General features: G+C 39.5%; 2 protein-coding genes and 1 long non-coding RNA gene across 7 annotated transcripts; 2 read left to right on the top strand and 1 right to left on the bottom strand.

Moving 5' to 3' along the window:
• Nucleotides 1–4,653: 4,653 nt before the first annotated feature.
• LOC126751008 (uncharacterized) lies at nt 4,654–5,635 on the bottom strand. Of its 3 annotated transcripts, none has more exons than XR_007665839.1 (3): nt 5,405–5,635; nt 4,912–5,353; nt 4,654–4,850 (listed from the first exon to the last, which is right to left on the bottom strand). It is a non-coding gene; the product is annotated as an uncharacterized LOC126751008 (long non-coding RNA). The 3 variants fall into 3 exon arrangements; XR_007665837.1 differs by having other exon boundaries at nt 4,912–5,344; XR_007665838.1 differs by having other exon boundaries at nt 4,912–5,290.
• A 346-nt stretch (nt 5,636–5,981) lies between these two features.
• On the top strand, nt 5,982–214,699 carry LOC126750928 (uncharacterized). Of its 2 annotated transcripts, XM_050460741.1 has the most exons (29): nt 5,982–6,196; nt 6,257–6,514; nt 6,583–6,799; nt 7,437–7,566; nt 23,988–24,686; nt 29,444–30,382; nt 40,264–40,659; nt 40,758–41,860; nt 44,654–45,592; nt 58,954–59,514; nt 62,850–63,033; nt 84,498–84,772; nt 91,291–92,352; nt 96,222–96,379; nt 99,940–100,666; nt 116,661–117,575; nt 123,253–123,462; nt 123,603–123,895; nt 124,124–124,256; nt 130,052–131,410; nt 131,522–131,778; nt 135,459–135,707; nt 152,626–153,064; nt 158,157–158,294; nt 161,213–161,472; nt 169,771–169,945; nt 181,284–181,506; nt 201,183–201,451; nt 206,694–214,699. In XM_050460741.1, exons 1-29 carry the CDS (start codon nt 6,132–6,134, stop codon nt 207,225–207,227), a joined length of 13,167 nt encoding a protein of 4,388 aa, XP_050316698.1. In that variant the 5' UTR covers nt 5,982–6,131; the 3' UTR covers nt 207,228–214,699. The 2 variants fall into 2 exon arrangements, with proteins under 2 accessions (XP_050316698.1, XP_050316699.1); XM_050460742.1 differs by lacking the exon at nt 29,444–30,382.
• Nucleotides 214,700–218,511: 3,812 nt separating this feature from the next.
• On the top strand, nt 218,512–221,034 carry LOC126750952 (piggyBac transposable element-derived protein 3-like). 2 transcript variants are annotated; one of them, XR_007665834.1, is made up of 3 exons: nt 218,512–218,673; nt 218,943–220,906; nt 220,974–221,034. XR_007665834.1 is itself a non-coding variant. In XM_050460812.1 (2 exons), the coding sequence occupies exons 1-2, from the start codon at nt 218,657–218,659 to the stop codon at nt 220,726–220,728; spliced, it is 1,803 nt and encodes a 600-aa protein (XP_050316769.1). In that variant the 5' UTR covers nt 218,512–218,656; the 3' UTR covers nt 220,729–221,030. The 2 variants fall into 2 exon arrangements, 1 of the variants encoding a protein (XP_050316769.1); XM_050460812.1 differs by having other exon boundaries at nt 218,943–221,030.
• The last annotated feature ends 801 nt before the right edge of the window (nt 221,035–221,835 follow it).

Raw genomic sequence — 221,835 nt, 5'->3', positions numbered from 1 at the left:
CGCAACGTTGCTCCCACTTCGTTGTTGATAGTCATAACTTCGAAGTTGTAGATAATTTCGTCTATCTTGGAATCAGCATTAACAGCAACAACAATGTCAGCCTCGATCTAAAGCTGAATAACTCTTGCCAAAAAATCCAACTTCGGACTGAGTAGGCAATTGAGAAATAAAGTCCTCTCTCAATGAACAAAGACCAAATCTATAAGTCACTCATTATTCCCGTCCTCTATAAGCTGCAGAGGCATAGACGATGACAACATCTGATGAGTCGACGTTACGAGTTTTCGAAAGAAAGGTTCTGCGGACGATTTATAGTGCTTTGCGCATTGGCAACGGCATTTGACGGAACGATGAGCTGTACGAGTTATATCACGACATTGACATAGTTCAGTGAATTAAGGGACAGGGGTTACGCTCCAGCTCTGAAAGTATTCAACGGAGTACACGCCGGGAGAATCAGAGAAAGAGGAAGATCTCCACCCCATTGGAAAGACCAGGTGGGGAAGGACCTGGCTACATTTGTAATCTTCAATTGGCGCCAAACAGAGAAAAGGAAGAATTACGGGCGCGCTGTTATAAACTCGACTATATCCGGTGCCTACGCTAATAAAGAAGAAAAAGAACGTACAATAACTACATACATTGTTCCTTAGGGCTCATGGGTTTAGTATTAGGTGCGCAACTAAGTTCCCTGTTTGTTCTTTTTTTTTAGTGAAAACGCAAGTTTATTGTAAGGGAATGGTTACAAATGAATTATTCGAAGTATTGCTCATGGCTAGTCATAACTTGTTCCCATCTTCCTGAAAAACTCGAATACCATTCCGGCACAATTGTTCATCTTGTGATGCTATCCAAGAATCCAGCCATTTTTCGATAGCGTCTTGTGAGTGGAACTGTTTCTGAGCCAGACTATGTGCCATCGAAAGAAAAATATATAACATAAAATATGCAATATCTGAGGAATACGGCAGCTGGGGTAGGGCCTCCCATTTAAGCGTTTCTAGGTAGATAAACGGGTTTGCCAATGTGAGACCGAGCATACTTATGCAGCAGAATCACTTTTTGCTGCCTCTCCTGGTATTTAGACCGCTTATCGGGCAGTGCTTGCTCAACGTCCTTTGATTTCGAATCATAAGGTGCCCACGTTCCTTGTTTCTGAATCATTCCCAGCGCATGTAGTCACTTTGAAATGGCTTATCCTGTGATTCCCAAAGCTAAAACTCTTCTTGCGTTTGATACATATCCTCATCCAGCCAAGGATCCTATACACCGTCTTCGAAGATTTTTAATCTTCATTTACGCGGACTGTCGTTAATATTGAAATCGTTGTCTTTGAAGCCACGAAACTAATCACGGTACGTTGTTAGACCTCTGTAAAATTTTTGTAGTTTCCAGTGCACTTCAGCCGCCGATTTCTTTAACTGAAAGAAGAAAATCTACACTTTCCGTAAATAAGGATTATTTGGCAAAACATCGGACATTTTCGCACAACTTTGTTATGTGTCTATTGACAAATAGCGAAAACTTAGTTGCACACGAAAAGGTGATCGGGAGGCCTATGAGCAACTGTCTGGTTGTGGTCGTCTGTCTGATGTTTTTTTGATACAAACTTTACCTTCACTGTAAAAATTTCATTTATCACATAGTCCTTGAGGTGTTCTACGTTTGTACCTGTCATTCGGATGAATAGCCTAGCTCCAGTCCTTTAATATTGAGTTACTTTCTGGACTTGTACTTCGGCGTATACTTTCGTTTTTCTATAACATGCTTCCTTTTCCATTTCAGCTATGACTCTAATTATTGGATCCGCTGAAGACTAAAATGCAGTAAAAATTTTTTGTTCTTGTTAAATTTGTAAAGTTTGAAGTGATGAATGCTCAGAGGAAAGCAATCGATGATGATGGAGCAGACGTTCGAAGATATCAGGGGCCGACTGACTAACGGCGGCGAAGAACTGATAAGGTGCATACATGTTTTTGATATGGAGTGTTTGATCTTAAAATTCAAGCGTATTGTGTGAAAGTGACCTTTTTGGCTTTAGACCTGGCAAATCAACAACCGACCAGATATTCACCACGCGCCAAATCTTGGAAAAGTCCCGTGTAAGGAGGCTAATGGTGCTTAATTACTTCAAGTCTGAAGGACCACTGTGACTGACTTTGACATACTCTCTCCGAGCCGTTCGATAAAAGATTTCAAAATGATCTGCGACTTTTTCAACCTCTCCTCAGACTAAATAGAGAAGGTACCATCTTTATAAGAGTGTATGTAAATTTTGAAATCCAAAATCTCTTTTCTGCGTACTAATGCAGAGTCTTATGTCAACAACGGATGAGACGTATTAAGTTCTGCGAAAGATTTATTCTGCGCGTTAGCCTAGAAGCGATGGAACGATGAGTTTCAGGTAATTTTTAAAGTGTCATGTTGTCCGGATGGATGAAAACACTCCAGCAAGGGGAAAAGGCAATTAATATTTTTACTATCCATTTTTTATTAGTTATTTGTTAATTTTAGAAGAGTACAGAACAAAATTAAAAACTAAAAAAAGTAAAAAATTTCAAAAACTATGAGCTGACGAAGTGAGGGGTCTCTAAAAATTTCCATGTGACCATACCCATGATTTCAACCCTCCTAGTTATCTGAAACCAAAAAAAAAAAGATTATTAATCTAGAATAATGTCGCAATGGCCGGAACTACGGAAAAGTGGGAACAATTTTTTCACAAAATGGCGACTGCCTGAAAAAAAAAGTTTTTTTTGATCACTTTTTCTGACTATTTCGAATTTTTTAAAAATAATAAAAATAAGAATTTGGGGATGGGGCTAGTTCCAACCATAGACAAGCCTATAAAGAAGACTCTATAAAAATTTCAAGTAAATCGGTCCAGTAGAACCTGAGAAATTGTGGGTATCGTTCCGAAAAAGTCAGTTTTGAGAAAAACGCGTTTAAAGTTTAGGAGACAATTCTAGTGAACACGGACGCCACGTCACAAAATCGGCTGTATCTCCGAAAATAAGTCGAATTTTGAAAAATTTATCAATATAAATTTTATCAATTGAGAATATTGTTAGCTTTGTGTAATATATATATTATATATTCATATATAATATAAAAGTTTGTGTGAAGCTCTTGTTTTTTATTATAAAATAAATATTTATATTCCACAAACGTGCATAGAGAGACAAATCGTGAGGAGAATACGCAATAGCTGTGAGAATGTGATTTTGAGGAATGATGGTATCGGAAAATTGTGATTATATTTACACTTTGCTTAACAGTACATAATGATATCGTAACAATACTGAGTGAATAACGGTATGGATAGCATCTCAAGTGTAGACCAAGGTCATTTTACCCAGATACTTCATATCTATTTGATGATTCATTTTATACCCATTCGCCGATTAGATTAGGATTCTTCTAGGATTTTCAAAATACATGATTAAATTTGTAAAAAAAAGCAAATCTTCCTAATATGCTATTATAGCGTTAAATTTAGCCACGCTCAGGACGTAAAACAACTTTCAGTTATGAACACGATAGTACTCGCTGACTATCGCAAGTATCCGTTTGAAATTTTAACTTTAATTCAGTGTTATATCTTATTTTTTAATTTTTTTATTATTGCAATTTGCTATTTTTATAACTTTTACTGAAACATTTTTTATAGTGAAAACAATTGAAGAAAAATTGATATTCTGTCAATTACGCCAGCATATACTTTGCTAAAAAATTCATTGTGAATTAAGGTCTCGTTTACTTTTGTGCCAGATAACGCGAGTCCCTAGAAACATCTTCGCTCCACCAGGCACTTTTGAAAAAAAAAAAAAAAAATATTATAGGAATGGCCTCATAGCCGCTACGAAATCTCAGCAAATTTTTTTATGGAATACATGTTTAATCAAGCCTATAGGACCAAAAATCGAATTTTTCTTTTTTCCAAGAATAAACCATTAGAGTTAAGTCTTTTTGAAGGTTCTAGGCTGTCTAAACCTTAAAAATAAATTATCATTCTATAAGGTATTTATTACAGCAATTAAAGAAATATAATTATAAATAATTATCATAAATAAGTATATTTGAAAGTAATTACACCAATTGCACACTCATTAATTGGCGTGTGATTACTTCACGAATAGAAACAAGTGATTGATTTTGAATGGTATCTACAAACGTACATATATACTTACATATGAAGATATTATAAATACTTTTGTATTCCTGAATATAGTACTTCAACAGATTATTGTTTGCTAAATAAGGCTGATTATGCAATTATCGCCTACTTAGAATGATAATTATTGTAATAATTGAAGACAATACAGAACGTACACTCAAGAAATGTCGAACAAAAAGCGTAAAAAATATAAAAATCATAAAAAAGAAATTTCAATAACAAAATACAATTTATAAATAGATATAGTTTTAAGAAAATACATGATTACACATATTATATGCGTTAAGAAGCTTCAATTCATTTCATTTCCAGACCAACACATTTCTTTATATGCCTATTTACTGGGCAGTATTCTCCATTGGTTAAGTTAATCCGTTAGTCTAGTAATCCATTCATAGACCAGTTTTGTCCTTTGGAATACCAGATAGAGTCATTGCGTGCTCCATGAGGAGGTTGTTGCTGTTGTAACGGGTACCCAATCCGCGTTAGGATGGGTTTATGAGAAGGCTCTTTAGTTTGCACGCACTCGACTTGAATTTCAACAAGCTCGGTGGCCTCACTAACGACACCTCCTCCAGTGTTTCAGCAGGTTAAATTGTTATTGCCAATTGGGACACACATTTAAGTGAATTATATTAAATTGATGATGCACAGCTTTGACACGAATTGATATCTGTTCCAAATAAATATTGGTAATATAGTAACATGTATAAAATGTGTTCAATTCTATCTACTTTCAGATGTAACTCTAAGAACGCTATTCAGTGGGAGGAAGTCGATGAAGGTATAAATGGCTTCACTGTGGAGCCATGCCGGTCAATGCGTGGACTGAAGTTAGTTGCCTTCTAGTAGTCTGGTTGAGAACATCAAGAGATGACCTCTTAATGCTCCTGGGAGGCGGCTTCAAGCTGATAACTGCAACACTATGTTTACGAACTACAGTGCTAAATAGTTGATGACCGGCCACCCGATTACCTTGCATATTGCCAACAATGCTTTTCCACCTGAGCTGCCGGCTAACGACTTGAGGATTTTGCTGCTGTTCTGTACTTTTTAGTCCGTCCCAATCATTTACGGGGTGAAGGAGCGCAGGCTATCAAGTTGACACTTTCCCTAGGAAGATTACATAGGTAAATAAATTTCAAAAGCTTTGTTGGCGTTTTTAATCTGAAATGACTTTCAGTAATTTCAATCTTGAAAATCTATCCAACTATGCTTGATACTTACTTGCTGAGGTGTAAGGATTTTAGCAACATTTGAATAATAATTAACGTCTGAGAACATATTTTATTCATTAAAATTTAGACTCTTCTTTGTATGTTAATAATATTTATCCACCGCTATAAACTAATATAACTATAATTTGAAACACAACAATTACATCTTTAAAACAAGAACTATTTTGTTTTTATTTTACAGTGAATCCGCTGTTTCTTATTTGTGTTTTTTCTCATAGCAGCTGTTGTTGTTTATGTATTTCATTGCTGTTTCATTCCAATCAGCTGTCTGAAAATCCTGCAACTGCAAAATTCCTCAAAATATTACCACAGTTGCTTATTGCAAGCACCAATTACGTTTACTTTGCGAAAGTTATGTTAATACGAGGTAATTATAATTTTTATTATACTAGAATTTATGAATTAAATGTATTTTTGCTTTATGTGTACGCAGAATTAAAATTCTCATCCCTTTTTCCAACATTTTTTTATAGCTTCTAATGTTTATCAGCAAATTCTCGTCACATGGCATCACCACGAACCACCGGATCAAAGCGAAAGTTGTTTAAAAATACGAAAAGGTGTGCAACAATTATCAGATTACTCACTTAATATTTCTGTGTAATTTTGTGTAAATTTGCAAAATAATTTATCTAAAGCGTAGAGAAATGCCAACCAACTAGTTACTAAACGTTTAAACTTGCAGCTTTTGTTCGTATTAATAGCAAAATATTAATATGGACAAATCTATTTTGAATCAGTTCACATCCTATGTTGAGCAGCTACGCAATACGGAATGCAGGTGAGTTTCATGCAATAAAATGCACTTGCCAACAATTTAACCAGTTTAACATCATTTTAGTCAAAAAGAGAAGATTACGTACTTCCAACATATTTCCGAGTGCATTATGTCGCCGGGGTTGGCGGGCCACATAAACTATGCCACCCACATTAATACGGCGACTACCGTGTTGCTGCTGTTTTGTGAGGATCTGGATCCTGTGGTGCGCATGAATGCGGAGGAAAATCTGAATCGCATATTTCGTGCACTGGAAAAAACACGTGTCAGTCGCATACTAATGGATTTATACGGCGAAATAAAGCGCAATGGCAACCAACGGTTTGTGCATTTCTTATCACCATAAAATTAAATAAGCTTATTGGCGGTTTTGCTTCTTTACATTTCAGCTCGTTGCGCATCTGTTTGAACTTATTTGCTTACTATGCCCCGCAAATAAGAGAACGTAATATTAAATGGTATGCTGTACGTTTATTGCCCTGCTTACAAACCATCGCTCAACGTAAGGAGACGCAGCTTTGCGAGACGTTATGTGAATTTGTGAAAAATTTTGGAAAATATTTGCAAATGGGTTTGACGGACAGTGAATCCTGTAAACTGTTTGAGGTATGCTTAACTAAAACTTAAGTGGTGTATAGTAAAATTTCTCTAGATTTGGATTTGTACTAACCGCTTCGCTGTCACATGCTAACGTTGACCAAATTTGCAATTGTGGGATATCTAAAAATGCTTGATAGTTCAAAGTACTTTTGGAAAATTGGGAAATGCTGTCGAGTTGTTATTCTATTACCCGATAAAAATACGGTTTCACTCGGGTTACGTTGAATTTTTAAAAATAGGGTTACGTTAACTCAAATATCTTGAGCAGTCAGGCGTCAAGAGTCAAATACCATCTCCACGATAATAAAGAAAAAAAACTGCTCTGTTGTGATCTGGCTGATGACTTGCAACTTATTTTCACAAAATGTATACTCATACTCCGCTACCTTTCACGATAGTACTTCTGACAGCAAATAAAACGCCAAAAATTAGAATAAAACTGAAAAATAAATCTCGCTATGTACATTTCCCTTAGTTACTATAGATGAGCGCGGCTGCTTTGGCGACACATTTTTTACCCTTTACACACGCGGTGCATCTTTTATAATTGCATTTGACTCCTCGCATTTTTTCCCACAGCTCTTTTCGAGTATTTCACTGTTTTATTTTTTTTAATGTTGTTTGTTTTTTGGTTGTTTTGTAGGCTTTCATGGCAAATATTGGCGTCGAGTGCGCGGTGAAACGTCGCTGCTCTGCGCAAAACTGCATCAGTCTAATTGAAAATTCGCGCAATAAGAGTTTGATGGCCAAACATGGACTAAGCAAGGCATTTGGTAAGTGTTAGTAGTACTCACACATACCCACACACACATATCCACACACAACCTGAGGTTTAAATAAAATGGGGAGGTGTTTTTTTTCAATGAAAACGGTTTAAGTGAAATAAATTATATTTGGGTGTTGGTGTTTCACTAATTGAGGTGAAACTAAAAAAAACATATTTATACTTTCGAGTGTTCGAGTTGCCCAATTAAATAAAAGTCCGGCTCCGTTCCGGTTACACCGATCTAGCAAAGGGATGGTGCAACACGGTAGGGTTAAATATTAACCCGGCAAAAACTACCGTGATCGCTTTTACTAAGCGTATATCTCTTCCGGGTTTGAGGCCCCTAACAGTTGGAGGCAGGGAGGTGGATATGTCGAAAGAGGTCAAATTGACTGGCAAATCCTGGGGATGCAACCCAAGTATCATTAGATGGCTGTATACCATGATTGTAAAGCCAATTGTCACCTATGGAACGGTTGCCTAGGCCGCCAAGGCAGGGCACTCTTCGGTGGGCCGGAGCCTATCAAAACTGCAAAGGCTTGCCTGTGTGTGTGCTTCAGGGGCAATGCGCACATGCCCCACGGTGGCACTGGAAGTTATATTGAAGCTCACACTGCTGAATCTGGTGATCAAACAGGTAGCAAAACATACCATGCTGCTAATGACAGCAGAGGGTTACGGAAGAGGGAAGCTAATGTCGTCTCAACAAATGAAAGCAATAGCGGAAAGCACACCGCTAGCCCTTCTCCCAAGGGACGGCGCTACGAAGAGGATCAATTTCATAAAGAACTTTAGAGTTGCTTTAGGCAACAAGACGGAGTGGAATGATTCCATGCTTGAAATGCTGCTGGAAGACAGTACCATCCAGTAGTACACTGATGGTTCAAAAACACCGGTACCGCGTACCAAGCTGTCCACACCGATGGGACGCTTCCCAAGTATCTTTCAGGCTGGTGTTTTTGCCATAAGTCAGTGCGTAGAAATTAACCTCCACCGCAACTATCGCAACCAGCGCATCGCCATTCTCAGCGATAGTCAAGCGGCACATGAGATCAAATCGCTTTTAGTAGAGGAATGCATAGAAAGGCTGAACCGCCTATCTTTGTGCAACCGGGTGCAACTAATCTGGGCGCCAGGGCATAAAGGGGTAGAAGGAAATGAGAGGGTCGACGAACTAGCACGCTTTCGCGGTGGGATCCCGCACTCTTAAGGAGCTGCTCCGCACAAAAGAGAAAACGGAGAGAACAGCACTCTCAGCAGGCATGCGCCATGCCAAGCTGCTTCTAGGGGGGTACAACCTCTCCTGGTTCAAAGAACTAATTAACCTCCCCCGTGACAAATTCCGCCTCCTCGTCGCGCTCTACACAGGGCACTGCAAGCTCAGAAAGCACTTGTTCAACATGGGCATATTCTCCTGCGCTAACTGCCGGTTCTGCGACCTGGAACAGGAAACACCAGCACACCTAATTCTGGATTGTACAGCAATTTGCATAAAAAGACTTAAGGCCCTGGGTTCCATATACCATATACAGCAAGCTCCTGGAACTATTTAGGCTGCTGGAACTTGGTGAATACATGTGATATAGGAGAGGGTACAATAGACGCTAGGTCGCGGTGCAATGCCTCACTAATAATATCTATCTACCCCGACTCGACTGTAGTGGGAACGAAGTATTGATTCCGTTGTTGTTGTTTTAGCGGCAAAAAGCATGCCTGAAGTAAGTTGTAGAAATGCTGTGGAGCCGACTGTCATGAGAACGAATTATTAATTCTGAATTGACTGTCTGTCTTTTCGTCGTATTTCTCATTCTTCTTCTTTCAAGCACGGGTCCAAGGCTTCTTTTTATCTATGACAGATATGCAGATGTAAAAAGACAGGCTTGTTAAAATGCCACCTAGTGGACAATGACGAACATATGGATGCTCAAGCACCTAGGCTCGACGGGAGTAAAGTACTTCACCAAGGACTCAACTTGTTTGACACTGTCAATCAATGCTATTAGTAGATTTTGAAGAATCCACTTAAAGATAATTCTTCAATCCTCCAGGGCCGTTGAATTTGTCAAAAGCATTTGACACTGTCAATTAAAGCTAATATAAATTTTGAAGAACCATGAATTAACTGAGCGTTCGTCAATCATCCCTTTTTCGAGGTCAAAATTCTAAGCTAATAATAATTAAACAGACGGGTAGCAGGGTGGGGTCCTCTTCGCACTACTGTTTACTTCTTAAATCTTGAAAGTCTCTGACCAAAAGGACCTGTTATACAGATAATTAATTGCATGCTATTGACGTCGGGTATTTCAATCGATTGTATTCTTCCACTTCACGTACGACAGCTATCATTACCAAAGTACAGAGCCGCAATAAGATCCCTTAGTAGTTAGCCGACAGCACCTGGGGCAAGGACAAAGAAACGTTGCTGGCCACGTTCAAGGCAATCAAGAGACACCACAGCTAGCTCAATTATGGTCGTCAGCTTGAAGTAGGACGCAGCTGAAGAAGATGCAGACATGTCAGAACACCGCATTCCGAATTGTTACGGGAAGTCTTTTGTTGTCCCCTTTACAGCGTCTATATAGCAAAGTCCGCATGCTTCCGGTAAGGGAACTTAACGAGCTCCCAAACAGTTTCTGTTGGGATATTTCCTAGGAATCGTCCTTGTAGCCATCTACTTGAAGCGGAATCGCCTTCTACGAACTACAAGAGAACTTTCCTACAGTACGTCGACGAACTGCAGAACTGTCGTAATTACGGACGTAATTAACTACAGACGTGTACTGTATGCCATTCACAGAGTAAAACGGAGTCACTTTCATTGACTCTCACCTAGAGAATGTCGACCTTGAAGTCGTAACACCACCCATCGCAGATCGTAGAACTTTCCTACAGTACGTCGACGAACTGCAGAACTGTCGTAATTACGGACGTAATTAACTGCAGACTGTATGCATTTCACAGAGTAAAAAAGAGTCACTTTCATTGACCCTCACCTAGAGAATGTCGACCTTGAAGTCGTAACACCACCCATCGCAGATCGTAAACTCAAGTTGCCGTATGCAACCAAGATGACTCTTTCGTAACTTCGTTCTGGACAGTGTAGTAGATTAAACACTAACTTATCCAGAATGGACCCTTATATTTCAAACATATGTCGTGCTTAAGAGTCCCCTCATGGCACTAACTACCTCTTTGGTCCATCCTTAACATTTCTTTGGTCCGACCGTTCCCATCAAAACAGCCGCTTTCCTGGACCTACCGCTAAGTGGCTGCTTGGGCACTTTTCTTCCGACAACTACAACAATATCAGACGAATAGCTCAAGTTTCTTGGTGAGAATTTATACTTTTCTAGACTAGATGTAATAAACGAGCCTTTTTTGAACAATTCTGCTGCTATAACTGTTGCCTCCATTCCGTTTCTTTCTGCCATCGTTAGATGACGTCGATTTCAACATCTAAGCTCGATCATAAATAGTGTTTCAAAAATAGCTAAAAAGTTTCTAACAAATAAAAAATCATCTAAAAAGCTTTTATATTTGTTATTTGAATGAAAATCATAAATTGTGCGGAAATACATTACCTCCTCTTTCCGTTTACACCCTCAAATCGCGGCGCCACAAGTATCGTAATATTGCCTTTAGAAGCAATGGTTTAATGGATAAATATTTATGCGCACACAATTTACTAATTACACAACAACACACCGTTAATAATACTAATTTTTCAATAAAAAAAAAAAAATTTTTTTAGTATTTTTTCAAAATGATTTTGATACAGTTTTTGCGACTTTAGGAAAAAAGGTCTTTATGAAAATATTTTGCGCATATTTGCATTTATTTATTTTTATTTCGAATGACAAACGAATTTTTGAGCTACAAATATAATCCATTACTTAATGAAAATATGCGTTAAGCGCTGGCGCGCTCAAACACAAATGGAATTTTCGTTAATAAAAATAACGTTTAACACTTTGGGAAATCCGAAAAATACCGTTAAATAATTTTGCTTAATTTTTTATCCACACAAGTATGTGTGATTGTCTGTGGACACTTCATGTGATTTTTTCTAACTTCCGCCGCATTAGTGTGAAAAGCACATGCATAATACAGTAGCGTGAAAAAATAAAACAGCGATTGCATTAAAATGCATAATTTAAGTGATTCTTATACGGTCAAACATATGTATGAAGTTATGTACATCAATTATGATATTAAAAACCTATTAAGCGTTTCTTTATGCTTTCGCTTTTACATTTTTCTAACAAGCGCCAACAAAAACAGGGTGTCGATTTCGAAAAAGTAGTTTAAAAACAAATAAAACAAAAAACAAGAAAAAAACGTTAACTTCGGCTGCACCGAAACTATAATGCCCTTCACAGGCGCTCTTCGTACAGCATAAAAAGGTTGTTTTGATTTTCATCGGTCGATTTGTATGACAGTTATGTACTTGTATATGCTATAATTGTCCGATCTGAATAATTTATTCGGAGATGGTTTGGATTTTGAACGTACAGTTTGTATGACATGGCATGTTGAAGAAGGAAGCGAGACGCATTTGCTAACAAAAAAAGAGAGACCGAAATGCGTTAGTATGAAGAGCTTGACAAGCTGGCCGACAGGAGTTTTACGAAAAGATGCACGGACTAACAGTGGCAGATCACCCCAGAGGTTATATAGTGATTGATGCCCAGAGCATACTGAAGTAATGGAGGGAATACTTTAACAGCCTGCTGAACGACACTGAAAGCATGACAAGAGGAGTTGGTGAACCCAATTCCTCAATCGATGACGATGAAGCATACGTTCCCTTGTTTGAAGAACAACAAAGCGGTGGTGTCCGATTGATTGCCGGCCGAGCTATTCAAATACGGCGGCGAAGAACTGATAAGGAACATGCAAGATCTTCTTTGTAGAATATGGTTGGACGAAAGTATGCCCAACGATTGAAATTTTAGTGCGCTCTGCCCAATCCACAAAGAGGGAAACTCCACAATCTGCGCCAACTACCGTGGGATAAGTCTCTTAAACATCGCTTATAAGGTTCTATCGAGCGTAATTTGTGAAAGATTTAAGTCCACTGTCAACAAATTGATTGGACCTTATCTGTGTGGGCTTTAGGCCTAGAAAATCAACAACAGAAAAGACATTTACAAATCGCCAAATCTTGGAAAAAAAAACCGAGAAAAGAAAATCGACACACACCACCTTTTCGTCGATTTCAAAGCTGCACGACAGCACCAAAGGAAGCAGCGATGTCTGAATGCGATGTCTGAATTTGGTATCCCCGAAAAACTAATACGGCTGTGCAAATTGACGTTGCACAATACCAAAAGCTTCGTCAGGATCGGGAAAGACTTCTTCGAGCCGTTCGATACCAAATGAGGGTTCAGACAAGGCGACTCCCTATCGTGCGACTGCTGCTGGCATACGCTTTCTCCAGACTGGATAAGGAAACGAAGCAAATGGGTCTGGTAGTGAACGAGGGCAAGACAAAATATCTCCTGTCATCAAACGAACAGTCGTCCCGCGCCGCTGCTGACAGTCATAACTTCGAAGTCGTAGATAATTTCGTCCATCCTGGAACCAGCATTAACACTAACAGCAATGTTAGCCTTGAAATCCAACGGCAGAATAACTTTTGCCAATAGATGCTACTTCGGACTGAGTAGGAAATTGAGAAGTAAGGCCCTCTTTCGACGAACAAAAACCAAACTCTACAAGTCCTGCATCAACGACCCATAGACATCTTTATTCACAAAATAGCAGCATGTTCTGCAATAAGAATAAAAGAATTGGATGGTCGGAATCAGCAGAACTATGGACATAGTGATATCCTAAACCAACTCAATGTTAATAAATCAGACTACATTATCCCAATGCTGGATTTCCATAGACACTTCCAGGTGAGGATACACTCTAGACCAGAATGAAGAAGAGGCTATACCGACGGGTCCAAAATGGACTGGGGAGTAGGCACCAAAATATTTTCCGATGATCTGGACCTTTCTTTTTCTATCCGTCTACCGAACTCGGCTAGCATCTTCCAAACGGAAATACTGGCCATAGAAAAGGCCTGCGAAGCTCTAAAGCAGCAATATTTATAGATAGCCAGGTGGCGCTCCTGACTTTGTCTTCGCCCATGACAAATTCCAGTATAGTCCACAATTGCAAGAAAGCACTGACCTCAATAAAAGACAAGCTCCACCTAGACTTGATCTGGGTTATCGGCTACAGGAACATTTTTGGCAACGAAAAAACAGACGAGTTGGTAACGGCAGGAGCTTTCCTTAACGAAGCCGAGGCAGAGCTAATACCAAGTCCGCTAGGATCTATCAAAAGAGAGATCAATAGACAATTTCAACAAGTTGCAAATAATAGATGGAAAAACATAACTAAATGTAATATAACTAAACAATTATGGCAAACATATGACAAGAAAAGAACTAACGACTTACTAAATTGGCCTTGAAAAAGTATTGTATTATAATATCTACAGAGTAACAGCTACCATAGCAGGACACAGGCCATTTGGAGAACATGAGTTTAAAATTGGTACGCCCTACAAGAACATCTGTCGAGACTGCGAAATAGCAGGGAACAAGGAAACAATTTTCCACTTTCTTTGTGAATGCCCAGCCCTATCACAGATCCGACACAGAACACTTGGAATCCATCAAGCACCAAACCTTGTATGGATGTCTACAAAAAGCATATCAGACATAAGTAGCTTCATCGAAACCTCAAAATGGTTTAAAGGAGAAGGTGAAACGTAATAGCAAATATAAAAGGTCTACGAATAGTGCATCAAAATGCCACAGCCAGCGCGAATTGAGCCCGAAAGACAACAGGGCTGCACTCCTACCTACAAGTCACTCATTATTCCCGTCCCGCTATGTGGTACATAGGCATGAACGATGACAAAATCTGATAAGACGACGTTACGAGTTACCGAGAGAAAGGTTCTGCGAAAGATTTATGGTCCTTTGATATAGAACGATAAGCTGTTCGAGGTATACGACGACTTTGACATAGTTCAGCGAATTAAGAGACAGCGGTAACGCTGGCTGGGTCATGTATTCCGTATGGATGAAACCACTCCAACTCTGAGAGTATTCGAAGCAGTACCCGCCAGGGGAAGCAGAGAAAAAGGAAGAGCTTAACTCTGTTGGAAAGGATCTGACTACACTTGGAATCTCCAATTGGCGCCGATTCCAGCACATGAGCAGCTTCTTGGAGAGAAAAGGATCTTCGTAAAATTTCATATCTCAAAATTAATTTTCATTTCATAGGGTCTACGGCATTTCCTTCGCTACACCGTGCAGGGCATAAAAATACAAATAAAAGCGAATATCTATTACTTGCTTCACAAAAAAAAATCGTCGAAAAAAAGTTCCACGAAAAAAATTGCCAAAATTGTGCGCATTAAAAAAATCTGTGGGAAAAATCGCTGAAAATCTCTTTGGCGTCGCAACCACAAACTGAACATGGAAATCGCGCTTAATTTGCATTAATAATGCATAACGGGATTTGAGTAAATATGCGTGTGCACGCATGTGTGTTTAGTGCATAGCTTTGCAATTAACACAGTGATATTTGATATGTTACAACAACAAAACGAACAGCAGCAGCGTGAAGCTTGCAGCTATGCCTTGTTTGAATGTATGCATGCGTGCGTGTGTGTGTCGGCATAAAAAATTGAGTTAGGGTATTAAGGTTGCTAAAATACTGCACGGATATGCGATTTTTTCAACAAACACTGCGGCTTATTGCCCCTCAGTGCTTCCCACGCAACGCAGCACAACCCTTACCTGCGACGGCTCGCCTGGGGCATGCGCTGGCGCTGAGTTGGTGTGGCCAGCCTACGGAAAATCGCTATTAAAAATCAATCGCATTGCATTTCGGATGCACAACGGCCATTTGCGCTGGCAAACAATTGCAATTTAGCATGAAAAATGCATGCATTACACGGATTGTTGTTGGGTCGGTGTTGCCGCCGTTGTTGCATAGTTAACGGTGGTTACACATTTGTTGCAACATTAACAGGCGCAAAAATTTCAATAGACAACCGTTAGACAGACATTCGGCAAACCGATAACCACAAAACACACACACACGCACACATACATTTAGACATGCAAATTCATTTGCCCCGGAAGCGCAGTGTAATTCTGCAACCTTTGGTCCAGGTGTGCTGGCATGCGGCCGCTTGCAAACAAATTTCCGTCTCTTCAATAATTAATTATTTTCACTCTTAGTTGCATTGTGTTGAGTTATTGATGGCCAGTATGTATGCATTCATTCTGAGTACAGTGTTACTTCGATAATTAATTCGGCCGACAAAAGTTGGGCTTGTGGTGCAAAAATCAAGTGTTCTGGCGGCCATAATTCGGGCCTCTTTGTACGAATAACTGCAACCAAATGACGCATAACACTCAAATAGTATCCTTGTTGACAGTTTGGCCGGTCGGTTCGGAGTGCACCACACGATAATCGAAGAAAAGTAACAATATAACCTTGATTTTTGACCTCCTTTGATGTGGTGCTTTCGGCTTCGGCTCACCTTTGCCACGATATTCGGTCGAGCTTTTCACTTTTCTCACGTCCAAATGATCTTTCAAAATGGACAGATGTCACTGACAGTCATACCAACCGAAAAAAAGTTGTTTGACGAATGGGTTATCGGCGAAATTTAAATTAAAAAGTCTTACTATTTTTTGCCCACAGTAGTATTCTATAGTGTTCCAATATCGGCGGTTCCGACAAATGCTCATATACTTGCGGAGGAAATCACGTTTGCAAAATTTCAGATCAATATCATTAAAACGGAAGACAAGAGAGACGGACATTGCCCAATCAACTCAGCTTCTCAATATATTGTAAATACAAAACAAATCGTGAGCTATTTCGGGGTTCCCTACTTTCAAAAAAAAAATGACAGAAACTTCAAAGTCTATGGTGAATATTTATTATCAATCGAAAGAACATTCTTTGGCACTTATTTTTTGAGAATTATCTCTTTCAAATGTTGGCCGTGGCTACGAGTAAGATGGCCTATCCGTTGAGTCCAATTTTCGTAAGTCTTTCCAAGTTGAAATGCCAAGCAATACTGAACAAAAGTAACATGAAAGCTGGACATGACATGACAAGGCTATTGAAAAAGTACCTCTACTTCGATGACCTTTTACAAATAGTTTTTTTTGCAATATTTGTGTCTTTGATATCCAAGTACCATCTCATATGAATGTTTATGCACTTCAAAGAGCATCAGTTTAAGCAACTAATCATTTTGCCACTTTTTAAGTTCCTTTAAAAGGTGGTTTACTGTGTCTATGTATCTCAGTACTAATCGGATAGAGGCTGCTTACATTTTGCAAAAAATTCTATAGAATTCAGTTCTCTGAACATTGATTTTTACAGAAAACTCCAGTGAAATGTATCATCATTTCAATTTAAGTCATTTTCATTTTTGAAGATTCGGGTTTCTCTAAACATATACTTTTCTGAAAAAACAACGGCAACTCTGTCCATGAAATACCTGAACCCAGTTGTTATTCTTTTTGTAACGTGTAATACGACATTTTTTTGCGCAGTCTGGTTAATGACTGCGAACTTGTTGGCGTCCGAGTGTTCTGTGCTTCTCAAATCTGGAAATAACGAAGAGCAGTACCAACGCGGTTATATTAATGAAGGCGCATCATTAGGCAATCAGTATCCCTTGGTTTTGGTTACAAGTTGAGCATAGTGTTTCTAAAACTATCTACCATAAAACCACCTATTATCCAAACGCAGACGTTAGCTTCAAACTAAATGACTACAATTCAGTCTTGCAGTCCAAAGTTATTGCCGTAACAGAAGACGCCAAGTGGGTTTCAGTTCTAACCAGTAAGTCCATAAACCTTCTAGTGGACAGCAAAGCGTCAATTAAGGCTATCAGTAGCGCCAATACTAAGTCTCAATGCAAACGGGCAATAACTATACTCTCAGCTGGTAACTCGGTTAAAATCATCTGGGTACCAAGTCATATAAGGATAAAAGGAAACTAAAAGCCAGACTAGGGAGTTGGCCTCATTGTGGCCATAACTGGGCGGTAGGGCGGCGGCGGATGCGTTGGGATGCCGGCCTTGGTTAGGTTAGCTGTTCACAAGAAAGGTGGTGCGAGCTGGGGCGTTGTCGTGGTGCAACTTTCAATCGTTTGAGACTTTTGAAGACTTCTACGTAAAACTTGGCGTTGACGGTTTGTCCAGGAGGAACAAATTCATGGTGGACGATGCCTTTGAGGTCAAAGAAGATAATGAGTAACCGTTTTCTCTTTGGATTTAGTCATTCATCAGCGACCTCTTCCCGGCCCTCCAAAAAGGCCTGGTGCCAACGAAACACACCACGCGTTTCGCTAAAGCAATATCTGGGTAAGCCTGTTTGATCATATCAAACGTCATTGTCGCAGATTTACCGATACACAGAATTTAATCGCATACCTCTGCTCTAAACACGTCGCGAGAAAATGTTTGTCCTGACTCCCAAGGTACTCGGAGACAACTGACCAGCCGCTCGTTCGTTAGCAAGGAACGCCCTCTACCGAATCCAGTCGGTGCGCGCACGCTCCGAAGTACAGTCGCGGTGGAAGAAAATTAGTCCTATTACGTTCCGGAAAACCCTGTACGCGTTATAAGCCTCGGCCTTCAGTGCCTTCAGCAAATTATGGTATTTGCGGTTTCAGTTAATTTTTGGAGTACCAGTCGCTAGATTGTCGGACAGTTTTGACGTCATATTCCTAAATCCACGTCTTGTCAGCAGTGGTGATGCCTTGCTGAATGTTGGGTCTCAGCTACGCAACTCTTTTGCGTCATCTTGTCGACGTTATTTTTGAAAAAGATTCAATTTTGGTTTGAGTCTAGAATTAACAAGCTTCATATCTAAAACATTAACTAAAATGTGTTGAATCGATTCGTAAGAGACGTTGAGATTCTCTGTTATCTCTCTGATGCCAACACGCTGATTTTCGAGCACTGTTTCTTTTATCTTTTTCAATTTTTATTTAACAGACGACTCACAAAAGACATCTATGCCTTTACGACCTGCAGTGAAGATATATATATGAAGTCGATAGACTGTCCAAAATTTTAACTAATCTCCTTCACTAGAAATACTACTGTGCCCAAAAAATAAGGTGACATTGTATTTATTTTGAAAATTCTTTATTTATTCTTCCAAATCAATTTCATCCCCTTCAAAGTAATCCCCTCCCGATGCAATGCACTTATGCCAACAGATTTTCCAATCTTCGAAACACTGGTTGTAGTCACTTTCCGGGATGGCCTTCAGTTCCGTCTTCGCTGCGGCTTGAATCTCCTCTATCGTATAAAAACGGTGTCCCCGGAGCGGTCTTTTGCGCTTGGTGAACAGCCAGAAAACGCACGGTGCCAGATCAGGTGAATACGGTGATTGCGTAACGATATGGGTTGAGTTTTTGGCGAAATGATCACGAATTACGAGGGCAGTATGGGGTGGTGCATTATCGTGGTGTAAAAACCAAGAATTGTGTTTCCACAATTCCGGCCTTTTTAGGCGGATAGCGTTACGCAAACGACGCACAACACCACGATAGTCGAAGAAAACAGTCAACATGACCTTGATTTTTGAGCGACTTTGGCGCGTTTTTTTGGTCTGGGCTCGTGGTTAGACGTCTCGATATTCGCTCGATTGATCGGTTGTTTCGGGGTCGTAAGCATAGATCCAAGTCTCATCGCCAGTTATAATGCGTTTCATGACACCCTGGTAGTCGGAAAGCATCGTTTCACACACTTCAACGCGACGCCTTTTTTCCAAAAAATTCAATGTTTTCGGTACCAGTCGAGATTTGACGCGCTTGAGGGCCAAAACATCCTTCAAAATGGTATTGGCTGAGCCTTTCGATATGCCAACTTCATCAGTAAGGTCTCTAATTGTTAATCGACGGTTTTTCAACACCAAATCTTTGATTTGTTGAACGTGAGCTTCGTCGGTTGAGGTTGAGGGTCGCCCTGGACGCTCTTCGTCTTCGACTCGTTCACGGCCGGCTTGGAACTCACTATAACACTTGTAAACATTTTTTTTTAGACATAACCTCATCACCTAAGGCTTTCTGCACCATCCTCAATGTATCCGCAGCAGAAAATTGATTCCGTAAACAAAATTTAATGCAAATTCTTTGCTCAACAAATTTCGACATCGCAAAAAACGAAAAACTCACTTTTAGCAGCTCACAAAACGACACGTACGAGTATCTCAAACACTAATGAATATTTTGACATGAAATTTGACATAAATGTGACTGACAGTACTACCAACCTAAAAAAAAAAAAATAATTCTCCAAATCCTTCGACGCGCGCAGTTTAAATTGCAGTATATACTTATACGTTTTGCGTATGAATATCGGAAGTCTTTAACATTTTTTTCTCGCCTTGAAGAATGAAACATCATAGATCGCATTGGTGAGATTTTATAGCCAAAATTATATTTCCAGCAGTATTATGCTTTAAATTTCGCTGTCTGAGGATCTGACTGTCTCTGAGAATTTTTCTCTTTCCCTCGATGATTTAATGCCGGTTTTCTCATTCGAAAATGTAAGAGCATTGCTTGAAAGAATAGCCACCGAGTTAGCAACAGGCGTCTTCAAAGTATTAACGTTCAAATCCGTTTTCGAGTAAATTTTTAAGTGAATAAAAGCTTTCACTGTCAGAATTACTTGTTAGTAAATAAGTCATTGTATCAAACAGCCATATCGAAAGGTTCCTTGAACTTCAACAAAGAAAAAAGCTTTGATTGACCTTCATATAAAGCCAACACTAACTTTAAGAAGACACCACATTTTATTGTTGCTTGTGAACTCAGCCAACAACACACTCTCTAGCAACGAAAGCAACTGTAAAAGGGGAACTAATTGAGTAATGAAGTTACATGCGTACCGAGATATGTCTTTCACATCCATATAGTATGTATATACTTGAAATCTTATGCCTATGCACTCTATGCAAAGACGGTGTCGATGTCAACCTCGTTGAAATTTCAAGGGAGAGTTTCCCAAGAAGGGAATGTGTGTTGCCAAACCCGCTACCCTCTAAGTTCCACGCGTTTGTTAGTGATACAAAGCATGAAAATAATACCATCGCCTTGGCACTCGAAGGCCTTCACAGCCAGTCTTTCATCGCCACTCACCACTCTCTGCAGCCTACACTGTGCTCGGCTGCATTGCCTCACCCGCATCGAGCTCATGTGCTGCGTATAAATATTACATTAAAACTTTTCTCAACAAGATAAATTTAATTGGCGGCAATTTGTTGCAAACATTTTCCGCTTACAACAAAAACAAGCACAGAAAAGCATGAACCTACTTTGCAAGCCTTACTCTCACTTATGCACATAACCCTCCGTGTCTCACTTTCACCACTTCGCAATCTTGTCTATGAAATGCTATCTAGTTGCTTGTTTGCATTTGTTGTTGTCAAAGCTTCAAATATGAAATACATATTTCTGCTCGCTTGCATAAAATACCGAAATATTCTTAACTCTGTAAGTTGTTCAGGGCCTTGTAAGCGAGAGTGAACTCGACAAGGCAAATGACAGAAACAACAACAAGAGCGTTGACATGCAGCGTTGCAAAATCAAAGCTTGACATGGCAACAATGGCAGTCTCGGCATTGCAACAGATTTTCTATCCAAATAAAAGGAAAGTTTGAAAGTCATCAACTCTCTTAGAATTAGTTTATTTATAATGATGTACAAGAGAGAAATAAGGAAGGGCACATTTACATACATACGAGTTCATAACATAAAAGGTGATCCATTTCGAGGTTTCCTACTCTTTTAAAGAAAAAAACAGAAACTTTAAATTCAATGGGGAATGTTTATTATCATTCGAAAGAACATTCTTTGGCATTTATTTTTTTTTAATTATCTCTTTGAAATGTTGGCATATGATCCTTCCGTTGAGTCCGAGTTTCGATGATTTGTTTGAGCATTTCGACTGGTAACTGACGAATGACAAGCGTGATGTTTTGCTACAAGGCCTGAATCGAAGCGGGATTGTTCGTATAGACTTTAGACTTTACATATTCCCACAGAAAAAAGTCTAACGGTGTGATATCACAAGACCTTGGTGGCCAATCGACCGGCCCAACACGTGAAATTATCTGCTCACCGAAGTGTTCTCTCAATAAATCGATTGATTGATGCGATGTGTTGGAAGACGCATCGTTTTGTTGAAACCAAATGTTGCAAAGATCACGAGCTTCAACTTCAGTTGGTTATCATGGCATGATAACGCCATTGACGGATACGTTCTCACCGGTGGACCGATGATCACACCGACCCAAAAATCACACCAAACCGTGTTTTTTTCTGGATGAAATGATAGGTTTCTCTTCGTCCCAAATGAGCCAATTTTGCTTGTTTACAAAACTATTGAGCCAGAAATAGGCCTCATCGCAGAACAAAACGTAATTCGAAATCGTCGAATTTTCTTAGAACGTTTCAAGAGTCCATAAAGCGAAGCGATGTCGCTTGGGAAGGTCGAACGTCTTCAGTTCTTACACTTTTGTACGTTTTCAATTTAAGATCTCGACGTAAAATCGCCAAGTTGTTCCATACGTCAGTCCAGAGTGCTGCGAACGGCGCCAAATCGACTCTCCACAGTCTTCCTGTACAGTCTCAGCTACGGCCGCTCCGGCTTCTTTACTGCATGCTCAACATGCTCTATTCGGTCGAATATTATTATACCATTTCACATGCGTGCGAAATAAATTCTTTACAGAATGTGAATTTTCGTAAGAAAGTTGAACGATTTGTAAACGTTGTTCAGGCGTAAGCTTTCCATGATGAAATACATAACAAGATAGCTTGACACTCACGCGTAATCTTTCAAAAAAAGACTATTGAATAAAGTACCTCTACTTGGATCATCCATTAGCATATAGTATAAGGATGATGGGAAAAAGATGTAAATATTTGACATAACTCTCTTTTTTCCACAATATCCGTTTTATATTCCAATACATCTGTGTTAGATGCTATGCTGAGATTTTCCTCTGACCTTCCTCTGTACTACTTAAAGTTACCCAACAAATTTAGGGATCTGCTTGTATAAGCTTTAAAGTCGTCTTGAAATGAATAATTGAAGCTTTATAAGCAGATTCTTCCAGTAAGAAATAAGCTTGTAGTTTTGCCCCTAACCGCCCAGTTGTGACACTATTAGAAAAGGCTTTTTTTGGTATTGTTCTGAACAAAGATCGAACCCAGGTCCTACGTAATTATAATATTTTTAAGATTATGTTCCTAAATTCGTTTGCTTCAGTGATGTTAATTTTTGTAGGCATGATCTCAAAATCCGAAGCTTTGCTACTCATTTGGCTTGTGGCTTCAAATTTTATGATTTTATGTACACATAATCTTCAGGAACTCAGCAGTTTCTAATCCTTCTTATTGTAATTCATATTTTGTGCTATAGTCTGGACTTGCTGACTAATTAAAACAGCATCTGGCTCTTCGCGGAAATACACTTATACTCGTTTGGGAAGTAAAACTCTTACTGACAATATTCTTTGGCGATCGTAACGCCGGAAATACTTCAATGATCAAAAATCTTTGCGGGATAAATTTAACTGCTTCTTCGAATGTTAGCAACAACAGATTTAAAAAAAGATCGAGTCTTCAGATATTCGTCTGAAAACTAGATTGAAATTGAACTAATCGTAGAGGTATTTGCAAAATTACGAAATATGTCTCCGTACCTTTGCTTCGAGACAAAATTTAAACCTAATTAATACATTAAAGCAAGCGAAAACGATGCTTATTGTCTTTTTTAACATCAAAGGCATCGTCCGTCATGAATTTTTTTCTCCTGCACATACCGTCAACCCCATGTTTTACGTGGAAGTCCTCAAGAAACTCAAACGAAGTGTCAATCGGGTCCGGCAAGACATCGCAGCCGATTGGAAGTTGCACCACGACAACGCCCCGGCTCACACCGCCTTTTTTGTGAACAGCTACCTAAGTAAGGCCGGCATCCCAACGCTTCCGCAGCCGCCCTACAGCCCAGATGTGGCCCCCTGACTTTTTTGTTTCAGATCGGACATATATAGCATATTGTGGCCATACAAACTAACCGATTAAAATCACGGTTAAGATCCTTTTATACCCTTTTGTGCTACAAAAAATATTGTACATTTCTAATGGCTATAATAGCTTCGATGCAGGCGAAGTTAACGCTTCGTGTTGACTTGATGTTTTTAATAAAATCATTTTCGTTTACACCTTATATGTACCGCTATCACATAAACCCCCTTTCCGATTTCAAGCATTCTTCATGCGAATTTTTAACCTTAAATGATAAATATTTGCACATGAAAATATCTTAATTTCCAACTCGTTTCCACTTTTCTCTTCTCCAACAGAATTTCTACTTGCCGACCAGCAACAACACAACGTGGTCGGTGTGCTCGGCTTCCTGCGCTTGCTGTTGCCATTAATCATACATGGATTCAGCTCTGATTGTCCGGACGATTGCGATGATGGCCACAGCACACAAGCACACGCCGGAGTCAATAAAGGCAGGGCAAACACAAGACCGACACCGACGAAGACAGGCGCAGGTGCAGGTGCAGGCGGTGCGCACACAACACAAGCCACTGTAACAACAACAACAACAACAACAACTGCAATGCCAATCAACACTGAGTGCAGGCAAATTATTGAAATTTTCGATTATTGTTTGCATTTGTTGAACATCAGCAGTGCTTCTCAGCATTCCATCATAAATGCCGCACTTGAGGTCATCAATGCTGTGCTGCAGGCACTCGAAGCTGCTGCTGCTGCTGGCAACAACAACGGCCACCAAGGCAACGGCAACGGCAACAACAATGATATTTTAAAATGTTTGCAAGCAGCATTGTGTAATCAACAATTGCAACATGCCGAGTATCTGCGGCGAAGGAAATCATTAAAGAATCAAATATTCCAATTGAGAAATTACGAGGCGGCAGCCGCAGCAACGGTGGTGGTGTCGACACCTGCATGGCAGCAGCGGCGTGGCGTTGCAAGCGATTTTCATGAATTGACTGGAAAAGACGTTGAGTGCGAAGATGAAGGTGAAGGTAAGTCAAGTCAAGTCAAGTCAAGTGCTGATGATGTTGATGCATTTGCTTTGCGCTGCTTTGATTGGTGGGTGGGTGGTTGCCTGGTTGGTGAGAGTGGTTGGTCTATTGGTGCTGGTTATATTGGTGTTGGGTGCTGGTGTGTTGTCACATGCAGCATATAAATTAGGAATGCAAAATATCGCAAATATACAATTGAGCGCAGCCACAATAATAACGGTAAAAACGCATATAAAAGCAATCATATGCAATGGTTTCTGTCGCGCGCCAGTTGATCAGCAGCAATTACTTCGACTTCGCCTCTGGCAGCAGCGTCCGTGGTGACACGTACTCGCAAATATCATTGCTGTTGTTGGCTTGATAGCCTTGCACCGCAATGAATTTGTGCCCTCGTGTCGCTGCTGTTGATTTGATGATGTTGACTCGCTGGTACTGCTGCTGCTGCTGCTAATAATGCAAATAACGGCAAATCTACTGTATTCTAATTCGTCTTTATTTACCTCTTCGCTTCAATCATGCATTTCAATCATCGCTTGCTTGCTCGTGTGCGCTCGCTTGCCAAGGACGAGTGGCTTGGTTCATGTTTGCTTTCTATGTGTGTTGCTATTGTTAACTGTAATTTTCATGCGTTTTCAAGCGTTTCTGGTTTTTTTTTGTGGGAAATCTTCCTCTTCTTTGTTTTTGTTGTTTATTTTCTATTTTTTTTGTTGTTTGTTTATCATTTACTTGCTATTAATGAAATTATAAATAACGTGACATTAAAATGCAACCGTGCATACGACACGTGACATCTTCGGGTAGCTATCAGAACGAGAAAGAAGGAGCAAAGTAAGTAGCTATCAAGTGCTCTTATATACTAAGAGTAAAAATGAAGAGCTGCGACGAACAGCGTTCTGTCTTTGAGAACATTTAAGTGATCCCGAATTTTTGAAGAAGGAACGTGAGCTACGAGATCATAAATCCCTCAAAAAGGAAGGCAAAATAACAATAACAAAGGACTTGAGAGCACCACGTGCTCAGGTGATCGTGTGAGAAACCAGCCATTATATGAAAAGATAAAGATAGAGACCGTTGAGTCGAATGGTGCCATGTTAGGTATAAACTGCCAACCTTTAAATACATCGCCAGGCCTTATGCAAAATCAAGTACCTCTGCTTTGAGGAAAAACTTTAACGTATAATAAATCTAATAAAATCATACCTCGGTAATTAATTAATGAGCTACCAATTAATGAGAGTCTTAAGGTTCAAAGCAAGGAGAGTCTACGCGACGTCGAGCCAATTTCGTTATAAAAGTAATACTATAAATAATTCTTCCATGAAAAAAAAATAAAAAAAGATTCGACCAACACAGTATTTCCCATGTAGGTATGGCAAGGAGAAGGGATCTGTGCAACAGGCCGAAAATATGAACTTGCAGCCATGCTATTGTCGGTTACTAAATATAATTATTTTTGAAGTCGGGTTTCATAGCAAATCATCTCAAATACAAGGTTAGGTATTCTTATATCGAAAAGTCCATCTCAATTTGCCCATGGCAGTCTGATTTACTACTGTCGGCATAGTAGTGTGCAATAGTAAGACTCCTCACTTTAAATTTCGCGCGAAAACCCATTCGAAGGTTGCTATGACTGTCAGTGACATCTGTGTCAAATATCATATCAAAATAATCATTAGTGTTTAGTAAACGCTTGTCTTTCTGAAGTGCCAAAAGTGCATTCGGCGATCTTTACTATGAGTGAAAATACTCAAGAAAGAAGTTCCATTAAATTTTGTGTGGGGAATCAACTATTTTGAGAGATCATTTGGGCCTAAACAAAAGGCCGATTGGTTCCAAAATCACATAATGTTTGTGAAACAATGCTTTCTGACTACCAGAATGTCATGAAACGTATTATTACTGACGATGAGTGTTGGATCTATGCTTACGACATGGAAACAGACGATCAACCGGTCGAATATCGCTACAAACGTGAGTCGAAACCGAAAAAACCACTTCAAATCAGATCAAAAATCAAGGTTATGACAGTTTGCTTCGATTATCGAGGTGTGGTGCACCCCGAACCGACTAAACTGTCAAAAAGGAATACTGTTTGAGTATTATGCGTCGTTTGCGTTATTCGTAAGGCTGGAATTATGGGCCGACAAGTCCTGGTTTTTCCGGAAATTGACTTTAGCAACTGTTTCGAGGATCGGAAAAAAAATAACGTTGGCGCAATTGTATTTATGCCAAGGGTGATTACTTTGAGTGGGACTACACAGACTTTGAAGAATAAATTAAGAGTTTTAAAATTTTGAACCGAGTCTTAGTCTATTTTTGGCACACAATAGTACGTAGCCGGAACAAACTACAGATAGCCTTTTAGCAAATTTATTGCTGAAATCAAAGTATCTATTGTTTCTCAGGAGATTATAGAGAATATTAAAGATTACAAAAGTCATACAATGTGCGTTCCAAAGTGTTTGAATCTAGCACCCCCTGGTGACGCCATCTATGTATATGTCGACTGGTGCGTTAGAATCTGCTATCTTTATCGATTGTCCAGTGAGAATTTCATGATATTTCATTGATTGGAAGTGAAGTTATTGCGTTTTAAGTGTCAGTATGTTTGCGTTATCGGTGCGAAAATGAGCTTCGAACAAAGAGGCAACATTAAATTGTGTTCTAAAATTGGTAAAACTTTTACCGAAACGTTTCAATTGATGAAACAAGTTTATGACGATGATTGCCTATCCCGTAGCAGAGTGCACGAGTGGTTTCAACGTTTTCAAAGTGGTCGTGAGGACATAAATGACGATCAACATGGCCAATCAAAATCCGTGATCACCGGAAATTCCATCGAAACTGTGCGTGAGTTCATCAAAAATTAGCCGAAATCATCATTGAAATTCATGGAAATGGAATTGAACATCTCCAAAACATCGATTTATCGCATTTTGAGCGAACATTTGGGCTTACGAAAGGTGTGTGCACGGTTTATTCCGCACAAATTGACTGACGACCAAAAATTGCTCAGAATCCAACATTCGAAGGACGATTATTTGACCAAAAATCACATTTTAACCATTAACCACTCCCCGCATTCACCTGATATGACACCGTGCGACTTCTTCCTTTTCGGAAAAATGCATTTGCCCATGAAAGGAAAGCGTTATGCAGACGTAGAGGCCATTCAAAAGGCTTGCACCGGCATACTGGCGGCCATACCGGCCAACGAGCTAAAACACTCTTTCGACATGCTTTTGGACCATGCAAAAAGCTGTATTGAAGCAGAAGGAGTCTATTTTGAATAAAATAAATTGATTTTGCCGAAAAAACCATTTGTTCTGCTTTGTTTTTAAGTTTATTTTGGAACGCACCTTGTACATTGATTATAATTTTGGAATTACTCCAAAATAATAGTAATTCGAAGGGTTTAAAAACAAAACCGAAAAACAACATCGGAATCCTGAAAGTGGATTGTTATCTCAGGATTTCTTTTCTTAGCAGCCATACAAGCTTATGTCGAGTGTGTCCATGAAAGAATTTAAAACTAGAAACTAAGAAAGAACTGAGCAATATCACCTTGTGATTAGTACAAAGCTTCACGAAGTTTTCTTTTTTATCCGAGGCCGTATGAATATGTTACGACTCTTTCAACGATTGATAACATAAGCTTTATTGTAGCGATCTTGAAAATTAGCGACGAAGTGTTCAAATGGCTTTTTTGCTCCTACGTGTAAAGGTTACAAAACCTGTTGTATAGATTGTTTTAGAAATATATTTACTATTAACTATTCGGACCTTGTGAATTTCCACGAGATTTTTTATGAATGAATTATTTCCTGAAATGTCTTTTTAAGTTTTATTTTTGTTTTTCACTTGGTACTATTTTAAAATCGATAATCGTACTATAATACAGAGTCTTATATAAGATCTAGTAAAACGAAATCCATTATTTTTTGATTAGATGGCTTTAGCAATCTGTTTCTCGCGTTGCCTAAGTGCGATGGGGTTTTTATGATCCTGGTACAGTCAATCATGCGCGTCGTTTCGTCGATTCCGATCCGTTAATATTGACGTCAATATATTTGACTGCGCTCTGGAATACCAAGTGTCAAAAATATCCACAAAATAATGAAAATCGTCGAGTCCAATCGTTACGCAAGCACTATTCCCATTGCCTAGGAGCTAAACGAAAACCCGTTTGAATACAAAACTATGCTCGATTTGTGGGTGCGTCATGAGTTAACTCAGAAACCTCTCATAAATCGAATCATCATCTTTGATTTACAACGAAATCGATCTAGTTTCCAGGTTACCGGTTTTGAAAAGTGGGTGACTTATATACGGCAACGGTGAGCGGAGACGGCCATCATCGAATTGCGGCGAGTCGGCGTAAATGGTGCGCAAGCAAGAATCGGCAATTTATCGAACAAATCGGTTTCGCTAAATACAAATCTTCTTTGTTCTGTAACTTATATACATTGCACTTATGACAGTTCTTTTTGACCCCGATTTATATCCGACATTCCAGTTGAAAGAGGTATAGTATTGCCTGTCGTTTTGATGCTATTTTCCTCAACCCGCTGTTTATGGAATTTCTGTATTGAAGTAAAGAGACCAATCTCATCTCCAAATTGCCAGTGCCATTAAAAATATTTACAGAACCCCCCCCTCACTAATCGGAGCGTGATTTAGGTAGCAAGTTTTTTCCCACTCAACTCGCATATTTACATATTCCCTCATGTGTGTGTCTGTTCTTTTCATCCTTTCAGTTGTATTGCGTCGAGCACCGAATATGCGCTTTACCGGGCGCAGCGTCAGTGAATGTGTTATTGACGAAGATGATGATGAGACGCATAGAACCGCATTGTCAACAGATTTAGTTGCCGTTGTGCATACTGATGTCGATGCTGATGCCGATGCCGATGCCATTGGAAGAGCTATCTATGCCGATGGCGTTGTCGGTGTGCTTGTCGATGTGGATGACGATGACTTTACAACACTTTCGGAAATAAATGAACCACAACAGCTTAGGGCGTCGACGGCAGTTGCGATGGCGCCGCCATCCTATGCACTCACAACAACAATTGACGTTGATAATCTGATTGATGCAATTGACGCGACAACAACAACGGCAACGGCAACGACGACGGAGGCCGCCACAAGCAGCAGCAGCACCAACACCAGATGCGGCACCAGCAATCGCAATCGCACTGATATTGGCGCTGTGCAAACAAAAATGCAAGGCATGCAACCGCAAAACGAACATCAACAGCAGCAACAACAAGGGCACAATGAGCAGCAATCTCTTGAAAGACAGGTAGAGCCGCAAAATTTGCTTACTGCTCCCTCGCAAATTGGTGCTGTCGGCTTCGCAGGTGTTGGCGTCGATGCGGGTGGTAGCGGCAGCGGCAGCGGTGATGACAAATCACAACATTTGAGTGACATCGACAATGAATCCTTCAATAGCATTGATTTTGAGGCGGAAATCACCATAGCGGGCATGACGACGGGCGGCGCGGCGGGCACCAGTGCGTTTGGTTCGCCCACAAAAAGCAATGCTGAGCTAACGACAACAACAACAAGCGGTATAAGCGGTGATACGGCGCCTGCTGGTGCGGCTGCAGCCGGCGACAACGCTGCCGGCAACAAATTGAGCAGCAGCGGTGACACAATTGGCTCGTTCTTCAACAATTTGATTTCGAATGCAGGTGAGCTATTTTTCTGTTGTTGTGATTGCGATTGCGATTTTTGTCTCCGTGGCGCAGCCAAAAGTAATGATGCTGCGGGCATAAGTTGAAATGGCATAGTTGAAATTGTTGTTGTAGTTGTGCAGAATTTTCCATTTTGTATAATTTTTTTTTGGTTTCATGTTTATTTTTTCAAAGCCTTTTCAGTTCAATTCCGTTTGCAGCGCATGCCTTAATGTTTTTGTTGGCGTTGAAGGTTGTGTTGAAAATTTCTATTTATTTTTCTGTTAAAATTCAACTTTTGTATCTATTTGCTTTCATTCGTTGGGAGCTGTTTCTTAATTTTTTCTCCGCTTAGAAATGAAATGACGGGTTCCACGTGTGATATGTACGTACTCGTTGTTTACCGCTCTTCTTTATTGGCGTAGACACCGCTTACACGGTTATAGCCGAGGATGGAGCCATGTGTAGAAGTTCACTCAAGTAAGGAAAGTTCTCTGAGCGCCATTCACTTGAGAGGGGCCAGAAACGACTTTTTTACATATGATTCAAAGAGTCCACGACTTTCGGTCTTAGACCAAGTATCCTTTGGGTAGCCAAAAAACATCAGTTTGAAGGCGAGCTAAAGAGAGAAGGCGATGATTCCCTCTGCTTGGTCGTGCGCTGGGTTTGGGACCCGAAACGTAAAAAACACCTCAAATGAAAAGTTGTTTACCGCTAATTCTAGAAAGTTATTGAATACCCTTGCGAGATTCCCATTATGCTGGACCAGTTTCACTTTGATGATAAGAGGTTGAACTTCTTCAGAGTTTACAGCTAATCTTTTGTGAGTGAAGATTCCCGATATGATCCCAAGCTCATAAAATTCATCTGGTAGCCCTCTTTTATGCAATTTATAACTCATAACTCAATCCGAATACAAATATTAAATAACACCCGATAAGGAAGCCTAGATCAATAATTATAACTAAAATAGTTTGTAAAATGTTAAACTACGGCACTGTTTGCCGAGAATTGAACCAAATAGGCGAATCGCAGAAAATTCTCGAAATAAAAAAACGGAAATTTGTTGAGTTTCATCCATTGGATGTAATCTACAATCTTCTCACAATACCTCTCACTAGAAATGCCTTGGTGCTTAGCTAGTACACGATCATGCCCTTTAATATTTTTCATCTCTAGCGTAAATATACAATAAATATAAATGAAAAAGTCTTGCGGTAAGTTGGCGCTGAAAGCGCGTAGTTCTGTCCGTATCGGGTCATGAGATATAAACGCGCTTATTTTTGAGCGGATCGCATGGAGCAAAATAAAGAGAAAATACAGCATATTTTACAGTAACAATTTTGTGCAGTTTATGGACCCGATACAGTTTCCATTTCCACCGCACAACGATGGTTTGGTCTAGAGGTAGTCGAAGATGCGCCACGCTCCGGAAGGCCTGTCGTCGAAAATTGCGATAAAATCGCTGAATTGGTCGAAAAGGCATAGTAGCAGCCGCAGCATCGGTGAAGAGCTGGGCATGGGTCATCAAAAATTCATTTCAATTTCAATAAAAAAAAAACAAAAATTCAATAAAAATACCGCAAGACTTTTTTGACAAACCATTATTTGTATCAAGGATTTTGGGTTTACAGTGGGTAAGCTTAACACAGAACCCAGACCGACTACAGTCTTTGCTCATTCGAACTGATAAGTTCTTCTTGGGTCAAAAGGTCAAACTTCATAAAGGTCCAATAAAGGGTAAAAAATTGATAAAGTCTCTCTAATATTAGGAATCATGCTAAAGTACCGACTGTTTTCAGTTTGTTCCAGTAGACTCGAAAACTTATTTTGACTTTATATTCTCAAAGGATTGGCTATGTTTTGTTGCTGGTCACGTCATACCTACAGCTCCTTTGAAATGCCAGTTTTAGGTTGAGGTTAATACGTGCTGAATTTTACATCGTATAGGACGTAGATCCGAGTTTCAAGAGCGACTTCATAACTAATTCTTATACTTCAGCTACTTTCTCGAACTGCGAAACTCCTAGATATCTAAACCGAGTTCTAGATTAGGTCGGACAACGGCAAAGGAGGTGCTCCAGCATCTTTCTCATGTCTACTTTCCAGCACTTTCTATATGTATCATCGTTAATAATTCTCATAAGGCTTGCAGGTGCTGCCAGTAAGATGTGACCTATGTGACCGTCGTGCAGACTTTTCAAGACTGTGTGAGTAAAAAGCTGGTTGTTTTTCTTCTTCCTATTTTCTGTACGGGCTCGTTGGCCAAGTGGGTGGCACTCATCGGCTATTTCGTGTTCAGGTATGCCCTTGTGGCCTGGTACGCACTATAGATGTGCAGCCGTTTTCCGACAACCGCCAAATCCACTGCCTCTTTGATTGCAAGATCATTCTCTGATCAAAGATTTTCATCTGGTAGTTACTGTAGTATTCCGGCAGCTTGAAGGGTGGCCTGAGATCTTGATTCGCGCTGTAGATCTCGGCGCCCACTTCATCAGCCATTTTTGATTCTACCGTGTATATGTTGAATGTTCCGCTAGTAGGAGCGTCTGCAACATCCACTACCATTGGAAGTAGGACTTGGAAGCTTTCTCCCAGATAAAGTGTGAGGGTACGATGAGGGTGTAGTCTCCAAATGAAAATAGAAAATAATTAGAATACTCTCAATAATAATGTGAAAGAAGTTCACCTCAATCATGTTTTTAAACGTCGAGGCCGATTTTATGGTTTTTGAAGACTTTCCGGTATCTTAGTCTTACTCATCTGAGGTCTGACCACCCTTAGTTTTTAAAACTAGATCAGTAGAGACATGCCAATTACTTCTTTCCTGCAGATTAATACTAGCAATAATTGAATTTGAGACCTTGAAATTTACACTAGTTTCATTTACTTCGAATGTTAATGATTTTAAAGCGCAACGAACACCGTGCCACAAAACGCACAGCTGCCCCAAAAGTTTAACGCGCTTGCGGTGTATTTATGTACGCTTCCTGACAGATTAAGAGTCTGCACTTTGAGGCGTGTTGTGGCTTAACCAGCAAACACATAATAGACAAACAGTATTCCCAAAAAACCAAGCAAGCATTAAGCATCTTACAGACACCGCGAAGGATTAGAGAGCGCACGGGCGTGGCGCAAAAGCTCTAATTAAGCGCATGACGACGACGCGACGTGACAGCGCAGAGTGCAGCATGACTAAAGTGGCGCGATTCGTGTGTTGAGGTCTGACGGTATTTTGTTTTCTTTACTTTTTTTGTTGTGGAAAGGAATTTTGCAGACCCACGCACCGCACATACATGTATTCGCACGCGCTTGCAAGGGATTTGTTTGGTGGCTTGAGCTAAGCTGCGTTTTGTAGGCGTGCGCTTACATTTGCCACAACCGCAATGTAACTTTAATACCGCCGATTGTTGGCTCTGCAGACAGATACGAGTGTACAGAGTCTCGCAGCAAAGGCGTGTATGCCTTCTAACGGTATAAAGCCTGGCAAAAAATACACTTGCCACTAACAAGCGGCATCACTTAGAGAACGCGTCGTTGCTTCGTCGCTGTTGCTCCGCAGCTGCATTACTTTAAAATACATTTTTTTCTTATTGCACCTTGTTTGTAAGTTGTTGCTGCTTGTTGTTAGTTTGTTTTTGTGTTGCAGCAGCACAAAGTAGTTGTAAGTAAGCAGCAAAATGGATAAGACAAATGGGTTACGTGATAAAATGTGGTTACTCAAATCGTATCAGTGCCTGGAAATAGTGTGTGTCTTGTTGTTTGTTGTTGTACAACAATTGTTTGCATGCTGCGTGGTTACGCCGACGCTTATTTGTTGTTGCATTTGTGTTTTTGTTGTATGTTGTATTTTTACATGTATGTATGTGCGCTTTTTTTGACTCGTCCTTAATTTTCATTCTGTTTGTGCGGCAAAGTGATGCATGTGCTTTATATGGCCATACATGCAAGAATATTTATATGTGCATATGTATATGTTTGTTTATATTTATGTGTAACTATGTTTTTACTTTATTTACTTCACTCTTTTTATTACCGCTTTTATTTAGTCTGTGTGCTGCTTTATTGTTGTTGCCACTACTAGTGTTGCTTCCTTTGTGTGCATGTTTTTGTTATTGTTTACATAAGTTGCAACTTCATGCTTCTCATATTAGTTTATTGGTATCTTTATCATTGTTTACCTTGCAACTGCCTTGACTCATACATCACTCGTGAAAAGTTTTGTTTCCGTTTCCCATACGTGTTGCCTCTTTCATACATATTGGGTAGTCGAAAAAGTCTTTTTGTATTTTGTCAATAGATGTCGTTGCAGTCGTATATCTTCAGTGCTACCAATCACATTGTGTCATACCATATGATGTTGGAAAGGTGAGATTTTAAGCTTCATTTAGGCAAAAGATTAAATTCGGGAAAGTTGAAAAAAGTTACAGCTGTACAAAAATGAGTGAAAATTATGAAGAAATTCGCTATATTTTGAAAATTTTGTATAAAAAACAGAAGTCACCTATGGAATTTGTGAAATTTACGGAGACGATGCTGTATCAGTTCGTGTAGCACAACAATGGTTCGCTCGTTTCCGTTCTGAAAATTTCGATGTGAAAGATGCACCTCGCACTGGTCGACCTATCGTTGAAAACGTCGATGAAATTATGGAAAAGATTGACGAGAAACCGTCATATAAGCAGCCAAGAGATCGCTAATGAGTTTAACATTCATCACCAAACATTTTTGAACCATTTGAAAAAGGCTGGCTACAAAAAAAAGCTCGATGTTTGGGTACCACATGAATTGTCTGTGAAAATTTAATGGGCCGAATTAACATCTGCGTTTCTTTGCGGAAAAGAAATGAAATCGAACCATTTCTGAAGCGAATGGTAACAGGAGATGAAAAATAGATCAAATACGACAATAATGTGCGAAAAGAACATGGTCCAAGCGTGGTGAAGCTCAACAAATGGTACCAAAGCCAGGATTGACGCTTCGAAAGTTTATGCTGAATGTTTGGTGCGATTGGAAAGGATACATCCACTATAAGCTTTTCCAGCCTAGCCGAACGATTGATTCTACATTTTACTGTCAACAACTGATGAGATTGAAGCAAGCAATCGAAAAAAAAACGGCCAGAACTGATCAATAGAAACGGCTTCGTCTTCTATCAGGACAAGGCTAGACCACACACATATTTGATGACTCCGCAAAAACTGGGAGAGCTTGGCTGGGCAGTTTTGATGTATCCACCATATAGCACTGACCTTGCACCATCAGACTACTATTTGTTTCGGTCAATGCAGAACTCCCTTAATGGAGTAAAGTTGTCTTCAAGAGAAGCCTGTGGAAATTACTTGTCGCAGTTTTTTGCCGAGAAACCAGAAAAGTTTTACACTGATGAATAATGTCTCTAGCGGCAAAAAGTGGTCGACCAAAATGGTACATATTTGGTTCATTAAAGTTCACTATAAACTTAAAAAAAAAATAAGTTAAAGTTTGATTAGAAATACGAAAAGACTTTTTGAATACCCAACAATAGGTTAGGTTTATGATTTGGTAAGGAGTCTAAATTTAGGTATTTGTTAGCACAAAATATATATGTATCAACGAAAATGAAAAATTGTTCTATCGTCAGTAAATATTTTTCCAAAAATATTGAGGCACTTAGTCGAGTTGAGCGTACTTGGCGCGGAGCCTGTTTCGTGGCCGGAGACCCCACAGTCGTGGGGACTCATAGTGATGGCTAAGACACTGTTAATAAATGTCTTTTATGTTTAGGCCAATTCGGCCTCACCTTACGAAAATTAATCTTTTTTCAAAATCATAAGTCGTCTTTAATAATGCAATATATGGCAATGCGCACAAGAAAGCTTTGTCGATTCGTCTAACTTGAAAATTTTTAAAGCAAGCCTTAAGTTGAATTATTTATTTAGAATAATCCTTTTTTGGACAAATGGTCATTGTCGTCTTGTTCGATAACTTGTTGCCATTTTGAATGTAGTTTCACTCATATAAAATCTCGTCCCCATAGCGACTGGTACAGTGTGGGTCAATTAGGAGTTTCATAAGCTGATTTTGAAGCAAATTTTTCACTTGAAAAATCATTCGACATGGACAGAAACGGACAGTAAACGTCTGGTGTCAAATCCGGTTTATTAGCTCGGTGCATAAGAACCTCTTCATCAACGCTGGTCGCTTCTGGTTTAGTGTTTCCTTCGAACGTCGCAATTGTTGAAAATACAGGTTCGAATTAGGAGTTTGGTGTACACATTTTAGACCGCCAATCATGGCTTGGACACCATTTACACCACTCTTTATCAGCAGTAAGCATCCGCTTTAGAAAAGGATCCATTACGTTCTGATCCAGCAGGAACTTCAAGATGGAAATACGGTTCATGAGGTTCTTTTGAGTTAACTCGTACATCCAGCTTTTTTTTTTGTATCTAGCCTTACTAATTGGTTCCAAGTAGTTTTTCATACAATGCTAAGCTCCTGGGAAATCGGAATATTGCTTATGTTTGGTCGAACTGGACGATTTATTTATTATATTTCATCGAGATTTTCGTCAATGGTCCTTCAGAGACTGCTGCATCTTTGAAAACAAAATTACCGAGAATCGACGGTATCAAAGTTGCACGTGATTGGCTATTACAGTATTCGGACCAGAAGCATTAGTCACATCTTCAGCCAACTGGCTGCGTTTTGGTTTTATCGCAGAAAATAGAAACTGTAACATTTTGTGTATTTCTTCTTTGCTAGTGTCCATCTTCGACGCATGATCGAACAATATTAAGTCAAGCAATCACAAAGATGTCTTAGAAGAGTTTTTGGTATGAAATATTATCTTTCTAACGCCATTTGACGTAATCCGATGGCATTTGTACGAGGCGAGTTACAGAATACCAGAGCCACCTAATAGAAAAATAATGAATTCTTTTTCACTAGACCTTAAACATATCTTCGAAGATAATGATTTTGAACCATCACATAAGTACGAGACATGACGCTAAAATAGCGACAGCGAATTTAAAAAATTAACACTCAATTGAATTAATTCAGAAAACAGACTTTTACAACTTATAATCACCATATGGCTCTCTCTGTCGGTGTATTGGGGCAAATAAGTCATACAAGATCTATGAAATGTTATTCCACGCTTAAAAAGCGTTAATCGCGGGGTAAGTTCGCTTCAGAGAAAGTGAAACAGTCGATGTAATTCGATATTGATGCTTTCTGGTTCACTTTTGTCTGTCGAAAAATGTGAAAATTTTATTCTAAAAATATCTCCAGAGATGATGTCTCGTTATATTTTGGCCATTGAATGCAGTGTAGAGTTTGGAAAAAATTTGAAAATATGTAGCGAATGATCTTTACTTTTAAAAATATCTCCAGACATTTTTCCTCGACGTTTCTTTCGGCTTTTCTAAGCAGAGGAACGGTTGCGCTTTATCACGTAATCCTCTACGCTTACGTCTTTTCTGATTTTAAAGAAGTATTCGCTCCATAAATGGCATTCCATTATAATGACATAGCAACTTTGATTAAGAATCTTTCATTGCAACTATTAACTGTCTTAACTTCAAAAAATCATTACACAATAATTTTAAAATATTGTAGAAAACTTTTATTTACCATTTCCTGTGTTCCTTCAAACTCTCAACTCAATGCATTGACACAGCTGTCATCTGGCCTTGTCATGTCCTTCCGTTAGCATCTCGCTAATTGCCAAATAACGACGTTCGTCGTTCGTAACTCTGCACTTGATGGGAAATAGATCTCAGCGCCGTTGGTTTGCTTTTAAAAGTTAGTTAAAAGTCAGCGAATTTGTCAATGCATAAGTGTGTCCAAAGTTATTCTAGTTAGATGTGTTAGCTGTGCATTTCCGCTCTTAACTACGCGCTTAACTTGCAACTTTTGCTGCCCATCAAAGTAACTGTTCTATTGTGCTGTTGTGCTTATTCTTTATTTTTGCTTCTAACAAGTTTTCGAAAATCTTTTCGCCAGAAAAATAGTTTGAACTAACGAAATATCAAGTAAAAAAGTTGTGTGGAAGCATGTCTTCCGCCACTCTCCCTGTGTACTCTCTGCGGCGTGGTGAGAGAAGGGGTATAACCAATGTGGTACAGCGAGATTTTTAACACAACAACCAATGTGGCAAATACTTTTGAGTGTGTCGGTGGAGATACCCAATAGACAATATTTTTAGGCTTCTTTCAGTTTTATTTCTAGCGTCATCATACTTGTAGTACGTACTGTATCATGCTGTTTGGCTCTTCCATAGACCTGAAAACAACATTAATTGCCATTATTTCATTTTGTATTCCTTCCATACTGGAACTTTGGTTTGTTTCACTTTTCATTATGTTCCACTACTGCCATTCCAGTCTTATTTTGCATTAATTGCTATCTTTAATCTCACATAATGTTATGTTCAGCTAAATCAGCTTGAAGCGTTATGTTCTATTCCATTTCGTTCCTTTGTGTTCTATTCCAATTCGTTCCTTTATATAAAAAAAACTAATATTTCTTTCCATATCTTTTCGATCAGTAATTATATCTACTTTTTGGTTCAAGTCCATTAACTCATTCCAATTGGTTCAATTCCATTTTGTTTCTTTAAAAAATTAACTATTATATGATCCTTTCAATCATTAACTACATACATACTTATGTTTTTTAATCAAATCTACTATTCTAATTTGTTCCTTTATGTTCTGTTCCATTTCGTTCCTTTCAAAATAAACGAACTAATATATCTTTTATTTTTTATTCTATTTTCATTCTATCATTCTATTTTGTTTCTATGTGTTCTATTCCGTTGCGTTCCTATATGTAAAAACGAAGCAATAAATCTTTTCTTATCTTTGCGATCACTATTTGATCTATTTTTCATTCAAATCCATTCTCTAATTTCAACTTATCCCATTATGTTCTATTCCATTTCGTTCCTTTATATAAAAACGCACCGATAAATGTTTTGTTGTTTTTGGGATCACTATTTATATCTATTTTTAATTCAAATCTATTCTCTAATTTCAAATTGTTACCATTATGTTCTATTCCATTTCGTTCCTTTATATAAAAACTAACTAATAGATCTTTTCTTGTTTTTGCGATCACTATTTCATAAATTTTTCATTCAAATTAATTCTCACTCCAAATTGTTCGGACATGTTCTATTCCATTTCGTTCCTATATATAAAAACTAACACATAAATCGTTTGTTTTCTTTTCGATTACTATTTGTCTATTTTTTTTCAAATCCATTTTAATCCATTCATTTCAATTTGTTCTATTCCATTCGTTCCTTCATATCAAAACGATCTAACTTGTTTCCCCCTCTTTTTTCGAATACTACACTCTATTTGATTCCCATTTCCCCATTGCCATTTTTTCAAGTATCCTTTATTATCGCTTACTGGGTACAATCACTAACATTCGCATCCGATATTTATCACATCTCGCTAGACCTTTAAGTGCATCCATCAGCATCCGTAATGTTGCAATATGTTTAGTGGTTGCATGCAACTTGGCCATTGGTCAAACCGCATAAACTTCGAAGCATGCAGCAACTCATTTATCGTGCCACAAATAACATGGATCTGGGCAATACACTACGGCCATGAATGTGCCACACACATAACCTCACTTTTGGGTTGCAAGTATTTCACAGGATGCGCGAAATTACAAGTTTTAGTTAAGTGTGTACTCACTCGTTAATTTTCAACGCAAAACCACATTAAAACTTTTTCAAATTGGTTTTCCGAAAAATTCACGACTTTTGCCACATTCTCATCCTCTTTTTACTTTTATATCTACTATGTGTGCTTTTGGTCTGCTGCATCTTCCATTATTTGCTGCAAACACAAATCAAATAATTTGCTTCCCTCTCTATGATCTCATCCTTTTAGCTTCTGAATCGATGAGCAAACTGTTTCGGCCGTCTTCAGTCGTACGTGCCACACCCACAAAAAGCGTGCCGCCCACCGCAAGCGATAAAAGTGATGTCGTCTCCACCGCGTCGGCGGCGACCAGTACGGCACCAGCGGATAGCATTTCATTGATATCAACGGCAAGCAGTGGCAATAAAGCGCTGGATTCGGGTAACTCTGTGGCAGCTGATCCGCAATCCGACTCCGTGCACACATACACACACTCGATTGCCAGCTCCTCTTTGGGCATGCATGACGACACGGTGTCCACGGCATTGTTGGTCGATACAAGTTTGCAAAGCGTGAGCGAATATGACACGGAGCGGGCGCCTGCACAGGCTGAACCGATGGGCAGGGAGCGACGCGTGCCAAATGGTAAGTTTACTCTTTGTTTGGTTTCCCATAAAACAAAATCGCATATTTTTTTTGTTTACTTACGCTGCTGTTTCCGCTTATTACTACATCTCTTCCAGCAAACCCTTTCTTGAGTGACAAAACTTCGATGGAACAGTCGGCTTTGGGTCAACAATCGCAGCTCACTTTAAAAATAGGGACACCCTTCGAGCAATCCATCGTACGCTACACGGCGCGCTTGATAGCCGCACGTTTCCTGCTTGCAGGACAAGCAGGCGTTCTGTTGCATGACACGCAAATACGTATCTCCATCAAGAGTCTTTCGCTGTCGGTGCTGGCGCATTGCGTACGCTTCGATCCAGAGGTGTTGCAACTACCCTTGGAGATAACCGCGCGTGAGTTGCTGGATGTTAGCAAGCAGTCGCCCGCGCTTGGCGCATCGGCGGTTATACCATCCTCTTCCAAAAGCTCGAGCGCCAGCGGCAGTCCGCAAAGCGACGACAATGTCAGCGGCAGCAGCTCAAATTTGGGCAAAGACTATGAGCACTTGGATGCAGTGGACTTCATTAAAAGCAGCAGCACGCAACCCACAGTGGCAACAGCCGCTGCGACACTTAATGATTTGCCCGCTGAATTGCAGCTGCTCGAAATTAAGGACGATCATTTTGGCAAAAGCACTTGTGATTACTTACTGCATTCCACAACTGAGCTCAGTAAGAGTGCCGATCCGGTGCTGATGTCACAACAAATGCGCGGCACACCCGGCAAACCGGCCACGAAGCACATTCAACAGCCTTTATCGAAGTCGGAAATTATTGCAACGAAAACGTCGCAGAAGCAGCCACCGCAACGCGCGCCAAATCAGTCGCAGTCATCGCCTTACCGCGTCACCGAATCCATGGAGGATGCGCCACCACAAATGCTGCCGCCGCGTCCGCCTAAGCGCACGAAATCGCAGCGCAAATCGATTGCAGCCGCTACAGCCACGGTCACAGCTCTGATGCAAATTGATGAGCATTTCAGTAGACGACCTGCACCGGACGCACCTTCACAACAACCGCAACAAGTGACCGATGCGCTGCTCTACTATAATCACAGCGATCCCATGTTGCGCGGTGGCGTACAGCAAATTATTGGTGGATTTTTGCAAGCGATGGGCGTGAAAGATTTAGGCGCTAGCTTACAGTTGAATGTGCAACATCTATTGGCGATGCTTGTGAAGGTGAGTGGACAATGAGAGAGTTTAAGCTTATCCTGTTAAAACAAGAAAGTCTCGTTTTTATTTACTAAATGATCCGATATAATGTGAACGCTCTGTAGACAGCTAACAGGTAGACCTTTCTCTTGTGCTCTGAAAACAGTATACGATGCCATGATATACCACCTTATCAAATTGGACCCAAACTAACAAAAAAAAAAAACAATATTTTCACGTAATTTATTATAAATATTTATTATCGCCTTTAAAAGAGATTCTTTTTTGAGTCAATTTCAACGCTTTTCCAATTTTTCATACCCTTTTTATAAGCCTTGGCTGGGATAACCTTACAGTGGACTTTGGAGCTCCATTCGCCAGATTGTTGGAGAGTTTTTACGTCATATTCACAAAGCCACGTCACCAGTAACTGTGCGCTTGATGAATGTAGAATGTCCTCAGCTACGTTGGCAAGTAGCATATCCGTCCGATATTGACCGTTCCGACAAATGAGCAGAGTCTTGTTGAAAAAAGGATGGTGATCTTTTGAATTAGAATGATTTGAGGAATACTGGTTTCAAGAAGAAGGCACGACATTTCCAAAGTGAAGAAAACTATAAACTAGCTAAACTTAAAAAAGCAGCCCTGCCGAACATCAAACGGCCACAAAGATCTCCGGCTTTGATCCGCTGTCTGACTTGTTTTTATCGGGCTTTTTAAAATTAAAGTTTCACGATAGCAGTTCTCATTCGTCTAATCTCGACGAAGTAATACTTCGTAGCCGACCTACAGTTAGATGCTGTCGAAGCTAAAACTTGTTACATAAACCAAAGCAAGGTTTACATAATGGCAATTTTACTTTTTCAATTTTACTCATCAGATGTTGTCATCGTACATGCCTATACACCATATAGCAGGACGGGAATAATGAGTGACTTAGAGAGTTTGGTTTTTCTTCGACGAGAGAGGACTTTACTTCTCAATTGCCTACTTAGTTGTTGTTGGTGTTGATGCTGGTTCCAAGATAGACGAAGTTATCTACGACTTCAAAGTTATGACTGTCAACAGTGACGTGGGAGCCTAATCGCGAATATGACTGTTTGTTTGATGACAGGAGATATTTCGTCTTGCCCTTGTTCACCACTAGAACCATTTGCTTCGCTGCTTTATACATTCTGGAGAAGGCAGAACTAACGGTGCGGGTGTTGAGGCCAAAGATATCAATATCATCGACGTACGTCAGCAGCTGTACACTCTTATAGAAGATGATACCTTCTCTGCAGCAGATTGAAGAAGTCGCACGATAGGGAGTCTCCTTGTCTGAAACCTCGTTTGGTATCGAACGGCTCGGGCCTTCGACTTTAGTGTTTCATGTCAGTTTACTCAGCCGTATTATTAGTTTTCCAAATTCAGACATGAGGCAGCTCCTTTTGCAGCTTTGAAATCGACGAAGAGGTGGTGCGTGTCGATTCTCTTTTCACGGGTCTTTTCCAAGATTTGGCGCATGATGAATATCTGGTCAGTTGTTGATTTGCCAGGCCTAAAGCCACACTGATAAGGTCCAATCAGTTTGTTGACGGTGGGCTTCAATCTTTCACACAATACACTCGATAGAACCTTATATATGCGATGTTGCGGAGACTTATCCCACGGTAGTTGGCGCAGATTGTGGGGTCTCCTTTTTTGTGGATTGGGCAGAGCACACTTAAATTCCAATCGTTGGGCATGCTTTCGTCCCACCATATTTTACAAAGAAGCTGATGCATGTTCCTTATCAGTTCTACACCGTGTTTCGCGTTTGAATAGTTTGGCCGGTAGTCCATCGGCCCCCGCTTGTTGTTCTGCAGACGGGTAATTGCTATTCGAACTTCTTCATGGTCGGGCAATGGAACGTCTGCTCCATCGTCATCGATTGGGGAATCGGATTCGCCTTCTGGTGTTATATTTTCACTGCCATTCAGTAGGCGGGTGAAGTGTTCCCTCCACAATTTTAGAATACTCTGGGCATCAGTCGTTACATCACCCTTGGGGGTTCTAGAAGAGTATGTTCCGTTCTTGAAACCTATCACGAAATTTAAGATAGATTATTATTCCAGGCGATGCTATAAAATCTGAAACATGTTCAGATCGGACCACTACAATATATAGCTGCCATACAAACCGACCGAACAAAATTGATTTCTTGGTGCAGTCGTAGGTAACTTTTTTTTGAAATATTCTGTAATAATGCTATTCAATGTTTTTAAGAATATAATTCCTGCTAATGTCCTTCAGAAGATGAATTCTACGAAAAAAAATTCAATTTCCTTTGCTATCTCTGTGAGCTCTTCAATTATCTACAACTTATTGCGTACTCAGTATAGTAAAATGCAGGAAAAAAAACTAAACTGCCAGCTAAGTTGCTGAAAGTATTTCGTATTTGTTTGGATTTGCAAACATTTGAAAATGCTTATCCGCTTGAAGTTTTCGCTCGCCTGCCGGCAGCTGGCCTTTTCAATTTCCTTCGGGCTTGGCCCATTAGGAGCGCAGAGCGGCCGCATGCATGCATTGTGTGCTCTGCGCTAACAAGCCGAACAATAAAATATAGAAGAAAAAAAAAACGCAAATTCTTTTAATATCAGCCAAACAGCTTGTAGGCGCAAGCGGGCGGGCGGAAGCATGGAACAATTTTTCGCAGACATTTTTTTTTATTAATTTTTGTGCGCATTGGTTCTACACACACACACACACACATCTTTTAAAATATATAATTGCTGTTTATAACTCTATAACTGTATATATGTATGTTTGTATGCATGTGTTTTGGTTTGTTCGTTGCAGGGCCTGCAGGACGACATACACACGGTGGTCATACAGGCGTTGAATGCATTCGAGAAGATATTTCCGTATGTGGTGTCCAAATATTTGATATTGCCGGCAGCGCATCATCAGCACAAGCAACAAAAACTGCAACAACAACAACAACAACAAACACATGCCGGCAGCGCTCAAAGTACGGCAGCTGAAGCGGTTGATAAGAGTGGCCGGAAATGCCATGCTAATGCCGCTGGCCAAGTGCCACAACAGCAAGAACAACAACGCACTAACGATGCAACAAAATCTGGCTTCTACACACACGTTGACAGCAGCAGCAAATCGCCAGCAAATGCCACTGCTGCTAAGACATGTCCTCGAACGCTTTTCAACGATAATGATGCGCTTATAGCTGCACTTTTGAATGATTTTCAATTGCAATCGAAATCGAATCGTAACGGCAACAACGACAACACCAACGACCAGCATACAAATGATACTGCCACTCAGCCGCAGACGGCAGCCGTAGCAAGCAGCAGCAGCAATACAACTGATCCACTTGCACAGCCACTTCCGCTTCCGTTGGCCGCTTTGCGCATTTCACCGAAATTGCTGTTGAGCAAACTTCGTCTATGTCATTACAACAAATATTGGTTAGTTCAAAATAAATACGCCGAAGTTATTTCGAATTTAAATTATGCTGCCTTACATGCGGCATGCAACGATTGCCATGGCCACTGTTGTGGCACGGCGATTGGCTGTGCATGTGACATTGGCGGCGGCGGCGGCGCTGAAGTGCTGGAAGATGTCGGCGCCTTTGCTGTCAGTGGCTGCTGTGACGTCTTCGTTGCTGATAACAATACCGTTAATGCCACATTGCCTGGCGGCGGTGGCGCTGCCACTGCGTATGCGTGTGGCGAGGATATGTCATACAAGGATTTGGACGATAGTGTCTGCATTTACGAGGTAAGCCAAATACGTCCCCTTTAGTCACTTAGCGTTGCAGTGTTGCGCATTTATTTCGAATTTAGTTTTATTGCGTTCTTAGTTGGCCACACACATACATATGTAAGCTATTATTTTTGTTGTAGTTTTGCGTCCTTTGAATTTTTTGCTATGCTTTCCTTCTTATGTAAGCAGTTTCCTCGCCGCGAGCGACTCATACGGAGCCTTATAAAGCGTGGCAGGAAATAATGTTTGTATAAAATAGTTTTCGCATTCGAAAATGGATTCCTTAATCCACAATTTACATATGTAGTTACTACCAATTTCTCCAAAATCGAGTATAAGTCATCTAAGTAGGACAGAGTGTCATTTACCTGCGACCAATTAAGTTACAATTTTTATATTTCGTACAAGTGTCTATAATGAGGTGATAGCACCTCACGTTACGATCTGAAGCCGACCAAAATCCGGTAATAACGAGTTGGCTTTCAGTATAACGGTATTGGTTCGATGATAATTGGCTGAAACACAGTGTGGCCCAATAAAAACTACATTAATATTTGGTCGGGAAATATCTCCCTTCCGCCATTTTGTCTTTTGAATTTCGAGGCGGTGTATAAAGCGCTACAGTGGCTGGTAATGGCAATACTCTACATCTTTGAAAGGTCTTGACATAACCTACAAAACTACGGTATGCATGAATAGTTTGGATATTGCGTTTAACAGTTATTGACGTGTAAACATGTAGTTCACTAACACCGAAATTCGCGCTATTTTAGAGTTTTCCCTCGTTGAAGACAAATCCGCTAACGAAACGTTCCGTGAGATTAATGGTGTTTTAATGGATGATACAAACCATTTCAAACCATCTGCAGAAGGCTGGATACACAAAAAGGTTGATGTTTGGGTGTCGCATGATTTGACGCAAAAAACCTTCTGGACTGAATCAGCGCCTGCGATATGCTGCTGAAACGGAACGAACTCGACCCATTTTTGAAGCGGATGGTGACTGGCGGCGAAAAATGTATCAAATACGACAATATCAAGCGACAACGGTCGTGGTCGAAGGCCGGTGAATCGTCCCAAACAGTGGCAAAGCCGATATTGACGGCCAGGAAGCTTTTGGTATCTGTTTGGTGGGATTGAAAGGGGATCATCCACTAAGAGCTGTTCCCGTATGGCCAGACGCTTAATTCTACCATCTACTGCGAACATCTGGACCGCTTGCAGCAGGCGATCGACCAGAAGCGTCCAGAATTGGCCAACAGGAAGAGTGTAGTGTTCCAACGCCAGACCCCCTACTTCATTGATGACTCGTCAGAAGCTATGGGAGCTCGGATGGGAGGTTTTATCGCATCCACCATATAGCCCGGACATAGCGCCAAGTGATTACCACCTGTTCCTATACATGGCGAACGCTCTTGTTGGTGTAGAGTTGAACTCAAAAGAGGCTTGTGAAAAGTGGCTGTCCGAGTTCTTCGCAAATAAGGAGGGGGGCGCTTCTACTAGGGGGGTATCATGAAGTTGCCGTCTAGATGGAAACAAATTATCGAACGAAACGGCTGCCGATCATTGTAACACTTTTTATAAAGCATTGAATAAAGACCAAAAAAGCGGAAGGGAGATATTTTCCAACCTATTTGAAGTGATGCTATGCGCTTTCCTAGACATCGAAAGTGTTTTTGACTATACGTCCCATGAAAGTGTGTCAAAAATACTAGAGAAAAGGAATGTGACAGCATCAGTACGTAGATGGATAGAGGTTGTCCTTTCTACTAGGATGGCACGACAAGGAGATGCACACACGGTAGAGTTCTATTCCCCTTATTATGGAGTATAATCGTAGATAATAAAAAGAGGGGTCTCTCATCAGAGGCTGTTTTCTTCTCTTCATTGGTAGTGGTTTTTTACGTGACGGGTCCCAAACCCAGCGCACAACACTGGGGAGGGGATGTTTTGCCTTCTTTCTTTAGCTCGGCTTCAAATGGATGTTTTATGGCTACACAGTGGATACTTGGTCTAAAATCGAAAGTCGTGAGCTGCTTGAGACGTATGTAAACTTCTGATCACTTTCAAGTGAATGGCGCTCCTCAATTGCAACACATGACTCGTTCCTCCACACTTGGAATCTCTAATTGGCGCCAAACAGCGAAAAGGGCTACGTTGCTGTAAACTCGGCTATAACCGCGTAAGTGGTGTCTACGCCAATAAAGAAGAATAAGAAGTCAAAGATGATCTTCTTGAGCTGCTTACTAACAATGGAACCCGTTGCTAAGGATATGCGGACGGCCTTTTTGTGTTAGTATTTTTGAATTGTATTAGCAAATTTAAGAACACTCTATGTAATATCGTGCAAAGGGGATTCGACCTGGGAAAGAGATGGTGTCAGGGTTGGGCTGAACATCAACCCGACGAAAACGACCATCGATCACGAAAAGAGGTCCCTGCCGGCTTTTAGGAACTTATTCCTTAGCGGCAGAGAGTTAGAGTTGACACATAATATCTGGGTCTTACTCTGGATTCCAATCTTCGGTGGATCTATACATGGCCAAAGCTACAAAAACACTCATGGTGTGTAACCAACTTGCCGAGTAATTTTGGGGCTGCAAGCCAAGGATTATGAGATGAATGTACACCATGATGGTGATTGTTACATTTGGAGCGGTGGCTCGGGCTTCAAAAGAACTTCAACTATAGAAACTGCACGAACTTGTCTGTATGTGCGCATCGGGTACAATATGTATGTGCCCTACTACAGCACTGAACTTCATTCTCAAACTCACACCACTTCACCTAGTAATCGATCTAACCGCTAAACATACAATGTTTCAAATGACGGTAGAAGAGTTTGGCAGAGAAAATGTAATCTCGTCCCAATAAATGAAGGCGCTAAGTAACTACTGGCTTTTCTTCCGAGGTAATGCTATTAACCAACAAGGTAAATTTCGCAAAGAAGTTTAAAGTTACCCTTGGCAGTGAGGGCAAAAAGACCGATTTCACGCTTTACCGACAGCTAAGAGGTATCACTATTAAGTGGTACACCTACGGCTCACCAACGTCAGAGGGAATTGGTATAGGAGTCGCAGCACCGCGCACCAAACTCTATACCTTTGAAACGTTTTCCGAGTATTTTTCAAGCACAGGCCATTGCAATAAGGAAGTCGGTATATAAAGCAACTATCGCAGCGGGAGTATCGCCATACTCAGCAATTGCCAAACGACACTTAAAGCGATCTCCTCTGTCACAACGACTAACATATGTCCAGCACACTGCTAAATTCCAGTATACTACTGGGTGCTATTGAGGCGATGTGATCCCTATTCAGATACATGGATCCAAGGGCATTGATCCTGCATCCGCAGACTGATTTGATGAACTTTGAAATCTAGTGAGGCTGTAACCAGCCATTGGTAACATTACCTGGCGCTTGCTTTGGATTTGCTGGCAATACTTCTCCGTGCCCCCACTTTCCTCCTTGCGGAGCAGCTCCTTTATGGTATTTATATACCTAATGTTCGCTTTGGCCTGTACTCGAGCCTACATAATTGCTGAAGTTTATTCTTTAATATCTGGAAATATTACGTTTGATTACAGTTTTCTCTAGTTTGATTGGCCTTCTATATTTATTTTATCAAATCAATCTGGTTTGCTAACATTCATTATTTTTTAGGCTCGTGCTGGATTTCGATACAACAATCGATATTATTATATAAAGCGGCGTAGAGAAAGCACTATTGATTATAATTGAAATTTTTAATGTTAAATAGAGGAAATTTGAAATTTGATCAAATATCGAAAAAGAAATATCGAAAACCGATGACCTGATTATTAAAAATAATTGACGAAAACTTTAGATATTTCATAAAGAAGCAATACTAATCCAATTAGCGATATGTTTAAATAAAATAAGTATTTTTTCCAAAATCGATTAAAAGTTATCGATTAAATATATCGATAAAACATATCGGTGAAATAAAAAAATTATAGTGTCCTTTTTATCATCTCCCTAATGTCGATCATTTGCGAAATAAATAGCATATCGATACATATTACCGATATAAAAATCGACTAACTGGCAGCTATTATATAATTCTTTGAAAGAAGCATCATAAACATCAATCATAAATTCTAAACATAATTCTTAGCGTTATTTGTACCGTTAAGCTTGTAAAACCTTGAATGAAACGTTGTAGAACCTATAAGTATAAACACATGTAATCGATTAGCGTGACGAGCTAAGTCGATTTAGACTTGTCCGAGCATATGAGTCACTCAGTTTTCGAGATATTGATCTGAAATTTTGTACACGTCTATTATTTTATAAGAAACTGCTCATTTGTCGAAACCGCCAATATCGGATCACTATAACTTAGAGTTATCATACAAACTGGTGGATCGGAATTAAGTTCCTGTATGGAAAACTTTTAAATTTGTGAAGCAGCAACCGAAGTTAGCGCTTTTTTCTTGCTTAATTTCTTTTTATAAACCCATTGGGCACTCTTTTTTTTATCTTCATGAAATGTGTTCCGAAGTGTGTTGTTATTCAAAAAATGAGTTATGGTTTTCGAAAGAATTATGTAAATTAAAAAATAGAAAATCTCGTGCTTTTAAACTTAAAAAAAAACTGGTTTAGTTGCTGACTATTCAAAATATTCTAAATTGCGTCGACAATTTGCTGAACTTAACAAAATATGTTATAATAATTATATAAACAAAGTAAAAAATATTATTATACGTGTAATCCAAAATTGTTCTATAGTTTCATCAACTCCAAACGCAGGATTTCTAATTTTCCGTCCGCTAGTATGTCTAGTGACAATCACACCATTTCTAATATGTTCACTGAATTCTTTAGGATCAATTATTCTCCAAAATCTCCAAAAAATGTTCCGTATCAGCACAAGTTATGTCCGATTTCTGTCATTAATGCACCTACCATTTCCGAAGCAGACGTCTTATATCAGTTAATTATGTTAGAACAATCATACAATTATGGCCTATATATGATTCCCTCATGCTTTCTTAAAAAATGTGCCAATTATATATACCAACCACTAACAAAACTATTTAATTCATCTCTTATGCAAGGCTTCTTTCCATCTATATGGAAAAAGTCTTTTATAATTCCTTTACATAAGAGTGGATTTAGGTCATCTATTGAAAACTATAGGGGAATAGCAAAGTTGCCTGCAATGCCTAAACTTTTTGAAGCAATTATAACAGACGACATAACCTTCTGGATCTCTCCACTAATTTCTTGTTCTCAGCACGGTTTTCGTAAAGGGAAATCTACAATAACTAATTTGCTTGAATTTGTATCACATGTATCAACGGGCTTTAGGGAGAATAAGAATACTGATGTTATACTCGTATAAGCAGATTTTAGTAAAGCTTTTGATAAAGTAAACCATTCAATTCTTTTGAATAAACTTGATCTTCTTGATTTTCAACCACTATTTCTAAAATGGTTTGCTTCTTAACTTAGTAATAGAATTCAACAAGTCATATTTAACGATACTTTTTCTGACATAATCAATGTTCCTTCAGGCGTTAATCAAGATAGCCACCTTGGTCCACTTCTGTTCTTGTTATTTATTAATGACATATCATCTGTTGTTAAGTATTCAAGAGTTTTATTATATGCTGACGATGTAAAACTTTTTAAAACATATACTTCAAACAGTGAAAGATGCCAGTTGCAAACAGACTTAAACAACCTAGTTTCTTGGTGTTATAGAAATGCCATGCCATTGAACCTTAAAAAATGTAAAACGATGTACTTTTTACGTAGATCTGTAGACCCTACTTCATACTCAATTTTAACCTTCACGCATCTTCAACGGTTTTTAAAGCTAAAGCCGCTCTTAGTTTTGTTAAACGTTGGTCTAAAGAATTTAGACATCCGCTAACCATAAAAATTCTTTTTACATCTCTGGTCAGGCCTATATTAGAGTATGCTTCTGTGGTTTAGAACCCTAGTTACCAAGTCCATTCGGATAAGTTAGAGTCCGTTCAAAAACAATTTTTACTTTTTGCTTTAAATCATTTGCATTGGGATTCCAGTTTAAATCTTCCCTCTTACACTAACCGTTTAAAACTTATAAATCTCCCGACACTCGCTAGTCGTGTGGAGATGCTTGGTATAATATTTCTTGTCAAACTCATGAATGGGTCAGTCTGTAGCCCATCTCTCTTATCTGATATTAATTTTAACGTTCCCGCTCGCTCTACCAGGCACTTTAGATCCTTACTTTTAAAATTTTCTAGAACAAAATTTGAGTTAAACGAACCATTCCGCCGTATATGTCATGATTTCAATTCTCATTCCAGCACATTTGATCTAACAGACTCACTCTTTACCATTAAAAAATTATTTTATCTACTCTTAACTAGTAACATTTAAAAATAATAAACTTTAATCTAATTCTTAATTTTGGCTGTTGAAATTTTTGTTTCTGTAGCTGAGCAGCTTATGTAAGATCGCAACGCTTAAAACTCTCTTGCCTTTTTATGACTCGGCTAATTCCGCTCGTTCGCGGATTGCGCCCCTCGCGTCGGTTGGACGGGAGGGTAATCGTTGGGTATAACTATTATTTCCGATTTTTTTTATTTCTCTCTAAATAAATTTTCGCTTTCTTAATTACAAATTAAACAACTTAGTGCTAATAAGCAATTATTTTCAGCAAAATTAGCTTCTATAAAGTGTTAGCCTTTTGTATTCATATTTTATACTCGTGAGAAAATTGCTGCTTGCCGACTTTTACACATTTGAAGAGAGGCAGCGCGTAGGCTTTCACTTCCGGCGCTTTCAACCGATTCACCTAGCAAGTCAGTTGCTGAATGCCAATTTCGCACCGTTACAATTGCACTACAATTTCGCGTTTGTTATTTTTTTCTCTCTTACTTCTTCTTATCCCCAATCAAGCCGCTTTCGCCAAAGCCATGCATATGTAATTTCCGCTGTCACTTAGCCGTTGCAATTTGTTGAAGGATAATACAATAATTTTTGCTTGATGACTACTCTCGAATTCTTAAAATAGACTTTTAAGCCTATATGCGCGACATGTATGAAAGCCGAGTGCGAACGGAATCCGAAAAAAGGGCGCCAAAGTGCAGGAGAAAATCGTTTATGCACTTTAAACTTTTTACGTGCGCACAAACGCCCAGCACGTTGACATGCATGTGCTTATCCTATCTATGTATGTGTGTTTGGGTGTGTGTATGTTCTCTGTGCTTGTGTGCGTTGCTCGCTTTGCGCTGGTTTCGTTTCCGTTTTCATTTTTGCGAAATTCTCTAAACGGAAATGTGTCAAAAATTGCATGGAGCATAGTAATGATGTTACTCATACGCACCCGCGCACCTACTGAGCCCCCCACAGTGAGTGTGTGTGTGGCGCTCATAACTATCGCCATGTGTGCCAGCGGCGGCAACGGCATTGTAGCTGTTCGACATTTGCATTTGCGTGCTTGTGTGTGTGTGTGTCAAAGTGCATATAACTGCGTCTGTTATTAACGGGTTCTATGCTCCGCTACACGCGCGCTCTACCACGCCTTCACATACATAACGCGTGTATGTTTCATACTTTTATTTTTTTTTGCAGAATTTTCCATCACTCTGCCGCTTAGTCAATTTCTACAGCTTGAATCCTTAGGCTTAGGCGGCGTTTCACTCCCAGCGCCGCGTTTAAATTCGCTGCCTTCGTGCTCATATTAAACTTTGCACTCTGCTGCGCACTGTAACTACTGCTCAACATGTGCTTGTGTGTGTGCCAACATGACCGCCTGCATATTTGCCTTAGTTACTTCGCCTTTGTTATTGCACATAATGGTCGAACAAATTTGGCTCATTTTGGGCCACTTTGTCTGCGCTTTGCCTCGTGAAGGCATCCTACCATATGTGTTCGGGTATATGTTTGTACATATGTATGCGCCGATATTGATTAGAATTGTAAACTTCTTCTTTATGCATTTTTGGAAAACTTTTTCTTGTAGAATTCTACTCGAACTTTTTCTTTTACTTGCCGCGCAAGAGCTTTACAACGGTTCTCTGCAAATATTAACAAATATGTGTCTAATAGTAAAAAAGATTTTCTTGTTCATAAATGGTCATTTAGATGTTTTATTGTAGCAACAATGTTCTATTATATTTCTGTAAATATTGAAAATAAAATCTTCCATTATCGAAAACTTTTTCATTTTTACTTTTTTGCCGCGCAAGGTTGTTTAATAAGTTTGGTCGTTTGATAGGAAAAACACAATTTTTCAATATTCAAGATACACTTTATTATTCAGTATAATCTCCCTGCACATTAATGCACTTGCTCCAACGATCCTGCAATCTGTGGTTCTCATCTCTGAAGTGAGAATCCGCAAGGTTTGCAAAATACGCTTCAACAGCCGTTATGACCTCTTCATTTGATGAAAAGCGCTTGCCACGCATACATTTTTTGAGTTCTGGAAAGAAATGAAAGTTGCTGTGGGTCAAGTCTGGTGAATACGTTGGATGCTCCAACAATCCGAACTTTAATTCATGGTTTTTAGCCATTGTCAAAATGCTCTTGTGACACGGCGCATTGTCCTGATGAAAAAAGATTTTTTTCTACTACAAAGCGGGTCTTTTTCCACGAACTTTTTCCTTCAACTGGTCCAAAAGGTTGCAATAATATTCAGAATTAATTGTTTTACCAGCTTGCAAGTAATCCACAAACAACATTCCTCTCGCATCCCAAAAAACTGATGATATAGCCTTCTTGGCAGATTTCCGGACTCGAACTCGTTTCGAAGCCGAACAACCAGGTTCACACCACTCTTTAGCCTCTTGTTTTGATTCAGGATCATGGTGTTAGATCCAAGTCTCATCCATAGTGATGAATCGACGAACAAAATCCACTTTATCCTTTTTAAAACGCTCCAAATGTTGCGGAGAAAGTCGCATTCGAATGTGTTTTTGTTCCATTGTTAGCGAATGCGGCACCCATTGTACACACAGCTTTCTAAAACCCGAAATTTTACTTAAAATATGGCTCACACTGCCTAATGAGCTGTGTAGAGCCTCTATTAAATCTCTCTCAGTCAATCGACGATCTTCCAAAACCATATCCCGTATTTTGGATTGATTTCTGGGTTTGATGCTATTTCTGGACGTCTTTCATGTGGATCGTCTTCAAGGCTTGTACGACCACGTTTAAATTCAGCTACCCATCTTTCTACTGTTCTATTTGTAGCTGAACAATCATTATGCACTTTTAACATTCGTTCGTGAATTTTTTTGGTGCTACACCTTCCAAAAATAAGAATTTTTTCACTGCACGATATTAAATTTTTCCATTGTAAAAAAAATACTGTGACACGGCGACATTAAATGGCTTGTAAACAAAGAATAAATTGACATATTGAAATGAAACTTCACTGACGTTCATATGAAGAGTTTACCAACAAAAAAAAAATTTTTTTTGGCTAGTAGCAACGCCCTCCCTTATCGAACGAAAAAACTTATTGAACAACTTGGTATTCGCGGCTATAACCGTATAACCGGTGTCTATGCTTATAAAGAATATATTCGTTCAGTTTTTTTTCCAATTTGAAAGTTTATTTAAGAAGAAATATGTTCTTCAATAATATTCAGCATGTTCATTAGTATTATTCAAAATATTGCACATGCGAAATTACAACATGTTCCCGTCTCTCTTACAATTTGTGAATTCTATCCCAAAAAACTGTCCTGGCGTGGCGACCAAGAATGAATCAGTCAGTGGTGTAAATTTTTGATACCGTCTTCTGATGTGAACTGTTTTCCAGTGAGGGCTGTTCTGCATCGACCGGAGCAAATGATAGTTAGAAGGCACAAGGTCCGGGTTATAGCGCGATTAAGGCAAAACTGCCAAGCCAAAATACTCCAAATACTTTTAACCAGCTTTACAATATGAAGCTGTCTGTTTTTCTAACGAAAAATTATTGCCTTTGTCTAGCCGTGAATTCCGGGCAATTACTCGTTTCAATTTGGTGAATTATTGTAGCAAACGTTCGCCATTAATGGTTTCATCCGGTTTTAGAAGCTCATAATACAGCATGTTCTTCTGCCAAATACACCGCATTAGCTTGCCGTCATACATATTCGGCTTTACCGTTGCTTCGTTTGATTGGTCATGTTTTACATATGACTGGATGCGTTTCGGATTGTCGTTTGGGACAACAAAGGTTGACTTCTTTTTGTACCGTTCAGGTAACATTTCTGTCATGCTTGCTCTTCCTGTGTACAATCCGCATCGAATTTCTCTTCTTCCTCATCAAACTTTTTTGTACCTCAGAACCATTTTCGTCTTTCCAGCCAAAATCACCACTTGCTCAGTTAGATCATGTTCACCAGAAACTCTCAACAAAATATGATGACTTTCGGCGGAGGGTTTCTTCATGAAGAAAACACTTTTTCAAATACACAGTTCGACATATTTGTGTGAAAAAACTAATACGAGGGCTGCTATATATATTTCTGGCCTAATAATGAAAATAGGAATATTTATCAACGAAAATGGTTTTATTGCTTTTCAAAATATTCTCCATCAAGATTTATACACTTTTGGATGCGCTCAAACCAATTTTCGAAGCACTTTTTCCACTCCGATTGAGATTGAGACAGCATCTTCTGGCGACGAAAATCGTTGACCACGCATTATTTTCTTGATGTGTGGGAATAAAAAGAAGTCATTGTGTGCCAAGTCAGGGCTGTACGGCGGATGACCCATCAATTCGACGTTTTGGCCGGTCAAAAAGGCGCTGGTTTGAGCCGATGTGTGAGAGCATTGTCATGGTGCACAATGACTCGTCTTCTCTTGTTCGTTTTTGGAATTTCTCCGAAGACTTCAGGCAAAAAAATGGTGGTGTACCACTCAGAATTGACCGTCCTACGTTGCTCAAGCGGAACAGTCGCCACATGACCAGTTTTGCCGAAAAAACAGGCGACCATTTGCGTCGAAGTGCTTCTTCCACGAACAACTTTCGTTGGATTTGGCTCGTCTTGGAAGACCCACACGGTCGATTGCTGTTTTGTTTCGGGCTCATACGCATAGATCTATGATTCGTCACCTGTGACGATCTTATAAACGTTTTTTGAAGCACCGCGATCGTATTTTTTCAGCATTTCTTTACACCAATCCACACGAGCCTTTTTTGGAGCGATTGTCAAATTGTGCGGCATCCAACGAGAACAAACCTTTTTTACGGCCAGGTGTTCATGCAATATCGAATGTATGCTGGTGGAAGAAATGCATAGGCATGCCTCTATCTGAAGGTATGTTACATGACGGTCTTGCATTATCAGTTCACGTACGGCATCGATGTTTTCTGGCACAACGGCTGTTTTTGGACGACCTTCACGGAATTCGTCTTTGAGCGAGCGTCGGCCACGATTGAATTCGTTGTACCAGTTTTTCACAGTGCTATAGGATGGTGCTTCTTAGCCATACAAAGATTTTAGTTCATCGATGCACTCTTGTCGTGATAATCCACGCCGAAAGTTGTGAAAAATGATCGCACAAAAATGTTCACGAGTTAATTCCATTTTTTGGCCGAGATGAATTTTTTAATTCCCTGTAAGTAAAACAATTCACGATTAAATGACAAAACATTCTGAGTGATGTTATGCTAAAAAATGTCAAACTTTCCAATGGAAATGTCAGATTGCACCTGGCAACATTTAGTGTTGCCTAGGCCAGAAATATATATAGCAGCCTCCGTATTGCTTACGTTTCCAATAGATTGCATATTCTGAAAAGTCGTACAAATCGATCGAGGTCCCCTACTTTATTAAAGAAAAAACAGAGAAACTTCAAACTTAATGTGGAACTTTTTTAATGAAAAAACGCTGAAACTTCAAACTGGTCTATCCGTTGAGTCCAATTTCCGATGACTGGTACGATCATTTCGATTGTTAACTGGCGATTGACAGGCGTGATGTTTTGTTCCACGGCATGAATCGAAGCGGGATTGTCCTCATAGACTTTAAACTTTACATATCCCCACAGGAAAAAGTCTAACTGTGTGATATCACACAATCTTGGTGGCCAATTCAACGGCCCAAAACGTGAAATTATCTGCTCACCGAAGTGTTCTCTTAATAAATCCATCGATTGAGGCGATGTGTGGGAAGTGGCGCCGTCTTGTTGTTGATCCAAATGTCGCCAAAATCACGAGCTTCAATTTCTGGCATCAAATAGTTGGTTATCATGGCGCTATAACGGTCACCATAGACGGTTACGTTCTCACCGTCATCATTTTTGAAGAAATATGGACCGATGATTCCAACGGCGCAAAAACCACGCCCCTCCGTTGTTTTTTCTGGATGAAATGGCAGCTCTTGAAGGTTGCTCTTCAGCTCAAATGGTGCTAATTTTGCTTGTTTACATACCCATTGAGCCAGAAATAGGTCTCATCGCTGAACAAAAAGTATTTAAGGAATTCTTTCATAGGGTTCTGCTGCCTTTAAATTTCCGTTAACATATCAAGTGCAACAATACGAAATAGACTATTTAAAAGCGACTTATACGCATCTGTTTAGAGCTTCCCTTACAAACACATATACATATGCAAATATTTGGGTGTGTGTGCTTTTGCACTTAAATATGCTTCCGCAAGCTCGCAAGGCCTTTGCCATTTCTGTCGCTTGAACGGCAAGTTGCCTCTGCTCATAAGTTATCAGTTCACCTAAATAACGTCTTACATCCTCGCGCACACATACACAAAACGGTTGTGTGTGTGCATGTGATTCGTCAACAAGGACATCGCACGCACGCAACGTATTCATGTCATTCGCAACCTGATTTTCGTGTGCATTCGCCTCGTTTTTGCCGCGTTTGTGCTTCATTTGAGCGCATTTTTGTGTTGCGGGCGGAGGAGTAGGGGGCGGGGGAGGCAGTTTAGGTCGTTTTACTAAAAATTTTCATTTTGCGCATTTACTTGTTTTTCAATTTGCACACAACACACGCACGTACATACATACATACACATATACAATTACATACTTGTATATCCATATACATATGTATGTATGTATGTATGTATATTTGTTTGTGTGTGTGTGCGTACTGAACGTGTTCTCATTAAATGAAGTGACTTTCGCCTTCTACTTGGCCTTTTTCCTGATGCCTACAGTGGCGTGAAAAAACAACATTACAACAATGATGAATTTTCCACTCACAGACCTCCACGAGCTTCCGCGACCCCCACTCCTCATTTCTAAAAAGTTAATCTGCTGCCATTGTGTATTTCGTTTTCATATTGATTTCTTGCCGCGCTTCTGCTCTACTTATCTACTACATTATTTATCTACATACCGTTATTTGTTATTCTCATCACTTCTCTTTCTCTCTTTCTTTCTCGTTTTACAGTCCCAATTTTTGGATGAACTTTTGCAATTGATCGGCAACGATGATTTCCGTGTCAGAGAAAACGCCGCGCTTTGCCTCTGCCGCTTCATCATGCGAAATGCAAAACACAAGCAACAACAACAACAACTATATTCCAACAACCCAACATGCAACTCGTCGAATAAAATTGAAAATTCGGGCGTTGCGCCTTTCGGTTTTGGTTTTGATGTTGCTGCTGGCAATGCCGCGGGCGCTGTGGCGTCTGGTGACGACAAATCGCTCTCGCCGGCCACCTATGAGACTAATTTCAATTTGCTGTGGGATTTTTTCGACTATCGCCTGTTTAGCGGTCTGCCATTGCCGTTACGTAATTTATTCAGAGCCACGTCAACGCCAACATTGCCGGCGACGACAACTGCCACAGAAGTCACAACAGCAGCGGCTGCGTTGTCGCTCCATAGTAACGGTGATTTTTACGGCGCGCTGCCACAACGCCATCGCGCGGAAGAGGAGAAATTGTTGGCCAAAGTTTTGTATCGTATGACAAATAAACTGATGGAGCTCGAGGATAAAAATGCACAGGTGAGTGAGTGTCTGCGTCAGGTGGCTGACAGTTGCCCAGTGGGAAATGCTTTTACGGGAAAGATTCTTCTGATTTTTAGAAAGAAAATTTTTTGCATTAGTTTTTTGCTGCTCGGAGAATTCTTAACAGTGTTCTTATTCATAATTCTCGAGGGTGGGTTAGGTTGGAAACTCTGGTTTCAACACCTGACAGTTTTAACCTTTGATCCTTTAACCTTAGATTTAATATTTCTATAAAAAATTTTAAGAAATATTTTTATAAATTATATATTGAAGCCATCATCAAAATCTTACCTAAGCTTTTCTAACTTTACTTCGAATACCGGTGGCCTCCTCCGAAATTTAACCTAATTTTTTCTTACTTTAATTCCGAAATCCGAAGGCCACCGGAATTGCTCAATTTCTCCCATTCGTTTGTCATACTGTGTTAAGTTCTTGTTGCTCAAAGTTGCCATTTCATAACGGGACGACGTTTGCCGTTTATTGCCAACGCAATGGTTCGGTTTGCGCGACATATCGCGCTCTGCGTCCAATATTCAGTTGATATACTCGCCCACCAAAGTCGGTAATTCGAGCATACCTTCATACCTCGTTTACTTTAGTGCATATTGTGCATCCTTAGAGATGCCGTACCGTGCGCACCGAAGACGTTATTCCTGCTGTGAAACAAAGTATCGAAAAAGATCCGAGTGAGGCCATCCGCCATTGCGCACAACAATTGGACCAGAGCCAAAAAGCTCCTTCTTCCATTTTATGGAAGATTTTGCGGAAAGATCTTGGTTTATGGGCCCAACCCAACCCAACTCGTGCAGGAGTTGAAACCGAAGCCGACGAGCCAGCCACGGAGGCTACGTGGCCGAGCCGAGATGACCGAAATCCCTTTTTGAAATTACAAACCCTTATTTTTGTATTAAAGCTAAATTCATGGTCATAAGATATATAAAAAACAGCCTTGATAATATTATAATACCGTTTTAAAAGGAGTAATGGATCCTCTTTCCTTTTCACTAACCTCAAAATATCCGCAAATAAAATTAACTTCCGTCCATAGTTAGCACATTTCGATCTGTATGAAATTCTGTGCCCACATTTTTACTATAGATTTGCTAAATTTAACAGTATCTGTGTAACCGAATCAATTATGGTTCATGGAAGTCCGCTGGTTTAAAAAGCGGAGATAACCTAACGTCAGGTTTTTAAAGTTTACCGAGAATATACATGTTGGCCACCAAAAAAATAATTTTATATGGTTCAAGAGCATTGTTTTCGTTTGAGATCATTAGGTCAATATTACTGAGGTCACCGGTAATAGCACAGCTTTCCAATAGCTAGGAAACTTAATTGAAAAAATATGGATGGTTGACTTTGATCCCATCTTTGATTTGAGAATTTGTGGATTTCAACTGGAAACCTGCGCCAGTTTAGCGACTAAGAATGAATGAATGCAGTGAGGGCGTTCTACACCGACCGGCCCAAATGGTGGACAGAACAAGAAAGTCTGGTCTATAAAACAGATGACATAAAATTTTCAAATCGCTTTTCAAATAGTTATTAAGCAGTCTTCCAAACATGAGGCCGAACTTTATTGTCTTGCAATGAATTTGCTTCCTTGCTGTATCCAGCTGGGTTTAAGCCTTTTGAAATGGCTGCTTGAGTAACCCGCAAAGATTATGTGTCTTCTTTATTTTAAAATGTTTTTGGCCGCTCAGGACATGCTTTGTCTTAAGATGTAATACAGTCCTCTAAACATTTTTCTTAAGCACTTTTTGGGATGGCCTGCAGCGCCGTCAGCGAATTTTGTTTTATCTCTTCGATCGACTGAGCGGTAATTTCAGTTTGGGTAACAAGAAAAATCGCACGTAGCTAAATCTGGTGAATACGGCGGCAAGTCGATGGCATTCATTGAGGTTTTGGCTTAAAATTCGGTCACAATCGTGGCTCGATACGATGGTGCAATATTATCGTGTAAAATCCACGAATTGTTCTACCACAATTCCGACCGTTTTCGACGGATGTTTTCAGGCAAACGCCTCAATGCGGCCAAATATAACTACTTATTGACCATTTGTCCCTCCGAAACAAATTCTTGATGCACCAAACTGCGAAAATCGAAAAAACAGCCACTAAAATCATTCGAGCGGACTCGTGTGAAATGTTGAGCTCGCTTGCCATCTCTCTAACACTTGCCTGACGGTTTTCAAGCACCATATCCTTCGCTTTTTTTTTATTATTTTCATCAGTTGTAGAGGTCGAGGCATGTGTTCTACGATCTCTCGACCATCTTTGAAGGCTTTGTACCACTCGTAGGCTTATGTTTTTGATAAAACTGAATCACCGTAAGCCTTTTTCAACATTTGCAACGATTCCGTAAATGAAATTTGTTTAGAAATGCAAAATTTGAGACAAATTATTTGTTCGATATTTATATCCATTGAAAAAATCTCAACGCACTACTCAGGTGCACCGACTAAAGCAGCTGCTTTAAACAAACTGGTTGACAGATCGCGCTCATATTTGGCATTAATGATACTCCAACCAACCTAGCAAACTATATTTTTTTGGAATATCATTTACCCGGGGAATTCAAATTACAATTTATAGACTCAATACATAATTTCCACCTGGGTTCCCTTTTGAAGGGCAATGTTTACATTTCCATCTACCTATAACATAGCTTCGAAGCCATCACTGAAAAAACTCCTAAAATGTAAATATTTAAAAATAGATGAGCGGAGAGCGCCAACATATTATTTTAAAGCACTACACATGGTTTGCATAACTGCTCACTTGATTTATTTTATGTAAAAAATGTTGGCATACGAGTAAAACGGCGCGAACACAACTAAATAATAAATAAATCTAACTTTTTGCGCCACTGAAATGTTTTGCATATTTTGAGGCTACAATTACTGCCGAATTGCTTGCAATTCACACAGTGATTTATCACTTGTTCATACACACTTGACCGCTTGTAAATAAAATAATGCAACTAAATAAATTCAACATAAAGTTTATAACTGTAAAAACACCTTGGTGTATAATAGAATGTAAAATTGCTTAAATTCCAAAAGCGCCAAAAGTTATGCAACGATTTTCGAAATAATTTGTTAAATTTCATTTAGTTCCGCGCGCACTCTCTGTCTATGTTATGCTATGCTGCTTGCGTCGTCTAAATATTTAATAGAATTTGCGAGTACCCTAAGCATTCCCATACGCATACTCATACTCATTCTCCTATTTGTAGTCATACTCCAATGCCCGCCGCTCAATTTCTCCAATTCTATATTTACTTACATGCAAACCAACGAATCGATCTGCACTTTGGCGCTCAACAGTTCGGCATAATTTACACATTGAAAATGTTGCTGCAAGATTTTAATTTCATTGATTACCAGCGTGCATGGACGGAATTTAATTTCATTGAAATCTGCCAGAGATTCTCCTACCACAATTATGCCACGGCCGTGGACTTGGCTTGCCAGAATGATTTGATTGATGTTACCGGCAAACTAATGGCAGGTAAGTGCTGCAATTTCACCAAAAACAAATATAAATACATATACATACATATTTATTTATATATACATATACATGTATGTATATAGATAGATGCCTATGTATGCTAAGCAAACCCAAATGCGTGTTAGTGAAGATTAGTAACTGTCAGACGCAACTGCCAAGATTACGTTCTTGGCTGATGTGTGCGTGTGTGCGTGTGTGCGTGTATGTGTTTAGTCCAAATTTACATACACATACATAGTGTATGTAAGATGTTAGCTCTCGTATACATCTATTATGCATGCGAGATATGCTTAGGTTAATGCTTATAGCAGCAATATTTGGCAGCTGGCTTTCTTGCTGCCAACATCCTTCATTGATTTGCGTCAAAATGTACATACGTTAGCAATGGTTGCAAGCAGTCAATTTGTCAGGCTGTCAATGAGTAGGTCACCACGTGCAATCTTCAAACCCTGTCAAAAAAGGCGTTAAGTTCGATATAAGTTTCCGATTAGTCGCTGAGACGGATGCGACTAATGGCATGTTTGATCCCTTTATATGCATCTCTTTGTTTTACCGTACTCTAAGGAGAGACTACCACCACTTGTGCTTGCTATTCGTAGAATAGTTGAACATTTCTAGGGTACATTTTCTTTACATGTTCAAGAACCGCCCGAAGCAATGAAAATATTAGCAAGTGTGGCTGAAGACCGCAATTTGACGATGCCCAAGTTGTTCTCAAGACTTGGGACTGTCTCAAGGCAGAACCTGGCGCATTTTGGGAAATAATTTCCGCTTGCATTTGTATAAAATTGTTCTCACTTCAGAACTGGAGCCAATGTACCACTCTAAACGACGTGAATTTGCTGATTTTGCCTTGGAACAACGTGAAAACGATAACGTTTTTTTTAAGAAAATCATCTTCAATGAGGCAGACTTTCATTTGAGTGGTGCTCTAAATAAACAAAACTGTCGATTCTGGTGCGAAGAAAATCCACAAATTATTTGCGAACAACCATTACATTCACCTAAATTGACAGTTTGGTGTGGTTTTTGGTCTGGTGGAATCATCAGTCCGTATTTCTTTCGTAATGAAGCTGGTGACACCTTTACTGTGATTAGAGAGCGGTATAGAACCATAATAACCAACCTTTTATGGCCGCAATTGAAAGAAGTTGATCTTGACAACATGTGGTTTCAACAAGACGAGACTACGTGCCACACAGCACGTGCAAACCGAATTAGAGAGGAAAGTTTGGAGATTCGTTTATTTCAAGAAATTGTGACATTGAGTGACCACCAAGAAGTTGTGATTTAACACCATCAGACTACTATTTGTGGTGTTATTTGAAATCATTGGTCTTCAAATCAATAAATCAGACTCTCTTCAAAGTTTAGAAGTCCATATTACGTGCTATTCATGACATGCAACTTAATTTAGTGGAAAAAGTACTCGACAATTGGGTTCATCGAATTCTTTCCTGCAAAAAAGGTTACAGCAAATTTCAAATTTAAGGGGGAATGTTTATTATCATACTAAAGAACATTCTTTGGCATTTATTCTTTAACGATTATCTCTATCAAATGTTGGACGCGGCTACGTGTCAGATGGTCCGTCCGTTGAGTCCAATTTTCGATGACTCATTCGAGCATTTCGTCTGTTAACTGCCGATTGACAGGCGTGGTGTTTTGCTCCAAGGCCTGAATCGAAGTGGGGTTATCCGTATAGACTTCAGACTTTACATAACTCCTCAGGTAAAAGTCAAACGATGATTCCACTGGCCTACAAAACATACCAAACAGTTGTTTTTTCAGTATAAAATGTCAGCTCTTGAATCTTCAGGTTGCTTTTCGTTCGATATGCGGCAATTTTGCTTGTTTACATACCCATTGAGCCAGAAAAGAGCCTCATCTCTGAACAAAATTTGGCTCGAAAACGTCGGATCTTTTTGGAACTATTCTAGAGTGCATAGAGCGAAGCGTTGTCATTCCCTACGTCAGTCCGAGTTTCTGCGAACGACGCCGAATCGACTCTCCACAGTCTTTGTGTACACTCTCAGCAACGGCTGCTGTATTTTCTTCACTGCGTGTTGGATGTGGTCTATTCGGTCGAATATTATCCAATAATGAATGCTGGGTCTCAGGATCGGTGATGGTGTTTCGAATAATAAGTTTAGTAGGTCCATTATGTTGATCATAAATTGAACTCGAATTTTCGTAATAAAGTTGAACGTTTTGTAAACGTTGTCCAGACGTAAGTCTTTCCATGATGCAATATATAACAATATTGAACAAAAGTAACATGACAGCTTGACGCGACTCACCTGTGTTCTGTCAAAAAAAGGCTAATGCAAAAAGTACTTTCACTTAGATCACCCTCTATGTTTTGAGAAGAAAGCAGGGCTTAAATATAGTGAGCAAAGTTGTGGCGAACTGGACGTCATGAAAGATGCCATGGAAAATCTACAACTTTGCTTCCGCCGTTTTCCAATAGATGTCTCTAGGGTCAAGCACTGGTCGATTAAATCGTTTTATATCGATCTTGGACATTTGTGTCAACACTAACTCAACAAAATATTTGTAGAGATCTGTTTGCATCCCAAACTTATTCTCAACTGAAAATGTCACTTTTTGAGCCGAATTCTCGACATTTGCGGGAAGTTTTGCTTTTCTTTTTTAATTCCAAGAAAAGTGCGGCTGAGGCTCATCGAATGCTTTCAGATACGTACGGTGAGGCTGTCCTAAGTGAAAGTACATGTCGCGAATGGTTTCAACGTTTTAAGAATGGTGATTATGAAGACCGGCATGGTGGGGGAAAGGAGAAGATTTTCGAAGATGCTGAATTGAAAGCATTACTCGACCAAGATGCGTTTTAAACCCAAGAGGAATTGGCCGAATCGTTGCAAGTGACACAGCAAGCCGTATCAAAACGCCTCAAAGTCATGGGGATGATTCAGAAACAAGGAAACTGGGTTCCTTACGACTTGAAACCAAGGGATGTCGAACGGCGCTTCCTTGCATGTGAACAGCTGCTTCAAAGGCACAACCGAAAGAGATTTTTATATCGCATTGTAACTGGCGATGAAAAATGGGTCCACTACGATAATCCTAAGCGAAGAAAGTCATGGAGAAAGCCTGGACATGCCTCCACGTCGACGGCAAAACCGAACATTCACGGCGCCAAGGTCATGCTCTGCATTTGGTTGGACCAGCTGGGGGTGATATATTATAAGCTGCTAAAGCTAAGTGAAACCATCACAGGAGATCGATACCGAACGCAATTGATGCGCTTGAGCCCAGCACTAAAAGAAAAACGGCCACAGTACGAGGAAAGACACGATAAAGTCATTCTCCAGCATGACAATGCTCGGCCTCACATCGCAAAGGTGGTCAAAAAATATTTGGAGACACTGAAATGGGAGATCTTACCCCACCCGCCGTATTCTCCAGACGTTGCGCCATCTGACTACCACTTGTTCCGATCGATGGCACACGGTTAGCTAACGAGCACTTCAGTTCTTATGAAGAAGTCAAAAATTAGATTGATACTTGGATCAACTCGAAAGATGAGGAGATCTTTTGTCACGGAATACGCGTGCTGCCAGAAAGATGGTCAAAAGTAGTAGCTAGCGACGGCCAATATTTTGAATAACATTTTTATACTCTCGCAACAATGTTGCTAACGAGAGTATTATAGTTTTGTTCACATAACGGTTGTTTGTAAGTCCTAAAACTAAAAGAGTCAGATATAGGTTATATATACCAAAGTGATCAGGGTGACGAGTAGAGTCGAAATCCGGATGTCTGTCTGTCCGTCCGTGCAAGCTGTAACTTGAGTAAAAATTGAGATATGATGAAACTTGGTACACGTATGTATTTCTTGGCTCCATAAGAAGGTAAGTTCGAAGATGGGCAAAATCGGCCCACCGCCACGCCCACAAAATGGCGGAAACCGAAAACCTATAAAGTGTCATAACTAAGCCATAAATAAAGATATTAAAGTGAAATTTGGCACAAAGGATCGCATTAGGGAGGGGCATATTTGGACGCAATTGTTTTGGAAAAGTGGGCGTGGCCCCGCCCCCTACTAAGTTTTTTGTACATATCTCGAAACTACTTAGCTATGTCAAACTCTACAGAGTCGTTTTCTTCAGGCATTTCCATATACAGTTCAAAAATGGAAGAAATCGGATAATGACCACGCCCACCTCCCATACAAAGGCTATGTTGAAAATCACTAAAAGTGCGTTAACCGACTAACAAAAAACGTCAGAAACACTAAATTTTACGGAAGAAGTGGCAAAAATATTTGGAGACAGCCTTTTTTTTAATTGAAATGGGCGTGGCGCCGATCTTATGGACCAAGAACCATATCTCAGGAACTACTAGACCGATTTCAATGAAATTCGGTATATATTATTTTCTTAACACCCTGATGACATGTACGAAATATGGGTAAAATCGGTTCACAACCACGCCTTCTTCCAATATAAAGCTATTTTGAATTCCATCTGATGCCTTCTCTGTATAATACGAGTATAAACATTAGGAACCAATGATGATAGCGGAATAAAACTTTACAAAAATACGGTATTTGAAAAATATGTAAATGACGTATAATGAAATCTCGATTATCACTTTACCATGCGAGAGTATAAAATGTTCGGTGACACCCGAACTTAGCCCTTCCTTACTTGTTGTAACCGGTTTTATACAATAAAGCCTTAAATTTACAAAAAAAAAACGGCGGAAGCAAAGTTGTAGACCAATATTATTAATCGAATTAGATTTGAGCACACCATTCAGTTGGTCATAATTATTTAATAATTAATTTCTAGGAATATAGATATTTGTAATTTTAAAATTCGTTCATTTTATTTCACTAGTTTAGTGAATATTACATATTAATTTAATTAAGAAATTTTTAAAAATTAAAAAATTTAAAAAATCAGTAGGCCAAAATTCTATGAAGTAATTTAGAGAAAAAACGTTCAAAGCAAAGAGTCTCAGTTTTAATTAGCGTTACTAAAATAAATTGAAAACAATGAAAATGTAAAATATGAAAACCTTTATTGAAATTGATTGTATTATAAGCATATTAAATTTACATGTGTAAGTGTGCGCATAAAGTTCAAACAAATCATTTAACGTGAATTGCAAAGAAAAATCAATTTAAAGCCACCGTTAATGCATGTTTTATAAACAGATGTGCTGTTGCAATATTTTCACTTGCAGTGACCTGTAGTCAAATGGGATCAAGTCGCCCATTAATGGTTCCACGAAGTGAATTGATACGCTACACGAATCGATTTTTTTTGTTTTTGTATAAGTTGGTGTATATGTATGTAGAACAATTTAATTGGTGATATATTACGCAAATGAAACGAAAATTAAATAAGTCCATATATAATTTTAAGTAAAGTGAGAGGCAAACGTATGCATATAATATAAAATAAAACAAGTAAGGAAGGGCTAAGTTCGGGTGTCACCGAACATTTTATACTCTCGCATGATAAAGTGATAATCGAGATTTCATTATCCGTCATTTACATATTTTTCAAATACCGTATTTTTGTAAAGTTTTATTCCGCTATCATCATTGGTTCCTAATAAGAGGCATCAGATGGAATTCAAAATAGCGTTATATTGGAAGAAGGCGTGGTTGTGAACCGATTTCACCCATATTTCGTACATGTCATCAGGGTGTTAAGAAAATATAACACACCGAATTTCATTGAAATCGGTAGAGTAGCTCCTGAGATATGGTTCTTGGTCCATAAGTGGGCGGCGCCACGCCCATTTTCAATTAAAAAAAAAGGCTGGGTGCAGCTTCTTTCTGCCACTTCTTCCGTAAAATTTAGTGTTTCTGACGTTTTTTGTTAGTCGGTTAACGCACTTTTAGTGATTTTCAACATAGCCTTTGTATGGGAGGTGGGCGTGGTTATTATCCGATTTCTTGCATTTTTTAACTGTATATGGAAATGCCTGAAGAAAACGACTCTAGTTTGGTTGACATAGCTAGAGTAGTTTCCGAGATATGTACAAAAAACTTAGTAGGGGCGGGGCAACGCCCACTTTTCCAAAAAAGTTACGTCCAAATATGCCTCTCCCTAATGCGATCTTTTGTGCCAAATTTCACTTTAATATCTTTATTTTGGCTAAGTTATGACACTTTATATGTTTTCGGTTTTCGCCATTTTGTGGGCGTGGCAGTGGGCCGATTTTGCCCATCTTCGAACTTAACCTTCTTATGGAGCCAAGGAATACGTGTACCAAGTTTCATCATGATATCTCAATTTTTACTCAAGTTACAACTTGCACGGACGGACGGATAGACAGACAGACATCCGGATTTCAACTCTACTCGTCACCCTGATCACTTTGGTATATATAATCCTATATCTGACTCTTTTAGTTCTAGGACTTACAAACAACCGTTATGTGAACAAAACTATAATACTCTCCTTAGCAACTTTGTTGCGAGAGTATAAAAAACAACGTTAACTTCGGCTGCAGCATACCCTTCACAGGTGCTTTTCTGATAGCAATTTTATGTACATATATCTAAATCTGAAAACGTAATAATACTCAAATAATATTCCTTGTTGACAGTTTGGGCGATCGAAAACAATTCGGAGTGCACCACAACTCAATAAACGAGAAACTGTCAACTGTCAACATAACCTTGATTTTTGAACGCTTTGTCGTCGTTTTTCGTGTAACCTTCGGCTTTGTTTCCGTGTCGTAAGCATAGATCCAAGACGTATCGTCAGCTCTATAATACGTTTCATGACATTCTTCTAGGCGGTAAGCATTTGTTCACAGACGTTAACGCGACGCTGGTTTTCGAAAAAATTTATTGCTTTTGGTACCAATCGTGCTTTCACTTTTCTTACGTCCAATTTACCTTTCAAAATCGATTTCACTGGTCCTTCCAAAATTCCAACGATGCCATTTCGTTTTCTGACTGTTAATCGTCGATTCTCAAGCACCGATTTCTTTATTTTATTGACGTGTTGATCATCAGTTGATGTTAAGGTTCGTCCTGGACGTGGTTAGACGTCAACGCGTTCTCGAACCTCTTTGAATAATTTGTACCAACCAAAAAATCAAAAACACTTGCTCGCGACAAAAAATTATCACCAAGGTTCTGAACGTTTCGGCACCAGAAATTTGATTCCGCACACAAAATTTAATGGAACTTCTTTGTTGAGTAATTTTAGTCATCGTGAAAGTCGCCGAATGCACTTTATGTACTTCAGAAAGACACGCGCATACTAAATACTAATGATTACTTTAATGTGATATTTGACACAGATGTCACTGACAGTCATACCAACCTCGAAACAAATATTTTGACTAGTGGACATCGTCTAGTTTCTCACATGTTCTTCTAAATATTAAAACTCAGATCCAAGCTTTGTGCGATTTATGCTTGGTCCCTCAAATATTACGAAAAAACTCAAGTGTCAAGGGAGGAATGCCACACAAGCCAGGAATGAAATTCGTGAAGTTTACGAAGACGATGCTGTATCAGCTCGTGTAGCACAAGAATGGTTCGCTCGCTTCCGTTCTGGAAATTTTGAAATTTCGATTAACACTGATGGAATAATGTCTCGCGCGGAAAAATGACAAAAAGTGGTCGACCAAAATGATACATATTTGTTTATTTATGTCTTATTATAATTATAAAAAAGTAAGTTGAAGTTTGATTAGAAATACGAAACTACTTTTTTGACTGCCTAATATTTACAAATTGGAATGTACTTTAATAAGCGGCGATTCATTTCGAAAAAATGTGGATTCGCTTGATCTCGTAGTCGATCTCCGAAAGGACTCCGCAAAAAGTTGTCAAGCTGTGGGGAAGATTTTTCTGCCAAAAAAATAATGACATTGTATTTATTTTGAAAATTCTTTATTTATTCTTCCAAATCAATTTCATCCCCTTCAAAGTAATCCCCTCCCGATGCATGGCACTTATGCCAACGGATTTTCCAATCTTCGAAACACTGGTTGTAGTCACTTTCCGGGATGGCCTTCAGTTCCGTCTTCGCTGCGGCTTGAATCTCCTCTATCGTATAAAAACGGTGTCCCCGGAGCGGTCTTTTGAGCTTGGTGAACAACCAGAAGTCGCACGGCGCCAGATCAGGTGAATACGGTGGTTGCGGAACGATATGGGTTGAGTTTTTGGCGAAATGATTACGAATTACGAGGGCAGTATGGGATGTTGCATTATCGTGGTGTAAAAACCCAGAATTGTCTTTCCACAATTCCGGCCTTTTTAGGCGGATAGCGTTACGCAAACGACGCATAACGTTCAAATAATATTCCTTGTTGACTGTTTGACCGGTTGGAAGGAATTCATAATGCACAACACCACGATAATCGAAGAAAACAGTCAACATGACCTTGATTTTTGAGCGACTTTGGCGCAATTTTTTTGGTCTCGGCTCTCTTTTGGCACGATATTCGCTCGATTGATCGGTTTTTTCGGGGTCGTAAGCATAGATCCAAGTCTCATCGCCAGTTATAATGCGTTTCATGACACCCTGGTAGTCGGAAAGCATCGTTTCACACACTTCAACGCGACGCCTTTTTTCCAAAAAATTCAATGTTTTCGTTACCAGTCGAGATTTGACGCGCTTGAGGCCCAAAACATCCTTCAAAATGGTATTGGCTGAGCCTTTCGATATGCCAACTTCATCAGCAAGGTCTCTAATTGTTAATCGATGGTTTTTCAACACCAAATCTTTGATTTGTTGAACGTGAGCTTCGTCGGTTGAGGTTGATGGTCGCCCTGGACGCTATTCGTCTTCGACACATTCACGGCCGGCTTGGAACTCACTATACCACCTGTAAACATTTTTTTTTAGACATAGCCTCATCACCAAAGGCTTTCTGCACCATCCTCAATGTATCCGCAGCAGAAAATTGATTCCGTAAACAAAATTTAATGCAAATTCTTTGCTTAACAAATTTCGACATCGCAAAAAACGAAAAACTCACTTTTAGCAGCTCACAAAACGACACGTACGAGTATCTCAAACACTAATGAATATTTTGACATGAAATTTGACATAAATGTGACTGACAGTACTACCAACCTAAAAAAAAAACAATTCTCCAAATCCTTCGACGCGCGCAGTTTGAATTCCAATGTCACATTATTTTTTGGACACAGTAGTATATAAAAAAAAAAATTCAACAAAATTGTTACATCAATATATGAACACAGCCAAAGATCGAAGTGTTAGACAATATTTTAGGTTTTGACAAAATGGCGGTTTCCCAAAAACAGTTTTTTTTATGACAAAAAAGTTACACTTTAAGGGGCTATACCAGTGTGACGCATGAAAAATTAGGCGATTTTCGTGAATTTGTACTGGATTGAATGTTTCGACGTTCCATGGACGTAATAAAGTATATTTTTAGCTATATTAAAAGTTTTTGTTTTTACAAAAATATTGAAAAATAACGGAGTTATGTGCTGTCTGCGGAAGTGCCGAAAAAAAAGTGCCTCAACAGCTGGCATGATTACGGTCGAATGAGTAGCTGAAACAAAAAAATTCAAAATGTTTATTAAACTTAAATATATTTTCTATACAATGCACTATACCCAGTTTTAATTTGAAGTCGATCGGTCATCGCGATTTCACAGGATATTTTTGAATATATAAACTATCGAAAAAGCAAAACAAAAAAAAAAATGTTTGAAAGTGTCACACTGGTATAGCCCCTTAAAGTGTTTTAAAAATCATATTGCATCGTTTATTACTTGAGAAATGTATCCTAGAAGGTTGTGTAGAAATTTCAAGTCGACTGGTCGACCAGCGACGGTGAAAAAAGCTTTTGAAGTTTTGAAAGCCGATTGCACTAAGTTCAACTGTTTGCCGGATTTTCGAAGAATATGAAGTGGATATAACCCCGCAAATGCCTTGCTATGAATGGTAATAATATTTTTGTTTAACACGAAAATGTAATTTTGATTATTTCTTATTCAAGAGGATAAAATGTTGGTTCACAAACTCCCGCAAATTGTGCGTGAATATAAACAAATTCGAAATTCTGCTAACTTTTAGCCTAATTTTCCGCATTTCAGTGCATTTAAACGAACAAAGCGCCATCAAATATTTATATTTGGCTAATTAAATAAATATTTAATGGAAAAGCCAAAACAAATAATGGGCGTGCATTCGCTTTTAATGCGACCCAAGCAAACATAGAAAGCGGATACACATACGAAAAAAAAAAAATAAATTAAAATTTTTACTAAGCCCTTTATTATGAAGTTTGGTTTTCGCATCCGAAATTCTCTATGTGCAGATTTTCAAGTGAAAATTCATAAGTAGAGCTGAATAGGCGGCTAAGCCCACGGGCAGGCTCGAGCTGTGTGCCAAATATAAAGTGGAGTTCACGACTGTAAGCATAAAGAAAACAGTGATGTCCTAAATAACCGGAAGTAGGTGCCTTGTACGGCAACACACACACACACACACATATACATTTACATATGTATCACAATAAATGTCTATATGTAGTTGTTGTTGTATGTTTTTGCACTGGCCAATATTCGCTTAATTCGCTGGCAATTGCTTTACGTGTGGTGCCCTCATACATTTGTCAGTGCTGTTTACCACGCTACCAAGCGCTCGTTGTCTGGCCCCTCCTGCTCAGCAAACCCTCCGTTGGACCGCACATATGTCAGCTGGTAATGAAATAATAATAATTTATGCCGCTTTTATGAAGTTGCGAAAATTATATTTGAATTATTGCCACCCTGTGCACGGGATGTTTACAAATACACGCACAAAAGAGCGAAATAATATGCGAGGCTGTATGTATATTTAGGGGTATATGGGTGCGTGGGCACAAAAGCGGGAAAGTGACTTAAAAATGCATAAATAAAAATTAAAATGCGACTGCCAGTGAAAATTCCTGCATTTTTTGTATGTATGCCAGTGTATATAATATATGTAAAAAAAAAAACAAGACACAAAAAGAGAAAATTCATAAATAACAAATCATTTATGTACATATATCTATTATATAATATTAATTTATAAATATTAAATTCATGTTTTTTACAAATACTTTACAGCCTTTTCATATTATAATTTAGCATATTTCCTAGTATTTTGATTATTTTTCGCCAATTATCGTTAAATGTATTAAATAACGGCATAAAAGAGAGGTTAGATTTTCAGCACGTTTCAATTTTTAGACGAAAAACTTTTATTAATTCATAAGTAAGATGTATTTAAAAACAGGGTTTCAAAATGCTTTTGAAGAGAAGAGCATGAGAGGAAGAGAATACAAGGTGCGTTCCAAAGTAAACAGGATTTTTTGAACCTAGCGCCCCCTGATGGCGCCAAAGTTGCCTTTTTGTCAACTGGTGCGTTAGATTTCATGACATTTCATCGATTGGAAGTGAAGTTATTGCGTTTTCAGTGTCAGTATGCTTGCGTTGTCGGTGCGAAAATGAGCTTCGAACAAAGAGCCAACATTAAATTTTGTTTTCAAATTGGTAAAACTTTTACTGAAATGTTCAATTGTTGAAACAAGTTTATGGCGCTGATTGCCCATCCCGTAGTAGAGTGCTTGAGTGGCTTAAACGTTTTCAAAGTGGTCGAGAGGACATAAATGACGGTGAACATGTGGGCCAATCAAAATCCGTGATCATCGAAAATTCCATCGAAACTGAGCGTGAATTCATCAAAACTCATCATTGAAATTCATAGAAATGGAATTGAACATCTCCAAAACATCGATTTATCACATTTTGACCGAACATTTTTGCTTACGAAAGGTGTGTGCACGGTTTGTTCCGCACAAATTGACAAAAATTGCTCAGAATCCAACATTCGAAGGACGATTATTTGCCAAAAATCACATTTTAACCATTAACCACTCCCCGTATTCACCTGATATGGCACCGTGCGACTTCTTCCTTTTCGGAAAAATGCATTTGCCCATGAAAGAAAAGCATTATGCAGACGTAGAGGCCATTCAAAAAGGTGGCACCGGCATACTGGCGGCCATACCGGCCAACGAGCTAAAACACCCGTCCGACATGCTTTTGGACCATGCAAAAAGCTGTATTGAAGCAGAAGGAGCCTATTTTGAATAAAATAAATTGAGTTTGCCGAAAAAACCATTTTCTTTTAAAGTCCTGTTAACTTTGGAAAGTAACTTGTAGTAATACGTTACATTGGGGCGAGTTAGCGCCATTGTTGGAGTTGTTAAAGGGTTGATTGTGACTAATGATTATAATTAAGTAAGAGAATTCGTTCTGGAAAGCTTATTGAATTTAAATATTATTTCACAATAAGTTCTAGAGCAATCATTAAATAACATTTGATGTTTCTCCAGCAACAATAACAAAACTAATTTCTTATAGAAGCTGCAGGGCAAATATTGAATCAAAGTTGTCAGGTTTGCAATCGAATTGGAACCTCCGAGTGGATATCCAGAACGAACAGTAAATCTATATATCGCTACCTTGATGCTTTAAACCTGTATAATTTTCGACAATCACCAATAGTTACAAATACTTTCAAATACTCATCAGTCCAAAAGCCAGTCTAAGCCACTAGTTGATCCATTAAATATTATTAGCTAACGGTTGCCGAATATATTTACCGAAAAACAAATAAACATTGAAACAAAGGCTTTAAATAAGCAATGTAATTGACAAAATACAACAGCAACACAGCAAATGCATCGTTTAAGTACCGCAAATGTTGAATAGTGAACAAATATGGAAATATGCTAAATTGAATAAAGCGATAAACATAAAATGTACATTAATGCTTTACCTTCCGTCAGACTGATGCAGAAACGCACGCACTCTCACACATATATACATACATATATACATATATGTATGTTCATATGTGCATCGCGTTAATTAGATTGTTTCAGTTGTCGATTGCAATTTACTCATGCAAGTTAAGCTATTTTAGTATTACTGTTTGCGTTCAGTTCGATTACGAGCTGTTTTTTGTTAGACTAGTTTGTTGTTGTTTTTGTTAACTTTCATTTTTAAAGCCCGGTAACATGTTAGTTTGGCTTTAGTTGTATTGTTCAAATAACGGTTGTTTGCAATATTAATATATCTATAGAGTTATATAATGGGTTGTCAAAAAAGTCTTGCGGTATTTTTATTGATTTTTTTTTTTTTTTTATTGAAATTGAAATGAATTTTTGATGACTCATGCCCAGCTCTTGACCGATGCTACGGCTGCTACTATGCCGGTCTCTTTCGACCAATTCAGCGATTTTATCGCAATTTTCGACGACAGGCCTTCCGGAGCGTGGCGCATCTTCGACCACCTCTACACCAGAACGAAAACGTTGAAACCATCGTTGTGCGGTGGAAATGGAAACTGTATCGGGTCCATAAACTGCACAAATTTTATTGGCGGCTTGAGATGCATTTTTGCCTTTATTGTAGTAGTACTGTAAAATATGCCGTATTTTCTCTGTATTTTGCTCCATGTTTGCGACGCTATAACTCACGAACGACTTAAAAGAAACGACAATCAATCAAACACGTTTTATCGCGTGAAATGAGCTTTTCAAAAAGGTATAGCATGACCCGATGCGACGAATAAAACTAGAACTACGAGCTTTCAGCGCCAACAACCTAATATATATTTCAAATGGATCGGGATGACGAGATGAGTTGAATTCGGATGTTCGGCGGCTGGTTGTTCGTTCGTCAGTTTATCCGAATGTCCGTTTGTCCTTTCGTCTGTTTGTCTTTCCGTCTGTCCGACTTTCCATTTATAAGTTCGATCGTAGTCCGGTTGTCCTGCTATCCGTTTGTGAGTCCGCCTGTTTGTCATTTGTCAGCCCGTCCGACCCACTATTTCTTCGTCTGTCTGATTGTCCATTTGTCCCACTGTTCGTCCGACCCTTTGCTAGTCCACCCGTCTGTCCGACCGACCGATTTGACTTCGTTCGTTTGTCAGTCCGTCGGTCCGTCTGACCCTCCATTTGTTCGTCTGTCTGATCGTCCATTTGTCCCGCCATTCGTCTTCCCGTTTACTAGTGCGCCCGTCTGTTCGACTGACCGTTTGTCCGTCCGTCCGTTTGCTCATCTGTCCGACCGTTCGACTGTCCATTTTTTCATCCGTCGTATCGTTTTTCAGTGTGGCACTTCTCGAATGGTTGAAATCGGTCCTTTTCAAGCCTCAGATTATCAAGTCTTTGAATCACGAAAATATCGATTAATTTTGGAACCCTTCACACACCTAATCTAATTTTTTTTTGAAAATGCTGGTTGACATTATACTGTATATATCGGTGAAATCGGTCCATAAATTGCCCTAACCTTCATATGCCATAGTATACTGATTTGGGACTCCAAGTTCGCCATTCACTGGGAAGGTGTCGATGGAGCTGCTAATGGCTCCACTGTGAATCGCATTCAGTGTCTGTCTGAAACTAGTTGCGTCCATAATCTGGTCCGAGTATTGTTCTATGTAGTCGGCTTAATCAAGGAATGTTCTGCTGATATTCCTAGAAGGCTGCTCCGCTCCAAGCAGATCACTGCAAGAGCGATTTCTACGAAAGCATTCCAGCAGAAAAAGCTTGGAAAGGAGAGCATTGTATTCCTTAAAGGAAGCATGAAGGCCTGACTATCTCCTGTTATTGTACGGAGTGCAGTATTTTGCTACATTTTCTCGCCAGTCGTTCTTCCTTTTCACTGCTTGGCGCCAATTGGAGAATCTAAGTTTAGCCAGGTCCTTCTTCATCTGGTCTTTCCAACGGAGTGGAGGTCTTCCTCTTCCTCTGCTTACGTCGAATACCCCGGCGGGTTTTCATCATTTGATGACATGTCCTAAATCGGCTAATACTCCCGAGCTGGAGTGTTTTCATCCATTGACGACATGTCCTAAATAGCGGCTACGAGTACTCCCCGAGCTGGAGTGTTTTCATCCAATCGGACGACATGTCCTAGTTAGCGCATCCGTTGCGGATGACATGTCCTAGACAGCGGCTACGAATACTCCCCGAGCTGGAGTGTTTTCATCCATTCGGACGACATGTCCTAGCCAGCGCAGCCGTTGTCTTTTAATTAGCTGAACTATGTCAATGTGGTTATATATCTCGTACAGTTCATCGTTCCTTCGTCTGCGGTATTCGCCGTTGTCGATGCGCAAAGTACCACAAATCTTCTGAAGAACCTTTTTCTCGAAAGCTCGTAACGGTAAGAGTTATTTTTCGTTGGATTTCGAGGCTGACGTTTTTGTTGGTGTTAATTCTAGTTGTATCTCTTACACATTGCAAAAGTAAATTCTTTGACAGCGTTCGAATTGTGCTCTTCCTTACCTGCTACGGTTGTGTATGCTTGTTTGCGCTGTTGCCAACTATTCTAATGTCTGAGGCCTGATCGCCTCAACGCTTGAATGCATTTCCAACTGCAGCGCTCTCGATGTACTTACATGTGTATTGATGTCTGTATTTATAAGTACCAATAATGTAATGCATTGGTAAATATTATTCAATATTTTAGTTAATAATAGCTCATTTTTTCACAAGCGCCTCGCCTCGGGTTAATCGAATTCAATGGAACCGCAATAAAATCATCTGCTTTAACATTTCGATTTACGATTTGTCAATTGACATTTGCAATTAGCATCTACACACGCACACCTACACCCACACACACACACACTCAAATATATATGTAATTGTTTTACATATGTAATGTATGTATGTATGGCCGTTACATATGTATGTCCACCTGCTGCAGTTGCATTTAAATAATTACACACGCTCGCGATTTTTGTAATTTAATATAACCAATAATGCAAATATTTTATTTGCGGACATTTTAAAATTGTATGCAAAGCACACAGGTGATAAATAATTACCATGTTATTGTTTTTGTTTTTGCTATTCACCAAATAATTCAATAATTCCCAATTATTGTTGTTAATTTACGGTTATAGCGGAAAGCAGTTATTTATGCGTCAAATCCTGCATAAAATGTTAACAGTTATAACGGCGAAAAATAAAAATAAATAAAATAAATTAAAATAATATATGTAGAATAAAATAAATGTGGTAAATATGCTAATACCGTTATTTTAATTTGATTTCACCGAGTTTTGTTAAGCCTTTGAGGCGTTTATTAAATTGTGGAGCTATTTGATTTTGTTCGTCTAATTAGCCTAGTAGATAAATTATAATAATAACAAATAAACAGTATTCTTCTTTACTGGCGTAAACACCGCTTAAGCGGTTATAGCCTAGTTTACAACAGCGCGCAAGTCGTTTCTTATTTGCGCTATTTGGCTCGAATTGGAGACGCCAAGCGAAGCCAGGTCCTTCTCTACTTGATCTTTCCTACGAAGTGGAGGTCTTACTCTTCCTCTGCGTCTCCCGGCGGTTACTGCGGTGAATACTCTCAGAGCTGGAGGGTTTTCATCCATTCGGACAATGTGACCTAGCCAGCGTAGCCCCTGTCTCTTAATGCGCTGAATTGTGTCAATGTCGTCATATAACTTGTACAGCTCATAGTTCCATCGAATGCTATATTCGCCGTTGCCAAACCGCAAACGACCATAAATCTTTCGCAGAACCTTTCTATCGAAAGCTCGTAACGTCGCCTCATCAGATGTTGTCATCGTCCATGCCTCTGCATCATATAGCAGGACGGGGATGAGTGATTTGAAGAGTTTACTTCTCAATTGCCTACTTTGTCCAAGGTAGCACCTGTTGGCAAGAGATATTCTGCGTTGCAATTCGAGGCTGACATTGTTGTTGCTGGTAATGCTGGTTCCAAAATAGACGAAATTATCTACTACTTCGAAGTTATGACTGTCAACAGTGACGTGGGAGCCAAGTCGCGAATGAGACGACTGTTGCTTTGATGACGGGATATATTTCGTCTTGTCCTCGTTCACTGCCAGCCCCATTTGCTTTGCTTCCTTATCCAGTCTGGAGAAACAGAACTAACAGCGCGGCCAATGTTGAGGCCAATGATATCAATATCAATCGGCGTACGCCATCAGCTGTACACTCTTATAGAATATTGTACCTTCTCGATTAGGCTCTGCCGCTCGAATTTTTTCCTCAGGATTAGATTGAAGAAATCGCGCCATAAGAAGTCGTCTTATCTGAAACCTCGTTTGGTATCGAACCGCTCGAAAATGTCTTTTCCAATCACTGAGCTGGAGCCATGTCTAGAAGATCACGTGAATGAGGAAAGTTCTCTGAGCTCCACTTGGGATTGGGCAGAAATGACTTTTTACATATGGTTGAAGCAGCTCACAACTTCCGGTCTTATACCAAGTATGTCTGATTATCTCTGGGTAGCCAAAACAAAATCCGTTTAAAGGCGAGCTAAAGTGAGAAGGCGAAACATCCCCTCGCCTAAGTTGTGCGCTGGGTTTGGGACCTGGCAAGTAAAAGAACTACAAACGAAAACTATAAACAATATTAGTATTATAATAACAGATCAATTGAAAAGTCCTCGGCCTGTCATAGTAGTAGTAGTTTCTTATTCAATTATTATTAGGTGATTACTGATTATACCGACTCCCCAACTTTCGTGCGAACTTGCCTCAGTTTCAGCGATCAGCTTTGCATTCGACGACAATTTATTCCAAGCGGAATTTTTTTGAGACTTGAAAGCAGGAAATATTCGCTAGGAGCCAGATCTGGAGAATACGGTGAATGCGGATGTAATTCGAAGCTCATTTCATGGATTTTCGGAAATTATTTTGTTGACTTTTTGGTGTTTTCGTCGATAACCGTGGCTTAAGAGCGTCCACTGCGTTCACCGTCCTCGTTGCTTATTTCGCCTTTCGGTAGACTTTTGCACAGTTTCGATTTTGCATTCATAAATCCACGTCTTGTCATCAGTAATAATGCGCTTGATGATAGCAGGCTCTTCAGCTGCGTTGTCAAGGATCTCATTTGCGACCTCTACTCGACGTCGTTTTTGCAAAAGATTCAGCTATTTTGGGACGAGTCTAGCGTAGACACGCTTCATACTCAAAACATTAACCAATATGGGTTTAGTCGATCCACAAGAGGTTATTAAATACTCAGGTGGCTCTCTGATCCAATACGACGATTTGCAAGCGTGGCTTCTTTAATTTTTCCGATTTTGTCGTCATTAAGGGGGTATTCTGGTCTAGAAGCATGAATTTCAGGTAATTTTCAAAGTGTCGTAAAAAAAAGGCAATTAATATTTTTACTATCCATTTTTATACCCTGAACAGGGTATATTAAGTTTGTCACGAAGTTTGTAACACCCAGAAGGAATCGTCGGAGACCCTATAAAGTATATATATAAATGATCAGTATGTCGAGCTGAGTCGATTTGGCCATGTCCGTCTGTCTGTCTGTCTGTATATATATGTATGTACGAACTAGTCCCTCAGTTTTTAAGATATCGTTTTGAAACTTTGCTGCTCATTTGTCGGAACGGCCGATATCGGACCACTATAACATATAGCTGCCATACAAACTGAACGATCGGAATTAAGTTCTAGTATGGAAAACTTTCACATTTGACAAGATATATTCACGACATTTGGTATATGTTATTTTCCAAAGCAACAATGTAATCTCCGAAGAAATTGATCAGATCGGTTAACTATACCATATAGCTTCCATACAAACTGAACACATAGTTACTAACAGAAATGCACCTCTGAAGGGTATTTAGCTTCGGTGCAACCGAAGGTAACGTTTTTTTCTTGTTTTATTAGTTATTTGTTAATTTTAGAAGAGTACAGAAAAAAATTAAAAACTAAAAAAAGTAAAAAATTTCAAAAATTATGAGCTGACGAAGTGGGGGGTCTCTAAAAATTTCGACGTGACCATACCCATGATTTCAACCTCCTAGTTATCTGAAAACAAAAAAAAAAAGATTATTAATCTAGAATAATGTCGCAATGGCCGGAACTACTGAAAAGTGGGAAAAAATTTTTTTCATAAAATGACGACTGCCTGAAAAAAAAAGTTTTTTTGGATCACTTTTTCTGACAATTTCGAATTTTTTAAAAATAATAAAAATAAAAATTTGGGGATGGGGCTAGTTCCAACCATAGACAAGCCTATAAAGAAGACTCTATAAAAATTTCAAGTAAATCGGTCCAGTAGAACCTGAGAAATCGTGGGTATCGTTCCGAATAAGTCAGTTTTGAGAAAAACGCGTTTAAAGTTTCGCATAATGTCTTGAGAATGGGTCAGAAAAATGCTTATATCTCCGAAAATAATTTAAATTTTTGAAAAATCCTCTTGTACACATATTCTTGAATAGTTAAACTTTGAAAATATAAACAAAAATTTAGATTTTTTTAAATTTCTAGACCAGAATACCCCCTTAAGAAAATGTACGACTAGAATAAGGAAATTTTTCATTGACTGCACGACTTTTACTGAATGCTTTGGATGGCAATTCAAATACTTCATGATTTTCAACGATTCCGATTCTATTGGAACCACAAAGTTTCAAGCAAACTTGTTATTCAATATTTTTTCATTGGCTTAAATAGAGATTGAGATGGGTTCAAGTGGTTTTTTATAGCATTCCTTTCAAATTCAGTGTGAGTTTTCTCAACAACACAAAGGACTTGCCCATGTTCCAAGTGCTCAGGAGTCATAAATACAAAGAGTATTTGGCTGGAAGTTTGTTGGATAATATATTCTTCAAATCGTCACCCGAAATGCAAAATAACGTAACATCACTTTTCGTAGGTTTACAGGAAAAGCAAAAAACCGTATAAAAAGAAAACCACTTAAGATATTGAAACAAAATTTTCAAATCTGAATTAACATGAACCTATAAGTATATTTTAGAAACAAAATAATGGAAAAATTAAGCAAATTTTATAGTAGGTGTCTTACGTTATTTTGAATTTTCATTTCTGAAACAAAATAACGTATGATCAATCTAAATTTGTATAAAAATTAAAAAATTTAATATTAATACTTTTTTTTAATTTTAAATCAAAACAGTTGCAAGTTTTTCATATTTCATGTTATTTTTATTATTAATATGTACATAGGTACTAGAAAAAATTTAAATATTGCAAGCTAAAAAATGAGGATAATGTTTAATTATTATTTATTAAATAACTAATTATTAAAAAGGTATATTATCATAAAAGTAATAACAGTCTGCTGGAATTAAAGCTTCTAGGTCCTGCAGATGTTGCCATTTCTTCTTAGTTATTGTTAAACTTTGCAAAAGAATAGGCTGCTGAATTCCTAGAAAAGCACGGGTTTGATCACTTGGATCATGGAATCGCTAAACCGAACTCTGGCGGCTCCTTCTCTACCCATATACCGAAGGAGTTGTGGGTGGGAAGAAGCCGTTGGAGAAAAGGGACAGTGTCCCAGTAGATTTACTACTCCGGAGGGCAGCCACATTGTCATTGTCACTCCGGAGGGCAGTCTCCTTCAGAGGAGTGACCATCGACTCAGATAGCAGAGCGGCGATTCCAGCCTTGAACTCATTAACAATGAGAGAATTCAGAGCTGATAGAAGACCTAACCTCGCTATCAATAGCATCGAGGGCCTTTGTGATAAGAATGATATGAGTGCCAGACCACAGCGGAATCGCAGGAAACATGAGCTAGCAAGAAGAGGCACCCTAGAACCGCTATCGGTAGAATGGGAGCGGATCTGTGCTCCCGTATCCTATTCTATTACTGCTGGGCCACAATTTTTACACACGCTGTTGAAAAGTCTTTTGTCTCAAGATCGTTCGCATGAGATCTACTGATCTCTTTGCCCTCAGTAAGGCAGCCTTTCCCTAGTTTTGGGGCTTGTAACACGCCATTGCCCTATTGGCTTCCACGTGATAAGGCTGGGAATTCTACCAGACGTCATCTGCAAAAGCTGTATGGAAGAAGATTAGGTGGAAACAACTCAACACTTCCTTCTTGGCAGCTTCACTTAATCACTTGGGGGCGCATACCTTCAGACATCCCACCGAACTGGCGGGAAGCGTTTTGTTAATTTATAAGTTCGAACACAGGAGTTCTTATTTTCTATGGCCTCACAAAGGACTACATATACATACATATGTACATAGTAGTCCACGTTCGATCAACAACGTAGCCTAAACTAACCAAAGCACATTGAACTTAATCACTAAAAATAAACATAAACAATAAATGAAGGCTAACTTCGATATAAAAAAACACTCTGTTATTTTTACATACTTGAGTGATGATACGTTATTTTGTTTAACGAAATCAAGCAATTGATGATACGTTTTTTTGAGTTTTTAATATAGCTTGGGTATTTTTGACCGCAGAAGCTTAAAATTTGCGACACATATGTAATAAGATGTGGTGAATCGTAATCAGTAAAAAACTCATTTTTGAATTTTTTGATGATACGTTATTTTGCATTTCAGGTGACGAAATGCTTCTTTCCACTTAACTATATTGCAGTTACTTTTCTCAGAATAAATATTCATCTCCATCTTTTACTTTCCTTTTACTTCCAGGCTACATGCTGGCCTCCACGTTAACCGTAGATCAACCGGAACGCTCCCTGCAATTACAATTGGATCAACTGTTGGTGCATGTCATGAAGATACTCAACATCTACTATCATTTGATTACGCAACAGAAGCCCCAACTATTTGTGAAAGTGCAGAAAAGCGATCTGTTCGCCAATGCGAAGGAATTGGCGCTGGTGCAGAGCGTCGGATATTTCGGCAGCGATTACATTTATATAAAACTTTACAACATTTTAAGAAGTGCTAATGACAGCTACAAGGTAAGCGTAATTGCGTCGCATGCCACACACACACACACACACACACATACAGATAGAGATAAAGACAATACAAAAGAGTGCGGAGAATAAGAATACAATCTGTATTCGGTGCGTCTGTTATTTTGCGGATTTTCCGACAGCCATGTGATATTGTGATGTTGTATGTGTGTATGTGAGCTTGTATATATAATACCATTGTCTTCACGTAGCACGAAAGCTTCACATCAAATCCCCACTGTTTTCTGCGAGTTTCGAGTCCAAATGCATTTGCCGAGCGTATTTTAATATTGTGTGCTTGTGTGTGAGTGTCTGCAGTTGCTCTCTTCTATATACATATGTATGTATGCGTTCGTAGTTGCACATATCCCTCAGTTTGGTCGGCCAGCTTTAGTTGCTGGTTGACGCGCATTAGTGACTTCACTCTTGAACATTACGTAAATTGTAAAAGTTCCTCGTGGCTTCTCGCTATGTTGGCGCGCTCCTTATTCTCTGGTTTGCTGCGTAAACTTGTCTGACCCCCGTCAGTTTGTTTCGGTCTTTCGCGAATTTAAATTTCGATTGTGGACTCAAAGCGACTTTATCTGTAGCTACACATTTAATGTGTGAATCTGTGATTATTTGTGTGTATGTGTGTGTATGTGTATGAATGTATGTTTGTGTGGTCATGTTTGTAGTAAATGTGCTCTCTGTTTTGGTATGTAAATACTATCCCGTGGGGCTTTTTGGGTATTGCTTACAGCCACATGCAGTTGGCCATGTTCCGCGCTTACTAACGAGGGCAGTTGAATATATCAGTGGGCTAAGTTAAAGTGAGTTTAAGTTAAAAGATCTATTCAAAAACTGATCCTAGTTGGATTGCTGAGAACTCCGGTTCATTGTAATACCTAAATACTCGTACTCCTAAGCATTTGTGAAAAATACTATCAAAAATCGACAAAGCGATCTTAGCCTGAACAACAAAGCGGCGGAGGACGATGTATTACCGGCCGAACTATTCAAACGCGAAACACGGCGAAGAACTGATAAGGAGCATGTATCAGCTTCTTTGTAAAATATGGTAGGACGAAAGCATGCCCAACGATTGGAATTTAAGTGTGCTCTGCCCAATCCACAAAAAGGGAGACCCACAATCTGCGCCAACTACCGTGGGATAAGTCTCCTCAACATCGCATATAAGGTTCTATCGAACAATCGTCAACAAACTGATTGGACCTTATCAGTGTGGTTTTAGGCATGGAAAATCAACAACCGACCAGATATTCACCATGCGCCAAATCTTGGAAAATACCCGTGAGAAGAGAATCGACACACAGCACCTCTTCGTCGATTTCAAAGCTGCTTTTGACAGCACGAAAAGAAGCTGCCTTTATGCCGCGATGTCTGAATTTTGTATCCCAGCAAAACTAATACGGCTGTGTAAACTGACGTTGAGCAACACAAAAGCGCCGTCAAGAATCGGGAAGGACCTCTCCGAGCCGTTCGATACCAAACGAGGTTTCAGACAAGGCGACTCTCTATCGTGCGACTTCTTTAATCTAATTTAATTTAATTTTTTAATTTAATTCGAGCTGCAGAACTTAAACGGGCAGGTACAATCTTCTATAAGAGTGTACAGCTGTTGGCGTACGCCGATTGATATCTGCTGCTTTCTCCAGACTGGATATGGAAGCAAAGCAAATGGGGCTGGCTGTCAGCGAGGGCAAGACGAAATACCTCCTGTCATCGAGCAAACAGTCGTTGCACTGCCGACTAAGTTCCCACATCAATGTTGACAACAATGTGATAGTGTTTAACGTGGGATCCTGCTGGCGACAGCTTAACTCCACGGTGCTCAAAAGCACAACCGATCAATACAATGCGTCGATCAGCGCCCTGAAAATTGGGTAACGATTTTCAGTACCAATCGGCAGTGTGGCATGGACACACTAACCACCTTAGTAGGGCTCGAGGCCCATCTAAAACCTCTGCCGTACTTTGGGACCGGCACCCGGTTGCAATGCAACTCCACATTCGACTGACAAAGTTAGTTCTTCCCGCGATTTGGGTTTTAACCACAGCCACTACGAATCTCCACAAAGGGCCAAACCCAATGAGCAGACTGGAGCGAACTCCGGGGGCTACTGCTCCCCGTGGTACCAGGTTAAAGTCTTTGGTATTGACCTTGTAGCCGAAGCTACAACCAGTTGAGCTTCCATACAGCCCTGGACTGGTGGCCAGGATCTTAGTCGCCTCTTATGACAGGCATGCCTTACCGCGGGTATATTCGGTCCCCCCGTACCCGCAGGGGGAATCACTGTTGACAGTCATAACTTCGAAGTAGTAGATAATTTCGTCTATTTTGGAACCAGCATTAACACCAACAACAACGTCAGCCTCGAAATCCAACGCAGAATAACTCTTGCCAACAGGTGCTACTTTGGACAAAGTAGGCAATTGAGAAGTAAAGTCCTCTCGACGAACAAAAACCAAACTCTGCAAGTCACTCATCATCCCCATCCTGCTATATGATGCAGAGGCTTGGACGATGACAACATTTGATGAGTCGACGTTACGATTTTTCGAGAGAAAGTTTCTGCGAAAGATTTGTAGTCCTTTGCGCGTTGGCCACTGCGAATATCGTATTCGATAGAACGATGAGCTATATGAGATATACGAATTAAGAGATAGTGGCTGCGCTTGCTATGTCATGTCGTACGTATGGACGAAAACACTGCAGCTCTGAGAGTATTCGACGCAGTACCCGCCGGGGGAAGCAGAGGAAGAGAAAGACCTCCACTCCGTTGGAAAGACCAGATGAAGAAGTACCTGGCTAACACTTGGAATCTCTAATTGGCGCCAAGCAGCGTACAGCAAGAACGACCGGCGCGCTGTTGTAAACTCGGTTATAACCGCGTAAGAGGTGTCTACGCCAATAGAGAAGAAGAATGATATCGCTTTCCGTTAATCTTTTTGTTGACTTATCATCACTTTCTCTGCTCCAAATACTTATGGTTCTAGTCGATAACTGAAGATTTTGGAAGGGGAATCTATTGCTACAGCTACGTCACTACGCTACTTCACGAGCCACCCGCGTAACTGCTTTTGTTGTAATTCTATTGTGCAACCGCACGAATGCCGAATGTGTAGTGTGCGAAATTTTGTGGCTTTTTGCGTGGGTTGCGAGGATTTTTAGTATCTGATACTTGTGGTTTAAAAAGTTGCAAACTAGCAGAAATCATAAAAACAAGCAAGCCAGCCGTGGGGAGTGAAGCATCATGGCTCCGAAGTACGCGCGCTAAGTGAAGCTGGGTAAAACATATGCACCTATATACATATGTATGCACGATGCACACATACATACACAGCCACATACATATGCGCTTGAGTTGATACTTGCAAAGTGGTAATTTGTGCAGCATTTAAAGTTACAATGGGTGTAACGACTGCCAAAATAGCTAACTTCAACTGACGGACGCACTGACTGAGTGGCTCAGCCGCCTGCCGTTCGTCGTTATGCTTCCTAATGCGTTGCTTTTGTTGTTCCATTTGTCTGGCTGCAGTTTCGTTTTAAAGCTTTTGTGGTAATGTAATTTGTGTGACGGTTTATTTCTGGTTTACGCTTGGACGTGTTGCCCAAGCATGATCCAGATAGCAGCACAGATACGCTTAAGGGCTTCAGCACAAAACTAAGAGAATGCACCGAGCAGCGACGTCATCACACTAGAAATGGTGTATAAAGTTGACAAAAGGCGGGTGGGAGTTCTTAGTGTGAACGATGTATGCTCTTTTATTATTAGATCAGTGTGTTTGTGAGTTGTGCGTCGATCGAGTTTTTGTGGTCCTCTAAAATTGGAAGCAAACTGTAGATTTATTACTTTCAAAGAATGTTAGTTTATCGAAATGAGATGATATTACTACAGCGAACTAAAGTTGACAGCAGATTTGCATGGGCTGAAAAGTTCTATCTCGACATTTTTTGATCTCGACGTCTAAACCTCCGATAATTTATTGTTCTAATTTGAAAATTGTTCTATGTATAGCTGAAAAAAACTCATTCTTCGACTGCATTCCTGAAAATCTAGATCTCGGCGTCGCATAGTCTACTCCTAAAAGCTTTTTCTCTGCTTATTTACCGAAGAGGGATATGTGGATGGAGTGAAATCGTTGGAAAAGAGGCGCAGTGAGTTTATTCATGACTGGTTGGAAATTTAGTAGGAACGTTCGAGGGGATTTTTTCTGTTTGGAGCTCTCCGTCAAGCATAGTTTTAGGCTACCGTTACACTGTAGCGTATTTAAAGCCGTGGTAGTCATTAAGTTGGCTCCGAAGAGAGGTCTTTTTTTTTCAGAAAGCCAGCTGAATAACTTTGGGGCAAGTTGATAGCACTTTGTCAACTTTTGATAGTATTTTTGATTAATGTTTAGGATTATTTACTTATCAATAGGTCTGCGTTCTCAGCTTTCCAAGTGGTATTTGCTTGACCTTTTAATCTAATCCAATCGATCAAAGAAATATTTGCTCAAATTGTTGCCTTCTCGGTCGCTTTGGACGACTTTAATGGGAAAGCAATCACTGTCGATTGTACTTAGGCGTTAACGATGTATGAAATTCAGATAAGTTGTCGTTGATGTCATCCAACAGTAGACCCAGGCAACGTGCAATTTTAACGGTGTCGGACAAAAGGAAGAATGATGTCAGATGAGTAGGAAGAAGGGTGTCAGATGAGTGGGGTTAGAGGTGGCCAGTGTCATGCGGAGATTCATTGCCCGCTGGACATACATATGTTTGATATATCGGGGTCGATTTTGGATAATGAGGAGTTTAACCTGCTTTAGTATCCAGAATGAAGCTGGGCAAGCGTCACTCTCGTTTCTCACGGCAACTCGAGCTCTGCGTCTGCAATGGATGGTGGTTTGACTCCATTTACGCCAGTCACTGAGAGGGCTTCGGTCGGTGAAGATGTTAATGGCTCCACTGTATATGGCGGTCGGTGATTGTCGAAAGTTAGTTGGGTCCGAAGTCTGGTCCGCGTATTGCGTTGGTGTCGTCAACGTAGTTGAGGAATGATCTCTTAGTGTTCGAAGGAGGCGGTGCTGCTCCAAGCAGATGACTGCAGGGATGATTTCTGCGAAAGCACCCCAGTAGGAAGCGAAGAAAGTCGAAGAGATAGCCGTTTACTTTTGAGCACATGCCAACGATTCCATTGCCCGAGGTCATTATCGTGCAATCATCAGCGTATGATATGATAGAAATTCCCTCTGGTGGTTCCGGGAGTTTCGAGATGTAAAAGTTAAAACATAACGGGGAGATAACACCACGCTGCGGAACCCCTTGTTTAATTCTTCTCAGTTTTGAGTTTTTACCTCGAAATAGTACGGATGATGGACGACCGCTCAGGCAGTTCATAGACCACCTCTTCAGTGGTGGATGATGTGATGATGATATATTGGGGTGTGACATGAATTGGTATGATATGACGATGTGATATTAACTGAAACGGCGTGAGCTGGTGTTTGATGTGAATGAGTTGTTACGTTTGCAAGGAGATGTTGTAATTTTGTGTGATGCTGATCTGATATAGAGATATGCTGTTATGTGATATGGTAGAGTGTAATGTGAGGGATAAGTGACACGGAGAGATAATGCTTAGTTGATGTAGTATTTTGTGATAAAAAGTGATTTGGTACGATGTGTTGTTCGGTAATATGACATACTTTTCTCTTCATTATTTTCAAAATAATAATGGGTTGTCAAAAAAGTCTTGCGGTATTTTTATTGAATTTTTTTTTATTGAAATTGAAATGAATTTTTGATGACTCATGCCCAGCTCTTGACCGATGCTACGGCTGCTACTATGCCGGTCTCTTTCGACCAATTCAGCGATTTTATCGCAATTTTCGACGACAGGCCTTCCGGAGCGTGGCGTATCTTCGACCACCTCTACACCAGAACGAAAACGTTGAAACCATCGTTGTGCGGTGGAAATGGAAACTGTATGGGGTCCATAAGCTGCACAAATTTTATTGGCGGCTTGAGATGCATTTTTGCCTTTATCGTAGTAGCACTGTAAAAATTCTCTTTATTTTTCTCCATGTTTGCGACGCTAAAACTCACGAACGACTTAAAAAAAAACGACAATCAATCAAACACGTGTTAGCGCGGGAAATGAGCTTTCCAAAAAATAGCATGACCCGATATCATTAGAACTACGCGCTTTCAGCGCCAACTAGCGAAAATACCGCAAGACTTTTTTGACAAACTATTATTATAAAATAGAGCGGTGCAATTTCTATTTTGGTCTTAAGGTTTAAATTAAGACTCAATTTTGTGCAAAATCTGAGAGTCTTCCGCTGCTTAAAATATACTAGTATTCGTAGCTAATTGCACTTAATTCCGCGCGTTAGTTTTAAGGAAATTTCTCCAGACTTGGCTTTATTACACCAACACATACATATATATTTGAAACCACTTGTACCCACACATATACTTCGAAACACTGTTCTAACGTCTATTTCTCTATTCTCTTCCGCCACCTATCCAGATAACGATAAATCAAGAATCCGGCAGGTTATTAATTTCGCTACTCCGGACGTGCCTCAACACTTTGGGCTTGTGCATTGAATTGCGCGCCCACACCGCACCAACACCAACACCCGCCGGCACGCCCACCGGCCATACGCCCAGCCATGGGCGGCAGCGCGGCCACAGCCCCGGCAGCAGTGGCGCGGATACTGCGTCCAACACTGGAGCTGGCGGCGGCGGCAGCAGCAGTGCTACGGCAGTCTTCCCAACCAACGCCACTCTAAAATTAATTGAAGAAATTCTCCAGTATTTGAGCAAACTCGTAAATTATGCGCCCGGCGAGTGCATCGCATGTCTGCGGCAACTGTTGAAATATTTATTTGGCCAAAATTATGGCAACCAGCAGCGAGACTATTATGCCACATTCATAAGGCCGTATTTTGTGGTGCGCAGCAAAGGACAACAGCTGCAACTACACCTACAGCAGCAGCGGAGTCCGCAGAAACAACAAAAGTGGCCAACACACAACAAACAACAACAGCAACACGCGCAGCAGGGAAGTAGCCGTAGAGGAAGCAACAGCAGTAAGTTCACGCAAGCCAGTGGCGATCACCAGCAGGCAATGACTATGTTGCATGCCATAAATTCCGCTGCTGCAACAACTTTGGCTTCCACCGCCGCAGCTGGAGGAGTTCCGAGATCAATGGCAACAACAAGTGATGGCTCAGCCAGCGCGCTGAAGGGCGCAGCAGGCGCTGGTTTGTCGACCCCGACAATGACTACGTCAACTGTCAGACACAATGAGCCAAATGTAATTGGTGCACAAGCAAAAGCGACTTATGCCAACCGTGGTCAGGCGCTCATTGACTCCGGTCATGCCAGTGGCGTTGTGAGTGTTGCAGCTGTTGCAGCTGGTGGCAACGACCACAATCAACCGCACTTGTCGGCTACGGAGTATTATCGTTTGATGGGCGAATTATTTGCGAGCGGCCTAAATTTGCAAGCTGCCAAGTCGGAGCGTGCCGGCGACTGTGTAAAGCATATTAAACTGTTTGAGCCGCTGGTAATCTATTGTCTCATGGTGAGTACAGTAATAGTTCGCTCTCGCTTAATGATGCATGACTACAAACATACAAACATCTATGCATAAGTGTGCGTGTATACGTTAATTTCTGGTAGCGATGTGCCTGTTGGACCTACTGACTGACTGCATGTGCACTTTTCAAACTGTTTGTGTGCCATTTATAGAATATAAGCCACATTAATTTGCTTTCTGAGGTCCGATTTTTTAAATCAAGTATTTCAGTTAGGTCTAAAATAATTGAATTTCACACTCACTGTGGTGAATTCGGTGGGGGATCTTAAGTTTTGTTTTTTGCGACTATGAAGACCACATCCGAAGCGATTATTTAGACAATTATAGACTGTTGTTTACCGATCCAAACAGGGTTAGACTTTCGAAATGACAGCCCTCGGCGGCATAAAGTCCGGGTCAATTCCGGTGTCGTAGAACCGGAAAAATCAAAACTGAACTCCTATCTCCTAGAACTTTTCTCTCTTCTTCAGTGCAAAAACTTAGAAACTTTATTTTATTTATTTACAAACTGGACGAAACAAAGACTGAACCTCTACTTTTCCGTCGATGATATTGAAATTGTGAGGATAAGTGACCTTAAAATTTTAAGTGCACCATTCGAAAGTTTGTCCGCCTTCACTCTGCACATAACCGCGATAGTTAAAATAGCACTGAGCCGCAAAAAGATCTTCAAGTCGCTAGCCGGCAGCACTTTGCGCAAGGACAAAAAGACGTTGTTAGTAACATAGAAGGCAAGCGATCGACCGACCATAACTACGCCGCTCCAACATGGTTGCTTGGATGCAGTAGGTCCCAGATGAAGAAGATACAGACTTTTCAGAAGACCGCGCTTCGTATGCCTTCTACTGAGTGTCTTCATAGTGAGGCCCGCATCTTCGCTGTAATGGAATGTCATGCTTCACAACTCTCCAAGTAATTTCTGCTCATTCCTTCAAAATGTCGACGAACCAGAACAATATACCGACCAAATTTCAGATGTGATCAATTTCCGACGCATACTGGACGCAATTTGTAGTGGAGCTATTAACAAATTCATTGACTTTCTCCCAGTGAATGCCGTACTTGGAGCCCAAACAGCACTCATAGCAAAAGAAGAGCGCGAGTTGTCGCGTGAAATAAGATTGACTCTAGCGCAGCTTCGTTCAGGGTATTGCAGCAGGTTACACTCCTATTGATCCAGAATCCACTCTGACGTATAAAACCTATGTGCTGAATGCAAAGAGGACCCGCATGACACTAATCATTTATTTGCATGCTCAATGAAACCAAAGCATCTGCCCTTTCCCTAAAGTCCGAACCCGTCGAAATAGCTCGTTTCCTGGCCCTACCTTTAAGTGACTCCGATGACAGTTAACTTATTGCTTTCCCCTAAACAAGGTGTGGTCAATCAACATAAAGTGATCTTTATTTTTTCCGTTAAAACTTTCAAGGAGCTAGCGACCCCAGATGTGAGCTGTGTCACACTACTATTTCATCATCGTTCTGACCTCATGCTATTCTATTTAACCTCGATTTGGAACAGTCCAAAGACTTTTGGTGCTAAACATACACTGGGTACCCAGTCTTAAAGGTAAAAAAGGAAATAAAGGGCTGAGACGAGTTGGCATACTGTGATTCGGTGGGAAACGCAGTTCCAATAAGTTCATGAAACTGTTCACTTACTTCGAGGGATGTTATAGGAAGATCTTTGGTCTTGCAACAACATCAACACAGAGCATACCGCTTTTTCAATTTCCAGCCTTTAACTGGTTGAAACAGGATACCTTTCGCGGTTCCCAACGTAGTTCAAGAGCTCAAGAGAAGTAAACATTCTTCAGAATGTCTGTCGTTTGGTCGTCTCGTATCGACACCTCTTCCAGTGTTTTATACTGTGGGAACCTCAAATATTTGAAGCGTTATCTTGCAAATGCGAGGCACAAAATGCACTAGAGATCTTCCTAGGTTTCCTTGATGTCTTGCTCATGACAATTTCTGCAGTTATCTCCATCTGTCAGACGCATTGTGGGTGTATTTGCCGCCATCCGACTGTGATTAGTGAGTATTCCAATCATGTTGATACCATCTCTTCTATCAGTGTGGTGCAGTATCTAGTGAACAGGAACTTTGTGAATTTTTGATCTAACGCGCTTTGCACATTACTTCTGCAGTTTTGCATCCTGATAGATCATTCCATCGAATTATAAACCTGCTTGTCATGCTCTTGTTCAGATTGTCGTAAAGACGATACCTGGGTTTACCAATGTCGGTCACGTTATGGGATGACAGTCGTACACCAGTCATCAAAAGGGGGATCTCTCATCCGAGGCAGTTGGTAATCTTTCATTGGGGGCGGGGCTTTTTACGTGGCGGGTCCCAAACCCAGCGCACAACCTTATGTAGGGGATGTTTCGCCTTCTCACTTTAGCTCGCCTTCGAACGGATGTTCTTAGGCTACCCAGAGGATACTTGGTCAAAGACCGGAAGTTGTGAGCTGTTTGAGCCATATGTAAAAGAATCGTTTCTGGCCACTGCCAAGTGAATGGCGATAAGAGAACTTTCCTAACTTGCGTGAACTTCTACACATGACTCCATCCTCCACGTACACCACTCTTGGTAATTTCAAAGTCGCTTGTTTTTGGCGACATTCTCTACTGCTGCCGCGCTTCTCAAGACACTTTTGGTCAATATGCGATGAGGTGTTACTGCCTTGATTGCTGTTTGGTCGTCTACATAGATATTGACTCTGGAGTAGCCTGCTGATGCATTAGCGGCTAGCTCTGCTGCTTTGCCAATAGCAAATATTCCTGCTTTTAAAATACTGCAGTTGTTCGGCAACTCAAAATACTGCCGTATGGCTAACTCTGGACTGTATATCCCCGCACCAACTCCGTGCTACATTTTCGAACCATCCGTATAGATGTTTAAGTGTTGCGCGCGGTCTCTTTCTAAGTTCACCCTGAACCTTCTTTCCCAGTTGAAAAGTGGGATCATATACTCGTTGCTTGCCGAACCGCCATTATCCACAGAGCTCAGCAGACCCTAAATCCGACAACAATAAAGCTCTTCCAGCTTCTTTGGCCTTGGTCTCCAGAGATTTCCTCTACTACCTCTCACAAGTAACTTGATCTCACCATTGATATGTGTCGGCTTTGTGTGTAAAGAATTTAAAAATCTCTGTATTGAAAATATCAAAGCAACTTGTAACAGATTACCAATAAGTTTATGTGCCGAAACTTAGTTTGCAACTCCAGCGCTTAAAGTGGGACCTATAGCGTACAATCACACCCGAAGTACTCTCTTATGCCTGCACTAGTTTCCACCCTCCACTTACAGTGGTTGTAGGCATCTAGCTTCAACCTCCTTATCTACGGTAATAAATTAGAGCGCTCACGGCAAGCCTTCGGTATTAGGTGAGTGTGAATAGCCTCTCCTCTTCGAGTTCATCACTTCGAGTGCATCACTACCTAAACCTCCTCCACTTGAGCTACAGTACCACTCATTTGCTGTGTGCGGCACACAAGTCGCAACATTGACTTGGCCAGACGGCCATTAATATAATCAAAAAGGCCACAAGAACTGCTAGCTGTGTTTTGGTGCCTGTGTGGCAACGGCGAGTTGGTGAGTTGGTGAGTTGATTGAAATGATCCCTCAACAGATTTGCCGCACAGCTTTCAGTGTAAACATTTATTATTTACACACTGCTAACTACTACCTAATATATTGATTTATGCACGCACACATACATACATACATATACACACACACACTAACACTCGCACACAAACAGACCTACACACTACTAAATACTAAACGCAGACAAGTACTAGGAAAATGAATGAATAAAATTGCATTTGTAAATTCTCGCATATTTTCAGCTTTTCCTCAAATCGAATGCCCGTGTCCAGGCGCCCATATTGGAGTTGTTGTCACAGTTGCTGGAACTCAATGTCACTTACAGTGTGTTGGACTCGAAAAATGTAATATTTGATCAGATTTTAAACAATTTGGATTTAATTGAAAATGGCATCGTCAGGTGAGTGTTGAATGCTGATTGCTGAATGTTGCAAGTTGCATGTTGATTTGTTGCTGTGGCATGCCTCAAATGTATCTACATATATACTCCATAGTTGTTGCCTATTTATATAATATATTTGCCTATGTGTGAGTGTATGTGTGTATATGTATATGTGAGTGATGAGCTCTGCTGGTGAGTGGCGGGCGAGGGGAGCGCAGGAAACAGGAAGCGTTGCCGGAAACAATGAAAATTCGCCTGTTTGCTGGCTGTCTGCTGCGCTGGTGTGACCCTGGCTGTGGTTGTGGTTGCTGTTCGAAAACACCAAAACACCGTGCACCTAAACGTTGTTGTGCGTGTGTGTTGGTTGGTGTGTGTGTGTGCGTTTGCTGTTGTTGTGGCTGAAGCTGCAGGATTATTTTCGTTTTCAATTCGAAAATAAAATGTTATCTTTGGCCGGTGCGGATGCATTTGAAATTCAAATATCACTCAAATATCGGTGCGAATTGATGTGTGCGTGTGTGTGTGTAGCTGCAATACTAGGCGCATACAAACATATTCAGTTGCGGCAGTTGGCTGACAAAGTGAGCCTAAAGCATTTTAAAGGATTTTCTATGGAAATTAGACTCGCCAGTTTGTCGAGTTAAGCTCACGCACACAGCCATACACACATTCATACGGACATATACACATGTATGTATGTATGTATGTATGTCGATAAAATTTAAAGCCTAGAAGAAATTTGTCATTCAAATTGGAATTAAGTGATTAAATATTAATTGCTAACAATAAATGATGAACAAGTGTTTGATGTTCGAGTGAAGTTTTACTACTTTGAACAAAAAATAGTAAAATTTTGTTCATAATTTTAAAATTATTAATTTAATCTTCTAAATCTACTCGTATGTCGTCCTCTGTGTGCTACAGTACACTGGAACCAATTTTTTTCCAATTCTCGAAACAGCCCTTAAAGTGAATTTTCGGAAAAGCCTTCGTAACGTTTCACGTTTAATGTCTTAAATTGACGCAACACGATTTCCCCGAAGCGATTGTTCGAGTTTGCTGAAGAGCCAGAAGTCACACGGAGCTAAATCAGGCGAATTCGGTGGTTGCGGCATGATAATCGTTGAAAATTTGGCGAAAAACTCACGAAGAATCAGTGCGGTATGCGACGTTGCATTATCGTGGTACAAAAACCAAGAATTTTCGACCCATAATTCCGCCCTCCTTTTACGTATAGCTTCGCACAAACGACGCATAAGACTCAAATAATATTCTTGTTGACAGTTTGGCTGGTCGGATGGGATTCGAAGTGCACCAAACCTAGATAATCGATTTCTAAACTGATTTGACGTGTTTTTTTCGGCTTCGGACACCTTTGCCACTATATTCGGCCGATTGATCGTCTGTTTCGGGGTCTACAGGGTTTGTCCGGAAAGTTAAAGGACTGAGTCGATTTAAAAAAATGATTGAACCAATCGTTACAATTCTTTAAAAACTTTCAAAATAGGCTACTTCTGCGTCGATGCAGCGCTGCCAGCGCGATTTCCAAGCATTGAAGGCGTCATGAAAGATATTCTCCGGAATAGCCTTGAGAGCCGAGATGCATGCTGCTTGTATCCATTTTGTCGTCTCAAAATGATTGTCTTTGATCGGCCTTTTCGGGCAAGTTAATAAAAAAAAGTCCGGGCCGCCACATTTGCGAATACGTTGGGATGCCGGCCTTGGTTAGGTAGCTGTTCACAAGAAAGGCGACGTGAGCCGGGCGTTGTCGTGGTGTAACATCCAATCGGCTGGGCACACCTTGCGCATGTTCAAGTGCTCTGTCACAATGTCATGAACTATAGATTTTGATGAATTTAATATCTGAGTAATTAAACGAATATTTAGTCGACAGTCTGAGTACAAAATTGTGCTCAAACGGGTCCTATTGTCGGTTTTTATCGAAGTCGCAGGTCTCCCACCGCGGTCTTCATCACAGACACCTTCCCGGCCTTCCAAAAAGGCCTGGTGCCTCCGAAACAAACCATTTCCTGCCAAAGCAACATTTGGGTAAGCCTGCTTGATCGTATCACACGTCTCTGTCGCAGATTTACCGAGTTTCATACAGAATTTAATCGCGTACCTCTGCTCTAACGAACACTGCATTTTCGGCTTGCACCACTCACAGAAACACGTCGCTTGTCCTGACTGTCCAAGTGCTCGGAGACAACTGACCAGCCGATCGTTCGTTAGCTACAATCTCCTCTACCGAATCCAGTCGGTGCGCGCACGCTCCGAAGTACAGTCGTGGCGGAAGAAAATCAGTCCTATTACTTTCCGGACAAACCCTGTATATCTTAATATACGTTTTTAAAGAAGTTGAGTTTTTTTGGCAGAAAATCGTCTGCTATGTGCTAATCCTCTACGACTAAGCTCTTAGTACGGACCTTTCCTATTTAAAATAGGACTGTATCGCGCAGAAGTGACCGGCTTTGGCCAATAGGAAAGAAATTGTGTGTCATTATGTCAACGCCAGGCCCCACACTTTGATAGTGACTCGCCAGAAAATGAATGAACTTGATTGCGAGATTTGTATACATCCTGATCATAGTTTAGACAAGGCAACAAAAGATTACTGTTACTGTTTATGCTAGTCAAAATTTGCTTAAGGAGAAGCATGTAAACCTCGACTGCTTTTGGTCGCTTGAAATCACCAATCAATGTCTCGTTGTTGTATCGTCCGAAAATATTCCCAAAATAATTTTATGTAATTTAGTATAATATAGATTTGGGTTCTATGATAGGATAGGAATACAAGTACTTGTATGTGTAGAGCTCTTTTATCAAAAGCCGGAGTGCGGAACTTTAATCCGCTAAACCTAACCTACTCCCAACTCTAGGCTTTCCCGCGGAACCGTCAGATTAAGAATTACTTCGTCGGAATGAGAATACATTTAAGCTTCCTCTATGGCACGAACTGACGGACGCCTAATCTGCTCTATATAGTATGTCTCAGTTTTATCATGATTGAGGCTGCCGCTTCGCTGACAGCTTTCTAGTTCTCAGTAGTCTCACACATTCGTTAAATTTTCCACCGTAAAACTACCACTGAGTGTAGTTTTAAGTTTTTCCCTTGTACTTAAAGAGCGAAGGCAATAAAAGAATACATGCTCAAAGTCTTCAAAATGATGTCGTGCTGGAATCTGTACGGATAGCTTCTAAAGCACCCATATTCACTTAGTATTTGGGTTAGGTGAAAATCCAGGTCCTAATGTCGTCTGCCTATCCACGAATGAATGTCCGCTATCAGTCTGTGGATCCACTGTCCTTTGAGTGAGGTTGCCATATTGTTAAGCTTTTGACTCTCGTCTCTTTTGGCTCCTATAGACCGCACAGATAACTTGTCAATGAGCATCAGACTGACTATTATTTCAGCAGCGTCACTTAGTATTGTTCGGAAAGCACTGATAACGCTTAGTGCCGACTATCCTTTAAAAAAGTAGTCTTTATCAATAAATTTAGCTAATTAAGTAAAATTTTGGCATAACCTCAATTTAAACACTTCTAAAACTCTATTTCCATTTCTACCGCTATTACAGAAATGGCCCGGTCATCATTCCGCCAATGATTAAATTCCTCATACAGTTGACACACAAGAGCGATCGCAAACTTATAACGATACCGAAAATCATCAGCATCACCAACAACTTACTGGCCAACAATGCGGTGCTCGACTGCGCTGTGCTCGCGCTCAAATCGCTCTCCTACGAGATCTTCTTCATGCCGCCCGTCGGTGGCAGTGCCGCACTCAACACGTTAGCCGACTATCGGGCACCCTTCCAAAGTCCGGTTACACGTTCGCCGGTACAACAACGTCGGCATGCTGCTGAGGAGTCGGCCGCCGCTGCTGCCGCGGCTGAAGCGCTTTTGGCGAATAGTCGAGAGTTGGATACACAGAAGGAGGTGGTGTTGGGCATGTTGGAGAAATTCGTGGATGCCACTGAGTTGCAGCATGTTGTAGCTTTGTTGTTGTTACGCGAACGTTGTGCCCAGCAAATGGACGGTGGCGCTTTTGCGCGAAGCATGGAAGGTGGTGATGCCTCTGCGGTGGAGCGGCAGAAAAGTAGTTGCATTTTGGAATCAACGCGGTTGCAAGATCCCGGCGTGGTTTATGCTCTGATTTGTCGCGCCATGTGTGATGGACGTTTGGGCGTGCACAACTGGCGAGACTTTTACACACTGGAGTCGTGTTTCAAGAACTACAGCAAATATGTGCTGGCGGATAGCAAGAATTTTCTGGCTTTGTTGCAACTATTATTAAGTGAGGTGAGTAGAGGATTTCATAATTCTATATTTTAATAGTGGTTGGTGTGAAAATTATATTTTCATATGAAAAATTGAGGTGTCCAATCAGTAAATGTTAATGTAGCTTGAGATGCTCGGAGATTCCTCGTCTATGTGTCGGTTCTGTAATTGAAACTTTAAGCCATCAATTATCATTTTCTATATCTCTCTCTGGATATACCCTATAGAGGCCCTATGTACCATAATTTTATCGAATTGTCTCTACAATGTCATCCTGGGAGGGGTAAGGATTTAGATAAAGTAGGAAAGACCTTTATCTCTGGCGGTGCCACGCCTTTTTTACATTTTTTTAGTTGGCTTCCATGAAATCCTTCCATATCATCTTAGATTTAATACCGACCTTCTCATATTGCCACGTGTACTAAGTTTCTTCAAGTTATCTTAATATTTACTCAAGAAGAAATTCAACTCGTCTCGTCATCCTGATCATTTATATATACTTATATAATTATATTAGGTTTTCCAATAGGGATAATATGATTTCTAAGATTTCCTCATCCGAATGGTGCGGTAAATAAACCAAAATGTCCATTCCAATGCGAAGAAACCCCACAAGTTATTCATGAACAACCATTACATTCACCTAAATTGATAGTTTCGTGTGTTTTTGGTGTGGTGAAATCATCGGTCCGTACGTGTTTCGAAATGAAGCTGGTGACACCGTTACTGTCATTGAAGACCGATATAGATCGTTGAAAAACAACCTTTTATGGTCGCAATTGGAAGAAGTTGATCTTGACAACATGTGGTTTCAACAAGATGGGGCTACGTGCCACACAGCACGTGCAACAACCCAATTAGAGAGAAAAGTTTGGAGATTCAATTATTTCAAGAAATTGTGACATTAATTGGCCTCTAAGAAGTTGTGATTTAATACCGTTAGACTACTTTTTGTGGGGTTATTTGAAGTCATTGGTCTTTAGCAATAAACCAGACTCAGTTCAAGCAACAAGTCAATATTGAACGTGCTATTCATGAGATACAACTTGATTTTATGTCTGAAGAGAAATCATATCACTCTCCCAATAAGGGTTTATTTAATGGCTGAGATTTCCGCTTGCAGTGTCTTTTTGCTGAAATCTTTAAGACTCTAACCTTAAAGCACATCTAGAAAACCGAGCGTAAAATTTAGTTATGTAAAAAATATATTCCAGTTCTTTTATATTCTAAATATTCTCAATGAATTTAAATATTTTGCTTGTATTGGAGGTATTCTAGGCAAAAGTGAACTTAATAACATTATAGGGGTATCACAGGACACTTATGCTTCAGACAGAAAATTGAAAAACTGGATTCGGCTGAATGCAGAGCATGTGCGGAGGACGATAAGACGCTAGAACAGATTTCTACCGGATGAGACGGGATATCTTCCGCGGTTCCCAACTTCAGAGATATTGGGCAGCTGTGGTGGAAAAAATCAAGCTTTTTTACGAATCAGTCTTCATTTTGTTAGCATTTTTATACCCTGAACAGGGTATATTAAGTTTGTCACGAAGTTTGTAACACCCAGAAAGAAGCGCCGGAGACCCTATAAAGTATATATATAAATGATCAGTATGTTGAGCTGAGTCGATTTAACCATGTCCGTCTGTCTGTCTGTCCGTTCGTCCGTCCGTCCGTCTGTATATATACGAACTAGTCCCTCAGTTTTTAAGATATCCTTTTGAAATTTAGCAAACGTCAATTTCTCTTCAAGAAGCTGCTCATTTGTCGGAACGGCCGATATCGGACCACTATAACATATAGCTGCCATATAAACTGAACGATCGGAATCAAGTTCTTGTATGAAAAACTTTCACATTTGACAATGTATCTTCACCGAATTTGGTATAGATTATTTTCTAAGGCAACAATGTAATCTCCGAAGAAATTTGTCAGATCGGTTAACTATAGCATATAGCTACCATACAAACTGAACGATCGGAATCAAGCTCTTTGTGTGGAAAACTTTCACATTTGACATTGTATCTTCACCAAATTTTGTATAGATTATTTTCTAAGGCAACAATGTAATCTCCAAAAAAATTGTTCAGATCGAATAACTATAGCATATAGCTGCCATACAAACTAAACGATCGGAATCAAGGGGTTGTATGGAAAACTTTCACATTTGACATTGTATCTTCACCAAATTTTGTATAGATTATTTTCTAAGGCAACAATGTAATCTCCGAAAAAATTGTTCAGATCGGTTAACTATAGCATATAGCTACCATATAAACTAAACGATCGGAATCAAGTTCTTGTATGGAAAACTTTCACATTTGACATTGTATCTTCACCAAATTTGGTATAGATTATTTTCTAAGGCAACAATATAATCTCCGAAAAAATTGTTCAGATCGGATTACTATAGCATATATGTAGCTACCATACAAACTAAACGATCGGAATCAAGTTCTTGTATGGAAAACTTTCACATTTGACAAGATATATTATTCACCAAATTTTGTATAGATTATTTTCTAAGGCAACAATATAATCTCCAAAAAAAAATTTTCAGATTGGATTACTATAGCATATAGCTACCATATAAACTAAACGATCGGAATCAAGTTCCTGTATGGAAAACTTTCACATTTGACAATTTATCTTCACCAAATTTGGTATATATTATTTTCTAAGGCAACAATATAATCTCCGAAAAAATTGTTCAGATCGGATTACTATAGCATGTAGCTTCCATACAAACTGAACACATAGTTACTAACAGAAATGCACCTGTGAAGGGTATATTAGCTTCAGTGCAGCCGAAGTTAACGTTTTTTCTTGTTTTATTTTTTTCGGGCAACAACTTTTGATAATCACTGTGAAAAGCTACGGCAATTTGGTGTATTACACATTCATAGCGATCCCCACGAGAAATCCGCTCTATTAGTAGTATTTCAGCCGACGTGTGTATTTATTAACTTCACAACTCTTTTAAAGCTGCGCAAAGCTATCGATTTGGTGGTAAAAGCGCATACAAAAAATTATAACAGAAAACTATTTTAATACAGCTTCCCGGTGGTGTTCCATAGTCGCCAGTGCGGCTCGTTGATGCCAAAGACTGAACTCACTGATTTCACGATTTTACGAGCTTTTGCTATGTTGCATGCTAAATATTGAACATTAGTTGTTTTTGTTGCACTTACTGGTGTTGTCGTTGGTGCACGCAGCAAGCGCTAAGCCCCAGCATAAGTCACAAACGAGCGCGCGAGCAAACAATCTCGCTAATGGAAAACCGCTGGTCATGATGGCGTTGTTGGTGGCGCGGACGGAGTGAAGCTGCTAGTGGCCGAACACACACGTATATGTGTTTAAAAGCATACAGATAAACACATCCGTTCTAGATTTAGTGGAAAAGTAGGAAAAATTGTTAACTAAATACATATGTACATATAAGTCCATGTTCTCACACACACACCCATCCACAAAAGAAATGCATCGACCATATTTTCATTGCCGAATCTGTGGAATCACTACAACAATTTGTGGCTGTAGACTAAATGAAAATTTCGCGCCGACGTGATTTCTTTACTACAGTTACAACAAAAAATATGGGAAATTTCATCCATAAATTTCCACCAGACACATACATATAATCGGTTCGGTAGCTTTTAAGAAGCTTTTCCGCGGGTGGACAATAAGAGCAATCACAGATCAATAATCGGAAGATATCAAACAATGATCATAAAAGCTTTATAGACCGATTGAGGGTAATCGATTAGAAAGGGTGCTCCTTTTCTAGGTTTCCTACTTGTTTAAAGAAAAAACACAGAAATTACAAATTTAATGGGGAATGTACTTACTATGCTTCGAAAGAACATTCTTTGACATTTATTTTTTCAAGACTATCTCTTTCAAATGTTGACTGCGGCTATCTGAGACATCCATATGTTGAGTCCAATTTTTGATGACTCGTTCGAGCATTTTGACTGGTAACTGGCGCATGACACTCGTGATGTTTTGTTCCAAGACATATCCCCACAGGAAAAAGTCTAACGGTGTCATATCAAACGACCTAGTCAATCGAACGATCCTAAACGTGAAATTATCTGCTCACCGTAGTGTTCTCTCAATAAATCCATTGATTGATGCGATGTTTGGGAAGTGGTGCCGTCTTGTTGAAATCAAATGTAGCCAAGATCACGAGCTTCAACTTCAGGCAGCAAATAGTTGGTTATCATGGCGCGATAAGGGTCGGCTACTTCCCTGCACTTGTGACTTAGGCAAACAACCGTCCTGCAGTCTTTCCCAGACTGTGTGAGTAGTAAGCATTCGTATTTTCTTCCCGTTCCCTTGTACAAGATCTTGGCGATCCTGCATATCCTTAAGGCATTTCGTCTCATACTGATCCATCTGTCAGTCCGTAGAAATATCGTTGTTATATTGAAGTTCTTTACTGTGTAACAGTAACTATTCTGGGTGCAAAGGCTTACGTCTGGAAGGTCTGGCAGTATGAAAGATCGTCTGAGACTTAGCTTCGTTCAATAGAACTCGAGGCCCACGTCTTCAGCCATATTTGATCTGCTGTGTCGCGAACTCTTGCGCCATCTACGCTATTTCAGCGTGACTTGAAACCTATAATTTCAGATTAATAAAGTAAAAATATTTAGTTCATTTCGTGTCAGTTAACTGATTTGCTACTCTATATCTTCTTCTCTATATCTGCTTCTCTATATATGAATCTCTTGTTTACCATAGGTTTCAGCGGAGCTCGTTGAAATTTAGATACTGTTTTTGGGGACCTGGAGTCTAAATTATATACATGCTAAAACCATCTCATGAAATCTGTTATACGATAATTCTTTAGACTTGCGATTCTGTTATATGTTGGTAAAGAAGTTTTCAGGAAACGTTGTAATAAACTACGAATGTTACCTTTTGTGTGGTTCATAAAGTCTATGAGAACATAAAGTAAACTCGTGTGATCTCGAGCACATGCTTTTTGAAAGGAATAATAAAGGTATACTAAATCTAAGCGCCTATTGGTTGTGACTTTGGTTCTGAATATATTCATTGATATATGGACTTATATACTACTGTGATCAAAAGGTGAAATTTGTCCATTTCATTTCCTTCATCAAGTGCTATGATGAATTGGTGTTGGAGTCGCAGGACCACGCACCAAACTCTCCATACGTATGGGAAGTTTTTCGAGCATATTTCAAGCAGAGGTCTTATAATTATACTTAGCAACAGCCAAGCGGCACTTAAAGCAATCTTTGCCTACGAGATCAAATGGCTACTGTTGCAGGAGTGCATATCCGGGAATAAACTGGCTGATGAGCTCGCCCGCTCCGCTGCATCCACAAATATGGTAGGACCTAACTCCTCATCGCGGTGGGTCCTCATAACATAAGGGAGCTGTTCAGCAACTCCAAGTTATGCGGCATGCCAAGCCGCTAATGGGTGGTTACAACCTCAGCTGGTTTAAATATGTAAACAACCTCTCTAGGCACAAACTCAGGCAACTTGTTGCATTCTACACTGGCCACTGTAAGTTTAAGAAGAACTTACATAACGTGAAACTAGCTTCTTGTGCTAATTTTCCGGTTCTGCGACAGGGAGTCTGAAACTCCAGAACACCTGCTAATTGACTAATAAAGGCCCTTGGATCCATATTTCTAAATATGGATCAGGTCGTCTCATTAGCACCTAGCCGCATATTGGAACTTATCGATATACTGAGGCTAAGTGGGTGGTTGTAATTTATGAGGTGGTATAATAGACCTTAGATCGCGGTGCAATCCTCATCTATTTATTTTATCTTATCTAATATATAGACTCAGTTTCTAATTTTGTTCCAATGGAAGTTTTTCAGGCCAAAGTTCTATGAAAAGCTGTCCTTGTATATTATTAGTTTAGGACAGGAGTGACCAGAATACCCCAGAGCCACACGACAGCAACGTCACTAAGTTAGGTTAGATTAGGTTAGATGGCTGATCAAAGATCACACGTAGACTAATAATGTAGTCCTTAGTGATGCCATTGAAAAAGAACTACCGTGTTCGGACTTACAGATTGGCGAAGCGCTTTGTAGCCAATACATAATTACACAGACGCTTAACTTCAACACCCGCCAGTTCGGTGGGATGTCCGAAGGTATGCGCCCCCAAGTGTCTAAGTCTTGACCTCCCAATGAGGTAATGAGAGGTTAGCCTTATTGAGGGCAAAGAGATCACTAGATCTCCTGCGATCTATCTTGGGCCAAAAGGCTTTTGCAACCGCACAAGTACCCATGCTGGCCCAGCGTTGGACAAACATCCGCGTGGCCCAGCTATCTAATATGTAGTAGAACACAAGAGAATACAGGAGCACCGATCCGTTCCCATTCTACCGATAATGATTCTAGGGTATGCTTCTTTGCTAACTCATCAGCTTTGCAGTTACCTGTAATTCCGCTGTGGCCCAGCACCCATACCAGTCTAATCACAAAAACTTTAGCTGCTAGAGATAGCGACGTTAGACATTCTTCGTCTAACCCTGAACGCATTGTGAATGAGTTCAAGGCTAGTATTGCCGCTCTTCTATCTGAGTGAATGGTCACTTCTCTGAAGGTGGGTGCACTCCGTAGCACCAAATCTGCTGCTACCTTGATGGCTGCCACCTCAGCCTGGAATACACTGCAGTAGTCGGGAAGCCTGAAACAGGAATTTATGGAGAGCTCCCGACAGTAGATCCCTCCACCGACCTTCCCCCCCAAGCTTTGACCCATCCGTGAAGAAGCTTGCTGCCCCTCTCCTCCAACGGCTTCTTCCCACCCATATCTCCCTCATCGGTATATGGACAGAGGAGTCGCCAGAGTTCGATATGGCGACTCCATAATCCAGATGATCCGGTATGCACTCAAAGTTTGTGAGGATATTCGAATGTCCAGATACGCGTTCCTTTAAGATTCCAGATTCTCTGAGTCTAATAGCCACCTTCGCGGCTATGCACCTACCGGCAATGTCCACCGGCGTTATGTTCAAAATTGCATTAAGTGCCATGGTTGGGGTGGATCTTAATGCACCGCACATGCTAATTAGCGCAGCCCGTTGAACGCTTTCGAGTTTCTTGGCCAGTGTGGTCTTCCCTAAAGTCCTCCACCACATAAAGACACCATAGAACAAGATGGGCTTGACTATGGTGTCATAGAGCCAGAGGACCACTTTCGGTGAGAGGCCCCATCTTTTGCCAATAGCTCCTCTACAGCAGTATAAGGCAATATATGCCTTTTTTGCTCTCTCCTCGAGAGAAATTACAAAAAAACACTAGGATTCAAAACTATATTTTCTACTGCACTAACAACAAAGGAATGACAAGTACAGCAGCAATGATGGATTTATATTTCGATAGTTTCGAGTGAGCCACACGAAGCCAGATAGACACACGCGATGGAAATTTTTCTTAAAAAAGTATCGAACCGGTCTTCTATCAGAGCGCCTGTTGTTTAACTGGCTACACAATGAAGTCACAATGCGAAAGTATGAAAGATACATAGTTCACCTTAATCGATTTTAAATGAATGTATCTAAAAAGAAAGCTTAAAATAACAATAACCAACATTTCAAACCACTTTTGTATATATGTATAAGTATTTGTGAGTGTGTGTGTAAACACGACAGCAATTTAATTTAATAACGCAACAGGACAAGGGCAACAGACAAAACGATTTATGGATCACAGCGACCTTCCCCAATAGCGCCGACATGCAACAGCAAACATTACAGAAACAAAATGACAACAAAATTGTGCAACAGCTTTCTCATGTCTTTCGCTCGATGTGACAGTTGCTTTTAAAAGCAGCGAAATGAAGAATCACGTTAAAGGATTTTTTAAATACACAAAAACCGAAGGCAACAAAATAAACAACAAACAAAAAAAGCAACAACACCATAGAAGCGAAATTCATTCATATTGCCAAAGGATTAAGCGAAGAATACGAGGATACGCTTTTGTGCGAGTCTGCAATTTCGCTTTGCCGCTGCGCTCCCCATTGCTTTTGTGCCGCCAAATTTCCGCAAAATAAATCAAAAACATTTACGCCACTTGACGCCGCGTTCAAAGCGAGCGTAAAGTGAAAATCCAAATACAACAACAGCAAATATGCGGAGTGCAATAACGCAAAGCGAAGGGTATTCAGAAAGAATACTAACCCCCACCCCACCCAAAAAAAGAAGAAGAAACGCACTCACACACACACACACACACACACACACACGTGCATGCAGAATAAAAGAAGTCTCCGAACAAAGGTGAAAAGCGCAAAAGTGCTCGGCCGACAATGGCTTAATGCCTCAGCTGCTGCTTTCAATGCGAAGGTGCGCTTAAATGCGTGCATATGTGTGCATATACCCACACATACACACACTGAAAACCATGTGCAACAACCCATCTGTTGACAATATTTGCAACAAGCAGGGAAAGTGGTTGTAACCTAGTCTTTTCTTCCATTACTTGGCGCCTAGTCAAAGCATTATACGGGATTTGTCCGGAAAGTAATAGGACTGAGTCGATTTAAAATAAAAATGATTAAAGTAATCGTGACAATTCTTTAAATACTTGCAAAATAGGCTTCCTCTGCGTCGATGCAGCGCCGCCAGCGCGTTTTCCAAGCATTGAAGGCATTCTCCGAAATAGCCGAATAGCCTTGAGAGCCGAGGTGCATACAGCTTGTATCCCCTCTGTCGTCTCAAAGTGCTTGCCTTTCATCGGCTCTTTCAGGCAAAGAAACAAAAAAGTCCGCGGGCCACATCTGGACTGTAGGGCAGCTGCAGAAGCGTTGGGATGCCGAACTTGGTTAGGTAGCTGTTCACAAGAAAAGCGGTGTGAGCCGGGGCGTTGTCGTGATGCGATGATGTCCCGATTGAGTCTCTTGAGGACTTCCACATAAAATTTGGCGTTGACGGTTTGTCCTTCTTCTTCTTTATTGGCGTAGACACCGCTTACGCAATTATAGCCGAGTTAACAACAGCGCGCCAGTCGTTTCTTCTTTTTGCAATGTGGCGCCAATTGGATATTCCAAGCGAAGCCAAGTCCTTCTCCACTTGGTTCTTCCAACGGAGTGGAGGTCTTCCTCTTCCTCTGCTTCCCCCGACGGGTACTGCGTCGAATACTTTCAGAGCTGGAGTGTTTTCGTCCATTCGGACGACATGACCTAGCCAGCGCAGCCGCTGTCTCTTAATTCGCTGAACTATGTCAATGTCGTTCCATCGAATGCGATATTCGCCGTGGCCATCGCGCAAAGGACCATAAATCATTCGCAGAACTTTTCTCTCGAAAACTCGCAACGTCGACTCATCAGTTGTTGACATCGTCCAAGCCTCTGCACCATATATGTAGCAGGACGGGAATTATGAGTGACTTATAGAATTTGGTTTTTGTTCGTCGAGAGAGGACTTTGCTTCTCAATTGCCTACTTAGTCCGAAGTAGCACCTGTTGGCAAGAGTTATCCTGCGTTGGATTTCCAGGCTTCATGGCCGGGCAATGGAACGTTTGCTCCATCGTCATCGTGTTTGTACAGAAGGAAGAAATTCATGCTGGACGATGCCTTTGATGGCAAAAAGACAATGAGCATCGTTTTCACTTTTTATTTGCTCATTAATCCGGTCTTCATCAGCGGACTCTTCCCGGCCCTCCAAAACGGTATTGCGTCATTGAAAATCACGCTTTTAAAAAGCCCTCTTAGATACGCGATTTCCTCTTGGCTCTTGGCAGTCTTTCGTAATCTGTCCTCTGACATGAGAAGCGAATTAGAAACACTCGAAGTCCATATGTTATGAAGTAGTTTGAAGGTATAATTGGAAGAAAAACTATCGCTGAATGCCTATTGAACGCCATTTGTCACTTGAAATGGTAACTTAATGATATTTGCTAATTATATTTTTATAACCAATAATGCTCTGTTAACCCCGGCTTATTTAAATTTTCTGAACTTATTTATTTATTGCTGAATTAAGACATGCTTTTCTTGTTACCTCGCATATATTTATTTGGTAAAGTTTCACTCTTCCTACTGCTAATTTTGTTCCGTACATGTCTCAAATCGTATGAGAAATGTGCTTTTGAGTAATAAATGTACGCCAGCGCCATCTAGCGGGTTTAAGTACTTTCTTTGACATTATCACTTTATTTGGAATTTAAATAGATGAAACCTTATATAAATATTTCTATTTACCAGTTTATTTACTGTTAGAAGCATTTACTTTCTATTACCAATAGATATTTCGAATGTCAGCGAAATCGAAAGAAAGAATCGAAGAAAAAGTAAATTTGTAAATTTTGTTTTTGATTGCAATGCCAGAAAACGAAAAATCAAAAGTCCAAAGTTCAAGAGGTTTCGTAGAACTACAGTTTTATAACAGATTTATATACGAAAAACGCTATCTTTAATGTTTGAAAAATCAAAAATTGCTTCCAATTGTTTTTCGTGCATTTTGGTGGTCAAAGAGATTAATGAGAATGAGAAATGTCTACGCCCTCAACCCCATCAACCCCCTTTATGAAATTTCTTTTAAGGAATTTAGTTAACACTACTATTTTCAATGTAACTCTTTTTTTTTGGAGTTAAGCGATTCACGGTTGGTATTTTATTGGGCCTACATTTAGGCCAATATTGTTTCGGCGGACAAGAAGTTACATAGCGAACTGAGCGACCTCTGTTGGTATTTAGAAATTATCTATAAAACTTATGAAATCCATGAATACAATTCTCATTTACAAAGTGACCCCTACGGAATGACTACCACTCAAAATTTTGGACCACAGCGTTTCTTTAGTGCGAAGACAGTTTCATTCACCGCAATGTTACTCTATATACATATATACATACATATATGTATAGGTGTACAAATGCACCAAATGTATTCCGGTATATATATGAATATTTAGTCGACGCAAAAGGTGTGGTGCTGCGTTCTAGTGCATGCACTTTTAAATCATACACTCCAGCTGCTAGCGAGTCCTGTGCGGCAGGATGTATGCTGCTATGCGCGTGTGGCAAAAACTAGCGAAAAGAAATAGTGAATGAACTTCAAGTTCAATATGAAATCAATGCGAGTCTGGCGGAATTGAGTGTGTTTGTGTGGCACTTGTGCGGTGTTGCATACTTTTAGGCGTGCAGAAAGGCGTGAAAATCGAATTGTCTGTGGGGAACAGTGGGCTGCAGGGCCTCAAAGTGGATAATAATTTTTATATAATTATATTTTTATATAATTATGTGAATTATTTTAAGAAAATTCAGTTTCCAAATACAATGGAAACTGTGTTATTGAACCACCGATATTGAAGGATTTAAGACTTTTCATATATAACATATATAAGCTATGCTTTCTCTTTAATTTATCTTCTACAAAAAAAAAAAATTAAATAATTTCGCATGAGTTTCATTTCCATTTTTGTTACCCAAACGAGCACTTTGTGCTCACAGTGCAACGGTAATGATTGTAGAAAGCTTCGTGTGAACGGAAGTTAAAGACAACAAAAGTTAGAAATTTCAAGTGAATAACATACAATGGAATATGAGTTCACCGGCAATGAGGCAGCCTTACATGCGCTTACCTCACCTCATCTCATCGCACCTCACCTGTCGTGCGCTTACAACCCGAGGCGAGTTTCAAAGTCTTAGCAGTTAGCTTGTACGGGTGTAATGTATGTAGATGCACTTGGAGATTTAACGAGCTCGATAAGATTTGAAAAAATCTAGTATGAATAAATATTAAGTCTGCAGATATGCACTCATAGTGACTGTGGCAAAATAAAATCAAAGAGTAAAGACATGCAAAGCCGAAAAAGCCTGTTGAAATATGTACGTAGGCTGGCTTTCTATTTTGGAGCTTTGAAACTTTATGTGTCTGTCGGAGAGGAGTTCTGGATAGGACAGCTACATTATTGAATGCACTTCACTTCACTTTGCTGATTTCATTTTGCATAAATTGAGCATAATTCGAATTTAAGACACTTCCAATGACTGAAGTCATCAATAAATTAAATTTGTATTATTATTATTTTTTTTAAAGATGATATTAAATTGTGTAGACTTCTAGTTTCGAGTATCAGCTTTCAGTTATTCAATAGTTTCTTTCTTTTTGTGGTAAAAATATACTTGTATATATCGAGTACCGGTCAAAGTTTACAATAATATTATGAAAAATAGTTCTATCTCTCAGGAGTTATGCTGGATGGCCAAGATCATGTGCAAAAGAAAAGGACACTTGCTTTTTACTCACAAAGTTTCGAAAGAACTGTAAGACGGCTGTTGGCCCAATGACAGGTTATAACTTACTGACGTCACAAGCGTTTGGCATTAGTAACGATGGCACATGCAGAAATTACAGGGAAGTAGGCATGAATTAGAGATGCTGAAACACTTGCTCTGCTTCTTTTAGACCTTATCTAGAACTTGGATTAGATATCTAGAAGCTCAGATTAGATATCTAGAAGCTCAGATTAGATATCTAGAAGCTTCGCATTTCAAGGGACTAGAAGGAGTATCAAAATTAGATATCATGTCTTTATTAAACTTCGCAAAAAGCGTTGACGTCCTACAGCTCGATTAAACTTAACTCCTCCATCTGACATTACTAAGGATCAGTCGAGCTATGTATAGTGTGACAGCCGGCCTGCATGTCCTAACCTAACTTAAGGGATTAACGAAATATCTGCTATGGGTAACTCATTATCTTAACCGACTATTACGGCTTGTATACGTTTCAAAACAGCTCCAACCAGAATAAGTAATCTGTGTTTTTCTTCAGCAGCAAAATCCAGCGCACCTAAAGGAAATAGAGCAAGCGGAGAATCGCACGTAGATCTATGAAAAGCACAAATTTCTACCAGATGTATTTCTTGCGAAAAAATCTTGGCTTTGACACAAAATTATGAGCTCATTCCAGTTAGATTAAATACCTATTTCTAAAATCACACCGTCCAAGTTCAACCATTTACTCAGCAATTAAATTCTAAAGCAATCAGGCTGACAAAATTTGTGTTCCAGTGACCATCTTTGATAGCCCATACACCCTTTACTTGAATTTTAAAATCAAAAACTTTGTTTTGCTTGCGATGGACATCCACTACCTGTCATCTCAATGCTCAGTCCGTCAGTGAGCTTATTAACTTCGGTGGTCGTTCAAGTTTCAGGGCCGGTCTGATTAGTAGCCATATGTCAGTTAAGTTCTGGTTAACGAAAAAGATTCTTTACCGAGGGAAGTAGACTTGGTTAAGTTAAACAAAACTTATCTGATAGCTGGCTACTAACCAGACATTGAGAAAACGGCCCTAAAGGTTCCGACACGCGGTGATTTAATATCTTTATATAATTTTCAATTCTGCATAAGTATTCGGTATTTTATCTACAAATCTGACAAGTTCTGAGGAGTGACTGTCAATATAATATATAGATCAGAAGCGAAATTTAAGAACATCCGAATGCTAATTTATAGGGTAGATCCTTGATCACATTTTGTATAATCGGTGTAATGCCCGAAGTTTTAGGCATTTCGTGAGTATAATGATTTTGGAGGACGCAAACTAGTCAAAGTTGCAGGGAGAAAGCGAGATGAAGCATCTTCGTTGTTATATTTTCTACGAACGCGGCGAGTCTTTGATCCATACTTAAAGATTCTGGGCTTCACAACGGACAGACGTCTATAGTTGTCCAAAGAAATGGCACCTATCCTAACATACAAGGTTTGTCCGGAAAGTAATAGAACTGATTTTCTTCCGCCGCGACTATACATCGGTAGAGGGAGTTCCTAGCTAACGAACGAGCGACTGGTCAGTTGTCTCCGAGCATCAAACAGGACAAATATTATCGCGCGACATGTTTCTATTCAACAAACAGCGTTCGAGCAGATGTGATTCTGTGTCGTGTGCAGCAAAGTTTTGAACTCAGACTTATCGACTATGTACGTATTTGTTAATTTGCCCAGATGATGTTGTGACTTAACTCTTGAACATGCGTAAAAGTACCGGCTCACACCGCCTTTCTTGTGAACAGTTACCTAACCAAGGCCGGCATCCCACCGCTTCCGCAGCCGCCCTACAGCCCAGATGTGGCCCCCCGGACTTTGTTTGTTTCCGGCCGTTGAAAGGCAAGCATTTTAAGACGACAGAGGAGATTAAAGCAGCATGCACCTTGGCTTTCAGACCTATTACTTTCCCGACTAAATATATTAGTTGTCAAATATAATTGTTGAAGGGTACGAGGCATGTAGGAAGTAATATCGCGGCCCTCTGATTTAGTTTACAAACTAAAATTCGAGTTCTAATCAAACAAAGTCGAAATTGTTTTTTTTTTTCAATTTAAACATTGTTATAAGTTAGTGGTACCTATTGCCGATTCTTAAGAGACCCAATGTCATAAAGTGCGTATAGATGACTATATCTATCATTATCAAATGATGGTGAATTATTTCTATTGTCTGAAGTAGTAAGAAGAGTTTGCCATATTTAGGAGATTCCTTAAAATAGCATTAACAATTCAAGGATAAATAGAACAGTTAATAAATTTAAAACTAACCTTTGAACCTAATGAATTGGAAATGAGTCATATTTGTCCGGTGTTTTCTTCCAAGTCGTTACATGATCTTGAATCACGTTTCATGAAGTTCGGGCACCCGTACTTCTTCTTTTTTCTTTACCGGCGTAGACACCGCTTACGTGATTATAGCCAAGTTAACAACAGCGCGCCAGTCGTTTCTTCTTTTCATTATTTGGCGTCAACTGGAGTTACCAAGTGCAGCCGGGTCCTTCTCCATTTGATCTCTCCAATGGAGTGGAGGCCTTCCTCTTCCTCTGCCTCTCCCGGCGGCTGGACTGTTTTCGTTTTCGTCCGCTCGGATGACATTACCTAACCAGCGCAGTCGCTGTCTCGTGATACGCTGAACTATGTCAATGTCGTCGTATATCACGTACAGAGCTCATCGTTCCATTGACTGCGGCACTCGCCGTTGCCAATGCGCAAAGCACCGTAAATCTTCTGCAAAACTGTTCTCTCGAAAACTTGCACTCATCAAATGATGTCACGTGCATGCCTCTGCACAACATAGCAGGACGGGAATGACGCTTGTGGAGTTCGTCGGGAGAGCGGTGCCCATCGCTGCAGCAATGAATTCGCTCTCAGATAAATCAGTTTCAGATAGGAGTGTATCACTGTTTTGGGTTATCTTCTGTTATTCCCAGTAGTCTTCATTTTAAAATTTTTTAAGGCGTTACGTCCACTTGGAAGTCAGAAAAAACGAGTTTTTCGTGACTCTTTTTATTTCCTCCTGAAGTTTCTAGCGATTTCTTGACTTTTGTTAATACATAGGTGGTTCTGCTAATAAAGTCTTTTAAAGATTAGGTCGCCCGCAGTTGAATGTAGGCTAACCCAGTCTAGCTTATATAATTTCGTTTTACTGCCCATATATTTTACAAAGTTATTTTGAGTATGTATGTGTGTGTGGATAACATATTTACTAGATAGCGCGCCGCTGAAATAATCTCAAAGCCCAACTGGCTTTGCAACTAAAATGTTCCTCTAAATTATTGGCATTAAATATTAAGTTCCACTGTGGCAGTTATGCATCCATTAGGTTTACAAAATGCAAAAACACTTGCATATATGTGTTGTTGTTGCTTTATATATTTATGCAAAGTAATAAAAACTTATTGTATTTACAATTCTGTTTTTTCTCTTTCAACTCTTCATTGCATGTACGCACACCAACACACAACGCAATCAAAATCAACAATCAACAACTGTGGCAACACTAACTACAACAACAATAACAACAACTGCGCCGTTGATGACGATGATGACAACAACTTTGTAAATGCGGCTGAACTGGCCACTCCAACACTGACACACCGACACACACACACACACACACACCACCAACTCGCCATGTGTGCGCACACAAACCCAACCGATTTGAAATGGTGACTGCTGAACGGTGTATGGTGAATGCAAATTGCAAATTGCAAATGGCGAATGGCAACAAAAAGGGCGTGGAGTGCTTTTCCGCCTTGGCGCATGCAACGATCATACTGGCGAATGTAATACTTAAAACTGAGGAAATTTATTTAGTAAATCACATCAAACTTTATTTGAAAAACCATCCGGCGGTGGAGGAGCAGGAGCGCCAACGCGCGCACAAGCAACGCATGCAGCAGCAGCAACAACAGCAACAGCGCGCGGCGCTCTGGCTGCTGGACGGCCCGTCGACATCTTCAGCAGCGGCGCGTGCAGCCGCCACCGCGCTCAGCGCCACAGCAGGCGACGCGGGTGCGGGTGCGTGTGCGGCGTCGAGTGCTGGCATAAGTGAAATTAACTATTTCGCAAAAGTTTTATGCGAGAAGCTGGAGCATTGCTTTGATGCTGTCGCCGGCGCTGGAGCTGGTGCTGGTGCTGGCATTGACAACTCGCCGCTCCGTGTCGATACGGCCTACTGTCAGTTGGTGTGCCGTTTCGTTGCCGCTTTGCATGAGGTCTGCTGTCGGTCGCGTCACAAGGACGCGCTGCAATCAGTTTTTCGTTTGGTCTTGGCCGAATCAGCTTTGCTCGATAAGTACTGTAATTTCCTGACGATGGATCAGTGGCGAAAGGCTACGAATGTCGACGGGCACGTGGGTGCAGGCGCTGGCTATGATGGTCATGAGGCCAGTGTTGTTGTCGATGAATGTTGCAGGACGGTGTCGTTGGGGCAGGCGCTGCAGCTGCAGCTGGAAGTCTTGAAACTTTTGTCGGCCATGAAATTGTTAGATCCGGTGGTGATGTTGCAATTGCTAAAGCAACAAAAACAAAACGCATTACAACAACAACAACAACAGCATGCACAGCAAATGGCAACAAATAAGGAGCGACTGAAGTGGTACGACAACATGCAGCGGACACTTCTGAGTGAAATTTGCCAGCAAAATGTAAGTGCCCCAGCTAGTGCTGATGATAACTGTTAACAAAGGCGCTGGGTGGCGCCCATATGCTCGGTTCGGCGGTAGAGAGCGACGCGCGCGGACGTGTGCAACACAGTTAGTAAGCGGAAAAGTGTGTATGTGCGCGCGCTTATGTCTATGCATGCGCCTGTATGTATGTATATAGCAGTGTGTGTAGGTATGTGTGTGCCATGTCCACTTTTGCCACTTGTAGCACATTAAATTAATTTGAATTTTGTTCAAATTGTGTTATTCTCAGCCTCTGCCCACAGTAGGCCGTGGCAGTCCCATACATGTAACTATGTCAACTGTTGGACCCGTTATTTTAGCGCCCCACAACTGAGTCTAATAAGTTTTAAACACTTCTGCTCGTAAAAGTTGTAATTTTGTGGCTTTTGCTTGCGATTTATGCGCAATTGAGATGCGGCGTTGTGCCTGGTCGCCCTTAACTTGGCTCATGTTGGAGAAGTGCTCGTGTTAAGGAAGTGCTGATTTCGTCTGTGTAAACAGCAGTTGAACTAGCCGCAGTTAAATGCAAAATTTCGCTACAATCATAAGCAGATTATGGGCTTTTATGCAACAAGAGATTTAGTATTTTATTTTAGAAACTTTTATATCAGCAAATTATTCCAATTCATGGCTGTTTGAGTGTTGTTTAAAAAAAGTTCGAAAATATTGATATTTTTTATGCTTGTGACTGATTCAGAACTGTTTTGAAGAAAGTATAGGTCATTACGAGGCTAAATAGGATTACTATGGAAATTATTCAGGCAAGAACTCGGATTACACATTTTTCAACTTACCTTATGACGCGATTTCCCAGCATTGAAGACGTCACTGAAAGCATACTCCGGAATAGCCTTGAGAGCCGTGGTGCATGCTGCTTGGATCCGTTCTGTCGTCTCAAAATGCTTGCCTTTCATCGGGCCTTTTCATGCAATGAAAAAAAAAAAGATCCATGACTCGTCATCTGTGATTACATTATTCAAAATTTGGGGGTCACTTTCACACATATTCAAATTTTCTTGGCACATTCCGCGATATCTGGTCGTCAGTGAGCACTTTTGGAACCATCTCCGCGCACACCTTGCGCATGTTCAAGTGCTCCGTCACAATGTCATGAACCACAGATTTTGATAAATTTAACAACTGGACAATTAAACGAATACTTAGTCGACACGAGTCATATTGTAGGTGTTTGTCGAAGTCGCAGGTCTCCCAGGACGGTCTTAATCAGCGACCTCTTCCTGGCCCTCCAAAAAGGTCTGGTGCCACCGAAACGTACCAGTTCTTGCTAAAGCAACATCTGGGTAAGCCTGCTTGATCATATTAAACGTCTCTTTACTAAGTTTCACACAGAATTTAATCGCATACATCTGCTCTAACGAACGCTGGAGAATTCAGCTCCGTATAATAGGACGCTGATTGTCGTCGACATTAGGAGCTTACTTTTTTCTTGGCTGGGGCCTCCTATGTTGGTGAAGGTGACTTTTGCTGGCTTTCCTGCGGCGTGTTGGATTTATACCCAGCAAGTAGTCTGGGGTCCAGTCTTACGCCTGCTTTTTGAGTCCTAAGAATATCCGAATATCCAAATATTTATTTCGTGGGGTGTGTGATTATTTGTTAGCTCTGTTTTTTCTGTAGCGAGTTGGAGGTAAGCTTCCTTCTGTGTCTCTTGCTGTAATTACCGCTACAATGTCATCTGTGTAAGTACGATTCGTCGTATGTGCCTACAATGGATCCTTGTGTTGCTTCTGTCGTGACCGCTAGCAGTTTTTTGTTACTAAGGTAGCTCTGCACCATAGCTCCGAGGTATTCGGCGATTTTAAAGCTTTTTTTCGAGAGCTTCGATCATACAAATCCCCCCTTCTAGCGTTGTTGAAGGCATTTCGGACAGCTAAAGTCATCAGCCAACAGGTGCTACTTCGGACTGAGTAGGCAATTGAGAAGCAAAGTCCTCTCTCGACAAACAAAAACCAAACTCTATAAGTCACTCATAATTCCCGTCCTGCTATATGGAGCAGAGGCTTGGACGATGTCAACAACTGATGAGTCGACGTTGCGAGTTTTCGGAAGAAAAGTTCTGCGAAAGATTTACGCCTTTGCTTTTTTGGCCAAGAATATCGATTCGATGGAACGATATTACGAGATATATGACGATATTGACATAGTTGCGAATTAAAATACAGCGGCTACGCTGGCTAGGTCATGTTGTCCGAATGGACGGAAACACTCCAGCTCTGAAAGTATTCGACGCTGTACCCGCCGGGGTAAGCAGAGGAAGAGGAAGACCTCCACTCCGTTGGAAGGACCAGGTGGAGAAGGACCTGGCTACGCTTGGAATATCCAATTGGCGCCACGTAGCGAAAAGAAGAAACGACTGGCGCGCTCTTGTTAACTCGGCTATAATCGCGTAAGCGGTGTCTACGCCAATTAAGAAGAAGAAGAAAGTCGTCAGCTACGCTGTGCGGCTTCTACACTTTCAATGACGCATTTTATAGTTCCCAGAGTTGATCTGCCTGTCGGCTCTAAAGTCGGTTATCTACGGGAGAGTCCTCCAGCTTCGTTGATAGCCGTTTGGAGTCTGGGTTTAAGTAGCCTTTCATAGTGCTTTCCCGCTATGTCAAGCATGCATGGCAAGTTGAGATCTCCTTTTCCCTTACTGATTAGCACCAGTCGTTGTCTTTAAAGGGTTCAGCGAATACCTGTATTCCGGCTTCGAGGCAGGCGTTGTACATTTTCAATAGTAATGCCGGTCGTTCGGCAGCGATATTTTTCAGGATTTCTGTTGGTATCCCGAGTTGGGCCCAGTGATTTAGTGGCCTTGAGCTTGCTGGTGGCTAGTTGAAGCTCTGCGAATGTAAACTGAGGGATTTGCGGAAATTTTAGAGTATGTACGAGGGCTGCTATATATATTTCTGGCCTAATAATGAAAATAGGAATATTTATCAACGAAAATGGTTTTATTGTTTTTAAAAATATTCTCCATCAAGATTTATACTTTTTGCATGCGCTCAAACCAATTTTCGAAGCACTTTTTCTACTCCGATTGAGACAGCATCTTCTGGCGACGAAAATCGTTGACCACGCATTATTTTCTTGATGTGTGGGAATAAAAAAAAGTCATTGGGTGCCAAGTCAGGGCTGTACGGCGGATGACCCATCAATTCGACGTTTTGGCCGGTCAAAAAGGCGCTGGTTTGAGCCGATGTGTGAGAGCTCGCATTGTCATGGTGCACAATGATTCGTCTTCTCTTGTTCGTTTTTCGAATTTCTCCGAAGACTTCAGGCAAACAAATGGTGGTGTACCACTCAGAATTGACCGTCCTACGTTGCTCAAGCGGAACAGTCGCCACATGACCAGTTTTGCCGAAGAAACAGGCGAACATTTGCTTCGAAGTGCTTCTTCCACGAACAACTTTCGTTGGATTTGGCTCGTCTTGGAAGACCCACACGGTCGATTGCTGTTTTGTTTCGGGCTCATACGCATAGATCCATGATTCGTCACCTGTGGCGATCTTATAAACGGCTTTTGAAGCACCGCGATCGTATTTTTTCAGCATTTCTTTACACCAATCCACACGATTGTCAAATTGTGCGGGACCCAACGAGAACAAACCTTTTTTACGGCCAGGTGTTCATGCAATATCGAATGTATGCTGGTGGGAGAAATGCATAGGCATGCTTCTATCTGAAGGTATGTTACATGACGGTCTTGCATTATCAGTTCACGCACGGCATCGATGTTTTCTGTCACAACGGCTGTTTTTGGACGACCTTCACGGAATTCGTCTTTGAGCGAGCGTCGGCCACGATTGAATTCGTTGTACCAGTTTTTCACAGTTTTATAGGATGGTGCTTCATAGCCATACAAAGATTTTAGTTCATCGATGCACTCTTGTCGTGATAATCCACGTCGAAAGTTGTGAAAAATGATCGCACGAAAATGTTCACGAGTTAATTCCATTTTTGGCCGAGATGAATTTTTTAATTCCCTGTAAATAAAACAATTCACGATTAAATGACAAAACGTTCTGAGTGATGTTATGCTAGAAAATGTCAAACTTTCCAATGGAAATGTCAGATTGCACCTGGCAACACTTAGTGTTGCCTAGGCCAGAAATATATATAGCAGCCTCCGTAATTAAAAAGTACTCCTTGAAACGATCTGGTATTCATGGATAGGTACTTTGAAATCTTGACGATCCACTGACAAGTAAAAATTTCATAGAGTTAAAATATCAATATATTTGGTTTCAAATACTCATTTGTTCCCACTACTTTATATCCTTCTTCATAAAAATTAGGAAAATTGCGATAATAATTTTTAGTGATCTTAATTAAAAAAAAGTATAATGCCTAAATCTACAAAATTTATTTTTATCTGTCGGTTAAGTTTTTCATGACGAGAATTACATCTAAAAGACTTTCCGGAATTTCACCACGTTTCGAGTTTTCCTCCAAATTATATAAACGGATAGCTTTAATTGTGGCTAGTTTAAAAAAAACGTTTAGTGAAATCAAACCCAATAACAGCAACAACCTATAAAAAGTCTCTTTTATTAAAGTAAATTAAAGTACTTAAATAAAGTAAACAATAACCAAAATAAACTAAAACTAAAGTAAACTTAAATTAAAGGAAATTACAACAAATCATCACAAAAACATTTTATGAAAAGTTATCTTTAACTAAAGTGAACTTTTACTAAAGTAAACTATAACTAAAGTAAACTAAAATAATCACAAAAACTTTATATGAAAAGGTTAACTATAAGTAAAGTTAACTTTAACTAAAGTAAACTATAAGTAAAGTTAACTTTAGCTAAAGTAAACTATAAGTAAAGTCACCTGTAAGTAAAGTAAATTATAAGTAAAGTATACTTTTACTTAGGTAAACTATAAGTAAAGTTACCTTTAACTAAAGTAAACTAAAATAATCACAAAAACACTCTATGAAAAAGTTAACGTTAACTAAAGTCAACTATAAAACAGTAGAAAAATTGATTTATATAATAAAAAATCTAATTGAATTTAAGGGTTGCCTTCGATTTGTTCCCGTTACTAGCGCCGTAGTTATAAGTACCAAGCCTGCTTAGCCTCAGAATACACTGCACGGCGCTCGTTAAAAATGCAAGTAAGTGAACTTCAAACTAATTTTCGTGATTTATGCGATCACATAGAAAACTATTTTAATTAAGTCCTAACTACACTTTAAATGCTTTATGTATGGCAGCCGTGCAGACGGCTGCGCCAGCAACGGCGACGTTGCGCATCAAATAGTCCGTGTGTTTGCCTCAGCGCGCTCATTACTGCGCCATTTGAAGTGCCACGTGATTGAGGCGGTGGCGAGGACGACGGCGTTGACGGCAGCGCCCACAGTGAAGGCCTGGAACGCGCTTGGGCTGCGAAAATGTGCTGACCACGCCCCGCATGTCGCGTATGCAGCGAGCCGTTTGCGTACTCATGCGAATTTCAGTTTTTCATTTCCTACCGCGCTTTGTGCTCCAGTTAACAGTTACTGCTTTCCTGTGCCCGTCGCTTGTCTAGCCGAAGTCTTGCATTCGTACACTAATTTGCGCATTCACTTTTTACGCGCTCTCATTCAATTTGTGGTCTAATAATTATTCTCAACCAAATCTTTTCACACCTCCCCACCCTCCTATAGCCGTATGCGCGCGACTGGTCAACGCAACAAGTGCGCCAACTGCTGGACTTGGGCGGTGCAACGTTTCTGAATTTCCTAATTACGGAGAATTTCGAATTAATCAGCGATTTGTGTGAAGTGGCCGCTGCGCAGGCGACGCACGAAGCGGCTAGCGAATTGGACGCATTATGGTTGAATGCGTTGCTGCAACATGCCAGCGCGCTCAACAAGGTACGTGTGCTGAACCATTTATATGCATTATTATGTTTCATATTTGTTGTAGTTAAAATCATATTTTGTTGTTATTTAGCTTCCACCATTATGCTTGTCTATAATGTTTTAATGTGTTTTTCTGTTCTTTTTTACCACAGCACTCGATACGCGCGCTGCCGCCTCTATTGCTGCGCTTATGCAACGCCTCAAGGACCTCCGTTACCGGTTGTAATCTCCAAATGGCGCTACTTAGCCTACAACTATTGCAGCGCTTACATGCGCGCCACAACAATGCGCGCGCTTTGCAAGTGCGTTTGGAGCGTTTAGCGCGTCGCCTTGTATTTAGCTGCAGCGCCGCGCCACTCCAGCGTCAGCAGTTAGTGCAGCAATTGACGGAATTGGCTGGGGATCGACTAACGGCGATTGGCACTAACAACTCATCAACGACTTTGTAAGTTGCCGCAGCGCGGCGTGCATTTCAATGAAAGTGGGAAAATTGAAAAAAATCGATTGCCAGTAATCGCTCACTGTTCGCTTTCTTTATCAATGAAATTATTTGTTTTTTTTTTTCATTTTTATTATGACTTTTGTTTTACATTTTCCTATTATTTGTTCATATTTCTTACCTACCTACCTTCGTTTGTTCTTCTCTTTCGCATGCTTCACCGTTGTTAAGCAGCTGGCAGCAGTTGTTGTTGGACACTCAAGAATGCAAACCGGCTGCTCAACCATTAGCATCGCTGGCGAAGGAGCAACAGCAGCAGCAGCAGCTTCAGCAGCGCATAATTGACGAGAAGTGGCTGTTGAGCCAGGTGAGTTTATCGCTAGCATGCTTGAGCGCTACTTGTACGCTTCCGCTTTGTTGCCCTCAACCCACTAGGCATTTGGCTCGATCCAGCGCTCAAGCAGTGATGAGCTGAAATCATTCACTTGTCATGCTTGTGTCCAACGCTTTTTGCCGTTACCTTGGAATAATTGCTCGCCATTAGTTGCAAGCACTTATTTATGATTTTTTTAATATTTTTTTTTTGTAATTTTTTTATGTTTTTCTACAATTTTTTTTATTTGCCATTTTTTTATTTTTTTTTTTGCATTTTTTGCATTTCTACATTTGCCTGTAGTGCTCTCCTTTTGCATTTGTGCATGTATTGTATTTCCTTTTAGTCGCGTCCATAGTTTTTTGCCAATTATTTCATTGATTATACAGTGGAGCGTTTTTATTAGTAGCGCTTAGTGCTCGCTTTGTTGTTGTAATGTCAGTATGGCATTTCATTTGCATATTTCGTGTCTCGTGCAGTCACGTTTCACAGTTATTTTTAACAAGTTGTTGTCCACTTGTGCTTTTTTTCTTCAATAAATTCACTGCAAAATATTATTCGAAACAAAAAATGTGTGTTGGCAAGCCTGTGCGGCTGCATGCAATTACCAAGGTGCTTAACTAAATTGCTGATTCAATATTTTATGCAACTAATTCCGTGTTTGTGCATTTAAAATGCAATTTTGCTTCAAATAAACGAACTTTTCAAATCAAGCGCTGGACGCATTCAAAGTGCTTACCGTTTTTAATCATAACTTTGCCAACAAAAAGAAAAAAATGACAATGAAAAGCACTTAATTCATATTTTAGTTGTTTTTTTTGCTGCCATAAATTAATTAAGTTTTCTAAAATCACTTTACGCTGCGTTGTTTTTCAATATTTTTTATGTTTTTGTTTTTTCCATTGTAGTTTTAACCGATTAAAATTTTATTGCGGTGGCAACCATGTGTTAATTGAACTCATGTCTTTGATTTATTTATATTTTATGTTTTTAGTGTATTGGGGTTACCAACTTGCAAGTGGTAAATCGAAACGGTGTATATTCTATACTTGTAGATTTACGCTATTACTTTTTGGAACTGTATAGTACTACGAACGAACTGTAAATTAAATATTTTCAAAGTCACCATAAGTCCAGCATTATCAAATTTCTCTGTGTTTCTTGAAAACTCCCATTAAATTTTTTCTTCCATCGATTGCCGTATAAAACTTTGATTACGATAAGGCAACACCATTTTTATTTAGAAAACTACAAATTTCAAAACTTAAAAATAATTTTTAAGAATACTAGTATGAGCAAAAAATAGTAAGACTTTGTTCACAATATTAAAATTCCTAACTTATTCTTTAAAATCCCCTCAAAGTAAGCCCGCTTGGCTCCAATACACTTGTGCCAACGTTTTTTCCAATCCTCGAAACAGTTCTATTACGGAATAGCCTTCAATGCGCGTGGCGATTCACATTTAATGTCCTTAATTGACTCAAAACGGTTTCCCCGAAGCGATTGTTCGAGTTTGCTGAATAATCAAAAGACACTCGGAACTAAATCAGGCGAATGCGTTGGTTGCGGCACGATATTGTTTGAAAATTTGGTGAAAAACTCACGACGTTAACACGACACTGTTTTTCGAAAAAAATTGACTGACTTTGGAACCAATCGTGTTTTCACTTTTCTTAGGCCTCAAAATGGTTTTCACTGATTCTTGTGATATTCCAACGTTGCCAGTCAGATCTCTGACTGTTAATCTTCGATTCTCAAACGCCAATGCCTTTATTTTATTGACGTGTCTTTCATCAGTTGATGTTGATGGCCGTACTGGATGTGGTCTTGGAAAGATTTGTACCAAACAAAAACACTTGCTCATGACAAACAATTAACACCGAAGGCCTTTTCTAACATTCTGAACATTTTGGCACTAGAAATTCGATTCCGCACACAATATTTAATGGAACTTCTTTGTTGAGTAATTTCACTCATCGTAAAAATCGACGAATGTTTATTGGTAAAATAGCCTGACATCTTTTTTGGCAACCTGCAACTAAATTTTCCTCATATTCTACAGGAAGCGGCATCCAAGTGTGTTGGAATAGTTGTATAAAATCTTTTTTTGGTATTTTGGCTTCCGTTAAAGCCCAAATAAATTTCCACTGTATACAAGTTCGGTTAGGTTAGGTAAATAGGCTGATATTTGTGAGGTCACGTGTAATCCTACTTGGACTTCTAGAGACGCTTGGTCGTTGTGAGGCGCACAACTCCTAGGTATAGATAAAAATGACTGTGGTATATGTAGAAAGCGTTTAGAGCCAGCCACACATTTATTGAGGTGGCTAATATCTACATATACTCCAGACAATTCGCCAGGTTCGTAGAAATTTGTCAAGGTGCTACAACCTTAGTCTGTTGAAAGCTCAACAGTGAAGGAGAAATTGTTTGGATTTTTCCACATCTTCTTTCTCCCTGCAACTTTGACAAGCTGCGTTCTCAAAATCTTTAGCCCTTGAGTACAGAGTCTGCTTCCAAGTTTCAGATCATTGTCTTATTCAATCATGGGTCTTTTTGCCGTAAAACATTCGAGCAGTGTTTTTAATTCTAAAGATGTTTAAGATTTCCTTGAAGCACCTCAAGACTACAAATCCAATATATCTACAAGTATATACATATGTACAGTTGAACTTTTATAACTCGAAGTTTTACATAACTCAAACTCTTGAATTGACAATAGAAGTCAAATTTCATACAATTTTTTCTTCCATAACTCAAAGTTTTTTTCGTGGATTTTGGTGATTCCAGTTAGGAAAGTTCAACTGTATATATAGTATAATTGCTTGTATTCCGATCCTCTGCTTGAGGTTAAGGTATTTTCTTGGCTTCGATTTTTGCTAGTTGCAAGAGTATAAAATATTCAGTTGCACCAGAACTTAGTCCTTTCTTACTTATTACAATGTGTCTTTTTGAGAGTAGGGGTTTGATTACTGTACTGCTACAAATTTTTTTAGCTTCGCGTAAACTGAGCAGGAGGGCACAATACACCTAAGGTCGCGGTGCATTCCTCATCAATAAATCTATTCTAACTGAGCAGTCGTTTCTTTTCAAAGAGGAAAACATCTTTGCCTTTACTCTTAGATGATTCGTTATTCTTCCCTCTTTCTGGTTTGTCATCTTTCTTTCCAGTTTCTCACAATTACGGAACTCGTATTCAATTACTTTGTAGTTTGTTTATTAGTCCAATTTAACATCTGTCATCTGATTTTCTTGAAGTTAGGTGCGTTTGTACAAGTATGAATGTATCTATCTATTGCTCCATGTTGTTTGATTTAAATATAATTTTTTTTTTTTTGTTTCCTCTTATCACATGTTCTCGAGTATACCTACTATGTTGAATCCTTCCGAAACTCCTCTCTTCATTTTCGTTGAGCCAAAAGACTTGCATGTCGTCTGACATGGTGTTGTTGTGACGGTTTCATTATAATCTGGTGCTGTGTTTATATTATAGATGATTATCAGTTTGAGCAGCCACCTCATTATTAGACAATACACTTCAAATCTCAACAAAACAAAAAAGCATTAGCAATTAAGATTTTGTTATGTATATTTAGTTGGAGTTGCTGTTTAGTGAGCTGTTGTCCATAACACCTCAACAGGACGTATCGCTAAGGGAACATTGTTCTTAAATTGTGTTCATCTGAACGTGTAGCTTTACAAGAGCGGCACCTTGCTGGCGGTTCATACACTGTGTGGGCGTGTTCCTACGGACAAACTGAGCAGTGAATTTACTCGATGGTTTGGTTGTATGTACTAAGAAGTGGTGCTTTGTCTTTATTTCAATTGCCATCAGGAAGTACTTAGGGGCATTGGTCCAGTTGCGCAATGTCTACTCTAAAAAGAGAGGGATGAGCTTTCTTGTTTCATCGTTTGTGTTGTTTTATCCTTCATTTCGAAGTTGTTGCATAGTGGCGACTGTCTTTGATCCCATGATACCACGGCTGTCAAATCTACCTAACCGGAGCGCACCAAGATTCATATTCGGCCAAGGACTGTTTAATTGAGGTAGATATACGCAATTTTTGCAGCGTTCAAAACTCAATTGTCGAGTGAACGTGTTTCGGTATTTTCAAAGTTTTCAGCCAACCGTGAATTTGACTTCCAGTCAGGGCAATAATACGTAGGTTGCTATATATATTTCTGGCCTAACAATGTAAATAGGCATATTTTTCAACGAAAATGGTTTTTTTTTTGTTTTTTTTTTTTGTCGATTGCTGTTTTGTTTCGGGCTCATACGCATTGATCCATGATTCGTCACCTGTGATGATCTTATAAACGTCTTTTGAAGCACCGCGATCGTATTTTTTCAGCATTTGTTTACACCAATCCACACGAGCCTTTTTTTGAGCGATTGTCAAATTGTTTGGGATCCAACGAGAACAAACCTTTTTTACGGCCAGGTGTTCATGCAATATCGAATGTATGCTGGTGGGAGAAATGCATAAGCATGCCTCTATCTGAAGGTATGTTACATGACGGTCTCGCATGATCAGTTCACGTACGGCATCGATGTTTTCTGCCACAACGGCTGTTTTTGGACGACCTTCACGGAATTCGTCTTTGAGCGAGCGTCGGCCACGATTGAATTCGTTGTACCAGTTTCTCACAGTGCTATAGGATGGTGCTTCATAGCCATTCAAAGATTTTAGTTCATCGATGCACTCTTGTCGTGATAATCCACGTCGAAAGTTGTGAAAAATTATCGCACGAAAATGTTCACGAGTTAATTCCATTTTTTGGCCGAGATGAATTTTTTAATTCCCTGTAAATAAAACAATTCACGATTAAATGACAAAACGTTCTGAGTGATGTTATGCTAAAAAATGTCAAACTTTCCAATGGAAATGTCAGATTGCACCTGGCAACACTTAGTTGCCCTAGGCCAGAATATATATAGCAGCCCTCTTAAAGATACTTATAATGCTATAAGAGGTGACCGAAGTGATCTCTGTGAACTGTGTCTAAGTCGATAAATAAGTCTTGTTATTACATACTCTAATGTTGTGTTTTCTTCTCTAACTATAAAAGAATTTGAGTTGGTCAGCTTTATTTCAGAAAATATTAGGTTAGCTAATATTTTTAATCTCGGCAATCAAAGGTCGTCATGTGCTCTTCTAACTCTAAAAAATCTATTTATATAGTTCGTGCTGGTACTCAAATGTGATGTAATTAATTTTTGGTGGTCTCCGTAGTTTTGCTAATCAATATCAATTGTAGAAAGAAAGAACAAGTCTTCATATTTACTTCATACTGCTCCTACAACTAGAGTTTGGTTCACTGGCTTGCCTATAGGTTATCTGGTACATACATTCCGCAGAGTGGGGAAATAATTCACAGTTGCGTCCACTGCTCTAGCTTCTAGTTGAGGAGATAAAATCATATCATTTATTACCGTTATAACATATGGTATATATTTCGATCTTAAAGCTAGAGCTTATATAACTTGCAGTCCAAGTAGTAAATACCTTACCACGCAGTTTAAACTGCACTAGGCGGTGTAATTTTCTCCCCGATCCGAGGATTCCAGGTTACAAAAAGCTTTTCTTCACTCTAGCGAACCAAGTGTGTTGATTCCACAGCTATTTCATTTCTTGCTAACTCTTTATACATTTGAATACACCTGCATTAAAACAAATATATTCTGCTTTTCTTTTATTACATATTTCCGCTTGGAATCTGCTCGGAAACAAATTGCCATCCCGATATTCACTACGACACCTCGTTTTCTTTCCGCTAACCACTCGCAGTTAATTAAATTCTCCGCACAATCGGACTATGGCGCTCAGCAACTATCGCGCATTCTACTGGAGATACAATCCGAGCAAAAACTCTATAAAATATTCAACAGCAGCGAGTTCGCGGTGGCGCGAGTGTTGCGGCATGCAATTGCTAGCTCAATGCAAGCGATGCTGGCCGCCTTCCGCAACAATTGCATACAACATAATCCACATATACACTACATGCAACCGAATCCATTAGTGCGCGTTACGCTGGCCGTCTTGATGACACGTATTAGCGAGGAAATTGCCGCACCAGGCAACCGAAGCTGCGACTTACACATACCAATTACGGCAACACTGGGCGGAGGTGTTACCACGGAGGCGGTGCCGACAAGCAGCGAAACCCAGGCGCATGTGGCAAGTGGCGATGGTTTTTACCTGTGCGCCAGTGTGGTCACACTGTTGGAGCATGTAAAGAAAGTGGAGGACACGGCGCTGCTCTACATCGAGTCCAGATTCATTGATAAGTTTGTGCGTGAGCAACTCTTGCGACACGAACATGTGGCAACACTGTTAGGCTTCTTGAATTGGTGTTGCCTCCAAGCGCAGCAACTGCTGCAGCGGCAGGAGGAACAAAAATGTCAACAACAACAATTTACGCTTGCACTGTTGCAATGTATTGCGGCGTTGTTGCAACAGCGCTTCATCTGGATGGAACTTAATCAAATGGAAAAGCCAAGTACCGCACCGACAACAACAGCAACGGCGGATGGCAGCGCCGCTACGGCCGCGTCGAATTCCAACACTGCTGGCAGCCTATTGTCGCCTCCACAACGCAATTTGTTGTTGTGCCGTGTGCTGGACGTCTTGGTGTTGGCCGCCAGGCAGTCGCTGCAACACACCATCTTCTACAAGCATTACAAGCAACAAGCGCTGTTGGTCGACGGCAGCGGAAGTGCCGATGGCGTCGCAAGCATGGACAGTGAACAGCAGAATATCTTCAATGCTTTGTCTGCGGCAGCGGCTGTCACGGCGCTGGAGGGCGCTTTGCAAACAAAAGACAGCGAAGCGGAAGTCAATGATGTTGCCGTCGGACGTCTGTTGCAAGCGTATGCACCACAGGCTGTTTTTATGGCGAAACTGATAGAGATGCGCGCGGCGGAGACGACGAGTGGCGCGGCACATCTCTCAGCCGCCTATCTGACGGGTGGCGCAGGTAACGGTGTCTGCTCGTTGGGCAGCGCTGGTGGTGCGTTGAGTGGTGGTGGCAGCAGCGGCCTGGGTATGTCCTCAGGTGCGACGGGTGCCGTTGGTGTTGGTGCAACGGGCGGTGTACGTGCGGAGTTCGACAATGGCTGCAATGCGGGTGGCACCCACACACCAATGGTGAGTTGTTGGCATATGAGAAATGCAAAGATTATGATGTCTTTGTTGCGCATGTTGTTGCTGTCTTCTGTATCTTTCATACGTCTATCGCCTTTCTGCTTCTCTTTTCAGCACCTTTTGTCCATGATTGGTGTTGCGGTGTTGCGCACGCATCAGTTTTATGCTTATGCCGTGACACCGTTCGAAATAATACAGCAACAACAACGCGAATTGCGTATCGAACAATTGTCACCTGCCAAGCGCGCTGGCCAACCGTCACAAACAACAACCTCGGCGGCCGCCACGGCAGCAGCTTCGAGTGGCAAGCTGCCAACGATTCCCGTGGAGAGTCTCAGTGATGTGGATGTGCTAAGGAAATTCGTGAAGAGGTAAGCTTCAGTTTCACTGCTCTTGAAACATTACAGTTTTCGTAGAGTTTCTTCACTGAAAGTTGATTTTGGTAGTAGAGCTCCATATATAATCACATTGTTTTTGCTTCAACTTAATAAGTCCGGCTAATGCAGGTAGACATTATCATTTTCAAGGTCATAGTATAATTTTAACGCACAATTATGTGTAACGGGATATGTGGAACTTTTGGTTTTGATTCGAGCGGTTCTAGAGACTCTTACTTATTACATCACTATATATTTCCGTTATATTCGAACGTGGTTAAATTATCACAAAAGTGAAGTTTCTAAATTTTGCTATAACATTTACCGTTAGTTGACTAGTTTCACTTTTGTCTATTTCGCTTGCCAAAGTCATTGTCAACGGCATCTCAACAACAGCATGGTTCTTATCGTCCTGATATTTTATGTCTTGGCTTCGGTTTAGTTGCTGTTGTTGCTCCAAGTACTGACGTTGCTGTTGGAGACAACTTGTCAAAATGTCGGTGACACTGCAAACAGGAGACAAGACGGAATTGTGTGTGAAGTCGTGCTTCGAAAAGGAGAGACAAATTGTGCTTTGTTGCAACATGTGCATGTTGTTGCAACATAGATGCGCACACATATTTTATTTTATTGAAATAGTTGCTCGCCAAAAAGGTTGGAGGTAAGAAATTTTTTTCAGTTAGTTAGGTTAGGTCAGTTAGTTTTCGCTTTTCGATATAGTAATTTTAAATTGTATACTATTCTTCTTAACTACTCTTTATTCAAAGCATTAATAGTGGACCTACATGGACAATCTTGCCCGTAAGGTAGCAAAATGTATTGCTTTTGTCAGCTCGCGAGTTCATAGATCCATAGCTTGCAACTTGCTCCATTAACCAAATTTTAGACTATTTCGACTATTTGCCGTTTCGAAAATCCAAGAAGTAATCTCTTATCGAAGTGTTATTGGTTTAGAATTCTTTTATGTCAGGCTTATGAAGTGACTTTCTGTTGTTGTTGTGGTAGCGGCAGAAATCTGCCGAGTTGACAGTCCTTGACCTGGGTTCGTTCGTTTATGTAGACCCGAATCTGTGTGACTTTCAAGTCGTATGTTGTTGCTGGACTCTGTTTAAGGGAAAGCGCAAAATTAGCAGTCATCAAAGTCACTTGACTCTTCTTCTTCTTTACTAGCGCAGAAACCGTTAACGCGGTTAAAGCCGAGTCAACAACAGCACGCCAGTCGTTTCTTCTTTTTGCAAAGTGACGCCAATTAGAGATTCCAAGCGAAGCCAGGTTCTTATCCACCTGGTCCTTCCAACGGAGTGGATACATTCCTCTTCCTCTGCTTCCCCCGGCGGGTACGGCGTCTCGAATACTTTCAGAGCTGGAGTGTTTTCGTCCATACGGACGACATGACCTAGCCAGCGCAGCCGCTGTCTTTTAATTCGCTAAACTATGTCAATGTCGTCGTATATCTCTCATCGTTCCATCGAATGCGATATTCGCCGTGGCCAATGCGCAAAGGACCATAAATCTTTCGCAGAACTTTTCTCTCGAAAACTCGCAACGTCGACTCATCAGTTGTTGCCATCGTCCAAGCCTCTGCACCATATAGCAGGACGGGAATTATGAGCGACTTATAGAGTTTGGCTTTTGTTCGTCGAGAGAGGACTTTACTTTTCAATTGTCTACTCAGTCCGAAGTAGCACCTGTTGGCAAGAGCAATCCTGCGTTGGATTTTCAGGCTGACATTGTTGGTGGTGTTTATACTGGTTCCAAGATAGACGAAATTATCCACAACTTCAAAGTTATGACTGTCAACAGTGACATGAAAGCCAAGTCACGAGTGCGACGACTGTTTGTTTGATGACAGGAGATATTTCGTCTTGCCCTCGTCCACTGCCAGACCCATTTGCTTTGCATTCTTATCCAGTCTAGAAAAAACAGAACTAACGGAGCGGGTGTTGAGCCCAATGATATCATTATCATCGACGTACGCCAGCAGCTGTACACTCTTATAGAATATTGTACCTTCTCTGTTTAGTTCTGCAGCTCGCATTATTTTCTCCAAAAGTAGGTTGAAGAAGTCACATGAAAGGGAGTCGCCTTGTCTGAAGCCTCGTTTGGCATCGAACGGCTCGGAGAAGTCCTTCCCGATCCTGACGGAGTTTTTGATGTTGTTCAACGTCAGCTGACACAGCCGTATTAGTTTTGCGAGCGTACCAAGTTCAGACATCGCGGCATAAAGCCAGCTCCTTTTCGTGCTATCAAAAGCAACTTTGAAATCGAAGAAGAGGTGGTGTGTTCCAATTCTCTTCTCTGGGGTGTTTTTCAAGATTTGGCGCATGGTGAATATCTGGTTGGTTGTTAATATTCCAGGTCTAAGGCCACACTGATAAGCTCCAATCAGTTTGTTGATGGTAGGCTTCAGTCTTTCGCACAGTACGCTCGATAGAATCTTACATACGATGTTGAGGAGGTTTGTCCCACGGTAGTTGGCGCAGATTATGGGGTCTTCCATTTTGTGGATTGGACAGAGCACATTTAATCGGCCGGCATGCTTTCGTTCAACCATATTTTACAAAGAAGCTGGTGCATGCACAGTTCTTCCCGGCCGTATTTTAATAGCCTGGCAGGCAATCAATCGACCACCGCCGCTTTGATGTTCTTCAGACGGGTAATTGTTAGTCGAACTTCTTCACGGTCGGGCATTAGAGCGTCTGCTCCATCGTCATCGATTGGGGAACCGGGCTCACCATCTCCGGATGTTATGCTTTTACTGCCATTCAGCAGGCTGGAGAAGTGTTCGCTCCATAATTTCAGTATGCTCTGGGTATCAGTCACTAGATCACTTGTAGGGGTTCTACAAGAGTATGCTCCGGTGTTGAAACACCTATAAGTGGTCGCATCTTTTCGTAGCTTATAGCAGCTGTATGTAAGGAGCATGAAATGTCCTCCCACGGTTCGCCTATACCAAGTTGCTGATGAGTGCGCTCAGAAAAGCGTTCAGCTGTCTGTTGTGATTACAGCTTCTTAGCGTCGAACCTTCCTTGTGTTTGTTGACGTGTGTTTTTTGCAGGGAACAAGACCGTGGTCCGAGTCCATGCTAGGACCTAAAACACTGCACGTCTCCCATCCCTCTATCACAACATGATCGATCTGGTTGGAAGCTTTGCGATCCGGAGACAGCCAGGTAGCTTGAAGAACTTTTCTATGCTGGAATGTAGTACTACATATAATCAAATTTCGGGGCCGCGACGAAGTCTATCAGCCGCAGCCTATTTGGAAATGTTTCATCATGGAGCTGCCTGTTAATCACTTTTCCAATACAAGCTATTTTGCGGCGTGTTCTCTACTACAAATCTAAGTTTTATGCGCTGCCTCAACTCGTGTGAGAATTAGTATCATTATGGCATAATTTCGCTCATTAATTCCTGCCGCATCCTGCCGGGTATTCCAGTTGGTGTTTTATTAAATTTACTCATTTACAATGCGACGCCGACAGCACTGACTCATTAATTTAATTAACTATATAATTATTACTTTTACGCGAACTTAGTTGAGGCAATTAACGCCTCATATTTATTTCTAGATATATACTGTATCTTTAACTATATATGTACATATGTATATATGTACTTATGGCTGTGTAGGTGGTATTTCTTATACGAAAGCATAATTTACTGTTATTGCAGATTATCAATTTTTGGCTTTACCACACGTCAACAATTCGAGGAGTACTTTATGACATTCCTGCTATTAATCAATAAAGTTTACGACGAGAATATGGTTGACGAGCAGGAGCAATTTCAAATAAGATCCACATGCTTGGAAGCGATTTTGGAACTTTTAATTACATATAAAACTTTTCCAATTGTGGGTAATAAACTTTCGCATTTTCATCATACGACACGGTGGACTCGCATTAATTGCGACAGCATTAGGTGAGTACACATACACGCACATACACAAATATTGTATATACATATATTTGGCTACACGAACTTACGAGTTCACATGCAAGAGATCGCAGCAGACACATTGTATATTTATAAGCGCACGCAAACACACACACACAAGTATGAGCGTCCAAAAGACTACATAAGCCAAAGTATGCCTGTGTGTTTGTGTGTGCGTGCCTGCGTTTGACTCGTCCGAACGCATAACTTTCAATTGTTGTTTGCTGCAGTCAAACTGTAGTTAACCGGCTGCTCGGCCAAACGCTACAAAAGCACCAAATACTGCCGGCGAGTGGCTCTCATAGTTGACACAGACTCACAGACGCTCTGCGTACTAAATTGCTCATTAGCAGCAATGCATAAAATTCTCTGGCGAAAAAAAAATGCAAAAAAATTAAGGCAGAAAATTGTGTCGTCCGTGTTGCGACAGTTCGTTGTTCAACTTGTTTGTGAAAATAGTTTTTGGTGAGTTCTCGGAGATTGGCAACTACCACGCGTAATGACAACCAGCCGCAGAGAACCATAAAAAACGAAACAAACTGCAGTGAGAGCCCTTAAAAGTTGAAAATTAGTCAAAGGTTTGTTACGACATGCAGTTTTTGTTGAACGCAATTTTTTCTAACCTGTTGCTGTTTTACAAATACACCGTTATATGTGGGTTTCTTGTGTTCACACAATGTACTGATTTTGGTGAAGTATCAATTCTCTACTCTAAAATTTCAAGGTACCAATTTAAATTGTTAGAAAATTGCTAAAACCCTGGCTACTGCCTCAGTACGCATTTTGTGTAGTACCCGGAAATTGTAAATAAAATGCAAAATATTTAATTAAATTATTTCAAAGTAGTCCCCATCAGTTGTAATACACTTATGCCCACGATTTTTCCAGTCCTCCAAACACGTTTCATAAGCACTTTTTGGGTTGGTCTTTAGCTCATTCTCCTTCATTTTGTTTTATCTCTTCGATCGACTGAAAAAGGGTTCCACGGAGCGACAATTTCAGTTTGGAGAACAAGGAAAAGTCACACGAAGCCAAGTCTTGTGCATACGTTGGTTGATCGATGGTACTCATTGTGTGTCTGGCGTTAAATTCGCTCGATGCGTTGCTACATTATCATCGTGAACAATCCATGAATAATTCTTTCACAAATCCGGCCGTTTCCGGATGTTCTCACGCAAACTCCTTAATACGCCCAAACAGAACTCCTTATTGACCACCTGTCTCTCCGGAACAAATTCATGTTGGACCAAATCACGAATATCGAAAAAAAAAATGAGCACCACCTTGATTTTGAGCGGCTTTGGCGTTGTTTTTTTTTTTTTCCTCCATTCCGTTGATTGTTGACTTGTTTGCATGTCAAACTCATAAACCCGTATCTCATCGGTGACTACAATGCTATCCATTAATATGCGATCGGAATTCGCACTGTTTAAACAGAAAATAATCAGTTTTATCGCGGCGAGTCTAGCAAGAAAACGTTTGATACCCAAAATATTCACCAAAATAATTCAAGCCGACTCGCCTGAGATTTCGAGCTCTCTTGCCATCTCTGTAACACTTGACTGACGATTTTCAAGCACCATATCCTTCACTTTTTTAATATTTTCATCAGTTGAAGACTTCCCCATGCTTAAACCTAATCTTTTTGTTTTTGTTTTGTTAGTTTATAAGGTCGATCGTTACAGAGATCTCAATTAACAGCTTAAAACGCTGGTCATTGTGGCACACAAAATTCTTCCATAATAGATCATAAGACCCTCATAAATCGAGAAAGCGCTTTGAGCCGAGATGTTTCAACCTCAGTCTTAAAAACTGTCTTATTGTGTCTACTTCTTTATACAACTTTGACAACTGTTACGTGGTAAGATTTTTATCCTTACCGCATGAATACCTGCTGTACCATGTTCAGGATGAACCCTTATGTTGTTGTTGTTGTTGCAGTGACAGAAATCTGCTGACAGTTCTTTGTTGGGTCCTTTCCGATTACGTAGACTCGACTGTCGTGGGAACGGTATGAATCCCTATGATTGCGATTGCTGGAAGCAAGCACTTGAGACAGACATATATTGAGTCCCGACTTGACCGATTGCATTCCGCCCATTAGATCAATACTATCCTCTGGAAATGTAATGAGTGTCTCTCTCTCTGATTCCCTCTCTTATCCGCCCTTTCTATTTCTATTTCTCTCTCTCTCTCTTCATGTTTGCATTCTCTGACTCTCTCTCACCATCCCTTTCTATTTCCACTTTCCTTTTTTTCTCTCTTCATCTTTGCTTTCCGCAAGTCCGCTGAAAGCCTTTAGTTGCATCAACCAGCACTTTGCTTGTCAACAAAGCGCCGAGCGTGCGAACCGGAACATTACTCTCGATATTTAGGACACTTATACAGTTGAGTCCGCATGTCCAACAGCAAAAACCATGCCCCTGGGCGTGCCATACTCAGTTTAATTGCGTTAATTTCGCAAATCCCCTCACTCATTTCGCTTTAATTTCTCAATCACGGCGATAACGCGCAACACAATTAACCCGTTATTATGCAACCACTGTGTGTGCCACACCTTGCCACACACGCCGCGCTTACTGTTGCTGGCAGCAAGACAGGCAATGAAATGAAATCATTGCCACGAGCATTCTTAACTCATTGACTCATTATGGCAGGCAAAAGGAAGTAATATATAACGTCAACGCGCACAACACAAACGACAACAACACACCATACACACACACACACACATGCGCATATTATACAAACAGATTTATTGTGCCAACGTGCGTGTTTATCCGCGCTGTGCGCCGGTATCCGCCTTCAAAGCGCAGACTGAAACAATGTAGACATAACTGTACAATGCACAGCGCAAACAAAAGCGCCGGCGAAGTGGCAGTAAATATTGCAAATGTAAGTAAGTGCGCCCGAGTGCATGTACGAGTGCACTTGTGTGCGTCTGCTTATGCGCAAATATGAGTGCAATGTCATGTAGGACCTAAGAACTTGTCCAGCGCTGTGATTCAGTTGTCGGTGCGTGCATAAAAGGGCGGTTTTCTCGGAGGGGTTACTGTGGGGTTATGAGTTTGCTTTAGAAAATAATTGGTGGCTTACTATTTAATATATTGAACTCTCAGTGGAGTCTGAGGGCAGATTTTCGGCTATGTAAGGTAAGATGGCGCCAATATGGCAGTGTATCACACTTAGATTGCTAAATACAGTCCTTTGTGAAGCCAGTTGGCCCCTCGGCGACAGCTCGGAACACAATTCTACTAAGCTGCTCCAGACCATGCAACTTCTTCAAGAGTTATTTAAAGCAATGGTCCAACCAACCAACTAAACCATATCACAAAATTTTCGATATTTCACCTAGATGTCTCAAAGTATGAGATCCGAGGTATTTTAGCCTTGATTTGGCAAAGACGATACTTTCGAGTAGACTGTGTTGAGATAATATTACCATATCTCACACATTTCAAAGCAGCTTATGTAACTGTCATCCGGAAAATATTTCATCCATTTTCACAACATGAGTCCCGATCGGTCAGTACCCAGTTAGAACTGCTATACCTACTGCATGGTGAAGCTTATTAAGCCTGTTCCTATTTCCTTCTGGGACAGAAGGTCTTTGCTATTGCACAACTGCTAGTATTAGATCAGCACTTGCTGAGCTTGCCTTAGACCCAACCAGTGGTGAGCTGGTGTGCCAGTAGCTAGTGAGACTGAAGCACGTGAAATTATGCTGTATTCAGCTGCCAGAGATAAGGTGTTGAGACCGCGCTTCACTACTTTCAAGCAAATAATTGTTGGCTAAAGTGAAGGTGAAATACCAGTAGATTATAGAGGACCTTCTGGTTGGTATATTTGGTACATTCAGCAGTCTTGAAGAGGTAAAGTAAAACTCAAAGAACTTTTCATTTCACACTAATACCGCTTAATTGGTTCTGGCAGAAGGTGACTTTAAAATCCTTCACCGTTGAAGCCTTGGTATATCTTACATCCGGAATATGCCGGAACCGGATTCATGATCATGATATCAACATCTCATTTTACTCATATTACTGAAAGAAAACCAGCTAATAAATTTCTTTCGGATCCAGCTTGAGAAACTATCTCAAACAACAGGTTTGGTGAGATATCTGATAAGATAAAGGGTGATACATGTCGAGGTTTCCTATCTTATTAAAAAAAACATAGAAATTTGAAATATAATGGGAAATGTTTACGAACATGCGAAAGAACATTTTTTGGCATTTATTTTTTGAAGATTATCTCTTTCAAATGTTGGCCGCGGCTACGTCTCAGATGGTCCCCACATGAAAAAATCTAACGATGTGATATCACACTGAGGAAAGTTCTCTGATCGCCATTCACTTGGGAGTGGCCAGAAACGATTCTTTTACTTATGACTCAAGCAGCTCACGACTTCCGGTATTTGAACAAGTATCCTCTGGGTAGCCTAAGAACATCCGTTTGAAGGCGAGCTAAAGTGAGAAGGCGAAACATCCCCTACATAGGGTTCTGCGCTGGGTTTGGGCCCCCCAACTAAAAAAACACCCCCAATGACAAATAACAAGCAGCCTCAGATGAGAGACTCCCCCCAAGACGGAAAAGAAGTGCGATGTGACCAAAGATGCCTTCTATGAGCGCTTGGAGCGCACCTATGAGAGCTGCCCGCACCGTTAGTTCTGCTCTCTCCAGACTGGACAAGGAATCAAAGCAAACGGGTATGGTAGTGAACGAGGGCAAGACGAAATATCTTCTGTCATCAAACAATCACCCACGACTTGGCTCTCACGTCACTGTTGACAGTGATAACTTTGAAGTTGTAGATAATTTCGTCTATTTAGGAACCAGTATTAACACCACCAACAATGTCAGCCTGGAAATCCAACGCAGGATTCCTCTTGCCAACAGGTGCTACTTCGGACTGAGTAGGCAATTGAAAAGTAAAGTCCTCTCTCTACGAACAAAAACCAAACTCTATAAGTCACTCATAATTCCCGACAGAAAAGTTCTGCGAAAGATTTATGGTCCTTTGCGCGTTGGCCACGACGAATATCGCATTCAATGTAACGATGAGCTGTATGAGATGTATGACAACATTAACATAGTTCAGCGAATTAAAAGACAGCGGCTACGCTGGCTAGGTCATGTTGTCCGAATGGACGAAAACACTCCAGCTCTGAAAGTATTAGACGCAGTACCCGCCGGGCGAAGCAGAGGAAGAGGAAGACCTCCACTCCGTTAAAAAGACCAACTGGAGAAGGACCTGGCTTCGCTTGGAAAATCCAATTGGCGCCACGTAGCGAAAAGAAGAAATGGCTGGCGCGCTGTCGTTAACGTGAAATTATCTGCTCACCGAAGTATTCTCTCAATAAATCGATTGATATGCGATGTGTGGGAAGTAGTGTCGTCTTGTTGAAACCAAATGCCCCCGAGATCACCTTTCAATTTCAGGCATCAAATCGAGTGGTTATCATGGCGCGATAACCGTCTCCATTGAGGGGTATGTTCTCACCGCCATAATTTTTGAAGAAATATGAAACGATGATTCCACTGGCCCACAAACCACACTAAACCGTTGCTCTTTCTGGTTAAAGTGCCAGCTCTTGAATCTGTTCAGGATGCTCTTCGTGCCAAATGCGGCAATTTTGCTTGTTTACATACCCATTTAGCCATAAATGGCCCTCGTCGCTGAAAATAATTTGGTTGGAAAACATCGAATCTTCTTGGAACTTTTCAAGAGCATGTTCTATGTTCTAAATAATACTGAACAAAAATAACATGACAAATTGACACGACTCAAGCGTGATCTGTCAAAACAAAGTTATTGAAAAAGCAAATCTACTTGGATCACTCGTTAGTATTAATCTTTCATTCCTAGAACCTATGATATCATTAAACGCAAAAAAATAAATAAGGAAGAAGACAAAAATTGTGACCTCATTTCATTCATCAAAGTTGTGGTGTAGAATTCTTACCAGACTTATTTTTTTTTTGTTTTAAGTAAAAATTTCAAAATCCCTCTTTATAAGATTTTAACGTTCACTCTGCTTCCATTTTCACCAAAAGGGGTGGAGTGGTGTGGCGCCTTAGGAAAACGCAATTAAAAAGCAATAATAAGAACGGCTTAATTACGCGCACTGCTTGTGATATTTACAACGCCATCATGGCATTCATATCTACATGTTATACAGGGTATTTCGTATGCCCATGCATATGCAGAGCACTCACTTTTGTTTCATTTGCCACTCGCAGGTTTTTTGTGGATATTTTAAGCTCAAAGCGAACGCTTGCAGGCAGAGGAAGCAATGAACATTGGCAGGAAATGAAAGGGGAAACGCTTAAATGCACTCGGCCGAACGCGCACGCACACACAAACGCATAATTCGTATGCTTCGTATGTGCTGCTACGCCCTCAGCATGATGTAAAACTCGTATGTGTGTAATTGTATAAGTTTGTTTTGATTGCCCTTGCACACTTATAGGCGTTGCAGCGCGCTCATTTGCCTGCTAACACATATTCGTTTCTTGCATCGCAGCAGAAAACAAGTTTGTAATTCCTCATTGCCGGAACCAACATGTTCACGTTTGAGTGTGTTCTTGTGGGTGTATAAACAGAGGCCAACGTCAGACTTTTAAGCTTTATGTGTTTGCATACAACATATTGTACAATTCCCTGCTATTAATTTTTCCAAAAATTGCAAAATTTCAAAACTTATAACAAGTTTTTCAATAAACAGGCTTAGATGTTGTCATAAAGAGAGCTGAGATATGAAGGCCTTATAATTCTTTGAAGTTGTGTCTGTAGCTATTCTTCTTTACCATGTGGGACGTTAAGGACGTTGACGTTATATCTCTGGTAACCATTAAAATCACGAAGTTCTGGATATTATACATCGTCATATAATGGTTTGTCAAAAAAGTCTTGCGGTATTTTTATTGAATTTTTTTTTTTTTTTTTTATTGAAATTGAAATGAATTTTTGATGACTCATACCCAGCTCTTGACCGATGCTACGGCTGCTGCTATGCCGGTCTCTTTCGACCAATTCAGCGATTTTATCGCAATTTTCGACGACAGGCCTCCGGAGCGTGGCGCATCTTCGACCTCTACACCAGAACGAAAACGTTGAAACCATCGTTGTGCGGTGGAAATGGAAACTGTATCGGGTCCATAAACTGCACAAATTTTATTGGCGGCTTGAGATGCATTTTTGCCTTTATCGTAGTAGTACTGTAAAATATGCCGTATTTTCTCTGTATTTTGCTCCATGTTTGTGACGCTATAACGAACGACTTAAAAGAAACGACACATCAATCAAACACGTGTTAGCGCGTGAAATGGGCTTTCCAAAAAGGTATAGCATGACCCGATGCGACGAATAAAACTAGAACCACGCGCTTTCAGCGCCAACTACCGAAAATACCGCAAGACTTTTTTGACAACCAAGATGAGTGCTAAGCGTACTTTCGCTAACCTGATTTTGTCTTTTAATTTCAAAATAGGCGCTCTTCCTAAAATATTCTTCCATTTCCACCTCAGTAATTACTGTTTGTCTCGAAGAAGTTATAATTATCATTTATTCCCGAAAAATTACGAGAGAAAAAGGTTCAACTCTGTAAATTTCTTACTCCCCCGTGTACCCTGAATTGGTTGTATTGCCCCAGGACCGTTTTCGTATTACTTTAGGGCAAATTTTTCAAGATGGTCTCATTTGCATGTCAGTTTCTACTCTCCCTGTGCCCAGAAATGGCTATGATTTCAGAGCCGGCATCGAGTTGTATGGTCCATATCCCTTTTTTATTGCGTAGTTCAAATTCCGTATACAAGGCAATTTTCTGCCAGTTTTCGTAGCTAGCTTTCATTTTTATACTTTTACAACCTGTTGCTACAGAGTATTATAGTTTTGTTCACCTAACGGTTATAAGTAAGTATCGCCTAAAACTAATCGAGTTGAATATAGGACTATATATACATATATAAATGATCAATATGACAAGAAAAGTTGAAATCCGGTGACTGACTGTCTGCCCGTTCCGTCGTCCATGCTCTACTGTAACTTGAGTAAAAAGAGACATCTTGATGAAATTTGGTATGCGCATACCTCTACAAAAAAAAAAACCAGTTTGTAGTAATCGGACCACTGCCACGCCCACAAAACGCCATTAAGGGGGTATTCTGGCCTATAAGCATGAATTTCAGGTACTTTTTAAAGTGTCGTAAAAAAAAGCAATTTATATTTTTACCATCCATTTTTTTATTAGTTATTTGTTAATTTTAGAAGAGTACAGAAAAAAATTAAAAACTAAAAAAAGTAAAAAATTTCAAAAATTATGAGCTGACGAAGTGGGGGTCTATAAAAATTTCCACGTGACCATACCCATGATTTCAACCCTCCTAGTTATCTGAAACCAAAAAAAAAAAGATTATTAATCTAGAATAATGTTGCAATTTTTTTCACAAAATGGCGACTGCCTGAAAAAAAGTTTTTGTGGATGACTTTTTCTGACTATTTCCAATTTTTTTTTAAATAATAAAAATGAAAATTTGGAGATGAGGCTAATTCCAACCATAGACAAGCCTATAAAGAAGACTCTATAAAAATTTCAAGTAAATCGGTCCAGTAGAACCTGAGAAATCGTGGGTATCGTTCCGAAAAAGTCAGTTTTGAGAAAAACGCGTTTAAAGTTTAGGAGACAATTCTAGTGAACACGAACGCCACGTCACAAAATCGGCTGTATCTCCGAAAATAAGTCGAATTTTGAAAAATGCTTCCAAGGTCATATTTTTAAAAGTCCAAACTTTCAAGATTTGCAAAAAAAATCGAGACAAGAATACCCATACCCCCTTAACCCAAAACGTAAAAAGTGCCGTAACTGAGCACTAAATTAAGATATAAAACTGTAATTTGGCACAGAGGATCGCAGTGTCAAAAACTACAAAAATTACCCCCGAGATGGTTTAAGACAGATTTTGTGAAGCCGAGGCCAAAATTGGACTATGGTCGTGGCACCGCATGCTTTTAGTTGAAATCACATATATTCACATATATCGAGACCCTCTCGACCGATTTCAACCAAATTTGGTACATGACAGTCGTCTTACATTTTTATGTTACAGTGTGAAATCGTACTACAAGCACGCCTAAGTACTTCCCATATAACACAATTTTAAATTTCATTTCAAACTTTCTAGTATACAAAACAAGAATCAATTAAGCGGTTACATTGGTTTCCTCCGGTAAAAAACCGCATTTTTCAAAAAAGAAATTTCTTATAAAAAATGAAAAATTTTATTAGAAATTCTTTATCACCAACACACAATATTAACAAAGAAATTCTGAAATTTTTGGAAAAACATATTTTAAAGTCGGCCATTGCGACGCCATTTCTGGTAACCCTTCGGAAAGAAAAAGATGCGCCCGCGTTGGCAGGATAAGTTCTTACAGGATCATCTTAAGTGAAAAATACGTTTTTTTAGGTAAAACCTTAACTTAGAACTTGGATGAAGGAAAAAAACTGAAAATTCGATTTTTACAAAAAAATGAAAATTTCAGAGAAAATTTTGCGACACTTTTTTTCAAATAGTTATAATCGAAAAAAACAAAAATCCTTCTTCCAAGTCTTTAAGTATTGTATTTCAAAGATCTGTGTCAAATTTAATTAAGATCGGTTAAGTAGTTCTTAAGAAATCTTACCAATTGACTTCAAAAACACGGTTTTGAAAAACGCTTTTAAAGACGGCGCACTTAGCTTAGCTAGCCTCGAGCGCACAAGTTCTCAAAACAGTATCTTCGAAACTATTAATCGTATCGTATTAATATAACAAAAAAAAAATAAATAAAAACCCCTAGGTACTGAATATGTGGACCCGATGCTTATAATTTCCAGCTTACCGAGAACTCACCATAGAGCGTACTTAACTAACAAACCTTATGTACCTGTAGATATGTCCCTGGCTTTAATCCTTGCAAGTTGCAAGCGTCTGAAATGATAGGTTATACTCTAATCTAGCTTTTCCTTACTTGTTGCTATTAGATTTTCCGTATTTAGTTGACCCAGCTTGTTTTCAAATGTTCTCCGTGTTTGCTTCTTTCCAACGATGTCACTTAAAAAAGGTACCATTTGCGTCATCTGGTTGGTCGTCTCTGTAAATTCTTGCAATACTTGCTGTTTTTCCCTTTTTGTACAGTAATTTTTGGAAATGCCCGTGAGCGGACAACATCTGTGTTTAGTTGTGGTATATGTCGACGTATTGTCTACTGTGCCACATCTCTATATCATTATTCAGTTTGGCGGGAAGATGGACCACCTTTGCGCTCCCTTGTTCACAGACCTTGTCAGCGTTCATGTGTTTACTTTCTCGCCTGTTGTCTTGTGGACGTTTGTATTTCTATTTCGTCTTTCTTCCATAACCAGTTTTGTATTTTCTCCATTACGAGTAGATCTACTGGGAGAGCGCCGCTTATTAATACCACTGCGGATTCGGAAACGGTGCGGTACACCGAGGTGACTCTCAAGGCTGCTGTTCTCTGCACCTTAGCTACTACTTTCCATCTGTTTTTCACGTTCAGTGTATTGGCCCATATTTCGCTGCCACTGACTGTTGTATCCATGATCAGCTTCCTTTTGCTGGCGAGCGGGTCTCCGGTATTTGCCATAAGTCTTAGTAGTGACATGGTTATATTCGCTGACTTTTTAGCAGCGTGCTGAATTTGTATCCAGTACGTCAGTTTGTTATCCATCCTTTTGCCGAGATATTTTAGAATTTTCGTCGTTTGGATAGTTTCTGAGTGAGCTTGTATGTTGACCACCAGCGCTATGTGTTTCCTAATAACCAGGATAAGCTCAGTTTTTTCCGCGGCTAAGTGTTCGCAGCATAACTTGCGTTAGTTTTCGTCCGGTTATGTCGGTATTACGTGCGGTTACGGCGGCGGCCATGCCGTCTGCATAGCCAACGAGGTAGCAGTGGTCTGACATTTCGACGTTTAAAACTCCTTGGTAGCTAGCATTCCATAGTAGTTTTTGGCATTTTGAATCGGTTTTCTAATGCGTCGATCATATTGTCCCATTTCGCGCTATTACATGCGTTTCTTATATCAATTCTTGCAAGAAGGTCTACTGGCCTCGTGAAGTTGTTCTTTCAACGAGCTTGCTCCACGCTACGTTCGACTTTGTCAACGGCTCCGATGGTGGCCACCGACATTGTTTATAGCAGCAATAATCCGGCGTTTCAGTAATCTTTCTAGCAGCTTTCCTGCTGTGTGTAGCATGCATAGTGATCTGTATGCTGAAGGTGTTGTAGCATCTCCTTTGCCTTTGCTTATCAGGGTCAGGTGCTGTCACTTCCTTACTTCTGGGAAAAAGTAAGCGAAAATTAGATTCATCGAATTCGTTCCTGCAAAATAAGTCGTGGAGACCTTTTGTATGGTGTTATTTTCAGAACTGAGTTGTAATGATTGTACTTTACATTAAATAGAAAAAATTTGGATTTCCTTAGCAATTAGAGTGCTATGCTTTGAAAATAAATCATATCGCTCTTGTTGGAAAACCTGGTACAACGTTAAGAGTTTGAGTAAGTCCCTGTCCCACCTGTAACGTGGTTCACACTAATCTAGTTTTTATGAGTCATTTCAGAAATTCACTCACAGTTTGTGCAATTGCTAATCAAAGGCCACTCACTGTAACTAAAATATATGTGCATATTTCTCATCTCTTATGAAGTTGTAGCAACTCCCTCTCACACACACACACACACCAACAAACACAGTTAGTCCTAAAATGTATCACATATTCTTCCGCAGACATTTCCTTCCTTCAAAGGCTGGTCATACAAACAGCTTCCTAATATCGCGCTTATCACATGCATCTCGCGTATTTCATTGATAATCTCGCCCGTAACGCTCCTTACGCACAACCTCCGCCCGCTCAGCGCTCTGCTATGTCTTGCTCACAAAATTATTTCGCTTTCGTTGCCCACTTTATCTGAGCTCTGACATACCATTGTTTCGTATTGTTTGTTTTGTCGCCCTCTCCGCTTGAGATTGTCATCTGCCGCTTCTGTTGGCCTGTGTATGTACGCCTAAAAGTCGGCTTGTACTACGATTAGTGCGGTTACAAGTAGAAAGGCGAAAACAATAAATTGCGCCAAATGGTCTACGGATGACTGTGGTTGAACTTAATAGCGCGTTTAGGATGTGTGCTTAGCGATTACGCATAAAATATGCATATGCTTTGTTCAAATTGATAAATTCATTTGCTTTTGTTCTCAGGCTCAGACGCGCCATGTCTTAGCTGTCAGAGCCCTATTGTTGCCACACATTCTATCAAGCATATAATTTGTCTTTGTTGTTGGCGCAGGCTCGCTTATTTCTTGTCGCTTGGCTGCTGTTGCTTATCAATATGCAATAAAAATAAATAATGAAATTTATATTGAAGGAAAAGGCATATGCCGCCTAGAATATTGAATAAGATATGAAAGCGTTGCATACACGTAGGCGCTTGGCAGAGAGAAGCGCTGTTACTTTTACTTTATAAACATAGTTGGATATGTATGGCTGCTTGCAAGCAACCATATGGCTTATATACTCTTTATAAATACCTCTATGTGTTTAAATACATACATATATGGTATATGTGTATATACTTATATACATTTATATACCCTCCAGCTTGTACATTCACATTTGCTCTGTCATATGTTTTAGTTAAGAGTTTTGACGTTGGTTTCGTTACTGTTTTATCGCCATCATAACTTTCTGCTGCCATTTTATACATAACTGTTTTTCCGCTTCTGTCTTGTACTCTATCAGACTTTCTGTGTATATTCATTAACTTTTTTCTGCTTTTATTGCTGCTATTCAGTACTTTGCTATGTCTTCTCACCGCAATATCTTCATATAAGTATGTGTGTACTGCATATACGCAAATGTACGTCATCCAGAATACAGATCGCAATACATAGACAAACTTATTGCCATGCATATAAGTTCGGCATTTATTACTATAACAGAGATCAATACTCGAACGCATTCAAATTTGGGTTAATTAGATACATGATTACCGAATTTATGCTCTGCATATGTATTAATTAAAATTTGATAGATAACTTTCATATTGGTGTGAATAATTTTTTGATACATACATACATATATAACTGTACATACAAGAAGCACGAAGTAATACTTAATCAGTTGGTTCCGTGGGAGAGTCTGGAGTTGGGAGTAGGTTAGGTTTAGCGGATTAAAGTTCCGCACTCCGGCTTTTGATGCTTCCCCCCACTTTAAAAAAAAAAAAAAAAAAAAAAAAAAACAAGAAGCATCCCAAAGGAAACAGAACTTTTTGAATCTAGCGCCCCTGGTGGCGCCATCTATTTGTCGACTGGTGCGTTAGTATCTGCTATCTTTATCGAGTGTCCAGTGAGAATTTCATGACATTTCATCCATTGGAAGTGAAGTTATTGCGTTTTAAGTGTCAGTATGTTTGTGTTATCGGTGCGAAAATGAGCTTCCAACAAAGAGCCAACATTAAATTTTGTTGTAAAATTAGTAAAATTTACCGAAACGTTTCAATTGTTGATCAACATGTGGGCCAATCAAAATCCGTGATCACCAAAAATTCCATTGAAACTGTGTGTGAATTCATAAAAAATCAGCCGAAATCCTCATTGAAATTCATGGAAATGAAATTAAACATCTCCAAAACATCGATTTATCGCATTTTAACCGAACATTTGGGCTTACGAAAGGTGTGTGCCCGGTTTGTTCCGCACAAATTGACTGACGACCAAAAATTGCTCAGAATCCAACATTCGAAGGACGATTATTTGACCAAAAATCACATTTTAACCATTACCACTCCCCGTATTCACCTGATATGGCATCGTGCGACTTCTTTCTTTTCGGAAAAATGCATTTGTGCATGAAAAGAAAGCGTTATGCAGAGGTAGAGGCCATTCAAAAGGCTTGCACGGGCGGCCATACCGGCCAGCGAACTAAAACACTCGTTCGACATGCTTTTGGACCGTGCAAAAAGCTGTATTGAAGCAGCCTCCTTCTGGTTTTTCTTCTTTTGAATAAAATAAATTGATTTTGCCGAAAAAACCACTTGTTCTGTTTTTTTTTTCGTTTTAAGTCCTGTTTACTTTGGAACGCACCTTGTACTTCTTCTTCTTAATTGGCGCAGACACCGCTTACGCGATTATAGCCGAGTTAACAACAACACGCCAGTCCAGGAGGATGGAGTCATGTGTAGAAGTTCACGCAAGTGAGGAAAGTTCTCTGATCGCCATTCACTTGGGAGTGGCCAGAAACGATTCTTTTACACATGGCTCAAGCATCTCACTACTTCCGGTCTTTGACCAAGTATCCTCTGGGTAGTCTAAGAACATCCGTTTGAAGGCGAGCTAAAGTGAGAAGGCGAAATATCCCCTACATAGGGTTGTGCGCTGGATTTGGGACCCGCCACGTAAAAAAAACACCCCCAATGAATAGTAAAAAGAAAACAAATAAGAAAAAACGAAAAAAAAAGAAAAAAGCACCTTGTACTACTGTGGTAAAAAATAGTAAGAATTTTTAATTTAAATAACCCGAAAACCCATGAAAAAAGACTGTCGGTAATATTTGTTGACGCGAGCAAGTGTTTTTGATTGGAACAAATTATTCAAAGAGCGTCGAAAACGCGTTGAACCACTTCCAGGACGGCCATCAATATCAACTGATGATCAACACGTCAATAAAATAAAGGCATTGGTGCTTGAGAATTGACGCGTAACAGTCAGAGATCTGACTGGCAACGCTGGAATATCGGAAAAATCAGTGAAAACCAGTTTGAAAGATCATTTGGGCCTAAGAAAATCACGAAATCACGGTTGGTTCCAAAATCACAAATTTTTTTCGAAAAACAGCTTCGCGTTAACGTATATGAGATAATGCTTCTACCAAAATGCCATGAGACGTATTATTACTGGCGATGAGTCTTGGATTTATGTTTACGACCTGAAAACAGACATTCAATCGGTCGAATATTGTGGTAAAGGTGAGCCGAAGTCGAAAAAACCAAGCAGGTCAAAAATCACGGTTATGTTGACAGTTTCCTCGATTATTGAGGTGTGATGCACTCCGGATTCTTCCGAGCAAACGTTGGAACGAGAATATTTCGGGCCAAGGAGGATTCCTTTTAAGGGGAATTCATAGAAGAAGACTATTTTTTGCGCATTGTAATATTCACTGTCTCATCGGTAAGGGAAGGTTGTTCAATAAGTTTGGTCGTTTGATAAGAAAAACACAATTTTTCAAGATTCAAGATACACTTTATTATTAGGTACAATTTCCCTAAACATTAATTAAACTTGCTCCAACGATTCTCCAATCTGTGGATCCCATCCCTGAAGTGAGAATTCCGGAAGGTCTGCAAAATACGCTTCAACAGCCGTTATGAGCTCTTCATTTGATGAAAAGCGCTTGCCACGCATACGTTTTTTGAGTTCTGGAAAGAAATTAAAGTCGCTGGGGGCCAAGTCTGGTGAAGACGTTGGATGCTTCAACAATTCGAACTTTAATTCATGGTTTTTAGCCATTGTCAAAATGCACTTGTGACACGGTGCATTGTCCTGATGAAAAAGGATTTTTTTCTTCTGCAAAGCGGGTCTTTTTCACGAATTTTTTCCTTCAACTGGTCCAAAGGTTGCAATAATATTCAGAATTAATTGTTTTACCAGTTTGCAAATAATCTGCAAACCAAATTCCTCTCGCATCCCAAAAAACTGATGCCATAACCTTCTTGGCCGATTTCCGGACACGAACTCTTTCGAAGCCGAACAACCAGGTGCACACCACTCTTTAGACTCTGGTTTTGATTCAGGATCATGGTGTTAGATCCAAGTCTCATCCATAGTGATGAATCGACGAATAAAATCCACTTTGTTGTTTTTAAAACGAGAAAGTCGCATTCGAATGTGTTTTGGTTCCATTGTTAGCGAATGCGGCATCCAGCTTTCTATAACCCAAAATTTCACTATGATGTATGTATGACTCGCACTGCCTAATGAGATGTGTGAAGCCTCTACTAATTCCCTCTTAGTTTTCCAAAACCATATCCTGTATTTTGGCAATGATTTCTGGTGTTGATGCGATTTTTGGACGTCTTTCATGTGGATCGTCTTCAAGGCTTGTGTACAACCACGTTTAAATTCAGCTACCCATCTTTCTACTGTTCTATTTGTAGGTGAACAATCATTATACACTTTTAACATTCGTTCGTGAATTTGCTTTGTTGCTACACCTTCCAAAAATAAGAATTTTATCACTGCACGATATTAAATTCTTTCCATAGTAAAAAAATAAATGTCTCGTAAACAAAGAATGAATTCAGAGATTGAAATGAAACTTCACTGACGTTCATATGAGGAGTGTAGCAACAAAACAAAAGAAAAATTTGGGCTAATGGCAACGCCTTCTCTTATCGAATCTGGTACTTACTATATATCGAAATCTCTCAGCCAAATCTAAATCAAATCGGAAGTGACGCAAGCTCTCTTGACGTTCGTTGAAAAGTAGCTGGCGGAAGCAGAAAATGTGGGATCGGATTCAGATGCTAAATAGAAAGATAGACCACGAACATGCGAGAACTTGCGAAAACCACGATTGTGATGGGCCCACTGCCACCCGCAAATGATTTATCAGCACAAAAAATTTAATAAGTTTTCGCAAAAACGGCGATACAGAGTAGTGAATAAATTTTTAGCTATTTTTTATGTTCCACCTCGAAAGAAATATTAAAAATATATTCTTAAACCCAAACGCCACTGCTTACCAACTATCAATTTTATTGCACAATATTTGCATGCATCCACATGAATCTAAATGCAGCAGCAATCATCTAATTGACTAACATTTTATGCAACTTCCTCTTTGCAGCTTGAAAAAATTACACAAAGTGCAGCTACTCGTCTCCGAGGCGAACATCTTCTATCATCCGAACTTGGAGCGTCAACTGCGCGCTGACTACGAGGCGCACACCAACTGTAGCAGCTTCGCGTGCCGCCTGCGTGACAGCGTCATTGGCACTCACCAATTTCGAGTCAATCAATATGATTTGAATTTTATGTGGCAACAAATGGAGGCGTACGCACAATACACCGCCAACAGCAGCGCGCCGGATGCGGAACTGCCGAGCGCGAGCGAAATTGGCGCCAGCACAGCGCAGCGCGCAAAGCGCGGTACAGGCGGCGGCGGCGGTGCGAGGGATAGCGAAGATGTGGCAACGAAGAATTACCGCTACTTCACGGCGCAGTCAGGCGTGGATTTCAAGAGCAGCACGCAGCTGATTTTCGATGTGCTAATGCAGATAATTGAGGTGAGTGCGTAAACTGTGCTGCCGAGCAGCGATGTGAAGTGGGCGCGGACGGCGGGAAAGGGGGTGAATAAAATGCGCAAAACCAGTGAATATAGCAAAAGCAAGACAATTTCTGATGAGTATTAAGGCAGGTACGCGTTGCGCGCTTGGCATGCAGATTTCGTGTAAAGTTGCAAATTGCTTGGTGCAACTTATATAACTTGCAACGCGCAACTTGCGACCTGCAGCTATTCGTGCAACACGCAAAATCAATCAAAATTTCACGCGCAACTAATGCAAATCACAGTTAGCGCCAGTTGCCAGCGCGCGGCTTGTTGCTACCATTGTTGTTGCACATAAAATTTTACACCGTTATGTATGCAACTAGCGGCGCCGAATGACAGAAATCCAAATTGGAATTCATTAGGCGAACGCGTTGCGGGTTTGAAGGACATTCGCCTGGCTTATTGATGGCGTTTGTTAATTGCTTGGCTGCTTGCAACGCGATTCCACGCATACATACACACGTACATACAGCTGTAGTGCTGTTAGTCACTTTAGTCAGTCTCGATTATTGCTAACGGCCTGACATGGCATTTGAATTGCCTTGAGCGGGCCGACATGTCGTATGAGCAATATTCACTATGCAGTTTGCATGCCACACACGCTTGCCGCATATGCAACACATATTGATATGTGCGTGTTCGCGCAGTTTGTGCTGCCAAATAAATTTTGACACAAATTCACTTGCTGTGGCATGTAAAATTCGCCAGTTTGAAACAAACGAGCAGCTGCCGCGCCGTGCCACATGTGTGTAGTGACGCCTATAGGGCACCCCTTAACACCATGTGCGTGCGTTTGTAGTTGTAGGTTGGTTATTTTTGAGCGCACCAAGTGCTTCGTGACAGCTTTTGTTATTACTCACGCTGTGTGCGTGTGTGTGTGCGTGTCCGTGTGTGCGCCCCTAGAGTTGCTGGCAAAGTTTTGCCTGTGTCACATAAATTGAGTGGCGTGCAAGTGCGCAACGCCGTCGCTAAATGTTTGCAGTCTGAATGACTCTTGCTTGATCTTGCCACACACTACACCTTCAGATCATATTTAAATCCACAATGTGGGCGACATTTGGCTACTCACGTGCGCATACAAATGCAGTCGGTTGAAACGGAGCTACGTTTTTCCTGGAATTTATGTCTTCGTGCGCATAGGTTTAAATATTTTTTAGTGGTTTTAAACTTTAAAAGGCTTTTAAAAATAATGAAAAATGAAAAAATATCGATAATTTTCCCCTCTCTGTTCAATACCTCTATCTGACGGAGATGCGCCAACATCCGGCAGCGCTCTGTATTATGAGTGACACTAACACCAAAGCGATCCCTTGTCAGTGTGCTTTAAGATTTCAGTTTTTAAATTTCAGTAGCCTACAGTTATTTTGCGACAGCAATGCCAGAGGCCATTTCTCACCAATTCTGACTTGTTAAAAGCGAAAATAATAGTAAAAATTTCCTAACACTTGGAATCCTACGTTACAAAAATCACAAAATAGCTGAAACGATGGAAAATTGTTGAACTTAAATTGTAATCAGGACACCTCAAATACCCCACAGACCTCGTAGCACATCAGTCGCAAACTTTTCCTTCAGATTTGTTGAGTCTCATGTCATGTCTGAAACCTTCACTTCTACTATTGAGTTAGTTTTGTGCATTCTTGGTTCCTAGAAAAGGGTTGATAAGGGACCTGAACGCTGCAAACCGCTGTTCCTGTCTACCCTCTGAAGATCACAGCAGATCGTAAAGTCTAAAATCAAGTTTTATAGTTTTTAAATTAGCCATGGCGATCCTTAACACTCAGGAAATTTTTAATAATCTTCAATATGTAATTACGCCAACCAAAAAGTTTGTGCTCCCTTTTTGTATTGTCGTTGACAAAATTTATACCATTGGAAAGCAGTAGACATTCAGATGTGCACAACACATTTCACAATGTTCACTTTTTGCTCAAATTCTTCAATAATATTTAAAAACTATAAACATTTTTAATAAATTGTATTTTCTATTGGTCAAACTTGATGCCCGCAGTCCCTTCTTGAGTGAAAGCTGTAAGTGTTAGCTATTCAGCGATAGGCTCATCCATATATGTATACATATATATATATATATTTTCCCGTAGCTCCTAGGTGGAACATAGGGTCTCAATGGACTCCATATGATATAGCAATACAAGGTCTGTCGCAAAAGAAACAGGACTGTTAAAAAAACAACAAAAAATTAATATTTTTCAAAAGTTATATTTTTTTATTCAAAGTAGTTTCCTTGTGCTTCGATACAGCGTTTAGCCCGGTCAATTAGCATTTCAATTGAGTGTTTAAGGTCATTTTTCGGAATGCTCTTGAGAATATCGGTCGTCGCCTTTTGGATAGCTGAAATGTCCTGAAACCAGTGTCCTTTTATGGGCAAATGAAGTTTTCCAAATAGGTAAAAATCACAGGGTGCCAGATCAGGTGAGTAGGGTGAGTGATGAATGGTTAATATGGAGTTTTTTGTCAAAAAATCAGTGACAAGCGTCGACCGATGACACGGCGCATTATCGTGCAACAGGCGCCAGGACTCTGCCTCACGGTATTGTGGTCGAGCACGACGAATGCGTGACAAAAGACGCTTCATAACACCAAGGTAAAACACAGCATTAATCGTTTGGCCAGGTGGGACGAACTCTCGGTGTACAATACCCTCGGAATCGTAAAAACAAATCAGCATTGTCTTTATTTTTGACTTCTGAAGACGACCAACTTCTGATCGTCACAGAGGTCCTCACGACCTTCTTGGAATCGCTTAAACCACTCATGCACATTACTACGGGATAGGCACTGATCACCATAAACTTTTTTCATCATTTGAAATGTTTCAGCAAACGTTTTCCCAAGTTTAAAATATGATTTTGAAATATGAAAATTCAACTGTATTTTATTTGTTTGTGATTGTGAATACATGCGTGCGTTCAGAAATATTAGGGTCAGAGGCACGAAAAAATGAGAATTTTCAGTATTTTTTTACTTTTAAATCGTGTTATTTTACAAAAGTAGTAATATGGCATTTATATTAGGTTGTCAAAAAAGTCTTGCGGTATTTTCGCTAGTTGGCGCTGAAAGCGCGTAGTTCTAGTTTTATTCGTCGCATCGGATCATGCTATACCTTTTTGGAAAGCTCATTTCACGCGCTAACACGTGTTTGATTGATTGTAGTTTCTTTTAAGTCGTTCGTGAGTTATAGCGTCGCAAACATGGAGCAAAATAAAGAGAAAATACGGCATATCTTACAGTACTACTACGATAAAGGCAAAAATGCATCTCAAGCCGCCAATAAAATTTGTGCAGTTTATGGACCCGATACAGTTTCCATTTCCACCGCACAACGACGGTTTCAACGTTTTCGTTCTGGTGTAAAGGTGGTCGAAGATGTGCCACGCTCCGGAAGGCCTATCGTCGAAAATTGCGATAAAAAAAGCTGAATTTGTCGAAAGAGACCGGCATAGTAGCAGCCGTAGCATCGGTCAGGAGCTGGGCATGAGTCATCAAAAATTCATTTCAATTTCAATAAAAGAAATTCAATAAAAATACCGCAAGACTTTTTTAAAAACCCATTATTATATAAAATTAATTTCCAAAGTTATAGCTTTTTGTGTTGACCCAGTTCCAAAAAAAGGTACTTGCGGTGACAACCACAAGTCCTTGGAGATTCTTCTAAAATCAATCGGACAAAAAAAAATAGTATTCTAAATAGATAATCCTGTGCCTGATCGAAGAAGTTTTTTTTCAAAAATTAACAAAATTGCGGCCTCAGGAAATTTTTGTCTATATGTATTTTTGGGAAAAAATCAACAGTTAATTGGTCTTAAAAAATCGAAATTTTAGACAAAAAGAATCCTTCGATCAGGCCCGAGTTTATTATGTATTCTAAAAGCTGTAAAAATTTCATTAAAATCTACTGAGCGGTTTTCGAATTACAGTTGTCACCAGTTCAAAAAACATAGTTTTGAGAAAAATGCGTTTAAAGTTTCACACTAGCGCTTTGAAGTGCCCGAGCTATCTTCGTTATTTGTCGAATAACTCAAAAACTAATTATCGGATCAACGTGAAATTTTCAGAGAATAGTTTTAAAATATTACACTTAACGAAAATGCAAAAAAAAAAATAATTTTTTGAAAATTCTGACTACCCCTAACCCCTTAATATATTGTATTTAATACACCCTGTCAAGAAAGTATCGGGAATTTAAAAATAAAACGAAAATAATTTATTTTATCCCCTCCGTCATTCGGATGATTGCTGGTTCGTAAGTGTGTCATATTCGTAGACCCATGTCTCGTCACCAGTAATTATGCGTTCCATGAAGGTGGGATCCGAATTGGCTCGATCCAGCATGGCTGCAGCTACCTGCTCTCGATACCGTTTTTGAAGGAAATTCAGCTTTATCGGTCTTGCAGCAACGCGTTGCAAGCCCAATTTTTCATGCATAATCGTACGTACGCTCTCGTGTGACATCTCCAATTTGTGGGCAATCTCTCTCAAGCTCTCATGTTATTTTCGGCAACAATTTCCTTTACTTTTTTAACGTTATCATCGGTCACACTCGTTGAAGGCCGTTCAGAACGAGACAGGTCTTCGACGGGCTCCCGACCCTCCTTGAATGCTCTGTACCACTCGTAAGTATGCGTTTTGGATAGAGAAAATTCAACAAAAGCCTTGTAATAAAGACCAAGCAAGTTGACCGCTTTTTGGCTCTAACAAAACTAAATTAAGCATTTTCTCAGTTTTTGTTTATAGAATCAAGATTATTTCCTCAGTGTATGTGTTCGATATTTTATTTCTTTATCTGCTGTTTGTACGAAAACGAATGCAACAAATTTGAGATACTGAAAATCTATCTGGCTAGTTAATCTTCATCTATAAATTGTGGTTTATGTACCATATAAAGAAGTGCAAATGTCTATCCATTCATAAGTAAATAAGTGTCTTTTATGTCTTACAATTGATTGATTTGACAATTGTCAATAAATATTCTAACCTTTTTTGGCCACTCGAGATGCGTGTTCATCAAGATTTTCTATTTCTTTCAGCACAATCACATTTTGGTCTTACCAAATCTGGTGAAATTCACTGAAATTTGCGAGAGTCGTGATCAAATCAAATGGATTAAGGATAAAGCTTTAAAATTGCAGGAGACTATACCAATGGACGACACCATTTCACATCAGGTAAGCGCAGAGAGGCAAAACCCAAAAACCTACATACATACATACATACACATATCACTTATTTGCAGTCATATATTGATACACTAGGCGTCAAATGAAAGTATAAATGTAGTATATACTGGCAACCTCAGATCATTAATTTACTTCCTACATTTTTGCTTAAGAATAAATTCATAAAGCATTTTATGTAGAAGCACCGTTATGTAAATAAATAGTTGGAGTAATGTTTACACTTATTATTTAGACGAAAAAAATATTTACTGCATCGGGAGTGATTAGTCTTCGCTGGTGAGCCTATGAGTGCGCGTCAAATGAAAGTATAATTTTAGTTTTGGTCCTTTTTTTCAAGGTAAAACTGAATTTTACTATATATTTAATTCATTTGTATTTATTAAGGGAATTTATGTCATGGTGAAATTTTTTTGTTCTGTTCTTAGAAAAAATATAAAAAAATTTAAGAGAATCGGATCTTAATTGTAGAAGATGGGAAGAGGGGTGAAACGTATCAAACAAATTTATGAAAAATATTCCATTTCGAACAGAGAGGGAAGAAGAAAGATTTTTGAATAATCCAAGAGAAGAAAGAAGAAGCAAGACTCAATACGGTGGAGGTCCAAAGACCAAAATTTCTATACACGCTGAGCGACTTGTACGAGAAAAGCTCCTGAAACCCCTGAAATTTTATCATGGGAGTTGATTAAAAGTTTTGGTTTGGATGTTTCCATTAGCACAATGAAAAGAAAACTACAAACATCTGGTTTTAAGAACTATGTCGCAAAAAAACGAGCAATGTTTTCCATTTCGAGTAGGAAAAAAGGACTAGAGTTTGCAAAACAATATCCAAATATGCCAACCCCATTTTGAGATAAAGTAATTTGGTCCGATTAATTAAAATTCGAGCTAAGGAGTTAAAAAACAGTGTAGTGTAAACCTTATAATCGCTTAAGCCACAGTGCATACAATCATCAGTGAAGCATGGAGGATGTTCTCTCATGGTTTGGGGCTGTTTCTCAAAATTTGGTGTAGGTTGTGTACTTAAAATCGATGGACGAATGACGGTTGCTTCATACGTTAACATTCTTAGCGAAAATTTTAAAATAAATGCGGAAAAAGTTAACTTGGGGTCGTTTATCTTCCAATAAGACAACGACCCCCAACACACATCTCGCCTGACTACTCGCTTGTTTGAAGAAGGCTTAAAGAAAAACTGGCCTGGCCAACTCAGTAACCGGATTTAAATCCAATTAAGCATTGTAGTTAATTTTTGATTCAAAAATACCAAAAAGCAGCCGTACAAACTTGGAAGAATTTTTCTTAGAGACGAAGCGTCAACTTGACATTATTCCAATGAAAATATTAGAAAATTTGGTTCGAGGCATGCCAAAACGTCTTCCTGCAGTAATTCAGAATAAAAAAGGCAATATGAATTACTAAATTTACTTTTAAATCAAACGTTTCGTATTTTTTTCAAAATTTATACTTTCATTTGACCACTTTTATATAGGAGTCCCTTTTTTAAAGTGGAACAAATTTTTTTCCTTTCTATTCTGGAAAAATTTTTTTTAATATATAATTTGTTACTTAAATATTTATTTTAATGTAATATAAATGTATGAATTATTAGTTGTTTATTTTAATAAAACTGCATTGAAATAACGTCTGTGAAATTTATACTTTCATTTGATGCCTAGTGTATATCTAGTATATATGCACTTGAAGTTTACTGATTACGGTTGCTTAGCTGGATATATATATGTATATACATGTATGTATATATATATGCATGTATGTATGTGTGTATGTATCTTTATTTTGTCTTGTTCTTTGCAATTGCTGAGATTTTTGTCCAAATTATTATCACATTTTTTTTCTCATTTTAGTGTTGCCACTTCAGTTTTTGTATCAGTTTCCGCCATACCGAGTCAAACAAAAAATGTTGTAGCTGCAATTTGTGCACTTTTTTCTTGTTGTACCTGCTTTTGTTGCGGCTACTTTGCCAGCCATGTTGCAACATGCAACTTACAACACGGTACTTAGCGCTTACAATGCAGCAAGACGTGTCCAATCGCATGTGCCACATATTACCGGCAACTGCTAACATGTAGCATGCCTCTATGCTCACAAATACTTGTATATACAGTTATATGTGTATATTTTTATGTCTGCTGATTTGTAAGTGTGGCAGCCACAGCGGCAATTGAACTTAAACGAATTTGTTAAGTTCATTCTCGCATTGCCCGTTGCAGCGTCGTTTACCCTGCACTTGCCACCTGCCAGCCGCCAGCCAGGTGCAGTTGCTTATCAGTGTTTTCCTAGAAGAAGCCGCTATAAATAGCTACACTTGTCTGTGCCACCTGCGCTGGCTCTACTTTTACCCACTTACTTTCTTATTAGTTTGTGTGTACGTGCCGACGTCTGTCCACATCCGTATATCGGACACGGCTAGGCAATCTCTACGACCGTCTCTCCGTTCGTCTGTCTGTCCGTCTGTGCGTCTATCTGTCTGCCTGTGCGTCTGTCCATCCACTTATACGTCTATTTGTCCATCTTGTGTTCGTGTGCTTGGGCTTTCGTCGTCTGTTCGCCGCCATGTTTTCCCAAGTAATATCGCAGACACTTTGTGGCGCTTGCATTTAACTTGGCTTACAAATGCACGTGAACGCATTTAAATGCCTGTGTGTGTGCATATGTGTGGGTGTGTGTGGCCTTCATGCTCTGCATTTAAGTCGCACATTCACACACTGCAGACATGAATTGTATGCTTCGCCACTTCGTTTGCACCTCCTCACCCGTGTGTGTGCCTCGGCATCTTTAACTCTTTTTCACTTTTTCAGTTTCCGTTTTCATTCTCTATCTCGTATCTGCGTCGATATCTGGTTGCTATTTTATTTTGATCGCTTTTCTTTTACACTTTGCAGCACTTAATCTACTTACTGTGCAAAACGCAAGCCATGCTGATACCCACCATCGGTGAATTGCAACAATTGTGCCAGCTCATTGGCAATTATTTGAAGAGTTCGCACATCTTCATACGAAATGCAACGCTGGCCGGTCTGCTCTGCCTGCTCGAGTGCTGTTCGAAGACCAACACCACCATCGGCCGCTTGAGCGACGAGTTGACGTTGCTGCGCGACCTGATTGTGGGCTACATCAATCGTCATGGGATTATCGATGTTAGGTGAGTACCAAGATTGCTTAAGTACATGTCTGCGTATGTGTGTGTGTGTGTGTGTTTGTGAAGTTGGCGTTATCCGTAAATGTTTAAACAGTTGTTTTAGCTTTGCTTCAATCAACAAACGTACGAAAGAAATCAGATTAAGGCTAATGAAGTTAGCCCGAACTTAGAATACTAATAAAACTGCGCTGCTTGAAGTGTGTGTGTATGTGTGTTGGTTAGCGAGATTAGTTGAACAATGGCTTTTACAATCGTTTGCTTGACTCATTGACATGTTTTTGCGTAAATTTATTCTGCTTTTGTTAAAATAGATTTATTGAAAATTACGTAATCACTGGCAGTTAAAGTTGTTATGTTATTTTATTGAGAACCAAAGGCTGGCAATTTTGTAGAAGTTGTATTTATGGTCCGGATACTATTACAGCCATTCATGCGCGATTCGATTTCGTCGGTTCCGTTTCGAGAAATTTTATTCGAAAGGTGTTGCATCTGCTTTAGAAGGCCAATTGTCAAAAAAATCGATACAAAATTAATGGAAATTGCCGAGTCCAACTGTTTTATAAGCGCACATCCGATTACCTAAGTGCTAAACAATGCAAAAAACCATGTGGAACCTTTAAATAAAGGAGGTTGTAAAAAACATGGTCGATGTATGGGTACAACAAGAGTTAACGCAAAAAAATAAAATATTCCACCAAAAAATCGCTGCTAAACCGCAAAAAATATGTTCCATTTCTGAAGCGGATGGTTCTTCTTCTTTTTAATTGGCGTAGACACCGCTTACGCGATTATAGCCGAGTTAACAACAGCGCGCCAGTCGTTTCTTCTTTTCGCTACGTGGCGTCAATTGGATATTCCAAGCGTAGCCAGGTCCTTCTCCACTTGGTCCTTCCAACGAAGTGGAGGTCTTCCTCTTCCTCTGCTTCCCCCGGCGGGTACCGCGTCAAATCTGTCAAGCAGGAGTGCAAGTCGAGTAGAAAATCGTTCTGCTATCTGTTGCTGCAATCACGCAGCTTCTCGACGTCGAACCTTCCTTGTGTTTGTTGGCGTGTGTGTTTTGCTGCACAGAGGCGGGTGCGAATCTTGGCTGCAACAAGATAGTGGTCCGAGCCGATGTTAGGACCTCGGAGCGCACGCACCGCTTGAGACGTGTCTTCCGTCTATCACAACATGATCGATCTGGTTGGTGGTTTTTCGATCCGGAGAATGCATTTTTTTATGTTGGAATCTAGTACTACAGATAACCATATTTCGGGCCCCGGCGAAGTCGATCAACCTCAACCCATTTGGGGATGTTTCCTCGTGGAGGATGAATTTACCGACCGTCATGCCATAGACACCTTCTTTGCCCACCCTGGCGTTAAAGTCGCCAAGCACGATTTTGACATCGTGGCGGGGGCATCTCTCATAAGTGCCCTCCAAGCGCTCATAGAAAGCATCTTTGGTCACATCGTCCTTCTTTTCCGTCGGGGCGTGGGCGCAAATCAGCAATATGTTTAAGAACCTCGCTTTGATGCGGATTGTGGCTAGACGTTCATTCACTGGAGTGAATTTGGGCCGTACTTCTTCTGTGATGTTCAAGATCGGCTCATTACTGTGAATGGGGATCGCTACCGCGCTATGATAGCCGAATATTTTTGGCCCGAATTGGGTGATATGGACCCGGACAATATGCGGTTCCAACAGGACGGCGCCACAAGCCACACAGCGAATATTACAATCGATTTATTGAAAACCAAGTTTGGTGAACGTGCATGCAAAAGAAATCGAGTTCCATGCATAATGGCATCAAATGTACTACAAAAAAATTTCATTGATATCCCAAACTTTTGTAGCGCTAAACCCATTAAAATTACACGTTTATCGACCAAAACCTTCGAAAAATTACTTCCGGCTCAAAGAGGATTATTGTGAATCTAAAGCTTTTATTACCGAAAGTTATCCTTTTTAATTCATAAACATTGGTCTATATTCCGCTAGAAAATGGTGACCTTGAACAGGGTATGTTGAGTTTGATCAGCATAACGAGCTGAGTTTATTTACCCATATCCGTCTATATATATGAGAATTAGTCGCTCAGAGTTTGAGTTATCAATCTGAAATTTCACACACATACTTTGTTTGCAAATAAGCTTGCTATTTGTCGAAACCGCCGGCATCGCATCAAGTCCTTGCATGGAAAACTTCTTGATCTGACAATATATCTTCACGAAATTTGTCTTGAATAATGCTCAAAGTAGCGGTACAATCTTCCAACAACTTTTTCAGATCAAACCACTAGCATTTAGCTGGCGGACAGTATTTTCTCTGATCCAGCCTATAACCATGTCTCTCCTCTAAGAGGATTATGAAGTCAAAGTGATACTTGTGTGGGCTCAGTGTAAAATCTTCTAAATATCAGGCTAGTTCACTTATACATACGTTTTTAGGTGTAAGCTTCTGTTCGAACTCGTGGAACTTTAAGAAGAAATTTATCCTTTGCCTTTTCGTAACGTACCTTAGAAAAACTATACTTTCGCTTCGCAATACTTTATGGCGTGGTAACACATAAGAAAACAAGTTTTAATTAAGTTCAATGCGTTTGAAATTTGAACAGTATTACTGTCTTACTGTCCTTCTTTAGATATGTCAGACTATCAACTCTCAATCATGACCTCGAAAGTTGTTGCGTTATCATACCGGACAAGAAGGCTTTTAGAGGTATGTATGTGGTGTAAAATTTCGGATAACGAAAACAAAACGAGTTGTTTGCTTAAATTCCAATATGCTTTAAGTACCCTCATTTACGTTAGAATTCTGTGGTTCTCTCCTGCATACTCTCCGTAACTTATTGGCAGTAGCAGCAAGTTATTAAACCAATATGGAAAGTTAGCTTCAAAGACCACTTCAATAAAACAATATATATCGAATAAGCAATAACACATACGCCACACGAACACACACACACACGTACACAGCACATGAATGCAGCCAAGCGTTGCTCGACCGCTGCCGTCTGTCTACCTGCTCAATCAAGTATGTCAGCAATTATTATTGTTTTGTTGCGGTTAGTTATTGTTTTCTCAATCACAAAGTTTTATCGAACCCAGGAACCAATGGCTATTCGACTTGTCTTGTCAGCGGCGTCTGGCGTTCTTTTTTTGCTTGCCATGTCACTGCGGCGCCAACACAATACAGACACGCACACACATATGCTAGAGCTGCACCCAGCTGTTTTGTGGTTTATGCAACATCCATTTGAGACTCTTCGAGCGCCAGCAGACGATACAGTGCAGCATCGACATCTGCGCTCCGCTACCCCCTGCCGTTGAACCGCTAGCAAAGCGAATGTAAAACTTTGAAGATTTCACCCAGCCGAAGAGGTGCGGGGTGTAGCTGCTGCAAAGAGAAACAATTCTATTAAAAAGCACTATAAATTTGAAAATTTTTTAACGTTTGTCTATGTGTGCGTGTATACAAAACAAACACTATACGTATGTATGTATGTTGTTGATTGTTTGTGCATCACTTGAAAGCCTGCTGCTGCGGTTTATTGCCAGTTTTCAAGGACTTTTGCTGCAACCGCAATATCGATGACGGCCACATGCTCAGGGTATTGAGTGCAATCTTCTATTTTTTTCTAATTTCATATGTTTTATTTGTTTATTTTCCATTTCGGAGCTACACGTTTTTAGTTATCTGAGTTTTGAAGTGAAAATTTTGCAAATTCTATATATATAATCTATATCTATATGTAGCACGAGGTCAAATATATTTACATACAACACAAGGTAGTTGCAAAACTAGAGCCATATATATCCACAATCTTACTATTTTAGGATTTTCCATTTAAATCCTATGACATGAAAATAAACACGTGTCTCAACACTCGGAAATCCCCACACTCTTCGATTTCATACCGGATCACTTGGATCATGGAGTCGCCAAACCAAAGTCTGGCGGCTCTTTCTCTGCCCATATACCGGCGAGGGAGTTGCGGGTGGGAAGAAGCCGTTGCAGGAGAGTGGCAGTGAGCTTCTTTACGGATGGATCAAGGCTTGGGAGGAAGGTTACTGTCAAGAGCCCTCTATCAACTCCAACTTGAGACTACCGGACTATTGCAGTGTTTTCCAAGCCCAGGTTGCAGCCATTAATGTAGCAGTAGATTTACTGCTTCGGTGTACAGTCTCCAGCGAAGTGACCATCCACTCAGATAGAAGGGCGGCAGTACTAGCTTTGAACTCATTAACAGTACGTTCAGGGTTGGTTCAGTTAGTGACTCGTTATCAATAGCATAGAGTCTCTTTGAGATAAGACCGGTATGTGTGCCAAGTGCAGGCAGTTCTCAGCTACGTTGTCAAGTATCTCTTACAACATCTCTCTGTTGTCAACACGACGAATTTCCGGCTTCTTTAACTTTTCCGATGTTGTCGTCATTAACAAAGTGTGAAAAGACGATTCGCATAAGACAAGTTTTCGATAACTTAGCGTCCTTCACTGAATGCTTTGTACCACTCAAATAGTTGTGTTTATGATAAATTAGACTCCTAATCTTTGAAGCATTTCATGGGTATTCCATCCATTTTGTTTGATTTTATGTTCTCAAAGTATAATTTAGTGTGTCGATCCGTCAAATATTCAACTCTTAATGAGTGCCCAAAAACGTTTTATCGCACCTAATACTTTCACTCTGTTCTTTCCGGTAGTTCACCGGTAAACAAGGTTTATAATTCTTTAGAAAACAGATTGATACCGGATAGTATTCTTACTAACTGTAGGTCCATATATATTATGAAATTTTGTAGGAAACTTACCTCCTTATGAGTTAAAAATAGTTTTAATATATACTAGGTGGTCGTCTATATATATTTTTTCGTTATCCTCAAACGCAATATGAAGTTCTTAAGAAAACCACTCATTTTTATAACGGAATCTCTAGGATATCGATCGAGTTATATATTGTCAGCATTTTCCATTAGTTAATAAGCTGCTATCATAATCCAACCTAACTTAACCTCAAATTTTAAGCAAACTTTCATATAAGTCTCAATAAATATCGAAAAAAATAATATAATATTTGGGATTTTATGTTTTTTAAGTTATATGCGTCATTATTCTACAATTGTTTTCTATTTTCTGAAGACTTGGTATAATCTAGTTTTAGTTTCAATGAAAACTATAGTTATCTCAACCATAGTTCCACGCGAAATTAATTATGTTTTCTTTTTGTAAGGCTATGACGCTAGTGTAGAGGTTAGGTTGGATTAGATCCCTCAAGATAGAGCTGAATTACACTTAGATCCTATCAACAGTTCCTTGTAAGGTCTGTTAAAACTCCTGTTGTTGGATATCAGCTACCGAGAAAGCGCTTTGAAACTGTCACAGGTGGACTTTGCTCAAAGTAAAAAGCTCACTATACCTGTTAAGATTTGCCCTGGCCCTGAAGAACCTTGTGATTTCACAGAAAAAGACGTTGTCCAAAACTGGAGTTAAATTATAGTTCCTGACAGTGTACTCCTCCACAAATCCTTTTCGCAAACCTTGAACCTTCCATAAAAGATCTCACCGTGCCTCAGAGAAAATTTCCCTGGATTCTACAGTATACTTTCCTCGATGGTACGTCATACAGAACTATGCTCGAAACCTGGTAATTGAGGTAGTTTGTAATGCAATCAAAGTATGCGAGGATCATCTAATTCCAAACTGTCCAGTATTGCAGTCATCTCTGAGTCTGAAAGTATTCTTCTTCGAACGAAAAACTTTGGAGAATCCGGAAGTAAATTACTTCTCAATTTGGTATTATTCAATTCCAAATATTCCTTGGAACTTCGTTTATGCACAGTCATGGCTTTGTAAGCTTGTTTCTGCATCACCCGTTATGCCGATTGACCAAATGCAGAGTTGCTTGTGTGTTTTATATGTCTATTTGTTTTTGTTGTATTTCCTGTTATTTAGTCAGCGCCATAGATTTATAGCATCGACTGCGTATTTGTGCGCTCCGTGTGAACTTTCGTCTACTACACACCCACACGCACATAGCTGTATTGGCGTTGCATTTGTCGACCTGTGTCCGCCCACTTGTGACCAACTTTATTCCCAGCATGCGCTTCAGCTTGTTGTCGAAAAGTCATAATTATTGCAGGTGAAGTTTGTTTTTGTTTTTGCCTCTTGTTGCACATTAAATTTGTTGAAAATATTGAGTATTTGCTTTGCTTTTGCTGCGCCGTTGCCGTTTCTATTAATATGGGCGTGTGTGTGTGTGTGTTTGGCAGTGCACTTCGGCATTATTTTATTTATTTGCATGTGTGTGTGTGTGTGTGTGTGTGATATTATTTTGGTAAATACAAATATATGGATTTTTTTTTGCAAATTTTTGTTTTGCCATTTCCGCCAATAAAAAACTCGAAACTCCGAAAACAAGCAAAAAAGTGGCAGCGTCTATGGAGATTAAGATTTGTGTTCAATAAATTGATTTGCATTGAAACAGAGTTATTGTTGTTGTTATTATTGTTGTTTGTGCAATATATTTCTATGAAAATAAATTTGTTAACATTTTTGTGCTGAATTTTATATAATAAATCACGTACTCTCGCCGACAGTGTACATGGTGAGAGATAGTGTTATGTGAGAGTGGAAATTTTGGAAATATAAATATTTCAGCAAATCAGTATTCTTCTAAATGTATGCTGCGGTTAGTAAACTTTTCGATTTTAAATCAATTAAAAATTTGTCGATCGTCAAAATTCGATGGCTATCGTAGAAGCGTTGATAAGACTGCGTTTGCGGTTTATTGTAATCTCTTTGCTAATGCTCTTTCTCGTTCAATCGATTGTTTACACATTGTTAGTCGTTAACCAGGCCTTTAAATAAACAATTTAAATTGCCGCCCGGATATGACCAAATAACATCTAACGGGTGATCTAAGTAGTGGCACTTTTTTCAGTAGCCTTTTCTTGAGAGGTAACTGCGCGAATCCTGTCAAGTTGTCATGTTATTTTTATTCAGTATTGTTTGGCTTTTCATCATAGAAATACTTATGCTTGAACAACGTTTACAAATCGTTCAACTTTATTACGAGAATTCACGTTCCGTAGATAATGTGTTTCGCGCGCTTCGCTCAATTTATGGTCAACATAATCGGCCTACTGAGTATTTATTCGGAACCATCACCCATCCTGAAAACCAGCATTCATTATTGTATAATATTCGACCGAATAGACCATGTCTAGCACGCAGTGAAGAAAATATAGCAGCCGTAGCTAAGATTTACACGAAGACCGCGGAGGGTCGATTCGGCGCCACTCTCAGCTGACATATCGAACGACTTGGCGCATTTTAAGTCGATATCTTAAATTGAAAGCGTACAAAATACAGCTTGTGCAAGAACTGAAGCCGCTTGATCTTCCCAAGCGATATTGCTTCGTTCTATGGGCCCTTGAAAAGTTCTAAGAAGATCCGACATTCTCGAGCCAAATTTTGTATAGCGATGAGGACCATTTCTGGCTCAATTGGTATGTAAACAAGCAAAATTACCGCATTTGGGACGAAGAGCAATCTGAACAGATTCAAGAGCTGCCATTTCATCCAGAAAAACAACGGTTTAGTGTGGTTTGTGGGCCGGTGGAATCATCGGTCCATATTTTTTCAAAAATTATGCCGGTAACCGTCAATGGTGACCGCTATCGCGCTATGATAACCGACTATTTGACGCCTGATGTTGAAGCTCGTGTTCTCGGTGACATTTAGTTTCAACAAAACGGCGCCGCTTTCCACACATCACAAATCGCATCAATCAATTTGTTAAGAGCACGCAGATAATTTCACGTTTTGGCCTAATCGATTGGCTACCAAATCGTGTGTTATCACACCGTTAAACTTTTTCCTGTGGGGATATGTAAAGCCTGAAATCTATGTGGACAATCCCGTTTCGATGCAGGCCTTGGAGCAAAACATCACGCGTGTCATTCGCCGGTTACCAGTCGAAATGCTCGAATGAGTCATCGAAAATTGAACTCAACGAATGGGCCATCTGAGATGTAGCCGCGGCCAACATGTGAAAACGAGAATCTTCAAAAAATATTTGTCAAAAAATGTTCTATCGAATGATAATTTGAAGTTTCTGCGTTTTTTCTTTAAAAAGTCGATTGGATCACCTTTATATGTATGTCAAAGGCACATCGTGACTCGCATTTTCGATAAATTGTTTGTATATATTTCTATATTTCGCACCACTTTATCTTAACCCACAAACTATTTATAAATATGTATAATTATAATATCACATAACTGTTTTCATTATTTGTACCCCTCTTTCCCGAACAGCGCAATGCAATGCAGCGACACACATACAAAACTGGTTTGGACTCTCAATTATTGTCTCATCGAATGGACATCGAAATTCGTGCCACAATGTCACCTGCTGTCGAATACAGTAATTGCAGCTGGTAATTTCCTGAGGAAGACCAATAATGAGGATGTCTACTTGTGTGTTTTGCATGTAAGTATCACTGTACCACATAGGTTCTGTAGTGATTGGAAGAGAATGAATGGAGTTGCATGCCATGAAGGAATGAGCGCATGAAAAAATTTCATTTTATATTATATAAGTATATACATATATGATGGTGTGAATTAAGAGGACGCCGTTTATCATGTTACAAGTTACTTCAAAGTTTAGCCTAGAATCACACAAAACCCTCAAAATCTCAGTTGTGTACCCATGTAACGACAACAGTTATTCGGTAATGAAAAATTTTAAAAGCTCCAAAAACTGAAGTGAAGGTGAGTAACCTGTAACCTCTGTATTTTTTGGAATGCTTTGCCGCTACAACAAAAAAAGATAATCGCTACTGTAGTTTAATTGAAAGTTCAATATTTCTAGTAACTGTAATCAATTCTAGTCTTAATATTGTAGGCGGCAAAATAGTCAATCTGATGGTACTCCTTTTGCTCAAACTTGAAACGGACTGGTCCATTTAAACTGGATTTCTTAGTAGCAAAAAGCATTTAGTGAAGATCATGAAATCATTGAAAAGTTGTCTCTTGCCAGTCGTCCATCCACCTCTCTTAATGACAATAACAACGAAGATCGTTGTTTTGACAACAGAGAGAAAGCAAAGGATCAGACCTTGAAAGATCTGATTCAACACGTTTCGGTTAGTGTTTTGGGTATAAAACGTATCAATGCTAGACTCATACCAAAAGACCAGATTTATTTTGCAAAAGCGACGTATGTAGAGTAGAGGTCCCAAAAGAAATGCTTGACAAACTAGCTAAGGACCCTAGATTCATCAAAGTGGTGACGAGTTATGGCTTTAAGAGTATAACGTCGAAACTGTCCAACAATCTAGCGAATGGTGCTACAAAAAAGAACTGAAGCCTAAAGCCAAAAGACTGAAGATCATTCTAGCCGAGGCTTATAACAGGTGTTTAGAAAATTGCGTTAGTTTTTGGCATGTCTGTAATGGCTCAAAAGAGGCCTATTTTGTAGGCGATAATAAATAAAATAAATTTCAGATAAAATATGCGAAATGTGGAATCTTTTTTGGCAGTCCGTGTATAATCTGATCAGCTGGTATATTTGGGTATTGAACACAATTCAAAAAATAGACTGGCTAAAAGTTCCATGTATGGAACACCTGTTTGAATCTGAATCCTCGTTTTAGAAAAAAATGTTTGAGCTACCATCTACTTCTTGATTTCATTCAAGAAATAAAACTCCTAAAAGTTTTAAGTCTGTATGACTGATGACGTCTTCAGGAGAGTTTTTCTGATCAGCTACAGTCAGAGGTGTGTTATTAGCTGCTTAAGGTCGTTGTCTTTTAGAGAAAATAATTTTGAGTTCGTTTGAAATTTTGGTAAAAATTTAGTTTGTTGTTGTAGCGTCAGTGTTCTGCCCGGTCCGTTCCGGTTGCCTAGATCCTAGGTTCGAATTCAGGTCATGCGAAGTGGTAAGGAGAACCTTGGTCCACTTAACTGCATCACCTAACGCCAAGTTAGTATCGTCATTTTAATATATGAGTCAGGTAGACATGAAGATATTTATTTCTTTGCATACTTTTGAGGTTACTTTATTTTTTCTCAACTGCTTCGTCGTTGCTTTAGGCTTTCTTTGCCTGCAGTGTCTGCTAGTAAATGGCAAACATTAGCCTATATGGCATCCAACCTTCGACCTCTACTTTACCATTATTTTGGGTATAAGTTTGTACCAATTGGATAGATTTCTTAGAAGAGTGCGCCTATAGGTAGGCATAAGAAATTTTCTATTCTCTTCAGAAGCATTATATTTGCACTTCACTGTTTAAAACGTGCATTTATTTCCATAGAATATGCTTTATAGACATCTGTTTTATATATTATATTTAAGTTTATACCGTTAGTTAATTGCTTTTCCCAGCAGGGAAGCTAAAACATTTCATTATATGCGATTAAGCAATTCAATTTGCTTATGGTTCAGCATTCATATGTATGTTGGTAGGTTGTATTGAATTTTATGCATATACAGATGTATGTATGTGTGCTGTTTATATGCATGCATGTAAGTGTATTATATGCACATTATCTATTTATGTCGTTTGCTAATAGTCAGGGATTACAAATCGTTGATATCATACCAATTACAGTGCGCATCAGTAAGACACCAGTTGCAGGGATCGAAATGCTCAACTGCCATTCCAAACTCATTTATAGAAATGCACACACCCATACACATGCACATAAGCATCCACACTTGCATTAATGGTATATATGTATGTATATCTAACAGATATTCCTGACTTTCACTGGAACTCTCTCAACTTGTCTCTGCTGCGGCAATCGCCGACTTGATTGTGCATGTGTGATTGCTTTAGAACGTGTTTGTATGTGCATGTGTGCGAGTAGCTGTGTGATTGTGTGGCTTTGCGGAGGGAAATCCAATTTTGACCACAAACTTTTAAACTCCAGCTATGCTTTATAATTACCACAAGCCAAATTGTAAGGATCTGTTTCTAATAAATGAAGGCAAGCAATAACGGTACTATATAGCAAAAGCAATTGCAATTAAAGAATTTCCATTTCGAACAAAAACAAAAATGAAATGGCTGACAAATAAAAAATAATTGTTGTTGTTGTGTGCATATCAATTTATGAAATTACATTTCTGTTCAATTTCCCTTGAAATAATCCAATAAAAGTGGCAAGGCAACGGCAATAGGCGTAAAATGAATGACTTCAATAAAATAGGAATATTATTTTGTTAAATAATATTGCTGCTTGTCAAATAAAATTCGGCAATTTATATATACATATATATATATATATATATATATATATATATATATATATATTACCCATATATAATTTGGTAAATAATATATGTATGTAAACATGTATATGTATAAGAAAGACATTCTAGAGTAAACATAACCTATTTGATCGCAGAAGCTGCAATTTGGTTATGCGAGAATTAATATCCAAATAAAATTATTGCACTTCCAATTCAGTGAAGTTGTTTCCGAAGCCTTAAATTGGGGCATATACGAATTGTTGATATACAAGCTGATCACTCTTTGACCCGAGCCGAGGTCAGGTGGTAACCAAGGCAGATGTGTTTAATTGCAGACCAATTCTGATTTTCAATGGCATCACAGAATCTGTTTGGATTTACGACTTTTCGAACATACGCAAAGCCAATATTCGAATCAGCTGTTTATTAAAACCGATAAAATTGCTTACAACGACACCAAAAACCGATACGAAATACTGTTTCGAACATCAAACCAATAATATCCGAAATCATGGCAACTACTACTTTTTTTATCAGTTTCAATTCTGAGTCGGACAACTATCAGATTCCTTCTGAATGCTTGCCAACTCTTAATACAATTTTCCATACACTTGCTTTAAGCCTCGGCCTCGGCTGGGATGACCTTTTTTCTAATGAACTCGGGCTAAGTTTGCAATGCAACCGATAAAGGGAGATACAGCGTCTTTATTCTCTAATATACTTATATGAACCAGTGGTTCAGTTCTAACAGCAAAGCCTACATATTCACCGACGGTTCAAAGTGTGAAATAGCAACCGGAGCGGACATTTTCTGTAGTAATCCATATACAGAAGGTAGTTTCAATTTAAATGACTACTATTTATTCTTTCAGACCGAAAATAAGGGCATAACAGAAGGTGCTATGTGCCCTTCTGCCTTAACCATCAAGTCCATAAACCGCTTAGTGAATAGCTAAGTTGCTATCCGTAACGCCGCTACTAAGTTTCACTGCGTTGGCTTATGCAAGCAGGCAATAACTAGACTCTGAGTAGGTAACTCGGTTAACATCAGCTGGGTACCGGGTCATATGGTAATAAAAAGAAATTAAAAGGCAGATGAGCCGGCTTGCTTGGGGGTAGTTCCTTAGCTGTTACTGGCCATTCAGCTCCCCCGTGGATTGTTTGAAGTAATAGATCCCAAAGGAACACAAAGTTACTTTTGGCTAATGTTGATGGTGGACAGACTACAAAGCTTCTACTTTTCATAAAAAATCTCCTACTCTTAATTTTTTGTCTTAGTAATATTGTAGGGGTTATCAGAGAGCACCTACCCATTTCCAGAAAGTGAGAAAATTGCGTTATCTTGTTTTAGACATTATGCCCGGCTTTCAGTGGATGCGAAAGGGCAAATCCCACGACTTCCAATACTCGAAGTTAAGAGAAATTGAGCATCTGGGGGGAAAGGAATCAGGTTTATTACCAATTGGTCAGATCAGATCAGATAGATGTAAAAAATGCACCTGCTTAGCTGCAGTCAAAGTTAAAATTTTTCGCGGTTTTTTTCGGGTTTTCAACATCGATTTGCTTCACAGCTACCATATGTCTTCGTCTGTCTGCAATTGTTTTAATCATATTTACTTTACTATATCTGCATACGACCACAATGCCGACTCGTATCGCGCAAATTACAATTCCAACTTAGGCGAAGGCTCACGAGTCAATCAACTCTCAGCCGCTGGATTGTCGTTATAACTTCATAAATAGCGCTTGATAAGCATGTATGGTGTATGTTGCCAGCAAGCAAGCGAGTTGCTGAATATGTCAACATTTGCTTTTGACCTGCAATGATCTTCCCACACACACACTCACGCAGCGCCATAAAAGCAGTTGAACACGTTTTCCCGCCAAAAGTGAGTCCTTTTTCGTGTAGCGGCAACAGCAGTTAAATCACCACGCTACGCTGACCAGCAGCGACGCCCAAAAATCACAAAAATAAAGAATAATAAAAGTGGTACAAGCGCATAACACACACATACACACTGACGTGCATGTGCATATGCTTAAACTCAGGCTGCTCGGCTGGCTGCGCGTTTATTATCAGAAGTGCTGTCGCGCTGTCACGCTTACAATTTTCACTCCTACACCGCCGCTTAGCCGTTAGAAGTTGATTTTATGCGTTCGATAATGTTGGTCACACATATTTATGTGTGTGTTTGTGTGTCATAACTTAGTTGTTTGCTTTTGCAGTTGCTATTGTTGTAAGTTTTCTTCCCAAGCATATCGCAAGCTGTGAGGAGTACTTTCCTTGCAGCATGACAATGTACCAAACTCGCTTATTTTGCTGTTTGCTTTACTTACCGTTAGGTATAAGCTAACTCTGTGCATTTGTATGTGTGGAGCCAACATTTTTTTTCAGTCTTTAACTCCTTTGGTCAGCTCTGACAACCCTTACATTTCTATTTACTATCCCCTGTGTGACATTACCGCCACCAATAACACCAACAACACTATCACCATTGTCCGGCAACGCCACACAGCAATATTTGTATCAGTTGTCATCGTTTTTGCAGTTTTTATACCCTGAACAAGGCATAATATTTGCCACAAAGCAAACTAAAAATTGGTTGCTCAATTTTTGAGATATTGAGCTTTTTTCCTCAAGAAAATGCTCACAGGTTGAAATCACCGATATCGGACTACTATAGCCTATAGCTGCCGTACAAACTGAATGATCTAAAACACTTACTTATATGGAAAACTTTTTTATTTGATGAGATAACGACACAAAATTTGGTGTGATTACAGGTTCAAATCAATGCTTTAATCTCCGAAGAAATGTTTAAGATCGGACCACTATAGCCTATAGCTGTCATACAAACTGAATGATCTAAAACACTTCACTATAAGGAAAACTTTTTTATTTCATGAGATAACGGCACAAAATCTGGTAGGGTGGCATGTTCAAGACAATACTACAATCTCCGAAGAAATTTTTCAGATCGGACTATTATAGCCTATAGCTGTCATACAAACTGAATGATCTAAAACACTTCCCTATAAGGAAAACTTTTTTATTTGATGAGATAACGACACGAAATCTGGTGTGATTACATGTTCAAATCAATGCTATAATCTCCGAAGAAATGTTTAAGATCGGGCCACTATAGCATACAGCTGCCATACAAACTGGCAGATCAAAAACACGTCCTTATATGGAAAACTTTTTTATTCGACAAAAGATCTTAACGAAATCAGGCATATATTTACGTCTAAAAGAAGGCTTCAATTCCCTAACATATTGTTCAGATCGGACCACTATAGCATATAGCTGCCATACAAACTGACCGATCAAAAACACATCCTTGCATGGAAACTGCTTATTTGTATATGGTATTATATCGTCGTTGCCGATGTTAACGTTTTTTCTTGTTGCTGCTTTCTTTTTGTTGTTTTTTTTGCGTCCATCGCCCGCAGCAGCTGTCTGACTGCCGTTGTCGTTCGTTTAGCGTTTTGTTGATTTGCCGCAGGACACCGCCGCCTGACGAGCAGCGCTCTCTGTGACTGAATGACCGCTGTGGCCGGCGCTGGTGGTCAGTGGCCCAGTGATGCCATCGCTGCTACTACGGTTCATGCAGCTTGTTAATTGGTTTTTTGATTGGCAATTTTCAAAACTAACAACAACCACCAACTGTCGTGCACTCACACACCTATATACAAAATTATATGAATGAATATGAGAGTGTGTTAGTTGCAGCATTCATTTTTATGGTTGCGAGAGTGAAAGTCAAGCAAAAAATGTATGTTGTGGAGATAACAAAAACAACACGCTGGCAGCTTCAAAGCTCCCTTGTCTAGCTGTCCGACTGTCCGTCTGCTTGGCGGCTGACCGTTGTTGACCGGAATCAATGCGTTGCGTTTACGCTTGAATTGTGCCATGACATTGCCGACCGCGCGCACACACCAACACGAGTACGCACATATATATAAACATATATACACATATATTCGTGGAGATTTCGTTTTGCCTTACACCTCTCCAAATGAGCGCCGCTCGGCTGAGCAGGCGGCTCACTCACTTGCTTCACTGTATGTATGTATGTTCGCTAGGTGTGTATGTATGTGTGTTGGCCACTTTGTTAGTTTAGCAAATAGTTAAATAACACTTTGGTCCTGTGAATATGCCTAATGGACGTCGGTTTAATTGTGTGGATTATGACCGACCGGCTTGTTGGGCGACAATTAAAACAAAAATGTGGCGAACGAAGCCAAAGCACAGCAAAATAAAATAAAGCAAAACAAAAACAATAACAAATGCGTGGCAAAAACACTGAACAACAGGCATTCGGCGTGGCCGAGCACACGAACAGCATAAATTGCTGCAATTAGTTGTAAACATTCGAGCAGCGAGTAAATAGTCGGCAGTAAAGTTGCAACCAGGAATAAGTGGTTGTAAAAGTTTATGGAAATTGCTTTATTTAGAAACACGCAAATGCAGGCACAACAAAAACAAACGTAAACGCATACATACATATACATACATATATAGAGCTGTCGTTATTTATTCATTTGCACTTTTTGGTTTAACTTTCAAAATATAATGAAGTTTTCTGCTTCGCTTCAGCCAATAGCACCAATATTTATATTTACATTAGGGTGGGTGAAAAAAATGAAATATATTTTTTCGCTTGGTATTCTAAAAAAATGTTGATAGACACCTCTAAAAAAGCCTGGACAAATTTTTATTGTAACAGTAAGCTGCTCCACCTTACATTTTTCTATTTTATTCTTATTATCAGCTAGAAAAATGCATAACTCGCTACCAACTACTTGTAACCATATTTTGTTTTACCAATATCGTAAGAACTAGAATGCTCTACAAAGTGGTCTCTTGCGATGTTTTTGTAAACTTAACCGTTTAGAAGATATTAACGGTTGAAGTGTGACTATTTAAAGGCAAATTTGAGTTTCTTTTTTTTAATTTTTTAAGTCAATGAAAAACAAGAAAAAACGTTAACTTCGGCTGCACGAAGCTAATATACCCTTCATAGGTGCATTTCTTTTAGTAACTATGTGCTCAGTTTGTATGGAAGCTAAATGCTATAGTAATCCGATCTGTACAATTTTTTCGGAGATTATATTATTACCTTAAGCAGTAATCCATGTAAAATTTCGTGAAGATACATTGTCAAATGCGAAAGTTTTCCATACAAGCACTTGATTCCGATCGTTCGGTTTGTATGGCAGCTATATGCCATAGTGAGCCGATCTGAACAATTTCTTCGTATATTACATTATTATCTTAGAAAATAATCTATACCAAATTTCGTGAATATATCTTGTCAAATGTGAAAGTTTTCTATACAAGAACTTGATTCCGATCGTTCATTTTGTATGGCATATATGTTATAGTGGTCCGATATCGGCAGTTCCGATAAATGAGCTGCTTCTTGAAGAGAAAATGACGTTTGCAAAATTTCAAAAAGGTATCTTAAAAACTGAGGGACTAGTTCGTATATATACAGACAGACGGACGGAAAGACGGACAGACAGACAGACGGACATGTCTAAATCGACTCAGCTCAACATACTTATCATTTATATATATACTTTATAGGGTCTCCGACGCTTCCTTCTGTGTGTTACAAACTTCGTGGCAATTTTAATATACCCTGTTCAGGGTATAAAAAAGTCATGTTAAATTGCGAGGCTCATAGGCTGGTAGGCAATTTCACGCTCTACAAAAATGGTTCATTTAATTTTTGAATTGAGTTAAGCGTTTACGAGATATTCATCGTCAAACAGCAATATCTTTTCTCTCTGAAAGTAAAACACAAGAAGAAAAAACCAAAAAAAAGCACAAAAAAGGTTCCGTTATTTTCAAAGTAGTTCTTTTTTCGCAATCGCCTGCTGAAGTTTATATTTCTGCTAAACAATATCTTTATTTGCCATTTAAACTGTACTTAAGTGGTTATATACCCGAAAAGACCGAAAGAAAAGTGATAAATTTATTGAACAAAAAATTTGTACACATATTATGGTATTTTTTAACTGCATTTTAAGACTTAGTAATAGTAAAAATATTTATTTGGAAAGGAACTATAGGTGGCCTCCGAAAACTCCTCTCAAAAAAGACGTTTGTGGGGACCACTATATCTCTGAACTGGATCCATTGAAAGTGAAAAACCAAACAGATTTCCTTGAAGTAATGTTATATATAGTAAAGCAAATCGAAGGAATAAGCAAAACAAATTTTTTTTTGATAAAATGGCGTTTTCTCAAAAAAATCGATTTTTGATCAAAATTTCGGACTTAAATTGTTTATAAAAAAACCATCGACTAATTACTAAAAAATATATTTAAGAAGCTCGTGTTAAAATTTGAGATTAATCGGTTTTGACGTAAATAATGTTGAGTAATGTTGTTCACCGACTTTGAATACAACGTTTTGAGAAAAGCGCGTTTAAAGTTTGGAATGCACTGCCAAGCACTCCGAAACGTTTTTCCAAATTTGCGTGTGACTTCGAAAAATGAAATTTTCTATGTGTATTTTTAAATATATGTACCTTAAGAAAATATAATAAAAAATAGTTTTTTGGGAAAATTCTAACTTTATGTAACCCCTGAAACTGTACCTTAATTTTGTATATTTTACCATGTATGCAATTGTAGTAAGCAAGTAAATCTTTAACTTCGAAGACAGCATATTCTAATGTTGAATTTAATGTTTTATGAAAAAAGTCCGAATATTTGTTCCATAAAAACATTGCTTTAACAGTTAAACTCAGCTAAAGCTATGCATCAAATGTATTGAGTATTCATACATACATATGCCTTATAAATTATTTGTTGCTCATACGACATGGTGTCCTATGTGAATACAGTCATTTAATAAGTACAAGACTTTAGACTAAAAAAAAAATTATGAAAAAATTGTACAGAAAATAGTAAAATAATCAAGGCACGGCTTAAATTGCGAATAAAGAGCTTCCTTACGTTGGATAATTTTTTCAAGCCAAAAACTGACACCTTAATATACACTGTTACATACATGTACATATGTAAAATCCGTTTCCGTGATTTGTAATTGCCAGTTAAAAAGCATTTCTAATTAGTTTTTATACACGCACAAACACATACAAACCAAAAATATTTTCACTTACACTTCGCCGATTTTAAATTTTCACTGATTCACCAAAAATTCTTAAATGATATAGCCGAAATTCTATTTGAATAAAATTCCATTTGAAGATAGGAAGTTTTAACTGTTAGAGGAGCTGTTGGCGTCAGAGTTACAAGAAACCAATAAAGCATTTTTTATACGCTATTTGGACTAAGTTAAGCTGCCGTCACGTGTACTTAGTACTGCCATAAATTCTGTTACAAAGTTTACAATGCGTACAGCGAGGCCAAATCCGCAGAAAAGTGAATATTTGGAGTATAGCAATCAAAAATTCCTTAGAAAATAGATAATTATATCCTGGAAAAAGGATATATCGGGCGGAAAACTGCCGAGATGAGCTTCACGCGTAAGCCTACCATCGATAAATTGGTAATTTCCAGACAACGCGTTTGAAGCAATATAGGCTCAGTAGATGCAAGCGGCTTCTTCAGTGGCTTACAGTCAACGAGCATAAAAATATTCGTTTTACAGAAGAAGTTTTAATCGGCAAAACGACAAAATCCACGACGTAAAAAATATTATTCCAAAGACTCAACGTAGTTCCAACCAATTGCTGCAATGGTTTGTTGGAGAGGATACTGCGTTACATCTCTTCACTTTTGTAAAAAGAGTAAAAATTCTTCCAAAAGTATACCGGCAGGAAGTTTTAGGAGACATTCTGAAACAGTTAAGCCATACTCTCTTCGATGGAGAGCATTGGATCTTCCAGCAAGGTTCTGCGTCAGCATATGTATAAGGGAAAAATTTCCCTTCAGCATCTTAAAAGCAGATTTCGTGCTTTCAGATGATTGACTTACTGGTATTGCAGATTTGTATCCAGAGGACTACAGTTTGTGATCAGAGCTGGAGAATATGGTCTGTCAAATACCCTACAGAAATTTGAAGAGTCTCAAAAAATTGTTGGTTGCAGTAGCATCGTCAATGCCAACATAAACTATGCTTGCTGCTATTAAGATAAGATAAGAAAAGATAAATAGATGAGGCTTGCACTGTTTGGTGCTTGTGAGGCGATGTGGTCGCTATTTGGAAACATTGTTCCAAGCGCCTCTATCCTGCGTTAATATTAAATAATCGTATGGAATGTGAGTTGTCGAAATTGCTTTGGTGAAGATCTTGTAGAATCATGCTTCAGTGTACCGTTTTTGTGAGTTCATATCTAAAGTATCTGAGAGTGAAGCATCTACTCTCAGGCATGCAGATGAACTAGCAGGAATATAACAGAACGTAACGGAACAGATTTTTCTTTATAGAGATATAATTTCAAACATTATAAAGGACTAACCCTAACAGTCCTAAAATTCTCCCTTCTTGGCGATCAGTTTTAGAATCTAATGTGAACTAATATTGGTGCTGCCACCTAATCGTTTAATTTCAAATAAAAATTTTTCCATATTTTATTTCTACTTCCAGGGTCTCGAACGCATGGTGGTCATTAGTAATACCGGTAATAGTGGCATGAGCACATCATCAGGCGCGTCGGCTGCCGCTAGTGCCACTGTTTCACCAGCTGTCGGTATAGTGACGCCGATGTTGCGCAACAAAATCGAAAAATTAGCATTGGAATTGGTTAAGCTGGAGAATGAGCGATTCTCAATACCGGCACTGCAGCTGCTGCTCACCTGCATGTATGTGGGTAAGTGTGTACCAATACAAAAGTCTATTATTAGAAATCAGAATGCGAAATTTTCACAGTGCAATCGAAATTTTGTGCGACTAAAAATAAATTTAATTAAAATGAACGTCGAAAATGGAACACAGGCGATTTCAGTTTAAAATGCATTGAAAGAGCCGCATTTGTGTGATTGTGTGTGTGTGTGAGCTGCTGTAAAATAAATTTAATAATTTTATGCAAATGCTGTGGTGGCGCGCATAAAACACACACATAATCTCGTGTGTATTAGTGATGCCACATCGCTATGTCTAAAAGTGAAAACTCTACAAAAATAGCAACAAAATATTTTTGAAATTAAAATAATTATGCAATTACCTTCTGTGAAATTGGGTTAATATATTTTTACCTGCAGCAGCAATAATAGCCATTATGTAATTAATTATAAAAACAAAAATGATAGTGAAAATAACATTAGAGGCACATAGAAGTTGCCACCATTTTATAAAAATGTGTCTATCTAATGACTACGGCGATTTAGCTGGATATTAAGTGCTCATAAATCGTAGCATCAGCTATCTGATAAGAACTAAGCTCTGAAATATATAACAACCTCTGTCATTATCAAATTTTCTACAATTTCACTTTTGACACAATGACTGCTTCCCAAAAAAGTCTTTTTGACTTGGTCCCTAATACCTGGTGGCAGGGAGTTGGAGGTGTCGAAAGAGGTCAAATTCCTAAGCCTCACATTAGACTCAACCTTACGGTGGAAAAGACATCTGGAATTCGCACTGTCCAGAGCCACCAAGTACTCATGATATGCAGACGCTTAACCGCAAGATCCTGTGGCAGCAAGCCAGGTATCATCAGGTGGCTGTATAGCACGATCGTAAGGTTGGTTGTCACTTATGGATCGGTTGCTAGGCCATCGAAGACAACGCAGTCTTTGGTAGGCATTCAACTATCGAAGTTGCAAAGACTTGCTTGCGTCTGCGCTTCAGGGGCAATGCGCACTTGCCCAATCGCAGCACTTGAAGTCATGCGGGAGCTCTCACGATGCTGCTAAGCAGCAGAGGGGTATGGCAAAAGGAAGATAATTTCGTCTCAACAAATGAAGGCCTTAGGGGAAGTTACACCACTGGCCTTTCTTCCAAGAACGTTACGGCGATACGCAGAAGGTAAACTTCACAAAGAAATTTAAAGTTACTCTCGGAAGTAATGCGAGGTGGAGTGATAACCCACTCGACTTGAATGGAATGATGGATGAGCATTTTTAAAGCAGAAGTCTTTGTCTTAAGTCAGTGTGAGGAACTCAATCTCCAACGCAATTATCGCAACCAGCGGATCGCTATACTCAGCGATAGTCAAGCGGCACTAAAAGCAACCTGAGCGTATGAAGTCAAATGGCTATTAGTGGAGGAGTGTATAGGAAGGCTGAACCGCCTATCAATTTGTAACCGTGTAAACCTTATCTGGGTTTCGAGGCATAAAGGGTAGCCGGCAATGCGGTGAATTTCAAGATGATAGAGCGGTGGGGACCCACAACATAAAGCAGTTTCTCCGCACGGAGGAGAAAGTGGGGGGGTAACGCCACTGGTAGCAGGTAGCATGAATGCGCTACGCTAAGCTGCTATTGGGAGGCTAAAACCTAGCAAGTTTTAGAGATGTGAACAACCTCCCACACAAGCAAACAAATTCTGTCTCCTTGTCGCACTCTATACTGAGCACCGCAGGCTCAAGAAACACTTATCCAAAATGGGCAAAGCTTCTTTTGCAAACTGTCGGTCTTACGCCATGACACGGGAAACTCCAGTACATCTGACTCTAGATTGCTCAGCAATTTTTGGAAAGAGGCTCAAGGCTCTTGGGAACCGTTTCGCAAGGTTCCCAATCATCTTGATTTTTGGCCGATTTTGACTTAGTTTTTTCGGTTTCGGTTAATAGTTGGGGCACCATGCACTAGATTTTTGAACTGTTTCGAGCACATCTCGTCACCAATAATGAATGAAGTGTCCACAGCTGCGTTGTCAAGCACCGCACTTGCGACATCTACTCAATGCGTTTTTGAAACAGATTCAGTTCAAGTATTTTGATATAAGTCTAAACGGGATATATATGATGACAACAAAACGATTTTCAAGCAGTATTCACTTAATTTCGAATTTTGATGATACCGTCATTAAGAAATTTGTACGGACGCGCCGAATGAGGCAAGGTTTTGATGACTTCACGACCTTCACTGAATGTTTTATGTCTCCCAAATACTTGAGTTCTTGGTAAAGTAGACTATCCAGAACATTTCTGCAACATTTTCAATGATTCCGTAGTTGTGATTCCATTGGAAATGCAAAATTTCAAGCGAACGTGTTGCTCAACTTGTCTCCCATGGAAGGAATAGCCAGACAAAGTTTGACTACTTGATAATGGAGATCAAACCGCGCACTAACATAGAAGAAAACATAACAATTTTTTTCGATTCGGTGTCAAATTTATTTAGCAGGTAAATAAAGGCAACTTAATCAATTAAAAAGCACTGCCGCCTAAATCATAGCGACATTTATTGTTTCAAAACAACTCAAAGCTCACAAGAATTAACATGACTGCTTGCTATCTCTTCTCGCCGCTTACTGCCGTCCGTTGCCACATATAACACTCGCTGCCATTTCAATTCGTTGACCTATCGAATTCAGCCGCGCGACGTCGCTTGCATCTGCATCTCGTGCCACAATACGACACTGCACCGTGCAACAGCAATTATCATTATATTTTTAGCAAATGTTATTCTATTAGCGCCGTGCCCGCCACAGCTACAACAACAGCATGCCGACAACACAAGCTTAATTGCGCGTTTCGCTCACGCTCCGCGCCCGCCACAGCGTACGGCTGATGCCTACGGGTATTTATGCGGCGCCGCTGACAAATGCAATTACAAGCTTGGCATTTTGCTTGTTAATTTAGATGTTTGTTGTTGTTGCATACACATGTTCATGGCTGTTGTTGCTGTGTTGTTGTTGTTCCTATTTCTATTTTGTTTATTTGTGCGACTCTCTCTGTTTACTTGTTATGTTTAATATTTAACTTTTATGCATTTCGGCGCCAGTCAACAGAAATTTCGATTGGCTAAATGGATTTCGGCCATAACCCGGCCAGCGACGGCATCCCGCCCGACGCCCGACGAGCAACGGCACAACTGCAGCGTCGGTGGCGGCACGAAGTGCTCAGATTGTTGGGTCATTTGGTCATATGCTACACGTTTTTGTTGTTGTTTGTGTTGTTGTTATTGTTGTTGTATGCAGTGTATTAAGCCAGCCGCGTAATTGTTGTTATTCCAAGCGTGCGCAGAGAAGTGAGGCGCGTTACGCTGTGCGAAATGTAGAACAGCGTTTATGGCTTAGAAAAACATCCAAAGAACTTACCGAAAATTCATCGAATGTGTGCCCGATATGCCGGCGACTCGCCAACACAGCGACGCGTCTAACAATAATAATAACGCAGTCGTTAAGCGAAATGTGCAGCTGGCGATATTTTTTATTCGCTGCGATTTCGATTAAATTGGATTAACTCCATTTTGCACCCGCGCTGTTGCCTGTGTGAGTGTAGACTTGTATGATTTTGTGGCTTCGTCGTGTGCATGTGTGTGTCATGCATACATATATTTGTATGTGCATGTTGAAAGCCGTTATTTTATTAAAGTCGTTTCAGTTATGTTACTATGCTGCTCTGTTCAACGCAGTTGTCACTGAGATTGGCGTCGAAAATTTATCGAAATCCGAAGAAAATAACGGGTGTTTCGAGAAATTTTTGATATCTATTACTTTATTTATATACAGTTTGGTTTGCCATATCATAATGAACAGACCCAACGACCATCAAACGCGTCACACGTTTGGTGAGTGAAGTCAAAAAGAGATGGTCAGCGATCCCGATTTTCATAAAAAAAAATTGTTGACGCCTTGGAAGGGAATTTTTGGCGGACCCCAATTCGGCTCCAATTGCTGTAAAAAGTGGTCAAAAATTGGGATCTTGTCTGGAATTTATACAAACTAACCGAATTGAGAGGCTACCTTACATTCTCTGTGCCATGTTCTGCTTCTAGGTTTCGTGTCTAAACAAGCAATTGAAATTTTTTATTCACAGAAGTATTTTCAAATCGTGAAAATCGTATTTGTTGTTGTACATATATTTTATTTATGTATTATATTATATTCTTTATTTAATTAAAAATGCATTTTGTCTATCTTAAAATATTTTAACAATATAATAGTAATACATACTTTTTTACCAACAAACAGCATACGTTTCAGGACATCTGTGTTATGATTTGAAAGAAAAATGATCGAATAATCAAGGCAAAACGCAAAATAAACTCAGTGACTACAAAAGCCCATATTCTTATCTAATGTGACAGTGCAGAGCTTTTTTTGTCTTTTTTGTTATTGTTATTATTATTATCTCTCTTAATTGCCTATATGTTAAGCACATATTCAAAACGGCGAGTACACATACTGAGTAATAAAAATGTTCATCATACGCCCTGCGGTCCCTGCATGGTGTGTATTTCACGTGAGAATTCTGCATGACAATTTGTGTGACTTTTCTACAACAAAACTGCCTCAATTAGAATAGAACAGTTATGTGAAAGTAATCAAAACTGTATACATAAATAACAACAGCAACAAAAAAATAAAATATTAACTACGAAAGTACAGAAAATGGCACTCGCTGGGAAGTATGTATAGTATGAATGTAAATATATACATACATATATAATATATCCATACATTTTTATATACCAACGGACTAAAGGGTCCATTAGTTGGCAACACAGCACACAATTTGGAAGATATTTTTTCTTACATTGTGTTTGGTGGCGTTGTCAAATTAACAATAATTTAAAACAAGAAAAAACGTTAACTTCGGTTGCACCGAAGCTAAATACCCACAGGTGCATTTATGTTAGTAACTATGTGTTCAGTTTGTATGGAAGCTATATGCTATATTAATCCGATCTCAAAATTTTGTTCAAATATTATATTGTTACCTTAAGTAGTAATCCATGCCAAATTTCGTGAATACATCAAATATAGCTATAGCTATAGTTAAGCCGATCTGATCAATTTCTTCGGAGATTACATTGTTGCCTTTGAAAATAATCTGTACCAAATTTCGTGAATATATCTTGTTAAATGTGAAAGTTTTCCATACAAGAACTTGATTCCGATCGTTCGGTTTGTATGGCAGCTATATGCTATAGTGAGCCGATCTGAACAATTTCTTCGGAGATTACATTGTTGCCTTTGAAAATAATCTGTACCAAATTTCGTGAATATATCTTGTTAAATGTGAAAGTTTTCCATCTAAGCCCTTGATTCTAATCGCTAGTTTATATGGCAGCTTTATGTTTTAGTGGTCCGATATAAACAAGTTCTGACATATGACATTGTTGCCTTAAAGAATAATGATGTTTGCAAAATTTCAAAATATATCTTAAAAACTGAAAGGACTAGTTCGTATATATACAGACAGACGGTCATGGCTAAATCGACTCAGCTCAACATACTGATCATTTATATATATACTTTATAGGGTCTCCGTCGCTTAACAAACTTAATATATCCTGTTCAGGGTATAAAAAAAATTCTTCAGATGCTAATATAATTGGAGTTTGTGGAAGCATTCGAAAAGCACGACTGTATATTCGTACTAAGATCATTTAAATATGTAAACTGGCACGCAGTAAGTTCAAGATACTCCAATACTTGTTGCATGTTGAACAACACAATCTAATCATTAAATATGGAAGGAAATTCAGTGTGTGACCTAAGAGAAAACAGATTTTAGAAGTCTGTCGAACTATGTATGTAAAGGAAAGATTTGTACTTTTGAATCATTTCTGAAGTTCGCGAACTTGAAGATGTGAAAATTATAAACCATTGGAATTCATTATTGTACTTGTATGTAGCAACCATGTAACGGATAGTCAGGTGGCAAGAGAGCTTTGTACTCATTTCGAACATCTAGCCCAGAGCAGATGGAAATCAATAACCAATTGCAAGATAACAAAACAGATATGTTCCCAGTATTACAGTATTACAAGAGACTTACAGCTACTAAAACGGGGCACTGGCCGTTTGGAGAACCCGCGCTAAAAATGGATCTGCCCTTTGATAATATATGCGAACCCAAGTGTTCTCTCAATAAACCCATTAATTGATGTGATGTGCGGCGGAAGTGGCGTTGTCTTGTTGAAACCAAATGTTGGCGAGATCACGAGCTTCATGTCAAATGCATGTAAAATCGGATCAAAGCAATTTTCAAAGCGACTTGTAAAATAAGTAAAATAACTGCTTCATTACAGACAAGTGCAGCAACAACATCGTCGTTGCATCTGGCAGCCACCTGGTGAAATGGCGGTGCGATCGGAGTGAGTGCGGTGGAATAACCGGCAGGGCAACACTTCAACACCCCCAACAACTATGCAATTTGCTTTGAGAGCGCACAGGTTGATGTTGGCAACTATTGTCGCATATCTGCGTGGCGCTCCAAGCCACAACAACAACAACAGCTGCGGCGAGCAGCAAATAAAAAACGCAGTCGAAGCTGGGAAATGCCAGCTCAATCCGCGAAAATACTAGTTTCACTGTTGTCGCCAGTATTCCGCGGCTGGCCGGGTGTTTATTTGGCGCATCCCTCAGTTAGTCCGTACAACAAGTTTTTGCTGACTCACACACACACACACGCGGGCGCGCGCGCGCTTGTCGAATGGCAAATAAAAGTTTCAATATATGAAACGAATTCGTGAAATTGCTACAAAAGTGCCGTTGTATTACTTTTGCCCAACGATTTTTTTTTTGCCTGTTGTGCGCTGCTGTTCTTGTTGTTGGTTGTTGTGCGCGCATTTTTTCTGGCGTGCGCGCGCAAAGTTGGCTTTAACTTGATTTTGATGCCGCTCTTGGGTTTGGTTTTGGCTTTTCCATTTATTCATTTGTAATATATGTGTGTTTATTGGTATTTGTATGCGTGCGTGTGTGTGCGTGTGTGTGAGCTTTCAAGTTTTTTGTCCGGACATTACACAATTTTTTGCTGCTTAGCTGCATTTCGCGCGGTATCAACGAGACGGCATGTCCTTTATGGCAAAATTTATAACTCAAATACCGTTATATACATGTACATATGTATATTTGTATGTGTGAGCGTGCAAGTGGTCGTTATTTTTAATATTTTATCAAAATTGATTGCATGCGCGTTTTGTTTGTGCAATTTTTGTAGTTTTATGAAATTCAATTCTCGAGTGTTGTCAACAAAAAAATACTTTTCGCTTAATTTAACTTCGCATAAAATAAAGTTTTCTTTCCGCTCTTGCATGAAGGACTGTTAGCAACGAGACAATTAGCGCGCCTCAAAGGATAGTATTGCAATTTTATTATTATTAAGTGATTACTCTATTATGTTCGGAAAAGTATCGGGTTTGTCATCCGCATTCAATAATAATAACGGTTTTTTGTTGTAAAATTACAACTACAATTTCATAAAAGAAATTATTGATTGAAATATCTTTCATATAATTAATTTACATACATCTTAGTTGAAATTTCCGAGAGAGACATTAATTGAAAATTTAAAAATTGAGGAGCTTATATTTTGTTTGTTCTATGTCAACAGTTTTACATTATTTGTATTAAATTTTGGACACTAATGTGTCCGTTTGTCTGTATATACGCGAAAAATTCCATCACTTCTAGAAATAACGATTAAGCGGAACCGCCGATGAAGGGACCCTGTAGCATATAGGTGCCATACAAACTTCATTTGACTAGGTATCTTCACGAAATTTGACATGGATTACTCTCCAAAGCAGCGGTATAATCACCAGCTAAATTGTTTGACCGATTAAAATTAAGTTCTTGTATGAAAAACCTTATAATTTGAGGTGATATCTTCACGAGATTTGGCACAGATTATCGTCCATTTTAAGGCTACAAGTGAACTGATGAAGAGCATGCATCAGCTTCTTTTGTAAAATCTGGGCGCACGAAAGCATGCCCAACGGTTGGTATTTAGAAGTGCTCTGCCCAATACACAAAATGGGAGACCCCACAATCTGCGCCAACTACCGTGGGATAAGTCTCCTAAATATCGTATATAAGGTTCTATCGAACGTATTGTGTGGAAGATTAAAGCCTACCGTCAACAGACTGATTGGACCTTATCAGTGTGGCTTTAGACCTGGAAAATCAACAACCGACCAGATATTCACCATGCGCCAAGTCTTGGAAAAGACCCGTAAAAATCATCTCTGACCACGCCTTCGACAATTTCAAAGCTCATTTTGACAGCACGAAAAGGAGTTGCCTTTATGCCGCGATGTCTGAATTTGGTATTCCCGCAAAACTTATACGGCTGTGTAAACTGACGTTGAGCAATACTAATCGGGAAGGACCTCTTCGAGCCGTTCGATACCAAACGAGGTTTCAGACAAGGCGACTTCTTCAACCTACTTCTGGAGAAAATAATTCGAGTTGCAGAATTAAATAGAGAAGGTACCATCTTCTACAAGAGTGTACAGCTGCTAGCGTATATCGATGATACTGATATCATCAGCCTCAACACCGTCGTCGTTAGTTCTGCTTTCTCTAGGCTGGATAAGGAAGACAGGCAAACGAGTATGGTGGTGAACGAGGGCAAGACGAAATATCTCACTGTTGACAGTCATAACTTAGAAGTCGTAGATAATTTCGTCTGTCTTGGAACCAGCATCAACACCAACAACAACGTCAGCTTTGAAATCCAACGCAGAATAACTCTTGCCAACAAGTCCGACTTTGGACTAAGTAGGCAATTGAGAAGTAAAGTCTTCTCTCGACGAACAAAAACAAAACTCTATAAGTCACTCATCATCCCCGTCGTGCTATTTGGTGCAGAGGCATGGACAATGACGATGAAAAAAGTTCTGCGAAAGATTTATGGACCTTTGCGCGTTGGCCACGGCGAATATCGCATTCGATGGAACGATGAGCTGTACGAGATATATGACGACATTGACATAGTTCAGCGAATTAAAAGACAGCGGCTACGCTGGCTAGGTCACATCGTCCGAATGGATGAAAACATTCCAGCTCTGAAAGTATTCGACGCAGTATCCGCCGGGGGAAGCAGAGGAAGAGAAAGACCTCCACTCCGTTGGAAAGACCAAGTGGAGAAGAACCTGGCTTCGCTTGGAATATCCAATTGGCGCCACGCAGCGAAAAGAAGAAACGACTGGCGCGCTGTTGTTAACTCAGCTATAATCGCGTAAGCGGTGTCTACGCTAATAAAGGAGAAGAAGAAGAAGGCTACAATTTCCGAAAATGTTGTTTAAATCACATAAAGAGCATTCGTCGAAATTTCATCAAAAAAATAATGAAATTTCTAATGCCGAAATGCTTAGAACGTTAGAAAACTACTTCGGTGTTAATTGTTTGTCGCGAGCAAGAGTTTTTGCGTGATACAAATTAATCAACGAACGCCGAGAACGCATTAACGACGAACCACGCCCAGGAAGGCCATCAACATCAACTGATGATCAACACGTCAAAAAAATAAAGGATTCGGTGCTTGAGAATCGACAATTAACAGTCAGAGATCTTACTGGCATCGTTGGAACACTGGAAGGATCAGTGAAAGCTATTTGGAAAGATCATTTGTCAATGATTTGATCAATGAGTCTTGAATCTATGGTTACGACCCGGAAACAGACGATAAATCGCCCGAAATGGCAAAGGTGAGCCGAAGCCGAAATACACGTCAAAGCAGATCAAAAGTCAAGATTATGTTGACAGTTTTCTTCGTTTATCAAATTCCCTCCGACCAGCCAAACTGTCAAAAAGGAATACTATTTGAGTGTTATGCGTCGTTTGCGCGAAGTTATTCGTAAAAAGAGACCGCAATTATGGGCCGATTGCTCTTGTTTTTGCATCACAATATTACACCGTCGCATACTGCATTGATTCTTTGTGAGTTTTGCGCCAATTTTCGAACCAATATCGTGTCGCAACCATCGTATTCGTCTGATTTAGCTCAGTACATTAAAGGCTATTCCGGAAATTGACTTTAACAACCGTTTCGAGGATTGGAAGAAACGTTGGCACTAGGGGAATCATTTTGTAGGTGATGACATAGTTTTTGAAATTAAGAATTTTAAAATTATAAAAAAGTCTTTCAATTTTTTGCTCTTGCTAAGCTTAAAACCGAAATCTAAAAGTTTGTCACGCTCGTCGCTTTCAAGACTTTCAAGTGAGTTTTATCTTGAAAAAGTTCTCTTAAGATTTATCATTAATTCGATGGTGGTTTCTATGTAAAGGATATCCTATTTGTCGAAGGACCAACTCGATGAAAAGCATATATAAATTCCAAATTCTTACAATTCTTACCTTATTTAAAAAATGTCCATCAAAATTAGACAAAATTAAAATAGCTTTATTGAAAATGCCATAAACATAAAGTTAGGCGTCATATCAACTATTGATTGATATGCATTCAGGCCAGTTCAAAAATGGTTAGGCTCCCACCCTTGTGACGTCGTCAAAATCTCTAATTTACGGGTGTATTAAATATTCCTCCTCACTAATAGCCAATCTTCTTAATTCTTATTTTGTTCTTATTTTTGAAGTCATTACTATAACCTTGATGTATATCTTTCGGTTTTTTTATCTGAATAATACTTGAGTACGTCCAACAAAATATTTATATACAAGTGGCGATAAAAAATGCAGCTCTTATGTAACTTAAAGAACGAAGCTTACCTTTATATTATGGTTTGTCTGGAGTTCAGCTGTTTCACCCCACACTCTGTTCCCCACCCCACGAACACATTTTGCGAAGCAGACATACTTACACACATACACAGTGGTAAGCTCCTAATGCTGAAACAATTTATTTTATACTTAAACCATGCGGTTGCCGTGGATTGCCGCACATTCCCATATATACATACTCACACATACACACACACTCACATATATCGACTCGGCGTTGTGAGTAAACAGTTGTACCTGGGGCGTTTCACAAACATACTTTCCCTCTACCACAATCCATCCGCACAGCCATTCATCGTTGTCTGCAATCACACCTTGACAGCAGGAAAAAATCACCACAAAAACAACAACAAGGAAATCACCTGCATCTCTCTAAGGTCACATGTTGACTGGTGTCGTGTACTAGAAATGGTTTTGCATAGTCGGTTGCCTCGTAAATCGAAAATCTTCCTAATCTATTGGTGCGGTTTTTTGCCAGTTGCCCCATGTTAGCGCTGTCTCTGGCGAGCTTGACGTTGAAGTCTTACCTAAGCGCACTGCTCTATACATATGTATGTACGTATGTATGTGTGTGTATTTAAGGGGTGTGTGCTTATTCATTTCTTCAGCTTTGCCACATGCCGCTGTTTTCAATTTTTATCCGGCACATCATTTGAAATGCATACTCGTATATACCGTTATACCTAAAACTATGCTTGCGTGTATATATGTGTTCGGCGATTTCTTGCATTCTCTTGCGATTTATCTTACATACAAGTAGAAGAACAGTGTGCAATTATGGAACTAAAATAAGAGATAATAAAGAAAAAAAAATATTTTGTTCACTTATTTTTGTCGAATGAGTTAGACAGTTGGGTGGCTAAAATAGACAAAATTTGAAAGCTTAAATTTGCGAATTGCTTAAAAATACATTTATAATTTGCTTGGTTGAGCCACGCGTAAAACAGTTTTGGTCCTTTACGATACCATTTTTATGTAAGGTGTAAAACTTCGCTAAGCCGACTATTTCACCTAATAATGCTCCTAAATGTAGGCAACGATACTCGTTTTTTGGTATAATTTTCATTTATAAGTACTTTGACATATTATACATTTCCGATATAAACGACTAAAAATGAGATCGAGGCAATGTAGTTCTTATAAATTACAATTAATAATGACTCATACCAATATGAATGATATTACCAATTTTAAGGCAATTAATATGTACCAGCGAGTGCTTCTAGAGTTGTATAAAACAAGAAAAACCGAACTTCGGCTGCACCGAAGCCAAAATACTGCTCACATGTGCCTATCTTATAGCATAAAAGGGTACAAAAAAATCTTTTATCTTGATTTTGATCGGTTAGTGTGTACCCTCAACTACTTGCTATAGTGGTCCGATCGGGATACTATTTTCATGAAGATAACTCGTGAAATAAAAGAGTTGTCCACACAAGTTAATTGACAGCTATATGCTTTAAAAGTCAGAACTCGGCGATTCCGACAAATGAGCAGCTTCTTTGGGAGAAAAGCGTGTGTGCAAAATTTCAGATCGGTACCTCAAACACTGAGGGACTAGTTTGCGTAGAGACACAAAGGAAAACGGACTGCGCTAATTACATATTTTCTTTATAGGTCTCCGACTTTTTACAAACTTTGTGGCAAACTCAATATCCCTTGTTCAGGCTATAAATATGAATGTGAAGACTAAACGAAAGTTTTACCAGTGATCCGTCATAATTGCCATCAAAATCATTGTACATACATATATGAGTTGTAATGATTATTAGCACCAACTGCCATAAAATTACTAGCTTCAATTTAATAACAACATAAATAGAAATTGTGGCCGAAAATAAAATTATTTTCCTTAAAACCAATATCAATAAGCATAAATGAATTATCCATTAGAATGGAGTTAAATATAATGAAAAATAAGTTGTAATTATTCATATTAATTCCATTATATCACTTTTTCAGCAGCAACAACAATACTACATAACATTACCAATACCCATATCATTACAAATTCCAATAGCAATAACAATTCCAGTACAATTACGAACACCAGTATCATTACCAATATAATACCATTACTAATAACTGTACCAATATCAATATCAATGTAATGTAATTACTTACTATCAATTAATAGTTCTTCGAGTACAAACAACCAGTACAATTACTAATACCAGTACCATTACCAATAACAGTAGCACAAATATTATTAATAACAAACCATAAATTACTAATATAACAATTTCAGTACAATTACCAATACCAATACCACTACCATTACTTACCAATACCAAAACTTATAGTACTTCCTAATAATACTAATAGTTCTTTCAGTACAAATAACCAGTACAATTACTAATACCAGTACCATTACCAATAACAGTACCAGAAATACTATTAATACCAAACCATAACTTACCAATACTTATTGTACTTCTACAAAGAACAGTTGTAGTATAATTACCAATACCAATACCATTACTTACCAATACCAATACTTATAGTACTTCCTAATAATACTAATAGTTCTACCATTACAAATAACCAGTACAATTACTCATACCAGTACCATTTCCAATATAAATACCATTACCAATAGCTGTATCAATATCAATATCAATGTAATGTCATTACCTACTATCAATTAATAGTTCTTCCAGTACAAATGACCAGTACAATTACTAACCATTACCAACAACAGTACCAGAAATACTATTAATAACAAACCATCAATTACTAATACCTATTGTATTTCTACAAAGAACAGTTCTAGTATAATTACCAATACCTGTCCCATTACTAAAATCTATACCAATACTTATTGTATTTCCATTACAAATAACAATTTCAGTACAATTACCAATACCAATACCATTACTTACAAATACCAAAATTTATAGTTCTTCCTAATAATACTAATAGTTCTTCCAGTTCAAATAACCAGTACAATTACTAATACCAGTACCATTACCAATAACAGTACCAGAAATACTATTATTACCAAACCATAACTTACCAATACTTATTGTACTTCTACAAAGAACAGTTGTAGTATAATTACCAATACATGTACCATTCCTACAATCAATACTAATACTTATAGTATATCCATTACATATAACAATTTCAGTTCAATTACCAATACCAATACTTTTACTTACCAATACCAATACTTAAAGTACTTTCTAATAATACTAATAGTTCTTCCAGTACAACTACCAACACCATTACCAATATTAGTACCGCTACCAATACTGGTAGCAACAAAAATATCTAAACGCAATATCATTACTTATCAAAACCATTACTTATATCAGTCCAATATCGGAATCAATACAAGCAAATATATCCATATAACTATCAATACGAAAAGTAAAGAAAATTTTAATACAAATAAAAAAATACCTCACCATTGAGTACATCTCTCACGCTTACTCCCTTACCTTTCCATGACCAGCCATTTTTAATGCAATTCCCGCACTATTCTTTACACTTCGGTCCACAATGCAAGCATTACTTGACTAGGTCTCGTCAATCACTACCTGCAATATTTGCGACCGAGCTCCGTACCCATTGTGGGGGCTCAATGATTTCTCCATTGTTCTTGCTTTTGTTGTCGTATTTTAAACAGTTTACAGTTGAGTGCCAACGTGGACAACAAAGTTGAAAACAAACAGATAGACGTGAGAGCAATAAAAGCGAGGAGTCGCACGCACACACACACACACATACAAACACGCGCAGACAGTGGCATAAACAAATAAGCTTGGCAAACAAGCGATCGGCGGCGTGAAAGTAGGACAATAGAAGCAAAACAGTGCCAAGCAGGAAACTCTAGTTGGGCCACACAAGCCACAGGCACCCACAGCGACTGAACTGCGAGACCGACTCCTTGTGTAGGAGGGGTGCCTTAGGGCGGGAGCTGGCGGTTGCAAAGAGTTCGGACAGCAGCTTTTTGTTGTGTTTTTTGATTTCGTATTGTTGTTGTGCGCTCTTTTTCGCGGTTTGGCTTGCGCAAGGTCTGCGCTGCTGCGCCGCACGCTTTAACCCGGCTTTATTTATTTTCCACATTTTTTGCGCAACCTCAGGATGTGTGGCGGTGCGTGTAACCTGCTAGAAAATCCATAAAATATAAAATGCAAATTTATTTATGTGCGTTCGATGCCAAAGCGACAGGGCCGCACCGCGGAGTGTGGGTAGAAGGGGTCTTGCAGTATCGATAGATATACTATCCCACAACAACAACGGCAATGGAGAAGCAACAGCCAAACAAAGGGTCGAATGCCCGCATCAACCTTTCAAGCCGAACATGGGTCGAGCGCGCGCACTCGAACGGACACACATACAATCATATCAACAGCGGTCTGGAGTATAGGCTTGTGAGGTGGCTTGGCGCTCGAACATTATCGGCCAAATTGGCATTGGCGTTGCTGTTGTGCGCTGCTCTATGCCGGCACCCCCCATGTCGTGCCGTGCTGTGCTCTGAAGCGCTGTAAATAATGACCAAGCGAATGCGTTTTGAAAGCAATGAGCAGGGAATCAATGCGCGCTCTACTGCCAGCCGTTGGTCTGAAAGAAAGGTGCGGGCGCGCCAAAATAACAAGCAATAAATGGCAAAGGATTTTGATATTGGAAATAATTGGGTGATAATTAGAAAGCAAGCGCACTAAGCAAATTCTATATTACTGCCGCTTGCACACACACACACACACACACACATCTCTTGTTGGTTGTTGCTGGTGAGGAAGGTGAGAGAGGTGGGCGGCGTTAGGGCTCGAGCCACACGCAATATGTACGCACTCGACTGCCTGCCGCGGCGCCTACTCGCCTTTGCGGCCGACAATTTTACGATTTTAGCGAAAGTTTTGCTGCTGTTGTTGTTGCTTCGCTTTGTTGCATGAAAAGCGGCGCGCGTAATTTCTCAAGCGCGACGTGCTTAGAATTTAAGGAAATTCGTTCGTGAAATATTGTTGCTGTTCTATTAAAATTGAGCGGTAAATTTATTATAATTCGCCTGGAAATTTATGCGACTGTAAATGAGTAGACGCACACTCATTTCTTGTTTTTTGTTTTTGGCAACCTTAAGCTGTGCGATTTTTTGTTTTGTGTTAAAGCTTCGTGAAAGCTGCTTGTTGCCAAAAAATTGTTTGTGAGGAAAAAATTTTAACATTAATTTAAGTATCTTTTGTTTGTAATAGTGGGGGTATTCAAGGTTCAAGCCCGCTGAAGATTCAGTGAGCCGTTCTGCTTTAATTGGCTGCACTGCTTTCCGTGCATTGAACACCCGAAGCTGCCGCGCTCTCGTTAAGCCTTATGTAAAGACTTTTGTTTTGGCCGCGTTGCTTTCAAAAACACTCTCCTAATCATTTTAAGGAACTGCTGCCGAGCTTATAGTCCTTGGCGGGAAACCATCGAAAGCATCACTAACCAATTACTTCAAATAACCCCACAAGAAGTAGTCTAATGGTGTTAAATCACAACTTCTTTGAGGCCATTCAATGTCACAATTTCTTGAAATAATCGAATCTCCAAACTTTTCTCGCAATAATTCGGTTGCTACAAGTGCTGTGTGGCACGTACGCCCGTCTTGTTGCAACCAGATGTTGTCAAGATCAACTTCCTCCAATCGCGGCCATAAAAGGTTGGTTATCATCGATCTACGAGTATAACGCTCTCCATTGACAGTAACGGTATCGCCGGCTTCATTTCGAAAGGAGTGCGGACCGATGATTCCACCAGACCAAAAACCACACCAAACTGTCAATTTAGCTGAATGTAATGGTTGACCGTGAATAATTAGTAGATTTTCTTCCCAGCAGAATCGAAAGTTTTTTGTTTTTACTGCACCACTCAGATAAAAGTAAGCCTCATTGCAGAAGATGATTTTCTTTAAAAAATCGTAATCGTTTTCAAGTTGTTCCAAGGCAAAATCGACACATTCACGACGTTCACGTTGGCCTGATGGCTTCAGTTCTTGAGTGAGAACAATTTTACAAGGATTCAAGCTTCAATCCTTTTTCAAAAACCGCCAGGTTGTGGTTCGCGATAGTCTGGAAGCGGTCGAAAAAAAATGACAACATAGTCCTACATTCCGAAGCTCAGTACAAATTTAGAGCACAATGCGCAAAAAAAGAGCTTACAATATAGCTTTAGATACTAGTAGACAATGACCCAAAGTCAGGTTGAGAAAGAATATTTCTATCAAACAAGTAAGGAAGGGCTAAGTTCGGGTGTCACCGAACATTTTATACTCTTGCATGATAAAATGATAATCGAGATTTCATTATACGTCATTTACATATTTTTCAAATACCGTATTTTTGGAAATTTTATTCCCTATCATCATTGGCTCCAATGTATATACTCGTATTATACAGAAAAGGCATCAGATGGAATTCAAAATAGCGTTATATTGGAAGAAGGCGTGGTTGTGAACCGATTTCACCCATATTTCGTACACGTCATCAGGGTGTTAAGAAAATATTATATACCGAATTTCATTGAAACAAAGTTCCTGAGATATGGTTTTTGGTCCATAAGTGGGCGAAACCCATTTTCAATTTTTAGAAAAAAGTTGGATGCAGCTTCATCCTTCAATTTCTCTCCAATAAAATTTAGTGTTTCTGACGTTTTTTGTTAAAAAGTCGGTTAACGCACCTTTTCAATATAGTGAAATCCTTTTCAGTGAAATGTAATAGATAACCTTAAAATAAATGAAAACCTTTTCAACATAACCTTTGTATGGGAGGTGGGCGTGGTTATTATCCGATTTCTTCCATTTTTGAACTGTATATGGAAATGCTTGAAGAAAACGACTCTGTAGAGTTTGGTTGACATAGCTATAGTAGTTTCCGAGATACGTACAAAAAACTTAGTAGGGGCGGGGCCACGCCCACTTTTCCAAAAAATTACGTCCAAATATGCCACTCCCTAATGCGATCCTTTGTGCCAAACTTCACTTTAATATCATTATTTATGGCTTAGTTATGACACTTTATAGGTTTTCGGTTTTCGCCATTTTGTGGGCGTGGCAGTAGCGATTTTGCCCATCTTAAAACTTAACCTTATATGGAGCCAAAAATACTGAACCAAGTTTCATCATGATATCTTTTTTACTCAAGTTACAGCTTGCACGGACGGACGGACGGACAGACAGACATCCCGATTTCAACTCTACTCATCACCCTGATCACTTTGGTATATATAACCCTATATCTGATTCTTTTAGTTTTAGGACTTACAAACAACCGTTATGTGAACAAAACTATAATACTCTCGTTAGCAACATTGTTGCGAGAGTATAAAAACGGTAGTGCTCCAACCATATCCTGCCCAAACCCCCAAAAATTATGGCAATATTTGGTTGACCAATCTTCTTGTCGTTTCAATAAACGAGGGATTTTTAATAGTTTGCAGAACTCCAAAAAAACATACTACAAACGCATGTAGAGAGTATTTATGCCTCAGTTTTTTGGTTGTAATGACTGCCAAAGGTGGCAACACTAAATATTGAAGCCCTACTTAGAAGATAACATAATAATAACGGGTTTTTCAACGGGACGTCACAGAATTAGACAGATAGGGACAGCAAACGACGCCATATATTTTCCGCTCTTTTGACATTTCTCTTCAGTAAGGATTAACATTTCCTCATATAAAGATATACGATCCAATAAAGAGTCGAATTGCGGGTTTTTTTCAATAACAACGCTACAAAAATTGTTTACATAAAACAAAATTCAATGAAATTCTTACTCCTGTGAAAGTCACAGTGCCCTGTGTAGAATGCGGCAAGTAGCTCGAGTTTGTTCCTAGGGAGCTTGATTGCATATTTAAACCAGCTGAGGTTGTAACCACTCATTAGCAACTTGGCATGGCGCATGTTGCCTATGTCTGCCTACTCCTTCTTCCTTGCGGCGCATAATTTTTTTTATTGGTATGAGGATTCACGATGGAGGATTCAAAAATAATCTACCATGTTAGTGGATGCTTTTAAATAATTGACCTTTTTGAGGCATTCAATTTCCTACAAAATCTTAGGAAAAATATATTTTTTTAAGTAGTTGGAAAGATATAAATTTTTCGTTGATAATAAGAAAAATTAGAATACTGTCTCTAGGACCTGCACCAGTTACATTTAAAAACTCGTGTTTGGAGAGGCTTTCTTAGAGGTCTCTAGGTACCTATTTGTCGCTAAGTACCAAACGAAGAAAAAAAATTTTTTTTTGAAAATGATGGCGAACTGAACCCTTTATCTCTACCATGTTAGTGTGCTGATGAGCTGGGACTTATGCCAGAAAAATGCTCGGAAAATAGGTATGAAGAGTTTGGTGCGTGGTCCAGCAACTCCTGCACCAATTCTCTCCGACGTTTTCGAGCCAACGGTATACCACTTGATTGTACTATCCCTAAGCGGTAGCTCGAGAAGTGGAATGTCCTGTTAGGAAATTGTACGCCTCTGAAAGGACACCCTCATATATATTAAACCTCTATATTTTCGCGTTTACTTCCTGGCAAATTGTTGGGTAGTTTATACATAAAGCCAACAAATAACTGCCCTCTAAATCAAGTTCACACTCCAGCGGATAGGAAAAAAATTGCTGCTAATTCAGCGGGACACGACATGAACTTCGCACATTTGTCTTTATCGCTTACATACTTACGTACTATATGTATATGTGTTTGTAAGCAGTAAAAGTAAGGCAGTAAGTGAGTGTGCTTGAAAGAGAGCTGAAACTAATCAGTCGTTTGCGCAAAACTCGCCGAGATGAGTTCAATTATCGGCACCTTATGTGTTAGGTATATTTATGATCAGATATATATATGTACATATTTACATAGAGTACTTACATTGCTATATATACGAGTATATTTATATGTTTATATATTTTGTAATACTTACAGGTTCAGCCAAGCAACTGGAAAATACGGAACTCTCCAACGGCATTGTCCAAGACGAACCGGAGATAATCGCCCAACAGACCGATAAAGTCGATATACTGCTACATTGTATTAAATCATCAACGCGTGATGCCGCCTGGATTTATGGACAAGTGTTGTGCCAAATTATACGTGATTTAGTGCCACCGAATGAAATATTGACGAAGGTCATAAAAGAGTTTCTCGCCATAAATCAACCGCATTGTGATGTTATTGCAATGATTGTGTATCAGGTAAGTCGTGCGGACGACCAAGCACACGCACACACAAACACCCACAAATACATGCAAAAATAAATAGAAATATATATGTATGTGTGTTTGTGTTGTGTGTAGAATAATAGAGCACTGCATCATTCGAGCGCTTTGAATATTGAAGTTGTGGAGTCTCGTACCGTTGCGGTATTGTTACATGTGTTGTACAGGTGTGTGTGGCACAAGTTGGTCACAAATAGTGTGCAGCACTGTGGAAAATTCGACATATTCCTTATGTAAACATGTGTAAATATGTGTGTGCCTGTCCAAGTAACAACCTCGAATGGGCGAGTGGGTTATGACTGCTGTGCTATTTCGTTGGCGTTCAACTCACAAAGGCATGTAGTCGAGTCACCTTTTGGGGTCGCGTGCTGTTTTATATGAAATTGAGTTGCACTCCTCATTTTGATGTTTTATTTGTACAATCATTTCGTTCCATTTTGCTAGCGTGTGTCTGCACACTTCTCTATATTTCGGCGAGCATTTTCGCCGCTTTTATGGTGGAAAATAAAAGCAGTCAGAGTTGCAACTATGAGAGTGTGTGCAATAAAGTTATCTAAGGGTAGTAAAACTAAATTCTAAGTCGCGCAAAATACCCAAATTGAGTGTATGCACCCAAGATCAAATTTGACCCGGACTGTTCCATATAAAATGCGCGCGTAAGCCGAATCGATAAATGTGTTAAGATTGTTAGAACCTTTTTATATGTGCGTGTGATGTTTAAGCTCCATATGTCAATTAACGGGATTTGCAATAAGAGCGCTACAATTTTTTTTGTTTTTAAATAAAAAAAAAACGGTTTGCGATATCAATGAAATTTTTTCCTGTGAAAGCACATTCGATGCCATTATGTAAAAAACTCGACTTCTTTTGCAAGGCCACCACGGTCACGCTTGCAGAAGTCCAGACGCTGAACCCAATTGTCGACGGTTTTCATGCATAAATCGGCCGATACACTGCAATTTCACGACCGAGACGGCCAATTGAGTGGGTAATTTCGTGAGATAACACGTTCACCAAACTTGGTTTTCAATAAATCGATTATGACATTTGCTGTGTGGCTTGGAACCACATATTGTCCAAGTCCATATCATCCAATTTGGGCAAACAATTTTCGGTTATCATTGAGTGTTAGTGATAGCTTGCCGATCTCGATCATCACTGAAACAGTACGGTCCAATGACGCCGCCGGCACATAAACTGCACCAAACCCTAATTTTTTCGAAAAGCAATTATGACTTATGGAGTACGCGTGGATTGCTGGCTGACCAATAACCTTTTTTTTTTGCTTTTTGACGAAGCCATTCAGCCAGAAATGAGCCTCAGGGCTGATGATGATATTTCGATAAAATCCGAATCATTTTCATTTCCTTGGCCGGCTAACAATCCGGGTCCGCTCCGGTTACATAAACCCGACTGTCGCGGGAACGAATTAGTCTAATTCTAATTCTTCTATTCGATGGGTAGAACGGTCGTGTAAATTTCATTCTTCAGAGATTTCCCTGTTAACAACTTCATTGATTTTGACATGAGCTTAACAATGTCCAATCCGATGGAATTGTTAACTTCCTATGTAAATTGGGGATAGAGTCGGAAGTGTCTGGATTATGCTACCTACGCTTGAGAACGGAACCATCCGACTGTTAGAGAACATTTTTTCCTACTGCGAATATTTTTAACGTTATTTTTGATGAGTTGACAGTCACTGTGAGGGTTTGGTACCTGTAACCTTTATGAACTTACAAGGATTACCAGATTTAACCATTGAGTTATCGTTGCGGATTATCTCCTAATACGCCCAAAATGGAACTCTGGCTCTGCTTTAAGAATTTCAAGACTTTAATGTCACCTTAGAGCTGGACACTCAGCGACATCGTTAGACTTTACTGCTCTGACAAACTGAATTATTCTACATATATCTGTAGTGGCTCCAAGCTGTTCTTTTATTTACATTAAAGCCTCCGAAGATATCAGAGAAGGATTCCGTCTTGAATCGAACACTTTTAAGGGAATTTTCAGCATTCGTTCGGACTCCTAACGGCACTGAATTCATCTGTCCTCCTTGATCTCTAATACCCCATTGCACGCATGGAAATCTGTCGGGAAGTCTCCGACTGAAGCTTTATAGAAAGAAGTTTTGTCAACCGAAAAGAGTTGTGACAGAGACAGAGACCAACGGATCTCGGCGCTCCTGTTTAACATGAAATACTCTGAATTCTTCTGTCATTTTTCTCAGTAGACGATTATTGTCAGTGAACCATTTTCGTCTAACGGTTTGCGGTTACCGCAAAGTGCGAACACAGAAATCGTTCCCGCTTTGCGCAAATATATGGCGGTGCGCCACTTCAGTCAAGGCAACTGAACAGGCACACTTACACATATATTTTTATACACCTGCCACATACGCGACGCCGGCGTGATTTTTCTCCCCTTTTCCCCTTTTGGCAATTACAAAATTGATGGCAAACTAAATGGGTCGCTAGAAGCCGCACTCATGGTAGCACACATACATAAAGGGTGTTGTTTTTAGACATGTGATTTACAAGAGGTAACAAAACGCATATTACTTAAAGCAAAATCTTCCATAAAGTGATTGGACACAGCACCGAATGTTGCGCACGATGCTGTTATTCGGATTCGGATGGAGTTTTTTCGAGTCTCGTTCAATGCTCTGTTCCGCTTTACATCAGCAATAACGTCTTCGGTGCGGTCTGAAGATGCGCATTATCCACTAGAGCAAACGTGGTGCCGACCGATCCATGGTTACTCTAACTATCGACTCTGCTGGGCAAATCTGTCGACAGATCGCGCGAACCAAACCATTAGTTTGGTTAAAAATTTGTACGATTTGCAAATGTTATTCCAAAGTAAGTCTGTTCATTATGAAATGACAAACCAAACTACGAATAAATCAAGTAACAGCGGTTGGAAAAATGTACTCCCAAAAAAGCACTGTATCTAAATGTCGTGCTTCCTTCTTCTTCTGTTTGGCTCCAATTAGAGATTCCAAGTGTAGCTACATTCTTCTCCGTCTGGTCTTTTATCTTTCTCTGTTTCCATCGGCTGCGTCGCATACTCTCAGAGCTGGAGTGTTCCATCCATTCGGACGACATGACCTAGCAGCCAGCGGAGCCGCTGTCTCTTAATTCGCTAAACTATGTCAATGTCGTCGTTTATCTCGTGGAGCTCATCGTTCCATCGTCTTCGATATTCGCTGTTACCTGTTGTCATCGACGTACGCCAGCTGTTCTACACTCTTGTAGATAATTGTAACTTCTCTATACAGCTCTGAAGGTCAAATTATTTTTTCCAGGATTATAATAAAGAAGTCCCACGTTAGGAGTCTCCTTGTCTGAAACCTCGTTTAGTATCTAACGGCGCAGAGAGGTCCTTCCCGATCTTGACGAAGTTTTAGTATTGGTCACGTCAATTTACGCAGCCGTATTGGTTTTGCGGGTTGTCCGAGGCTGTTTCGTTCTTTTCATTGGGGTTGTTTTTTGGTCTCAAACCCAGCGCACAACCATGGAGATGCGTGTTTCGCCTTCTCACTTTAGGTCGTCTTCAAACGGGTGTTCTTTGGCTACTCAGCGCATACTTGGTCTAAGACCGGAAGTTGTGAACTACTTAAGTCATATGTAAAAGAATCGCTTGTGGCCACACCCAAGTGAATGGCATTCATAGAACTTTCCTCACCTGAGTAAACTTCTAATGGCTCCATCCTCTATCGTATTGCTTCCGCACGTCTCAAAAATCACCCTATATATGTATTATATATGCACTCAAGTAGTTTTTGTATTTGGGTCAGCGTGCTCACATCCCTGCTCCGCTTCATAGCCACGTGGTTTGGGGCGTGAGCGCGGCCATAAACGTCTTCATTAGTCTAATAAACGTGCACATCGAGGTTCAAGGTTGTAAATCTGGAACGTGCGAGAAAAATGCCATATTTTTTATAGTTTCGCATTGTTCCGTTACTTACTTTCGTTTTATTGGCGCTTTTACTTTTCATTTTTTATTAGCACTCAAGCGCGCTGCTGCCGGCTTGTTAGCTTTTAATCTTAATTTTCGGTTGCATAAATCTCTTTTTGCTTCTATTTTTTGGAACTTTTTTGTATTTTTCTTTCGTTTGATATATTTTTTTGCTTTTTTTTTAGTTTCTTTTTTTTTTGATTCTTTTGCATTAATTTTTTGTTTTGATTTTTTTGCATTCATTTTATTTTTTAGTGTTTATTTGGGCAGCACTTTCAGTTTCGAGCTCTCAGTTTTGCTCGCTGGAGCGCAGCAAATGCGTTTAATTCGCGTTTCAGCTTACAGTTTACGCATTGCAACTTTAAATATTTGCCTTGGAAATTTCGCCATTGTTGACTTTCCGCATTTGGCGTTGGCAATTTCTTAACGGTACTCGGCTGCTAGCAGCATTTTAAGAATGCGAGGCATACTTACAGGCGCTGAAGCGGCAGCAGCTGGCCTTAAGTAATGCTGCGTTTGCTCTAGTGCCCTGCCACTCACCTACATACATACATACGCTCACACATACATAAACTTATATATACACACGCATACACATATACATACATACATATGCATATATACGCACATACACACAGTCATACATACTTTGAAATACATGAGTGCGCACCACTTGCCCAGTTGTTGTTGCCGCCACTTGGTTGCAACAAACACCCAATTTAGTCGTCGTCTTGATTTTTCGTAATTTGCCGTTTAAATATTTTCGCTCTCCCTCTCGCTCGCACGCACACGCTCATATTACTCATCGTCGTTACAAATTGTTGAAAGCGCCACATTTCAACTGGTTCCACACACACAAACACGCGCGCGCTCAACGTTGTACTTTCGACATTCAACATTCAGCATGCAACATGCGGCATGCAACATTCTTTGCGCTCCACTCAATGTGCAGCATTCAACATTTAATTTCCTTAGCGTTTTTGTCAGCTTCCTTTGCAGAGCAATTCACTTGATTTACTAGCGCTGGCGGACACACACACACACATACACCCACACTTACATATATATATATACACACACTTGCAGCTGTGTAACAGTTCTTCTTGCAGCCATTTTGTCCTAAAATTTTCAGCTCACAAAATAAAATATAATTTTTGCAACTAATTTTTCTTGTAAATGCACTCATTCATACAAAATCTCCTCTCTTTCCCCACTATCACGCTCACTCACACACGTTTTTCTTGCTTCTCAACAGGTTTTCCGTTGCGCCATCGATTCGACATTCCTGCAAGTGCTGCAAGACTGGCTCATATGCTCGCTGCCCACATTCCTGGCCTTACCTGAACAAAAAGCTGTCTGGTGTCTGAGCGTCATCTTTTTATCCGCTTCCATAAATCTGCATTTGATTAAACTATTTCCGGTGTTGCTGAGCACCGGTGCGGCAGCAGCTGCCACAGCAGCACCAACAACTGGCGGCGGCGGCGGCGACGGCGGTGCAGGAGTTGCAGGCGCTGGTGGAGGCACGATTGGAGGCGTTAGTAATCTTGATGCTTCAACGGCAGCTGCTCTTACGCTCGGTGCTGGCGATGGTGCGGCTGCTGGTGGTGCGGGTGCTGGCGCTGTTGGTGAATTCCATAAATTGGGTCAACATGAAATTGCTTTGTTCGTGACAGCTGCCGTAGATTTTCATGCGAATTTGAGTGCGGAGCAGCGGCTGCGTTTCCGTGATGCCTTTGAGAAATGCGCACAGCGGCAAACGGTTTATGCTCAGCTGTTGCAGAGTCTCTGATTTAGTCACGCATAGGGTCAGCAGCGGCAATGAAATCAACCAATACACCATTGCTATTGTTGTTATTGTTATTGCTGTTGTCATTATCGTCATCATTGTAGCCGTAATATGCGTATTAGTTGGGCGCTGTTGCCGGTGTGGCAAGCAGCTTAAATGCGCTGCGACACGGGAGTCGTTGCAAATTTGTGTGTGTGTTTATGTATTATGCGTATAATTGTGTGTGTGCGTGTGGTCTGTAAATGAAGTCCATCTCTCGTCGTCATGTTGCTGGCAGCCTTCGCAGCAGGTTTAATTTAATGGTCAATGTAACGGTGAACCACCTACATATACTCTCATAGCAAAGCACAGCGTTGTCATTAAGCGTAAAGTGTACACAGGTAATATAATTTGTTGTTGCTTTTGTTTCAAGTCGTTGCTCGTTAATACTGTGTGGCGCAGAGTTGGTTTATGAAATGAGTTTTGAGGTTAGAAAACTGCATTGGATTGCAAAATTATGAAATGTATCAAAATAATGTAAGAAATAGTATTTTTCGCTTGTGATTTTCTGATGGATAAAAGAAAAATGTTATTAAAAAAAAAAAATATTATTAAAAAAAAATAAAATATTATTAAAATAAAAAATAAAATATTATTAAAAAAATATATATATTATTAAACAAAAATATAATTATTAAAAAAAATATTATTTAAAATTTGAAAAGAATTTAAACGATTAAAATGTAATTTAAAAAATTTGAATAAAATTAAAAATTTGTATCCTAAATTACCTACCCCGTCTTCTTCTAACTATACATTATCACCAAAAAATTATTATGACAGCAGAAGATTGGAAATTAATTCCACAGTTCATTGCTCAGCATTTTGCTAATTGAACTGAATATAATCTTCCTTAATTGTACTCAATTTAGCACATAATAAAAAATTAATTAATTGCGCCATTAATATTTATTGAGTTGTCAATTAATGGATATAAAAACCTGATTCAAAATAGAACACCATTTTGACAGCTGTCAAATACTAATTATTTAAGGGGTCTACAAAATATTTCTTCCAAGGAAAAAAAATCGCAAAAGCATAAAAATAAGAAAGGAATACGGCAGCGCGTTACCAACCACACTTCTAATGCAGCAATTAAGGTGCCTAATTGTACTCAATTTACTACATAATGAGCTAATTAGTTGGCAATTAATCAAACACTAATTGCGTAATTAGTTTATTGGCTCATTGTCTGGTATACAAACCTGATTCAAAATGCAACACCATTTTGACAGCTGTCAAATGCTAATTGCTTACGGATTTTAAGTCAGTCTAGCGCCTTCTCCAACAAGCCCCAACTAAAGCTATTTATTCTGAGAGTAAGGAAAAAGTTATGAAAGCTCTCCTCAAAAGGTTAAATTTTCAATTAGAAAATAAAATCAAAGGCAGTTTACGTTGTAACATTACCTCGAAGCTACTGTTAAGATGTCAAGTGGATAGAGAAATATACTGACCCGAACGCTTCAGCATTCCTTGTACAAATCGCTGTACAACGATTTATTTTTTAACTATTCTGGCAATTGAATAATCGTTTTAGTATCCCAAAAGTTACAAGTTCACAAAAAAAAATATATAAAATTTCCAAACTCGCCTAAACTCTTTACCTTAATTGGCTGTGTTTAAGCACTAAATATAAGTCAATTTATATCTCAATTAGGCAACTAATGGACCTATTTTAACATTTTATTAGAGTATTCGATATTGACAAGAATTAAGTAAGATTGTTTGACAAGAAAAAGTAGTGAGAGTGCCTCTTTTTTACGATTTGAAAATACGTGAAATGTCAGTTCCTAGCTCCTGTTAATGTCTTCCTCTAAGTAGATCTACTCATCCTACAGTTGTAATGTAAGCATCTTGGTTGTAGATTTGGCTTCAATCTTGACCTTCGGATACGGTATGGTGATAGGGTCTTCGCTGGATATGAGTAAATTTTTATTGTTTATAATGCCATTGATCTCCATTTAGCAGTTATTGTAATGAATTACGGCTGATCTTTCTGTAGTGTGAGTTGTGTGACATCTTGCTCGTTGACTCTGCGTTAATTTGCCGATACAAGTGGGGTTCTGGGCTTGTTTCATCCAGTGTTGGTTTGTTGCAGCTGCATATGCTCTCTGCTATTGGGCATGACTAATCCAAATATTGGCTATTTTGCTCATTATTTGATATATAGTATGCGGTTGTGCTATGATTTTTTTCGTGTTGTTGATTGAGAGGGGTATGATGTGGTAGAACTTCAGAGAGTTCGTCAATTAAAGTGTGTGAGTGTATTACGGGTATTCTAATGTTGAATATTATGTTTGTGTCGTTGTTGTATGCTTGTAGATCCAAAAATTCTTCAGTGCATTCCTCGCATCTAATTTGAATTGATTGTTTTTTAAAATGTTCACAGTTCTCCTGGATTCGGGACTCAGACTTTGTTTTAGGATTATATTTAATTTGGCCAATGATATGGCTTCCGAAATAATAGTCAGTTGGCTAGTAAGAAGTTCAATGTTATATTTATTCCGGTTGAGTTATTGTGCTTCCATTAGTAGTTCCTTATCTGCCTTAACTTTATTCGCAGGTGTTTTAAGATTATTTTGTTATTGTGTCTTGTTCTTCATTTATTTGTGTAGTTATGTTCTTAAATCTTTCAAACATTCTTAATTTTAGCAGTCTCGGTTTAGTTAGTTAGTTCGGTGGTTTTATGTTGTAATTCGAGGATTTCATTGTTAATGTTATCAGCGTCGTTTGCGTCCACGTTGCCAGTGATAAATTTTGCTCGGGTACCTATTTCATTAAAAAGTCAAAAAGTTTTTTGGTGTAAGTGTGGCCTTTTTTTCAATCCATCTAGTTTTAGTTGTGTGTCTTTCATAGTGTTAGTCAGTGTTATGTGTCTTCTGAATGTGTCCAGTGTCAGTGAAATTCTTCTAATGTCTTCGTCATAATCTGCTGCGTTGACTATAAGTATTAGGTTTTTGTGTCCTACTTTCGTCTTTGCTGTGTTGAGTTGTTGTTTTCTTAACAGTATGTCTTTGGTTGTTCCGGTGACACTTGCTGACTCTCTTCTGAAATAAGTTGTAGGTTAAATTCATTTAACGGTTTCTCCGAAATGTCAATTCCGTCATCTAAATTCTCTTCTGCGTAGTGTATAGTGATACTTTGGGTTCTCTGAATTGAGACCGCGTCGTTAACAAATATCTCCACTTCAGGATCTATTATTATTCTACTCAGGTCACCCACATTCGTATTGATTTTTTCTTATTTTAAATGATCTCAAGATCCAACTTTTCTAACTGAAGTCTTCTTTTAACGAGTTTTGGAATTTGGCTCTTTCATTCTCATTAGCCAGGTGAGAGGCCGGTCGTCTGTAACTATCTTGAACCTGCGGTCAAATGGGTGGAGTTTCAAGTACTTAGTCGCCCAAACTATCTCAAGCAATTCTTTTTCCATACTGCTGTAGTTACTTCCATGTTTGTTTAGCTTTCTGTTTGCATAGCATATCGGCTTAACGCTGCTAGTTGTTCCCTGTGATAGGACTGCGTCTAAGGCTACGTTGCTTGCATCGGATATGATTTCTTTACGGCTACGATTTTATAGCGGCTAGGTCTTAAACCTGCCGTTGAAACTAAATGTCCCAAGAATGAAATTTCCTTCGTTAGAAACTCAGTTTTGTCAATTTGAATTGTAAATTTCGGATATGTTCTTGAATTGCAGTGGTTGAGTCCCTACTAAGTTCTCATTGTTATATTCTTGGAAGTTTCCTTCCAGAAACGAGTAAAAGGCTTGGTCTTTCTTTGTAAAATTCATAATTTTAAGGGAGCTAAACCAGTTTAGTTAGCAGAGTAGAGTATAAGCCTTCTGAAACTATAACGCATGGTGTGAGCCGTATTGATGTTATGGAGATATACTGGCAGCCTTACAAATTGCATACTATTTAGCTTAGTATTTATCTGCATTTGCTCATCAATGAATTCCGGACTAATGAATGAGGACGAAACCCCTGTGTCTATCAAAAATCTAACTGACCTTCCTATAAGTTGCTGGATTTTAATTAAAGGTAAAGTGTAACCGTGGGTGTTGATATCTACGAGGTGTGTTCAAAAAGTATCGCGAATTTTGAATTTTCGCGGGTTACGTATATTCGAATTTCGAATTTTTTGTGACGTTATGATGGTACTCATGGCTCTCACTTATGCCGACAAGCTCGGCCATTTTGAATGTTCGTTTAATTGTTGAAAGCTGCTTTGCTTGCACGTGTTTTGGATCGTCTTCGATTTTTATTTATTTTTATTCCAAAATTTGTGGAAGAACAAAAATTGGCTTTTGCACCACGATAACGCCCCTGCTCACACTTTTTGCCCAAAAACAACACACTAATGATGCCGCAGCCACAGTATTCCCCAGATCTGGCCCCCTCTGACTTTTTCTTGTTCCCTAAACTGAAGAGGCCCATGAAAGGACGACGTTCCGCATCTGTTGACGAGATAAAGACGGCATCGAATGAGGAGCTGAAGAAGATAAAGAAAAATGATTTTTTGAAGTGCTTCGAAGATTGGAAAAACCGTTGACACAAGTGTATAATATCTCATGGGGATTACTTTGAAGGGGACAAAATAGATATTCATGAATAAATAAATAATTTTTTAAACAAACACAAAATTTACGATACTTTTTGAACACACCTCGTAGGTACCTTTTAGGGACCAGTGTGCTGTATGAAAATTTTCAAAATCATTTAGTATCTCGTGATCTCCATCTTTATCTCTATCTATTTATGTCGTCTTGGTCATCGAGTTGGTCAATGTTGTAAAACTCTCGTTGATTTTGGCTGCCGAATGCCGATCTTGAGCTCTGGTAGGTTGTCCGGGATGCAGTTGAGTTCCTCTTGAGACCCGTCTCCATGGGCTCGTTCCTGCTCATTCCAGAAGTGGTATTTATTAGTTCTGGCATAGGCGAAATGTCTTTATTAAATGGATTGGAAGATTGTTTGCTCCTACCCAGACGTCTTACGTGTGCGCTCACTGTAAATTTAGCTTATCGTTGCGTCTCCAAAGGTTGGGAGTGCACTGACGTGATCTATTCTGGTGGAAGTAGCATGTATAGCACCTAAAATTCCTAGGGTAGGGAGTTAACTGAGGCTTGTAGTTAACCTACAATGCCGATCTACTACTACTACTGCTGTATTTCGGCGTTTTGGTAAAATATATTTTGCTGCTTTGTAAAAAATGTAAGTGCGTTTGCCAACGTTCTAGGCCTAATAGCCTATCGGTTCCCTAAAACCTGTGAGAAAAGCGTTTAAATACATTTCTGCATACAATTCTGATTTTGTCACGACGAAACTTTTTTCTTTCATTTATTAGCACATTGTTACTCAGGGTTGATTGAAATGCTATCAGCGACATGTGTACTATATAATTAAAGCACTTGAAGATACTGATGAAAAGTAGTGAGGGTTTTCCGTAATTACTCTAGATTACTTAAGTTTAGATATTTGCCTGAAATAAACACCACATCCAAGGTTTTGAAGCAACAGACTAAAAATTTAAGTAAGCGAAAAACATCTTCCGTTGCGTAATACATTTCCACGCTGTCCAAATAACGCCCACACATATTCCCAGTATTGACCGTCTTCCGTTATTTTAATTTCTGCGCTGCGTACTTCTAAATATTATATTTAAGTTTCGTTTAATTGCGAGTGATGAGATTCGTCACGCAAAACTGCCAAAAACAGCAAGAAAGAAAGCAACGAGCATCAGTATGCCAGCATACCGACAGCACCGCCGCTCGGCTAAAACTCGTATTTACAGCTAGTAAATGGTAACATCTTTCGCAACGAACGCAAAGACGCACACACACGAACACCCGCAGTCCTCAAATATTCTCCACAACTTTGGCGAACTTTTTTTCCTGATACGCTCTACTTGTTGTTGCTGCGGCCACAAGTTGAGTGAAAAGCAAAAGTTGCTGCACACATTTTTACCCACCTCGAGCGCCCGCTGCCATTCCCACTGCTATTTGGAAATTGTCTAAGATAAAGACAAGCGTGAATAACTAATTGCCAAGATTGGCAGCAGCAGCAGCAGCAACGGCACTAGTGGAACTTACGCTGGACGACGACAGCTGAGCCTACAGTTATGTAAATAGATTTAGGCGTACTATATATTGTATGTAAGAGGTAGTTTAGCTGCGATGCTGTGGGACTGTGCGCCAACCACTTGGCCTACACTCATCAACCAAGTCTTGCCAACAAGCGGGAGAACAAGCGGCAACCAAAGCTTGAGCCATCATAACTCCAAACTGCTTACCATCACAACCACCTAGCGCGCACCGCCAACGGCAGCAGAAATCAAGAATCCGCAACCCAACGTCCCCAGCAATTGTCCGCAATTTGAAGTCCTCGAATGTCGCCAACTCGCCGCAATGGACGTCTTGACTGCGTGAATAAATGAATGACTGCGCACAAAGCGTAAGCGCGGGCGAAAGCTTTGATGACTGGGCTGCCCGCAGCATCGCCTCACACCGCGGAACTCTGTCTCCGCGCTGGTAGTATGTCTCTGTGCTGGTAGTATGAGGTGTCTCTCTGTACTCGTAGCTCCCCCGCTGCGCTCCAAATCTCGTCTTTGCGCTTGGAAGCTGCTGAATTAACTGCGCTGAGCCGTTGCATATTGCGCCGCGTAAGCGCCAGCGTCTTGGCACTCGTCACAACGTCTGTCAATGCGAATGATAAAAGTTTTTAATATTTCGCTCTTTCCTTTCGTTGTTTTTGTTAGTTAAGAATTAAAATTAATTTATGTCATACGTATGTATTTAGGTCTGTCTCCAAGTGCCGCTATGTATAATTATATATATCAATGCGCTGTGTAACTAATATTAAAATTGTGAATTGTAAAGCGAGTGCAACACGGAGCGCGCGGTAGCGCGCAAGGAAGGCAGCGTAAAATATAATGATTAGCAAGTTTTTAGTTGCGTGCGCCAAGTGGCGGACGGGAGCGCGCGGCTGCGGTTGCGGCGTGTGGCTGTGTGAATGCGCCGTTGGCAGCACTTGAGTGAAATCAAAAAACTTTCGCAAAATTGTTATTTGCCTAATAAGAAAGCTCGCCGCAGCCGAGTGACCTCGGTTGCGGATGGAAGTTGATTTAGTTTTTGCGGTTTGTCAAAGTAGTTAGTGTGAATGGGTTTTTGTTTGCTTAAAGATAACAAATTGGAACTGAATGGGCTTTAGAAAATTTCTCAAAGCAATCCAAGAAGAAAGACAGTAATAGACATTCAAATACGTAAACATAAATTTACGATAAATGTAAGAAGAAAGCAGTAAGAAGAGAAGCAGTGGTCTGTGTATTTGTTACTACGTGATAATAAAGCGCCTAAAATTAATTAAAATATAAAAATGAAAATTATTTTCTTGTTTAAGAAATGTTAGTTTCTTTTTTGGAAATATAATTTTGTAAGACAAATTGATGTATTTATTGCTTAGAACATTTTTAACATGTAAGGAACTAAAAGATATAATTTCCAAAAAGAAAATTCCGAAAGTATCCGTGTAATCACCATTAGTATTGGTCATTTGTAATTACATGGTTTACTACCTGTATATATATAGGCAGGTAGTAGGTATACACATTGTCAACTAAAATGCAGAATAACGTAACATTCCTTTCCATAAGTTTAGAGACGAAGGAAAAACGATAGAATAGAGAACTCATATTGAAAAAAATTTGAGTTTTGGTTATAAAATGGTTATATATTGGTTATTATATTTGACAGCGATTTCCAATTATTTTTTTCCATATTGAAACAAAATATGAGATTTGGTTATGTATTGGTTACCATACACTCTTATTGAAACAAAATTTACGTTTTGGTTATAAAATGGTTATATATTGGTTATTGTATACCCAAGTTCAATAAAAAAATGAGTTTTGGTTAAAAAATGGTTGTATATTGGCTATCGTACACTCATAATGAAACTTGAAATTCGAGTTTTGGTTATAAAATGGTTATATATTGGTTATTAGATATGTAAATACCCATGTTAAAAAAAATTAGTTTTGGTTATATATTAGTTATCATACACTCATATTGAAACAAAGTTTGAATTTTAGTTATAAAGTGGTTATATATTGGTTATTAAATCTGTCAGCGATTTTTGATTGTTTTGATGATACGCTGTTTTGCATTTTAGGTGACGATATGTAGGTATTATGGCATTATGATAGCTTAACCAATATTTGTTTGTATATTAGGGTGGTCTTTAAACAATAAAAAATGACAAAAACAAAGAAACAACTGCAAAAAACTTTGACTGCATCTTCACAGGGCATTTTTAATGGCATAAAATGGTATAAAAATTTGCTTTGTTCGGTCGGTCAGTTTAAATGAAGCAGCCCGATCTGAACAATATCTTCGAAAATTGTCAAGCCTTGGACAATAATGCATACCGAACTCTGTGCAATATAATAATAAGATTGTGATAAAAAGTGAATTATGAAAGTTTTCCTTACAACCCTTCCTTAGAACTGGATTCGATCACTTTGTATGCCAGTTATATGCTATAGTGATCCGATCATAAGAATATGCACTGAGCTTGTAGTGATAAAAATCTATGCCAAAATGTGTAAAGATAACTTACCAAAAAAAAAAACAGAAATAACAAATTTTTTACAAAAAATTAGGTTAGATCGGCCAGTTCGTATAACAACTATACGCTTTAATAGGGCGATATCGGCAGTTCCGACAAATGAGCATCTTCTTGATGAGTAAATGACATGTGCAAATTTCATTTCGATATTCCAAAAACTTAGAGACAAGTTTGCTTATATATAACATTCGTTGTGTTTTTACGTGAGTACCAGCCGACGAGAGCCCCACGGCGCTCAAAAGCACAGACGGATCAAATCAATGCGTGGATCATGTCCTTGAAAATGCCATTTCAGTACCGATTGGCAGTGTAGAATTCACACACTAACCACCTTGGTAGGGTTCGAGGCGCATCTAAAAGTTCTGCTGTCCTTTGGGTTCGGCATTTGGTTGCAATGCAACTCCACATTCAACAGAGAAAGTGTCAGTTCTCTGCGCATTCAGATTTTAAATGCAACCACCACGATACTCCCCGAGGGGCAAGTTCGCATAAGTGGAGCGAACTCCAAGGGCTCCTGCTCCCCGTTCACACAATAAGCTAACCCTAATACCCAGCTAAACGCCTTCGCCGCCTAAGCAATTCACGCATAAACGATCCTAACTATTCCCCAGTAGTGGAGATCACACCGCTAACATTTAAACGTTCATCAGTCCAGCCAATCCTCATACATTCAGCAATAGCATGCACTCAATCCTCGACCCGTGCCGCACACAAATCTGCCTTCTCTTCAGTTGTCGAATAAATCTTTTCGGTACGAGCATCGTATCAAACAGAATATACTCTATTCAGGGTTTAGAAATTCATTTCAAATGGTAATAAATATATCACCTGTAATGTCGATTTTTGTTAAAACCAAATATTCATCAAGGCCACTCTCTTTTATTTACGCGCCAGATGGTGAGCCAACGATCAACGAATATCGGAACGGATATCGCCGAGTAGAGTTATCTCGTGAATTTCAAAAAACAAAAACATTTTTTTTACACACATAAATCTAATATACATACATACAAATTTGAAATTCAGCAAATAGTTTTTGAGCTATGAGTACGGCGATGCGCACCCTGTATTTTAATATATTGATTAATTTGTGGTCTTGTTGAACGAAGATTCGATAGTAATTGAAATGACATATTGTAACTTCAACTAAAAGTCGTATCATGTATAAAAATTACCTTCGCATACTTAAGGCCCACCCTAATATATTGATTATGTAGGTCTACTTGAATTCTTATAAAAATCATTATTATAAACTCTTTGAGAATTCATATGCGTGTAGTTATAAGAACTGAAAATTCCTTAAAACCTTCAAAAAATCGTCAGTTTAAATTTAAATTTATATTTTTTCATAAACTTCATTGCATAAATGAAAAAATCCTTGCGGAAAAATATGAAATATTACATTTATTTTACCATAAAATATTATTAACTACAAATAATTAAGCACAACTGTATGCTTCCCAATTTCATGTATTGCTGTTGAAATGAAATGTATATTACTGAATAAATTATGCAATTTAATTAAATAAAAAAGAATGAAAATCAAAAGTGCGTTTTATATATGTACTAAGGTGGGCAAATAATAGTAAAATTTTTATACTCTTGCAACCAGTTGCTACAGAGTATTATAGTTTTGTTCACCTAAAACTATTCGAGATAGATATAGGGTTATATATATAGTATGTATATATAAATGATCAGGATGCCGAGAAAAGTTGAAATTCGGTTGACTGTCTGTCTGTCCGTTCGTCCGTGCAAGCTGTAACTTGAGTAAAAATTGAGATATCTTGATGAAACTTGGTATGCGGGTTTCTTAGTACAAAAAAATTTTGAGTTCGTAGCTGGGCGTAATCGGACAACTGCCACGCCCACAAATCGACATTAACTGAAATCACATAAAGTGCCATAACTAAGCAATAAATTGAGGTATAAAGCTGTAATTTGGTATAGGGGATCACAGTGGCAAAGGGCACTCTTGGGCAAATTTTTTTGAAAAAGTGGGCGTGGCCTTCTAATCAGCTTAATGTACATATCTCCGAAACCGCTTAAGCTACAACAACCAAATTTGCTGAGTACAAATCTTATAAGAACACCCACCGACAGTGTGAAAATGGATGAAATCGGAAGATAGCCCCGCTCAGTCCCCATATAACGGTACGGTTAAAAATTACTCAAAGTGCGATAAATCAATAAATAAATATGCCAGAGACACTAAATTTTACCACCGAGATGATATGAGAGAGCTTTATGGGAGTCGGCGTGAAAATTGGACGATTGGCGTGGCACCGTTCACTTTTTTGCGACATCCCATATTTAGACCCCGGTACCTATAGTTGACTCACTCAAATTAAGGAATAATCTTTCTCTTATAATGGTATGTCTGGTTGTTAAAAATGTGTTGAATCGGATCAATACTTCCGCTGACTTCCACATAACTTAACATAGATGATTTTCGAACTTAGATTGGTATGACTATCAGCGATATCTGTGACAAATGTTACATCAAATTAATCAATAGTGTTAGTGTCTACGCTTGTCTTTCTAAATTACATAAACTGCATTCGGCGATTTTTACGATGAGTGAATCCCAGCGCTCCATTTAAGGTGCACTTCTTTGTTGTTTCAGATTACGCAAATTTTATTCTGTGTTGGTAGAGGCTATAATTTATTTGGGTTCTTGACGTATGTCATTATCACCTAAAACTTGTTGAAAGTGATTATTGTTTTCGGTTATCTCTCAGGAATTATTTAAACTCTGTGAATTTCAGCCATCATGAATTCCAGGAGAGGGTAAGTAAAAACTTTTTTTATACTTATAATTAATTTTACCGTTTTCGTTTTTTTTTTTAAGTTTTAACTAGTCTATTAGTTAACATCATGAATTTGACGAAAATTTGCTTTTATGTGTTCATTTTACTAAGTTTTGTGTACCGCCCCATTTGAGGTGCGCTGGGAATAGGAGGCACCGTGGTTTTTGCTACGGGCCCTTGTACTCCCAGCTTCAGTAAACTATATTTAGAACTATTTTACCGTATTTTTATATGTTTTGTTATTTACAGGTTGAACGTTCACGAAATTATATCGGCATTAGAAGATGATCATAATATACTGTCTGCAGATATATTTATCACACCACCTGAAAACAATGACTTCAGCGATGAAGACAGCGGAAGCGAAGAAGCGGGAGAAATAGGTAATCTTACGCGTCGGCAACTACTAGCAGAAGCTGAGGTGCGATGCCAGCTACCATCAGCAGATGGGGTCCTGGAAACCGTAGATGGAATTCCATTTATAAATCAGGATGAACAGGAACAACAGCCGTCCGCGTCTCAGTCAAATGAACCACCTGCAAAAAAATCTAAGACTATTGTCACGAGGAAGTGGAGACAAAAAGATATAGCTGCAAACCCTGAAAGGGAGTCGATGCAACCTGATTTCGTTTTAGATAAGGATAATCCATTAGATTTTTTTGAGATGTTTTTTGACGAAGAAGTTTTCGAGCTCCTGCGGTCTAGCACGGAACAAAATGCAATTGCAAAAGGACATGTCAATTTTCGAGTCACTGTTGAAGAAATTAAAAACTTTATCGGTATTTTGCTTTTGTCAGGCTACAATAGCGCTTCACGCTATAGATTATACTGGGATCAAAGTATTGACACTCATCATCCAGGAGTTGCATCATGCATGACTCGTAATCGTTTTGAAGAGCTTTTACGTTTTTTTCATGCATGCGATAACAACCGCCTACCTTCTGACGATAAGTTTGCAAAAGTAAGGCCACTGTGGAATCTTATGAATGAGAGATGGCTAAAGTTTTATCCCGGAGACAAACATTTGTCTATCGATGAGTCTATGGTACCTTATTTTGGAAAACATGGCGCAAAACAACATATTCACGGTAAACCAATACGTTTTGGCTATAAGATTTGGTCACTGTGTACACGATTGGGTTATCTTATTTATGGAGAACCTTACCAAGGAGCTAAAACTGGTAACACCAATCCAAATCTAGGCGTTGGAGGCTCTGTAGTGACAAATTTGATTTCGAAACTGCCAAGTGATAACCACTACAGTTTCTATATTGATAATTTTTTCACTTCTTTACGTTTACTAGACGAAGTAAGTCAGATGGGTCATGTTATCACTGGTACATTACGTGCTAATAGAACAGAAGGTGCCCCGCTAAAAGACATCAAGGAGATGAAAAAGACATCACGGGGTTCGCACCACCAAATTACGGATTTATCATCCAACATAACTTTAGTGCGCTACAACGACAACAACATCGTAACTATTGCCTCAACGGAAAGCGGTGTTCATCCGATTGGTAAGGTGAAGAGATGGTGCGGCAATAAAAGAGTAGACGTAGATCAACCGCATTGCTATCTATTATATAACAAATATATGGGCGGAGTCGATCGACTCGACCAAAATGTTGGAAAATATAGAATTTCAATAAGACTGAAGAGATGGTATTGGCAAATGATAATGTTCCCCATAAATGCCTGTGCTAATAATGCTTTTCAGTTATACCGAGTTTCACCAGCAGGCCAAGCTAAAGACGCTCATGATTTCTTGTCTTTTACAAGATACATTGTGCAGACTTATTTGATACTTGGCAAACCTTCTACATCCATAGCAAAACGCATTGGAGGCAAGACACCGTTAACTACGAAAAGTAAGCTGCCAGATTCGGTAAGGCTGGATGGGAAGGAACACTATATCATTAGAAACGAAACTCAAATTCGATGCCGCGAATGTCACAAGAATACGAAATTCAAATGCAGTAAATGTGGAGTTGGCCTCCATCAACATTGTTCTCAAGCTTTTCATACCATAAAGTAATTTTTTTTCTCTCATATCAACTTTGATTTTTAGCTTACGTTTATAATTGATCTTATATATTGTGATTTATCATAATTTTTGTGTACTTATTCTTTATTTACTAATAAAAACCATTCAAAATAATAACCGACTTCGCATACAAAACCCGAAGGCATATTTTCCCAGCGCCCCATTTAAGGTGCGGTCCTGAATTTCAGCCAGTATAGAAAATATTTTTGATAAAAGCTTATTTTCATGTTATTTAGAGCCTACTCACTAGATAGACATAGAAAAAAAACATTTTTCTATGTAATATCACACCTTGGGATAATGCTGTCGAGGTAGGGTGGTAAAAAGTCGGCTCATGTGTTCACCAAAAATTTAAAAATGAATTTAAGATCCAAAAGCAGATGACATAGTTAAGCATGTGTCGTACTGCCACATATATTGTTAAGTCATATGTAGAGTTGCTGCTAAGAAGCCTCTACAAAATGTCTGGAAATTGCACAGGAGCCTGACAAACAAAGCTGGAGTGAACTAACGAAAAAGCGCTTTGCACTGCTAAAGAAGTTCTGAGAAAGTGGCCTTGAACGAAGCGGTTGCAAAATATTATCATGGGCAGATATAGCAAAAAAAAAACATTTTAATGCAGAATAAATTAGAATAGAAATGGACGTAATTGAGTATTGTGCTCATACCATCTGTTTCAAAATTGCAAATGGTTCGAAAACTGACAGGTATGGTTACTGATTGAAATCGGTGGCTCCGATTTCGGTAATGAAGGCAAAAGGCTTCAAAGCACTCCTTTTGTGGTTCAATAGGTAAATTTTTATGGAAAGACAATGTCTGCGAGATCTGCTAAACACCTAATTCTTTTTTTTGAAATAAAAAATAAAAACAAAGAAGTGCTTGGAAAAAATATTATTTATAGGGAAATTTGCTTAGAATGAATATGTTTATGTAATGGGTTTTAAAGATATGGAACAAAACTCATATTTTTGCATACGATCAATATATTTTTTTAAAGAATTTCTTTTGGAAGCATTGTACCGTGCAAAAAGAGAATTAGATGTAATGCAAATCAATCAACTATAATCACACGTTTCGTACGAGTCAACATTATTTTGA

Source organism: Bactrocera neohumeralis, chromosome 2 (genome assembly GCF_024586455.1).
Source record: "Bactrocera neohumeralis isolate Rockhampton chromosome 2, APGP_CSIRO_Bneo_wtdbg2-racon-allhic-juicebox.fasta_v2, whole genome shotgun sequence".
NCBI lineage: Eukaryota > Metazoa > Arthropoda > Insecta > Diptera > Tephritidae > Bactrocera > Bactrocera neohumeralis.
This window is presented reverse-complemented; position numbering and strand designations above follow the sequence as displayed.

What these genes read in the sequence shown, in the direction of transcription:
- LOC126750928 (XM_050460741.1), top strand. Translation starts at nt 6,132, where the DNA reads ATGGACAAATCTATTTTGAATCAGTTCACATCCTATGTTGAGCAGCTA. An exon ending in CTACGCAATACGGAATGCAG is followed by an intron (nt 6,197 to 6,256) that starts GTGAGTTTCATG and finishes ACATCATTTTAG; the next exon opens with TCAAAAAGAGAAGATTACGT. An exon ending in TGCTAATGCAGATAATTGAG is followed by an intron (nt 153,065 to 158,156) that starts GTGAGTGCGTAA and finishes TATTTCTTTCAG; the next exon opens with CACAATCACATTTTGGTCTT.